Source organism: Tyto alba, unplaced genomic scaffold (assembly GCF_018691265.1).
Source record: "Tyto alba isolate M040663 unplaced genomic scaffold, T.alba_DEE_v4.0 Super-Scaffold_33, whole genome shotgun sequence".
Classification (NCBI taxonomy): domain Eukaryota; kingdom Metazoa; phylum Chordata; class Aves; order Strigiformes; family Tytonidae; genus Tyto; species Tyto alba.
The window spans coordinates 1,049,462-1,304,153 of NW_024881308.1; the positions used below are offsets into that span (position 1 = coordinate 1,049,462).

The 254,692-nt window shown below is 53.5% G+C and overlaps 3 protein-coding genes and 1 long non-coding RNA gene across 15 annotated transcripts; 3 read left to right on the plus strand and 1 right to left on the minus strand.

Annotated features, from left to right (window-relative positions):
- The first annotated feature begins 3,951 nt into the window (after positions 1 to 3,951).
- On the plus strand, positions 3,952 to 14,052 carry MYL9 (myosin light chain 9). Of its 2 annotated transcripts, none has more exons than XM_032993001.2 (5): positions 3,952 to 4,040; positions 5,804 to 5,877; positions 11,586 to 11,789; positions 12,971 to 13,132; positions 13,332 to 14,052. In XM_032993001.2, the coding sequence occupies exons 3-5, from the start codon at positions 11,606 to 11,608 to the stop codon at positions 13,502 to 13,504; spliced, it is 519 nt and encodes a 172-aa protein (XP_032848892.1). In that variant the 5' UTR covers positions 3,952 to 4,040; positions 5,804 to 5,877; positions 11,586 to 11,605; the 3' UTR covers positions 13,505 to 14,052. The 2 variants fall into 2 exon arrangements, with proteins under 2 accessions (XP_032848892.1, XP_032848891.1); XM_032993000.2 differs by lacking the exon at positions 3,952 to 4,040 and adding an exon at positions 4,746 to 4,841.
- A 4,230-nt stretch (positions 14,053 to 18,282) lies between these two features.
- TGIF2 (TGFB induced factor homeobox 2) lies at positions 18,283 to 26,272 on the plus strand. 2 transcript variants are annotated; one of them, XM_042801285.1, is made up of 3 exons: positions 18,283 to 18,374; positions 19,774 to 20,012; positions 23,474 to 26,272. In XM_042801285.1, exons 2-3 carry the CDS (start codon positions 19,809 to 19,811, stop codon positions 24,050 to 24,052), a joined length of 783 nt encoding a protein of 260 aa, XP_042657219.1. In that variant the 5' UTR covers positions 18,283 to 18,374; positions 19,774 to 19,808; the 3' UTR covers positions 24,053 to 26,272. The 2 variants fall into 2 exon arrangements, with proteins under 2 accessions (XP_042657219.1, XP_042657218.1); XM_042801284.1 differs by lacking the exon at positions 18,283 to 18,374 and adding an exon at positions 18,487 to 18,678.
- A 2,979-nt stretch (positions 26,273 to 29,251) lies between these two features.
- DLGAP4 (DLG associated protein 4) lies at positions 29,252 to 213,415 on the minus strand. 10 transcript variants are annotated; one of them, XM_032992989.2, is made up of 16 exons: positions 213,117 to 213,279; positions 186,350 to 186,496; positions 114,820 to 114,912; positions 100,140 to 101,182; positions 99,477 to 99,530; positions 98,579 to 98,749; positions 92,599 to 92,816; positions 89,063 to 89,177; positions 86,093 to 86,143; positions 84,676 to 84,922; positions 38,385 to 38,746; positions 36,859 to 36,950; positions 35,999 to 36,408; positions 34,221 to 34,312; positions 32,465 to 32,617; positions 29,252 to 31,733 (listed from the first exon to the last, which is right to left on the minus strand). In XM_032992989.2, the coding sequence occupies exons 4-16, from the start codon at positions 101,088 to 101,090 to the stop codon at positions 31,518 to 31,520; spliced, it is 3,132 nt and encodes a 1,043-aa protein (XP_032848880.1). In that variant the 5' UTR covers positions 101,091 to 101,182; positions 114,820 to 114,912; positions 186,350 to 186,496; positions 213,117 to 213,279; the 3' UTR covers positions 29,252 to 31,517. The 10 variants fall into 10 exon arrangements, with proteins under 10 accessions (XP_032848880.1, XP_032848876.1, XP_042657194.1 ...); XM_032992985.2 differs by lacking the exon at positions 114,820 to 114,912; XM_042801260.1 differs by lacking the exons at positions 186,350 to 186,496; positions 213,117 to 213,279 and adding an exon at positions 139,137 to 139,280.
- A 9,183-nt stretch (positions 213,416 to 222,598) lies between these two features.
- On the plus strand, positions 222,599 to 225,671 carry LOC116961558. Its single transcript, XR_006166095.1, has 3 exons — positions 222,599 to 222,771; positions 222,866 to 222,871; positions 225,658 to 225,671. It is a non-coding gene; the product is annotated as an uncharacterized LOC116961558 (long non-coding RNA).
- The last annotated feature ends 29,021 nt before the right edge of the window (positions 225,672 to 254,692 follow it).

Here is a 254,692-nt window from a genome sequence, read left to right on the forward strand (position 1 = left end):
TGTGCGGGGGGGAATCGCGGTGTGCGGGGGGACCCGGGGTGTGCGGGACCCGCAGTGGGGGTGGGGGGACTCGCGGTGTGCGGGGAAGACCCGGGGTGTGCTGGACCCGCGGTGTGGGGGGGGACCCGCGGTGTGCGGGACCCGAAGTGGCGGGGGGGGGACTCGCGGTGTGCGGGGGGGAATCGCGGTGTGCGGGGGACCCGCGGTGTGCGGGACCCGCAGTGGGGGTGGGAGGACTCGCGGTGTGCGGGGAGGACCCGGGGTGTGCGGGACCCGCGGGTGTGCGGGGGGACCCGGGGTGTGCGGGGGGACCCGGGGTGTGCGGGGGGGAATCGCGGTGTGCGGGGGGACCCGGGGTGTGCGGGACCCGCAGTGGGGGTGGGAGGACTCGCGGTGTGCGGGGAAGACCCGGGGTGTGCGGGACCCGCGGTGTGCGGGGGGACCCGGGGTGTGCGGGACCCGCAGTGGGGGTGGGGGGACTCGCGGTGTGCGGGGAAGACCCGGGGTGTGCTGGACCCGCGGTGTGGGGGGGGACCCGCGGTGTGCGGGACCCGAAGTGGCGGGGGGGGGGACTCGCGGTGTGCGGGGGGGAATCGCGGTGTGCGGGGGACCCGCGGTGTGCGGGACCCGCAGTGGGGGTGGGAGGACTCGCGGTGTGCGGGGAGGACCCGGGGTGTGCGGGACCCGCGGGTGTGCGGGGGGACCCGCGGGACGGGACGGTCTCCCAGGGCAACTCCGCGGGTGGGACAGCAGCCTCCGCTCTCCCCCCACAGCGCTGGGCAGGAGCGGGGGCAGCCCCGAGGAACCACCGCGCACACGGGCAGAGCCAAGGCCGGTGCTGAGCCGGGCCGAGAGCCGCCACGCAGAGCCCCGGGGATCCCTGCGCCAGTTGCTGGCATGCTCTGCTCTCTGCTCAACATCCACAGCCACGCTTCTGAGACTCCCTGGTTCCCTCCGCGAGGTGGGCCGCGGGGCTGGAGGCATTCGGAGCAGGAAAGCCTTTAAAATAAAACAGCGTTGCGCTGAGCGCTACAGCTTGTTTTCTCTGTTTATTCGAGCAGACATTACAGCAGGCGAACATGCCATCTATAGCAATTATGCTCTTGGAAGTATATGCAAATAAAATAATCACACGTGGAGCCCTAAAGATTTACCTATATTTTTATATTCTTGCCTCACAAGAGCAGCAGCACTGAACTTCAAACGACTGCATTCCTCATGAAAAAAACATGTTGGGAATTCTTCAGCATGGGGTGGGCAGGGTATTTGGTTAGGATTGATTCACTATTACCCTCTTCAAGGTATGCTTATATGGGCAGGTGGGCAGAAAAGGGCCTGGGTTTGTGACAATAAATGATTGAATTTCCTGTAGGTGCATGGGTGTGGGTCTAGATGCCTCCTGGTGTGTGGCTCAGCAATGCTGGGACCACTCACGGCGTTGCTGGAAGTCCTTCATCCTGCAGTGAACCTTGCTGGTTGGTGGTGAGGCCTGAGCCCTGCACAGATACCTTGTATGGAGCCATTCCTTCCTCACTTGCCCCTGCACGTCCCCGCTGGCACTGACACATCATGAGGTTCGCTGTTTCATTTCCCTATTAACAAACCCCTGGCCCAGGGTCCTGTACTTCTTTCCGTTGCAAGAACTAGCAAATGCACCATGTGCTGTGCAGCCCAGGAGCCTGAGTGCTGTCTGTTTGCAGCACTAAACACTTCAGCAGCAGCAACCTCACTGTTGATTTCATCAGGATCTGGAGACCTTCAGGACTAGACTGGACCTTCCTGAGCCGAGTGTGGTTCTCACAGAGGGGAGCAGGCAGATGGATCCCAGACCCCCCGATCACTTCCAGCTGAGGTTTAATATAGTTTAAATACAGATTATGCAAGGCACTTTTGGACTTCAAAAGTATCTTGCCGTGCTCCAGCTATCAGGCCACTGAGCACATGTCCAACCCCTCGGGCATTTGCCACAAGACAAAGGCTGTTCCAGTCAATGGCCCTGTGTTGCATTAGCAGGAAGAGGACATGCAGTGGGGGGGTCATCGTTGTATCTCTCGCTGGACCTTTGCCTCTGACACCCCCCCATGACAGTGCCCTTCACTAAGGGGGCAGGTCTCATGTGCCCCGGGGTCCAGCCTGGCTCCTAGGGCGCTCCCCATGTGCTTGGGGCATGGCAGCCCCACTCCCGCTCCGTGCCCTCCACTCTGCGATGGACACGGTCACTGAGTGCAGGGGGACACGGGGCTGATGTCTTCCAGAACTTTAGTCTGTGTCCTAGGCACGTGAGGAGTCTCACTGCCCCCAGCTCCGTGCTCCTGCCCCAGGCCACCTTGCAGGGGTGGAAGCACTTGTGTGGTGATGAGACACCTGGATCAGGGAACTGATCTAAAATTCATGTGCTAAAAAACCCCTGCCTTGTTTCACTCCACCTCCATTGCCTGATCCACAGCCCAGAGAGAAAAGCAAATTAAACTGGGGCTTGAAAGTACAAACAGGAGGTGGGGGAGTTGCCAGAGGATGTCACTGGGTTACAAAGAGGGCTCTGGTAAGGGATGTGTTTTAGCAAGCATGTGAAAGTAGGTGAGAAGGATTACATGGGCAGCCCTAGGCACTGTCAGGGGAAGGTGGGAAGGGCTGGATGGGGCTCAAGAGAAAGCCCAGGGGGCTGAACAAGGTGGCCCAGCAGCAGCCCCTTACGTGCATGCAGCTTCAGAGGCTGCAAAGCATGCGAGGAGCTGCCATGTCCATACTGCCCCTCTTCACCAGTTCCAGGCCCTGGGGCCCACCCTGACATCTGCCCAGTGACGAGGAACTGGGGCTTGGTGAGGGACAGTGGCCACCTCAGAGGAGCTGGAGAGGGGACCTGCCTCCTGCCAGGCTCCTGGGGACTACCTGGGCATGGCTGAGGCCAGTTCTTTCCTCTGGCACAGAAAACCCTAGGACCAGCCATGGGGGTGGCAACTCAGGCTGTCTGACTTCTGGGGTTTATTCTTTTTTAATCTATTTTTAAACTTTCCTTATGTTTTTATTAAAAAGGCAAACCTTCTTGAGACCCCCCTGGCTGGATCATGGGCATGGCACAGGCTCTGTGCTCTCCCTGGCTCACTTCTGCCCCAACATGGCACTTGGTGGCTTTTCCAACCCCATCTCCACGTTTGGCCAGATCCTGATTCCTCCCCCAGCACAGCGAGTCCTTTGGGGGAGACCCAGGCAGGGTATCTGCCTTCAACGAAGGCTGGGTGAGCTCCGTGGCTCCCCCGCTTTCTGGAGAAGGCAATGCCCTGGCAGATTTTGTCCAAGCAGCACGGAGGCATGGTTAGGATGTCCCCAAGTTTGTCAGGCTGTTGTCAGAGTGGGTCCCTGGTCTTCTGAGCCAACAGGAACAAAATCCATGCCCTGGCCAGGATCTGGCCAGGCTGCTGGAGGGCATGGCCATTGCTTTTGCATCAGTGATGAAACAGATTTTTTGGCTTTTTAACTGTTGTTTGTAGTGATGCCCAGCAGGAGAATGGCAGCTGAACATTAATTTGTGCCACTGCTCATTTCTGCTCTTCACCTGTGTTGCTGTGAGCGTAACCCATGTGCTCCATGCTGTCCCCTCAGCATGGCTCTACCACGCTGGGAAGTTCCCAGGGGTGATGACAGGGTATGGTCCTCGTCCTTGAGCTCCCACCTCTCCATGGGCACTGACAGAGCTGCTGGCAGTGCCTGGGCAGAGCAGCCCTGCTCCAGGGTTGGGTGAATCCCTCTCAGAAACACTCCTGGTGTCTCCTTCTCCCACTTGCCTCTTCCTCTGCAGACTGAATTCTGGCCTCGGTGCCATGGGGTCCTGTAAAACAAAGATAAATCCTCGTTCAGATGATGACTGGGCAGGGTGTCACTCTCCCGGGGTGTGTGTGGGGGGGGAGCCCACAGGAGCAAGAGCTCCTCTTGATGACTGCAGGGCTGGGTTGTGCTGCGGGGTTGCTGATGGGAAGGAAATTTGAGCAAGACCTGCTGCCCTGGAGAGGTGCCCCAGGACCCTGTCCTGCCTTGGGTGAAAGGTAGGAGCTCCCCATGCCTGTGCCTCCAGGCTGCAGACCCCAGCTTGGGAATGGGGCAGGTCCCCCGGCTTTCCTCTACTCCAGGCCACTTTTACGAGGACCTTTGAGGGGCTGTTTCACCGGGTCCTTCTGGCGGCTCGCAGCCAGGCAGGGCTCAGTGCTGACCGACTGGTCCCTCTGGCCGCCGTTCCCTTTGCAGCGCGGTCGCACTGGCCCACGAACAGAGGCGTTCAGCCAGCCTCGGTGCAGCCTCCGGATGCCCTCGGGTCCTCTGCGTGTAACCCAAACGGGCTGCTGCTCCACAGGCTGCTATCAGGGACCTGCCCCGGCCACGCTGCCGCAGCCAGAGATGCCCGTGGTGAACCACCACCCGTGGGCCCCCGGCTGGTGTCATCTGTGGGTGCCCACGGCTCCACAGGGCGCGACAGCCCCCTGTGTCACCGGGCTGGGAGCCGCAGGGATGCCCGCGGGGACGCCGGGACACGCCAGCACCCAGCCCTCTGGGCGCCGCCCCGAGCGGCGCATCTCCCCGCGGGGAAGCGGACACGCGTGGGCCGCTCCCGCCGCCCTTTTCGTCTATATAAGGCCGGGAGCGCCGTGCAGCCGCCCCGGCCCCGCGGCCGCAGACCCGCCGCATTCTTCTGCCTTGTATGGGCCGAGCTGGGGCGGGCGGGCCGGGCCGGGCCGGGCGGCACCGCCCCGGGCCCCCGCTGCTCGCCCGCCCGCCCCTAGGGCCGCGCCGCGGGCCGGGCCCCGGCAGAGCAGCGCCGGCCGCCCCGCAGCTCCCCCGCTCCGATCCAGGTGAGGCCGGGCCGGGAGGGAGCGGGACAGCCCCGGCGGAGCGGGCGGGCCGGAGCCGGGGGCAGCCGCGGCGCGGTGGGCCGGGCCGGGCCGGGCGGGATGGAGCCGGGGGCAGCTCGGCGGGCCGGGCCGGGCCGGGCGGGATGGAGCCGGGGGCAGCTCGGCGGGACGGGCCGGGGCGAGCGGGATGGAGCCGGGGGCAGCTCGGCGGGACGGGCCGGGGCGAGCGGGAGCTGGAGCTGGTGCTGGGCTCAGCCCTGGGGAGGGAGCAGCGGCAGGAGAGGCCCCAGCGCGGCCCTGCCAGCCCCCTCTGCCCGGGCAGGTGGGGAGAGCCCCTCTCCGGCGCCCGGCAGGGATGGCCCAGCCGGCGGGAGGCAAGGATCCATCTCCGGCGAAGCTCTTGGTGACTGCCTGCAACGACTTGGAGCTGGGACATCCCGGTTTCCTCGGGATGGCAGCGCTGCGGGAGCAGCTCCTGCTTCCTGTGGCTTCACCCACTCCTGGTTGGTGAGACCTGTTCCTGCCCGGAACATCTGCTTTTTCTCCCCAAGTCCTTTTGCTGATGGCCAGAGCCAAGATCCAGATGCATGTGTGATGCTCCGGAGATCTCCCCAGTGACTTGTGAGCAACTTCAGGCAATAAACTGTTGTAAGGCAGAAGAGCTTTATTTAGCTCATTTCCCTCAGTCTTAAACACAGATGAACACTGTGTTTTGTTTAGCTTTGCCCATGAAAACTTGAGGACCTCTTGGCTTCCCTCCCTGCGTGCTCTTTTGGTACAAAATGTTACGACTGTGATAAAAGCCAGGGTGGCTCTAAAACATGGATGTGTAGGAGCAGGCAGCAGCTGAAGCAGCATTCTTTGGAGTGGAACATCCCCCAAGTGTCAACAACCATCGCTGCTGACCAAAGATGGTTGAGTTTCTTCAGTCACTTGAATTTTTTTCCTCTCGTCACTGGCAGGCTCCGTGCGGCTGTAGGAGGAGTTTGCGGTCACCTCCCCCTCTGAGGCGCTGCGGCCAGATTCCCCTGCTGAGGTGAGCCCCTTAATTCTCCTGGGAAAATATCAACCCCACTCCAGGGCATGGTGTGTTGGTGGCCCAAAGCCATGAAGACCTTCTGCCCTGCGGTCCCGTTCCCCAGCCTGCCTGGGCATCAGAAGGGTGCTGAGTCTTTTGTGTGGTGATGGTGTCTGTGTATGGTCTTCTCGTGGTGACCCCAGAAGTTGGGCTTTGGAAGGGTTTGTGTATGCCTCATGGGCACAGTGAGGACCTTGTCCCCTAAACTTGGTAGGAAGGAGCTAGCCCAGAGATGGACTGCCGAACTTGCAACTGAGCCCCAGAGCTGCACGTGGGCCTGGCTGGGTCCCTGGTGTGTGACGGGAGCTGAGGGAGGGCTGGGATGGACTCTTGCTCCTGAGGGTTGCTGCACTCTTAGTTCTGGTTCCCCAATGCTGCCCTGCTCCTTCCCATCTGCATGTGAAACCTGCAGTTGTGGTTCATCAGTGCTGGTGGCTGCACCTGGTCTGGGGACACAGCCCAGGGCTTGGGTTCTGCTTTCCCCTTGCCTCCAAACTCCCTTTCCCACATCCATCTCTAATAAGGCCAAAAAGGAGCAAAATGGCCACCCACCTCTGGTCCTGCAGTGCCCGGTGAGATGGGGGGCTCCTCCTGCAGCTCCCAGTGCCGCCGGCTGCCAGCATGGCTCCCTCGGCACCAGCACCCCTCGGCAGCAGGGGTGGAGCTGAGCAATCCCAAGGGCATCCTGAACAGGGCTGTGCTGGAGGAAAGGGACAGTTTAACAACAAATTAGGCAGGGAAGATGAGCTGCTCCCTGCTGCCTCCTCCAGTGTATGACAGCCTGGTCCGTGTGTCCCACTGGCTCCAGAGGTGGGATGTCCACCCCTGGGCAGTCCTGGTGCTGGGAGAGGTGCGTGGCAGACAGCAAAGCTTTACAGGTGGAATGATGCCCTGGCTGCAGCACTGCCCTGCAGCCTCCTGTGCCAGTGTGGGGTGCTGCAAGCCATCACCTACACTGGCCCTCCGGCCACCCTGGGAGAGGGGACGGGAACTGCTGTCTGTGCTGGACTCCGCTCCCTGTGGTGCTGTAATGTGTCGAGGTGTGGCTAGCCATGTATTGTGGAGGGCCAGTGCTTGCCCATTAGTAAATGCAACTGCGTTGTGGCATGTTGGTACTAGCAATTAATTTCAGGAAGAGCCACTGGGCAGAGATTTAATCACAGTCCCTCTGAGTGGCCCTACTTCACCCTGAAGGGGTGTCCTCTGGGACAGCCCAGCCTGTTTGAATTGCTCTTTCCCTACCCAAACGAAAAGCATCCAGCAGATGCACATCATGCCTCTCGTGGCAGAGAGGAGCTCGTTGTGAGCAGGTGATGTCTCTCCGGCTGTGCTGGAAACTGCAGGGCAGCCCCGCAGGGTGCAGGAGCCTTGTCAGCACTTTTAGAGGTGGCTCCAGCAGTTGCATGCCCAGCTTTGGCGGAGCCACCCTTGGGGAAACCTTAGTGGCATATCCTGGGTGATTCTGAATACACGGGAACACCCCAGGGCCTGGGGAGCTGGCCCATCCCCTTCCCACCTGGGCACCCCTCTTTTGTGCCACCCAGCCCTCTGGCCCAGCAGCACTGCCCCGCTGCTTTATTTTTCAGCTGTGATGGTGAGCTGGAGCAGCACAGGAGAAGACATGAGGTAGGGAAGGGTGGAAGCAGGCAGGAGGGAGGAGGACAAGGACAGGATGGGGCCCTCCTGCCCTGGCAGCACCCCTTGGCTTATCCTACCCTCCACCAGCACAGTCAGGAAGCAGCACCAGGATGGAGTTGCTCGCTTGGTTTTTACCAAGGAGGAAACACATGGTGGTTTATTTTTCCGAGTCTTTGCTCTTTCTCTTTAAAACTAAACTCTTTTCTTTACTAACTTAAGAACTTAAGCCAGCCCTGTGGCCCCTTGGGTCTGACTTGTTGGGGAAGGCACAAGCCAGGTGGTGCAGGAGTCAGGGAGATCATCTTGGCACAAGAGGTGGCAGAAGGACAAGGGAATAAGGGCAGCCAGTGATGGGGCGAGTGTGGTGATCAGATCGGTGCATGGCTTTTGTGCCAGGCTGGCTGGGGTCTCACCCCAGCTCTCACCTCAGCTCTGCTGCCTGAGATCAGCAGCTCCGGAGCTGGAGCAGCACTGGGATGCGGCTTTCAGTGGCGGGTGACAGGGGCAGGACCAGTCTCCATGGGTTTCCTTCTCGCTGAGGAGGAAGCCAGAGGTTTGGTGGCTGCACCAGTTGGCTCAGCTGAGTCCACCCCAGCACGTGGGGCATCGTGGCCAGGCATTCCCTGAAACGGTCTGGGCATTGGGTGTTTGGGAATCCCAGAAAGCATGGGCTCGAAGACCAGGGGGAGTGTGGCCATTGAGCCCTTGTGCAGAGCATGGATCGCCCCTGTCAAATCAGACCTCGCTGCGAATCACTTCTGTCTCATGTGAGAGGCACCTTTCTCTGTACCGATCCAAAAAAGTCTCTTCCCAAGTCTCAGTCAGCCCAAAGAGGTCTGCTAACAGCAGAAATAGAATGATTAGGAGATAACCTGGCCAAGCTGGACCTTGGGACGAAGCATCTTTCCAGGGCATATTTTGGATCAAACAGCAAAACCATGTGCTGTCAAAATCACACTTAATCTCCCTAACGAGAACCATCTCTCTGGAGAGGGTGCCAAGCCACGCTTCTGCTGCTGGTCACAGCCAGGGCAGGGTAAATATTTGGATAATATTAATTCATGTGGTGAGAGAAAAACTCCTGCTTATTTCTCTAGTCTTCTCCTAATAATTCAGCATGTTTTGAAAGCGGAGGCCAGTGCCATGGGCCAGCGGCAGAGCTTTTATTGCTGGCTCTGACCTGGCACGGTGGAGTTGTGGTGTTCAGCTGAGCTTCCTCATGCTGCTGCCTGGGGGGATGGTTATGGGCTGGCAGTGCACACTGGTGTCTGGCAGGGCATGCAGAAAGAGGCGGTCTGGTTCCAAAGAGTTTTATGGTGCAGCAGGGCTGGAGGAAGCAGCAGGTAAGGGATGGTCTGGGAGGGAGTGAGATCTCCTGCCCATCCAGCTGCAGGCATGGCTGGGCTCTCCAGTCCTGCTGCTCTCCTCCTCTGGCTGGGGGCAAATATCTGTTTCCTGGTGGGCACTGGGAAAGGACAGAGTGTTTGGGGGATGGCAGGGTGATTTGATGACTACTGTTAGGCACTGGGTGCCAGCCAGGGCAGCTCGGAGCAGTTCGAGGGAGGGGGGATGAGGGCAGTGCGGTTTCCATCCCAGTACCTACAGCCACTGGGGCTCATGGGGGACAAGGCAGGGCTGTCTCCCTGGGGACATGGAGCATGTCACCTGCAGATGAAGGGCCCAGCTTGGGCGTGGTGGGTGCTGTCAGGCTCTCTGGTGTGGTGCACTTCTCCCACAGTGGGATGGGAGTGGGTGATGGGGTGGGGGCAGAGTCCCCAGCCCCCTCTGAGCCTGTCTGGGTACCATGGTGCTGGGCAGCCCTGCCAGCACGGACACTGTAGCTGGGATTTGGCACTTCCCATGGTTCCTAGGATGTCCTTCCAGTGCAGGCCAGCTAGGGGAGCCTGGGGACCACCGCAGGGTGGGGACCAGGCTGGTGGCTGCTCCAGCTCCTACCTCTGCAACCCCTTGAAAGAGGGATAGTAGCAGGGGAGGGAAAAACCTGGAAAAGAGGTATGGTCTGGGGAGGACTGGCAGGAGCTGTGCAGGTGCAGGAGAAGGCTGTTGGCTCTGCCCTAGTCTGTGCCAGCGCTGGGGTCCCACGGGGAGGGAAGCTCCCCAAGGCCCTGCGGTCCCGCTGGGTGCATCAGCGTTAAGGACCCAGCCGGGAAGTGCATCCTGGAGCAGCATGCTCAAGGGTGGCCAGACCAGCTGGGCATGATTGCTGACACGCAGCTCGACGGTGTTGCTTTGTGCTGCTTCATGCAACACGATGTGGCTCCTTAACTGCTGTGTGTCCCCCGCCAGAGAAGGCAGGAACCCAGGCAGCCCTGCTGCCCACTGTGGCGTGGGGTGCAGTGTAATACTCTGCACTTCCCCACGGAATTCATTCATAATCCATCAATTTAACATTGACCCCCTAGCCGTTCCACGTGCCAGATGCAGACCCAGATGGGGAAACTAAGGCACGGGGCTGTGTGTGTGGGACAAATGGCTGTGCTAGAAACATGAGGGCTCCGAGCAGCATCTCTTTCTTGGGCTGATCTCACCCCAGACTTTCTCACAGAGCCGTGCTGAGCTGGCAGCTGACACCGTTCCTCTGCTGGGCTGGTCTTTGCTGGCAACTTGCTGAGTTATGCTTGTCAGGATTCAACTGGGAGAGGTCTGAGCATCTTCCTTTCAGGCAACATTGGTGGTCACTGGTGGTGCCAAGCACCCCATAGGGATCCTGTTTGGGTCCCCAGCACCGATGGCTCAGGGTGTCTTAAATACTGATTGCATCCCTCAGCCAGGCAGCGTGGGGTGATATCACCCAACCCCTGCTTGGAGGTTGTGAAGGGGCTTGGGTACCATCTTGAGGTGGGAATGGGCTCTCTGCTCCAGCCAAGCTCTGCTGGGTGCTCGCCAGCATGGGCTGGGGGCAGGACTCTTGCTTTGAAAGACCAGGTTTTCCTGCCATGGTCCTGCCCCAGTGGTGTTCGGGGTCTGCATGGTCCCTTTGCTGTTCCCCATGGGACGTGCGTTGTCCCAGTCGTGTCCCCAAAGGTCTGCCCATACCACTGCTGCCCCTGCCTCTGCCCATCCAGACTGTTTCCTTCTCCTGGAATTCATTACCTGTAACAACAGCACCAGTCCTCAGCACCCTGCAGTCCCGGCGTTGCTTGGCCGCTCTCCCCTGCTCCGCAGGGGCTCTGCAGCCTCCCAGACTCTCCCCTCCACGTTGGGGCCCTTCCCACGGGCTCCCTGTGGAGACTGTGGGGCGCACCCAGGCACCACAGTGGGGAGGGAGGCAGCGAGTGGCCTTTGGCCCAGCCTGGCCACTGGTGGGGGAGGTGGGATGGGTGGAGGGGGAGGGGAGGCGGTGGTATGTGAGGAATGCGCCCGGAGCAGATAACCCCTTCACACTGGGTGCTGGGTGCTGCGCCGACCCCACCTCCCCAGGACAGGGCTGGGGGGCTGCTTTTGGACAGTGAAATGGAGGATGCAAGGCAGACCCATCGCCCCGGGAGCTGGGCTGGGGAGAGCCCTGCCAGAGGAGGAGGGGAGGCCTGGGGGGAGCGCAGCTAAGCTCTGCCCAAAATGCCAAGGCAGCCAACCACCCCCCCCCACCCCCCCCCGCCCCGGGACTGATGGCAGTGGGGGGATGCTGGGTGCTGGGCTTGGCATATTTCCTCGTGCCTGGGGTGCAAAGGGGACAGGTGGCAAGCAGGTTTGGGGGTCTGGGGGCCAAGGGTGCAGGCACGGAGCCCTGCTTGCAGCCCGTGGGGACAGCCCTGGGCAAGGGGTGCCAGCGAGCGCTGCCTGCGCTTGTGACTTCCCAGGAGACTCATTAGAGCCTGAGTCTCGCCGGTCCCCATGTCCAACTGTGACCGCCAGATCCCACTGTTGCCAAACTTTGTGACAGGCAGGGAAACTGAGGCACGGGAGGGGAGGTGCCAGGAGTTGTGTGTCCCTGCCTCTGCTCCAGAACCCTGGGCTCTGCCTGTCCCCAGCCCTCCTGACGCTCCTGCCTGCTGCCCTGCCCTTAGGTACCACCCCAGCCGCCAAGATGTCCAGCAAACGTGCCAAAGCCAAGACCACCAAGAAGCGGCCCCAGCGTGCCACCTCCAATGTCTTCGCCATGTTCGACCAGTCGCAGATCCAGGAGTTCAAGGAAGCCTTCAACATGATCGACCAGAACCGCGACGGCTTCATTGACAAGGAGGATCTGCATGACATGCTGGCTTCCCTCGGTGAGGAGATCCTTCCCTCGTGCCTCCAGGTGTCCCTCAGCCCCTCTGCCCTCAACTCCTCCTTGGCAAGTGGGGAGAGCTGCTAGGTGATCTAGTGCCTCACACCCAGCACTGAACTTTGGTGGGATGCCATTGAGGCACAGCCCTCCTGCTTTGGGCCAGCCTGATGTTGGCTGCAAAACTGGGGGGAGGGATTTCTCTGCTGGCACCAGTTGACTGTAGAAGGGGTGTTTGTGGAGGCAACCAAGGGCAGCAGCTTGGTGTATTGCTCTTACAGCTGGGCTCACTAGAAGGGAAGAGACCCTTGGGGTTGGAGAAACTCTGCCCTAGGAGCAGCCACCACCTGCAGCCATTGAGTATTTGGGTAGTTTCACCCCAGAATATTGCTTGGGGTCATTCCCTGTGGGACAAAGCCTTCCTGTTGCTCTCAGCCTGAGTGACAGATGAGGACAGTCCCTGCACCAGCATGATACCTCTGCCAGTTGAGACTTGCAGGTCTGGCTGTGTTCCCCACCCAGAAGAGAAGAGCCTGTTCTCCTTTGCTGCGGGCCATGGCTCCCATCTCCTGCTCCCTGCTCCAGCTCCCTGCGGTACCTCCATGGCACTTTGGGAGGTCTGTCAATGATTGACCTGGCAGCCAAACCTGTTCTGGAGGTCCTGCCTGGCTATGAAAAGGACCTCCTCCCTCCTGGTGAGCTCCAGGAGCAGAGGGGGGCCAGGTGCTGGGGGCACACAGACCTCTGCAGAGGAGATTAAACCATCCCTGGTGCATCCGTGGTAGGAGCAGTGCTAGGGACATCAGCTGCACGAGGCTCATGTGGGGACATTGCTGCCCCTCTCCTTGGATGGAGCTGCCGGGGGAAAGGGGAAAAGCCATGCCTTTAGTTCCCAGTAACCCCTAGATGAATTCCTGCAACTCCCTTGAGGCTGATCCAGGCAGAGCTTGGTTCCAAGTGGCCTCCGGCATGGATTGAAGCTTGGGGAGAGATGCCGGGGAGGGGAGCACCAGGCACTGTGGAAACCCCCTTCCCTTGTTTGTGGGGTGAGTGAACACATACCAGCAAATTCATTTGCAATATGAAAAAAAAAAAACAACCAGCTGGCTGGGTGCATGGGTTGGCCTTGGGGATGGGTGCTGGTAGGGGGGAACCCGCACCCATACCCCTGCGTGTGTTCGGCAGGGAAGAACCCCACCGACGAGTACCTGGAGGGCATGATGAGTGAGGCGCCGGGGCCCATCAACTTCACCATGTTCCTCACCATGTTCGGGGAGAAGCTGAATGGCACTGACCCAGAGGACGTGATCCGCAACGCCTTCGCCTGCTTCGACGAGGAGGCGTCAGGTAGGGGCACTGCCTGCACAGCCCCACGCTGCCTGCCTGGGCGCCTTGCCCCCAGGGGCATACAGCCAGCACTGGGGCTGGGGCCAGATCACTGGGGACAGTCCCCACGCAGCTCCAGAGTGGGAGAGGTGGGCAGGGGTGTCTTCACCGGAGGCGGGGAGGATCCCGACGCTAACACCACCCGCTGCCATTCCCGCAGGCTTCATTCATGAGGACCATCTGCGTGAGCTGCTGACCACCATGGGAGACAGGTTCACTGACGAGGAGGTGGATGAGATGTACCGGGAAGCGCCCATCGACAAGAAGGGCAACTTCAACTACGTGGAGTTCACCCGCATCCTGAAGCACGGGGCCAAGGACAAGGACGATTAGAGCCCAGGGCCATTCATCCCCTCTGCCTCCTCCTGAGCACACCCCTCACCCCTCGGCCCCCCTTGCTGCCCCACAGCAGTCTCCCCCCATGGAAAACACCTCCCAGGACCAGCACCCTGCATCAAGTCACGCTTGGAGGGGAAGTGCTCCCATCACTGTGCCCATCCATCAGCCCCAGGCCTCCCCTCCCATCACCTCTTCCACCCACAGGCTCGCCTCACTGGAAACCCCAGCCAGGCTGGGGACCCCCCCCCCCAAGCAGCCATTGACACCCTCGAAGCCACCATGCAGCTGGTCCCCGGGGCCGGGGTGGCCATCCCAGGCGAGTCGGGGATGCTGGCCAGAGATTTTGGCTGGCTCAAGCCTGAGTGATCCCCGTCTCGGGGCTGTAGCACAGAGAGAATGCATCTCCCCTCTCCTCCCGTGCTCCCTTCCTTCATGAAAGAAAATCACTTTGTTTCCTCCTCCCTGGCTGTTTTATGGCTTTAGAGCCTGTGATCTGAGGGATTTGGGAAGCCGAAGCAGGATATAAAACCTGATGGGTGTGATATGGAGATGTGCTGAGTGTGGCTCTCTCGTGGACAGGCGCTGGGCTGTGCTGCCCACCTGCCTGGCAGATTTGGGGGGCATCTCCCCACCTTGCTGCTGTTGCCAGCCAGGGCCCCTTCCCACGGGGCAGCCTGTTTTTGAGGCCAAATCACTCCCAACCCGTGTAAAATCAGCTTGAGCATCATTTTCCACCTTTCCTGATGGGATGAGGGTCGCTCTGCTCGGCCCCAGCATCAGGGTGGGCAGACACGTGGGCTGAGATACACTTGGCAAGGTGCTGGTCACACTCTCCCCAGCAGCTGGTTCGGATTCCCAGAGGCTTGGGCACCCTTTTTGTATCACCCTGAGCTGGCAGGGGTGGGGGTAAGAAATGGGGATGGGGCTTATCTCTTTGGTTTGGTTATTTATCACCACCCTGACAAGGGGGTGGGAGCACAGAGGGCTCCTGCCTTGCAAAGCTACTGTCTTAAGTGGTGCTTGAAGCCAGCCCATCTCCTTGCCCTGGAAGGATGAGTTTTCTGCATTTCTTTATTTAAAATGGGGGAAAACGTGATGACAAACCCACAGAATCTGGCAAGGGCACAGTATATCCTGGAGATGCTCCCAGCACACTGGGAAAGCTCAGACGGGGTCTGCGGGAGCTCCATGGGCATCAGAGTGGTCAGCAGCCCCATCTGTGCTCAGAGAGCTGCCAGGTCCCAGGTGATGCTCAGGGGACACAGGGACATGAAAGGCTGAACACATGCTCTCCCAGGGAGCTCCCCAGGGTCATGGCTCACGCTCTGCATCAACAGCCTCAAACCATCCCACCTCGAGGCTTGTAGATGCCTAGCTCCTTCTCTATTTCCCTGCTGTACCAAGGAAAAACCTACAGTTCTCCCACTTGCAGAGGAAAGTCCCAAGCCTGAAGGCTGCTGGAGGGCTGGATGATTTATAAAAATCCCCTTTGCTGGGATGCACACCGAAGAAAATGTCTCACAGACATCACTTTGGGGCAGATGGGTGGATGCTGGAGATAAACCAAGTGGCATGGGGAAGGGCCTCCAGCTTCTGCAAGGTCTCTGCCACGCTGTGGGCAAGCCGTCCTCTGGAGGTGCTGGAGCTGGGCAGAACCACACAGCCCGGAGGCGGTGAAGCGGTTTGTGCTACAGCTGACTTGGGCTGGGGCACAGTCAGACCCTGGGTGTTTTTGCGGTGCGGCTTGTTCCCAGTCAGTGCCCCCCCTGGCATTCTGACATAGCTGTTGGTCTCACTGAGCAGACAGTGATCACTTTTAAAGCTTGACATCTGCCTTCAAAGCTCTGCTGGAGGTGGATGTAGGAGCGCACCAGCCCAAGGCTCCCACTCCATCCCTGAGCTGGGAAAGGACAAACCCAGCTATCATTTCCCTCCTAATTAACACCACCACAACTCCAGCCCAAGGCCATCCATCCTTGGCTTTTGCAGAGCAAAGGCAGGCTGTGAACCAGTAAAAAAACACTGTTAACACCAGTCCCAGGACCAGTCCTACTGAGGCAATCCCAGCCTGCTGGGAGTCCAGTGGCCCTGAACAGGGAGGAGGACCCCTGCTGCTGGAGGGACAGAGCTGGGCCCCAAGGGCAGGCCTGTATGCAACAGCCAGTGCAGCCAACCACAAATCCAATTTTCCTTGCCAAAAATCCAGATTAAATATCAAAGGGTGGGCAAAGGGTGGAGGAAGCACTGCCTGGAACAGGTCAACACTCTCGGAGGCTGCCTGATGTTTCCAGCGTCCCCCTTCCAGCTCTGGCTGGCCGATTGTTTTTCAAATTGCTGAAGTTTAATAGTATTATCATGTCAATGGGCCCGGCCAGACTTTGCAGGGCTGGCTGCCGAGCGACTCCGCCTGGACAAGCCCCTAGTGAGAGCAGGCAGGGAGATGCCCCATTGCCCCTGCCCTGGCTCCTTGCCCCACAAGGCTCCTAATTCCCCATCAGCCGGGAGCTCCCTGGCTGCCACTCCAGGCTGGGTTTGCCCGGGGATTTAGGCTCCCCAGATGCTGCACTCAGGCACCCAGTGGGTTTTTTCCAAAGCTGTTTCCACACTACCTGTATCTGCAGCCCAGGGAGCGCAGGAGGGCTCATGGCCCAGCCCTGGGCAGGTATTTGAGCCCAGGGACCATTTCCCGGTTGTCTCAATTAGGCAGAAGATTAATACGGCCTTTTTCAAAGGGTGGGAGCAAAAGCAGATCGCTTGGGAGGACAGTCCTGCCTGGACACAGACCCTGGTGGGGCGGCCAGGGGGGCTCTGCAGTGTCACCCTCCAAGAGCCCGCTGGGTGCCCAGGCGGGGAGCAGAGCGGGCAGGATGAATGCGTCCTGCCTGGTAACGGCCCTGGTTTGCAGGCAGGAGCCAGCCTAGTGGGAGAGGGCAGGCTGGGGCAGGGGATGCACCATGCACTGGTGCAGACTGGCAGCAAACAGAATTGGTACCCAGGGCTGGCCCCACACCTCGCCTGCGGTTCACCAGCCCATCCCGCGTTTGCATTAATGGAGCAATAGCGATTTGGGGGTACAGGTTCACTCAGGACATTAAAGATTTAGCAGCAACTAAACAAATGCTTTAAGGAATTCTCTTTTTGCTATTTAATCCTTTATCGCACCATGCAATCTACTTTAAACGGATCAAAAACCTACCATGAAAGAAGTTTTTTTGCAGCTTTTCTCAATACCTGGACAGATAACCATCTTTTTCCCTGCAAGCAGAAAAGAGGAGAGGGAGAGGAGCTGCAGCACAGCCTGCAAGGGTGGTGGAGCCTGGGAGGGGAGAGCTGCCTCAAGCCTGCCTCCTGCACCAGCGTGCCGTCAAATACCTGCTGCAAACAAGCTCTGCGTGAAGAAAGATGGAGCAGGACTCAGTGACCCTTGGGGCTGCTGTGCCCCACAAGCACACGGGTCCCTGGGGGGATGCACACATGCATGCTGTGCTTGGCTGGGCAAGGATGAGCGCGGATATCCCAAAGAGGCAGGACGGACAGCCCAAAGAGGACATCCCCAAGAGGGGGGTCTCTCTGCTGGCACCCCTCTGGGCTGGCCACCGGACAGGGTCATCCTGGCTTCCCGTGGCAGCGCTTTCTTTCTCCATCACAGGAGCTGGAAGGGATCAGTCTGTGTTTCTCACCACACTGACCACACAGCCCAGAGGGTGCCTGATCCACGGGATGTGGCACCACTGCTCAGAGCAACTCTTCTCTCTGGGGTTCCCACCGCGGAAGGTTACCACCCCAGGGTGGACACGCTGGTCGTGTCCCCTTCTGGGCTTGGCACTGCTCACCTGCCTGTCCTGACCACCTGGCAGAGGGTGAAGGTGTGTCCCAGCCCCACGTCATGGAGAGGCATGGAGCACATAGTAGGGAAATCCTGCGGGAGCCATACCCTGGACCAGCAGCGTGCTTGCGCATAAACGGAGCAATTTGGTCTCCAAAACTCAGAAGGTGACCTTGGGCTCTGCTATTGCAGTGGAGAGGCGCAGGGAGAGCGGTGGCAGCCCAGTAAACGCCTCGCCAGCCCATCAGCAACGAGCATGGCAAAGGTCCCACCTGGTGCCCCCTCCATCACCATCCTGGCTTGGAGGCACACTCCGCTTTCATGGGAGCGGTGAGGCGCTGAGGTTCCGATTTCCCATTTAATAAGCCAAAAAGCCACCAAACAAACCAGGGGTGGTGCTGCAGGGTGGTCTGAAGTCCCTGGGGGTGTCACCCACACCCGCCCCAGCAGCTTCTGTTCCTAGGCCTGGCCCTGCAGCCAGTGCCTGCCTGTCCCCTGCCTGCAGACACCAGTGACCCCTTAGCGCTCAGTTACAGGATTCACCCTCCACAGCGCCAGGGGGGGGAAGGAGCTTGTGCGATGCTTTGTGGGGGTGCCCCTGAGTGGGTGCCCGCGGGTGGGTGTCCTTGGGTGGGCGCCTCTGCGCGGGTGTTAGGGCATGAGTGCCCCCGGGGCTGGGGTGGCCCCCGGGGCTGGGGTGGCCCCGGGGCTGGGGTGCCCCCGGGGCTGGGGTGGCCCCCGGGGTTGGGGTGGCCCCCGGGGCTGGGGTGGCCCCCGGGGTTGGGGTGCCCCCGGGGCTGGGGTGGCCCCCGGGGTTGGGGTGGCCCCCGGGGCTGGGGTGCCCCCGGGGCTGGGGTGCCCCCGGGGTTGGGGTGCCGGGGTGCAGCTCCGCGGAGCGGGGGGGTGACGGCGGCGTTTCCGCAGCCCGTGGGGCCGGGGGGGGGGCCTCCCTCCCGCCGGGCACCGTGGCCGGGAGCGGGGGCAGAGCCGCATCCCCCGCCGCGGGGCCGCAGCGGGCGGGGGAGCCGCCGCCGCCAGGTACCGGCCCGGGGGTCGGCGGGGCGGGGGCTCGGGTGCCCGCTGGCCGGTGCCGCGGCGGTGACAGCCGGGGGCGGGCGGGCCGGGGCCGGGGGCGGGGGGCCCGGCCGAGAGTTCCTGCCTCCTCGGGAACAAAGGGAACTCTGTCTCGGCATCTGTCACCGCCGCCCACCCAAAACTTTTCGCTGCGCCTCGGCCGCTCGCCCCGCCGCCGCGGGAGGGTCCCGCCGCACCCCCGCCACCGGAGCGGCGACCCCGGCGCGGCCCATGCAAGGGCCGAGGCGGCGGCGGCGGCGGCCCGGGGGTAAGAGCGCAGCCGGGGCGGGCGGCAAACATGGAGTCCCGGGCGGGTGCGGGCGCGGCGGGCCGGGCCGAGCCGAGCCGGGCCGAGCCGAGCCGGGCCGAGCCGGGCCGAGCCCGGCCGGGCCGGGGGGTGCGGGGGGGCGCGGAGCGGAGCGCGGCCCCGCCGCCTTTGTGCGGGCCGGGCCGGGCCGGGAGCCGCCCCCGGCATGAAAAGTTTGTGGGAGTCGCGGGCGGGCGCGCTCGGGTGGGTTTTGTTCTCTTTCCGCGTCGTTTCTAACTTGGCCAGGGCTGTTGGTTTGGCCGGGACTATTTTGGGGCCGGTTTCTGCCGTTCGCGGGGGGTGCGGGGTTTGGGGCCGCGGGCGAGTTTCCAGCTTCTCTTTCTTTCTCCTTCGCCTCCCCGGGCGGCGGCGGGGGGGGGCCGGGGCTCGCCGCTTCCCCCTGGCTTTGTGTCGGCGGCGAGCGGGGGCCCCGGCGCCGCGCTACCTGTTGCGGGCGGGGGGCGGCGGGGCCCGGGCCGCCCCCCCGCCCAGCCCCCGGCCCCTGACAGCAGCGCAGCGCGGGGAAGTCGCCCCCGCCGCCCCCCCCCTCCATCCCCGCCGCACAATGACCCCGCGTGGTTCCTCCTCCCCGGAGCAACTCCGACTTTGCAACCCCGGCCTTTTTTCTCCTGCTGAGATTTTTTTTTTTTATTCCCCCCCCCCCCCCCCCCAAAAAAAAAAAAATTTCTTGATTTTTTTTTCCTTGCCCGCTGCGAGCGGCTCCCCCTGAACCCCGCTTGCGTGCGCTGGGCTCACGCCTGTACAGTCTCCGCAGACCTCCAGGGGCTCTGTTTAGGCAAACCGAAGTGCCGTGGGGTGGGCTGTTGTCTCTGCCGGTGCCTGTAGCTTCTCCTCCCCCGGGGGGGCCTCTGCCTCTGGGTTAGCCCCCCCCCCCCCGCCCCAGAACGGGTGAGGAGGGGGTGAGCTGCCCCCCACCTTCGGGGCGGTGGGGAGGGTGTCTGGGGCTGCGTCTGTCCGCCCCCCCCCCCCCCCCCCCCCCCCCCCCCCCCGTCAGGACGCTGCCTGATGCCTGCTCTTTGGTTTCCACCTTGCCAGGCTTTAACCAGGAGAGATCTGCGGGCAGTTCCACCATGTCGGATAGCGACCTCGGGGAGGACGACAGCGCCACATCCCCGGACCCCTCACAGTCCAACAAGAGGAAGAGAAGGGGCAATCTCCCCAAGGAGTCCGTGAAGATCCTCCGGGACTGGCTGTATGAGCACCGCTTCAATGCCTACCCTTCCGAGCAGGAGAAGCTCAGCCTCTCGGGGCAGACCAGCCTCTCTGTGCTGCAGGTAGGAGCCAGCCCCTCACACGCTGGGGACGCTACTGGGTCCTCTGCCACGGTGCTTGGGACGGGCTGGACCGGGAGAAACCCCTCGAAGATCCCAAAGGACTTGGCACGCTGGAACCACCTGCCTCCGAAGGGCAGCGAGGAGGCAAGGGAGGGAACGGCGCAGAAGCGCAGCCGCTTGCACATGGGCGGCTGCTTTCTGAGGGAGGCCTGAGCCCCAGAGACCAGTTTTATGGTCGTGCTGGAGCAGAGCTTTTTGGTGGCCAGAAGACAAAGGGAGTTGAGATGGGGACAAACTAAGCAATACTCTTTTTAGTAAAAGCTGCCACAGGTGCGAGGGTTTCAGGGGGGTGCTGCTTTATCCTGTTCCCCCGGGCACCCCCCAGTAAGGGGGCCAGGGCTGCCAGCCCCCTGCACACAGACAGAAGCTGAGCTGGGCTTTGACCACAGGTGGGCCATTAGCAGCACGGAGTACTGGCTGGCCCACCTGGCCCCAGTTACGCCAGTTGCATTAAGGGGAGTCTAGCCCAGCTGAGGGCTTCTGGACAGGAGTAACCCTGTCCTGCTCCTGGTTGTGAGCTGATGTTTTCCATGTGGTGCTGTGATGGCTACCTAGCCAGGAGCCCTGGCTAGTAGTGGGGGTGAGCAGTGCTTTTCTTTCCAGCTTTGACTTTCACCCTGCCTGCTGTTAGGGTAGTAAGGAGAACCTGCCTGCAGCTGAAGGCCGGCAGCTTCCAGAAAGGGGAACCCCTGTGTGCCCAGGGCCCTGTCCCCCCTCTCTCAGCCTGGCAGGGTGGGAGATGAATGGGGGGGCTTTGCTTTGCTTTGTTTCTGGGGGCACAGCAGGGTGGGCAGCAGCTCTTGTGCGCAGGGGAGCAGGCAGGGGCTAGCGGGTTTGCAGCTGAGCTTCCCTCCTTGGGGCTTCTGCATCTCTAGCTCCTTTCTCTGTGGCTCAGCTCAGTCCTGGGCAGCCATTCCGGCTGTGGCCCAGACACTGGTGTGTGGGCAGTGACTGGCTGGTTTCCTTCTTACTGGCCAACAAGGCAAACTTTCTTTCTCATTTTAATGTATTTCCTTAAATGCTGTCTGTGCAACAGATTTGTGTCTGGTCAGCTACTCCGAGGGGAGGTGCGTGGTCCTGGGAGGACTCGAGTCAGAGTGATGAGGGGAGCAGCAATGGGTTGGGGTTCTGGGCATCTGGGTTTGTCCTGGACTGGGGTTGGCCTGGTGGTACCTGGCACGTGGGGATTTATCTCAGCGTTTGTGGCAGTGGGACCAGCAGGTGCCCGGCTCTCCGTGTGCTGGGAGGCAAGGAGGGTGCTGGCAGGCACTTGGGCTTGTGTTGAGGGGTGACCTTGCCGTGTGCCGGCCGTTGTCTGCCCCGTGGGACCCCCTGCAGCCAGTGTGTGTCTGGTGAGGAGGCCGCCCCTGTGCCCCCCGGGCAGGGGGCCCCAGCCTGGTGGCACTTCCCAGGGACAGCTGAGGGCTGTCACTGGGGTCGCTGTCAGTCTGAGGTGATGCAACAGGATGCTGTGGGGGCTGCTCCATCTGATAAGAAGCCTGTTGGGATGGAGGTTTGGGACACTGCAGGGGTTTGGGGCTGCAGGGTTCAATCCGTCAGTGCTGATCCAACCCTTCCAGGAGCCTCTCGAGCACAGGGCTCTGCTGCACTCCCTGGCTGAACATCCCCCGGTTATTTATTTGTGCGTGCCCCTGCCCGGTCCAGTGGCCTGGGGAGCTGGAGCCAGGTGCCAGAGATTGGGAGTGCAGCAACCCTGGGTCTCCAGGGAGATCGGGAAGCCGTGTGTTGCCCTTGCAGAAAGTTGGGAGGTAAGAAAGCGGTACCTGCTCCTGGCGAGGCTTCCTGGACAACAGCAGGTTTCCAAGCCCGTGTGGCCTCCCGTGGAGATGGGCTTTTCCTCCCTGCAGAGGGGATGAAGCTCTGCTGCTGGTGGTGGGGACACATGCTGCCCACAGTCCAGCGTGCACTGGTGGTGGGGCCAAGTGATGGCCAAGTTTTAAAAAAAAAAAAAAAAACCAAACCACACCAAAAAAAGCTGCTCGGCTCAAAGCTGAGGCATATCCCAGCTCCCTGGTCGGGTGATGCTGTGTGGTGTCCTTTGGTGTCACTGGTGGTTGTGTGTGCCTGTCTGTGCCACGTTCACTACAGGGAGTTGAATGCTGGAAAGGGACCAGCATGGTTTTGGGGGGCTTCTCAGTGCTGTGGAGTTGATTGGGCTTTTTGTTGGGAGTTAAGCCCTCTGGGAGTTACAGGGGTTGACGGCTGTGGGATCACAAGATCATGTCAAAGGGACCTGGATAAGGCTTGCAACCAAGTGTGTTTGGAAGGGAAAAGAGGGTGAGACTGTTGTATTTAAAGGGTGTTAAATGCCAAATATTGTCTTAAAGACAAAAAAAGGACAACTGAGATCTTGCTGCAATTGAAGTTGTGGTAAGGTCTCTCTCCCTGGGGGAAATACTTCACGTAGCTGTTGATTTAGGAAAGATCAGTCATTTTTTTTCCCCCCTGATTTATTTTCTTCTAATTGTTTTCTAGGAAGAAAGCAGTTATTTTCATGTAGCGTTTTATATAAAGATGCTGAAACAATACATGGCTGAGACTAAATACATGGTCACTGTGTTTCTGGAGGGCTTCCAGAGGTGTAGCCGCAGAGCTCTCGCTCTTTGGTGTGCCGATGTTTGGAAGAGCCTCTAAAGTTAGCTGTAACCTCACTGGTTGGCAGGAGGCACGGGAAGGCGTTGATGCACTGCCACGATCCCTGTGTTAGGCGGTGGGGGTGCTGCAGCCCTGCGAGCTTACGGTTTTTAGGGTTTTCCATCCATGCTGCTGTTGGTCTGCAGTCAGCTGCCGGGACTTTTGGAGCCGGTGCGTGGGGACGGTGCTGAGCCCGTCCCTCTCCAGGGAGCAGGCAGCACCGCTGGAGAGCCGCTGCAGCTCCAGTGGCTCTGTGCAGCCTTGCTCTGGCTTGCGGGGCGGCTCAGCCCCAAAGCTGCCCAGGCTCTGCTCGTTGAGTGTGTCCGCGTGGTGAGCAGGCACCGGTGGTGCCATGGGGGGCTGGCACCCGTGCGCAGTCCCTGCCAGGGTGGGCTGGCGGGGCTGAGCGGGAGGGAGCGTTGCACCGCGGGCAGCCGGGACGGGGGTGCAGGGAGGAAGGGGCTGCTCCAGGCAGGCGGTGCCAGGCAGGAAGCAGCCGGCGTTGGGGTTTCCGTAGGTGGCTGGGCAACCCCTGCCAGGAGTAGCTCTGCCTCTCCGGAGCCCCACGGGAAGGAGTTGTGGGGCTTGGCGGGGGCGTGGGGGGGGAGACCTGTGGTGGCTGGGGTGTGCAGGAGCTGCTTGCTGGGGCTTCTGCCGGCTTGGCTTCAGGCTGCTGCCCCACAGCCAGCCCCAGGCACGCGTGGCAGCCCCGGGGCTGACGGCACTGCCTCCCTCTCTCCTCCCAGATCTGCAACTGGTTCATCAATGCCAGGAGGCGGCTGCTCCCCGACATGCTGCGCAAGGATGGGAAGGACCCCAACCAGTTCACCATCTCCCGCCGAGGGGGCAAAGCTGGTGACATGGCCCTGCCGCGGGGGGCTGCTGCTGGCTCTGGGGTGCTGGTGGTCCCTCCCGTGACGGCCGCAGGGGCCTCCAAGGTGCTGTCGATGTCTGTGTGCCCGCAGGTACTGTGCCACCCTGCCCAGGCGCTGGGCAGCAACCTGACGGTGGTGAGCGCCCACAGCCCCGACTGGGAGAAGCCCCCCGGCCCACAGCGAGTGGAGCCGGACCCCAAAGCACCGCTGGGTGCCACTGGCAGCACCATGACCTTACTGGCCCGGGCTGAGGCAGCCAGCCCCACCAGTGGACTCTTCAACACGCCACCCCCCACGCCCCCAGAGCTCTTTGGTGACGACTTCAGCAGCTTCCAGCTGCTGGTGGAGGTGGCACTGCAGAAGGCGGCTGAGCTGGAGTCGCAGCGGCAGGGTGGGCAGCTGCCCCTCTCGCCCCAGACTGAGCCCCCAGGAGCCTCCATCTCCAAATAGCCCTCTGGGCCAGGTCCCGCAGGGTGCCCTTCCTCGGGGGGTGCCTGACCCTCCCAGCCTCCTACCACCCATCTGCTCGCACCCCCGGACCAGCTCATCTCAGAAGCGGACTCCCGCCTTCCGGGCGCACTCCGGTCTCTCTGTCAGCAAAGCGGGGAGAGGAAGGACTGTCCCATCCTGCCGTCTTCTCGCTGGGGAGGTGCCCCCACCTGCCGCCCTCGTCACGGAGGACAGTGCCCTGGGCGCACGGGAGGACGCGGCCGCTGCGGTCTGGCCATCGCGGAAAGACCTCTGCCGCGTTTCTGACCTCTCCCTGCCGTGACTGACGGTTACTGCGGAGCCCCCTTGGAAAACCTGCTGACTTCTTTTTCTCTCTCCTGTAAACAAGGGTCCAGCCAACACCATTTCTTCAGGGAGAGAAAGAGAGAATTTATTTTTTTGAAAGTTGGTGTCTGTTTTAAGGACTATGGATGAAAAGATTTTTTTTTTTAACCCAAATCTCCGATCTCTTACCCCCCCTCCCTTTTTTTTTTTATTTTTCCTTTTGTTTGTGGAGGGCCTTTCTGGTACCTTGTGCTGACTAGGAGCTTTGCCCAGGGAAGGGCAAAGGACAGATGAACTGGAAACCTGAAGTCTGTGGCATTTTTTTGGATGGAAAACCTGGGGCAGTCCTCTTCTGCTTTAGGGTGTTATGGATGCTGCCAGCAGAAATCTCTATGGTGCTGTTTAGCAATTTTTTGTTGAACCATTTTTCCCTTTAATTGTGATTTATTATATGATTTTTTTTTTTTCTTTTATGAGCATTTCCACAACTTTCCCGTGTTTCTCTTGAGTTCCTGCTGAATATGTGCACATTGTGTCCCAGAACAGAGAGCGTGTTGCAGAGGCTGGGAGATGCTCACAGCAGGCTGCTGCTGGGGGTGGATGCAAAGCTGAGACTGTGAAATTCTGTATCCAATTTATGTTTTTTTTTTTGTTTGTTTGTTTTTTTTTTTTGTTTTGTTTTGTTTTGTTTTTTTGTTTTGTTTTTTTAAAAAAAAACATTTGGAAAGAGGTGTGTTTTGGGCATGGGCATGTGTGCTCTTCTGCAAGTGCAGCGCTCACAGCCTGCAGACCACGGTTCCTGGAAAGCAGAGTTGTCTCATCAGCCAAGTGCTGATGAACTGCCCTGGGAACGCGGAGGGATCAGTCCCGTTGCTCCCTTGTCCCCTCCCTCCTGCTCTTGCTCTGCAGGGCTGAGCGCGGCCGTGCCTGGCTGTGCGGTGCTGGTGACCTCTAGTGACAAGCTTGTGTCTGCTGGGAGCTGGCTGGGCCCCCCCCAGCCTGGTCTGGTGGGGGTCTGGGGGCTCCAGGGCAGTTCCTGGCTGGGCATCGCTTGCTGTCACTGAGCGGGAGCCTGGGTGCTGGGACTGAGATACTGCTGTTTCACTGTAAAATGTAAGTTAAATAGCGATACGTACGCACCTATGTTATCTATCCTGAGAAACACTAATCCTAGGTAATTAGCCTGTTTATTAAGTTGCATGACTAGAGATAATAATGTCCACGGGATCTGGTGCTCTGCAGAGGTTGGAGCCAGCAGCGCTGGGGGAGCAGCACGCTGCGGGATGATGGGGCAGGGAAGGGAGAAGCACTGATTTTGGGGACTGGTGTTCCCCCTGCCCCACCTCACCCTTCGGAGAGAAGGTGGCAGGGGAGTTGGGGTGCTGGCAGGGGCTGCAGGGGGGCTCGCCAGTTGGGGGTTGTGTTGGCCCCAGCTCTGGCACCACCCGGCTGGGCAGACTGCACGACTTTGCGTGGATGCTCATCATGTGGCTGGGAACATCCCCCTCCTCATCACCCCCAGCTCCATTTCATGTCCAGCCTTTGCCCTCTGCCTCCTTTCTGGGGGAAACCCTGAATTTTAGGACTCCCTCCCTTATTTCTAGGTAGCCCTTTGCCCTGTCACCACCTGCAGTTCTGTTTCCTCCCCCAGGGGATGGAGAGGCTTTTTGATCTCCTCCCTTTATTTTGCCCCAGTGAAACCAAAGTGGTTTCCTCCCGCAGGGCAGGAGTGCCACAGCTGTGCCTGCGCCATGGACTGGTGTTGCTGCCCTAGGGATGGACCAGAAAGAGTGGGGAGAGCAGGGATTATTGGAATGAAATTTATGGAGCAAAAGAACTACTGTAAATATATTTCTGTTTGTTCTTCTATTGTCAAATAAAAGTTTTTTAGTTGTTTGGTTTTTGTTTGTTTTGTTTTTAAATATGAGCTCTGTGTGAGAGTGGACTATGGCATTTGAGGGTGGGTCACTTGCTCCTCCCTCACCACCAGCTCTCACCTCCTGACACTCAGCCAAAGCAGCTTGAGAGCTGTGAGGAACGTTGCTGGGTGTGGAAAAAATGGGCCCAGTGCCTGGCATGGGCCTGCACTAACCCACGGTCGTTTGGTCTGATGTTACGATGTGTTCACGTCCCACAGCGTTTGATCCTAGTGTCTAGGAGCCAGAAAGCGTTTGGCAGCAGCAGAGCTGATGCGTTTGTATCTTCTCTCTTCCAGGCCAGCACTGGAAAAGTGAGAGAGCATCACTGCTAGCCCCTTGGCAAAGAAAAAAAAGGAAGGGCTCTGCTGCACCCAGTCTCCTGGGTCAGGAACCCTGGGAGGTGGGCAGGGGTCTTGCAGAGCTCTTCCTAGAGCAGCAGCCCTGGGCAGCCTTGCTCGGCCGCGGAGGGCAGGGGCACGGACCCAAGGGCTGCTGCAGTGCTGGCGCGGCAAGGCTGGGCTCAGAGCTGCTGTGCTGGCCCCGGTGCTGCCCTGGGGCTGGGCCACCCTCCGGCATGCCCTCGGGGTGCGCGCTCTGTTATTTCATCTGCTAGTGTCTTCCACGTACGCCGTCTCAGGGTTACAGCGTCTGTGCCAGCTTGATGCCCTGCATCCCCTCAGCTCTTCTATGTGCTAGCAGGGGCTGGGGAGGGGGCTAGCACCAGTTCAAGCCCTTTGCAGCCCCCTGGCCCCCGGCTTCCTGAGGTGTAGGGTGACCCCAGGGTGTCTGCCCCCTCCCTGGCACTGCGCGGGGGCTGTGGAAGGATGGCGGCACCCAGCCGCCAGGGAAACCCCACGGCAACTCTGGTAACAAGAATAGCAACAGGGCATCCCCCCGGGGTTGCTGACACTTTGTGGGTGAGGAATGTGGGCTGGGGGGGCTGGAGCCAGGACTTGGGCAGGGCAGGGGACTGCCGGCTCAACTGGTGGGTGGTGGTCTATACAGCAACGGGGGGGGGGGGGGGGGGGGGGGGGGGGCAGGGCCGGGTAAAACAGAGCCGGTGCCCACCCCCAGCTCTGCCTGCCCTTCCTGTGGCCTCAAGTAGCACCTGGAGGGGTCCTGAGCTACACAGGGGTGCCTTTGCCCCAGCCAGGCCCTGGGGACCAGCAGTGGCCTCCACGGGGCCAGCGGCCCCCAGTGGGGCTCAGGCACACGCTGCCACGGGGGGGCTGTGGCAGATGTTTCCTGCAGGCACAGGGAGAGTGCCCGGGGCGGGGGGGCTGCCGGCACCCTCGCCCTCCGGCACAGGGCCGAGCAACCTCACCCGGGGTGGGACACGGCTCCGCGTCCCCCCCGCGCCGCCTCCGAGGGCAGCAGCGGGGATGTGCGCTCCGGGGGTGTGGGGGTGTCCTGCCAACAGCCCACCACCAGCCCTGCAGCCCCTGCTCCTCCTGCCCTGGGCGTGCTCAGGCAGAGCCCTGAGCACAGGAAAGCCTCCTCCTCAACGCGACGCTTCCATATTTCTCATGGCAGAGCCAACACTGCCCCGAAAACACCCGTGTGGGGATAAGGCTTTGGGAGACCCTCCCTGGCTGCTGCGTACCCCACTGCTGGGGCGAGGAGGCAGTGCCGGGCATCATGCTGCGCCCCTAAAACAGTGCAGCGGGAGGGTGAGTTCACGCAGCACAAGGGTCCCCGAGCCCCCAGGGACGCCTGGGCAGCAGCAGCCCCCGACCGCCCCCCCCCCTTCCTGCTGCGCTCCTGGACAGTGCGGGGAGCGGCTCCCCTGGCGCTGCTCCTCAGGGCCTGCACCAGCCCGGCTTCACGCCGGTCCCCGCCGGTGTCGGTGCTGCCTGGGGTGCCGGACCCGCGCGAAGGGCGCTGAGGCGGTGCGGCGGGACCCCCGCGGAACGGGACGCGGGGGAGAAGCGGCGCGGGCAGCGGACCCGCAGCGTGGGCCCGCCGGGTCCTCCGCTGAGGCGGGGCCAGCGCCAGCGAACCACGGGCGCCCGGAGGCGCCGGGCACGGGCGGCCCCGTCCCTCCCAGCACAGACCAGTGCCGGGGCCCTCGCCCCACGCCCACGGGGGGACACCCCCCCCCCGCCCCGCTCCATTTGGGGGCGGGGCATATTCCGGCCCCGCCCCCTCCCCGCACTCCCAGCGCCCATTCGCCCCAGAAATCCCACGGCCTGTTGTGATTGGCTGGCGGGACCACCGCTTTACCCAGAGTACCCTCGGCACCTGAGGCCCACCCCCTACGCGCACAGGGGGCGGCCATTTTGTTTCACCCACCATTTTATAGAAGGGAGCAGCCATTTTGTAAAACGTCACACGGCTCTGTGATTGGCTGACGGCCATTCCTTCACACCATCACACCTACGTGTTCTCAGGCAGCCCCGTGATTGGATGCTTGCTTCCTTTGGACCCAGAATTGCTCAGATATGAAAATACAGGCATTTATATACATGTATAGATCGCATATAGATATAGTTATTTATATACATATGTGTGTAAAGATGTATTTTTCAGATATGTATTTCTATATTTGTATACATATGTATATATTTCAATAGACATTTGCACATTTATAAAGCTGTAGAGATTATACAGTCATAAATCCACAGGTATAAAATAGATAAAAAATAGAGGAAGGGCCCTGGGGTCTTCGGGGCAAACGACTGAAGGAAGGGAGTGAGGGGAGAGGGTGGTCCTACCAGCCAATCACCACAGACCACATGACTGAGAGGGTGGGGCTTCCTGGGCAGGTGGCCTATGAGGCTGCAGGAGGGGTGGGACTGACCGCCCCCCACCCCCTGGCGCATCCGCCATCTTGCTTTGAGGGTCAACACGGCTCCAGCTTCGAGCTTCGCCCCCGCTGCCGGGCCGCACCCCATTACAAACCAGTGACCCAGACCGCTGCGGCAAACAAAGGGGCAACAGAAACTGCAGGCAGTTATAAATTCAGACTGCATTTGTTTTATTATTTTTTTATGGTAAGCCAGCCAGCTGTCCTTGCTGCTGTTAAGTTCTTCTCCTCCAAGGTGGCAGGAAACAAAATGAGTCAGGCAGGCAGGCACAGGCACGCACCGCTGCTACCCAGCCTCACCCCAGAGCCCCACGCACACCTCCGCCGCTGCACCCCTGCCCTGGCCGCCCCAGGGCCCACGGCCAGCACCGGGCCACGGAGGAAGAGCGATCCGGGCCCAGGGGACTGAAGAGCATGTGGCAGCTCCCCGAGACCGCCAGCCCCAGAGACAGCAACGTTCCAGGCCAGCTCCCCCACAGCAGCCTCAGCCACTTTTGGAAAAGTACATAAAAAAAGAAGTTACCATTTCTTGGTGTTCCCGATTTCAATGCTAGAGATACCTAAACCCACATCTTTACAGTCCTCCCCAAAAACCTGACAGTGCAACCCAACAAGTCAGTGTCTCTACCCACAAAGATCAAGACCAGTGCTGAATTGGAGTGACATTATGGCTAAGCTTTGATGGCAATCTAATTCCGTATTTGAGAAGTTACGGTAGGTGGGCTGAAATCTTTAAGAGCACCTATGCATGGACAACACTGGACAGTATACAAGGGTCACTCAGACAGCATTCAGAATTTCACTTTTATTTATTTTTTGCCTTCTGGATCACCAACACCCTCACTGAAACTTCTCTAGGATTCTACCCCCACCCCCATGAAAGTAGCACATAATCTCCCAACTCATTCAAGCAAGTGAAGCTAAAAAAAAAAAAAAAAAAATCCCCAGCAAGATCACTCAAGATGGGGCCAAATGCTTATTTGCAGGGGGTGGCAAAGAATTTGGTGGTGGCGGTTCTGGCTTCAAGAAACCAGACTGAAAAGGAGACTTACAAAGGGGAAAATGGGCTAAAAAATATTTAGCAATCCTTCCTCTACCCAGAGAGCAGGGAGATAAGGAAAAAATAGTCATCTGATTACACACAGGGTATATATTTTTACACACACTTTTACACACATCTAGATATAGTACATGTAAAAATATATGCTATACATACGCCCATTCTCACCAAGGTGGTTTTAGTACACCATCTGCACTGTGCGTATGGGCATGTATACGTGTGTATGAATTAAATGTACAGGTACTACTAAGTGTATATGTGCATATGTACACATACAGGCAGGCAGCCTACCACCAGCCACCTGTGCCTTCCTCTTTGTACAAAACCCAGTCCTCCCACCCTGAAATACCATTACTCTTTCCCAGCCCTCCTCTCCCTTCCCCAGCCCACTTTGAAACAGGTCCCTCAGTGTAGCAGCTTCTTTCTCAACAAGCAACTCAAGAAAAATAATTTTGTAAAGGGAAGAGGAGAAAAAACAAAGTGAAGCATGTGTGGATCATGCCTGTAGTTGCTCTGTGGTCCTGCAGCTCCCCTCCTGTGCCTGGAGTGGGCACTGCTCTTGGGATCAGCCAGCCAGGCGCTGTCCCTTCACCCCTTTTGCCAGCTTATTGCACATTTACTTCTGGGCTACATTGTGACAACTCTGCATTACATTCCACAGACCCTACCATCCTCTCACTTCAAAAAAACAGAGGAATACAAACCCACTGCCCTATCCCTGCCCACCCATCCTTCCCCCACCCCAATATCCCCATCAAAAGGAAAACAAAAAAAAAAACAAAAACAAAACCCAAGAAAGGCTGCTTGCTAGCAGAGTGCAATAGTAGTACACACTGAATGGGTGTTCTCTTCGGGACCTCTGTGGAAGAGAGGTTATTTCTAACACAGTAAACAAAGCCATGCAAAGGGTGGGAGAAAGGAAGCGGGAGGAGGAAGAAATAAAGAATGAGAAAGAACAACAGAACTGAGGAGGAGGAAGAACACAGCATGGCAAGTGCTCAAGGCTTCATGTTTTCTTGTCCTCTTCTTGTAAACAAGCTAGTAATTCTCATTAGACAGAATGAGTAAAAAGACTGAAGTTCCAAGTCGAGGGGCTGGAGTTTCCACGAGTCTGTTCAGTCCATTCAGCAACACCACAGCCAGTGAGAAAACAAGGGGTATTTTTTTCTTTTTTTTTTTTTTTTTTTTTTCAAAATCTTCATTACTTAAAGCTGAGAAAAAAGCCAACTCAGGAGCCCTTTTCAAGGATGGCTCGTTGTCTCTAGACTGAATAAATCACACTAGTTTAGAGAGAACCCTTTTTTTCCTTTTTAATGACTTATAAAAACCACGCGGTTCCTTCCTCTGCCCCTTTGCTCAAAGGCGGGTCTGTGCCTCGGGTACGTAGATCTCGATGCTATCTGCGCTCTCCGTGGCCGAGTTCTGTCGGACAGAGGCAGCCCGCTTGGCTGCCATAAGACGCTTGCGAGCTTCCTGGCGCTGCTTGTCTGAATCGGAGACTTTGTCCCGGTTCAGTTGGGATTTGGACTTGGCTGGCTTCTTTGGCACTGGAGGGGGTGGTTTTTTCTCTTCCTTTAGGGAGACAGTAAGGAAAAACCCAAACATAAAATAAAAATGCACATACAGAAGCTTGCTCTTTGATATGGTGGGGACTCTTACGGCATAAACAGTGAGATCGAGTGTCAGCTAAAAGAAGCAGCAGTTCTTGAGCAAGACACCCATCAAAATCAGCTTCCCTAATGTCTAGAAATGTGCCATTTTGCATTTCATGGTACAGAGCTTGCAGACTATGTCTGGCCCAGCTATAGGTCAGAGCACAGCACAGGCAGCATGAAGACTGAACGTGATCTGAAACAGCAAAATTTTAGTATGTCACCCTGCCCAGAGCCATAGTGCTCCCCTTCCTACCCTCATGTCTAGTCAGGCAGGCTGGCCCAGGGATGCAGCCCGTGCTGTGTTTTCAAAAGGTTCAAATAGGTGGTTTTTATACTATTCAGGCACCAGGAATACTTAAAACCTATTCATACAGTGCTTGCAACACTAGAGGCCTCTGTATCACTGCTTTAAACATACACCACCATTCATCACTGGTCTCTGTTGCAACAGTTTTTCCCCCTTGTACTAAATGGTCTCCACTATTACTCAGAAAGAATGGTCTCAGTGCATTACAAGGTTGTGAGATTACACTGCACAAGTGCAAGATGGTAAAAGCCCTAGAGCTCTTCCGTTTTCAGACAGAAATATATCTCAGACACCCAAAATGTCCCCGAGATGCTCCATCCACTCAACTGCCCCACACTCACCTTTCTCTCCGGTGTCTCTGCCAATTGCCAGCTATTAGCTTTCAGGTGGTACAGCTCATCAAACTTCATGCTGATGTCTTCAATGGACAACTGCAGGAGATCCCAAAACCCAGCTAGGTCCTGGGCTGTGGGTCTGGGATTGGCATTAGGGTTCTAGAAGGGAAGGCATTAGAAGTCTTTTAGAAAGCATATACCCTCCTGACAAGCAGAGCAATCTGCAGAGCTTATATATTCACCTCTTATAAGTCTACCTGCCTGACAACTGAAATGACAAGAACCCAGAGGAGACACCACAGCCCTAAATATGCAGACACACCATGCCACCTTTTACAGTCAAAACTATTTCTGCAAAGATCAGGAAGCAGAGATCCTGATTGTATTTCTCCTATAGGAACCTGAAGAAGAATCCTGAAAGACACTGTGTGGCAGAAAGCAATAGCTCCCATTCTCCCCAAAGCTTGCCCAGCTAGCCCTAGTCCCACAGCAGGAACCTCCGGCTGAAGGTCCCCAGCACGTGATTCAGAGCTAGAACACTGGTTTCTGACACAGAGATCCTGATTTCAGGGTGGGTAATAGTGGAAATGGACACAACACAATGCAAAGCACAGCTCTGACACCCAGAGAACTTGCACACCAGTGTACAGCAATCCAAAGTCGCCAATATATTTCACTTTGCTACATCTCTCTCTCTCTCCCTCCCCCAACCAATCTGAAAGTATCAGTATTTCTCAGGTTAGGTTGAAAATATTTCCATAGCTTAAGTTTCTTCCAAGAACAGAATTTTCCCAGTTCTGAAAGATCTGAACTGCCACGATAGGCCTGGATTGCCTCTGGAAAGCATGGGATCAGATCTGAGCAACTCAGCACAAAGTGTCAAAGGGAGACCTCAGCACAAAGCTCTGCTGAAAGCCTGGCAGCTAGTGGTGTTGCTGCTAACCTCAGCTGTGATTAGTCAGAGATCAGCAAGCAGATGCTCAGCACTTCACCCTCTCCTCCTTCCCAAATTGCCTTTTTTTTTTTTTTTTTTTGCAAGTAAGGGGGAATTCAGCTCTGAGGGTTGCAAAATCCATACCACAATAAAGCTTGAGGGGAAAACCAAAACAGATTCCCATCCATTCCCACATTAGTCCTGCTCAGCTCTCAGCAAGGGCAAACTCTTGCATTACATTTGAAGAGCTCAGATTGAAACAGTGCTTTGTGACTAATGAGGGACAATTCTGTTGGGACAGTTTCACCTCCACATAATCTACATGCAAAAGCAAGCATGTTTGGAGAAGAACAGTAGACTTATTCAAACATTCCTCCCTATTTGGCAAAACCTCAGTGGTTTACCTCAAAAAGCCGTTTAGAAGAAACAAGAAAGTAGTTTCCAGGACACACAGCAGTATGGCTAGCTGACAATTCAGACCCACAGACACTCAGTGTATTCAGCATGCCCTGATCAAGAAAACTCCCCTGTGCTCATGTAAGCACCAAAAGGAATTGCAAGCACTCATCCCTGAGCAGAGCACAGCCCAAGAACTGCCTGCTCAGAAGAGAGGTTGAGGCAATCAGCCTCCCACTGACTCAGCTGCCATTTCAAATCAGCATTCATCCATCATGGCACTGTAGTTAGGCTGTAGGCCACAGCTGCATTGGCTTTGTTTTTACAGTGACAGTAGTCTGTTAATACCTGGTCATATTCATGTAGTGCTGTTGAAACAGATGCACACACACCCCCCTCCCCAAAACCCAGGAGAAATAGATCCAGACTCACCAAGTTTTGTTCACAGAGGCCGTGGAATTGCTGGAACTTCTGTGACATTAGTAACTGTGCACTGCCCACTGCACTCAGGACTTTTCCTAAGACTATGGAGGGAAGAAAAAAAAACAAAACAAAACAAAAAACAACTTAGTTGAACAGACTATTAAATGTAGCAATGAACTCAAGTGTTTATGGAACAATGAAGCCCTCTTGATTCATTAGGAGTTTCAGAGATACCCAAGGAACTAATTGCTCTCAGGGAAAGATGATGTACTGAAACTATGATCTTCATCTGCCTCTGCCATCTATTATTGCTCCTTCTAGAGCAGGTCAAAAGCAGGCCAGACTGAGAACATTACATCAGAATTGGCAGAAAGTACCTTAAGCTGCCTTCAGTCCACCAGAGAAGGCACCAGCAGAATCTCAGTGAGCAGATCGCTGGCACCTGCTTGCAGATCACAACCTGTTCTTCCACTCATGCACGAGTTTAAGGTAGCAAGCAGCAGCAGAACTGTCTCCAAACTCCATTTACCAGATGCAATTAATACTGGCAGGCTAGGGCTTTTAACACCCAGGACTTTAGGCTGCTCTCAGTGGGTTTTCCAAGAAGCCTCTGGGCATGGCAACATTCATCTGCTCGTTAATGGAAAAACACTGTATGGACTCTTCCCTTTCAAAGGTACAGTTGAGAGACCCACAGTGCGTGCAACTATACACCATGCATGGGGATGAACCGATTCCCGTTCTCCTCCCTGGTCTGCTGCTGCACCTACTGAATCAATTCTGAACGTTTATAGATCTTGGTGGGACAAGTGTAAGCTGGGGTCTCTCCATACCCACCAAATTCTCTGTTACAGATAGCTACTAGGAGATTGCTCTCTGAGGTCACAGATTAATGCCACACTGGTCTTGGTGTCTTTTCTTGCCAGAGGACTCTTGCCACCGGCAAAACAAGGGCATCCCCTGAGGCAGGGAGAGCCCTGGCACTGCCTGTCCAGTTTAGCAGCCTGTGCAGCATCTTAGTGCAACAGGATTAGAGATTAGCACCCCCAAGTCCTAGCAGTGACACTGAACTGTCACCATTATTTTACTCTTCTCAGGTATTAAAAAAATAAAAACCAGACTCAACCCAAAGATCCTGCCCTCTGCAGCCTAGTCACCCACTTCTATCACTCTGTATGTACCTTAGGCATGATTTTCACTGCAAGAGCACAGGTTTTGCCAACTCATTTGAAAATAATGGAACAAGCCCAACTGGGACTGAACGCAATAAAATCAAGCAGCCTTATGTTCCCTGTGCATGTGCTTTTGGTGTATTTAGCACAAATTCAGTGAAGCTTTCCCATATGAAGAAATCCCCTCTTTGATGCAAAGACAAGCCACCGATTCAGCAGATCAAACAAGCCCAGAAGTCATGTCCATTCTGCTCCACGGCCAACTAAACTTTTACCTGCCTGCTTGAGTATAATGGGTTAGGCAGGGAGAAAGATCCTACAGCCTCCCTAAAAGCAATCCATTTATACTATTAGTAGCTTTGAATGGCCAGAAGCTGCACCATTCCCTGCAAGTTTTATACACCTCAATGTTATCTCGTACCCCATCTGCTAGAGGAAGTTACCTTATCCTTTCCAAAGAAGGAAAGTGTTCCTTGTCCCGCACTTGTCTCCATGTTCTGTCTCTGTGGGCTATTAGCAATTTAACTGCAGAAAGCTGATCCAATACTCAGTTACAACTCTTTCTCGATAGAGGAGCTGCTAGTCTATTCCAGCCAGCCTCTGGACAACACCTACCTTCTTCAGAGAGATTGTTCTCTTTGGTCTCCTGGTCCATCTGGCGGCACCAGCCTTCTAACCGCTCTGTTTCTGCCTGCAGCAGCTTCAGAAACCAGTACCCATCCCGCCGGCAGGCTCCTGGCTGCGTGGGTTCTGATGGTGAGGTGGAGGACGTCTCAAGCCAGGGGTCAGGAGGAGGGAGAGAGGAAGGCTCAAGGGCTGGGTCATTGTTTTCTCCATAGGAGAGGTTTCTCTTAATCTGTGAGGGCTTGGCTGGTTGCCTAGTAGTGGCATCAACACCAACAGAGTTGTTATGTTGGGGGCACTCAGCAAGACTTCTCTCAGATGATTTACAGCTAGAGTTATTAGGTTCCTGTGTGTCAGAGTCTGTGTCCTGTTTGGAGGACATGCTGCGAGAGTGGCTGTTTCTAGAGAGATCAAAAGCAAACATTAAATAGCAGTACTCAACCTGGCTGGCCTCACACACTGACAGTGAAATGCATTTGTTTATTATGCCTGCAGATGAGCCTCACCCTGCCCGCCTTGCCCCTCCTCACACACAAACACACACCACACATTCAGACAGACAAAATTATAAGGTTGCCTGCTTACTGCAATAGGCCATTCAGACGAGAGGACTGACGCACATCTATAATTACATCTTGTACTTTTTTTTTAATTTCAAGCTCCCATTGATTTGGCTGTTTAGAGAACAAGTGCTTTTTGCAGCGGGTATGTGCTGTGGAGGAAGAGCTCTCCATGGGCCCCCATTCAACACCACTCATATTGGAACAAAGAAGGGAAGAAGGTCTAAGCAAAAGTGGGGGAAGTGCAATTTAAAAGAAAGGAAACTACAAAAGCTTGCGTCTTTCACTTACCGCCACTCGTCCTCTACCTGTACCCCGATGGACTGGAATTTGGTGGCTGGTGGAGGAGGCTCCTCTTTTGCCACTGGCTGAAGGCAGTCAACCTTATTAAACAAAAAAAATACAGACAAAAACAGACACAAGAACTTGCTGCTGGAATTCACATTAGTAGACCAGGAGTGCTGCACACACACAGAGCATGCTGACACCACACACCAACTGGAGGGTTGTCTCAGGAGAGGCACAAGGCTCAGGTCTGCCTCCACTTGAGCATCAGGACTGTATCCTGCTTGGCTGCTGCCAGGTATCTGCTAAGAGCACTCAGCTCTGCCGTCCACCACTGTTTACACAGTTGTGGCATGCTGGGGAAGGGCTGTGTGTGTGGCATCTGACAAAGGCGAAAGCCAAGAGATTCAAGAGGGGGCAGCGATTTGATTAAGATTGGCAGCAAAGCCCAGCTTCCTCTCTCCCAGGGACTGACACCCTGGGCAGCAATGGGTTAGAAGTTTTTAGGAAGGAAATTCAGGCCATGGGGCAGGTGGCTTGGGAACCAGCTCAGAAAAGGAAGAGAAGGGGAGGGCTGTCAGCCTCTCCAATGCGAGTTCTCTTGCCTTGCTGCCCCTTTCAGTACGTGTTTTGCCCCACTAGCCCTGCAGAAGCCTTCACTACCACATATAACTAACTGGCCAGCTAGACTTACTGTAAAGCCCTATGGAGAACTTATGCAGCTCACACACACACAGCGGCTCAGCGTCCAGATCCTGCATTAGGACTTGCCAAAGTGCTCGAGTTCCTATCTGCAGGCAATAGCCGGCAGCACCGAACCAGCACTTTGGGACAGAACAAGTGCTCACAGCAGTCAGCCATCTGTAACTGGGAAATCTCTCCACAAGAAGAGTGTACAACTACATATGACTTGAGTTTTGCTGTAGAGAGCACGGACTTACACTACTCAGTGTATTCTCATTTGACTATATAATCAACATCTCATTTCCATTGATTTCCAGAGAGTTAAAAAATGCTTCCAGCAAGAGAAGCAGCAACCTGCTGGGAACAGTGGGCAGCAAGGAATTGCTTCCTCCTGCCTACAACCCTAGGACCATTTTGCATTGCAGCAGCCCATGCTACATGGATGCCAAGTAGAAGGGTCCACCTCTCAGAAGGAAGTTGTCCCTAGAACCATGATGGACATGGAACAGACTGATGTTAAGTAATACATGGTACAGAGCACAGGCTCAGCACAGGCATATGAGCAGCAAAAGGCCTCTTTAGAGGGACTCACCCAGTTAACATGGTCCCACTGCTTTATGAAACATTTTAATTTTGTACTAAAATAACTTAATCCTTTCTGGTCTGTTATGGAAAGCTTCTGCTGTATTTCACCCCTGGGAACACAGGAAGTTAGTTTGACAAGGCAGTTACGTTTCTCTTGCTATTCTAAGTGAGTTCAGATGCACATCTCGTCACACAAAATGCACATGCTAAATGGATGGGTTAAGGACATTCCTTAGGACAAAGGAGAACAAACTATTCCATACTTGTATTCCTATAGACGACAGCTTTCTTTTGGGGATATTCTCCACTTTAGGCTCTTCGTTAGTCAGAGTCCCTTTGTCACTTTTCAAAGTTGCATTTTTCTGAGGTAACTCTGGAGTCTCTCTTGCTGGAGTCACAACGCTCCCCCTCGTCACACTGGGTGTCCTGGTGCTGTCCAAGCTGTCTGAGGAATTGCTGAGTCCTGACTGGCTGGTCACCTCGCTCTTGTGGTCCTGGCTGTCCAGGTAGGTGTCCTGTGCCGATTCAGTGCTGCTCTGCACAGTGACAGAGATGAACGGCTTTGATGTGGTCCGAGGTGGGACAGGAGGTGGAGTCTTTTTATATGCCACTAGGCATGATGAACCTGCAGTAATGGAGGTGGGAAGAATGGAGAACACAAGAGACAGATTGGAGAGAGAGAGAGAGAGAGATACAGTAAAAGAGAAAGAAAAAGCAGGTCAGTCACAACACCCAAGAGGAACCTCCAAGTGGAAGCTGGAGGCAGAAATGCAGAAACAGCCTACAGCCAGCAGCTCACACTGGGTAACCCAAACCAAAGCATAAGGGGAAGCAGAAGGCAGAGCCCGAGCTAGCTTGCAAAAGAAGTCAAAAGGAATACCATGACGTGTGAAAGGCTGGAAATGGAGAAGAGGTATAGAAAAGCCTCCCAAGAATGCTACAGGGTTTGGCAGGTGTAAGCCTCCACGTTGGGGAATTTTTCTTTGGCTAAACCCTATGTTTTAGTGTCCTAGTACAGCCAAGTGTCTCAGCTCTTTGTCCCATCGGTTGACAAGTTTCAGTGTCTGGGCCGGGGTGGTGTTTTTTCCTATAAAAATGGAAAGAAGCCATAAAATTTGTTAGATGCTGACAATAGGAACATGCATTTGTGAAGTACCTTAAAAACTTAGCTGCTACACGTTAGAGGAAAATACATCATCTGAATGCAATAACCCTAGAGTGGCAAGGCTGCTGCTGGCTCCACGTTCCCCGATCTGACCAGCAGTAAGGTTGTAGACGTGTTCCCAGCAGACACACAGAACATGTATCTGCTACGTGTACATATATATACACACACGGCTGGCCACACAGATCACAGAAGAGCACCCACATGAACACTAACAGTAGCAACGGTCTCATCCCGCTGCTGTCTCTGGCTTGACAGGATGGCAGTCCATTAGTGAAAATGTATGTACAAGGTGGATCCTGCAGTAGCTGCACATAAGACACCCAGTCTGCCCAGTTCCTGCCCCCTGGACATACAAGCCCCTGAGGCTGAAGTCCCACTCCAGTTGCTGTCCAGACAGGACAGACTGTGCTGGGTAGGGCACAGCCACACAGGCGTACTGACCAGCTACCTGCCTACACACAACTGGCCTCTCTCATCCCCTTACCCCTGCGTTACCCACTCTTGTTCCTCCCCTTTCTTCTCGCTCCTTTGATTCCTCCCTTAAATATCCCATTAAGCCCTGTGCAATCCCGAACTGCTTTTCCCTCTGCACACCATAACGTGTCCCAGCCCTTCACTGTAACCTCTTTAGTCCAAAAGGTGATCTGGAGAGCTGCTCTCCATGGCTCATGGTGATGGGTGTCATGCCTGGGGACACTGGGGCTGAAACTCTGCTGGGACAACCCCAGGAAGGGCCTTGGCAGGGTATTCAGTGCTCAGGGGTTCTTGGCTTGGGGTTCCATTTGCCACTGTGTGTCCCAAGCTCTGGGCTTGTGATGGGCTGATGGTTTCCGTGATGGACCTGGGAGTAGCCCAACAGAGTATGATTTGGGCTCCCCCTCCTGCTATTGTCTCAGCCTTTTTTTAATGGGTGTGCAGAGGAGCTTTATCACATAGAACACTGCTCCGCTCCACGGCATAACCAGAGGGGTGAAGCGTAACTGTGCTTTGGCCCTGCAGGCTGGGTAGGGAGCTTTGCTGCTTCAGATCAGAGCAGATCAGCTCCATCACCACCCCAGATCATGGAGGGCTAGATCAGTCTACCTGAACTGTACCTTATATATAAAAAGGAAATGGGTCCCTGCTCCTGGACTTGATGAGTTAGCATGTTACTGAGGTATGTTTACAGGGCAGTCCCTTTCCCACATCAACGCCAAGCCAAGCATCGCTGTGTAAGTCACTACAATACAATGGCGTGGGAAGCTCTGGTGGTGGCAGGGCTGTCACTCTCCTTGGTTGCCTGTTCCAACCCAAAGTCCTTGGTCTGCAGCAAAGGGGTTCTGTCCTTCAAACTGAAACTCCATGCACGCCTTTCCCCTAGCCCTTGACATGCAGCGGTGTTGTGCTGGTATCAGATGCTGATACCAGCACACAGACCCATACGCCTCCCAGGTCACCCAACCAACAATACGGATGGGCTGTACAAACCCAAATCCAGTTTCTAAGTGTTTTCCTAGTACAGCTCTGATGACTGCAGAGGCTGTCATTCCCTCAGCTTCCCTGCTCCAACCCGTATTCCCTCATCTCCGTCAGATTTTGCACCTCAAATTGCAAGCTCCTACTGCACTGCCCAGTCCGATACATAACCTCCCCCAAACCTGCCGACAGTGATAGATATATAGGCAGATACAGATAGAGACCATTTTCATTAAACAATACAGCTAGACTGTTACCTTTGCCATTTCCATTCCCAACGTAGCCACTGGCATATTAACAAATTTAGTACCAGATTAGAGACCAGTCCTGCCTGTCAGGAATCCTTTGACTACCTGGGGACTGCAAGGGTAAGCAGAGGTAGCTACTGCTTCCCAACTTTACCTTCCACCCCGAAACTGCACTGCTTGCATGCCCTGGGGATCTCACAACAGCGCACCTGACATTTTGATCTTTTAGAACAATTGGACACAACCAGTTCTGGCTCAACCCATCACAGGCTGCCTTCTGTTCCCCATATAATTTTATCACTTTTAACTGAGAAGTATCAAATTAACCTGGTCCAAATTGATTAAGGTATGGGAAGGGGTGTTTGAGGTGATATGTGCTTCCCAGAAGCTCCTTTTCCTCCTCAGGCAGGTCCCTCTGCCTGCAGCAGAGGCTGACCACACTGGCAGGTCACCCAGGAGGGGTGTCCCAGCTGCCTCACATGGGGTCAGAGCCAGGCCCAAGCATCCTCAGGAGCCCAGCTGTATTCCCTGCAGGGAAATGGCACAGCTATACCATGTGCCTTATTGACAGTATTTACACATGACTGTATTTACACATCCCAGAATTTACCGTATTAACAGCTAAAGTTCTACTTCAAGAAGGAACTAAAAGGGAGTGGTTACAGAGAAGGAGATAGACCTCCTTGTTTCCAAAAGCACTTATACGCCCAAAGATGCCAAGAAGCACTGCAATGGAGCTACTGCTATAGGAGAACTAAGAAGCCTACGACAGGGTTGCCAACCAAGCTGGTATTTAATGTGAATCTGGACAGTAGCTCACAAAGGCACAAACCCCATACCAGTTCTCCCAGCCCCTCAGTAAATCAAGTCCAGCACAAATTGAACAGTGTCCTGATGGCCACGAGCAGGACTTATCCTGACGGCTCACCCCAGCCCTATACCACCTTCTGATCCTCTTGCATGGCTGCAAGAGGAACTTGCAGTAGGGAACCACATAGCTGAAAAATAACCAGAACAGGCGGCTATGTCTGGGGACTGGGTTATTTTTCAGCTTGATCAGTCCCCAGCCCTAGCACATGCCATGTAAACTGCTTAGGGCAGCCTGAGCCCACAGCTGCTGTGTCTCCAGCTAGGGACAGGAACTTATTATACACTTAAAAAACCATCTACAATAATTTCCTAAAAGGTCAGATGCAAGTACTTCAACTTGCCAAATTTGCATGCCAACACACAACTACACACATCCTTTAGCCAATACTTATTTGGTCATGTAAAGAGTGCGCAACAGCCCTGCAAATTCATCACTAACTGATGACTAAAAGAGAACGGGCATTCATTTCCTACCTGGCAGTCCCACTTCACCTTTCCCATGCAGTGGAAGCCCTTACACTCAGGACAGCAGCAGGACCTGCTGTAGATGCTCAAGGTGCACCAACTCAGAAGTATTTAGGATCTCCAAGCAAGTCAAGCTTGCCACTGGGACACATCTTTCAGAGGTACCAGATTAGATGGCACCACCTGTGCAAGCACAGGTGGAACTACACCCCAGATCTGACCTTTACCCATGGATGTTGCTTTACAGGACCAGATTCATTGTGCAAATGTACAAACTGCCAGCAGAGCACAGCAGGAGGCATGGAGGTGCCAAAGCAACAGTCACTGCACGACTGTGCCTTCTCTTTCCCCATTTCTCTGCTGGTCATTCCCAAAAGCCTCTTTAGGTTTAGTGTAGATTTGGTCAAGTTAAAACTTGCCTTGTTATGGATGTCTACCTACTGTCTGCCCTTACAACAGAAATCTTGACTACAGCTACCCAACACAGAGCACAGCATGCTAGACAGGTAAAGCATTCCTCACGTGAGCACAGCTACAAGAGCTTTGCCCCATCACAGAAGACTCCCCTGGCCATACAGCTGAACGGCCTCTCAGTTGCATGCTGAAATCTCTCATCTGCCACCAACACCTTCTCACGCAGGACACCACTGCTGAGGACAGAGGGAAGTTCAACTGTAGACATGCACTAGAGTGCACAAGAGCAACCCAGGTCTTCAGCTGCTCAGGCACCCCTCACTGCCCTCCAGAGTGAAGCTGCACAGGCACATGCTGTCAGAGCCCTGCCAGCTGCAGAGAAGGCAACTACTGAGCACCCCATGGATGAGAAGTGCCCACACAGTCACTCTGCCAGGGCTGTCTGACCAGAAAGCACCATCTTAAATAGCTACAGCAATTTCTAGGCCAAGTCTTATGCCTTGTCTTGTACAGCCCATTCCAACAGAGCAGTGTGGGAGCAGTGTGAACAGAGAAACTGCAGAAGTACCCCTCAATAAGCTGTGGCTACACCACCGAAACAGGATGCTGCCTTGTGTTACTGTACCAGGGGACTACAGCAGCTATTATCTAGGACAAGTAAGAGCCACCCAAATTGGCAGTGGAGAAAGCATGTCTGAATGGCCCTCCAAATAATCACCTTGTCTCCCCAATCCACGTGGCCTCTGTTCTTCCCTGGGGAGAGTGCCCAGTCCCAGCACACCAGCTGCCTGGGGTCCCCTGCCACCAAAGTGAGCCTCTGTGACACTGTCCCACTTGGAACCAAACTAAAAGCAAGAGCGTGGTGGTTTTGCTGACACATTTACCAGGAGCACAGCTCAAGTTTCCCAGCTGCTGTTTACACCCATAGGGCTTTAATGTAATTGGGGAAAGTAAATCAACTGCTATCTGATATCAAGCACTGCAGCCAGGCAAAACAAGGAGAGGGCAGCACATCAGCACAGAAAAGCAGCAGAGTTTCCTGAGGAAGATCAGCAGTGTTCATGATCAATAAGCTAGATCCAAATTCATCCTTCCACCTGCCACCAGACAGTACGAATACTGTTTGTGCTGCTCTATGTACAGGGCAAAACTGCAGTGTCCCCTTGTCTTGTTCCTGGGGATCCCTTCACGACATCAGGCTCAGCTGTAGAGCATCACAGATTTTGCTAGAAGGGAATCACATAGTACCAACAAAAAAACGCCTCTGTTAATGTACATGGGGTCAAAGAGTTGACTATGTGAGCTATAAAAACAAGTCTATGGCTCTAAGAAACACTGCAAATGAAGAACACAAAAACATCAGGAGCCTTGAAGAACTAGGGATGCTCTGATTAGTGTGATTGCAAAATAACCTCACTGAAGCCCTCTGCAACCATAAAACAGAGACTTTTGATTGTGCAAACCCAGAAACCTCACCTTACCTAAAACGAGTTTCAAAAGCGAAAGTCAGAGTAAGCCCATCTGGAACAGTCTGCCCTCCTCCCTCAACACAACTCTGAACTAAGTTTCAGTGTTTCTTGCATCCGTGGGAAGAAACAAGATATCGAGGAAGCCAAAAGCATCCAGGTATTTCTGTAGGAGAGATGTTACTGGACCAACTGAGCAGGCAGCATGCCCTCACGGCTCAGAGCTCAATCACACCGGTTAGGAAAGTTCCAGTTTCCCACTCAACCCCTCCAAAGGGCTGCAGCTCAACAGGGTATGAATATGCTCTTGAGTTGCTGCAGGTCATAGCCTACTTTAAAATCAGCTTGTGCTATAACATGGATCTACAATCCACATGGACACTGGAGCAGGTACGTATCATCTTCCACAGCACCATCAGCTAAGTTTGCTTGTGACCATAAGCCACACTCCAAAAAGGTGCAAAAGAACAAGAAAATGTGGAAGTTTTGCTTAAGCTTCCAACTTTGCAGCACTACACTCTTCCTGCTCATAGATCTTCTAAGGCTTATTTAAGCAAGCTGTTAGAATTCACAACTGTGCTGTGGATGACTGATTTCTGAGGGGAGGGATGCCTGTTTATAATCTTACTTGCATAGTTATTTTTAGAAAGCAGCAGGCTTCCAAATTAGCACCTTCCACATGACATTACCTGCTGCTCTCAGGGGCTTGGGCAATACCCACTCATGTAGCCCCAGGCAGAAGAGCTGTGTTTACAGAGCCTTACCCTGGAGAGCCCTCCTAACCCCCAAACCAGTTGGGCATGCTGTGATCCTCTCCCTCTCATTCTAGAGAACCAGGCATTTGATTCTTGAAAGACTAAATGTAGGAGTCATAAAAGAATATTAAATCCAGCACTGCCTTAAGAGGTCCCTGTTCAGACACCACCAGGCTGTGCTTACCTGCTCAGTACCTGGCAGCACTGCCAAGATCATAGCCAAGGTATTTGGTTTTAGAATATTTAAAATAGTGTAATTGCCCTCAAGTGTGTATCTAGCATGAAGTACCCAGTTATTTTGTTGCTATTGATGCGTCAGTACAGCCTGGTGATATTTCTAATCATTCCAATGACTTCAAGGACCTATTCAAGCCATCCTCATTTTTGTTAAATTATCTCAAAGGCTCCAAGCCACAGTCAGTTGCAAAGGTAAGTTAGACTGCAGGGCTCAGACTGCTATCACTGTCCTGCTCCATGCATCCCCCCTTTCTCCATGGGAAGATCTGAAGAAATGACCTGATTTCCTTGTGCATAAAGCAACATGCTTTGAAACAATCTCTCCTACTACAAGACAAGCTCATTTGTCTTTTAAATGAAACAACCCAACAATCTTGAAGCAAATGAGAACCACCAGCTGCATTATCCCCTTGGAGATTTTGGTCACATGTCTTTGGGCTTGTGTTTGCCACAGATGGAAGGAGTTGCATTTAGAGGCTGTTTTCAATAGCAAAAGGAACTGGAACAGCTGTATCCCAAACAAGCCTGACCTCTGATTTTCATCAGCTTGAAGAACACTTCAAGGTTGAAACTATAATGAACTGCAGGACATTTTATTTGTAGGGAGTCCAAGTAAAAACAGTCCCCAGTTACAATTGCTACTGAAGACAATACAGATCTTTAATGATTTTATGGTTCACAGCAATCCCTTCAGACCTTATTTTTCTGCTAAAACAAAATGTTTCTAGCCTTTACAGCCACAGCACACAGGCTTCATCAAATCTGTACCTGGCCTGTATAGGGGCTGTTTGAGCATTCTGCAGAACGAAGGTCAAGATACCTGCATCAGAGGGACCAGATGAGAAACCTACCCAAATTTTATTAGTCAATAGGAAAATATTTCCATCTAGACAAGATAAGGAATCCATGTGAAGATGTCCTCTCTTGCTCTGAAAGAATGACTGTCTTTCAAGTGTTGGAGAAATTTTAAAAGAAGTCTTACATTGGCTAAACAAAGCCACACTCCTGGAAAGCAAAGTTAAGTGACTGCATTCATGTAAGGGGACTGTTTATGGAAAAGCTATAAATACCTACTCCCTCAGTTTTCCTTTCATAAATTTTTGTTGCATTGATCTTTGAAAAAAGAAAAAAAAAACCTCACCTTGATACTACATAGTGGAAAACAAGCCCAACAGGGAAATATGTTGCTGACCATAACTAAGCTGGGGAGCCAGGGACGGGCACTGGCCTCTCCTGTCACAGTCCACACTCCACCAAGCTGCAGTCTCAACCCCCAAGAGCAGCAGCATCCCACAGTGACCAGCTCACCCACCTTACAGTCCAAACCGCGTGCCGCCTCCGCAGAGGCTGAATGTGCTTATAGTGACCTACGGAGTGACCAGGCCAGCAAAGCTCTTTCGAAGCTCTCAGATAACCAAGCACTTCACCAGCTCCCTACAGCCCTTAGCTTTGCTTACTGTACCTGCTGCTGTTTCCCTGTAATCACTGAGCCGACACACAAGCCAGGCTGTGCTTGTAAATCAGGTGACAGCATGCTCCAGGTGCTTCTCCCAAGCAGCAGCACCAAGGGAAAAGCACCACCACCTCTGCACTACAGCCCTGCTTAAACCCAGCCACACAACAGCCTGGCTCCTGCTCCAGACAGCCAAATCACCTCAAGTAGTATTGAAGGAGGTCGGTGGAGAAATGAAAACGTACATTCCCTTTGTTACTGCCCTACTCGTACTCAGCCTTTGGCCCCAGCACAGCTCAGCAGGTAGAGCAGCAAGCCCTGCAGCCCGCTTGGGCATGTCTGGAATGACCGCTGGGACAAGGGGACCAGTGCCACACCACTGCCTGCAGGGCCTTGCTTCTCCCACCACACAACCAGCTGACAACAGATCCTTTACTTCCAGGACAGACAATGAGGCCTCGGGCTTTCTGCCCTCATCCCTCTCCACAGGCAATGGGGCAGCCCCTCACATCAGCCCTCTGGACTCTCAGCCAGAAGCAAAGGCACCACTGCAATGTCAGGGAGCACACCGGAGACGTCTCACTGAGGGAAGGTGGGTCTGCAGCAGAGACTAAGGAGAGAGGAGAGGCAGGCAGCTCATCGCTCCCACTGAAGCAGTTTGGGGTCATACCCTGAAACCCTGGGCTGCAGCTGTTCTTACTGGCAGCTATGGAAGGTGGCCAGGCCTCACATGGGAGTTGTAACCTAAAACCACTTTTCCTGACCCAATCTATTTTCATTTGAAGTGAACAGCATCAACTCACCTGTGAGATAAGCACACAGAGGGGAGATGCCCTTACTAAGGAGTACCATTCTTCCCACACAGGCACACTCACTTCCTCTGAGAGCATCCAGCATCCAACCCACATACATGCTTCACCCAGACTTCAGCTCCCTGTTAGCACAGCCTGTACCAGATTTGTAGACTATACATTTCAGCTATCTGGCATTTTGTTGCAGAAAAAAATAACTTCTTAGCTTTAAGAGAAACACCTATACCACCAGAACCCAGCCAGAGAAGCTAACACAGATGCCTCCTCACCACTGAGCAAGAGCTTCCATGTTTGAAAGGGCTACAGTATTAAAAAAAAGACCTGTGCAAATAGGTCTTTGCTTCCCAAACTGGGAAACCACTTTCAAGTGCTGGTTAAGCAAACACAGAGCTGTTAAAGATTTGTCACCTGTTGCTCCTGTTCAGGTTCAGTACCTACCTTGTTCACAGCACTCCTGCAGATCCCTGAGGCTATGCTGGCAGGATAGTATTTATCACCTATATATTCATCTGCTACCTGTTAAAAAAAAAGGGACTGCCCTGCACTTTAACTGCTGCCAAGTACAGTAAGTTCCTGCATGCTACTGAAACAAAAGAACTGGACATATCAGCAGGAAAAGGACCTGAAACTCAAGGGATCATCTCTCAAAAGTTAGAGCCCCCCAGGTTCTGCAAATATGGAAGCAAAGGCCTCTCCTTGAACATCAGCTGCATGTTTTTAAACTAACAGCACAGCTTTCATCCAGAAATACACCACAAAATACTCTGTACAACCATGTGCGTTCTCTGGTCACCCATGAGTGAGATGCCTTTAGGGTGAACTGTGGCGTTAGTCAAAAGCACTGAGTAACTGTGCTGGGTGGACCTGGAACTGCACAGGGCAGGCAAGAGGGCAAGGGCAGCAGTACTCTGCCACATGGGACTGCACAGGACTTAGCAGCCACTTCTGACCAGAGACCTAGTCCCTATACTTTGGGCAGAGGCAGGAATGTTTAACCTGTGAAGGAAAGGCTACGAGGGTTGTGATCTCTTTACATGAAAGACTTTGGATTTTTCGATGTACCAGAATTTTGAGCTGCTTGGAGATGTTTCAATTTGGAATTCGTAGAAATATTTGGCAGAGAAATCATAATAAGCACTCACACACTGGAAACTATTGCATTGGGAAGGCAAGGCAGCTTGCTCTTTTTTTTTTTTTTAAAAAAAAACCCAGCCACTTGTCGGAGGTCACAAATTCGAGAGGCATGAGGCATCAGATGACACCATCCAAGAATGCTGGGGTTTAAAAATACGGTATCTTGCACTGCCGGCCTTCTGATTTGGTCATCTCCCCCTTTCAGCAGACTGCTGCAGCAGTTAGCCTTACAGTAAGGACACAACAGATGCTACAGAGAACGCCAGCCACAGACACTCCCAAACCCATCTGCAGCAACTATTATTACTGGGACTTCTATTTGTATTAGAAGAGACTTTGTAATTTCTCCCCACCCACCCAAAAGTAATTTTCAGCATGGGTTTTAAAGCAAGTTGGAGCAGTGATAGGCAACTCCACCCTGCTCCAGACACACATCCAGCAAGCTGTCTACCTGTCCTGGGGGACTCAGACACATCTTCAATCCAGCTAGCACAGGGCAGTAGCTTAAGGGAGCATTCCCTTCCTCTCCCTGCCAAAGATGTTAATTCATTAACAAGATCCCCCAAAACAACCATCCTACCTCAAGTTGTCACTTGGAAGAGAAAAGCTGTGAGCATCATCACAGGAGAAGCAGAACTGCAGCTCTGACAGGGTGGGGGTACCTGATCCCCAGGGACAGGGCCCCTTGCCTCTCACCTGTGAGCTTACTGCCCATTTAATGGCAACACACACATTTTTCCACAAAGGGGATGAAGTGAGGGGAATGGCCCATCTGTTCAGTGTGCCTTTGCTCTGTACTGGGAGTCAGCTTGTCCTTATCCTCTCAGCACCCTCACTAATGAGAGCTAATGCTTAATTAGCTTAATAAACCAAGAGATGTGAAGCAGTTCATCTAAAGGGAACCCAAGCGCAGAGAGCGCTAGGATCTCTGCTCATCATCCGTGCTCCTGCAGCCTTCACCACAACCAGGTTCTGAGGCCAGGGCCCTGCCCCAGGAATTCAGCCATCACAGCAGCAGACCCCAGCACATGGACTACCAGCACCTGTCCTGCCAGCTTGTCTTGCACAAGTTAGGCAGAGACACCCACTGATTCTGCCACCAGATCTTGCCTTGGCCCCAGCAGACCCTGTTGACACTGCTACACCAGCACAACCAGGGCTGCAGAACTGTCAAATCACCTGAGTCTACTTCCATGAGCCTACACAGGCAGGCTTGAAGACAGAGCTGCCTCTTCCCCATGACCACATATAACCCATTCCCCAGACAAATCCCCAACCATGCAGCACTCCTGTGGCATAGAACAGCAAGCAGAGGCTATCAGAGAAGTACTAGCATAATCCTAAAACTATGGTAGGTTTTTACAAGTGTGGAAAGCTCTTTGACAGGAGTCCAGCTTGGCTTAAAAGCCACATTCAGACATGCCATTTCTTCCTGTTTGCCTTCGTCCAGGGGATACAGGAGCAGCAGGCAAGCAAACCCAAGTAGGGGTATCAATGGTGCAAGGAAACCCCATGATGGAAGACCCAGGAGGACTCGTTGCATCACCCAGCAGCTTGTTTATGACTGCAGAGACAGCTCCCCCCCGAGCCCCCTCCTTGCCTCAGGATCCTTTCATTCACACAGCACCACACTGGCTGCGACCCAGGTGTGAGTCAAGGCAGGCACAGGGGGAGGAAGCAAGTCCCTGGCTGCCTGCAGCAGAGCGAGGATCCTGGGGAGGAGCCCAAAGCCCTTCTGTGCATACAGCAACAGTCACAGAGAACCCATGCTGCTGCTTTTCCTGCCCCTGGAGAAGGCAGGGAAGCCCTGCCTACACAGCTGGGCCACACAGCAACTAGTCCTCTCCAGAGGGTCATCAGGAAGGGGGTAAGCTCTGAACCATCCATGCCACAGAGGCAGAGGATTTCTAGGCAGCAGACATTTCCATCAGACCCCACCATTAGGACAGGCCACATGGACTTCCCTGCAACCAGTGACAGATCTCACAGCTGGTAAGAGAAGGTGAGAAGCAACAGACTGGAGCACATACCACCTCAGAGCTCACTGAGGGCACAGCTTCTCCCTCCAGCACAGCTGGTCTGCAGCTCAGCACACCACCACTCACAGGGCTCCAGGAGATGAGGACCACAGCTTAGTGACCACATATCAGCCAAAAGCTCCACTGAGAAATGCTGCCACAACAGGAGAGCAACAACTCCTTCTACTAATGCTGATGCACCAAAGCATCACCCACTTCATCCCCCTGACCCGGAGAGCTGTACCTGCAGCAGTCTCACCCAGGCGTGGCAAATAAAGCTCACCTGGCAGCAGCAGCAGTCCCAGCACACAGGACTGTTTACTGGACTTTGACCATGCACTGGTGGTCAGTGCAGCAGCACAAATGCAGCACTCAAGGTAGCTCTAACACCATTCAGTCAGGAGATTAAAGACAAGACTGATCTGCTAGCAGAACAGGAGAGAGAAACGCAACTAAAAATATCAAGAGATTAGCATTCCAGAGAGTATTTTTCAGGAACAGTGCTTATTGCAGGCCCCGTTCCTCCTTGCTTTTAAATACATACTGTGGCAGTCTCAAAATAACGACTCCTTCACTACAGAGTTGGGCAGTCTGTTCCTGATGACTGCACACTGAAGCTTTTGTCCAGGCCAGTTTTGGCTCTGTAGCCCTGAGTCTGTATCAGAAAGGTCTCGTGAAGAGCAAGAACTGCACAGTACATCCAAGACCCTGGATAACGTGCGGAGCAGCAGTGAAGGGAGCACTGGTCTGAACTGGCTGCCACAGTATTACTGTTACACAATAGCAACCAGTGTCTGTACTTCTCTCCTTGTTTAATGTCACTCTTTCTGCAAGTTTTGCTTAGGACTGTGGCAGCACACACATGAATTTAGGGCATAAATGTGAAGCAGACATGAATTAGCCAGTGCACTAGGTCACAAGCTGCTTTCCCCTCTCCCTTCCTCACCGGGGGATGTTAATCAGCTGCTCTGCACACAGTGGCAAACTGCACAGGCCAGGGTTAGGTGTTTAGAGGAGGCACTAATATGAGGAATAACTGAGAATCCTCCATTTATCCGCTATTATAGATGCTTCTAAGTGCACTGAGGGTATTACCATTAATCTTCAAAGTGTTTAGGAAAGCTAGTTTAATTAGGCAGGTCTTATTAGTTTTTCCCCAAGCTAGCAGTTTCTAGAATACCCTGCAGAAGTAAGTTCCACAAGCTAATTACGCACTGTATGAAATACGCTTTCCATTTGACATCACTTTATGCAATGCCACATCATGCAGAGGATGGCACAAGCAGATGCTTTTAACTTGCTTCTCTGCCACTGAGAATCTTAACACACCTCCTCAAAGTCACACCCAGACAAAAAAAACATATGGCTAGAAACCATTCAGCACCACTTGATAAACCAAGTCTGTTTTTGTCTATGTCAAAGCTCAACAGCGCAAACTTACTATTTTAGGATATGCTGACCACTAAGGCACAAAATCAAGTAATTCCCAAGCATTTGTTCACATTCAAAGGACACACATTGCAAGCTTCCAATGTACAGGCTGTAAGCTGCACCTGGAGCACAAAAAGTGCAACAATCCAACTGCCTGCCTTCTCAGAAAGGGGAATTTGTCCATCCAGCATGGTACAAACAGCACAGTTACTCTGCAGTACCTTCCCACATACCTCCCTTTAAGCTCAGTGATCATCCTCTAAGCCCACCAGAAACCTATTGCACTTTTTGTCTAGGGTCTTGTTTACAGTTGCAGGAACATGAAAAGCTACAGTATAGCAGAATCAAGCCTAGCCCACTGACACTAGTTTGGTCCCTGGTGCTCAAGGAACAGCAGGAAGATTTTGCGAAAACTGCACAGTTGCTGGGGCAGTTTTGGCATGTTCCTACCAACAGACAGTCATGGAAGAAGTGTGGATGCATTACCATTATTTTTAAGAGTACCATTTAAATACTGTTCACAGAAGAGATGGCCAAGAGGGTGCTGAAAACACTGATGGCAGCCAGCAGCTTGTCAACACAGACTGTGATAACAGAAACAGGGTTGCACTGGTATCAGCAATAGCAGTTTCTCCTAGTATAAATTGGGCTCCTAGGGGATTGCTTCATCCCCAAGAACAGAAGCAGCCAGCAATTCTCTACCTACCTAGATGGTCTAGAAATTGTCACCATCGCTGCCAAAAACTCTCAAGGCAAGAGAAGAATCAATTTCTCCAGCATTTTATTCAGTGTCAAGATTTTCAGCAGAGCTTTCGGATACTGTATTCCAAATTTTACATGATCCTGACAGGGAATTGCTGGCACCTGCTACTCTCACTTGCTCACAGGATGAGATTCCAGCTGTTTTAGGCAAGGACAAGCATTCAGCAATGCCACCAGGAGCAGCAGAGGTGGTTTTGCCAGAACATTATGAAAAGCCCTCCCCACACCCAGATGACTAGAAATTCTTTGTAAGCTAAAAACAAACCACACCCTGTACCCACAGGGCCAGAGAAAGCACATGTGTCAGCAGATGAGGAGACAATGCAACACAGCCTCTGCACAAAGGAGATGGGGAAGGCATCAGGCTGAACGTAAATCTCCCTGCACTTACTATGCAAAAAATCTAACCCTTAGTTATTACTGTCTTTCCACTTGGACATTTGCTGTCAGGCAGCCAGCACCCAAGATTTACATCTTCAAAGCTACCATCATCAAGAGGTTTTAATAGATTCAATTGAAGCTATTTCCTCCCTTAAGTATGTACAAACCAAGATGTGGCAACATTATGCTAATACTGAAGAATCAAAGTTAAAATTGCTGGGAAACTTCTGTTCGCTGAGGCACAGGACAAGCTTTGCATGTTAGAGAAAGCTATTCCATATTCTAATTCACAATTTAACATGTCATTAGTTATAGCATTAAAAAATATCACATGAACACACAGAGAAAAGGCTGTAGCAAGTTGCTCCTCTTCATTAACATTAAATTTGACAGTGGTTAGCTGTTGCACCAACCATAACAGGCAACACTGCAAACCTGTTGTCTGATCTGAAGAGGCAAGGTAAGTCCTTAGAGTCTGAGCAGGCAATTAAGCAAATATTCCAACCTCCTAATCCTTTTGGGCAGGGTACTAGAAAGCATTCAGAAGCACAGCTGTTATCATTGCTTGGATTTCTGAGGGCTCCCATATGAACTAACCTACATATTCTGAAAAGCTGAGCTGATTTTCTTCTCACTAGCTAAGGACAGAGGTACATCAAGAAATGGTAGCATACGTTCCCAGTGACGCTGCTCACACTGTTCTCGGAGGCCGAGAGTCCCCAGCTTTGATTTCTTAAGAATTTCAAATATCACAGGCACTTCCAGAACAATGGTCCCTTCTCCCATCCTCCCAAGGGAGGGGGGTATCTGGAATAAACCTGGCACTTTCTGGAATACTTCATTTCAGGAATCAAGCAGGCCATGTGACAAAGGAGCCATTGAGCAGGTTCCAGCTCTGAAATAAGAGCACAACAAATCCCAAGTGAGAACTGACAGTCTTCTCCAAGCATATCTGAGGCTCTAATATCTGTGACCTAGATAGTTTCAAACCACCAACAAGTCTTCATCTTTAAAGCTCAGTTTGCTTTTACTGGAGGCTCCAAAACACCAAGTTCCTGGTGCTGAAGAGCCCCTGTAATCTTTCAAGTTAAGAGTCTAGACCACCACTTTTCAGCCACAAATACAGGTAGCAGAAGGTCTGGATTCACGCATGCAGTACCTGTTTGCCCACACCCATGTTCATCTGGTTTTCCATCTTGCAGAACCTGCCATAAAGGTACTTTGAAGATCTAAGACTTAACTGGAAAAGGGACACAAGGGAGAGGCTAGAAGAGCCCTACCACATCCACTTAACTGATTCAGTTTCTAGGCAACAGAATGCCATTTTGTCTGCCATGGTGCTCTCAGGATCTACTCCTTTCTGTCCTGCTGTCTTGAATTCTGTATTTGACATGATGACTCCCCAGCGTTCCAAGGAAGGTTAACAGTGAAACTTAGTCCCTTCAGCAAAAGTATTAAGTGTTACTGGAGCATCCCCTGCTGCTTTCAGAAATTTGCTCTACTGCAGAACAGACTATTTTCCTGCCTTGGAAGCTATGTGCCAGAACACTTCTTGGCTTCATTTCCTACCTTGCTTGTATTTATTCCTGTTTTCAGATCTCCTCTCCCTCCACTCCTTTCAACTTCCCAGTTATATAGCTCCAGCTGCAAAATAAACACCATCCAAATCAAATTCAGAAATCCTAGGGTTGTTCTGAAGGATATTCCAAAAAGCTTCCTCACAGGACTCCACCTGTAAACACTAAATACCAACAAGCAGATGAAATAGAGCTTTCAGCACTGGCACTTACGCTTTTCCTGATTTGCTGCACAACACTAAATGGAAGAGTTTAGTCTGACAGGGCAAGGAGGTGGTAACAACCACCGATTTAAGAGTAGTGTGAGGAAGGTGATGAGAATGATCTTGAGCCAGACTGTTTTGAAGTTATTCCAGCAAGGGACAGTTTACTAGAGGTGTTTTTGGAAGAAGCCACTCTTTGCTGAAGCACAACTATCTAACCTTCCTGAAAAGCGTTCACTTGATCACCTAGAGCTGGATGGGCCTCCAGGAGAGACTGCTGACATACCACTCCAGCTATTCTTTAGTCCAAAGAGTTGTAAACATCCTTCACGAGCAGGCTTTCCATGGTGCCTTGGTTAGCAGCAGAGAATGGCCTTGCAAGAAGCCTACTCACAATGCTGCCTTCTCCTGTTCGTCTTCAGCTTTCCCTCCCAGCACATACAGCAGTTTCACAGGGCTGTCAGGCATGTGCACTCATGGCAGGCAGCATAAAGATCAGTGGGGTTTTTTTTTGGATCACAAAGCCCCTGCTCCAAACAAGCACAGAAGCCTTCTGTCAGAGTAGCCTAAACAGTAACTAAAGTGGTGCCATGGAAAAAACACAGGACCTACTAGACTTAATTTGACAGAAAACAGGCAAGTACCAAAACTAATCTAACAGCTACAGTGGGAACAGCCCTGCTTCTCTTATCAGGAGCTTACCAAGTCTAAAGTTCCAGAAAGGAAAGTATGAGGCTTTTTCCTAGAGATCTTCAGAGTCACAATTCTACCCAACAGCTATGCTACCAATCCTTTGGAGAACATGATCAGAGGTTTCAACAAGCAGGTGTTGGACTGTTGCTAACTCCACCCATACCTACCCCTTCCCTTTCCCCCCACCCCCTGCCCTGTCTGAGCATTCAGGCAGCTGTTACAGCACGGAGGTAAAAACAATTCTAAACCATACAGGCCAAGAAGCTCTTTCTGCAAGGGCAGGATAGAGTGAACAAGCTAAATAAATTGTTCCTTGCAGAGACTTCCTCACACAGCCAAGGGCCAAATGGTTTTGTAGAGAACAAGCTTGGACTTTCCAAATGGCTCCTCAGAGTAAGGCATTGACCTCACAGCAGTGTTTGGAGCTGGCCTGACCTTGCTCCCACACATACACCAAGGTGAGTACGCTGTCATCGTCTCTTAGTGAAAAATCCCACCTCTATATTTCCCTGAAAATCCCAGCCAAACCAGACACTTTAAAGATTGCCCAAGGCTGGAATTATTTCTCCACTCGGCCATCTGCCCACACTTGGCCAGGGAACAATTTTAGACTTGGAATGAATTACTGCATTCAAGCAGCCACTCCTTGTCATGCCAGTTGTCCAACACCAAGACCGGCTGTAGAATGAAATTCATAGTAACAGCAGCTTACCCTTCCAAACGAAGCACCAATCTTTCGATGCAGTGCTTTCCAGGGCAGACACCAACTCGGTCTTTCCCATGTTTAGCTCAAAGGGATCACTGAGAACAGAGTACAGTGGCTACCCAGTACAAACTGATACCATGGCAGCCACTCAGGTGTTAGTCCAGCAAGTGCTTTCTGTGATCATGCAGAGGCAAGCCTAGAACAGCATTTAATTTGTGGGTCACACTAAGTTTGGGGTCAAGGAGAGCTTATGCAGCAGCATGTGTCCAGCTATCTGCTCCAGGAGTTAATTTGCCAGAATGACCCTCCATCAGTTAGAGTATGGCAAGATACACCAGGAAACGGTGCCTCCAAGAGAGACACAGCTGGGAGACCAACTGCCCTGCCCTTGTCACTTCAGTCTGAACCACAGAACTGCACCCAAGCACAGACCCTCAGCACCTACATGCCCCAGAGGTCCCAGCAGTATCTGTAAGGGGACAGTGCACTTGAGTGGCTCGGGGTCACTCCCAATGTCTGTGATACCAGACTGGGAAACAAACCAAGTCAATCCCTCCTCCTACATTTTCCTAGAAAGCACCTTCAAGAAAACATTCAGTTTATGTTCCAGAGCCACACTTTCAGAGGAAGAGCTATCCAGTCAAGTTTTCTGGATCTACGCCATGCCAGAAGAGTTAGGGCAGATGTACTAAAAATACTGACTGAAGATACTTCATAATCATAGTAAACAACTAAACACCACAAAGGTCCATCCTTGAGAAGAAAGCTGCTCTGAAGTCTCAGCCAGGGTTTAGATGAAGGTCAGTGGAACAGGATGACTAGCAGAAGTCTCCTCTGTGTGGCTTCTGGCAGACAAGCAGGAAAAACACTGTGAACTTGCTGTCAAGAGAGAGAATGACACAGCAGGGAAAGGTGCTGTCAAGAAGCTGAAAAAAAGGGAGTGCTGAAACTGCTCCCATTATAGGACAGGTTAATGGAGACCTAGAGTGCATGCTGCAGAAATTAATTTTCCTCCTCAATACACCTAAGCAAACATGCTCTCAGCTCTGTCACTGTATGACAAGAAAAAACACTTCCTTTATCCTGTAATGGCCTTTCAAAGGCCAAAACCAGCCAGAACTGCTTTTGAAGATAAATTAATGATCCCGTGGCAAGTGAAGAGGTGGGACAACACCAAATAAGTGCCTTTAATTTTCAAGTCTCTGATTTCTATTGTCCTCCAATCACACAAACCTGGTGAAGAGCTGGAAGATCTCCTGCTTGCTCCAACTCCCAACTGTGTGTTAACCCCCAGGAGGGGCTGGTACATTCCCAGAAACAAGCAGGACCTAACCGGCTGCTGCCTTGCAGAAACCCACAGGCAGGGCTATCTCAGGACCCACTCCCCCCCACACTGCCTGCGCAGCTGCTGCTCCGCCTGCTCCTGCGAGCATCTGAGCACCCAGCTGGAAGCAGCCACTGCACAAGGATTATCCTCTTGCTGATTTACAGGGAGGCAAGCAAAGAATGGCTAGGACAGCTCTCCCTACACAAGCGACCATTCCCCACATGCTAGGGCTAGCATCTTCAGCACAATCATCAGACCAAGAATGAATCCAATCTACAGACAGAGGTATAAAGCCGCTCTGTTTCTATGACCATTCCAGACATCCAGAAGACATAGGATGCTTATGAGATGACAGCAGACAAGCTTCATACCAACAAGCCGAAGTCCTGAGATGGTGAAAACCGCATTAAAGCAGTGATAGGAAAGAAGCCCAACCCACTTTCAGCAACAGATTCAGTTCTTCTATTTTTCTAGCTGTAACCAAGTGCACAGTACAGCTGAGGAAACAAAACAGCAACAAGTTATTTTGGATACTGTTTTGTAAACAGATGCATGGAAGTTACCTAACCATGGGAACATTAATATGAGTAGGCTCTGAGAGGGAGCAGCAGAGCACTCACAGGGTTATTTAACTACAAGCCTTGAGCAGCTTGCATCATCTCCATGAGTAAATTTCCATGAGTCTGCAATGTCAGCAACTTGGGTTGCAAGACACTTGGAAGAATTTCTGAAGTGCCATCTTCTTTAGGTACCACAGGACTGTCCCCTCCTACTCTAGCCACTAACAGGCACAACCATGAGGACAGTTAGAGGAGGTAATTAACTGTTAGCTGTAGAATTACATGAATTGACAGAGATCTGACAACTGGTGCAAGCTGGGCCTCCTACTTCCCACAGCAGGAATGCCTCATCCTTGGGGAAAGGGTGTAACAGAACTGAGTCACCTCACACACACAGCAGGCCACCACTTTGACAATTTATGCCAGGACAACCTACTGATTACAGTACGATCTGTCTACCCTGGCAGGCTTCATACCGGGAAGTCATTACTTTGAGTGCTTTAAAAAGCTGCATACAGCTTGGGCACCGAAACACAAGACATGAAAACAAGGAACTTGAGCCACATTAAAGGTGGGGTCTTCTGTGCAAGTTAACATAGCATCAGTGTGTATGAGATCCATAGACAGAAGACCATGATCAACACCTGTGAGATCAAAGGAAGCACTGAACACAGAAGCACAGTATTAGATGGGCAGCACAGTAGAGAATATTAACTCAAACTGGTCACGCTCCCCACTGCAACTAACAGCAACAGAGCCAAGGGCCAGCAGCAGAGCTCAGAGCTGGGAACAGAAAAAGCAGGGCTACAGAAGCAGGCCAGAGAGCGAAAGGTGTTTTCCTCCCACTGTCACCTTACAGCGGTTTGCCGTTCCCACCGCCCCGGGTGCCAGCAGCCCGCCAGCGCGGTCACTGCCCCCGCGCCAGGCGGGGGTGCGGGGGGCCGAGGTGTACAGCTGCGGGGCCTGAGCAGTGTTCACATGCAGCTCACGGAGTAGAGGACCGAAGAGAACCAAAATTTGTCATTTCCCTAGGTCAGGAAAACAAGCATGTAGCAGTTTGCAGCATTAGTATTCTGTTAAATTAAGCACCACCTTTCCTGAGAGCCAGGATCACACCTAACTGAAATACAGCACACCCTCCAAAACTGCCGACAGGCCGTGTGTCTCGGGGGCAGCACAGTCTCTCCCCCAGGACTCTTCAGTTTGAGAGAATTTTAGAAGTGCTCTCTGTTCAAAATTAAGGAAGAGAGTTCATATTCTAAGGCAGTGCAGAAAGAACTGCCTAGATACAACCATTTCAGATATTTTGAATGAGCTGGTACTTATTGCACACAAGCATCACTACACCCAAGTTCTGCAGATGCTCAGACATGTATGCAGACAATTCCAGGAGGCAGTCAAAAACACAAATTTGAGTACCACCATCCAAACTAAAACAACCCTTCAATTTACTGTCTTAAGGACTCCAGCCTGACCTTTCTCCACTCACTTTGCAGTGATCTTGAAGTATGAGCATGATTTAATGGAAATCTTAACACTGTATGAATTCATACAGTCGCTGGAAGCCTCGCAGTAGTGGACTGCTACTTTTTTCATCAGGAAGTTATAAGCCAGGATGTTCTGTCCTTTGCCTGTCCAGACAGATTACAGTAGTAGCCCTCCTCATTACCACATGTAGCACTCTGAACACAGAGAAAAAGCACAATGATATGGATTCTGGTAAGCAAACGATCTTGCATTTCCCAAGTCCAGAATGTTATCAGAGAATGCTCTCAGGAATCTAAGGCGAGAATCGCTTTATAGTTTAATTCAGCAGCCCCTGTCAGAATGACCAAATTTGCCTTTGGCTTTGGTTGTTGAACATTAGATGCAAGAAGCTTCAAAACATTATAGTTTAAGTTATTTGACACTTCCTTTATATTTCACACATACAATATATATCCTCTGTGCGTTAGTCAAAAATCACAGAATGGTTTGGGCTGGAAGGGACCTTAAAGACCACTCAGTCCCACCCCCCTGCCCCGGGCAGGGCCCCCTTCCCCCAGCCCAGGGGGCTCCCAGCCCCGTCCAACCTGGCCTTGAACCCTTCCAGGGAGGGGGCAGCCACAGCTGCTCTGGGCACCCTGGGCCAGCGCCTCACACCCGGCACAGGGAAGGATTTCTGCCTTAGATCTCATCTAAATCTGCCCTTTTTCAGTGCAAAACCATCCCCCCTCGTCCCACCCCCCTGACCCAGAGTCCCCCCCCACCTCTCCTGTCCCCCCTTTAAGCCCTGGGAGGCCGCTCGAAGGGCTCCCCGGAGCCTTCTCTTCTCCAGGCTGAACCCCCCCAACTCTCTCAGCCCGGCCCCCCAGGGGAGCTGCTCCAGCCCCCCCAGCATCTCCGTGGCCTCCTCTGGCCCCGCTCGAGCAGCTCCGGGTCCTTCTGCTGTTGGGGGCCCCCGAGCTGGACACAGAACTGCAGGGGGGGCTCCCCAGAGTGGAAATCCCCTCCCTGGGCAGTTTTCCCCCCACCAACTCCCCCAGTCCCTCTCCTTGGGGCTGCTCTCCAGCCACCCCTCGCCCAGCCTGGGTTTGTGCTGGGGACTGCCCCGACCCACAGGCAGGACCTTGCCCTTGGCCTTGTTGAACTCCATGAGGTTTGCACAGCCCCCCCTCTCCAGCCTGCCCAGGTCCCTCTGGATGCCATCCCTGCTCTCAGCGTGTCACCCACCACACAGCTCGGTGTCATTGACAATTAGTAACAGAACAGTCATTAGTTTATTAGGTATGTATGTGTGAGAACAATATAGTGCAAAGAGCAATGGCATGGAATAATAACTGCTTCTGAAGTTTTAAACCAATCACTCTGGTTGTGGTAGGTGGTAACTCGACTGCACCCTGTGATGTCCCACTGCCAAAAATTGTGTGTTCAGTCCCTTAACAAAAGCGAGGTTGACCTGCTGGTGCTCTGAATGTGCCAGGGAACAAGACAACAAACTGAATCCTGGAGCAAAACAGAAGGTACAACCCAAAACTCTGGAGGGAGATTACACCTCAAAAAACCCCGAACCACAGCTAAGCATAAGTTTCCCTACATTAAGATGACCCACCTGTCCCCCATCCCTATTCCAGTTACTGCTGGTGAGTGCTGCAGGTGACTGTGCAGCATAACAAGGTGAGCAAGCACTTGCTGCATCTCAAGGCAAGAAATAACTACAACCTCAGCACACACAGTTAAGCAATTTGCTCTCTAAGGAGCATTTGCAGAGCTGAAATCACAGCACTTGAACTTAGCAATATCCAGTATCTTTGAGAACAGTGGCCTGGATTTGCACGGCCTGGTACCTAACAGGCTACCAAGTACCAATTCAGCTGTGTGAAGCATTCTACTTTCTAGAATTATTTACAAATACTAGAAAAATTAGACCTCCTTATCAGAGACTCCTTACTAAGGAAATTAATTCACCTGTTTTATCAGTGAGACTTCACCATAAAGCCAGCTATGAAATTTATTCATAAATATTACCCACAGGAGGAAGAAAGAACTCTTTAGTTTTTAGCCATTGGAACATGCAGAAACTATGCAGAGACCCCAGAGTTCCCATATGCACAAGTTCCACTGCAGAGCATGCAGAGTTCCCCCCGCTTCATCAGATACTGCTGGACTATTTCCTTCCTACATTTATGATTGTAGCTATGTGAAAACCCTAGCTCTGATTACAGATGCAGAAAAAACAGCAACCAAAGGCTCAGTCCACAGAGCTGAGAACTGCAGTTAGCGCTTCCCAGACACTCTGCTGGCAGCCTACCGACCCTGTTCACTGGACCTCGATGCATTACACAAGACAAACTCCAAGTCAGTGCAGTCACAAGCAGACACAATGAAAAGCAGTGCTGAATTTGGCATGAATCAGCTGCAGTATGGATGCTCAGCTCAGAGAACCTCAGTTCAAGAGGCCAACTGAACAGCATCCACTGCCCTTTCAAGTAGGAAAGGCTGTTAGCAGCTTGAAGCCAACTGCATGGAGAAAGCAGACAGAATATAGGACCGTAGGTCACAGTGCAGCATGCATGGGTATTTCCTAAACTAGTACAGACCAACTTCCTCCTGCATACATTCACTCTCCATAAAAACCTCAAAGGACTTGGAAAACCCAGGCAAGGGCTTAAGCACAAGTTGTGGCTTCTGGGGACACCTATTGCAGGAGGTTACACTGCCTCTGTGGTCAGGTGTGCAGGTTTTCAAACTTATTAGCTATTTGCAAGCTTCTTGCAATCCTGCAAACAGGATTAAGCACCAGCCAGTCTTAACACTATTGAAGTTAAACTGATAGTTCAGCTTTCAGGACCAGGAGGAGTTCAGATCAAGAGACGCATTTGACAATATTATTCAGCTATGCTTCCCTTCTATTTTTAAAGTTTCTCAGTGTTGCACGAAACACAGTGCAGCAAGTCTGCCTAAAATATGCAAATACCACTGACACAGAAGTGATTCACATCCTCAAAGTGTGTCACTACATGCTAGACAAGGAGATCTTTAAGACTGAAAGCAGTCAAGTGTCACCCTTGTCCACTTCGTCTGTCCTGCACATGACACATCAGTAAGCAGCGCTCAGCATGACTGCAAAGAGCCCAGGCAAGCACAGACCTTGGTTCACTAAGGTACTTTCTCTTCTGCTGAGGGGCTAGGAAAGAATGGACAATACTGAAAGAGCAAATCCGTTTTTCTTTAAAGCAAAGGGAAGTACTCCATTATATTTTGCCACTCACTGACCTGAAGTTACTAAGAGGTGAAGAGACACCAAGAAAAAAGTCCTATCATTCTGAATTATGGAAGTTTAGCTAGATGGGAACTTGAGGCTTCCAGACATTAAGTAACTTCACTTTTAGTAACCTACTTAAGAGCACCTGCCAGCTCTTCATCATCTACTCTTCTCTATAACAATTTGCTTTGAGCAGAAGTCCGTATTTTGTTAACCTCCAGTGGTATTTGCAGGAGCTCTGTTTACCACTGAACAAGTATACACGGCCATTGCTGCTACAGGATCAGGCAGCTCCAGTTTCAAAGTCTTTATCAGAGATCACACAAGACAACTTGATTTTCATCTCCAGGTCTTGGCTTGCAGCATCCAATCTGTTGACTTACGATCTGAACACTTGGTGTCACAACCCTTAACCAATTGCTGCTGAAAGAATGCCTGAAACTTCAGTGCTGGAAAGATGCCCAGACAAGCTTGCAGAAATTTTCACTACCTTATCTTTAAGGAAGGAATGCCATTTCCCTCAGTATCTCAGATATATTTTGCAGAGTTATTCTGCAAAAATTGTCAGTGTCTACTCACTCTTCCCTTAAGTTTGGATACTGCTTACTATCCGATAGGTGACAATCTTCTACAAAGACATCTTTTAAAACTTTCTTGAATGACAAGTATGTGCCGTTGCATCTAAATTTCAGAGAACTGAGGAGAACACATTAATTTGCAGGATATTAGGTTTTATATTTCTGTTCCCATCCTTAAGTATTCAGCCTGCTTTGGCTAGCACCTCAGTTTTTCCTACTGCAAATGCATCATTATAGATGCCAGCCAAGCCAGTCTGAGGGAGTCAAGAAACCTGCAAATACTGTGGGAAGAGGACATCATACAAGCAATTGCAAAGTGAAAGCATCTGCACTGAAGTCCAAGGTTGTCAATATAGCCCTGATGGTGGAAGCAGGTAAGAGGCTGCAGACCAGGAGCAAGGAAATGCACTGACATTTGTCTAGCTGTGCCAGAGGAGGGAATCTCTGCCTCTCCTGCTGACCACTTGCTCCCCAAAGCAGCACAGCACTGACCTAGTTTCCCTTTGGCTTTGCAGCAGCAGCCGTGGAAGAACCAAGCAGCAAACAAGCAAAGCCCCCAGATTTGTCACTCATGAGAGCTGCTCCTGTTCAGCCCATTCCGGAGCTGGATGACCCTGTTCCTCACCAGCAGGAGCTACCTGCTAGAAACAACGTAGAAAGAAGAGCTTCCACAGTCCCCTGTAGAGGACCACTCATTTAGTCAGGTTCTTCATATTTTTGAAAGACGTGGGTACAAAAGCAGCCTATACAGCATCTTCCAACAAATTCACTACATATAATAGATCATTCAGAACACAGACATGGAAATTATCTAGTGGTCAGATCATCTGATGTAGACTTTCAGCAGACTTGAATGGCAAGTGATTGCTGACGGAACAACAGAGCAACTGAGAATATCAGATCACAGACTCATCTGCAAGATTATCTCCAGTTAATCCCCTAAAGCACAAACAAGTTTGTAGCATAAGGACTCCATGCAGAGTCTTATTCTGAAAGAGTAAGACATTTCAGAACAACGTGCTCATGTAGTAAAGGAATTTGTTGGGGTTAACTGTATTCAGACAAGCCCATGAGTAAAGACAGAAGGACTAGTTTCCTTCTAGGAAGCAATCTATTCATAGCCTTTAATGGAAATCTCCAAATACTTTGGAATTAGCTGTTTTGCTGTATTAAGGGAAACTTCATCTAACCCTTCCCATGGATGAGGTAGTTTTTTTTTTTACACACACTGAAAATTGAAAGCATGATAAAAATATAGCTAAACTTCCAAACCATGGATAATTTTGTAGATGAGCTTTTAACTTTTCCTGAATGACAACTGTCTGCACACTGTAGTCCTAAATAATTTCAGTTTTAGACTTTTACGCATTCATTTCCTCCTCTATAGTAACTATGGGGCTAGAAGTCTTAGAGTCAAGTAGCCTTGATGTGAGTTGCTCCACAGCCCTTGTAGCAATCAGAACAGTGTCAAGAGAGAACTAAAACATTTCCTACCCTCTACAGTTTTTAACTATTGTTGGTTAAAAAGCAGGCTTTAGCATCTTTGGCCAGACAGATAGCTATTTCAGGATCAACAGCGCTACAGATTAACATGATTCAAATGCAATTGGCCTTTCAGTCACATTTTTCCCCTGAACAGGACAGTTATCAAGGGTTCCAAAGGAACAGACAAGGTGAAAAACACTTTGTCTTCATGCTATGAGCTGCTCTAGCCTTTCATCTTGAAAACCCAGCAATTCGGAAGATAAATTAGAAAAAGAAGAGGAGTCTGTCAGCAGAACTGATGGAAAACAGTTTTGATCTTTTCAGGAAAACAGCCAGAAACTTCTCTCACACTGAAAAGTCAACTTGTTTCAGCTTCCATATTACAAGAAACTTTATCCCTTTTTTGTCTGAATACAAGGCTGCTTAAAACAAGCAAAGCACAAGGGAGATGATGTACTATGTGAAGATGATGTGCTTGCCAAGCAAGCGCCAGTCCCAATGGATTACCACTCAGAGCAGCCCAAGCCAAACTGTGCAGGTGCAGCACCGGGTCCCTGCTGAGCAGCAGGGGCCATCACCCAGCAGTATGAGAGCATGGCAAAGCTTCAGATACACCCTACATACAGGGAAAATCTGCATGCCCCCTCCATAATATTAGGGTAATACAAACAGAAAAATTGCAGATAACACGCTTCTGTGATAGCTATCAGAAAGCCCCTTTATAAAAAATTACAAATAACTGGAAAGCACTAGCTACCTGCTTGCCAGTTCAGGCACTGAAGACTATCCTGTTTCCCATTAATCAGGAAGAGATTAGTTAATATTTGAGGAGGCTGTTACAGCTAAAGACACAGTATCAAGTACACTGTACCACGCTCTCAACCAGAGCCCTTACAAGAAAATAGATAAAGCTGAGGACAAACGCGTGAAAAAGATCATACAGAGCAGAACACATCCTTACACACAATCTTTGCAGTGACAAGTTATGGCATTTCAGGAAATAAGAACGTTCCCAGCATTTTGGTAAAGAACAGAATTAAGCCATGAAAGGAGCCCAGTTCTCTGCTACATTACCATCTCCACTGAGGTCATACAAATCTAATCCCGTTGGCTTTCATGATCTCACTGCATAGGAGCCCAGCTATCCCATTATGTGCTTACACATTCCCACAGTGGAAGCAGCTGTCTCCAAAGTGTTGGAAAGTCGAGAGACCCCCAAAAGTTCCTCAAACTGCCACCCTGGTGATACATCAGCTTTTCTGACCAATGTGTGAGCTAGCCAGACAAGTTTAGTATACCTGTTATCCAGCCACAGGCAGCACCAAGCCTGTCACACTGTGACTGGAATACAGCCTAGTGGGTACTTGGGATCTTAGCGTCACAGATATTTGTTAACAGGGCTCAAGTGAAGCAGCACAGCAATAGCTGGAGATTTTGGGCTTCCTGCCATTTAAGCTAGCTCAACAGACAAGGCAAGGTAGTTTCAAGAAAGCGGTTATATTACACCTCTTCTGCCGTCACTACTGAAGCAGCAGCGTTGAAATTGCAGCTGTAATTCAAGCTCACTGAAAAGCTCTCTATCTTCCCTGAAACCTATTGAGCTGTTCTGCTTTCTCCTCCAAGCTATTGATTACAGGGGTGGATGGGGAATATTAACAACTGCCTCCCAGCCACTTTTCAGTGATGGCACAGCTTCTGACATCACAATTGTCTCCACGGTGACAGAGCAACACAACTGAATACGAACAGGAGGAGGCCAATTAGAACAAGAAAGCTCTTTTGTGGTTGGAACCATAGTAATTGACAGAAATAAGAGAAGCTGTTATAGCAAATACATAGTGCCAACAATAAAAACCTAGCTTTTAGTTTGCCAGGTGAACCTAAAACCCCCAAACCATGTCTAAGTATAAAAAAGCCCTTCTAGACCAGCAAACCCATGATATCATTAGCTTCTTTCCCAGCTCTAAAGAACACTGAGCACAGCCTGGATAAGAGAGATCGTTTTTCCTCTCCCCTCACATCAAGTTCTCCTTTCCATTGTAGACTGCCTACATGCTTAGGAGGCTTCTCAGCCCATCATGCTCAAGCAAAGCCTCCCAAGTGCATTTCAACTTGCTACAATTAGCACCCACATGTGTATGTGGGGGGAACACACAAAAGAAACCAACCCAAGGCCACCAATCCACAGTGACTCATGCCATCTAAGACTCCACCTTCAAGGATTACGCACACTCAGGGTTTGAAACAGATGATACGAACAAGATCTGGACCCTCGAGGTACCTACAACATGTTGTTTTCAACCTCCAAATCAGTAAGTCATACAGGAATAATCTCTGCTAGCCTAAGTTAAATTGTTACGGTGCTCTTGGGGGTATGTTAAGCCAAATCTGACTCCCTGACTGATCTCTACTCTCCACCCTACAGTGTACATGAATCAATAAGCACTTGCTGCAGCCCCAGAGATAAGGCAACTGCTGTATTGCTCCAGAGAGGCCAGGAACAACACAAGGCTAGTAGGAAGTCCTTAGGGCAGAGCAGCTGTCTAGTGTACCACAATCAAGCTTTAAGCCTTAGGTGCCTCTACTACGTCTGTAGATTCTGCCCATTAAATACTACATACATTCAGAAGTACATTTACAGCATTTTTCTTTCCTCAAGCAAGTCTAAAAGCTGCAGCAGTCCATGAATAAGCTCAGGGTAGACTTTCCAAGAAAGCAAGCTTGAAGGTGTAAGCCACAGCACGAAGTCAGGCCACCTGGAGCGAGGAGAGTGGCACCCAACACAGCCTGAGCACAGCAGTACTGAACACACTCATGTATGTCTGGTGGTTAAACCTTCAAGAGTAAGCTGCTTCCCAGAGCTGCAGCTAGCGGACCTATTCTGTTTCCCTCCTGCAACTCAATGGGAAGGAGATGCATGTTGCTCTTGGCAGGGGAAACAAAGCACACAGGTCCCTGGTACTGGCAAGCTCATGACACAGGGAGGCTGGGCAGTAATCAGGTTAGCAGCTGTTTTGTGATAAGGGGCATGGCTAGCTAAAACTCTGAGCCAGCTTAAAAGTGATGCTGAGAAGCATCACACCGTAAGAACTTGCATAAAACAGATTTAACAGGTACCTTCAACAACTGCAGCAGCAGCAGTTCATCATAATCCATCCGAGTCTTTGTACACAGCACTTACTAGCCTCTACCTCAGCCTGGTAGTTATTTCACATGCAACAGCAGGGCTTGAGTTAAGGCATTAACAGTGACTAGGGTTCCTGCTCAGATTCACTCAGCCTTTAAAATGAGCTATCCTGTGGCACACTTCTGAGAAATGATACAAGATTTCCTCAACCTACTGTTACCTGTGAACACAGCTGGTTCAAACACCAGATGCACACATTCCTGCATGCTTCCTTCTGCAAGACAGCATCTGAGCAGCTCCAGTTCCCACAAGCTAGAGTTCTATCCTTCCGAAAGACTTCAGTTCATTCTCCTTTAGCTCATTCTGGCCTCAGTGTTCCTGGTACTTAAAACTGCGATCACATCCACCTGCTGTCTGAACACATACCAGCACTCATACCCAAAGCATGTTTGCTAACAGAGCAAGAACTAGAAGAGAGCAGAAAGCATGATCTGTATGAACCAGGCCTTGCAGCACTAGAAAAAGACATTAGATACAGAAGGGAAAGAAACCTGAGAGGAGCAGAAATAACATCTTTGGAAATAACCAGCCTCTGAAGTTATTTTTAGAGCTGCCTCCCCCAGCACCCAAGAGCCCTCAAAAAAAAATAAATCAAAGGTAAGCACATAAATAGCAGTGCCAGAAGAAAGCAGACAGTGCTTCAAAGCTTACCGCTGTCACAACACCAGCAGCCTAAATGGCTGGCCCAGTTCTGTCCTTTGATTCGAGGAAGCCTCATTAGTCTGAGCTCTGCTTTGCGCTACCACAGCAAGCTCACAGGAACTTCACCGACTCCACTGGAGCCACGCCACACATGTGCTAGGGGAAATAATGAGCACTACTCTATGCCGGGGGCCCACAGCAGGACAGCTGTCAATCTGCTGCTGGACAGAACCGAGCACAGCACTTTACAGAGGGAAAAAGAGACAGACAGGAACTTTCATCCTTGCTTTTTAAAGCTTGCTGCTCTTCAGCACCCAAGATGACAGGCTAGGGAGAGTTTCCTCCGCATGCTTGACAGCCCACTACCTCTCCAGCTCAGCCGCCTCCCCGGGCAGCGCGGGCAGCCCGGGCCGGTGCGGGGCTGGCATCGCCAGCGCTCAGACTCAGAGCACAGCCCGGGGCCACCGGCGGCCCGGAGAGGCTGCGGGTGCTCCGAGCTCCCTTCCAGGAACCGGAAAAACAAAACAAAACAAAAAACCAAACCAAAACCAAACAAAACGGCGAAGGGTGGGGTGTCTGTGGTTCAGCGCTCCCCCCCGCCCGGGGGGCGGCGGCCGCGCCGGAGCAGCGCCCAGGCCCCGCCGCTTACCTCGCCCTACGGCCTGCTGCAAAGCGCGGCGGCCGCAAAGCGCGGGCGGCGCGGCGGGGGGTGCGCTCCGGGGCTCCGGCCGCGGCACACGGCGCCCCGCGGGGTTTGGGGGGGGGGGGGGGGCACCCCGCCCCAGGGCAGGCCCCGGCGGTGCCGGAGCCAGGCAGCATCGGCACCACCACCGAGCCATCCCCAAGGCTGCCGCGGAGACCGCAGGAGCGCAAATCCGTCTCCGATTTACGCCGCCGGGAGGAGCCCACTTCATGGAAGCTCTGGGCATCTCCCAGCTTCAGCCCACGGCTGCTGGGGAGCCTGGACGGCTCCTGTTCACCTTCCGCACCGCTGCCCTTGGCCCTGCCGCCACACCTGCCCTGAGGAAGTTCGTACTCAAAACGCCTTCCTTTTTACCTCTGAAGTTTGCAGATTTCTGCAGTCCTGGTGCTACACTGACATTGTCCCCCTGACGCACTACAAAAAGGAATCGAAGCATCACACAGATGAGCAGCCAAAAAGTGGGGATACCTCCCAGCTGATGCCTGCACAGTGAACAAGCAGGACAGAGGGAACAGGCCTGTCACAGACACGTCCACTGAAAGCACACACAACTGCATGCACAATTTGCACAGCTGACACGGAACAGCATTTGCACAGGCAAAACAACCGAAGACAGATCTCCACGCTAGCTTTATGTTTCCATTCCATCAAAGACCCAATTTCCCCCCAGTCAGCCTGATTCAGTATTTGACTTGAGCAAGAAAGACTCCTGTGAGAGAGCAGGGCTGGAAGAGCCTGCTTTGGCAGTCTCCCCTTAGCATCCCAGAGCATTTTGCAGCACTCATCTCCAGTAAGCACGTAAACAGAGCAGTGATAAAAGCTAATGTACAGTGTAATACCACCATTAGCAACGGCAGCCTCCAGAATGCCCTAGAAGATTGCAGGGTGACGGCGAGATACAGACATTGGAGCCTGGTGCCAAGGGCAAAGGCCAACAGCAGCAGTGTAGTGGCCAAGGCAACAGGCTGCTGGTGAGCAGATCCCTGCTCTCCATCATCCAGGATTTCCTTGCTCAAGGCTTTGTTCTTGTCACACTGCAAACCTGAGGGTCACTGAAACTCAGTGCTTTCAAATCAAAGTAGCTACTTTGTCCAGAACTAGAGCTCACGAGGCACAAGCACTGTCCAACACCCTTTCACTTCCAAGAGATCAGAATAAGCAGCTGTTTGGGTACAGGGAAAAGTTCTCCAGCTCTATTCTACTAGTACCCATCTCCCCACGAAAGTCCCAGTCCATGCTGTGCAAGGCTGGGCATTATACCAGCTCTGCATTGCCAGGGAGCTTGCTTTGCTCAGAGTAGCTGCGCTAAAAGGCCACAATTCCCAGCCCAGGACTGCTGCTGGAGTGGCAGGTCAGACAAGAAAGCACTGGTAGCCATTCAATAGAGTGCACCAAATTCTGGACGAGTTCCTGGACAGAAATGTCATGACTCAGGACCCCACGTTTGGGCCAAGCTGAGAGACTGAGAAAAGGCTCAGGGTTCAAACAAGAAAGGGAAGGCTTCCCAACAAAACAGTTACTCAAGAGACCTTACAAGAGGCAAGGGAGACCTGCTCTGCAACAGTGTGCTGGCTCACAAGCTGCCCCAACACACACTGTTCTCCACAAGAGCAGCACTGACTAATCTGGCAGCTGAGTGGGAAGTAGCACAGCTCCTAACAAGAGCCTTCAGAAGAGGGTCCAGGAAGCCCCTTGGGGACAACTCCACAGTAGCCTTTGGGACATTCTCTCTAGCTTCAGACACAGATAGCTGTCTTCTGTATAAGGCCGAAGAGGGATATAATATCCATGCCTTAACATCACAGTTTTAACTTTCAATTTAAGGCAGCTGTAGATATGCCCAGCCTGGGTAGGAAGTTTTAAGCTTGGAAATACTTCTTGAACACAGCAAATGTCCTGCTGGAGCTCTACATGGTTAGATCCTCAACTACTCCCAGAATATAAAAAGACAAATAATTGTTAGAAGTTTGACTAATCTTATGACAACAACTGGCAATAAAAATTCCCTTTTATCAACTCTTAAATACATTTCAGCTTTCATCAAATACCAACTTGCACTATGACAGCCCATCAGTAGAAAGCATATGCAACTTCTAGTCTTTGCTTTAATTCCAGCTCTGACAGACTTGCACCACAAGTAAGAATTTACCTTTGAAACATTCACCACTCAAGTTTCTTGGCCAGCTTCAAACTGGAGAGAACACAGTAGCTTAAGCTTTGATCTCTTAGAAGTAGGTTCAGAAGAAAAGATCACTGCAGTGAAACCTGGATGTCTTAATGAAGAGTACTAAATCAGACACACAAGACTGACAGTCCACATGTCCTTGATGTAAATACTGGTGGCTAATGTTTAAAATGTATGCATCTTTACACTGTTACCTTTTGAGCACTGCTGTCTGCTGCAGCAAGGTACAGCCTGTCTCAGGCAAGTCTCTTTTAAAGAGACTTTTAGTTTTCCTGGTATTGCCACAAGAGCTGATAAACTTAACCCCCAGAAACCCTGTACAGCAGTGAGGATAACCAAGTTCCCATGTGCGCTGTCTAAGATGAAGCAGGAATGGGCAGGCTACAGTACTCGTGTAGGTATTGGACATCCTTCTTGCAACCCAGTATGTGTACATGACCCTCTGTGCCTTTACTGGAAATTTCACAGTGCCCACTACCAAGAACCCCAGGGGGGAAGTAGGAGAGAGTTGGAACTCTGCTCTCCTCCTTCACAGTATAATTGCTGCAAGGAAATTCAGGAAGAGGCCTGGCAGTGCCATAACCCACAGCCCCATCCTCTACAGAAATCGAACAGTCTCCAGTCCCAGGGGACCATTACTTCCCGCAGGACTTCTTGTCATCTCTCCTTGATAGCAGACTAGCAGCCCACACTGCAGTAAGACTCTGGTACTGCCCTACCTTATGTTGCCCATAAAATTAGAGACCAGACTTACATGACGTGGGCAGATGTGTCTGAGCAGTCACCTCCCTGTTTTCAGTGGAAATTTAAAATGCTTTTGAAATGGTGTCTTTCAGATTTACAAGCTATACCCTGGTAGATCAGAGAAGTGAAGCACAGGGCTAAGGCCCAGGTCAGGACTTCCGCCATGGGGCTGTTGTTCCTCTTGCCCACTACTTCACCAGATGAATAGAAGGTTGGCTTAGTGCACCTATCTGCACCAAAGGGCCAGCAGTTCATTAATTTGACAAGACAAATTGAAATGGACAGAATTTCCACTGTCCTCATTAACGAGCCCATCTGCAAACAGTTTAACTTCCACTTGTTTGACATAAGTTGCCTTTAAACACCCTGCTGTCATTTTGTCCCCTACTTCTGCCTCTCCAGGTGGCAGGCTGGCATGAAAACCAGGAGAGAAGGGAAGGATAAACTAATTCTTTTGTAAGCTCTTCCAGAGGGACCTGAATTCACTGTTCTCATCCCCCAGCTCAACTATAGCCTTCACAGAACTTGATCCAATGGCCTGAACTCTTAATCACCTTTCAAAGCAAACAGCAATCATACTCAATATTTCTCCCCTCCCTTTTTAAATCTGCTCTGATAGGAAACACACTGGCAACTTTTCACTGCAGAAATTGAAGTGGATTTTTCTTGAAAAAGGCCACCCGCTTGCACAGCCTTAATCCTTCCAGCTCACATCTGTTACTGTAACTTGCATTGCACTGAATCCAATTATGCCTCCTCAATCCACTAAAAAATATCTGAGGTTGTTGCACAGGTTTCACAGAGCAAAAGTATCAGCTGAGATGACAAAAACAAGCCCTGCTGTAGCATGGCTTTGAAGCCTTAATTCTGCAGGTGGGCATGTAGTGTGTTATTAGGAAAATTAATTGTCACAGAATGACTTTTACAGGGTCCAGTAACTAGCTGACTCTAAACTATTTGAGTCTGGACTCAAACAACAGGAAAATCTATACAGGAGACAAGAATTGACATACAGTTATTTGTAAACGCCTGACAGTTATTAGTTATCCATTAAAAGCTTTTTAAATGATATTGCTCTGGCAGCATGCACAGCTAAGAATGAGCTCACGGAACAGCAGGTCTCCCATGCATTACACATTAGGCTGGAGCAGCAGATTAATAACCCTGAGCTAAGTAGTCAGGAGTGTCCACAAACCTAAACTGCACGCACAGATTAAGCAACTGAGTATCCAGCTACTGACTCACACACAGCTGCGAAGCAAAATGCAAGCTCTCTCCAGCAGCAGACAATGCCCCATCAGCTAGCAGGCTGGGACACCAGCTACAGCCAGTCAGGTTCCACAAAGGTACCTGTTGGCCTCAGAGCGCTCTGTGGTTTACCAAATCCCATCTTATTCTCATTTTCCTCCAGAGAGTCGAATCCACATTTAACAGAAATCAAGTGCATTATCACCTTTGCCGACCAGGATCTGTCAGGGGCTGCACAGGGTCTTCTCGTCCTTTCCAAACTGGCACACTTGCATATTAGTTACACCCCAGCACTTCAAGGGCCAAGTTACAGATCCTGGGGCCCTTGGCTACACTAAAAACTTACACTGCCACTACAGAAGTAGAATAGAGATAGCAAGCTATAGGTGCAAAACCAGCATATAGCAGTTTAGCACTTGCACCTTAAAGATGAGCTTTTGCATTTTCTGTGACTGCAACACATCAGACAAATTCTGCAGATAACCTTCTTCCAAATACCTGGGTACCACTGCAGAGTACACACACAAAAAAATATCTTCATCTGAATGATAAGTTGGCTAGATCTGATCACTAGTTAGGCTTACTTTTCTCCACACGTTCAAGAACGTGTAACTTCATAGCACCAAATTCCTGTTGGAAGAGCAATTACTAGCTAAGTAATTTGGACCCTCTGGAGTCAAGTCTGCCAACTTACACGACTTGGCAATCTGGCTTGTTATCATCCCACATGATTGGAATTTATTTTAAGATCCAATGCCACATGCTGTGGGATTTTTTATTTTTTTCCCCTTTTCTTCTTTTCCTCCCCCAAGTGACAAGTTACAGCCCGGGATTCAGAGATCCTAATTCCATTCCTGTCTCAAACACACATTTTCTATACAACCTGGGGTCAAGGTCTGTACCATTAGAGAATAACATTAGTCCCATCAACAGCATCTTGGAAATAATCCTCCCTTTAGAACTGCTTAACGAAGACTGGAATAGAAATTAAGAGCTGCATTTACTTACTGCTCAAAACCAACTGTAACATCCCCACCCTCCAACGCAGCACTCCGATACCTGAGCTACACCTGCAGTTAAACTCAGAAACATTCTGCCTAAACCCTTACGCAGGGCAGCTCAGTGCTGGGGGGGGGGGGGGGAACACCAGCTAGCCTCAGCCAGGACCTGTTCTCCTGGGCTAAAAAGGAGATTTTTCAAAGCCTGCGCTGGACAGAAGATGCCAGCTTGCTGCACTGCTAAATGTCAGCTTTCAGCAGCGATTGGGCACTGAAGCTTCGTGCCTCACCCAGACAATACCCTTTTCTTCTCCTGGGGAGGAAGAATCCCAGAAACACCTCAAGAGAAGGGGCAATGCTCCCTGGGGGAGAATACGTTTAGTCAAGCACTAATTAATTCCCTCCAGCACCCGGGGGCTCCTCCAAGGCCTCAAGCCCCGGCCGGGGCACCCAGCCTGACCCGCCACGACCCCGCTTCGCTGGGGAGGGCCGGGGGCGGGGGGTGGGCGCTGCCGCCGCCCCCCCGGAGCGGGCCGAGGGGACAGGCAGCCGCGCCAGCCGCCCGCTCGGAGGCGAGGCTCACCCCCCGCCCTCCCCGCGGCCGCACCGCCCACGCGGGGCCCGGCTCTCCCCGCGGGGACGGGGACCCCCGCGCAGCGGAGGCGGCATGCGTGGCAGAACAAGGCAGCTCTCCCACCCCGAAGGCAAGCGCGGAGGCAGCAGGAGCCCACCCTCCCGCCGCGGCCGCGCAGCGCCCCCCCCCCCCCACTCCCCACGGAGGGCCGAGACGCGCGTGGGAAGCGGAAGCGCCACCTGCGATCCCGGCGGGCCCGGCAAGCGGCGGCAGCAGCAGGCAGGCAAGGCAGGCAGGGCGCGGCACCCCCGCCGCGGAGCCATGCAGGGCCCGGCCCGGCCCCCCGCCCGCCCGCCGCGTCCCGGGCAGTCACTCACATTGCTTGAGGAGCTCCAGACACAAAGCCATGGGAGACACAAAGGAGGGGCGGAGGGGACCGGAGAGACGGGGGGGGGTGAGGGGGGGGGGGCTCGCGGGGCGGGGGCGCTCGGCCCGGCGTGGGTCCCGCGGAGGGGAGGACGGGCCGCGCCCGGCGGAGGGGAGGACGGGCCGCGGGCTGGGGCCGCGCCGGCTGCTCCTGCGGCCGCGGGCGAGAGGAGGGAGGAGACGCGCGGGATCCGCCGCCGCACTCACCGCGCCCGCCCGCCGCTCCGGCTGCGCGCCGCGGGCGGGGCCGCGCCTTAAACCCCCGCCCCGCCCCGCCCCGCCCCGCCCCGCCCCGCGCAGGCGCGGCCCCGCCCCGCCCCCCTCCGCCCCGGGGCTCTCCCACGGCCGGGCGCGGTCCTGCGTGTCCCGCCCGCCCCGGAGCCAGGCGGGCGGGCCTTGGCTTCCGTCGGGCGCGGCGCCGCCCGGGAGCGACCGCTGAGCGGGGTCCCCACGTCCCGCCCGCTGTGGGCGCGGGGGGGGACGGGGACAGAGACGGCGGCTGCTTTCCCCCCTCCCCGTGGAACCGCTGCGGGTGGCGGAGGAACCAAACGCTGCTGAACAAAGCGGGCGCCGATCCCACCCCCACGCGGGAGCTTTCTCTCCCTGTCACAGCCGCGGGAGCCGCGGTGACATTTCCCCCGGCACGGCCCTGTCTCTCACCCACGCACGAAAGTGGATTTGGCTGAAAGGCCTCCCCTCCCCGCTCCCCGCGTGCCGGTGGGACCCCGAGCCGGGAGGTGGCTGCGTGGGCTGTGGGTGCTGCTCCGGCGGGGCCCAGCCCGGGGAACAGCGGGCTGCGGCAGGATTGCTCCGGCCAGGGCAGGGTGTGAGCAGCAGGAAAGCCTCCAGTGCAGAGACTAAATGGAAAAGGAAACAGTGCGGAAGTGGATGTTTCCTGCCGGGCACAGATTTGCCAGCCAAGCTCCATCCCGATGAGCGTGGGGAGAGGGAAGCGAGCCTTGGTGCCGGCATTTGTGCCTCCCCGTTAGGCTGCCGGAGCAGGAACGGTGGAGGATGGATGCGCAGAGGGGAGCAATGCCGGGACAGCGAGCCCGCCTGGGCAGAGCCACACCGGGTTTGGCGCCCTGGGCACAGATGTGCTGGAGCAGCGTCCAACTCCATCCCTCTGACCCCGCGTTGAGACATCCAGAACTGAGCATGAGGCTCGCCCAGACTGAGGGGTGGGAGACATCTGTGCGGCCAGAGCCACGCCGCGCAGCAGCCTGATATGAGAGGGGGGCAGCGGGTGCCTGCAAGCCCAGCATGGTGTGGACACTGCCTAAGGGTGCTGCCTGCGGAGGGCTTGGCCTTGGGCAGGACTCGTGGCTTTGCAGGCAGCCGTGTTAGCGCGTGGCTCCCACCAGGAGCACGCGTGCTGCCCCAACTCCTCACTGTTACCATCAGTCCTTGGATGCTCTGATTGATTTATGACTTGCTGGGTTCACAGCACTCAGTGGAGAAGGGCTGGTGTGCAGCAAGGAGAGATCAAAGTGCCTTAGGGAAACGCGGCACCGAGCTCGCGCGCTGACGATTGGCACGCCGAGCTGAGCCACCGCTGTCCTCAGTGTGCGGTGAGGGAATCGCTGGGGATGTGCTGCTTCTGCTCTTGGAAACAGAGCAGCAAAGCGGGGCTGAAGGAGAATGTCGCCAGAGAATCGGCTCTGAGACTTGGGACCTGCAGCCCAGGCCCTCTCCTCTCTGCTGCCTACCAAGGAAAAAAAGAAAACTTGTTTTCAATTCAACTGCTTCCAGGCTTGGGAGTGGTGAGTAACTCCGGACTGAGAGCCCCTCATCCACACAGCTGTGAGTGGGTCTGCGAAGCTCTGAGCCAATCTCTTCCTGCCTCCTCAGGAATACCCACATCGCGGCTCAGTAGATGGAAAAAGTAATGGAAATGCATGAAGGAGAGGAAGGGCAGCTGGGAACAAGAGGGACACACAGAGAGAAATCCTCATTTGCCTGCACTGTCTGAAATCCTGCAAATGCTCAGGCCTGGGAACATGGCTCACTAAACCTCATCCAGTCCCACTGTCCTGGCATGTGTGTGCGTCTTAGTTAAGACTATTTTCGGTTGCTGCTGGGCTGCTCTAGTGATGGCACAAGCCCCGTGGCTACGGAGGGAGCTGCAGAGAGGTGCTGAGCATTGCTGGCAGCAGGGACACAAAGCAGCATCTGTGATTGCCTGGCACCAGGGCAGCTCACCCAGTTCACATGGATGGCAGCAGGACCAGCGTGCCAGGCTGCTACCAGGCCCCTCAGCCTAAGAAGAGACCTTAGGTGTCTGCCGTACCCGACACATTGCTCTTCAACCTCATGGGTGAGCACTACACCGTACCTGGGCTCCCTGCTGCGGCTCTCCCAGAGGTTCTGACCAAACTGAGGCACTCCTTGGTGCATTTGTTTCTCCATCTCTCCCACGAGGACAGCACTACTGACTCCCATTCCTGCCATTAAGGCCGAGAAAAGCAAGCCACAAGAAGTACTTGGCTTTCTGATCATATTACCAGAAGAAAATACTGGCAGCTGCCTTTCTACTCCTTCATAGGTGGCCCCTGCTGGGACAAGGCAGGCTTGCCCAGGACCTTGGAGCCGTGCTCACTTCCCAGTATTAAGTTTGTGGGCAGCTGTTTCCACCTTCCCTGCATCTGCTTGTGTTGGCACAGCATCGTGTGGGCTGCAGCTCCCCCTTTCCTGGGGATCCGGGCAAGTGAGATTTCCACGGGGCTCAAAGCCATTGCACTCATTCCTGGGTGCCAGTGAGACACGTCCACAGAGCAAGCAGGCGAAGGAGCTTGCTGTGTTGGGTGCTGCCTGTAGCAGAACTGAAACCTGGCAGCAAAGAGCACCAAGCTTTGCTGTGGCAGAAGGACAGAGATATTTTGGTTTTGGTGGTGAAGTTGGAGAGTGGGGCTGTAGCCACAGTACAGGCTTCCTGGGGAAAAGGGAGTGCTGTCTGGGCTCAGGGCTTGGTAGTGGAGTTTACATAATAACAAGGATAAGATTAGAAGTGAAAAATGAACAGGTAAATATGGAGAGAAACAGTTGTCATAAATTTCTTTGTGTCCTACAGACATGTGAATAGATCATGGAACATGTATATGTACCCTTTTTTTCCCTTACAAACATTGATGGAGCGTGCAACAGAAATCTCTCCCTGGTGTGTATACACACACACACACACACTGTCTCTCTCTCTCTAGTTTCTTTCCTGTTGGTTATGTCAGAGAAAGCTATTTCTGGAACATGAAATCTAGGTCAAAAAGAAGGAGAAAATCTGAAGGGAATGATAACAGTCTCTTTCCTCAGAGGCCATATGGGGTCAGCTCTGGCTGATACGATTAGCAAAGGGGCCACAGCAGTGCTTTACTCCTCAGCTGCGGCTGCTCACACACAGGCTGATCAATATGTCCTGGTCTGGTTTGGTTTTTTTGCCTTCACTACTTTTTCTCCACAAAGAAGAGAAGGCCATGACAGCTGAGACAGGAGAGGAGCAGAACTTGCCTTCCTACCCAGAGACCAGGTAATCACTGTGCACAGAGGAGGAGGAGGAAGAGAAGGAGGAAGAGTGTCTGTACCCATCCCTCACAAGCCAGCACTACCTGACTTTCCCAGAAGCCGTGGGAACTTGTCCCAGAGTGAACCAGCCCTTGGGGATTTGGTCAGCATGATGCTGCTTTGTGCTGTGACACCACATGGAGGTGTGCAGGCACTTTGGCTTTTCTCCACTAAGCACAACCATGCTTCCCCTGCAAAAGCATCAGTGCCAGGGGACCAGGCTGGGATCTGCCTTATCCTGGGGCAGGGCAGGGTTCCCAGCACAGCAATGGTTCTGGGAGCCACCTCTCTAATTTAGTGATGAAAAGACAAAAAAAGCAATACAAAGAAGACAGAAAGCAGGTTAGAGGCAGAAGGGCAGCTATTCTGTCATGACTTTGATGTGTAACTCTCCCAGGTAGTGCTCAAATGCCCAGCCTGGGCTTGCCAAAACTCTGGCATATGCCTGAGCACAAGGTGGAATCCTGGCAGTTGTTTCTGAGAGTACTGGTGGCTCTCAAGAACAAGCCTCATGCCTGGTTCTGGTTGGGCTGGCCTGAAGGGCTAGACTTTCTGAAGCTCCTTCTGCTCCAGGTGCTGTGGCTCCTGTGCTGGGCTGGGGGCCTGCAGCCAGAGCTGCCATCACAATGTCAGCAGAGAGGGAGAACCGGAGGGTCCCTGCCCTCCAGAGCTTACACTCTCGGGGACATCTTGATTATTAGTAAGACAGGTCAACAGAGACAGCCCAGTCCTGGAGGAGGAGGCAGAGCTGTATTCCCTGGTCTCTGGCAGAGATTTGGGCACAGGAAAAGGACTGGGCACCTGGGCTTTTTGGGAACAGGCTGCTGAATCCCAGAGCAGGATGCTCTGAGCAAGGCTGACATTACCAGAAAACATAGGGAGGACTGAGAAGAGCTCAAGTAGGAACTGGGTTGGCGTGAGCTTTCCCTGCTGTCATTGCTGCACTGGGTGGAGGCTGGGCTGGGGTCTGTGAACTGCAGATTCTCACCTCCTTTTGACGTGCTTTGCTCACCTCTGCTTTCCTGATTCCCCTGGACATCAAATATGCAGCTCTGTATTGCAAGTAGTCTATTAAGCAAGCAATTCCCAGTGCTGCCTCTAATAAGAAGGAGCTGGGTCTGGGGAGCCCTTTGTAATGCTCAGGAGCCGGCGTGGCTATCAGCTGAACGCTTGGCAATTAGATGAATAGGTTTCACTGGGGCTTTTGAGTCTCTGGCTTGCAAGGCACAAAGCTTTGTTTAAGGCTGATCAAGGGCAGCTCATCATCTGTCTCGCTGGCTGTCAAATGGGAACTAATTGCCTTGTAATGCATGAGTGACACAGGCGTTTGTGGGAGGAACTGGCTTGTCAGAGGTGTGACAGCTGTCAAGGCTCTCCCACCCAGCTGTGCTCCCTGCACAGACCCCGAGACTAGTAGTCCTCTCTGAAATGGAGCTTGCTGCACCTCCTCAGGCCCTCAGCTGGTGGCTGAATCCTTTTGCTTTACGACACAACCCCCATGCTGTCCTCAAAGAATGAGAAGCCTGTATCAGCCACAACATTGCTGCTGCTGGTGCCCCTTTAGGATGTGTCCCTATGGAGAAGAAATGCAATCCCCCTCTCAGGGACCGGGAACATGATGGGAACAGTTCCTCTGGGCTTGTACACGGATGCTGGTGCAGGAGCATGTCCGTGGGAAGGGAATGGATGAGGGCTCTCAGTTGTCTCATCCCAGAGCCCTGTGTGAAGCAGAGGCCATGAGTGACCATTAGACCTGCAGATGATGGTGCACCCACTTCTCTCTATTGGTCCAATCTTTGCTTGGGAGGCCCCTCTCATACAACACCAACCAATTAAACCCTCAGTGATGTACATTTGCAGGGGGAACTGAGCCCGGGTGGCTGATTAAAGGTGTTGACTGCCATCCAGATATGCCTCCTGCCTTCCCCATCACACATGCACGAAAACACAGATGCTCCTCTCTGCTCCTCACCCTCTCCATCAAAAATGTTTCCCTCCCCAAGCCCCAGTAGCTAATGCAAAGGGCTGGAGGATGTTCTGGAAATCAGCAAATCTCTGCTGGGTCATGTCAGAGAGAGGTGGCAACCAGTCATTTTGAAAGCCCCCTTCTGTGCTATGCCTGTTGTTGCTTCCCAGTGTTAGCCTGGATTTGCAGCAGTGCTGAGCTCAGCATCAGCTGTACTGCCAGCAAGGAGCAGGGGTGGCTTGCAGAGAGTGGGGTGAGCCAGGGTGGGACATGTGGCACAGAAGCAGAGCAGAGAGGGTGGTAGGAAACAGGGACAGGGTTGAGCAAGCAGCCTGTTCCTCCCAGGGGATCTCTTCTAGTCCCTGCCTCATCCTGTGGGCTTTGACTGTGATGACCCTGGAGCGCAGACCACAGGAGACGTGAGGGCATGGGCATGGCTCTGGGTAGGAAGACCTGGAGCTGGGCATTGTGTCTGCTGGTGCCCCCCTTTCTGCTCCCCCTTCTGCTGGGATGGGGATCCAACCTGGCTCCCATCAACAGCCCACTCCTGTGTTCTGGCAGCTTTTCCCATAGCAGATACTCTAAGGCTGCTCTGAAATCCCCCCCATAGCTCTGTGGCTTGGTGCCAGAGCTCACGCCAAGAGCAGCCTGCCCTGCTGGTGCTGACCCTGGTGTCCCCAGGGGTGACAGGGCTTGATGTCTGCTTCCATGCTGCCGGCAGCACTGTACAGCCCTGGTGAGATGCCGAACTCCTCCTGCCCACTCTGGTGTCTGCCATGTCCAGGAGCACTGAGGCATCACTTTTTCTAACCAGTTCCCACAAATGTTCCTGGGATGGGACCCCTCAGCTCATTGTGCCCCATGTTATGGACAAACCTCACCTGGACCACAGGGTCTGGCCAGGAGTCAAGAAGGACACAGGCTGTCTTGAGGAAAATAATGTAAAAGTGATGCAGATCAAGTGACTTGAAGCACCATGGAAAAGTAACAGGTTTCTCTTGAGGCAAGGGCCTGCCAACCTCCCTGAGCATCTCTCTGGAGCCTGTTCCTACCCTCTGGTGCCCCAGGAAGGCCTCGCACCAGCTGAAATGCTGCAACAAGAGCAGAGCTGCACCCCACACTGCAGCTTCGCACAGCCGAACCTGTCAGCTCTGCTCCAGCCTTCAGAAGCCATTTGCAGAAGCAGCATCTCCAGAACAATGCTCCTCCCTGCCACCCAGGGCCCTTGCACACCTTTTCCAGGAGAGGCACAGACTGCAGATCATGCTTTGGTAAAGGCAGCCGCAGGTGGAGCCTGGCCGCACCAAAAGTGTCCCCAGGTCTGCAGGTCTCTGCAGTGGGAAGCCAGCACCAGCTCATTTTTGGATGAGACAGAAAATCGGCTCTTGCCTCTCTTTCCTCCTGGGCTTTCCCAGTGCTGGAAGGTCAGAGCAGGCCTTGACATTCCTTGCTGTCTTGAGACACTGACCCTGGCACCACATCCTGGCAAAATTACATCCTGGGGCAAAGCACTTGCCTTCCTTGCTTCCCACCATGGGGTATTCAGAGGAGCCTCCTCCAGCAGCACTGCAGGTGGGCACGGCAGTCCCGCTGAGGAGCACAGGCAGCCCTGACTCATCCTGGAGGTGCTGGGTGCTCCGGCCGTTGGGGAAGGGAGGTCTTGGCATGTGAGCCAGCTCTGACCAGACGTTTTGGTGAAGAGACCCACTCTGCTGTGACGCTGGGAGCTGCCTCTTCGGAGAGACAGCCTGGCTGGTGGGAAACACCAGCTGAACGGGGCTGCCTGCAGTCTCACCTCTAGTCTGGGGGATGGAGTCAATCCTGACTAACGTCGGAGGGTGATCCCAGGCTCTTGTCCGGTACAGTAATTACTAATCAAAAGAGAAGGGCCAGGAATGAATAATGCCGGTATCCAGCACCAGGTGGGGCATCTGGAGCTGGGTATAATGCTGCCGTTCGCTCAGTGCACCAAGGCTGCAGGGTGCTGGGCTCTGGGGCTTGGGAAGGCTTGTTAGTGCCTCGAAACTCAGAGCAAGACCTGTTTTTACCCTGTACCAGGGATGTTGGGGTCTCTAATTTATATACACCTGATGGAGAGGGGCAAACAGGACTCGATGCATTAGATACCTATGTGGCTGCTGCAGTTCTGTCTCTGGAAGAGAAAGCTGTTGGAGCCAGCCCAGCCAAAGGATGAACTCCCAGCATCTCACTGTCAGAAGATTTTAAAAGACTACTCTCTGGGCAGCAGCTCAAGGGCTGGGTGCACCAGGGTGATGCTGTCTGCCCGTTACCTCTTCTGCCCTGCCCGCAGGGGAAGGGAGCGGGGTGTGAAGGCCGTGAGCCCAACACACAGCACCACTCTGCCTCTGCACAGAGCTGAGCTGTCTCCTGGAGCCATGCTGGTGAGCCCCATGTTCGGCACGCTGCTGCCTGGGCTGTGATGCTCAGGTCTGGGCTGGCCAGGGTCCTGCCCTCACCGGCTGCGGCTCAGGCCCCTGGCTGGGCAGGGTCAGACCTGCCTGGGACCCTGCTGGGCAAAATCACAAACCCTGTGGATCTGGAGGGGGCAAATTCACACCATTCACCTTTTCCCCCAGATCACATCCCTCAGACCTGTTTCTAGGAGTCCTGCCCTGTGCAGGAACCTGCAAAGAAGTTCACGGTGAACCCCAGAGCCTTTCCAAACCTCCATCACTGAGGGACGGAGGCAGATGCCTTCTGTCCTCCCTCCTCCCATCAGCCCCAGTTTCTGCCTCTGGCTGAAGGGGCTGCAGAGGTCAGGGTATGCTCAGACTCTGGGGAAGCCAGTGCAGAGTCCCTGATAGACATTTTTGTGCCCAAGAGTTTCAGAGAGGTGTCAGACCCGTCGACTACAGCCTGGATTGGGGTAATAAGAGATGCATAGTGGAGAGGAGAAGGAAGATGAAAGCTATTTTTAATGTAGGGCAGCAGGGCTGCTTGCCTGTGCTGCAGGTTCCCGCCGCACCTGCAGCCCTGCAGGACTTCAGGCAGAGAGGGCAGCCAGTGCTCCTGGGCAAGGTGGGCGTCCCGCAGCCTCAGCAACCCAGGCTTGGGTTCGGCTCGACCGAGGGAAGACTTTGAGCTCTCCCAGACTGCATCAGCCATGCCAGCTAGATCCCAGCGACCAGAGCCTGTCTGCCGTGTCAGTGCCCGTATCCGGAGAGCCAGCCCCAGCCATCCCAGCGCCATGCCTGGCTGCTGGCCTCCCTGTTTGGCACAGAGCTAGCCCCCATAGGCCCACAAAAGTCTTGAACCACCGTGGCTGGGGATACAGTTACCTGAGCCCAGCCAGGCATCCCTGGTCCCCGCTGGCCTCATGCCCCCTTCCCCTCCACCTCCCCGCCGCACACCGCTGGCACTCACTGCTGTTGGTGGGCAGGGTCCTGCTGCCGCTGAGGCTGCCCGCCGGCGGGGGGGAGATGGAGCGGACGGAGCCCGTGTCCTCTTCCTGGGAGCAGCCTGCCTGGATGGCTCGGAGGTAGCTGTGGCTCCGGGAGCGGAAGTAGCTGGGCAGAGGCAGGTCCAGCACCTCTGCAGCGGCCGACTCGGCCTCGCTGTAGGTAGCGTCGCAGACCGCCTCGTACTGCTCCCCCAGCTCTGGCTCTGGCGCCTGCACGGGAAGAGGGGCAGAGCCAGTCACCCCCTGACTGCAGGCAGCCCTTTCCCTTCCTCTCCCGCTCCTCTCCCTGCAGCCACCCCGCTGCCACTCCTGCATGGTCCCGTTTATGGTAGACGAGGCCGGGAGGTGGAGCGGTCGGTGCTGGTGGGGTGCAGGATGCCCAGTCTCTGCTGAGAGAGAGGGAAGAGGGGACCCTCCTTGGAGGTGAGAGTGTCCCTGCTTGTGGAGTAGGAAAGACTTACCACTGCAGTGCCTGTGAAACACCCCCTGGTCTCTGACGGAGAGGCCGAGAGCATGTGCAGCTAAAATCCCTGTCCATCCTCTGACAGGTCCCCCTGCCCCACCAGCACAGCTGGGAGACCCCAGCCTCAGCTGTGAGACCCTGCTGGGCCAGCCATGCTCCTTGGTGGGAGGAGATGGCCTGGTGCTGCAGCAGGGTGAAGTGTAGAGGGAGAAGGTGGGGAAGTGTGGGCTGGGGGGACAGCCTCCACGCTTGACCAGGGACACGCTGCCTGGACTGGTTCTGGGTGGCACCATCGGGAACCCATCCTAGCCCCATCTGTGGGGGGGGACACCAGGAGAGGGCTTGGCAGCAGGCTGTGCTGAGATGTGAGCCAAGCAGGGGCAGCTTCGCTCCCTGCTTCTCCTGCTGCCCCCCACCTCCCTCCCACCCATGCCCCCAGCCCTGCCCTGCTCTCCAGTAGCAGTGGTTGGTCAAACTTGGACTCAGGAGAGGCTTACTCAGGTTAAATCAGAGCCAGCCTAAAGCAGAGCAGTCTGAAATACGGATAAGAGATGCTGAGATTGGCCCTGTTGCTCACTTCCATCTCTCCTGGCCCTTTTTTTGGTCTCGGGGAAGTACTTCAGCTCAGCATTGTCAAATGAGCTCCACAAGGTTTGGCTCAAAAAGTTCATCTACTTTCCCCCTAAAACTGATGGTCCCAACCCCCCCACCGGGGCCAGGGGAACCAAGCTCTCCAGCTGCCCTGCAGTGCCCAGGTGGGGAATGCTGCCTTCTCCTCCTCGTCCTCCTCTTCCTCCTGCTGCTGGCCCTGGGTGTGGGCTGACCCCACAGCCTGCCTCACACCCTGCCATGGGTGTCCAGGCTGACCCGAGAAAGCTCTAGGACAAAGGAAGAGGGAAACACCAGTGGGACGGTACCTGCTCTCCATGGGTAAATATCTGAGGGATAAGTGAGGGGGGTCCAAAGATCTGGAAGAAAGAGTTGGAGAAGGTTAAAGGCCAAGAACGGGGGAGCCCCTCACACAGACAGCCATTGCACAGGGATCAAGGACGAGGGGAGTGGCCGGCCTGTCCCCTGGGGCCACGGCTGCTGACACTTCAGAGCTCGTAAGATGCCAAGCGAGATGCCACACAGGCCCTCAGACAGTGGCGCAAACGGGGCATGGCAAAGCTCCACGGGACACCTCCCAGACGAAGAGAAGCTGCTGATGCATTCAGCCTGTTGTATGCACCATATATCAATATATATACACAGGGCACACTTGGGACACACAATGCTGGGACACCCCTTGGCACGCATGGGTTGCCTGTGGCTGCTGGACGAGGGCTGGTGTGGCTCTGAGCACCTCTGCGAAGCCCCCAGCATTGGCCAGTACCTTGCAAAATGGCCAGGAGAAGCGATGGGTGGCTGCAGCCCACAGAGCCAGGGTAGATGGGCAGTCTGAGTGCTCCATGTTGGCAAAACTGTCCTTCACCCTGCTGGGGTCGGGCTGCCCACCTCGCTGCTATCTCCTCTGTCCCCATGCCAGGAAGCCACACGGAAGCAATACCGCCTTCCCTCCATAGCAAAGCCACAGCACACACTCGGCATAAGGACAGACGCCCAAAAGACACTGCACTGCCTGTGGGGAGGAATGCCTTCTCCTCCTCTCCATCCCTGGTCTGCAGAGCACATCTACCCTATGAGCTCTGCCCTGTGCGAGCTGCCAAAAATGACCCATCTTGGGAAGAATCCTGGTTCAAAATGTACCCAAGGGAAGATGTTTGGCTCTGGGGACTTGGTCCGGCCCTTCTACACAGGGCACAGCTCAGATTGTGGCTCTCTGCTCACTGGTCCCCTTGGTGTGACAGGCGGATGCTGACATGCACACCCAGTGAACCCTGCACTTCCAGAAGTTTGCAAGGTGGAGGTCAGCTGGGACAAAACAAAACGGAGTAGACTTGTCTTCCAGAGCAGGGAATGCTCCTGTGCAGGGAGGACACGAGGCTCTTGCTGGACACACAAGGAAGGTGTTGGAAGTCACACAAAAATGAGGGCAGGGGAGAAACTGCCTCTGGCACTGGTTAAAAGGGCAGATCAGGCCCACCAGAGGATGAGACCAGCACACACTGGTGGCTGTACCAGCTCCATCCTGGATCAACAGATACGCATTTTGTGGGAGGGCTCTAAATCCCAACCCAGCTGCAACTGAACTCTCTCTGAATTGGAGGAAAGTGGTCAGAGTGCATGTGATGATGGCAGCCCCGCACTTGAGCAGGTGCTGTGGCAGTCGGCATGTCCCCAGTGTCACACTGCTAGCAGTCTGGGACTGGGATGTTTGCCTGGGCAGCTCCTGGCACATCGTGGGCTGCTCAGACCCTCCAGCACGAAGACTCTTCTGATGTCTTCACAGGGGTGCTGTACGCAGCTGCTAAATGGCAGCTTTAGATGGGGAGAAAGCACAGACTCAGCCCACCCCGTGTCTTCACGCAGAGACCTGGCTTCAGACATGGATTTACATGCAAAGGACAAGAATGTGACGGTCCTGACCCCTTCTCTGTGCAATTAGACACCCAGGACATTGCTGTTGATGTACAAGGAACAAGACTGACCACAAGGAACATGTATGCCCGCAAGCAATGCCCTGCGCCTTCCCCCCAAAACTCTCCACCAAGGGCTCCAACTGCTCTGTGACAGCAGGAGAAACCAGCCATGGGGCTGGAGAGGCTGGGCTGGGCTGGAGGAGGGCTCAGAGCCCCACACACCTGGAGGGGATGCCGGCACACTCCACTCACCCTATTCCATGCTCTGGTTCATGATGGTTTAAACCCCGTCTCACGCTGCCGCCCTCGATCATTGCGCACAGACGGAGCGGAGCAGCACAGAAGGCACACGTGTGTGCACGTGTTCCCATGCAGACGGGACGTGACGGAGGCCCAGGGCAACAGTAAAACAGCTGGGAGAAGCTTGTGGAGCCCTTGCTGCCCCGGGGACCTCTACCTGCACACCAAAAGGATGAGTCCCAGTCCCGGGGCTGAGATAAACACATGGGGACTCTGCAAAGGCCTCATCCTGGCATGGATTATTTCCTGGCCTGTGAGGCAGCTGGCTTATAGCTACCCAAGACCCAGGCTGCTCTAGAGTAATCCCAAGGGGAGGCGTAGTGTAGGACAGGGAGTTAAACCCCGTTTCCACCGATTGCATCCCAGAGGTCAGGGTCAGGGCATGAGCCCGCCCTGTGGCACGGGGTCTGCCACTTCTTATCAGCACCTCACCGGCATCCCTGGCTTTGCCACTACGAGGGGACCGGGAATATTCAAGGGAGAGAACCCCAGCTAGCTGGCAGGACAGTCTGCCAAATTACAGGCACCTTGTTCCTGGGTCCAGACTGCTGCACGAGGGATGAGGTCCTCAGAGCTAAGCAGGGTTACTGTCCCCGGTGACCTGCTGCAGGGTCCCAGGCTGGATGCCACCATTTGCCCATGTGAGGTTGGCCCGGGCTCTGTACCCACCCAGTGGGCATGAGGAGCTCACAGCAGGAGTGAGCAGCCTTGCAGGTGGCTTCTGAGTGGTGACACTTTGGGACCCTGTGCTCAGAGCAGCCCTGAGCCTCACCTACTACTGTGGAGCATTGCCTCAGGCTACCATACCTGTGGCCATGACTTCAGCTGCACCAGGAGTGCTGAGAGGAGGCAAAGCTAGAGGAAGGGGTGTCTACTATGAGTCAGAATTAAGGAGCTGGCCTTGATACGTTGGTAAAGCTGTCAGAGAATAGTGTATGCAATTCCTGGAGCGCAGCCTGCACCTTATTTTGAAGGGGGAAAAAGATCTTCCTCTCTCCCCTCAGCCGGCCTCCTTCCTCACTGGGGTGCGCTGGTGCAGCGGGGCTCAGCGCTCCAGCATCTCACCTGGTTGATACAACTGGACTCGTTGACGCTGTCAGAGATCTGGTTGTATTCTTCCTCCCAGGTTGGGAACTTCGGAGGTAGCAGGATCTCGACAGAGTCCAGGCGGTCCAGGCTCCTGCCAGCAGAGAAAGAGGGTGTGAGGGGTGTCCCCATGGCAGGGGCAGCACTGGGGCTGTGCTGGAGCTGCCACCCTGCCAGGACAGCCAGAACACCCCTGCCCATGGCACTCTCTGCCAGGCACAGGCAAATGTGGCAGCACAGAGATGATGCTGGGCACCGAGTTCACTGCTCAGCCCCTGTTGCAGCTCCTGGAGTAGAAGGAAGCACCTTTTCACCTTGCCAGCCCCTGGCTTGAGCTACTGAGTCTAGCACAGGGGTGAAGATTTGTGGGGTGCAGGGGAAGGAGAGGTGACAAGACTCTGTCCCCAGGAATGCGCTGCAGATGCCAGTTAGTCCAGCTGAACCCCAGGGAGCACATGGGATCCATGCCAGCCCCCAGAGTCACATCCCTGGTGACCAAGCAGCTCTCGCACAGGCTGATGCTGGGGCTGGGTGAAGCTGGTTCTTCCCTGCCTGAAATGGTGGGAAGGGGGTGTGAGAGGTGGGGTGACAAGTGACTTGTAAATGGTGTTTTGTGGACTTTGAAATTGGAAACATCTTCAGGATCTCTTTTTTTTTTTTTTTTAATTGTGTAGAGGAACCTGAAAGATTATCTGGAAGAAGCTCAAGGGGAGCCAAGCCTGCATGACAGTGCTGCAGGAGCAGGGGTGGGTATTGGTATTTCCAGAGCAGCTTTTGCTGCAGGCTCTGGGAGAAGCACTGTCCCGGTGCCCGGGGCTCAGGAGCAGCCTCTGCAGCAGAAGAGCAGGACTGTCACTGAGCCCGACCCAGCCAAGACCACAGCTACAGTCTCAGCTGATACCTGGGCACAGAGGGGCCAGGAGGGATGTGGAAGGATGGGAGGGATGTGGGAGGAAGAGGAGGGGTTTGGAAAGGATGGTACTCCCCCATTCTTCTGTTCCACCACACGACCCTGTGTGAAAGAGTCCTTGTCACAGGCCAGGCAGGGCATGGTGGAGGACACGGTTAGCCATGCCAGCCTGGGCAAGCTGTGGCGACTCTCCCTCTTGAATTGCCCATGGTCCCCACAGAGGACCCTCGGGGTGCCACTTCCCCCACATCTGGCAGGGCTGTGGGTGCAAAGGTCTCTCCTTCAGCAGCCTGGGAGACAGTGAAGCTGAGGGCAGGGTGCATCCCAGCTGGGCAGGAGCCCTGGGCAGTGTGTGGACCTCAAGGAAGGACTGTGGTACCTCCTGAGCCTCCGTCCTGGGGTATGATGAGATTGGGGAGTAATATCTTCTGCCAAGGGTGATGCAGGAGACACCCAGCCCCCAGGGGACACCCTGCCGAGTGGCCAAGGGCAATGTGCTGTCCCAAGTCCTGGGCCATCCATTTATTGCCTTGTTTCCCTCGGCCTGAGAGGGTTTTGTCCATGAGCTCATTGTACACCCATGGTGTGAGTCAGTTGTGTCCTGGGGCAGGCAATGTCCCTGCCAGCATCCCTGTGTCCATCCCATTGAGCTTCACCCTGACTTACACTTGCAGCCTGCCCGCGGGAAAACCGAGTCACAAAGCAGACAACAGAAGCTGGAAGGATAGAGACCTTCTCACAGGGACAGATCCTGACTCACTCCTCTGTGCCTTGTCCTGGCTAAGGGTGCAACTGTCCTCCCTGCAGCCCCTCCCGTCCCAAACCACTGGTCTGGTGGCCCTCAGCTGGTGGAGCCCAGAGATGGCCCCAGTAGCTCTGGCCAAGGAGACTGAGGATCTTGGCGAGTGCTGGCATGAGGCTGTGCCAGGGCACGGTGCCCCCGCCGCTGTCCCAACGATGTGTCAGGCTGGCGGGGCACCCCAGGGAGGCCCTGCAGCAGCCAAAGTGGCCACAGCATCCAGAAAGCTGCTTGGTGAGGGGGAGAGAGGGGAGGGGGTGGTCAGCAGATGGCAGCCGTGCTCATGCTCCGGCGCCAGCTCGGCTGGCTCTCCGGCCCATTCCTGTGCCCGGCACAAGCCCTGGCCAGCATGGGACAGAAGGGACTGGCACACCAGGATGGGATTCCCCCCCCTGGAGCTCAGCGCTGAGAGCTGCGGAGCCCTCTCCTTCCCGGGCAGGATCCTTCCCTCCAGGGAATCTCCTGCTGTGGACCCAGCACTCGCAGCAAGGGCTGTGTCCAGCCCAGCCCTGCCCAGACCACTCTTCTCCCATGCAGCTGCATCTGCGGCTGGGCTGGCTCTGCCCCTCCAGCTTAAACACCCTAAACACCCTGCCCTGATCTAACCCCTTCCTCAGAGCTGCCTGTCCGTGGGCTCTGACTAGACCCCTGCAGCCCTGGTGAGGTCCTACCCTGATGAACATGACCTGAATGGACAATGAGCTCAAGACAGGAAGACCCTCGGTCTCTCAACTTGGTTATTTTGCACCAGAGGCCCCTGGACCCAACTCTGTCCCCCCCAGAAGTGGATATGAATGCAGGGAACAGGAATGGGTTCAGAGGAGGCATTCCCAGGGCGCCCCGCAGATAATTTTGTCACCATCTCTCAGCAGAAAGCAACATCTGCTCTGCAGTCTGAAGCCACCATGAGGGGTCTCCACACTGCCTGCTGCACCCTCACTGCCTTCTGCCTCTGTCTCCTGAACATCATCAATCCCTCTGCGGTGGCTCCCACCTCCTCCTGCCCTTCTGTGCTGCTCACATCCTCCCGAGCTGCAGCATCTGAAACACTGACAGACTGTTACAGCCCCTGGGTGCCTTGTCCTGGGAAGTGGAGCAGCAGGTGGTCCACATAGACTCCATCTTGCAAGGACCAGCCTCTTGCCCAGCAAGCTTTTGCTGTGTTCCCCTTGCTCTGCTGTCTCTCTTCTGGCTCAAGTCACCAAGGGTCTTCCTCCCCCAATACCTGGTCCCAGACCTGCTAGCTCATCTCTCCTGGCCTCAGGGTATTACCCAGCCTAGTGTGCCAACGGGGCACTTTCTGGCTGGTCCCAGAGTCCCCGGGACACCTGCGGAGCAAATCAGATGGCACGGTCCCAGCAGCGTGTGGGCTGCGTGCCAAGTGTCCTCAGCCATGCTGGCTGAGCATCTTCCATATCTAAACAGCATCGTGCGGTTGGGATCTCTGCACTCCCTTGGAGGAGTAGATGCTTAGAGGAGAAATCCACGCAGCTCCATCAAACGAGTGCCTCCCTGGCACTGCGGGGGCAGGGACCTGGAGCAGACTCCCATCGCCAGGGCTATCGGGAGTCACCAGGAATGAAAGCTCTCTCCATTCCCCTGCCACATCTCGTCCTGTCCTGCTTGTCTCCTCACCTGCCTGCCCTGTGGGCAGTCTGAGCTGGTGTTCAGGAGCCCTACTGGGATCTGATCCCCCCCCCCCCCCCATGGGGTCTCCACGTGCGTGCTGCTGGCTAGACCCCAGGGACCGCTTCTGGGGTGGCCCCTGGGCCCTGTGCAGAGATCCCGGAGGGGCTGCACCGTTACCTTTGTGTGGTGCTCTGCTCACTCAGGGACTGTTGGGTGGCCTTGAGGTAACTCTGCCTCCGAGCTGCAGTTTTCGGGGATGGTTTGGGGCTGGTTTCTGAGTCTTCACTATCATCATCCCCCATGGCTTTGATGTAACTCCCGCTCCGCATGCGCCGGCACGGGATCTCGCTGTCTTTCTCCCGAGACAGCGTGTTGTTCCACTCCCCTTGAGGCACCTACAAGAGTAAGGGAAGCATGAGCAGAAGTGAGGGACAGCACCTTTGGGATTAGTGGGATTATGGGGACTTGGGGTGATTGGTGGCAGGGACAACTGTTGGAGCTTCAGCTGGAATGTAGAGGGAATGGGCAACGCAATTCCTTTCCGACCCTCCCTTACCAGTTCATGCCAGGCAGCCCTGTGTTTGATCGCCTCTGTTTCAGCACATGTACCCACAGCCATTCACCCCACCACCACTGCAGACCACCTTCACTCTGGACCATGCTTACACAGTTGATAAAAGCTGCACAATGCCAGACATAACGGGAAGGGAAGAGTCTCACCAGATTTGCGCTGGGCATTGAGTCAGGGGTGGCACACTGTTGTTCAACGCAAAGCTCACGCTCATTTAATGTAAAGTGCGAGCACTGTTCAGGCCAAGGCAATCAAGAGCTGTTGTAGACAAGGATCTGTGTATCAGAGCCCAGACCTCTACTAGGTCCAACACCCTTTAAATTTTCTGAGTTGAATGTGGCTGTTAGTGGCTGAAATTCATCTCTGAAGCCAAGCCAGGCCCCCACAAGTCCTTCTAGAGCAGCTCAGGCACATAGACCTTGTGCTGGCTTCTCTGCATGAAGGTGAGTAGTACCTTGTGCAAGCAAAGCACTTCTAACTTCACCGAGTTGTCAGCTCTGCAATCAATTTAAGGCAGACATGGTCTCTTGTTTTCTCCTCAGAGATGAGCGAGCTGATGTTTCCCCTAGAGGCTTGAAGCACTGAGCAACCGAAGTGTCGAGCACCACTGCCTGCCTGTCCTGCCAAGGGTTTGCGCAGATGACTGTAGGCACAACCAAGGTCCTCAGCCAGCAGCAGAGCCAGATGTCAGCCCAGGACTGGTCAGAACAAGACCCACACACGCTGTGGGACAGGCCAGGAGAAAGATGGGGCAACCTGAGTTGCCAGGAGCAAGCCTTGGTTTTGTGTCTAACTTGGTTTGTAGCTGGCCTTTGACCTGCCCTTGAGCTGAGGAGACGTGGTCAAGGGGAAGCAAAGGAAGATGTGAGGAATGCAGCAATGTGCAAACCATGCAGACACTGGGACGGCCCGAGGCCCCCACAGCCTGCTGTGGGAAGCAGGCTGGTTGGGGATCGGCATAGGCAGCAGTCAAGGGTCTTTCACTGAGCACAGCTCATGCTGCCAAGAGCATCCATGTTGACTCTGCTGGATGGAGCTGTTGGATCTGCCCAGCTCCCTAGGGGTCTGTGGGATTAATCAGTCAGTGTTTATATAGTGCTTTGGGGATGCACAGAGCCGTGTTGCAGCTAACTGTGAAGAGCCAGAGCTGTTAAGCGCTGTGTGGTTCCTGCTCCCCTCCTTGTTCACGTCAGGCACGTTCTGTGGGAGCCAGAGCCGGCTTGAGGGTGCCGTCTGCTGCTCATGGGGTGCAACATCTTCAGATGAGCTTCAGATCTGCAGGTAGTGGCTTCTCGTTCTCCTGAGAGGGCTTGGGGTGTGCCAGATGCCGGCTCAATACACATGCAACAGCTTAGCTCACTCCAAGGGCTTTCTTCTGCCCAAAGGAGCCGGGAGTTCTACCCGTGTCTTGCCAGCCTGCTGCTTGCTGTGTGTGTTCAAGACAAGGCAAGGGGTGACCCGAGTGCTATGTGGAGCAAACCCAAACAGCCTGTGGGACTGCTTTGGTGATGGGGCTCCCACCATGATGGGTGCCCATGAGCCAGGACCCATATTACTGGGGGACATGGAACAGAGAGCCAGGGGCATTGTGTCACCTGTGTGTAAGATCCAGGTGGGGACTGTCGTGGAGGGAGTCTCACACGTGAGACAAACTGGCCAGGCCTCCCTGGCCCCACTCACTGCTGCCGCTGGTTTTCCCAGCTTTTTCCACTCTGCCTCCTGCAAGGGTTGTGCTTGGCAATGGCTTCTGGGCTGGCTACTTGCAAGACTGCCCAGCTCAGGAGCTTCTGGGTGTTATCCAGCAGGTTCCTACAAAAGCAAGAGCAGAGAGCCCTTTATCTCCTGGGTAATCCCTCTGCCCAGCCCAGGTGCCTGCACTGGGTGGCCCCGAGGCCAGCCAGGAGGGACCCTGCTGGCTCCAGATGAGTCCTGCCATGGAGAGATCCCACAGGTCACTGGAGTGGCTGGCTCTGACCTTTCCTAAATGAGACAGGGGCCATGAGAAGCACCTATCAGCTTGGTGCCAGGTCTGACTCTTTTGCTGCCTGCCTTCTCCTTAGAATGAGTCGCAGCCTCCTGCCTGCAAGGGTTTTGGGCCAGCAAAGGGCTGGGGCGAGGGGGGCAGACAGGGCTGGAGGCTGCAGCCCCTGGCTAAGGAGGTGAGAGCTTGCCAGCATCCAGGCATGCCAAGCAGCGGCCAGGGGACTACACGGCCATTTCCCGTGCAGAGGCAAATGCTGTTCTGTGGGGCAGTGAGATGTGCTGGGCTCAGCCCAGTGAGCCCAAGGACAGAGGGGGCATTAAGACCTCAGGCTCTTGCGGCTGCACCGGTGCTGCTGCTTGAGGGCAGGGTCTTCAGGTTGTCCAGCTCTGCCTGGGCTTGCGCATCCATCTCCTGGCCTTGGGCACTCTTGGCTCTAGCCAAGATAGTGTTTTCAGTATGTCTCTGCTGGTGCAGCTTGCCTACAGCAGCGTGAGCCAAGCAACCCACAGCACTGCCTGCCCCATATGGACCCTGTCCCTCTCCTAGGGACAGCCTCCACCAGCTTCCCTGTCGCATTGCGACAGCCCACTGGTCCTAACTGAGCTGCCTTATTTCTCCTTTCCGTTGCCTCTCTACTTTGTGCCTTGGCAAGACAGCAAGAAACAAAGCTGCTCTCAAGGTGCTCTACATTCCAGTTTAGTAGCGTCAAGGGGAAGACAGATGCTTGGCAGGACATGCTTTGAATCTGGTGCCCCAGTTTGGAGCATGTCCTGCCTCTGTCTGCACAGAGTCCACGGGGACTCCCACAGCTCTTGCTCCCATGGGGCAGAGCACAGATATTTCAAAATTGCCACACCCGAAAAGACAAGCAGGTGTCCTTGGGGAGCTTTGAAAGCAGTGCAGGTACTTGAGGTGCTGTTCAGGATCCTCCAGGGTGCTTCTCTGCACCTTCTGGCACCCGAGGATGTGAGGAGGCTGGCCTACAGTCTCTGAAGCTCTGCGATGGATGAGAAGAGCCCAAAGCACCTCCTGATGTCAAAGGCAAGGACCTCGACTGTGGCCAGTGCAGCATCTCGATAGCAGCAACTTTCCTGGCAGCTGAGACCCTGGGCTCTGAACACAGCCCATGTATGATGGAAAGGACAAAGTGGAAATGAGGGCTGCCTTGTGTTTCATCCAGGCCTGGCACAGAAAAGCTCAGGAGGCTCCTCACAGGCTGAGGGAGCCTTGCTGCTCTTCATGCTGCTCTCCCAGATGTAGGCTTGGTTCTACCCGTGGTGGTTCGGTTGATGTGAAAGGGGTGGGAGCAAGAGGACACCCAGGTCAAGGGCCTTTTGTAGGTGGCTGCTGGCACAGAGAGCTGGGGATCCACCCTGACCAGTGGCTGCACAGGAGGGGAGGAGTGGACAGCAGAGACGCTCTGCCAGGCTTCAGGATGCAGATCCTCCTTTCTGACTGGTCTTGGTCCGTGCGGTGCCCTGTGGTGCAGGCATGTGGGATTCACTTACAAGTCTGTCCCTGGAAGCTGGGCTCCATTGACACCAGCCCCACACAGCATCGCACATTGCAAAGAAGCAGTGCCCTCTGGCTCTGCTGCTCTTTGTGTCATGAGCTGAACATGGAGACAAAGGAAAGAAGGGGCCACACAGAGGTTTCCCCCTACCTTAATACTGCCTGGGGCATTCCCCAGTCACTTGGAGCATTAACAGAGAGGAGAGAAGAGGGAAGGGGAAAATTCCAATCCCGGGTGCTGAGCAGGGGTGAAAGAGCTGCACTGTTGCCATTGCTTCAGTGAGGTCTGGGGGAAGAGAGACTTGCAAAGCAAACAGGGTTTCCATTCGCACGTGTGCCAGCTCTGCCATGCAGCCCAGCCCCGGCACACACAGACATGCACCACGCACGAATGCACCCACCAAGGCACCCGCAGGGCCGGACGCAGCGTGCAGGGATGCATGTGCCATGCAGCCAGGCTCCAACCCAGAGACCGAGCCCGACGTGGGTGCACCGCTCCTCCCTCCAGGGCTGGATCCCCTGCTGTGTCCTGAGCGCTATGTGTGGTCTCAGGCACATCCTCGAGAAAGCAAGCTGGAGCCCGGGCTGCCTATGGACCCCATCTGTCCTTTTGGCAAGGCATCCTCTGGGAAGGCCCTGGGCTGGGTTTCCTGCCCCACGGGAGATCTGTGGAGCAGCCAGCGTCTGTGGGGTGGCTGGCACCGAACAGGCCACCCACTCTGGATAACAAATTTACTCTTGGGGCTACTGGGGGTTAAGGAGGCTTCGGTGTGGTCTGACTGTATGTGTGGTTGGGGAGGCTAACCTGGATGATGCATCAGGTTAATGGTGCCTGTGGTATGACTCTGTCCCCTGGAAGTCCCGACACTGCCCGTCGCTTCCATGTGTTCTCGGATCAACAGACATGGGTCTAAGTCAGTGTCTGGGGCAGAAATACTGCTCAGACCTGCCTGTTCCTGTTCAACCCCTGCCTGGGGCTTCTCTCACTCCAAGGAGCTTCTTGGCCATTGGGATCCTGATCCCTCAGCGTCTTCCCTTGCACCGCTAGCTGCATGTGGAGCCAAGGGGAGGGGAGATCTGGGGACGGGGAGCACAGCCTCCCTCCCTGGGGACTCTACTCTAAGGACACTGTTGTGTCGCCTTGGGGACTGCTCCCGTGAAAACCCCCACCCTGACTGGACAGGGCTGGGAGATCACCTCCTCTCAGTGTCAACGTCTGGCTCTGGGGATGGTCCTGGAAACATCACATGGATTCCCAATAGTCCCAGATGAGCCCCAAGACTACCCAGAGCCTGCAAACAGGGCAGGAGAGGTGCATAGCCTTGGGGGCTTGCCCCACACCAGAGGCAGGAGTGTCCTGTTTGTCCCTGTCCCACTCCTCCCGTCCTCCCTCATGTCAGAGGGGCACTTCTCCACCTCTGGGACCCACTGGGCATTTCTGCCTCGCAGCAGCCCCATCTACAGCAGGGCAGGGCCTCCGTGCCCCCCAAGCACTGGGCTCAGCGGGCAGGCAGATGCATGTGGTCCCTCACCATGGCACAAGCAGGGAGAGGGCTCATCCTGCTCCAGGGAGGAGTGGGTGTCAGGGGACATTTGGGCTTGCAAAAGGACATTTCTCACACACCGGGCTCCAGAGGTGACTTCTCTATCACCAGCTTAGTCCCCTTCCTGTGCCAAGAAGGGGTCTGGATACAATCACCCCGTCCTACCCCGGAGGCCAGCCCCAAGCCCTGTTCCCTGCCCTCCGGGGCTCACACCAGCTGTCTGAGGTCAAGGTCAGCCCGAGCACCTGTGACCTGTTGGCTTGCAGGGGCACTGAACATCATGTTTTCTGGACTGGGTTCCTGCGGTCTTGGCTTTGCTGGCAAGATGCTCCTGACGGGGGGGGCTACCCCAGGCACTCGGGCCGCCAGTCACACCCCAGTGTCCCCCAGTGCCTCTCCAGCCACGCCAACAGCAGCTGCTCCCTACCCAGGCGGCTCCCGCTCCGAGTCTGGTGGCACAGGCTGCCAACCCTATCCGACGGTCCCAGGAGGGTCAGGGCGGGGAGGGAGCTGGGCAAAAGCTTCCCCTCAAAACAAGATCCCTACCTGGCCGCTGCCTGCGTCGGTCGGCCCAGGGCTGAGGGGCTGGTCCCACCTCCGTGGGGGCTCGCTCGGCTGCAGCGGGGCGGCACCCGTGTCCTCCCAGCCGAGCGGTGGGGCTGCCCAGCTGCTGGCCGGGCTCACGCCACCCAGCTGTGCCCACAGCCCTCCGTCAGGCTGTCGAGAAACGGAGGCTCATTACATGGGTGGGGAATAACGAAGGGGGGAAGTCTCGTACCCCCAGCTGTGGCCACACCCCAGGAGGTGAAGGGCTCTTGAGGTCGCATTCTGCCCCCCGGGGCTGCCTGCGCTGGGCTCTGCCGCCGTACCCGGAGGGGGAACAGTGTCAGCAGGTATTTTGTCTTTAGCTCTTTAACCTCCTAACCTTAACTGAAAGGAGGGGGGCAAAGAAAAAGAAACCAGGCCGAGAACATTTTTTCTGATGATGTTCGTGATGCAGTAAGTCCCTCTGAAATTTGATTTGCAGCCGTGGCCAGCAAGGTATTGGAAGCAGAGTGTGCTTCAATAATTCATTGCTCTTCAAAGCTTCTAAGCCCGCTGGCCACAGCCAGGGGAGCCCATGACACCTTTGCATTAAAAAGGATGCTGGTGCTTTACATACATAGACTAGTCCCGTCTTCCCCCCCCATCCAGGCCTGGCTTATTTATCTTCATTCCTCTCTCTAGGGCACAACCAGGTTTATGTTTTTCAAGCACGGCTTTTTGAAACCGCCACAATAACCTGGTGCTCTTGGTGGCAGGGGGTGGTTCGAACCAGCATTAGCCATGCAGGCTTCTGCCATGCAAGCGGGGCTGCTGGCACTGCCCTCCCAGCCCCACAGCCCTGCCCCGTGTCCGGGTGAGCAGCAAAGGCAGCCATGCCCCGTGGAGCTGCAGCTCCTACCAGTGCTCCGGGGAAGCTCTGTAGAGTGGGGCTTACTGGGCACGCCGGCACATCCTTGTGATGCGTGGATATAAAGGGTTAAGCAATAGTTATTACTGGTGACCTTCAGACCGTGGGATGGCCAGTGGTGCCTGGCCAGAGGCTGGGGAGCCATGTCCCCAGGGGATATGAGTCCCCTCGTCATGCCCAGCTGCCTGGGCACGGAGTGGAAACAGCTACATGTGGGCAGGTACGTGCCCGGCTGCCCGAGGCTCCACTCCCCCACAGCATCTGCAGGGTCTGGAGGGGCAGTGGGGCTGTTCTGGGGTCCCGCAGCAAGTGGGGATCACAGCAGAGGCTGCGCTATGGGCACATCAGCTCCTCCCCACACTGCCATGATCCAGCGCAGGGGCTGGGGGGTCCTGGGGCAGCGCTGCAGCTGGGGGGAGCTGGACCCCATCAGCACCAGTGTCCCTGCATGAGGTATGGCCATCTGTTCCTGGGGTCTCGGTGGATTTAGCCCCCCTCAGCCCTCTCCTGGCAGTGTGACTTGAGGTGGCAGCTGAACCATAGGGAGCTGTTTGATAAGGACTACTGGGCAAATAGGCGCCTACTGCGAGGGTGTCCCCTGTCTCCCTGCGCTCTCCCTGCACGGAGCAAGCCATACCCCGCTGCTGCACCCACCTGCAGGTAGTGGTAGGCCAAGTCTTGATGGCAGGACTTGGATTTCAGCAAGGCTTTGTCAATCGTGGCAGAGGCCTTCTGGCACACTTCCCGGGCATGGCTGAGTGTCAGCGTGGACCAGGAGCCCCTCTTAATGTAATTGGAGTCATTGTTGATGGGGATATTGGTGCAAGGGGTGACCTTGAGGTCGTTATTGCTCTTGGAGGATTTCAGCATGTGCTCGCTGATGGTATTGTAAGCGTGCATGAAATACTTCGGCTGGCTGTGGTCCGGCTGCCGGCCCAGTGTCATGAGGCCCATTGGGTTGCGGTAGCTGCAGGTATCGCTGTCTAAGTTGTCGTCTGAGCTCCACCAGCCCGATATGTTGGATCTGGTCCTGCGCTTCGGCTCGGAGGTCTTAGCTCGGTCTTTGCTCTTGCTCCTCCGGTTTTGCTTGGGATCATCCGCCCCCTTCTTGCCATTCACATTGCCTTTGGTGGGGCCCTCCAGAGACTGCGACTTGGCAAATAGCTTCTGGACAGAATGGACGAGGTGTCGGATGCGCCCAGGGCTCTCGCTCCGGTGCTTTGCATCGCTCCTCTGAAATTGGAGGGTGCTGAAGCCGTCTCTGTGGATGGGCAGCTGCTTCTCAAACTGGTCAAGGAGGTTTGCAGGCAGGCGATTGATTTTAGTGGCTTGGGCATGGCTTGGAAAAGGGTTGTCATCTGGGACCTCGAAGTGGGAGTTGTAGTGGATGCGGGGAAAAGTGCTGCTGTTGGAAATCTGGTTGTTGAGTGGGAGGAGACAGTCTCCATGGAGGGTATTCTGGGCTGGGAATCGGGGGTCCATGGTGAAGGAGTCAGTGGGGCTGAGGAGATAAGGGTTCCTGTCCTGGGGGGCATAAAGAGAGTCTTGAGGGGAGTCCAGGTTATCGGAGAGGTGACGGCTTCTGTTATCTCCTAAGCCTTTCATGGTCCCAGTGTTTCCTAGACCATTGCTCAGGGATGGTGAGGCAGAGCCCTTGCAGGAGCGCTGACCCTGCTCCCCTGCAGACTTCCCTGCACCTGGAGGAAGAGGACAGATGCTCAGAGCCTTCCGAGAACCTCTTTGGCAGCCAACTCTCACGGGGGTGTCCTCGCGAGGGCTGTCCCAGCTCTAAAAGCAAATGCCACCAAGGTTAAGTGATGAAGGAGAGAAGCAGGATGGGAGAGAGATGACAGGGCGGGATGGGAGGAGAAGGGGCATGAGACCAGGGGCTGGAGAGAACAGGGTACAGGAGTGGAGGAGGGGAAGAATTAGTTCTTTCTATTTGCAATTTAAGTGCTTGTGTGTCTCAGTGCTCAACTACAGGCTGCTTAAATAATGCTGCTGCTATTTTTCTGGTCTCTACACATGTTTATTTAATAAAGTCCCTTCCCAGCCAGTGTAACAAAGGCTAGCAGAGGCACCACCAGCAAATCACTGCTCCTGTCCCATTTGTTCAAGGGGCTAGAGAAAAAACCTGCTGTCAAAACCTGCACATGAGCCTTGCCTGAGCCAAGGAAAGTCTGGAGCCTAGCATCCCATCTTCTGCATTATGCTTCGTGTTTGTGTGGTTACTGGATCTTGCAAGGGGGGCTGGCAGCCCTGCTCTGTGTGTTGTGTGCGGCTGCACTAATGAGATACGATGTCAAATGTCTCCTCTCCACCAAGTGCCCTGGTTTATAGCATGTTTTACCCCAAAGGAAATTGTTTCAGTAGCTACAAGGTGTTTCTGAACACTCAGAGCATGACCTGAGAAGCTGTTTGCTGCTCAGCTGATCTTTTCTGCCTTGCTGCATTGCTCCTGGGGGAGCTGTGTCACCCTCCGAGCCTGGCTGGCTGTCCCTTGCTACAGTCCTCTGCCACAGCAAGGGGCTGAGGTTGTCCATCTGGGGTCCATTCAGCAGGCACAGGCACCCCTGCAGGGTCCTGGAGGGGGGCAGCTGGGCACAGAGGATCCCCTTCAGGCAGGGGAGATCCTCACTGAAGGTTTCTCAGGTGCACTTACCTTGTCCTGCTCGGCTCAGAGTGATCCTCAGCTGCGCTGGGTTATACAGGGAAAAAAGACAGACTTTTTGGGGCTGCTTAAAGAAAATCAATGAACATATAGATGAGTTGCATTGTCAATCAATTAGTGGGTTTTCTGTACTTAAATCCTATTTAAAATCATGCAATGTGCAAACTAGTTCGTATTTCCTTTTACCTTTTAATTTAGTTTCTTATTTCCTTTTTTAATTTAGTTGAGTGTTACTTAAAGGCAACTCGCAAACACTGAGGCAACCTATGGGTGTGAAATCCAGAGAATGAGATCCTAGACTACTTATTCAAAATTCAGGGCCCCCCAACATGTACATGTAGATGAATGGCTACTCCTTGGTAAAATGAAACTGGGAAGACAGGGATCTCTACAGAAGAGCTATTTTCCAACAGGAGGATGATCCAATGGAAGGGGAAATAGTGCCTGGACCCTCAGGCTCTCCAGTGAGTTTCTGAGAAAGAAAACCATCCTTTCCTTATTCCTAGAGAACAAGTAGGATAATGGTGTGTCCCTGTGAGAAGAAGAGCTGGTAGTCTGGGCTCCTGGGTTCTCCCTGTTCAGCCACAATTTTGAGTCTGGTCTCCCTAAGGAGCTTGTCCTCCTGCATGCAGTCGGGTCAGCAAAAGCAGCTAAGACCAAACTGGTGTGGGGAGCGGAGTCAGCAATCACTGAAGGATGATAGGAATTGACAGGCTTGTTTTTCTTCCTCATACAGGGAAAATGTATTAATAATGAAAAGCTCCTGGGGCTTTAAATAATTATTTGGAAGCACAAAAAAAAAAAGGAGAAGTGCAATGTATTCCATAGCTTGATGGGTTTTAAAAAGTCTCCGTCTCACTCTGTTGCTCCCAGCGGGTTGGCAAAGCAAAGGCAGTCTCTCTCAAGCACTGGTTTGCAGACACCAGGCAACGCAGCTGGAGCTCCCCACTCTGCTCCAGCAGAGACTCCTGCTCCTGTGAATCCTGCTCCTGGGGGGGGTCCTGCCAGCCGCCCCCACAGCCGAGTGCACTTCTAGGCACGGCCAGCTGCCCCCAGCACCCTCATGAACCTGCGTGGCTCTTGTCCCCAGGGGATCCTGTGCCCCACACAAGGCTTGCTAGGTCCTGTCCCCCATCTCCCGAAACCCACCTGTACGGCCCCTTGGGGTGGGTCCTCTCGACCTGTTGCTGACCTGGGCCCTGCAGCTGGTCCAGCTGCCTTCACCTACAGCCTGGTGTCCTTCCGCATGGCCTGGGCTTTGGTGGTGTGGGAGAGATGATTTAGCCCTCAGGCCTCTCCATTGTGTGGACAGTGTCCATGTGCTTTGGGGATGAGGGCATGGCTGTTATCCTGACCTGAGCTGGGGGAGCTTTGATACCAAACCTGCCCTTCTTCCCAAATCCCCAGTGCAACATTGGCCTTGACTGGTGTCCAGCTGCTCATGGTCCCCGCGGGTCCCATCCTTTTCCCGTTGTGCTCGTCGGCAGGTGGGTGCATCAGCCTCTCTGGAGACCCTTGCCCGTGGGACAGCACCCACGTGTGCTGGTGGAGCAGTGCTGGGTGTTGGCTGGAGAAGTGCCACTGAAGAGACACTCGTGGATGTGCCGGGCAGCCCTGCTTCTGCCTTGTGCAAGGTGGCATCAATCAGCACAGTGGTTAAAGAGCAGTGAGAAAAAGACCCAGAAGATGGTCTCAAAGGAAACCCTCTGGACAGAAGAGAAGGATGCAGCGTAGAAGGACAGGCTTCAGATTAAGCTATCTGTCTGGTCCTTTAAATTCCAGATGCCCATGACTGCTCAAGCTGAACTCTGCCTGACTTGGGGGGGGAAGTCCTACAGGTAGCAGGGAGCCCAAATGCTCCCTGAACACCACCCTGATCTGCCCAGGCTCAGCTTGGCCCACTGTGGCCTCTTTCTCCCTTCTTTCCATGGGCCTGCTACAGACTCCCAGCAAGGTCCTTTGCTCGGGCTCAGCTGCCTGAGGTGATCCCGGTTCTGATGGATGCTGTGCTTCTCCCGTCACATTACGCTTGCAGGAGTCAGACAGTCCCTAAGGAGACAACACAGAGCTGATTTAATTATAAGGGGATGTCTCTGGGTATTGATAGTAAATACATCTTTTCCTACAAAGGCCGATCAATATTTGAAGCAGAATTCTCCCAGGCACTCCTGAGAGACACTTCAGCCTCATGACTGCTTTGCCATAAAGCACATCAGCATCACTGCTTTTGTGTTCACTGGGCTCCAGAATAAAGGAAAACTGCCTTAGGACTAAAAATAAATAGGGAAGTTAAATGAAATTAAATACAGGAAATGAAAAGAAATGAAATTTAGTGAAATCCTGGCTTGCAAGGGAAGAGCGGGGCTGGGGCTGGACTGGCTCAGGGTGGCTCAAGAAGCAGAGGGGCAGGGAGGAGTGACTGAGGAGCTGTGGGGACAAGCAGAAGGGAGGAAAAGTGAAGTTTGAGGCAGAAAGGATGGAGGGGTGGGAGCAGAAGGGATGAGAAGGCAGGGAGCAGTGGTGGGCAGGGAGCTCCCTCTCACCCAGGCTGGTGTGCTCTTGGCAAGGGTGGACACTCATTTCTATATGGCAGATTGTTTATTGCCCCCTTTTCCTCCTGTGGGCTCTTGAAGGGCTGCCAGCAGGTCCTGAGCCTCCTGCCTGTCCTGCTTGTCCTGGACATCCCTTCACTCGATGGCCAGACACAGTGCAGGGTGCCAGCCTTGCTGCTGGGCATGTGTCAGGTCAGGGCTGGGGGAGCAGTCAGGACTCCCAAGCCGCTGGTGCCCAACATGTGTTTCCTGCATCCTCTGTGAGCTGGTTTCCCTTTAAGATGGATTAAACTGATTTTATTACATTTCAATTACTCTCTGCAATCCTTGGCGCTTTCTTGAGATGTGGGGTCAGGGAAGGGAAAAACCCAACAAGCCTCTTTCCCACAGTCTTTCTAATTCAGAAGGATGAAAACATTGAAATTAAATCTGCCAAATCCGTGATCCTGCAGCTTGCAAACTGGGCCAGGGCTGTCTCCCAGGGCAGCTGCCCAGTGCCCCTCCTGTGTCCCCCTGCCCCGAGTCAGGCACCATGGCAAGGAGGTGGACAGTCTGGACCACAGAGAAGGCACCCAGACTGGTCAGCAGGAGAAGACCCTGGTCAGCAGGTGGTCAGAGCAGGGGCTGCCAGGGCATGGAGAGGATGTACCCCTGAGCCCCTTCCCCTCAGCTGGTGTTTTTTCGGAGTTGCCCTTCCTCTTCCCGGTGGCTTTGCTGATGCTCAGAGGTCTTTGAGGTGCAGCACGTGTTTTGACTTGATTTGTGGCAGTTTTGTGTGTCTCAAACCACTCTGAACCCAGGAGAGAATCATCTTCCTCTTGGGCACGGTTTACAACAGCAGCACTGGCACTGCATGTTTGCAGGCTCAGACCAGTTGCAATGAATTCACTTACTCCTGTAAAATACATCTGAAGATTCAGAAACTGAGCAGTAGATGAAATCCCAAATTATAGAATCATAGATTTGCAGAATGGTTTGGGTTGGGAGGGACCTTAAAGACTATCCAGTGCCACCCCCTGCCCTGGGCAGGGCCCCCTTCCCCCAGCCCAGGGGGCTCCCAGCCCCGTCCAACCTGGCCTTGAACCCTTCCAGGGAGGGGGCAGCCAAAGCTGCTCTGGGCACCCTGGGCCAGCGCCTCACCCCCTGCACAGGGAAAGATTTCTGCATTAGATCTCATCTAAATCTGCCCTTTTTCAGTGCAAAACCGCCCCCCCTCGTCCCATCCCCACCCCCTGATCCAGAGTCCCCCCCCACCTCTCCTGCACCCCCTTTAAGCCCTGGGAGGCCGCTCGAAGGGCTCCCCGGAGCCTTCTCTTCTCCAGGCTGAACCCCCCCAACTCTCTCAGCCCGGCCCCCCAGGGGAGCTGCTCCAGCCCCCCCAGCATCTCCGTGGCCTCCTCTGGCCCCGCTCGAGCAGCTCCGGGTCCTTCTGCTGTTGGGGGCCCCCGAGCTGGCCCCAGCACTGCAGGGGGGGCTCCCCAGAGCGGAGCAGAGGGGGAGAATCCCCTCCCTGGCCCTGCTGCCCCCCCTGCTCTGGCTGCAGCCCAGGGCACGGGTGGGTTCTGGGCTGTGAGCACACGGTGCTGGCTCACAGGCAGTTTTCCCCCCCCCACCCCCCCCAGTCCCTCTCCTTGGGGCTGCTCTCCAGCCACCCCTCGCCCAGCCTGGGTTTGTGCCTGGGTTTGCCCCGACCCATGGGCAGGACCTTGCCCTTGGCCTTGTTGAACTCCACGAGGTTTGCACAGACCCCCCTCTCCACCCTGCCCAGGTCCCTCTGGATGCCATCCCTGCCCTCAGCGTGTCCCCGCACCACACAGCTCGGTGCCGTGGGTGAACTTGCTGAAGGTCACTCGATCTCACTGTCCATGTTGACAACAAAGATGCTAAACAGCATCGGACCCATCACCGACCCCTGAGGAACAGCACTTGTCACTGCTCTCCACCTGGACATCGAGCCACTGACCGCAACTCTTTGAGTGGGAGCAGCCAGCCAATTCCTTATCCACTGGGAGGTCCATCTGCCAAATGCATGTCTCTCCAATTTGGAGACGAGGATGTCATGGGGGACAGTGTCAAAAGCTTTGCGCAAATCCAGGTAGATGACAACAGTTGCTCTTCTCTTATCCACCACCATTGTAAGCCCATTGTGGCAGGCCACCAGATTTGTCAGGCACGATTTGCCCTTAGTGAAGTCATGTTGGCTGTCACCAATCACCTCCTCATTTTCCATGTGCCCCAGCATAGTATCCAGGGGGATCCACTCCATGATCTTGCTGGGCATGAGTCTGACTGGCCTGTAGTTTCCCAGATCTTCCTTATGTGCCTTTTTTTGCATGGGGGTTATGTTTCTCCTTTTCCAGTCAGCGGGAACTTTGCCGGACTGCCCCGACTTCTCAACTATGATGGACAGTGGCTTAGCTACTTCATTTGCCAGTTCCCTCAGGACCTGCGGATGCATCTCATCAGGTCCCAGGGACTTGTGAACCTTCAGGTTCCTTAGATGGCCTCGATCCCGATCTTTCCCACAGTGGGTGGTTCTTCATTCTCCCAGTCCCCACCTTTGCCTTCTGTGCCTTGGGCAGTGTGGCTGGAGCTCTTGCTGATGAAGACTGAGGCAAAAATTTGTTGAGTACCTCACCCTTCTCCATATCCCATGTGACCAAGTCTCCCTTTTCCTTCCAGAGAGGGTCTCCATTTTCCCTAGTCTTACTTTTATCACCAGTGTACCTAAAAAAGCCTTTTTTTTTTTTTGCCCTTGAGATCTGTGGCTTGATTTAATTCTGTCAGGGCTTTGGCTTTCCTAACCTGATCACTGGCTGCTCAGTTTCTCTGTATTCCTCCCAGGCTCCCTGTCCTTGCTTCCACCCTCTGTAGGCTTCCTTTTTGTGTTTGAGCTTGTGTAGGAGCTCCTTGTCCATTGATGTAGCCTCCTGGTGTTCTTACCTGACTTCTTTGTCACGATGCATTGCTCCTGGGCTTGGAGGAGGTGACCTTTGAATATCAACCAGCTTTTTTGGGCCCCTCTTCCCTCCAGGGCTTTATCCTATGTTGCACTGCCAAGTGGATCCCTGAAAAGTCCAAAGTCTGATCTTCTGAAGGTCAGGGTAGTGAGCTTCCTGTGCACCCTCCTTGCTGCCTTAAGGCTCTTGAACTCCACCATTTCATGGTCACTGCAGCCAAGTCTGCCCTTGAGCTTCACATTCCCCACCAGCCCATCCTTGTTGGTAAAAACAAGGCCAGTATATCACCTCTCCTCGTTGGCTCCTCTATCACTTGGAGAAGAAAGTTATCATCAACACATTTCAAGAACTTTATCGATTGTTTATGTGCTGCAGTGTTGTCCCTCAAACAGATATCGGGGTGGTTGAAGTCCCCCACGAGGACCAGGGCTTGTGAATGTGAGGCTGTTCCTATCTGTCTATAGACGGTCTCATCCACTTGGTATTCCTGGTTGAGTGGCCTGTAGCAGACCCACACTATAACGTCACCCATCCCTGCCCTCCCTTTAATCCTGACCCATAAGCTCTTGGTCAGCTCCTCATCCATCCCCAGGCAGAGGTCTATGCACTCCAGCTGGTCACTGACATAGAGTGTGACTGCTCCCTCTTTCTCCCCTCCCTGCACCCCCACCCCCGCCCCCAGCCCATCTCCCCTTCCTGTCCTTCCTAAAAAACCTGCATCCTTCTATTCCAACACTCCAGTCATAGGAGCCATCCTACTATGTCTCCATGATGTCAATAAGATTGCAGCCCTGCAGGTGTGGGTGCGTCTCCATCTCCTCATATTTATTGCCCATGCTATGTGCATTTGCATAGATGCATTTAATTAAAAAGTCAGATTCCCCAGTGAAGCTGACTTACTGGCTGGAGTGGCTGGAATGCCTCTGTGCTGCTCTTCAGGTGCTCTCCTGCTGATCTGGGATCTCTCTCCAGGCTCTGGGCATGTCTTGCTGGCACTGGCACTGGTTGGTAGGACTGGGATGGACTGAGGTCCCCCTCCATCAGCAACTTTAATTTAAAGCCCTCTTCACCAGCTTGGCAAGCCCAAAGATGCTCTTCCCCTTCGCTGACAGATGGACCCCATCAGCTCCCAGTAGACCAGGTTTCTCAAAGCAAGTCCCATGGTCTAAATAGCTGAACACCCATCCAGCTGTGGCACCAGTCCTATAACCAATTGCTGATTTGCCAAATTTGACCGGTCCTTTCAAACTCCTTCCCTTTGACTGGGAGGATTGATGTATAAACTACCTATGATCCAGAGTCCCTTACCACCGCTCCCAGGGCTCTGTAATCCTTGATACTCCTCAGACTGCTCCTGGCTGTATCCCTGGTGCCCATGTGAAACGACAGCAGCAGACAATAGTTGGTGGACTGTACAAGGCTCAGCAGGCTCTCGGTGACATCCCTGACATGAGCCCCTGGTAGGCAGCACACCCCTCTGGAGAGCGTGTCAGGTCGGCAGATGGTGCTTCTGTACTTCTCAGGAGACAGTCGCCTACCACTATCACCCATCGCCTTTTCTTAGTTGCACTGGTTGTTACGTGCAGGAGATGATAGCCTCGCCTGAAGAAGCTTCCTGCTCTGCAGGGACCCCACTCCTCCCCTGGCTGAGCGCTGCCAATGTTTCCCTCCTGCAGGACCCACAGCTCATGCGTTCGTCTGCTGTGAGTGGGAGATGGAGCCGGTCTGAGGGCTGCCAAAGCTGCTTGGGAGATGGTTCACTCCACTTCAGGAAGACTGAATCACATTTTCATTGTGAGCTGAACAGCCTCCGTTGCTGTAAGATATACTTCAATGACTGCAAATATTTGTTTTTCTCTCTCCTTTTAACAGGCAAAGAGATTAAGCTGGCCAGAACTCTGGTCAGAGCAGGAGGTAACCGAAAGGAACTGGATGGAGGAGGCAGCTGCAGTGCAGTGTAAATACTGGCAAAGCAATGATTTCCTACCTATATGTCATCCTCACTCTCATGTGCCTGCCCATCTTATGGCTGTCTATCCAGCCAGTCACCCAGCCAGGCAGTGTTTGGTGCATCCTTGAAATTATGGTTTGTTACTCCTGGCAGGAAGTGTGAGAAATCTGTCAAAATGTCACCCAGGGCAGCACCAGGACATAAGTTCAATGAGCTGTCCTGGAGATGCCTGTCTGTCTTTGCAATCCTATAAAGCTCTGAAATCTCTATTGTTCATCCGGGATCCCTCTGGTGGCAGCTCCAGCCTGTGATGTTTTGTCCTCTCCACCTTGCACATGGTGAACAGATCTCCTTTCCACCCTTGGAGACTGGCTCCGTGTCCCCTTGGAGGTGCTCCACCAGGCAATGCACTGTGACCTTGAGAGGACGGCTGCCCAGGAGACACTGGCCACGGGTCTGTCCCCATCTCCCCACAGGAATTCCTGCCCTGTAGCTGTGACATGGTGAGGACAGCAGCCAGAGGACCACTGCTCCACAGGGGCTGCTCCTTGCCTGTTCTGAACAGGCTCAAGCCCCAAGACAAACAACAAAACCAACAGAGCCTGGGAGGTCCCTGTGCTTGTGAGAGGGCAGACCACCTCCTGCACCCCAGCCCTGTTAGGAACCACTGGCTTTGAGCAGCTTCTGTGCTGGGGCTCTGCACCACAAAGGACTTGGGCAAACCAGCTTTCACTGCCCACCATTGCCTCCATTTTAACTTCTGGGGTGGAGGAGGGTTTCCAGGAGAAACTACCCTTTTTCTGATGTCTCTAGGTTCCTGCGGGCCAAATTCCCAACTTAAATTCTGCAAACCCACCTTAAAACAGCTTATACTCAGGGCATGGAGAAGTCAGGGCAGAGAACAGGGCAAACCCTCTGCCCTCTCTCAGCAAAGAGGGGTCAAGAGGAGGAAATCCAGTACTTTACCCTGCCAGCTATGCCTCACCTTACTACTTTCTGCTTTAGTCCATTTCCAGGATCTCACTTTGCAATTAGCTGGTGTTTACAAGTCCAATGCGCAGCAGAGGCAGCTGGTGCTGGGGGTCACCAGGCAGGGCTTGCTCCTTCCCACCAAGCCCGAGAGGCCACAGTGACCTCTGAGAGCACCCCCACGTTCACCTGGGTTTCTGTTCCTTGTGCATGCACGTTGGGACTGGAGCATGCAGGCAAACACCCGTTTGTGTGGCCATGGAGTGTGTGTGTGTCTGTGTGTGTGTGTGTGCACGCGGGCACGTGTGCGTGTTCGTGTGCTGTTGCCAGTGATGTGTACGGTGGAGACCCAGGTACAGGGACCAGGCTTGCCCTGCCAGATGCTGGAAGTGGCCAAGAGGGAGGTCAGACCTACCTCTGCAGCTTTCACAGCATGAGGGACTGCAGTTTGCAGGTGGGTGCTTCTGCTCCAGCAGAAACTGGGGAGCTGCAGGCGCTGGCCTGGTGGCTGCATTTCACCTTCCATGGCCAGCAGTGGGTGCAGGCTCTGTGCTGCCTCCCTCCTTTTTACCACGCCCTCAGGACACATCTTCCATGCAATAAGTCCATGTCCTCTCCCTGGTCACCCTCTGGGAACTGAGCAGTGCTTTGATCCAGAAATGGGCACTTGAAGACCTCTTCTTTCTCCCCAAAATCACAGCTGAAAGCAGCATTCCCGTCTTCCCTTGCTTCCCTCTCCTATCTGCCTCCCCCTCACAGCTTAGCCATAGATTTCCTGCTATTCCCACCAGCAGGGCTTTCCAACAACTTCTAAGTTTGTTCCCTGTGGAAACACCAAAACTGCTGCCCCCACACTGCATGCCAGCCCAGGGGCCTGCATCCTTGCTGAATAGAGGGAGGAACGTACCACCTCCCAGGAGAGCTTGGCTCTCTCATCCCAACATCTGTCATGCCCCATGTAAAGAACATAATGTACCACAAAATCACTCCATGTTGTGTAAAATGCCAGGCACCAGATATACAGCCAGACTTTGGTCCAGGTGGTGCCTGCAAGAAGTCAAAGACCCTCTTGCCAGGCTTCTTGGCTGGCATTTATATAACAATCACAGACTTGTTTGGGTTGGACGGCATTGTTTGAGATCATAACCTTTAAATCAGGGTTTGCCTGAACAGGACTGGTTGGGGAAGGACACATACTACTGAGGCAGGGCTGGCCATGAAGGGCCAAGAAGCCATTCAGCTGCTGCTCAGAAGAGAGGTAAAAGCACCAGGAGAAGCAGCAGCCTGTAAAATGGGACTGCTTGGGGCACAAGTCCTCCAGAGTGAAGAAACCTCTGTCCTGACAGGGCTGCAGAAACCCTCTGGAGTCAACCAGTCCTGCCCTCTGCTGATCAGCTCTTCCAGGACTCTACGTATCATAATCTCCCACGTAAACCTCAGCCCAGCCATCCAGGCTGGCTACAAACACATGGGTGGCTTTTATATATAGAAACCTAGCAGCACGCTAATAACTAGCTAGATAAAGACTAAATGATTCGCAACCTGCAGAAGAAAAATTACTCCCCTCACCCTGCCGCAAGAAGCTTAAAAAATTGTATACTGTGGTGTAGGTGACGTCGGTCTGCCTACACGCATGAATTCAAATGTTCCCTGAATTAGCAGGAACACTTCATGTGGCATTCAGCGAGGGGGGGCGCCGACTTCCAGGGTGTTGCATTAATGATGATTCAAAGAGTTCAGAATCTAATCGCAGGGGATAAAAATAGCCAGCTTCTACTTAGAACAATTCATTATACAACAGACCTTCTTCCAGCCTCCTTCTGCCACTCACTTCTCCCTGGGAAGTTTCCCACTGCTGCCGGGGAGCTTTGTCCCAGGGGCAGAGCGGGTACCGAGGTCTGAGCAGCAAGCCACACTGCCTGTCCTGAGAACACGCTGAGCCCTGCTGAGAAGAGCTTAAGCCAGGATCTCCCGAGGAGCACCCATGGGCTTAAGCCAAGGACCAATGTCACCTGGACTTTCCCACTGAGATGTGTGACAGCATCACGAGGAGAGCCACGGCGCACCTGCCATTTCCCCTTCACTCTCTGTACAGCAGTGGAGAAGAGACAGTAGCTTCCAGCGAGTCGTGTCTCATTCACCTGGGACCTACCCAGATACACATCGCCCGTGTGCCTTATCCTTTGGAGATGGTAAATTGCTTTATGAGGACTGGTCTGCCCGTTGCCTGAAAGTGTCCCAAGGGGCTCACCCAGCCCATCTACAAATCCAACTTCCAGGCGGCTAATACCAGATGAAGCAAATCCCAGTGTAGGCTACATTGGTGTATGAGCTCAAGAAATCGTGCAGCACTGATTTCTCAGCTCTACTGAGACCCATGTCACCAGTGGAAAGACTTCATCTCACTTCATATGTGAATAAGTGGTTTGTGCCTTTTTAAATGTAGAATCTGCATACAGCTCCCGAGGCCTCATGGTAGCTGAATCGTGCCCTGCAGCCCTGGCAGCCTCGGTGTATGCCTGTGGTCCTCTGCCTGTTCTTCAGGCAAAGGGATATCTCTGCTGGGACTGCCAGCTGATGCCCACTGGGACGATAAGGAGGGATGGGGTCTGACTGGAGCCATCTCAAAACAGACAAATAATTTGTCTTCCCTATATGCTCTAGATACTACTTTTTTTTTTTTTTTTTTTTTTTTTTGGTAGCAGCACAACCAAGTGATGTGAAAATCAATGGCTGCAATATGACAAAGATTTTTGACTTCAGGTGTTGGCTAAGCTGGAGGAGCAGATGAACTCTGAGAGAGGCAGAGACCTTATTTCATGCAAATGTCACTGGTAATATAATCAACTCTCAAGGGAACAAAACCCCAGAAACTTTACAACCTATTTGTCTGTCCCTAAATAGAAGTTTCTCAAACTTCTCCAGAAGATGGGATATGCTCTGAAGAAGGAAATGCAAAGTATTAAGTAGGTCAAATGAGACAAATGAAGGCAAGATAAGAAAGGGAGAGTTTTCAGGAAGAAAGCAGGAGAGCTGATGAGATGCAGTGGAAGGACCAGGGCAGTGAGCAAGGGTCACTGTCTTCTGAAACCTACCTGCAGTCTCTGCTCCCTTACAGGGCACTCAGGACACATGCTGATGACCACATGGTGCATGTTCCAGCTTGTCTGGAAGAGCAGCTAATGGGACCGTTTGGGACCAAAACTGATTGTTCTGGTCAGTGCTGTTCAGCAGTCCTGGAGGAGTGCGTGTGTGTGTGTTTGCAAAGCCCTCCATGGATCAAGCAGAGAACGAAAAACACTTAACACGGCTGCCCTCGACCTTGCTTATCTTGTGACTCCCAGGCATGGAGACTGTCCACACTTGCACTGAAAATTTGTGACACAGAAGAAGGCAGGCCGCCCTGCTTGGATTTCTGTGCTACCACCCTGTCCCAAAACACCAGCCGGATCCTCCTGTCTCACTGTTCTACCAGAACAAGCAGCAGCCCCAGGGCTCGGGGTACTGAGGACTAAGCAGATGAGGAGAATGTGGGGAGAGCTGGGAGGCCAGGGACAGTCTCCCTGCCCTAGGTGTTTGTGGCACAGTAGTAGCAGGGTGCTCTGAATGGAGACAGCTGTTGCTGCTGCACCACCAGGTCTCTGTAGGTTTGCAAGGATGCTGCTTTGCTCCAGGGCAGATGTTCCTGTTGCCTGATCATCCGGATGAAGATAGGTGGGTCCAGATGAAGCTAGACGGGGCCCTGCCTGTGTTTGGGATGCAGGATGGATATGCTGTCTGGCAGTGGATTTGTTCAATGCCTGAGACAAAACCAGCTCATGTTGCCTAAGGGTCCTGGGGCAGGGGGAAGCAGGTGGGGAAAAACGAGCAGCTCCCTCTGCCATTCTTTCCGGAGAACAGACTGAGACTTGTCTGCAGCCTCCTGTGTACTCAGAGCTGCAGGAGCACTTCCTTTGTCTCAAACTAGGTCAGTGCGGAGGCGTGATGTTACTATAGCAATTGGTATTAGATTTCATAACTTTATTTTAGTGATGGGCGTGTTGCAGGATTCACTACTAGACGGAGGGAGGGTTGTCATTGAAACACCCTCTCCAGCTCCCCTTCCCCAGCATCCTTCTCCCTCCTGCTCTCCTGCCCCTCGTATCACAAGCACACAGCTGTGTCTGGCCGTCCCGTCCCCCCCTTGGCTCTTTCTGCAGAGTCCCAAAGTCATCCCTGGGCCATACTGTACCTCTCACAGCTTGCTGGGCTTGGGACTAGGCCAGATTCAGCATCCTGTGTGCCTTGTGTCCCTCTAGACTCCAGAGCTGTCCCTCATGAAGACCTGCCAGGCAGAGAAAAAAGGGAAAACGTCCTCAGGTCACAAAGAGCAGAGTGCTGTCTTCCTGCCAAATGTCCCACACCGTAACCCTGATGCTGTAGAGGCACAATGACTCTGATTGACACACAGGTTTTCTTCATGAAGTCCTAGCAAAGGCACAAGGCATATGTGAGAAAGCACCCTATATAAAGAGGCAGAGGGAAGGAAGATGTGGAAGTGGTTCCCATGTCCCTCTGTGTTGCACATGGACTGAAAGGATGAACTGGCAATGAGCTAGGTGGGGAGGACAACATGCAAAATGCTGGGGCTCCTTGACTCGGTGGCACAGGGCTGGGTGAGTCTCTTTGTGGGAAAGTGTTCTTTGACCTTCCTTCCCTTGTTTCTTTGTCATGAAATAATCCATCAAGGAACCCTCTTGCTGCTCATGGCTGTATCTTCATTTCTCGGACATGCCAGGAGCTTACTGTCCTGTGCAGGGGTGATTCTGTAACCCACTGTGCCTGATCATAAATCGTAAAATCACAGAATGGTTTGGGTTGGAAGGGACCTTAAAGGTCATCTAGTGCCCACCCCCCTGCCCCGGGCAGGGCCCCCTTCCCCCAGCCCAGGGGGCTCCCAGCCCCGTCCAACCTGGCCTTGAACCCTTCCAGGGAGGGGGCAGCCACAGCTGCTCTGGGCACCCTGGGCCAGCGCCTCCCCCCCCACAGAGGGAAGAATTTCTGCCTTAGATCTCATCTAAATCTGCCTTCTTTTGGTTTAAAACTGTTAGCCCTTGTCTTATCCCTACAGCCCCTGATAAAGAATCCCTCCCCAGCTTTCCTGTCCCCCCTTTAAGCCCTGGGAGGCTGCTCGAAGGTCCCCCCGGAGCCTTCTCTTCCCCAGGCTGAACAAACCCAACTCTCTTAGCCTGTCTTCATAGGAGAGGTACTCTAGTCCCCTGATCATCTTTGTGGCCTCCTCTGGACCCACTCGAGCAGGTCATTGCCCTTATAAGGAAGGCCCCAGATCTGGATGCAGTACTGGAGGTGGGGTCTCATGAAAGCAGAATAGAGGGGGAGAATCCCCTCCCTCGCCCTGCTGCCCACACTGCTCTCAATGTAGCCCAGGGCACAGTTGGCTTTCTGGGCTGGCTCACAGTCAGTTTTCCATCCATCCATCCATCCATCCATCCATCCATCCATCCATCCATCCATCCATCCATCCATCCATCCATCCATCCCCATCCATCCATCCATCCAGGCATCCATCCATCCATCCATCCATCCATCCATCCATCCATCCATCCATCCATCCCCATCCATCCATCCAGGCATCCATCCATCCATCCATCCATCCATCCATCCATCCATCCATCCATCCATATTCATCCATCCATCCATCCATATCCATCCATCCATCCATCCATCCATCCCCATCCATCCATCCCCATCCATCCATCCATCCATCCATCCATCCATCCATCCATCCATCCATCCATCCATCCATCCCCATCCATCCATCCATCCATCCATCCATCCATCCATCCATCCATCCATCCATCCATCCATCCACCCATCCACTAACACCCCCAAGTCCAAGTCCCTCTCCTTGGGGCTGCTCTCCAGCCACCCCTTGCCCAGCCTGGGTTTGTGCTGGGGACTGCCCCGACCCATGGGCAGGACCTTGCACTTGGCCTTGGTGAACCTCATGAGGTTTGCACAGCCCCACCTCTCCAGCCTGCCCAGGTCCCTCTGGATGCCATCCCTGCCCTCCTGTGTGTCACCACATCACACAGCTCAGTGCTGTGGGTGAACTTGCTGAAGGTCACTTGATCCCACTGTCCATGTCACCAACAAGGATGTTAAACAGCACTGGGCCCATCACCGACCCCTGAGGAACAGCACTTGTCACTGCTCTCCACCTGGACATCGAGCCACTGACCGCAACTCTTTGAGTGGGAGCAGCCAGCCAATTCCTTATCCACTGGGAGGTCCATCTGCCAAATCCATGTCTCTCCAATTTGGAGACAAGGATGTCATGGGGGTTTGTGGTAGGATTTTTTGGGGATCAGGGTCATGCACTGATCCTACAGAGTTTGGACAATCCAGGCTGGGTCTCTGGGCAGAAAACTGCCCCGTGGTAATCCTGCCCTTGAGATCACCTGGAAGGGCAAGAATGAGCAAGTCAAGTTAGGGCTTCCTTCCTGCTTGAATGCCCAGATACACTAACCACAAAGTAGATTTAGTTTGTACACGTGTACTAACGATGCAGACCTATCACAGCACTTCTGCGTGTGTGATAAGTGCCTTTAGCCAATAGATTGTAAAGCAGAGAGCGCGCGACTGTCTGGCTCTGTATATCTTGGGGCTATTCGGGTAAATAAGAAAGACTGACTCATCACGTTGGGGTGAGGTTTTAACTCTGGTCTCGCCTCCATACAAGGTCCCTCCTACAACGGACAGTGTCAAAAGCTTTGCGCAAATCCAGGTAGATGACAACAGTTGCTCTTCTCTTATCCACCACCATTGTAAGCCCATTGTGGCAGGCCACCAGATTTGTCAGGCACGATTTGCCCTTAGTGAAGTCATGTTGGCTGTCACCAATCACCTCCTCATTTTCCATGTGCCCCAGCATAGTATCCAGGGGGATCCACTCCATGATCTTGCTGGGCATGAGTCTGACTGGCCTGTAGTTTCCCAGATCTTCCTTATGTGCCTTTATTTACATGGGGGTTATGTTTCCCCTTTTCCAGTCAGCGGGAACTTTGCCGGACTGCCCCGACTTCTCAACTATGATGGACAGTGGCTTAGCTACTTCATTTGCCAGTTCCCTCAGGACCTGCGGATGCATCTCATCAGGTCTCAGGGACTTGTGAACCTTCAGGTTCCTTAGATGGCCTCGATCCCGATCTTTCCTACAGTGGGTGGTTCTTCATTCTCCCAGTCCCCACCTTTGCCTTCTGTGCCTTGGGCAGTGTGGCTGGAGCTCTTGCTGGTGAAGACTGAGGCAAAAATTTGTTGAGTACCTCACCCTTCTCCATATCCCATGTGACCAAGTCTCCCTTTTCCTTCCAGAGAGGGTCTCCATTTTCCCTAGTCTTACTTTTATCACCAGTGTACCTATAAAAGCCTTTTTTTTTGCCCTTGAGATCTGTGGCTTGATTTAATTCTATCAGGGCTTTGGCTTTCCTCACCTTATCCCTGGTTACTCAGACAGCTTCTCTGTACTCCTCCCTCTGTATTCCCTCATCTCCTGGGCTGTTCACTTTGCTCTGATCTGTGGGAGAACAGTCTGGTAATGCAGGAAGGACAATCCTGGGGATAAACTCCGTGACTGGGGTGGCAGATGGCATCCAGTTACCGTTGGTGTGTCCTAGTTATACACCTGCCCAAATCTGCATCTTACTCTTACCTCACAATGCTGCTCATTAAACTTTTGCTTGAGCAGCTCACACTGTAAGTCTCTTCCATCTGGTCACTAGGTGCTACTGTACTGCAGTTATAGCATTGTACTTCGTTCTTCATTGTCATTTACTGTCAGCTACACTGCAAAGAACTGAAACAAATGCTCCCTGTATGAAAAGTCAAGTAAATAAATATGGGGGGGAAATGTTTCCTTAATGTCCATCACAACAGAGAACATAGCCTGAATCATTTTAGCAGTGAGATTAAATATTATTTTGGGTTTACATGATTTCATTTACAAGGTAGGCTTGTGTGTATGCATATATGCTTTCTATTCTGCACTGAGAAGATGCAGGCATGGTGCTGGGACAATCTGGGGAATTCAGCATTTTGCTGCTGAGAAGCAAGGGATGGGAATAGCACAGTAACTCAAAGTGAGGAGTCAGCCTTCCTATGATGGTGTATTTTTAAGTCCCAATTGAACAGAGGAGGCCATCTGGGTCTTGAGAAGGCTTGTCTTGAGCTCAAGGGAGTCTTTAAAATAGGTGAACCCCAGTTTCTTGACTGGAAGAACATATGGAAGGATGGGACAAGAATACAAACCTTGCCAATTTTTCTAGGAAAGCTGGATCTCAGTGGTGGGTTTGACACTATCTCTGGAGCAGCAGGTGACCAAACCGGTGCCCTAGTGCCAGTGGTAAGACAGCAGCTCTTTGTCCCCAGGAAGGAGAGATGGGCACTGCAGTGCCCATGAGATCCTGGCACCACCGAGCAAAAGCAGTTTTCTCCCCAGGTTAACTCATGCCCGGGCAGGGGGGAGGGGTTATTACAGACATCCCAGATGCATTGTGTGCCCAAGTTATGACAGAAGCACCATGCTTCCTTTCAAACATGCTCAACATCCCTCCCTATAATTTGTCCCAGAGAAGCAAAGGTTAGATAGATGGACAGATCCAGTGCAGGTAGACAATAAGAGACTTGGTGTTCAAGAGACATTCAGATACTCTCATGGTGGATATCCTGACAGACAGAAGAATAGAAAGCCTGAAAAGATCAGAAGACTGCCCTCCTAAATCCAGTACAAACCCTCTTCACCTTCCCACTAGCTCTGTACCACTTGAACCCAACAATGCAGAGGAAAGAGTTAAAGGAAAGGCACACACACTGGGAAAGCCAAGCAGGAGACAGCTGTTATTTAGACAGGGAAGTCACATCTGTCCTCAGAATTCACCTGTCTTTTAAACCAAAATTCTTGTTTTTTAAGTTTCTTGCTTCTGATGGATATTCAGATGTGAAAACCAGAGACAGACACTCTATCCAGGAGGTACGGGAAACACGCTTCCACTTAACCAAGGAGGCTTCTGTTTTGGAGGCATCAGATATTGAAGACAAGCAACAATTCCACGTCTCAAACACAGACATTCCTGAGCTCAGGGATGTCAACGAGGTTGCAGGTTGCTGCCAACAGGCCACTGCTCCCAGCACTAAACACAGTGCTGTGTGAAGGTGATAGGACTAGGTATGATGAGTCTGGGTGCTGCAGATGGCCACGCAGCAGTAATGGTATTGACACTGTCCAACCCTTTCACAGCTCTCTCCACATGAAAAGCGGATTCCAGCTAGTAGTGCGTTAGGTTTGAGACAGTAATCCGGACATGTAGAGCTTGCAATAGCCATTAGCACATCTGGTACCCATGGCTAGTGCTACCTACAGCCATCTATAGCATCAGCATCCGTCTGTCAGCAGCAAAGCTGTTGCACTCCTGCTCTAATGCCACCAGCACTGTTATGAAGGGTAACACTACAGATCACTAGAGCCACTAAAGTCCATCATGAATGTCTGTTAGCAGTCTGCTAGAAAGTCTGCTGCAGCTGATAGCAATGTTCTCAGCACCTCTCCTGGGTGCACAAGTATCCACCACGAGTGCCCAGCATCCCGTATCACCACCAGCAGCTACTGGCACTGGAAGTATCTGTTCAGAACCACCATCACTCATCCTGTCTGTGCCTGTCACCAGCACCCCCAGGGTATCCCGCAGTACTGCTAGGAGTGGTGGCTGATCCTGGGACCCCTTGACACAGAGTGATTCTGATGGGTGGGAGGAACAGTGCCCGGGCTCCAGGCCTCCACTCACCAGCAGATTTTTAAAAATAAGAGATGCCATTGAAGATCTGGAGGAAGAAATAGTTTTGTCTGTAATACTTCCTTTGTCTTTGCATGCTGCTGTTGCACTAAGAAAGCATTGCTATAATTACCTTTAATTAATATCAGCATCAGTGCCCCAAGGAAATGCAAATGAACAATTATGCCACCAGCACAATTACATTATGTTAACTACCAAAGACCCACCTCCATCATCCCCCTCTTTCTCCCATTCTCAGGAGCAGCTTGCTCACGTCATGGCTGTTGTGTAGAGGGGGTGGGATTGAAGTCAACGTGCGGAAGGACACACACTGCTATGAGAGGTGGTATAACCTCAGACAAGTGGATTGCAAACCTAGGAGAATGGTGGGGAGCAGAGGGCAAGCTGGGGTCTCTGAGCTTCCAAGCAATGAAGGCACAGGATATTGGAGGAAGCAGCCAAGCGTCCTTCCAGGGTGGTCTGCATGCTCCCATGCTGTTGATTGCTCAGGGCTGCCCTGCTGATGATTCAGGACACTTTTGGTGAACTAGAGTCTCAGATGCACTGAAGCCAAACCTCACTGGAGAATAAGCTCATGATTATTATTCCTCTGAGGCTTGGTCTAGGAGAGGAGGGCCATAACCAGCCCTTCTGTAGCCCATGTGGTTCTGTTGGACTTGGAGTGTGGCTGGAGAAGACCTTGAAGAGACTGATCTGGCATTCATGATCCCTGTTATTGTCACCTCAGAGATGAGTGCAGCTAAGTGACAGAAAGAGGCAGCTCTGAGTAAAGGACCCTGTTGCCTGCCGGGTTCTCCAGATGAAGTTGATGAGATCTGCAGTCATGACTGAGCAGTGGAAAGCACAGCCTGCTCACATGGCGGCACAATGTGAAGGGCAGAATGGTCTTTCCTGCTGGACAGTCACGCCTGGGGCCACACTGGTGTCTCCACAACCTGAGCAGAGCAAGGCAAGCAGAGCATTCGTGGTAGGTGTTCCTGGGAAGGTGCAGATGGTGCTGGTGTTTAATTTTAGTGAAAATATCGTGAAATGTTACAAGCTCAAAAAGCAGCATTTTGGGCTGAGCCTGTGTGAGAAAGGGAGGTCCCTCCCCAACTGGTCCCTCACCTCCTGCTGCAGGGACTTTCTGCTTCTGTTCCAAACTTGAAAGAGCCTCAGCAATCTACCCATGTCTGCCTCTTGTTAAACCTGAGAAGAAATGAAGGCCTCATGTCAGGGAAGTAGCAAAGTGACCTTCTTGGGCTTCTCTATTTCACAGCCAGCCTCATGTCAGATCCAGAGCTCTGGTATGGCAGAAAGGCTGTGAGCCTGAGTGAAGATCCTGCAAACACGGTGGGAACATCCACAGGGATGGAGGGGATGAGCAGGTCCAGCACAGGGGCAGTAAAAACTGAATGAAGAGCACAGCCAGACATGCAGGCTTCCAGAGATGGCAAGTGCTACTGAATACAGTGTTCCCCTCCTCCTGCTCTCATCCCTAACTTGAGTTCCTTCTAATACTTAGATTTACAGACTACAAGTTCATGCATAGTTTTTGCAAACCTCTGGCCTGCTCTCCTTTATGAAATAGGCTATAACACCATTCTGTGCAAATCCAGCAACAGAAATAATGAAAATAAATATATCTGTGTTCTTGTACCTCTAATCTCATAACCATTTCTCTGGATAAAACAAATATATTTAGCTCCTTTGGGTCCCCCAGAAAATATTAAATTTTGTATGAAGGGTGCTTGGGGCCTGATTTGAGAGCTATTACATTCAAGAAAGGAAAAAAGGATGCTGTGGAGAGAGCGGAGAGCACAGATGAGATATGGCTGTTCATAAGAGAAGAGATTTGTAGCCAATATTAAGATTCTTCTGAAAGAGGTATGAATGGAGAAATATGTGTGTGAACGCACCAGAGGAAACAATTGAGCAAAGGTGATAAGAGTGGCAAAGTCCTGCTGAACGGCGAGGAACGTGTTCCTCTCTCTGAGCCCAGGAAGGATGGCCCTCTGAAAAGGTCCCTGCAGAGGTGACATGTCAGCAGAAGAGTTCTGTTCAGGTCATGGGAGGAGGGAAACAAGGTTACAGCACATTGCATGTGCTGCTCCTCTTCCTGCTCTCCCTGCAGGAAGGAACCCTGAACACAAAGACAATGAGTAGTAATCTTGCCTAAGATTTATGGAAGTGGAAGCAAGAGGTTGAGGCAAAAGATCCGCCCATTGTGACTGTTGACTCCTAGAGGGTGTGAAAGACCAATCCCAAACCCACAGCATTGTCCATCAAGACGGGACAGCAGCGCTTCTCTTCATTCTGTACACAAGTGAACCTAGCAAGACCTCCTGGGTATAAGCCTTGGAACCTGTGAGTACATGAAGGAGAAGGACTTTGGAGAGAATGAGTTTGAGTGACTGAAATCAGTTTCATTTGAAAGAAATACCACCCTCCCTTCTGGTAGGATCCTTCATTAAATTTTGTTTCATTCATTTCCTAAATACACACACAGACAACTAGGTTCTGCTCTGTCTGACTAGAGATTGAAGCTTGGGCAGGTCAGCAGCACCAGAGAGAAGAGGAGGGGGCATAATTCCCCGTGGGTTCAGATTACCAATTCTTATCATGGGGACAGCAGAAAAGAGCTCCGAGGTTCCCGGTGGAAGAATGGGAGATGGAGCTGGCTGGAGCTGAGCTGAGCCTCTCCAGTCCACGCGGTGAGATAATCACCCCCCCCAGTGACAGCCAGCAGGGAAAAGGATGCCCTTACTGAGGGGTCCCACTGACCAGCGGGGTGGCATGTTCCCTCCCCAGGGCCCCGATACACTGGGTGTGCACAAGCCTGGGTAGCCGGTAACTGCTGAGGAGGGATTCCCTGCTCCGCACTGATGATGCACCCCCCAGGCAAGGGCTCTGGGGCGTGCAGAGGGCAGTGGGGGGGCAGGCCATTGCTGGAGGCTGTGCTGGGGCAGCTGAGTGCCTCTGCGAGGAGGCAGCTCCTGTGGCAGAGCTCAGCTGGCAGTGTGACGGCGTGAGCTGGCAGGGGCCGGTGTGGTGCAGCCCTCCATGAGATGCTGTTCATGGTGGAGCACCTTCCTCTGAGGGCATGGGGAGCAAGGAGGGTGTAGGACAGAGCCAGTACAATGAAGGAAAAGGGTGAGCAGGAAGGATTGAGGAGCCTTCATTAGCGTGACATCATGATGTTGAGAATAAAATTGGTCCAGACAGCAAGGGACTTGAAGAGAAGAAATCCTTTAACTGACTTCACCCAGATGCCAGGGAACCTGGATATTACACTCTGCTCACATATGGACATGAATTTGACCTAGTTGTGCTCCCGAAATCTGGCTAGGAGCGTCGCATAACTGGAGTGTTAAAATCAACACTTTTAGGGAGGAATGAGGGTGCAAAGAGGGACCCTCTTTGGAATGTCATGGCAGGCAAGGTCAGCTTTTTGAGTCATATCTACCTGTAAAGCTTACAGATCTGTGTCCTAGCAGAGGAAGCAGAAGATGGAGAACGTATGGGGCCTTCCACAACCCACCAGATCACCCTGGTGAGCCTGACAGCCTGCTCTGCAAGCATCTTTGTGATATGTATGGAAAAGAGGTTGACTTGTTATGAGGAACTTAACTGGAGAGACTTGTGCTGAGAACTGTATCCTAGTATGACCCCCTGATGGACTTGAGGGACATGGTGGCTAAACGGCTGGACATAAGACGTGTACAAAATGATGATTAAAATGAGATTCTGCCTTGATCAGTAGACACTGCAGTAGAAGCAGGGCCCATGTGTAGCATAGACAGTATCTTTCTAGAAAAGAGGATCCTTTTCTGGCAGCTCAGTATCTGGGAGGGCGCTGATAAACTAGAGATAGTTTAGAGAAAACCCACAAGGACTGCACAATGTGGCTCACACTGGAAGACACCAGGAGCTTGAGTAACTTAATTGCAGACCACCAGTCCTTAAAAGGCTGACAACAGAGGGCTCTTCAGCGCTGCAGCCAGGACCCCATGTGCATCCATGGCAGGGGCAGGCAGCTGAAGATGGTTCAGTCTGGACCACAAACAAAGAAAGGTTTTACTTTTAACAAAAAAGAGCAATTGGCCATTAAAAGGACTAGACTCCGCTGAACGTAGCAGTGCATTCTCCATCATGGGCAAAAGTTCAAGTCAACTGGGAGGTTTTTCCCAAGATGTTTAGTTCAAATGCAGTTCTGAGACTTGAAGAATAAACAAATTCAGGGATTTCTTCCTTGGTTGCTATTACCTTTCCAAAAGTGACTGTACTTCTGGTTTGGGGCACTGTGATAAATGAGACAATTGTATGTGTTCAGGGCCCCTGATTTCATGCTTACTTCTTCCAGGAGACAGACTACATTTATGGCTTTTTTTTTTTTTTTTTCTTAAAAATAGCACTGAGACTACCACAGACATAGAAGGGCATCAGAAGGACAAGTCACCCTGGTACTGCTCAGTCCCATGGACAGGAGGGGGCAAATGCCTGGGCCTCTATTGGGCCAGGTAAAGCCAGTGGAGAACTCCCCTGCTCCAGCTCAGTATTGTGGAGAAGGCTGGGATCCCTCTGCTCATTGGCCCTAGAGCAGCCTCCCTGCCTTGACATGCAGCCAGCAGCACGGGAAAAAGTCTGTGAAGGGCTGGGAAATGCACGGATGCAGGTACAGCTTGGCTCAGGGAGCTGCACTTGCCCAGCCTGTTGGCTCTCTCCTGGGAATCTGGCACGGGCCATAGACAGGCCACTGCCCCGGGTGACCCCTGTGGACCTGCCCATCCTACAGACAGCACTTCAATGTCAGTGGGGGGCTCTCAGCCTTTCTCATGTGGTGAATTCTTTCCCGTGATAGTTTCCACTCTTACTGCAGGCTTTTTCCTGCCCTAAAGCCTGAGCTGAGGCCAGGGGAGAGAATGTCTAGCCCTATGGGAGAACATTGCTGCTGATACTCTGGCACCCAGACATCAGCTATTCCAAGAAACTCCATGTTCCTCCCAAGCTTGCACCTGACTGACCTAGAAGGAAGGTGTGAACACTGTCAGCAGCAACACCAGGCATGCAAGGAAAAGAAACGTCTGCCTCAAGCCTCCTGCTGATGGACCGGGCTTAGAAAGGGGTCTGCACTAGCTGCTCACCAGCGTAGCAGGACCAGGCTTGAGTCTGGAGAGATAATATGAGATGAAACCCCTCTGGGAGCTGCAGGGCAGGCTTAGGGCACCACAGACTTCTTGGCTACAGCCCAAACTTAGGCAGGACATCAGCTGCAGTGGTGGCTGTGCTGCTGGAAGAGGGTTTCCAAGAAGGTTATGCATGATGGTGGGAAAGGATGGAGACACATTGACCCAAAGCCAAAGAAGAGCACATTCCCCTGTGCTTACAGCTGCACTTACACTCAGCCTTGGACTGGCACATGTTTGCTGTCTCTGCTTGCTCTTATTTTAACCTTCGGCTGATCACGCAAAGCCAGAGGGCACAGGGTTTCATTGCACAGGTGGGATAGCCAGCGAGAGCTGAAATGTGGCTACAGAATAAAGAGAAGGCCAGAGGAGCTGGCTTGGAACACCTCCTCTGCTGCCAAGCCTGTTCCCAGCCGGCGGCTCTGCGGTGTCTGTTCTCACTGTGCTCCTCACTCAGGGCACTGAGGAGCCTGTTCCTGGTTGGGATCTGAAGGAGTTTCCTGCTGCAAAGTGCCCAAGTCCTGACCATGCTCAGAGCCCCATAGGAGGAAGACCTACTCTCCTGTGGCAGAGAAAACCTGAATGATCTGTCCTTGCCACTGCTCCTTGCTCTCCCTCCCTGACACTGTCTGCTCAGCCTAACGAGATAAAGAGCTGCATCTCTCTCTGGGGCTGGACACAGCCTGATATGGCTGCTCAAAATCTCAGCAAAAAATCCCTAAACCAGGTCTGCCACACAACCACTCATGTCAGAAAGCCCCATGCTTGTGTAGCTCCCGCTGAGAAACCCTCAGCCTTGTCTCTTCACTGGCTCTGGTGACCCACTGTGCTATTGAGCATGCTGGCAAGCTCCCATCATGACATCTGGGATAATCTGCATCACCTAACTGGGTGCTACTGAGGCAGAAACACTCGGGACCTTCCTGGGGCAGGTCTCTGCTCTGTGCTTCTCACCTGAGCCCTGCTCTGACATGACCACTGGCTGCATCTTTGCAAGGGATGGAAAAGATGAAGCACGTGGAGGAGCTGTCTGTGGCAAACCCAAGTGAGGGCAGGCCACACTGGTGCGAGAAGAGAACAGCCAGCCCAAAAAAGAGAGGGGGCAAGCGTGCGTGCATACACCCCTCTGTGCGTGGTGGTGCTGGGGTCGCGTGGCTGCGCGTGGGTTGTGCCGTGTTTGACCAGCCTGGCCCGTGGCACTCACTGCTTTGCCCTGTGCTGTGCTGGCTGCTGTCACACCCACAGCCACCAACTGGCACTGCCCCATTTGCTGCAGCTCCTTGGGATGCACCGGGCCGGTGGCTGCAGGTTTGGGCTGGATGAGAGGATGTGCTCTGCTGATCAGTGCTGCTTCACGCACCTGCCGCTGCTGAGCGGCGGTGTCCTCTCTGTGGTATAGGGGATGCTGTCAGATGCTGTCGCTCTGATAGCAAGAAGAGCTCTGCAGGTGCCTGCCTTTAACATGATGAGTAATTCCCTTTCAGTCCTTTAATCAGTCACTTTTAATTAGTGTGCCAATTGTTTTTTTCTGTAGCAAACAGCTCTTTCAAGAAGGGTTTTTGCTGCATCTGCTAGGTTGGGAAAACACTGTTCCCAGAAGGGGCTGTGTCTTAGCTCTTCAGCAGGAGGTTCCTCCCACGGAGGCTGTAGGACTGGGCTCATGTGTGGATCATGGCTTAGGGCCATCTCGTCCCTGGCCCGCGCCAGGGGTGAGCACCTAGAAGAGAAGCCACTTGCTTCTCTCAGACTTTTGGGTGGTTGTAAAATAGGTGGTTACCCCAACCCAGGATGACTGTTTTCCTGACTCCAGCAGTGTTTAGCCACAACAGGCTGTTGTCTTGCTGAAGCTTTGCATCTTCTTGCACATTCAAATTGGAGAAGAAGGTGTGCCCTTCATCAGTGGCTCCCTCCTGGCTTTGCAGTTCGCCTCCCAGGCTGCCTGAGCTGGACAGTACAACTTTCACACTGCTCTGAGCAGCATGCAGAGGTGATGGAGAACCTTGCAAGCCCAAGGAGGGATTATGTGCATGCTGCTGGGATGGAGGCATTCCTGGAGGTGCCCCATGCTGGTGATGTCCAGGACTTTGCATTTTCCAGAGGACCTAAAGACTGGTTTTCCCCTCTTGTAGGCAGAGATATTCTCCTTATCCACATCCCTTTCAGCTTTTTTTTTTTTTTTTTTCTCCTTCTCTTTTGAAACTTCCTTAGCTTTGTGTTTCTGATATCTCATGGCAGTGAGTTCCACAGGCGAACTTTGCTTGTGGAAAAAGGATCTCACCTTGATCACTTTCTGCAACGTTTTGTCCTTGTGTTAGGGAGAAGAGTAACCAAAGCAGCAGTTCCCTGCTGCTGGGCACGTTTCCAGATCTCAGCCCCATAAGCCCCTCTTATTTCCTCCCACGTGAATTTTTTGGGTCAGGATAAAGTGCTGCTGCTCAGTCGTGAGCCTCCCAACACTGTGCAGCTGCCCTGGACGAGATGAGCTGAGAACCATCCCATACCACAGGGCAACACCATCTGAAGGCACTCCTGCCTCTAGCACTGATTCCCCCTGTGCCACCTACGTGCTCTCTGAATGCTGCTGCATGGTGGGAAGTGACTGTCCATCACCCCCTTGCAATAAAACAAGTGGCTCTCTCCTAAAAGTCACTAAATTCTCCAACTACAGTTCCCTGCACCCATCTATTAAGGTGGCTGTGTCACCTCTGCTCTGGCCTAGTATCCTTCAGCCTCTGTCCCTGGGGGAGCTATGGAACGGGGAAACATGATGCTCAGATACACTGTCTGGTTCCAAGCAATATTATTATGTTGGGTGAAGGGAATGAATCATGCACTCCCAAATACTGCGAGAGTCATTCACTTGCCACCTCCATCTCAGACTAAGCCAAAACCCTGTGTCCAAATACGTCCTGGTGGGTAGGCATTTTGGGGCACACAGAGGTATAGGATCCAGCCTGCAGCAAGGGAAGGTATAATGCAACCTATGTAAAGCTATGGAAAAATAAAATTGGAGTGGCAGGGAAATATACGTTCCCTGCGGGGGGGCAACAGAAGAGTTTGTGGTCAGAATGGCAGCACTGCTTGGCATAGGGTTTACAGTAGAGTAGGGCCAAGTCTTGTCGTGTCAAAAAGGTGTTGAGTCGGGGACATAGTGATGAAGGACATTATGGCCCAGGCAGCACTTCTTTGCTGTGCCCCACGTGCCTGAGGTAGGGGCATGGATCAGGCAGCTTCGGAACAGGGCAGCAGCCAGCAGACAAGAAAACTGCTCTGGGTGAGGCTGTTTCCCCACAGCTCTGCCGGGATCCTGCATGAGCAGCGACATGTGGCACAACCAGGTGCTTCGTGCAAACCTCTGTGCCACGGGCTTCGCACACCTCTGCCAGGACTGGGCTGAGGCTCCAGCCCTGGGCTGGACAGCCTGGGCCCAGCCGAGCTGGGTTCGATGTCTACCTCTCATACAGCCTTTTTGGAGCCGCATGTGGGACGGGTCCTTCCTTTCTCTGGTGGGTGCCACCTCATCCACAGGAGCTTTGAAAAGGGAAGCTCACACTGCATACAGTACAGCTCCCAGAGACCAGGATGGGAGAGCTGCATACACTGAAATTTTTCAGTTTCTGGCTAAACTTAGGAAAGGATTGCTTCTTTCAGTGTTTCCTGCAATTAAGTTTTTCTTTGGTTTCCCCAAGGAATTGGCATAAGTGTTTTGAGATCAACACGACTATTTTTTGGGAGTCGATAATAAAATACTTTCCTGAGTTGGTTTGGCTTTTTAAAACTGCTTAATAATTTTTTGTTGTAAAATATTGTTCTTTCTTTAAAATAGAACAAAACAGCATTTTCAGATTAAAAACTGAAATGTTTTTGCTTAGCAGGCACCAAAATAGAAATGGAGGCTCCAAAAATTCCCCTTTTGCTCATCTGAGGTTTTGAGCCCCTCCAACCACATATGTACCCAAAATATCACACATCACCACTGTGTGATCTCTCTCACAGAGACACAGTGGCGTCCTCAGCTGTAGAGGCTTCTTCACTTCACTCCATGGTTCAAAAGCAGGTATTTCCATGGTGCTTTGGACACAAGCTGTGTGCTGGGGTGCTGGCAGCTGTAGGTCATTCAGCCTCAGGTTCAATGCAAATATCCAGGTGCTCCTTCCCCACCTCATCTCCATGTCCTTGAACTCCTTCCGAGATCATCTTACACTCATATTCAGCATCCAGCTACTGGGGCAGACACTGCCTGCCCTGAACCAGAAGTTTTGCTTTCATTTTAATTTGAATAATGCAATGGGCATACCTCAGTCTACACTTCCTTTGGGTAGGTTTTTCCCTCTCCCCTTGGAGGACCACTGTCCCTTGCCCCCTTGCCCCCTTGCCCTCTGGAGCGAGGGGAAGCTCTGTCATTCTGAGGGGGCCCCAGCCACTTTCCTTTTCCTGGCTCAGGGTGGGATGTCGAGGCTGGCCTGGCTTCCCGTGAGTCACCAGCAAATCTCAGCTTCCTTCTGCAGGGCCCTGGAACCAGAACCCTAATTACAGGGCAAGCCTAGCGGAAACAAGCTTATTATTTACAAGGCTAATGAAAATTAATCATGCCTCCCCCTCCTTTTTTTGTGGGAACAGTCATCTTAAAGAAAGCAGATTATAAAAGCATTATGGGCGACTGCTGCGCTGCTTTTTAGCACTAACCAGGAGATTGTGTGTGGGCTGGGGGCTTTGTTTGCAGGTCACCTGAAACTCAAGGGTTAAAAGTACCTAAAAGTGAAGTGTTGCTTGTTCTCGCCTTCCCCGTGCAGGCCTCCCCTCTGTTTCTGGCCGAGGCTGCTGGCTGACACAGGGAGCAGATGGAGCCTGTAGCCCCAGTGCTAAGCCAGACAGGCTGTAAAGCCCTTTGGTGTTTTTCCAGGCAGCTGCTGCTTCTCCCCAAGCCTGGACCCCTTTGGCATCACCAGATAGGAAGCTGGTCCCACCCTAGGGACTCAGGGAGGGGACACCAGGGGACAGGGGGAATTCCCCCTGGATAAAGAGTAAGGCTGTGCAAAGCCAGATGGAGGAAAACTTGTCAAGGAGTAGTTCATGTTGCACAGGTGTGGAAAAACAGAGCATCCTGTACCTGTCCTGGAGTAAGTGCTGCTGGAGTGAGTCCCTGCTAAGTGCAAACACCATCGCCCTCACTCAAACCATCACCGTCACTCAGGGGAAACTGAGGCGTAGGATAGGGAAGGTCAGTCGTGGAGACAAGGAGAGTCTTTTGAATTCTGCCCAGTGCCAGCTTCTGTTGTCCCCACTGTGGAAAGAACTTCCAGGGATGTAGTGTTGCATGCCCTGAGTGCTGAGCTGAGCCAGAACTGCTCTATCTGCCCCTGTCCTGACCACATCCCTCCTTTTCCAGGCTTAAAGACCTCCACACCCATGAGCATCAACACTCTCCCTGGGGCTGCACAGGCTGGGAGTGGGAGGAAGGCAAGGAAGGGGGACTGGGATACCACCCCAGGCCACCCCCACCCAGCTTCAGGGCTGATCACCTGGATCAGGATCTGGGATGGAAGGAGACAAGGACCAGGCTTCAGATCCAGGCCGAGGAGCTGCTTTCTGCCAGGCCTGTCTGGGCAGCCCCGGGGGACTGCTGCACGGGGGGGAGCCTCCCCCATAGCTTCTGCAGGCTACTGCAATAATGAACTGTTGCTTTGGAGAAGACAGGAAAGCTGGAGGTCAATTTTCAATTTCCCAGATGTGTACAACCAGCTTCTAGTAGGCAGCCTGAAAATAAATCTCCATCAGTCTAGTTACCGCTTAATTAACATCACTAGCTACAACATGTATTCCCCAGCCCAAACAAAGCCGGAGCTCATCCACTATTGATGTACAATGAGACGGAGCCAGGGCTGTGGCACAGCTGGTGGGAATTCTCTAGCCTGAAATTTCAGTCCTGCTGCCCAACATGCTGGACTTGTCTGGCTCAGTCAGAGAAGCTCTGCCTCAGCTTCCCTTGTATTGCTCCAGGATGGGGGTAGCTGCTGTGCTCTTCCCCAGAGCTGGCTGCTTTTGGGACCAGTCGGCACGGATGACAGAAAGAAATTTGGTGAAACAACTGGAGTCGATTTCCCTTTTGCATAGTTTGGAATAAAGAAGAAAATAAGGCTCTGTGGGTGAAATACTTTCCTGTGCTACCACGCTGCACAAGAAAATCGCATTATTTCCATGAGAAAATCATGCTCAGTTTTCCATAAGAAAGTGTGGGTTTGGTAAGAGAAGAGCGTTGGCCATTCCAGAGAGAGATTTTGACAAAAATGACATCCCGGAACTGTCATGGAAAATAGCCGTTGTGTCCAAAACCAGTTTTAACAGGACCCAACCACCAAATCCCAGTTACCAAAGCCCGATGAATACTGGCCAGTGAAGCAGGGCTGCAGCATGTGGAGGCTGGGCACAGAGTGCTGCAGTTGGGTGACACTTCCCTGACGCGAAGGAGGTGCCATCCCAGTCACCCAGGTTTGGGGCAGCTGCTGGGCGCCCAGTGCGGACTGGGGCTGCCCAGCACCAGGCCTGAGCTTGCAGGGGCAGCAGTGGGGGCAGCCCAGCCACTCTGAGCACAGGGTCAGGACACTCCCTCACCCCAGCACGTGCACCTGCGTGGCATGCAGAAAACCAAGTGCTGTTCTTGCACCACGGGTCCTGTCCTCAGGGTGGTTTAGGGTCTGGGTGCAGCCAAGGTGCAGGAAGGAGCAGAGAAGGTGGGAGCGTGTCCCAGCAGCCCAGGTGCAGTGGGGCTCAGCTGCAGTGCCGCCCCGCAGTCTCTGGGGCAAGTCACAATGTGAAGGGAGTATAAGCATCACGCTCTCCTGATATGCTCAGGAAATATCTGTCCTCCACTCTTATTCCAGCCCTCCTTGCCACCATATCAGACCCAAACCACTCCCTTAGGAGTGGGATCCCAGAGAACAGCGTTGTCCTACACTGTCTTATCTCTAGCTCCCGAGAAGGGCTCCACTTGGCAGAAGTACCTTGGATGAGCTCTCTTGGACATGCAAGTCAAAAAGTGTGGGGTCATGTCTCCCACTCAGCCTCTTCTTCTCATCTTCGCTACATGGGTTTTATGAGAAAGGTAAGCTTGAAGCAAAACCAAACCTCCTGAGCTGGATAGCCAAGGAAAGGAGCCAGGAGAGCAGACTGACCAGTAGAGCAGGGAGGCTGGGATGTGGAAACCCATCCTGGCTGGTGGTAAGACCCACTACGACAGAGAGACATCTTTGATGGGACATTCACAGTGGGATGAGAATGGCCTGTTCCCTGATGGGAATGACAGTGGGAGGTTCCCTTGGTTTTGGGAGAATTAGAGCCACATGAGGCCTCACAGCAACCTGTCGACAGTAAGACATCGATGCCTTGACTGCCTGTGTAATGTCAAATACCCCTTTGGCCTGAGTTATCCCGGGAGGGTTCGCCTCTCCTGTATCCAAAGGGTAGATGTCTCCACTGAGCTGATTAGTAGCAAATTTGCTTGTAGTCACTGAGCTGGCCTCTGTATCAGGGTGCAGTGCTGCAATCCCCCTTCCCACCCAAGCCAGAGACATCCCAGGCACAGTTCATACCGGGTGAGCTAGCCTAAACCAGTGGCAACCTGCCAGGGCTATGGCATGCAGCTGCATGCCCAGACCCCACCGGAGCTGAACCCCGCTGCTTTCTTCAAGCTGGCCTCCTTCTCTCTGCTTTTTTATTTACTCCCCGTTGGTGATTTCTGCTCAGATGCTGTCTCCTCACCATGGGTTGCAATGAGAGGTGACACTATACCCCCAGCTGACCTAGTGAAGGAAGAGCACATCAGCTGTTAGCATTAGCCCATGTGAAAAAAGAAAGGAGACAAGATGAAAGAATCCATTTCTACTCCTATCATCATCCCGCTTGGCACTTATCTTCAAAGCACTGTACAAACATTAACTAAATTAATCCTCCCAACGCTCCTGGGAGGAAGAGACGTATTAACATGACTCTTATTTTAGATGCCTGATAAACACAAAGGATAGATGGGCCAGGAGATACCAGACTGGCAAAACGGGCAGGTCATGCCAGTTATTCCATCCTTCCTGTTGAATATTGCGGGGTCTGTGAGTCAGTGGATGTGTCCCAGGCAATTAGCTGGTGTACTCACACGTTGGAGGGTGGACAGAAGCGGAGGAGGTGGAGCAGAGGGCAGAACAGGCAGTGTTGCAAAAATACATGAGAGTAAAACTAGAGCAGAATGAGAGGAAGAAGATGAGCACAGACAGACAGACTGCCGTAAAGGTAAATGCTGCAGGTTGGGGAACACCTCCCCTGGAAGAAGAGGCAGGTGGGAAGGGGACCTGCAGAACATGCAAGGGACATCCCTAGAGTTGAGGGGCACAGTGGTAAGTCAAGGTTGATGCTTTATCACCAAAAGACCCTCCCTCCTCAGTCTGCACTGCCCGATCTTCAGAGTTATCCACCTCCAGTGCCTCCCCTCCTTCCCTGGAAAAATGAGCTACCAAAACAGATAGATGCTGGCGTTTGCTGAATCACACCAGGACGGCACTGCCCAGCAGTGAGCACAGTGTCACTTTTGGCTGTTCACTAGGAAGACCCCCTCACCCAGGGAGCTTGCCCCAGGGCTGCCTGGTACCCCAGCAGCTCTTCCTGCAGTGGGAGAGGTCAAGGGGGCAGGTGCACAGCCAGAAAGCGGGAAAAAATAATTTTGAGCTGAGCAGCAGTAAAATTAACATTTCTTTCAGCAACCTGGAAAGTCAAAACAATTTTATTTGGGCCCAAGCAAGAGCTTTCAATTCCAGCTTTGATGGAATGTTATAAGTATCATAAAATTAGTCTAAAACAGAAGGAAACTCTGGTGCTGCTGCTGAGGTATCCTGGAGGAAAATATTGAGATAAAGCATTCTGACTTTAGAAAATGGATTTTGACCTGCTCAGTTTGCAGGTGAGTTCCCCAGAAGATGTGAAAAATCAAAAGGTGGGATTTTTTCCTCACTGAAAAAAAAAAAAAAAAGATTTTGGCTGAAAAATTCCATTTCTCACAGCTCTCCTGCCTGGTGCAACGTGGGGGGCATCCTTCAGTCCCTGCCTGAATTATATGGTGACAGCGAGGGCTGCCTGTCACCCACGGCTCCACAGCCCCTGTGGGCAGACAGGCTGGTGCCAGCACTTTGGGCTCGGAGATGCAGCGCTGCTCCCCAAGGCCGGCAGCAAGGGCTGGGAGAGGAGAGAGTTACCAGTGGGTGACAGGACAGAGGAGCATGGGCCGGGCCTCTGCAACATCTACAGCAGACTGGTGTTTGGCACATCTTGGAGAACCTGCCAAGTCCTCGAGCCCTCTCCATGGTGAATGCTGAGGGGAACCTCCTGGTCCTTCTAGTCCCTTCTGTCATGGGTGGCTTCAGGAGTAACCCAGCCATGCTGCCAGCTCTGCCTCTTCTGCCATTTCGTATCAAACGTCCTAATTACAGAACGGTAGTTCTAATTGTGAGATAATTATCTTTTATTGCTGAAGTTTATTATTGCTGGAGTATGATTGTGGTGGCACTATGAATTCATGAAGCCATAACACAATGTGGCCTCCATGTCCAAGGCCTGAAGACCTAGCAGGAGCAGAAGGACCGTTTCTGCTCCCGCGCCCGGTCCCGTGGGACCTGGGCTGGAGGATGCCACCCGTCTGTACCTGCAGTAAGCCCACAGCCTGGGTTGGGCCAGGATGTGATATCAAGCTATGGCCATGTTCGGCCTCATCTCCTAACCACCACCCTCTGGCAGTCCTCTGCAACGCTCCTGAGCCATGTCGACCAAATATCTTGTCTGTGTGCTGGTTCTTGTAATTTCTGGTCATGACACCCTTTATCCTGCCTGGATCACAATAAATAGATCAAGCACCTTAATTCTCACTCCGGAAGACAACTTCAGTCTGCAGTTTCTCAGCGTCCCATCTGAAACATGGAGCCCTGAAAGAAATGCAGCTGCTTTAGCAGTGATTTTGAGAGGCCTGGTATGGGCAGGGAGCCATCTTTTCGTTCCTGTTACACACTGCGGAGGAGAGATGTAAGGATCCTCCAGGCATAACAGCCTTGCTCTCCCTGCAGCACCTTCCCAGAGTGCCGATTTCTGCTTTTGTCTGAATTTCCAGCTTGAATATCTCCAAGCATTGCACCATTTCCTGTGTCCTTTAGCTGAACTCTGTCTTTCTTCTCTACTCTGGTGTTTACCCAGTAATGCATCAACAGACAGCTGCTGCATCCCCTGTCTTTCAACAATCCAAACAAGCCTGTAATCCTTGGGATTTGCAGGTTGACTCTGTTCCCTTAGGATTGGCCTCGCTGGGATCTTGCATTTAATGCTTCCTCTACCTTCATTCCTAAATCCTTTTTGAGATCACAGCATGCCAGAATCCAACTCCCTGGCCCTGTAAAATGTGCCCTGCCTTCAGTGCTCCTCGCAGCCGGCTGTTAGAAGGGACATTGGCTGCAATGAAACCTCCATGCCAAGCGATGCAGATCCGTCCATGGAACTGTGCCGTGTTTGCCACTGGGGCTGGCGGGGGACCAGGCCACCTGCTGACAGCTGGTGTCGCTCCCTGTTCTCTGCGTCTGCCCTCCTGGGCTTCTCCAACCTATTTCAGGGGATCCCCAAGGCTCTGGGGTCTCTGAAGTCCAGCCAAGGTCCTGCAAAACAGCAGGAGTTCAGTTCAATTGGACCAGTCCAGTCGCATCATGGAGAGACTTGCCTGCTGTGCCTGAAATTATAGCTGCTAAATTTTTAAACACTGCAGCGTATGAAGGCCAAAAACAGAGATCAGAAGCTCTTCCTACTCGTCTGCCCACAGGTCTAGAAAGACAGAGTCTATCTGCATAAGATCTTACAGTCTCTTCACAGAGTTTTTCTGGAGTTGGCTATGTCTAGTTCTGGGAGGCTCAATTAGTTAAGGCTGGAGAAAACTTGCCACAGAGCAGGCTGTGTTTTTGGGGTAGACCTGGGCCTACCTTCTACAGTCACAGAAGCACTTGGTAGAAGACAATGTTTTTTTTCTGGTCCCTCTGGGTACAGGGAAGATTCCAGTATAATTAGTTCCTGTTCCTCCAAGGGACACTGCACCAGTCAAACACTAATTGAAGGTTTCAGGTCAGCTGCCAATAGCCCAGAAACACCTCACTATTCCTTCTCCTGTCTTTCCTACAACAGCCCTGGATCTGACTGCCTCCTGCTCTCCCTGCCTGGAGAGCCCTGCCCCATCAGGGGTCTGTACAAACATTCAGCTATGGAGAGGAGACCCATGGACATGGGACCTCAGTGCCCTGTCTTGCTTTTGCCTCTGCTGAGCCAGTGACAGAGATTAGCTCCTTGCCACTCTGACCCAGAGAGGCCAAAGGACAAGAACGGGAGGGAAGCCACTGAATTTATGGGGGAGACTGCATTCTGCAAGTTGAGCTGACTGCTCTCCCTGCTCCAGGCAGAGCTGACCCAAAGTTCAAGAACAAAAATGAGTCACAAGGTCCGTGTTCACCTGGGATGGGCAGGGAGCTTGAAGAAATCTGAAGGGTCCTGGGAGTCACTTTTAGGGTTGGAAATCTCCAGATGGGGATCTCCAGATTGGAGAGTTGGACCAAATGTGTCATTTGGGGATGACACCAGAACTCCTGAGAAGAAACTCTGCATGGTCAGGGTACCTGGGCTCGGGTTTTGGGTCTCTGGGGGCTTGCTGTGTCTGACAAATGTCCCACATGTGAGCACCTGCAGGGCCCAGAGAAAGGCAAGTCCTATTGTCCCCAGACAGTGGGACAAAGCATCAACAGCCAGTGCAGGGGCCCTCCTGGTAGAAATGCTGACTAGATATACAACAGCCCCAGAGCAGCACTGAGTGATGGCTAGACATTGCTTACTGCCTGTTTACACCCTTCATCCCTTAATCAGTCCACCTTGGCTCCACAGGGTTTTTCTTGGAAGGAGGTTGAGGCACAGAGGTGGGAGAAAGGGGGTGTGCTGACTCAGCCCTGCTCTCCCCCCAGATCTATGCCCAGAGATGCCTGTGCCTTCAGAGCCTGCTGCATCTTAATTCCTTCCCCCATTGCCTGCATGCCTGCAGGTGGATCACCCCCAGCTATGCTTTCTCCCTGTGTCCTCTGGCACCTGCACCCGCTGGCCCTGATTCTCCAAGTGCCTGATTTGCACACTGTATTCATGTGCAGAAAAAAAGCGCAGCATTTCAGATGGTGATGACTACTGCAGGGGCCTGTGTGCTGCCTGTCTCAGAGGCACATTGGCAGCCTGTGCTGGTGCAAGCTGCAGCTCTCACTCCAGCTCTCTGTACATACATAGCTGGCTGTGGTGGGTGATGGGGCAGCCTGAGCCTGCAGCTCCATGGGGAACACTCCTGAGCCCCATAGGCATGGCAGTGCTGTCAGAGATGGAGAAAGAAGAGCAGCAGTGACAGAAAGAGGGGGAACCACAAACTTAATGAAGAGGCACCTTCTATAGCAAATCTTTGGGGGGATGATAGCAGCAGTATGCCCAAGTGCAAGCAGCAGCAAGGGTCTCTGTCCCATGTGTGAGCCTTGTGCTCTGCAGAGGGGCACAGAGTTCCCTGTGGTTTACCTGGCCATGACCCCACCATCCCTATGCTACAACCCAGCCCTTAACCTTAATCAGACGTTGGTGTCCAGCCCCCTGCTCCCGGGGAGGGGAATGGCCTCAGCTCAAGAGATGCACCCGCGCATGGGCACGGTGTGGAGGGGATGTGTGTGAGCAGGGTTTTGGAGAGGTGGGGGGAACAGCAAAATGCTGAGCTTAAACTACAGCGGTGGTCTGCATTCAACAGGTCAAGGCACTGCTAAGACAAAGGGGAGGTAAACAGGAGTGCAATGAAAATCTGCCTAAAAGTCTGGCGGTAGAAGAGGAAACAACAAGGGCAGAGGCAAGTCACGGAGGTGTTCACTCTCTGACTCACATGCAGCCGAAAAAAACAAGATGGGCCAAGGGCCGAGGAGGACCAGCCCTGAAGGGACGTGCCTTGGCAAGTGCCAGGCGGGGTCCTCCCATGCACTGGGGCTCAGGCTGGACCGGCTGCTGGGAGAGCTGGTCTGTGCGTGCTGGCTTTCCTTGCCAAGGGGCACCCGCAGAAGACCCCGGTGGGGCCGGGCGCTGATGCCATCAGTCAGTACAGCGGGTGATCTGGCCTTGACAAAGCTGAGGGAAGGAGGAGGGAAGGATGTCTTCAGAGGAAGCTCTACCAGACGGGTGCCTGCTCCGCTGGGCAGGCTGGCCAGGCCATGGGCATGCCTGGGTGACACCCTCCGGCCCCGCTACCCGCGCTCCGCTGCCCGCCTGATGGCCGGCAGCCAGCAGCCCCCGCACGCACCGCTCCCCCTTCCCGGCCACCCCACGTGCCTACGGGACGAGCTGCCACCCAGCCCAGAGCCTGTGCTGGGCCCCGCGCTGCCCCGGCGCCCCTGGGGCCGGACAGGAGATGCCGGCAGGACCTGTCCAGCGTCTGGCAACAGGCACTGCCTGCCCAGAGCCACACGTACCTGGGCGGTCAGCCAAGGCCTCCCGCTCTTCTTCCTCGCTGGCCACAGCCCTCCCGCTCCCCTCGGCGGCTCGGCGGTTGCTACGGAAGGACCGTTGCCAGGAGATGAGGCACTGGATCTGCTGGATCCCCGCGGCGGGCATCCTGCCCAGCCCTGCCGGCCGGCGGCAGCGGGGCCGGGGCTGGCAGCTGCCCCCATGCTGCCCCGGCGGCAGCCAGCGCCCAGGCAGCGGGCGAGGGCGGCAGCACCGGCCGGGCTGGCAGGAGCCGGCGGCAGCGAGTGCCGCCCCGCGCAGAGCGTGCGAACACACACCGGCAACACCCAGAGGGGAGAGGGAGACGGGAGTGACCTGCCGCGGCGCTTGCCGGCCCCCGCGGCATCGTCCCCTGGAGATCAGGAAAACCCTATAGCCAACTCGGCGAAGGTCACGCACGCAGCTGCGTGACACCTTCCTTGTCAAAACCAGACCGGGTCTCACAGCAGCCTTGCAAGGCTGTGTTTTGCAGAGGCAGGTGTCCACCATCCTGCCAGCCCTCTGCCTTAACTCAGTGATGCCCGAGCTGCTGTGCAGCCTCTCTCCGGGAAAGCACGCTCCTTGCTCTGGCCAGGTGCTTCTGGGTTGCTCTGCTGCTCACCTGGAGGTTGGGCTGTCCTGTTGCTTCACCCTTGTTGGACAACAAGGGTTGGACAACCCTTGTTGGACTGGGAAAACACCCAATACAAGCAATGGGAGGAGCCCAAGGAAAGAGAAAACCTGTCCCTGCCTGATCCCCCAGGTAGATGGTTAGGCATCCAGATTACCAGAAAGTGCTGTTTTTTCCCCCATGAAGTTAATTCTGGTCTGGTGCAGCATGGCAGCGCCCCAGCGGGTACTGAGGGGAAAGAGGATAAAAATGGGCAGGGGTGGCAGGACAGCCCTTTCCACAGGCAGCTAGCTGCCAGTTGATAAACATTGTGCCCTAATCTGGCAGCCTGAAAAATTTCGCACCAAAGCAGAGTGTGATGAAACCTGAAATCCTGACTGTTTCTAAAGAAAAATCCAAGCAGAAAGGACATCTAACACTGACTGCAAGCAAACAGGCACCCAAGGCCCTTTCAGGGGAGCTGTAGGCTTTCCTTTTTCTCTAACAGGTCACTTTTTAGCAGCTTGATTCCATTCTTGTCATTTCCTAATATGAAGCACACACATCTCCAATGATCAGCGGGGTGTGCTGTAGCCACGATTCCCAGCCGCCAGCCAGACCCACGGGACCAGGGCAACCTCTTTGAGTCCCCGAGTGCCAGGCACATCTGCAGGAGGGGGTGTCTGCAGCAGGAGCGGCGCTGGTGCTCCCCTCTGCTCTCACACCAGCTGTGTCCCATCTGGAAGGGGATGCAGTAAAATGAGAGCCTTTCCCACCACAGCCTGTGGTTCAGAGGTCTCCATCGTGGACTTTGGGTGGCTGAAGTCACCCATTTACTCTGCTCAGCTCAGCATCCTGCTCTAGGTGCCTGTCTGGCAGCAATGCTTCATGCAAACAGCTAAAAACAACCATCCCTTCTTCACAGAGGGGGAAACTGAGGCCCAGCAGCACACCCAGACATGCTTTGCTCAGCTGCAACTAGGTGTCCAACTTCTCAGCTCTCTCACTATCCCTATCTGGTTGAGTAATTCAACTATCAGCCCAGGAAGACAGCAAAGTCTGCTTCAGTCTGTTGTATGGCAAGAAATGGGAAAAAACCAAGTCTATCAGAATGGTGATCCTAACATGATGTTGTGGGGTCCACCAACACTGGGTTTGTGAGCCCCTTGTTGGCTCCTCAGTAGGCGCTGTCTGCAGAGATGGGAGCAAATGTGGGAGGCTGAGGAAAGCCCAGGGTTCTGCAACAGAAAAGGATCTGAGTGCTACCTACACCAGCAGAGCAACCTGGAGAGGGGGTACTGGCAGACCTAGGCAGACTGTGGACCCCTTTGTGCTTTGGGAACACCACACCCTGGGACAAGCACCGGACCCCAGTCCTGGCATGGCAGCCCCCCTGCTCTCAAGCTGTGAGAGGCCCGGGCGGCCCCAGCCTGCTGGCAGTCAGCCTGGCACACTGCTCTGGTTTGGAAATCAGGGTACAGCCACCCACCAGGTTCCGCTGGAGCAGGTCCTGCAGGAAAGCTGTCACTCTGGGCTGCAGTTGTCATGGATGTCTCGAAAAGGACCACATCTGACATGGTTGCCCTTCAGCTTTAAAAATCTCATTCTGGGTCATTTATATCCTTGTTTCTGAGAGATAAAACTGGACAGGACAGGCAGGCAGCAGTGCTGGGCTTGTCTGCCCCACAGACATCTGTGAACAAGGCCAGCACAGCTACCACCAGCTGACTCCCTCCATGAACATCACATCTCCCCGTACCAGCTCCCCGGGGGTTAATGCCCCGCAAGATCCAACAAGTCAGTGGGAACAGCAGCCTGCCAGGAGCCAGGGGCAAGGTGACACCACGCTGTGGCGGGGACCCAGCAGCCTGAAAGCAGTTCACAAGGACTTTCCTTCACCAAGTGGGTGAAGGAGACCTGGCTGGACCAAAGCTTGGAGAGCAGGGGCATGGGGTGCAGGAGGGGCTGCGGCTGTCCCACCACACACAGAGCTCTGTGCGGGGCAGTCCTCTTCAAACCCTGCAGCGCTGATGACTGCAGTCCTGGGAACAAGGACTCCTCGCTGCAGCCCAGAGCAAGGAGACGGTCGGTCGCTGTGTAAATCACAGCAAATATACGTAACCTCTCCTTACCCAGCCTGTCTCAGGAGGTTGGTGAGATGTTCCCTCTTTGGGTGCTTGGGCACCATCTCAGCAGAGTGACTCGTGAATGCTGGACTGCAGCCCAGGTTCACCTTCTCGGAGTAGTGCAGAGGGGCTCCCTGGCAGTGCTGCTACCCAGGGCTTTTCCACATCTGGCTTTAAGCATCCTGCGCCCATTCCTAGCGCCCAGGGCATCAGGGCCTCAGGAGCTCTTTGTGGAGCCATCTCTTCCACTCAGGCAAATCTGTCCCTCGTGTCCAGGGGCTCAGACTTTACCTTAGTGCAGAGCACTTCTGACATCCCATTCTTTGAGGGCAGGACATCTGCTCCTGAGCATGATGCTGGAGTGAACCACATGCCTACAAACCTGACAATGATCTTTCTGAGCCAGGAGATCAGCCAGGTATTAAGTAAGGCCCTGAGCCAAGCCACAGAATAGCTTCAAAAGCATACAGTATGTAATATTAATGGAGAGCCATGGAGACAAACTCTCGCTCAGTCCCAAAGAAATGCAGAGAACAAGACAGAAGGGGATTATTGGGAAGCAGTCCTGGGCTCACTATGAACAGGGCAGGCACAACACACATTTGCTGAGACAAACCTGAGACAGACTCCTTGCAGGAGAAGGGGATTATAAATCACCAAAGCCCTTTTACCCCAAATTTATAGATGTGTCTCAAATCCCCCCCTCCCTAACACTGCCCACAGAACCAGGATTCAGAGCTACAATTTACACTGCCACACACCTGCTCTCATAAGCAATTCCTCAAGACCTATTTTCATCACTATCACTAAGGCACCTTACATCTTTCATTCAGAAAAAAAAAAAAAAAAAAAGAAAAGAAAAAACCCAACAGTAAATACCTATTTTGCTTGCAAATATTGGTTTGCAAAGCCAAGCCTGCTGCTGCCACTGGGGGTGATGGAGTAACTGCCCCACAACTGTGCAGCTGTAGGGCCTTGAGCCCATTCCAGCCTGGCCAGTCTCCCACCCCACCTGCGGAGGGTGTGAAGCAGGCATGGGGCTGTTTTGCCACACAGCAATTTGCACCTGAGCCTGTAAGAGCCCCTCTGGGTCTCCATGGGCCGCACAGCTTCCCCTCCACCCCAGCTGAAGCCAGAAGCCTCTCGGCCAGCCAAAGCTGCACGGGCTGCAGTGCCACTTTGCACTTCTGCAGGATATCTGCAAAGGTTTTCCCCCGGCTCAGAGTTCAGCAGCCAATTTGTTCATTCACAAACACACATAGCACCTGGCCAACTTGTGTGAACTTCTCAGCTCACAGTATTTGGTGTGGGCTTCATGTGCTGCAGCTCCAGGAGCCACGGGCTTATGTGAAAACTCAGCTTGCTTTCCTGTATTTTACGTAGCAAAGCACTGGCCTTCTGATTGCAACAGTACGATGGCATGACAAATAGCTTGAAAAATCAGAAAGAAGTAAATAAACCTCAGCATGTGTTGTTTTCAAAATACTCAGTCTCTGGCTTTCTAGAAAGCCAAATGTGACATCTGAGCAACCAACATTGATTGTCCCTGTCTCCCATGTCTGGAAACACGAGGTGTTTCTAAAACCACTTCAGGACCTCTCTGCAGACCTCCTCCTGAAGTCTTACAGAGCACAGGAGACCTGGGGCCATGGGCTGATCAGTGTCAGTGAGGATGGAGGAATCCAGGGCTAACAAGAGTGCCTGTGTGACTGATGCCTGGGGGCACACGGGCTCCTAGGTGTGCCAGGGGGGCTCAGGCACCCCACACTCTTTCCATGTACGCCTCTCACTAAGATGGAGTGAGACATGGGCAAGTCAGGTGAGTCAGGCCCTGACCTGGATGTCCTCAAGGATGGATCCTACTGGTGGTGCACAGCTCCTGCCTGGGAGCACTGACTGTCACCCTAGCCAGCTGCGAGCATGGGCAGCACTTGCCCTCAGCACACCTCCGTATGCACCTCAGAGGCTCCTGCCGACGCAGATGCTCACGCCCACGCTCCCCACGGCCTTGTTCAAAGCCCAGTCACTCTCAAGAGCAGTGCTGGTAAGATATTATGATAGGTTATCTAGGTTACAGGTTTGCCTCTTCCCTTCCAAGCATGCACATGCATGCACACATGTGCCAACACTCACACACATGCACATGTGCAGGGACACACAGAGGGCAGGTGCTGACACAATTCCCCAGGCTGTGGCACAAGCCAAAGCCACTGAAGGTACCCAAGAGGAAGAGGAGAAAAGAAGAGGGAGACAGAGCTGTTGAGAAGACCCCAGGAGTGCTCAGGTGACAGCAGCAAGCTGGGGACAAACAGGATTACAGAGCCCCTAAAGGAAGAGCCCCCCGGGAGCAGGAGGGGCCCCAGTTTCTGCCAGGACACTGTTCCGGGGGCTGCCTGCATCCCACCAGCCTGATGCAGCGAGGAGGAGCTGGGGGCATGCTGGAGCTGGGCTGGCAGCCTGAGTGCTCATCTGTAGCTGCTGATACATCTTGCTTTTTGCCGCCCAGTATTTTTGATGAGGTGGACGCTGAATGGTCAGGCCTTCTTCCAGGGATGCTTCTGCACTTGGACTGTGGAGATAGTCCTCTCTGAATCCCTGTTAAGTCACTTAAACCTTTTGGTGCCTCAATTCCCCATCTGTAAAGCAAGGCTTATGATATTTCCTCTGTCTGTCTTACCAGGATAGCTCATAAGCCGTTTGGGACTAGAGAAGTCTCTGAATATGAATTTGTATCTGGCTCGCACAGTGGGGCCCTGGGCTCATTAGGGACTAATGTGATCGCTTGTGCTGTGTCTAGTGAAGAGAAACGTGATGCTGTAGGTGCTTGTTCCTGTGCTCAGAGATGGGAGTTTAGCAGGGGTGACAGAACACATGCTCGCAAGTCATGCCGTGTCATTCCAAATTGCACTCCCATGTAATGAGCATGTTGTTCTCAACTCAGGCATTCACAGACACCAGTTTATCTTGTGCTGTTATTTGACATCAGACTTTTTGCTAAGGGGTCAGTGTGGGTCACAAATATCCTTCAAAGACAGGGATGCTATGGTGTTTGTGTGTTCGCACATATTTACGCTGTACAGAAGCGCAACACCTCAAATGAGAATTATGCTCACCTAAAGCTGTGATGAACATCCTTCTTTTGTACTTTCCCTGCTGTGTCCCTGTGCCTGTCCTTCAAGGATGGCTGTGTAAGGACGATGCAAATAAACAGAGTGAGTCCAGAGGAAATGAGGCGATGCCAACCTCAGCTAGCCCTCAGACATCCCTAAATCATCACAGCTCAGCATTCTCACCTTTGCTGCTGTGGCAACCCCCACATGGGTATTCAGCAGCAGAAACTCTCTGGAAAGGTATGCATGCTAATGCGACTGCCACACAAAATGTCCAGGGCCTCCTCGAGGGCTCCTGGGGGATGTTTGGGGATTGAACCAGGGAATTTGGGGATTGCACAATACCTGTTATAGGATGGTTTAGAGAAAGGTCTAAGGTGGGGAAAGGGAGGAATCCAGGTAGAACAGAGAGGAACAAGCTTGCAGTCTGTTCTGACTTCTCCTTTTCCTGTGTGGTGCATCCTTGTGTGTGCGTGTGATCCAGATCTGCTAGCGAACTTCAAGCCAGACTAGCCAGTGAGTGCAACAGGCAGTGCTGGAGTCAGATCCCAGAGAGACTGAGGGTCTGGGAGGTGGATACTGAGGAGACCTATGAAGGATTTCTTCTGTGAGCTGTAAGCCCCAGGTGTAGGATGGGACCGTTCATGCTAGCTATATTTTCCACACTGGCATTGCCCTCCTGCCTGCCCTGGTCTGCCTGTATCTGCCTGTGCTTGCAAGCTGTATGCCTGGTGGGGGTCTGGCTCAGACTTTCTGCTGGCAGGACCTGGCAACAGTGTTAGGAAGCAGTTCCTTATCTCATCCAGACCCCTGGGACCTTCAGTCCACAGGATTGAACCACCCTGAACAGTCTTGGCCAAGGACATGCTTAGAAATAACATCTGGGACAGGACAGGCTGAGAATCCTATTAATTGCTTGGTTGTTCTGTGGTTTGTTTGCATGGTGCACCTGAATAAGTACAGCTCAAGAGTGTCATTGTCAAAGTTGCAGCTGGGATGCAGGTCTGGCGTAACAGCCCTGAAAGTATGCCAGGAAAGCTGCTTTTTTGGCACCTGAAGCTATGTGTTAATAGTAAGATGATAATATATTGAGCCCTACCTAGTCCTGCCTTTAAAACTATTTATTATCAGGGCATCTTGTTCTGCTGGCTGGTAAGTGTAATGTACTGCCAGGCAGGATGAGCTGACTTACTGTCAGAAACACCTCCAGAGACAAAACAACATCAGGATGCCATGGAGCACAAGCCTAAAATGGCTTTTGCCCATCTCCCACTTGCACCTCTGCACACAGCGCTGTCCCCGTAGGAGCTCACATGGCCATCCCACTGCATTTGAGCATCAGGGACTTTTGTTTCTTGGCTCTTCCATGGGGCAGGGATGCTCCACCCTTGCTTTACACAGGTTTAGCAGTAAGTGGCTCATTCAGGATTCTTCAAGAAGCATGTGATAGACTTGCAAAGGCAAATTCATGCCCCCATACCCAAGTACTGCCCCTCATCCAGCCTGTGGTGCTGCTCTGCCCCAGGGTCAGTGTCTTGATGGCTGGAGGAGCCGGGAGGGTGGAAGCTGGCATCATTGCTCTGTACTGATCCGTCTGCTCCAGCCCTTTGGTAGGATCCTGGGTGTCTGGGCCTGCTGGCTTGCATCTGCCACCTCCTTAGAGAGCTGACCTCTGAATGGCTGTTTGCGTGCGGTGCACGAGAAGCCAGAGTGCTCCTCCTGCACGGGCTGCAGAGACACGGAGGTCAGGCTGCTGGTGCTGTGCCCTGGCGCGGGGCTCTCACGGACAGACAGTGCCCACCCAAGCTTGCCACGGAGCAGGCTGCCCTGGGCTGGGGCTGGCACAGCCGGCCACACTCACGCTCAGAGGGCCGGGAGAGGGGCTTTTGCACTGAATATGAAGCAACAGAGCGAAGGTGAGAGGACACTGCACATTGCAGGTGACTGCTTCAGCCCTCACCCGTTCTGCAGCAGCAGTCCTGACTGGCCTTTCCCTACAAGCTCTTTTGATTCACAGATCTCAAAGTGCTTCTGAGCCCCTCAGAAGGGACACCAGGACATGGTGATTTGCTCTTTCCAGACCTGCTGTAGCCTGAGCTCCTACTGAAACCTCTCATGCTGCACCTGAGGACCAGGGCTGGTAGGAGACGCAGGCAAAGGCTGTGGCACTTATTAATGTAGGTCCTCTGGGGAAACATGGTCAACAGCAACTCATCAGTAAAACCACACAGAACAAACACAATCTGCATGATGGACGAGCACCAGAGCGCTCATACTGCTTGGGGACATGCGCAGTCTATCTCCAGGACATGGGACAGGCCATGCAATGCCCTCCTCGTTCACCCCATGACTGCATTCCACTCTATAAGCATTTCTTGTCTCATCGGAAGGCACATTTGCAAGCATTTTTGTGTGACCAATTGGATGAAATAGTTTTTTGGCAGGGAGGCCAGGTGTTCAACAGAGCTCCCCGGTCTCCTCCACCTCAGAGAGGGACAGAAAGCAGAACCAGGCAGGGGAAGGAAAAGTGCTGGGCACAGACAGGATGTCAGCTGTCAGATTCTTGGCTTCCTATCCATCTGTGATTATCTAAGAACAGCTGTTAATGTCATGCATAGACAAAAAAGGGAGTCAGAAGCACAAGGAGGAGTGTGGAAGCGTGCAAGGGGCAAAGCCGCACTGTCGCTCGCCACCCGCTCACCTCTTCCCACCTCCCCGAGCAGCGGCAGCGCGGCTGCAGCAAGTCCCTCCCAGCTTTGAGGGGCCCTCCTGGAGGCCACAGAGATCCCCCATCAGCTGAAAGGTTCTTTGAAGATGCTGCTGTTGGAAGTGGAGACAGTGAGGTGGCAAGCTGAGGGAGGTTGGGCCCAGTGGAAGCCCATGAGCATCTTTCCTGGACAGGGACCACTGCACCCCTCTGTGAGCCCAGCTCAGCAAGGCTGGCACGGTCCTGCCACAGGGCTCAGCACTGGCTGGGAGCCTGTACGGCCCCTGCTCAGGCTCCTCTCCACTCCAGAGAGATGCTGGTGCCAGCTTTAACTTAGCAAGCTGGGACCTGGACAAACCCAGCTTGCTCTAATCTTGGTGTCACCATGACCCGGGAGCTACTGGAAACCTAAGTAGCTCACTAAACCTTCATTTACTTTGAGGTCTCTCTGCAGGGTGCAGCAGCGAGGCAGCAGACCCGTCACCCTCTGTGTAAGCACCTGGATTCCGATCCCTGGTGCCTACCAAGTCTCTGCCTTCATGGGGAGCTGGAGGTTCTCAGCATCGCTTGGGACATGCTTTGAGCCTCTCCTGCAGTTGACCAATTGCCCAGACTGGGAGCAGGGTTTGAATCTGCAAATCTGCCCTGCGAAGACAGAGGCATGATTGCCCCTGTAGAGGCGTCTCTCTGCAGGACAGGGAATTGAAGCTGAAACTGCCTCTTGTGCCTGTGTCACGTCAGAAGCAGGAGGCTGAATGCTCCAGGGACAGGAGAAATTTGCATCCATGAGAGTAAACACACCCCCCTCCAAATAACAACAAAGCCCTGAGCCCCAAGAGCTCTGATTTCCTACCTGTGGAAAATAACTCCAGAGAAAAGGCAGCACCCGGCCTAAACAGGGTTTAATTTGCTGTTGACAATCCACACGGTAATTATATTACCAAGTACCTGGCTTTTCATTAAGGCCCCATGCAGATGTTACTTTTCTGGAGCTGACATAAACGTGCTCATTTGTCTTCATCAAAGAAGCACACGCACTCCTGGCTGTCTCCCCAGTGATCTGGAGCAGCACTGGTGCTGTGTCTCTTTGAGAAGCCATGCTCGCTGGCACTGGCAGGGTCGCTTATTTCCCCAGAAGGGTACATGGACCCAGGAAAGAGGTTCTCTGTGGTCACTGCCATCAGCCTTGTCCCTGTCACCAGTTTAGCGCTGCCATCATCCCCAGAACTGCCATCATTCCCATCCTGGCCATCAGCCCCAGTCCCTCCTTCAGCCCCCTGCTCTGCAGCCAGCCTCTCCAGCACAGGCAGCATGGACCAGGCAGGGCATTTCGCTTCCCTGCAGGCAAAGCCTGGCACCTCCAGGCTACTTTTGTGGGTGAGCCAGGGAGCTTGACTGAGGGTGGGCCATGATGCCCTCCCCAGTGCCAGTGATGGCCCTCATCCTGGTGCCCAGTCAGCCTTACACCACCCGCTCATCCCCTTCTCCCCGCCAGGGCTGGGGATGTGGTGTCACTGCCTGCTCACTGCAGACTGAGTGAGCCCAATCTGAGCAGAGCTGATGGCACAGGCCATGTGGAGAAAGGCTAGGGCTTGTTCTGCTCCTGGGGTCCCATTGCTGTTGTGGCACAGGGTGGGTTCCAGCCGGCCAGCAGCAGAACATACCTGGCCAGCTGGCAGGTGAGTGATGTAGGTGACCCTTGTCGTGGTTTGAGCCTGGTCGGCTGCCAACCACCCCGCAGCCGCTCGCCCACCCCCCCTCACCTGGGAATGAGGGAGGGAATCGGAGGGGCAAAGGGAGACTTGCAGGTTGATATAGGAACAGTTTCATAATGGTAATAAAATAAACAGTGACAGTAATAGAAAGTATAACGGGCAATGTACAATGCAATTTCTCACCACCCCCTGACCGATACCCAGCCCGTTCCCAGCCAGCGATCCCAAAATACCAAGATCCCGCAATCACAATCCCAGAAGAGAGAGAGAGAGAGAGAGAGAGAGAGAGAGAGAGAGAGAGCCCCTTCCTGACCACCCCTCCTCTGTATAGTGAGCATGACGTTCCATAATATGGAATATTTCATTGGCCAGGTTGGGTCTGGGGCTCTGTCCATGCTCCCTCCCTGCTTCTTGTGCACTGGCACACAGGCAAAATGTGGAGAGTTGGAGAGTCCTTGAAATCTCAGCAACAATTGAAAACATCAGTGTGCTATCAACATTCTTCTCACACCAAACCTCCTGCTGAATCCAAAACACAGCACTATTCTAGCTACCAAAAAGAAGCATTAACTCTATCCCAGCCCAAACCAGGACACCCCTTGGCCTCATTTGGGAAACATGGGACTAGCATCCCAAAGAGTACAGGCAGCACAGGGGGATGGCAGCAGAATCTGCTTCTACCTTTACAACATGTGGGGAGCAGAATGGGAGCAGGCCAGCTGGCATGGCAAGGCTGGGGAAGATGGAAAGCCACAGACCGAGCACCATGCAGCCTCCTGCTGCTGTCTGTAGATTTTTGTACAGAAACACACAGAGTAAGTTTGTGGCATTGCCAGTGCTAAACCCCTCATTCTTAATTTGCTTAAAAAAGCCTCTTCCCATAGAAAATACTTTTCTGGCAGCAAATGTCACTGGATCCCTGTTAAAGTGCCCAGCTGCTGGAAAAGAGAAGTGCAGACAGGAGCCTGGTGCCCAGACTGAGCTAACACAACTGGAGGAAAGCTCCCAGCAGCTCTCTAGACTGGGGCGGCCAGCTTGCGAGGCAGGAGGAGAGGCAGGCCCTAGATGACAGATCTTTGGCTGAGGTGTATTGCCTGGATGAAGTGGTACTTCTTCCCTCCACCATCACTTAATCTGCTGCTTGGAGGGGGTTGTGCAGGGGAGGAGGGACGTAGCGGCTCAGAAGCCTGTGATGTGTGCAGCGCAACACGTCTTCTGCCTGCTTGGCAAGGGAGAGAAGAGGGGCAGAGCTCCCCGGACGGCGCAGCCTTCATTCGGTCCCTCTCAGCAGTCATTCATGACCACACAGATGTGACGAGGGAGCACGTGCAGCCCAGTGGCACCACGCTGTGTTGCAGCCCTGCAGCTGTGAGCCCTCGTCCCTCCCATCCCTCCACCCTGCAAGGGCTGCGACCGTTGTCCTGGTGTTGCCAGCCCACCCTCTGGGCTTTGCAGGACCTGCCGTTGAGACAGTGGAGGGGATGCTATCCCCCGTGCTTGCAGTGTTGTTGAGCATTGCACTGATCCTGCACCCCTGCTAGTTACACGTCCCTGCTCCCCTTTGGAGCAGTGCTCAGCCTGACCCCTCACACCGGGATCATCAGCTGCACGTTGTACCATCAGCTCGGCGTTAGTGTCAGTGCAATGAACATCACCGCTGCTGTTGTGCCACCACAGATTGCAGGAATCCTAAACCTGGCCCAATCAATGCTATATTGCAGTGGTGATGCTGTACCACCTTAGCAATGGACGGATCAAACAAATGGGAAAAGCCGCTCCAGTCACCTCAGCTCCAACACCCTGCTGAGGCTCTGGGTTTGATCCGCTGCGGGTTTGGCCACCAGCATGAATTTTCCCAGAGTTGATGATTCTTTTCAAAGTTCCACTTAGCTGGTCCTGAGCTCACCCTCTCCTCATAACCTCTGCTTTTCTTCATCACTGGGGGCGACGGGTCCAAATCAGTTGTGCTGAGCTCCACATAGAGATCTGCTGGGCCTGCCTTTTGTGGGCCAGGAACAAGGGCTCACTTCAAGATGTTTAATACCCAGTTCTCCTTTACCTTCCTCACATGTTGTCCTGACTATTCCTGCTGACCTCTGGCTACATTATCATGATGTCTCCAACCTCCTGGAAGTTGGAGCTTTCTTTGACCTTCAGCCTTAGAAAATCAAGCTGTCAGGCTCACAGAGGTACGTGGTTTTCCTAGACATCTTATACTTGGGACCTGGGTTGGGGGTGCAAGGCTAAGTAAATAATGGCAAGACCCTCCAGATGCCATGACAGATGTCCTTCATAGCAGTCCAAGTCCCTGATACAACTGGGTCAGCCACGGGGCAGGTGAACTGCTAGGCCTGCTCCTGAGTCCTGGAGCTCTGCTTCCAGAGGCATGTTTGCTGCTTCACCTCTGCCATTGTCCTGGTTTGGGCTGAAATAGAGTTAATATTCCTTTTTGGGAACTAGAAGAGTGCGGTGTTTTGGATTTAGCTTTGGGTTTGGTGTGAGAAGCATGCTGAACAGCTCACTGATGTTTTCAGCTGCTACTGAGACTTCAAGGACTCTCCGACTCCCCATGTCCTGCCCGTGCACAAGGGCACAGGGAGCAGGGAGGGAGCACGGACAGCGCACCAGAATGAAATATTCCGTATCATGGAACGTCATGCTCACTACATAGAGGAGGGGTGGTCGGGAAGGGGCTCTCTCTCTCTCCCTCTCTTCTGGGACCGTGATTGCAGGATCTTGGTATTTCGGGATTGCTGGCTGGGAACAGGCTGGGTATCGGTCAGCGGGTGGTGAGCAATTACATTGTGCATTGCCCGCTTATATTTTTTTCCTATTATTGTCATTGTTCTCATTTTATTGCCATTATTAAGCTGTTCCTATCTCAGCCTGCGAGTCTCCCTTCACCCCTCCAATTCCCTCCCCCATTCCCAGGTGGGGAGGGGGAAGGGAGGGTGACCAGCTGTGCTGGTTGGCTGCCGACCAGGCTCAAACCACGACACCCAGCTACCTCCTGTGTCTTCCTTCCTGCCACAAAGCTGCTCCTTTGCCTGTTGGAGCTGTGGTGCAGGCTGCCCTGCAGCAGTGCTGGGATGCTCTGCGAACACTACTGTTCCCACCAGTTGCCTCACTCAGCAGCATACTTGCCTGCATGCTCAAAGAATTTTACCTTGGATTTGGCAGAACTTGGCCCAAAAGCCTGTGGTGGGTTCAAAACCTCTGGGAGCAGTGTGGGAATGCAGTGCAATAGCACACTGAGGTGGAGATTTAAGCTACCTGGAAGGGGACAGTCCATTGACCTGAAGACGGCACGCATGACATGCTTCCTGAATGAAGGTCACTTTGTGAGTCACATCACACCTTGTAGGGAGTTTTATCTGGGACTGTAGCATTCCACTAACGCACAGCAGTAGCAACACAATGACCTGTGTAGGGAGGAGGAATTAAGCCTATGTTGTGTGAGCAGCTGCAGGGACTGATGGAAGGTCATGCCCTTAGGTATTGAGAGCCACAGAAGACAATGACACACACAACTAGCTGGTGGAAGTGGGAAAGGCTTGGCACCATGCCTACAGGGACTTGTCCCAAACAGGACTCCGTCTTGTTTGGTTTTTTATTCCTGAGCCTCAGCCCTCAGGGCAAAGCCAGCTCAAGTCAAGACTCCCCCGGGGGCAGAGCACAGCATGCCACATCCCACGTAGCGCCCAGAAGGGAGGCCAGGGCACCAGTGGTTAACCATTCCCACAGTGTGAGAAAGCTGCTCTGGGAGTCTCCTGAAGCCACAGGGATGACGACAGTTCCCCTGGATGGCCAAGGGCTCCTTCACTGAGGCTTCCCGGCCCCTGCAGACAGCTGTCAGCTCCAGCTCACTGCTTGGCTGCATTTGGGACTGTATCCAGCTTCATGCTTGAGGGTCCTGTCTGCTAAGCCATCCCCAGAAGGCCACATTGTTCCTGCCAGCGACATGGGTCAAAGCGTGTCCAGAGTCACCTTCCTGAGATGTGCTCGGACCAGATTGAGCTGAGAAGCCATGCACTCTGCAGCTCCAGGGACGAGACCTGCCGAACGCTTGCACACCTCTGATCCTGCACCAGGAGCAGCTCCAGGGACATCTGCTGACATTCAGAACCACAGGCTCAGATGCACGAGGTCTAAATTTGCATAGAGTTCGCAAGGGGGAACTCAAAGGCTTCTATTTGTTTTTACAAATGGTAAGGAAAAGCCCACCTGATTTAGCTGTATTCTTTCCACATTCACAGCAGTGACCAACCAACTGACTTGCACCTTGGCTATGAACATGCCGTTTTCCAGTGACCTACCTGGCTGGCCCAAAATGTACACCTGGTTGTTCCATTAAGAGACAACCTCCCTGCCAGTTTTAGTGTGAGAAGCGAGTGTGGCAGTGGGTGACAGTGGTGTGGCATGATACGGACATAAGCAAGCAGGGAGCAGCTCAGTGGTGCTGGGGTGGTGGGCTCAGCCCTCTGTCCTGTTTGGCAGAGCTTTATCCTGCCAGACAGGAGGGTGCTGCTGTGGGTAGCAGTGCAGAACAGGGGTGCTACAGTAGCAACTCTATAGACCTAAAAAAATCTCCCGCTCCTGTCCCGCAGTGCATGCCACAACACCTTTTCCTGGTGCCAGACCTGCTAATTGCTCACACAATCAAAGCCACTGTGAAGAGGAGATGGCAAACAGGTGTAAATACCCAGTAACAGAGATTAAGCAGCTGAGCCTGGAAGCTCTCACAAAAGCCTCCTGTTGTCTTGTTCGTGAAGAAATGCCATGGAGCTGCCCCTACAAGGCTCAGTCTCAACTAACTGCTCCTGTTCAGGATTTGGTAATGCTCATGCCAACTGCTAGCAAGACACCCCGGTATCCCCAGGCCAGCTTGTGAATGCCATTAGACTCCTCTCTTCAACCATGGCCATCCTTCCTGCTTGCCCCCAGAGGTATGAGATATTGGAGCTCTGTCCAGTCCCCTGGCTTGGCCTTCCTCTTAAGAACCCTAGCTAACAGCACTTGTCCTTGGGCTCTTTGTGGTAAGCCCCCCCAGGTTAGCCATGGAAAGCCATTGCGAGGAGCGCCAGTTTTCAAGCCTTGCTTTATGCTAGCATAAAGCCAGTTCCTTCTGGGACCCGGCTCACCCCATGGCACTGGGTCCCAGGCACGCTCAGTCCCCAGCCCTCTGTGTCGGGTGTCACAGCCCAGTGCCTGCGGTCCGCGTACCCTGCGGAAGGTGGTGCAGACGGTGTGCGCTGTATTTATTGGCTTTGCCATTAGGACAATACTCTGCCATGTTAGAATAAATGGCACGCGCCAGTGTTGTAGATTACTAAATAGCGTTATATTACACAGCTAAACAACTCCTGCTTCAACAAGTTGGACAATGAACTATTTTTGTCTTGCTGTCTACGGGTAGGAATTTCATTCCCGGTGATTTCTCCCAGGGACTTTGACTCCTCAGGTCTACATAAATCCACCTAGCAATCATATCAGCAAGACCCAGAAATCTTTCTGGCCATAGATCCTTCAGCAAATGGCCCACTAAACCTTTGCCCTGGGCTGTATATATGTCAGCTGCAGCAAGGGAAATGACTAATAAGGAGAAAGGAGCCACTGTATCTAGTGCTTTCTCACAGTGTTTCACCCCCAAAGACGATGAAGGACAAGAACATCATCTGGAAGCTCTGGGGAGATACACAACTAGTAAACAGTAAAGGAAACAATTGCTTATGACCTTCACAACACCTCTTTCCTGAACAGTTTCTTGACAGACTTGAGCTCATTCTTTTTTTGGGCACTGTAAAATGTAAGTACTAACTGAGAAGTGAGAGAAAAAGACTTGGCAACATGGGCAAATTGTTCTCTAGCAAAGGGGTCAATCCAGTTTGTCTAAACATGCTGAGCATTGCCAGGAAATAGCTTGTGAGCAACCCAGCTTGGCCACTTCACTGATTTTCCCTTGAGTGGGAGCACCCTCTGCACCTCACCGGGTGCTCCCGGAGGCACCAGCGCCCCAGAGTTGCCCACGCGCTGCCACTCACCCTGCCAAGGGGCTCTGAGCCTCGTGGCTGCTGCGCCTGGGTCTCCGTTGGGAGTGAAAGTAACCCTCCTCATGGCAAGAAATGTTCGGTGGATAATCTCTACAGAGCTTTTGAAGCTGCTGGCAGAGGCAAGGAGACACGGGGAGGCACGTAGAAAGGCACCGACTGCTCGGGTTTTACAAAGCTCCCTGCCTGCTGGATGGGGCATGGCAGCGTTTGGGCCCACTGGAGCTGTCAGAGGTGGACTGAAATGTGGCAGGCAAGGGGGCAACAACCTAAGCTTGGGTTTAAAGCTGCCTCCTCTATCACAGCCTTATTACAGCTGTACACCTGTCTGACTGACAGCAGAAATTGGCTTATTTGGCATCGCCAATTTTGCAGTTTGCAATTTTTGCAGTTGGCTTTGCTTCAGTATACAGGATGAGTCTCTAAAACATGCCTCCCATAATCTGTTTGCTTGCCCTAGTCCCTGGGAATTTAAATTCAGCCACCTGCAGACAACTCCTCAAGAGGTCCTACTTCTCTGCTTGTTTCCAGTGGAGCACAGACTGGTGTGTCTTCCTCCCACCTGCTTGTTTTAATATCTCTGTAATTTGTCTCTGCGAGAGTACAGCCACTCCTGGGCTGGGCAAGTCATTTGGGCTTTCAAGCCACCGGGGCGGGAGGGCTATCAACTACTGTGCCTACAGCAAGGGTTACCACATCCACTGCGGTTTTGCCAAAAGTCTACAACTCAGAGGGGTGAACATGAGATGAAAGAGGGACATGGCCCTTGTGTGAGCCCCCTGCGAGGTGGACATTTTGCTCTACAGAGAAAAGTCGGAGGGAACCGATGCTTGGTCATTTCAGAAATGTTATTTCCTGTATCTGCAGATTTAAACCAATGTGGTACTTTACAATGACAAGCAACAGGGCAGTCTCCAGTGCCTGGCGTGGACTAGGCATCTGGGGCTTTTTCAGGCTGCTGTTTGATTAGTGCAGTGAACAGGCTGACTCCGGGAAGCTACTGAGTTCCCAAAACTCCCCGAGGTCCGTTAGGTCAGCACCGCTGAGCATCTAGCACAGGGGGAGATCTTCAAATTAGCTAGTGGTCAGACCCTCTTTTCGCCATCCTCCTGTGCTTCCAGAGCACTGTCATGACTCACGATGCTATATATATTTATATATACAAATCTGGAAACAAAGACCAATCATCATTAAAAATATGCTTTTCCTTCATGGCCCCAAGCTTGCTGGTGCTCCTGCTGCTCTCACGTGTGCAGCAGGGAGCAGAAGCATTCTCCCAGCCCTGCTTTGCCAGCACTGGAGGAGGAAGAGTGTGGTTTCCAAGAAGAACGGTAGATTTGTGAAAACTTCTGATAGCCTAGGGGACAGTGTTTTACCCAGGGCCCTCCCAGGGCTGGCTGCTGCAGGTGACTTGGCTGAGATGAAAGGATGCTACGGAGGCTCGCTGCCCAAAGGCAGGCTGGACACCTTCCACCCCACTGCCTCGCCCTCTGCCACCTCCGGCTCTAGGAGAGAATGGGACTTCTCACCCCCTCACAGCCTCTCAGATGGGTCTCTGGATGAGGTAGCAGTCTGCAATTTCACCTCTGTCCTGATCTGACCTGCCATTTACGCTTCTGGGGAGGCCACTGCACTACTTGAAAACAAATTTCGTAGCTCAGTGCCACTCTGGGAGGAAAGTGTTCTGAGAGATGCTCTTCCTGATTCTTTGCTCTGAATTATACCTAGGATATATGCACATGTTGTCTGCAGTGCAAGAGAGTGAATGGCTTCCAAAGCAGCCACTTTATTTGTGGGTTTAATAGACAGGTGAACCATTAAGGCCCTGACAGCAGCCTGCTGGATCACAGCACTGTCCCCCTTAGGCCAGACCAGGCTTTTGTCAACCTCTATTCTACTCTGGTCACAACTCAACCTGCTAAGCACATCCCAGAAGGTCCCAAGGCCCCACCACCTTCATGGACCACAGGGACTCAGCGTCTTGCAGGATCGTTCTTTCCGAGGTGAAATTCTATTCCTTGGACTGAGACAAAAAAAATGTAGAACCCCCCCCAAATTTTTCCCTCCTGTTGCAGGACTAGAAATAACAGCAGCCATTTTGTTCCCATAAGATCTCACAGGAATTCTTTGATGTGACAGGTAAACTGTACCTAAAATGACTTAAGTACCTTTGCTTCAGGTGCCAAGCCTGGTGGACCCTCAGAAACATCCTCCCAAGAAAAAAGCAGTGCTGAGCATTTCTTTATCTTTCCACTGGGTCAATATCCCGAGGTTATCATCTGTGCCCACTGAAAGGAGCAACTTATGTTCAATTTTATCACTCTATTTTGAAGTTGAAATACTTTGGCCAAGTTTCCCCCATTTTACTTGCTAATTTTATTCATTTTCATAAACCCTTGGATAAATTTTCATTGAATGGCCCTGCACGTGTCTTGGCCATCTTTGTGAGAAGTGAGGTTTTCTGAACCGATAAACATGCAAAAGGAGGAAAAGAAAGAGAAAGAAATGAAAAGAAAGAAGAAATCTATCAATAACAGAAAGCTTGTGTTCAGGTTATACATAATAGATTATTCTGCCACATGCAATTTGTCTTCTCACATATGCTACAGTAGCATATGGAATATGTAGAAAATAGGGAAATGCAGAATTAGGAGAAGGCTGAGTTCCTGCAGGTTACCACTTCTGACGGAGCTGTTATTATTTCATTACTATATCTGCTGCAGTCCCACCTACAGCAGGACCTTGCAAGGACTCTTTTTTTACCACATCATGCAAACAGCCATTCCTGATCCATCCGGCTCCTGCCTGCCATGTGGCAGTCCAGAACAGTTCCTGCTGCTTGGGAAACAGCCCCTTACATCCCCAGCACACAAAACACTAAGCACGTATTTTGCTTTAAACAAGTACTGTGGTACCAGGGCTTAAGCAGACATCTAAAATAACACACTTGCTTAAGTGCTTTGCTGAAGATGACCTGCAGAAGGGACTAAATGTTAAATAGTAGGTAGAGGAGGCATTGGAGAGATGTGGAGCTGTGCTGGGATCACCATGTAAGCGACAGAGCTGTCAATGGTGTATTCAAACAGAAATCCCAACTAAACTCAAAGAGCAAACCTCAGTAACCCAACTGCTAAGTCTGCAACTTCACAGACAAATAACTTGAGTTACTTCTGACTTGCGACACTCTCACTTGGCAGACTATGGCCTTGTGGACATCTGCAGGAGATGAAAGAGGACTTCGTCTCTCTGGGATGATGCTGCACAGACATCCTCAACTGCCCACATTGCTCTCCTTAGACAATACAACTTATATCATCCGTGCTGTCATTTCAGGCTTTTTGCTTTCACTTAATCATTTGGCAGAGGCTGTCTTAGCAAGCCCTCTGTAGTGCAGTTGCATGCAGTCTTTGATGAGATGGTCATGGAGGGACTCCAGCTCTTGTCAGGAAAGCTTTTACACGAGGATCTCGGGAGCACTGTTCTCACCACCGCGCTCGGCGGATTCACGGCTCGGCTCCTGACGCTGCTGAAGACTGGCATCACGAGGCTTGTTTGTTTCCCAGCATGTTATTCACTGACTTTATTTTCCAGCCAAGAGAGCCTTGCAAATAATAATAAGAAAGGATGAATGGAATGGCATGGGATGATTAACCACGATTTTCAAAGACGGGCCAGCAGTTTGGATTGCCAGAGCACAAGCACCTCACAAACAACTGACTGTATCACACATCCTATCATCTGCTGGAGGGGGAGACGTTCCTGCAGCCGTTTGCCCTTAAGTAGATCAGTCAGCAGTGATTATCTACACTACCGAGCAGCACAATGAAGCTGTGTTTTTACAAACAGTGTCTCTTTTTTTTGTTGTTATTGTCAGGTTTTTGATCTCCTTACAGTAGAAACTCCTAGATTTATTCCTGCTCTCTGAATGCATTGCCACAACAGTTGGGATTTGATGCTGTTATAATCTTTCTGGACTATAAAAAACAAGTCATGTCTTTCGATAGCATATGGTTCTCCCCTTACAACAACAGACACCAGAACTTTCAATTAAGTTTCTGGAAGCAGTGCTGAAACACACATGACTCATTTCAAAAGTGCACTAACAAGTGAAATGATCCCATTTTTTGCCAGATCTCCGTTCATCAGGAAACAAACAGTATCAGATGTCTGTCTTTCTTTATACATTGACGAAAACAACACCCTTCTCTGTCGACACTGAGCTTGGCTAGAAATCGTCCAGCTAAATATTATAATATTTGATAATAGTCCTGCCAGCATGGAGCTGACTCATTTAATGTAATGTGCTGCTCCCTGAAGATTGCTTTTCAGCACAGCAAACAATTAGCTAGTTCATTCATCCCAGCTTGAGAATGGTAGATAGTTACAGGACCACGGGTACTCTCCTAACGGGAGCTGATTTATCAACAACGGTAGTTGTTGCGCCTGTAATTAATCTCATGCAATTTCCACACACACTTACCCCTCTGCTGACACTCCGCTCCTAGTTCCCAACCACTTTTTTAATGCTCAGAATGGCACAGAAATAATTGTGATTTCCAGCCAGTGACACAGAAGCGATCAGGCAAGATCAAGCTGTGATACAGGGGCTCTGCTCTCCAGCACTCCTCGACCACTGCCCTTTGCTCCCGCGGGGCAGAGCAGAGGTGCCCCAGCCACCAGCTTGCAGTGGCCACGGGCTAGCAGAGCACTGCTCCTGCGATGCTACACAGGCCCAAGCTGGTACCCCCACGCACGACCCCACAGCAGCCCACGGACACACATCTGCTTCCTCCCACAGCCATCCCGAGGGAGCAGCCTGCTCAGCCCCAGCGTGCCTGTGGGTAGTCCCGCACCCAGAGGGAGCAAACCCCTGCGTGCCTCCGTCTCTGGGTCCTGATCAAAAATGGGGGGAGCATCCTCGTCCCCAGTGCAGGTGGGGAAGCAGGCACCGCAGGAAAGATTATTTGTCCAAGGCCATGTGGTGAGTAAAAAAGTTGTCAGATCTAGTGGGAGCTGGGATTCCCAGCAAGAGGCTTTAGGAGCTGGAGGCGGGAAGCAATTGCTAACCCCTCCGGCATATCTGCCTGCCGCTCTGCTCTGACTCCTCAGTGCTATTATTTTTCTGACTCAGCAATCCCGCAGCGCCCAGGCACAGCCAAGGCTTTTGGCACCAGCAGGGCTTCTGTCCCCCGACCCCCACCTCTGGGGCGGGCACAGCATCTCTCCTCTGGGATCTGCTTCCCAGCTGGTTTTGGCAGTGTGAACCCCTGGCTAATTCAAACCCTGTTGTACCACTCCTTTCAGACACTGCTCAGGAGCACATTAGACACTTGTATTCTCTAGATCACAGGGAGAAAATGGCAGATCCCTGGCAGTGAGCATTTCTTTATCTCCTATCCTTGCAAAAGAGATAGCTCCTGGGATTTTTTCCCTCTAGACTTGGGCTTCAACTGGAGATTTATTTTATTGTGTGTTCATTGCTATAATTATTGCTGGTGTGAAGACAGTGACCTTAGTACCCAGACAAATGAATATAGCAATGAGTTCATCATCAGCATCCTTATAATTACTGCCAAAATATGCACCATAGAAACCAGGAGAAAGGGGGGATGCCCAAATAGGGATGGGAAGGACCACCTCCAGTGCCCTCAGAGGGCAGAACCGCATGGGTCTGGTTGGCTGTAAGGAGCTGTCCCGCTGCCACAGAGGGCTGGCTGTGCCACTCGGCTGTCAGTGTGGGCTGTCCACCCCCCTGGGAGAGGGCAAGCATGTCCACACAGTTGCCATTACCGCTTTTGGGGTAACCCCTGCCCCCACGGGTGTGCTGCTGCAAGGGATGGCGCAGGGCTGCCTCAGTGTCACATCCCCAGAGACACCACGTGGCAGGCAGCACAGGGGTGCCCACCTGCGTGTCCACCCAGCCCAGGGACTGCGCGAGACGCCTTGGGGAGACAGCCCGAGCCTCGCCCGGGATGCAAGAGATCTGCTTTTGCTCTACGTTGCTTCGCAGATGGCTCTGGCTCGTTGCCCATTCCTGCTCTGCTCTCTCTGGAGCAGCTCCATGAGCCCCTCTTTGCAAGGGCAGATAACCACACTTCTCTCCGGCCAGCCTGTGCAGGGTAAGAGCAGGCGTCCCAGCAACCCCCCAGCTGTGTGGCCCAGTTTCCAGCACAGGCAGATGGTTTTTAGCGTGCCCCGATCTTGATGTTGACTGATCCCATTTACCAACGCTGATGATCTTCAGGGAACAGGAGCCTGGACAGATACCAATCATTTATGCTTCCACATTTCCCACTGTGCCACAGCCCTTGGAGCTGGGGACTGATGTGCTGCGGCCTTGATGCCCGGTGCCACTGGTCCCAGGTTCCCCAGCAGCTCACCACTAGCCCATGCTTCAGGATTTCTCGGGCAGTTTTCCAGTTGTTGCTGTCACCCGCGCCTGTACCAGTGACTCAATCCTGACAAGTGAGTCAAGACAGTTCATTATTTCTTTGTAAGAGGTGGGGAGATTTCCCTGTAAGAGATGCCCAGTCATGACCCCTCAGCCTTCAGCCTTCAGCTCCCTCCTCAACCGACTCAACCCTCTTGGAGCTCACTAACTGGGACAAGGACCTTCTGCCTGACCCACTCTCTCAGCCCCCTAATACTTCTGCAAGTGCCTCCAGGCAGGTGCCACCCACCGTGGTAAAGGCAAGATGACATCTTTCTGTAGCGTGCCCTAACCGTGGGAAAGCATCTGGTGTTGAAAAACTAAATGTAGTTGTTTCTATTAAATAACAGGTGAAGAGCTTTGGCCAAAAATGGGGGAGGAGGGGGTTCAGTTTGGAAAACGTTTTATGAAGTCACTCCTTTTGTGGCAAATGTGCTAGAACAGCTGCTCTTTTCAACATTACATGGGCTGTTTTGAAACTGCAAGGTTTTGGGCTTTAACACTGAAGTCTCACATATTAAAATAAAATGAGCATAAGCAGGAGGATCAGATAGTCCCCAGGTGCATGAGGGTCTTCAGTTTTCACCCGATTAAACACTTCAGAGCATCATTTTTGGCTTTTACTTTGTTGAGAAGTGTCACCTTTTCTGTTTTGGTCCAAACCAAACCAATTCCTTCTCTGTCGCTCAGGACTGCCCCGGGAAATCCTGCTCTCAACCTCAACTTTCTGAGGGCAACATCTGAATGGAATGTTCACCCAAAACCTGATGGATGAAGATTCTTCTCAATGTATTTAGTTTAAGCATTTGAACCAATTCAGTACTACTCCTGTATCTCTTCATGAGCGCAGTGCCTATTGCCTGTTTCTGGATTCATCCCCTGAAGCATCAGATAACTCAATCTCCAGCCAGAAAAACCTTACAGAGATGCTGAATTTGCTGGAAGCTGTGTTTCCCTGGACGTTAACTGTATTACTCGTGTATGTAAGGAGAGGTGGTGGTTAAAAGCTCACCTGGGCCAGGGTGAGCCCTTGGCAGGATCTGAGGCTCAGTGCTTGGCTGGAGTGGAGAAGAGCCAAGAGGAGAAGCCCCACTATACCGCTGCTCTGACCCAAACCCAGGCTGACTGTCAAATATGCCGGCAAAACATTGCTCGCCTAATCCTGCACTTCAGAAATATTGACCATTAGCGCTGGATAAATGGGAAGGAACTGATATCAGCTCAGAAACAATCCCCACACCAGAGGAGAGACAGAATTAACCAGCTTATTATTATTATTTAATGCCTATATTGTGAGAACAGATGAATAATTCGTTTGCGAGGCTCTGCATGCAAGGCTGTTATGAAGCTTAATTCATTAGCGCTTGTAAAGTGACTTGAACTCATGAGATGAAAAGTGCCCTCTGAGTGCCAAGTACTGTTATGGCTCCAGTACTGCAGATCTTTAATAAGGATATTGAATGACTCCTCTGAGCCAGCACGTTGCTTTTTAACTTCTTTATGGCTGTTTTTATAAGCGCTATCCTAGAGAGCCAACAAAATAAAAAGTTGCAAGAAAAAAAAAAAATACCATAACAGTGCACACAGCTTAACGCACCTGCCAGCTTTCCTCCCCATGGGGCAGGGCACCACTGCCTGCCTCGGCGAGGGATGGAGCAGGGCTGGGGGCATGGCAGGGACCTGACACGGAGGGACCAGGGTGACAACGCCGCTGCTCAGGCTCGGTACCCGTCTGGCTCACCACCTGCCAGTGGCTGCCAGGCTTAGGGGTCTGTCACCAGCCCTGCCATGGCACCTGAGAGCTGTGACAGCTCTGGGTGCATCACTGGCTGGAGGCTGAGAGGGGCAAGTGGGGACAGAGGAATGTCATGGTGGGAGCTGGGGACTGCGGGCAGGGTTTCTGGTTTTCCTGCAGGCTCCCTTCCTTGCTCTCCATGCCGCTGAGTTTGGTCAATGCGTGGGGAGGTGACAGTGGGGTGCCATCCACCCATCTCTGCCATCCATGACAGTATGCTCTCACCTCCTCTGACAAACAGCCTGATGATGTGGTGAGTGGCAGATGCTTGACTCCCCTCTGATGCTCTCCACCTGCCATGCCAGGAGCCGTGTCCCCCTGTGCCTTCCCAGCTCAGCTCTGCCTGGCCACAGAGGGTGTTGGTGGAGATGGTTTTCCCCACGGAGCGGGTGATGGGTCTGGCTCTTCCAAGGCTCCCAGGGCCCCAGAAACACAGGCCACCTGAATGACTTCACAGCAGAAGTGCTCACAACCCAATTTGTTTCCTGCAGACCCCTCCCGGCTCGCTCCCCGCCAGTACAAACACTGTCAGACCTCCTGCTCTCTTCACTGGAGAGTAGATTTATGCTAGCTGACATGCTTTCCCTCCCTGTATGATGAGTGGACTTTCATGGACTCCCTCCATGGAGATTTCATGACAATATCATTTCTCTGCTCAGTGCAGCCACTTGTTCCATGACAAAGTCATTATAACTCTGCCAGGCTCTGCCACGCTCAGGCACCACGGGCTGCATGTGCCCTCTGTGGAAAGCCTGCTTCCTTCACATTCATCTTCCTGCAGCTATTGTTCATTTATCAGGTAAGAAACCGTGGCCACGAGTCCATAGAGAACTCTTCCCTGCCTTAGCAAGGTAGGAAGATATTTCCCTATCTGAAGTCCCACCTATGGCATCTCTAATTCCTGTTGCATTTCCCATCAACTGTAATGGGTTTTGAAAAAAATGCTTTCTAAAATTTCCCCCTCAGAGGAGAGCAGAAAGTGTCTACAAAGCATGCTGAACACAGCATGCCACTGTACTGCAAGCACAATCTCCAAATGACCAGGAAAGGGGCAGCTTCTTTCACTGAGGGAAAAATGAACCATCCAAAGAGAAAGCAGTGACCTTCTCATCTACCTTCCTCTCTTCCTCCTTCAGATGTTGCTGCAACCAGCAAAACTCCCTCATTATCTACACAGGCGGCTTTCACAAATTGCTCGATAAGGCGTGCAGGGTGCAGCAAGTGTCTGGCCTGCTGGTGCTCGGATGCTGTGTGGCTTGGCACGCCAGGGAGTGTGAGAGCTGGGGGATGAGCTGTGGTCTTGCCTCTGCTGGGGCTCAAGTGGAGTAAAGGACTCGTAATTTGCTTTAATTATTCCAAAGCCCCTTTACTTGGAGGAAAATAAAATATTTATCAGAGTCTCGTGGCTTTAGCAAAGGAGATTAAACTCAGATTAAATTTTTAGATGCCTGTAAAATTTAATTGACATTAGTGTAGGACAGTTTCTGTCTCTGAAAACTAAAAGGGCTTTTCTGAACAGTGCTAGCCTGACCTGTGGAGAACTGTCGCTTTCCAGAATCCTCAGTGCTGTCCAGTGACCGGCCTGGACTGGTGTCCCTGTGCCACAAGGTCCTAGTCTGACAGCACCAGTCACCTTCGGTCCGACAGTGGTGCAGGCAGACACAGCCCTTTCACCATGTCCTAGGAGAACTTGGCAACTGTGACACAGACGGGCACCAGAGAGGGCTGATCTGCTTGGGAGAAGATGGAGCTGGTCCACGCTGACTGCTCCTGCCTGTCTTCAGCAGGTCTGGGATTCAGGCCCAGCTGCAGAGCCCCTCTCCAGATCTGATCCCATCACCTGGCTGAGATGGTAGATTCTCACAGCTGCTTGATACATACCTCTGAAGGAGGTCCTGGTAGATGTCTCTAACTTCCCTGAGTTTTTGGCATGGACACAGCTTTTCCAGCCTTCATTTTGTGTTGGCCAGTAAACTGTCCTTTCCTAGTCCCCATTATCTACCAAAATTCATTCTTTTCCCAAGTCTGAGCCTGGCTCAGCCCCTGCCTTGGCAGTGTCCTTCCTGAACAAGGTGCCCAGAATGATGTACATTCCAGGGCAGATGAGCTTCCTCCAGACAGCTAGAAAACAAAGCACAGTGGGATGGTCTGTGTGCCTACGGGGTGAGGAGACGAGCAAGGTGCACCCACCGCAACTGTGCACACCAGGGGAGAAGCTGGGCGGGGAGGGGGGCACATATGAGATTATAAAGGATAAACTGTTCATTATCCTTTGCCAGTCTTGCAGAAAATCTGTTCTCTCTCTGTCATGCATGCATAGCAAAATGTGCTCTCGCTGTCTTGCTTTTTAAAGTGATGCTTTATGTCTGAATAAAAGCAAAGGATGGTTAAATTGTGCTATTCAAAGGGATGGAGAGCAATTGTCCCACTCAGGGATTTTCCCTTCAGGCAGCAGTTTTGTCAGTGTTGTATTTGCTGGGCTGCACTCTGCAGACACCCTGGGCTCAGTTTGCCCTGCCTGTATGTTTTAGCACGCAGCACAGGCGGCAATCGATCTGTCCAGGCTTCTGCTCCTTGCTCTTATGCTGTACTTCTCCTGTTGATGCCTACAGCTTTGCAAGAGCTTGGAAAACAAGGTTTTACTTTGCTCTCATCCCTGGAGCAGAAACTCACAAGTGCCAGGGAGTAAAATCTAGAGAGTTTGAACCACAACCTTGAAATCCAGAGAGCTGGATTCAGGTCTGGCATGACTGGAATAACCCGGCAGCCTGACTTCCAAAACTCCTGCCACTGAGATCAGAATCAATCCAATGAGTTTTAAAACATTTCATATCTCCTCCTTGCTGCCCTCTGCTCCTGCACCAGCTCTTAGGTTTCCAAACCTACATGTGCTACCCCAGTTCTCTGCCTTCCCCAGAGTGGCTGCCTTTCCAACGATTTAATGGGTTCCTTTTTCAGCCAACCTTGTAAATGCAAAGAGCAGGTTTTTCATTTCAGGATTAATCTCCCCAACTCCACTCTTTCCAAAGGTTTACGCAGACATTAAAGAGGTAACTCTTTGCTTTCTGGCAGACAGAAAGCCTCTCTGGCATCACCTGACTGAATTAAACAGAGACATCAAAAGAACCCGTCAAATTCAATGTGACCAGATGGCAACTGGAAGACAGAGAAGCACCAAGGCAGAGCAAAGACTGCGGCTGCTGCTGTGACAGATTTAAAAGAGGACAAATCCCGTGGAGATTTTCCCCTTCAAGGGAAAAGAGGATGAAAGCACAAGGGTTCAAGCAGGCCTGAATATGCAGGATGCTACCGTGCAAGAGCAAGGCAGGGCTGTGCGGCTGCCAGGCCCTGACTGCCCAGCCCATGACCGGTGCACAATTCCCACTGCAGGCACTTGGACCTGCTTCACCATCAAACCCAGCAAGTCCCTGCTGGGCCCAGGGGTCAGTGCTGGCTTGTGCAGGAGGCATCGGTGGGAGGTGTGATGCGTCTTGTGTTTTGGAGGAGAGCCGAGGCAGCCAGGGGCAGGTCCTGCAGGGCTCCCTAGGATCCTACAAGTGTTACACTGGTCGTGGTGGGCATGTGGCCACTCCCATGCATGTGCTTCATTTCCACTCAGCTTAACACAACTCTCTGATTATAAACACGCTTGATTCCCTGCCTGAATTGGGGCCACACTTCCATCCGATCCATCAGCCTGCAGGCAGGTTAGATATGCAACATGAAGCTGCAGTGAATCCATAAAGCAGACTGCCTTTATGTAAAAAGTGAACTTACGTGAATATAAATCGGCAGGCTGTGATACACAAGGTTGCCATGACAGGGATACTTTAGAGTATCTGAGTTAATTAGTACTTAATTAACTTTAATGCCTTGAAAAATTCTACAAGCCATACAAGTTGGTCTGTATGTTGTCACTCATGGGTCTCTACCTGTTTAGGCAGCTCACCCCAGCCAGTTTTTGCTTAAAGGGAAGCTGCAAAGTGAAATGCGTTATTAACTCAACCTCTGTAATCCTCTCATCATGTCTCATGAGATGTTTTTTAATATCAAGCTTTCCAAGATGAACCATATGGAGATGCCAGGGTTGAAAGAGAGACTGTAACACGGTGGTGTTCCAAGTGACTCTCTGAAGCTCACGGACAGCCAGCGAAGGCTGGACGGGGCACGATGCGACGGGGAGGGCAGCTGTGAGAGCCCAGGGCATCGCGGGGTGCTCGGTGCTTGGGCAGCAGAAACCAGCCCCTTCGACCAGACTGGTGTGTGGCCCACAGACGTCTCTGCCAGGCTGCAGCTGAGGAGGTGCAGGCAGGACCATGGGTGCTTGGAGATGGGCAGTCTGAGCCTTTCCAGAGCACTGGCACTGAAACAGGGGGTGTGACGGGGACTGAGTGCTGGGTGAGGCATCCCACCTCGTGGGAGCTGTGGGATCCACAGAATAAGAGGGTGGCTCCTGACCAGAGCTTGACAGGGTGATGTTGAGACTCCTACTTTTCAGACTTCCACCACACTTGCTGAAGCCACATAACCTCCTCTTGCCTTGCTGTCCCTGGGAGTGACTGTAGCTTGCAGCATCTGCGCAGAGCCAGGTTCAGCCTTGCACAGCCAGAGGTGTTTGATGCCACATCAATGACCCACCAGTCCTCAGAGAGGAGGTTACAATCACCAGCAAGCAACATGGTGAGGGGAGGCATGAAGGATATTAAAGGATGGAGCAATCCTTCCCAATCCTTGTGCAGATCTCAGATATCATTGCCCCAGAAGACATCCTGCAGGCAACAGCCAAGAGAGAAGCCCAAGCTGATATACAGAGGGAGAGGTCAGCAGAAGAACAAGGGACAGATCAAGGGGGAAGAACAAAATCCTTCAGGAGGAAGGATGCCAACACGGTGGCTGCAAATCCACCAGCTAGAAGCATGGCACAGCTTGTCCCCCTTTTCTCCATAACAGCACCCTGAACCCTGAGACAGCTTGCTGCACCCCAGCAAGCCATCTGCCCCCCCAGAAGTAAATCTGAATGAATATACAGCTTGGCAAAATATAAGGACAAACACCAAACATGGCGGCAGGAATTACAGAAACCCTTTTGGTTGATGAGTACTCCCAAATTTACAACAGTTTCTCCCAAGAGGTCACTCTGCAACCACATGTGGTTACCATGGCAGACTGGGAGAGGTGGTGAGAGCTGGGAAAGCACGAAAACTCGGCCAGCACTGCTTCAGGGCACCCCATTAGCAGACATTACTCAGTTAGCTTGATATTGAAAGTAAAAAACCAGCAACAGCTGTAGATGAAATCTAATTTTCTGGGGGTAAATATGAATAAAATAGAATGTAACTGCTGTGTGAATGAGTTTATCCTCTGTCAAGCACTTGTTACTGCTCTGGCATGGCCACTGTCATACTGCAGAGGGTAGGTGATGTTAACATGTTTTCCTCCCTGTTAGTTCTGCCACAGCCAAGCGTTCGCAGAAGAAAACAGCACCGAGTGCTGCGACCATAGCTGCGGGCTTGCACGTGTCCAAGGTAGACAGGCAAGTATTTAATCACGGTCATTTCCAGCAAGGGATTCGTTGACAGGCTAAGGACAAACTAATGCTCTGTTGGCCTCTTGCAGCCGTATCTCCTGCAAGCCGCCTTCCCCAGGTGCTTGCAAGCAAACTGCTGAAATTGTAGCTATAGGGCCAGCCATCCCACCCTCCCCTGCACTCCCCAAATTGCCCCCCTGGTGACCAAGACAGGTGTGTCTGGCTGTCATGGTTTAACCCCAGCTGGCAGCTCAGCCCCCTGCAGCCGCTCGCTCACTCCCTCCCAGCGGGATGGGGAGAGAATCAGGAGGGTAAAAGTGAGAACGCTCATGGATTGAGATCAAGTTGGTTTAATAAGTAAAGCAAAATCCACACACACGCGCAAAGCAAACCAAGGAATTCATTCACCACTTCCCATCACAGGCAGGTGCTCAGCCAGCTCCAGGAGAGCCGGGCTCCATCACGCGTAACCGTGACTGGGGAAGACAAACGCCGTAACTCTGAACCCCTTCCCTCTGCTTCCCCCAGCCTGGCATGCGGAGCATGACGCCCGCCCGGGGTCTGGGATGTCCCTGGGGTCAGCTGGGGTCTCAGTTGTGCCCCGTCCCCACTCCTGGTGCACTCCCAGCCTGCTCGCTGCTGGCGTGGGGTGAGGAGCAGAACATCCTTGTGTTATCTATGCTGTTTCCAGCACAAATCCAAAACATAGCCCATACTACCTACTGTGAGGAAAATTAACTCTACCCCAGCCCAAACCAGCACACTGGCAGAATGGAGAAGCCTCTGTTGTGCCCAAGGTGGGACCTTCACAGGGTGCCAGGCACTGCCCAGCTGCCTGCGGTGGGGCCACCAGGCACACAAGCCAGGTGAGTGCTCGGATGAGGGGCTACCACAAGCCAGGGGACAGAGGAGCATCTGGTGGCCACCCCAAGCCAAGAGGCCATCCAGGAAGATCCAGGCAGGATTTCCCTGTGGGTGCACACCAAGACTGGTGCTTTGGGTTCACATCAAGAACCTCCCAGCCGGGAAGGAGGACAGGCAGTGTGGGAAGACGCAAGCACACGGTCCAGCTACAGAGCCATCATGGACCAGAGAGTTGGAAGCACTCAGGTGGGGACACAGCCCCAGGCTGCCAGTCTGCTGAAAGGCAGCTTGTTTGCAGGTATGAGCCCAGAACGATCCTTCACTGGACAAACCAGGTCCTAATCCTACTTTTACACCAGGGTAGTAAATGTGCCCTACAATATCCAGTGTGGATTTTACAGAGAGAGGGACATCACACACAGGAAAGGAAAAAAAAACACTCTGAGTACAGCAGCCAAAATGATACAAGGACTGGAGAAGATGACTTATGGGCAGAGACTAAGGGAATTTAATTTGTATAGCCTAGAAATATGATGCCTGAGGGGGAACATGATAACACTATATAAATATCTAAAGGGCAATTGTATGAAGAAGGGGGAAAAAAGTGACGCATGCACCAGCCGTGGGAGTGATGTGATGGACCAAAGAAGGGAACAGTTTCCCAAGGGAAAGGGCGGGCTGTTACAGCCTGGTGGGCCGAGAGCAGAACAGCATGCCTGGAGCCTGCACGTGGTTTCCAGCCGTGGCCAGGGCCGGAGCGAGGAGGATTGGGAAGGAGCAGCCTGGTACAAGCAGCATGGGAGACATTCACGGTTCTTACACGGAACAGGCATGGCTGCACTGCACGGGGGGCCAGGGTGGCACCTTGTCCTGCTGACACCAGCTTGTGTCCCAGCACACCCGAGCTGCGCTGGCACTGGGTCTATTGGCTGCTGGCTCCGGGCATTCACTCGGCAGCACAGAGCTCCCACACAGCTCTTGGTGGCCAGGCAGAGCCAGACCTCTCCCGGCCCCTTTGCTATCTCAGCTTTCCAAAAGATGCCTGAGGACCAAAGCATCCAAACCCCTAATCCTTTCTAGCGCAGCACGTCCAGAGCTTCCCCACAAGATTTCAGCTTCAGGCTGACCTGCTTCTGCCTCGGCCATTAGGAAACCCACACAGAGGCAGCCCCAGGCTGGGGTCTCTTTTTGGGTGTCCTTGGATTAGATGACGAAGACAACATCCCTGCATTCCCAGGCCTGGCTGTTTGAGAAGAGCACAACCACCACAGTGGTCCTAAAATGCAGAAGGAAGTGAGGAACATTGATGTCTGTGTTCCTGCCCCTTTCCTCTCTCTTCCTTGCAAATTTGAGCTGCTTTTTACAATCACATTTGCTGCTGCTTCTTCTTCAAAAAAAAAGATTTCTCTCTCTGCCGTTGCCATGTGAAAAACCCACACAAACAACAGGAAAAACTGGCTACCTCTACGCAGAACCCAGTACAGTGACTGCAGAGCGACTGTCACACAGGCAACAGCCTAAAAAAACAGGAAAAAAAATAGATTTTTCCCTTCAGCCCTTTCAGACACATGACTTGGAGACTTATTATAGTAATAACAGGCAAAAGATTTTTTCAGAGGAGAGGCCGGTCTCCATTTGTTACTTCCTTACATTGATGAAGTCCCTTCACCAATTTAAATGGGGCAGATTCTGCTTTCAGCTGCCCTCGTTTAGAGCCGAGTAGCTGTTCGGTAACAAACCTCTCTGACATAAGAAATCCCTCAGACTTGGGTCCTTACCATGAGGGAAGCCCATACCGTGGGGCAGAGCCTTTGTGAGATGGTGTTTAGTTAAACCTGCCATTAATTGCTCTCTACCTATTACAGCTAATTTGCTTGGCTCAGAGCCCGGAGCATTCTTCGCAAACCACCAGTTTACCAAACAACGCAGCACAAAACACAGAAGTGTGTGCTGGCACTGGCGGCTTTCCTCCTCCAGCGAGCTGCCCAGAGAACAAACAGACAAGGTCTCACCATCACATCCACCACCCTCAGCGCCCAGGGAAGGACCACGGAGGTGCACCCCTGGGAGGCAGGAGCTCTAACAGAAGATATAAGCCTTTTGGATGATTGTCCTTGTATTCACTTATCTCCAAATGGCTTAAAACAAGAGCATGTTTGGATCTGCACATTTTCAAGTGCATCTGTAATTCCCCACGTTATTAGGAGTAGGTGAATCCAAGATGCTGACACTCCACTGAAGCACGGTGCCCTTTAATTCCTGCCCAGCCAGCTGTGGGTTGTCATGGAGACAACATCTGCCACCCATTTGTTCACAGGCCTTTTAAATAACCCAGGCCAGCCAGACCTTTCCTGTTTTGGTGTGTGCCCATCCCACATCTTGCTCTCCCCTCTTGCCTTTTACACCAGGAAAGTGGGTGATTCCCGCTGGAGGTGCCAGAGGCGCTGTCGGGAGCCACGAGTGTCTGTCCAAGCCAGCCCTCCTCCCTCCTGACCTCAGGCTGGAGGGCACCCAGGGAGCTTTGTGTCTGGAAGGTACTTCAGCCCAGGTGGGCTTGAAACAGGATTGAGTCTTGTCCCAGGAGCAGAGATTTATATGCCCTAATTTATACCAATGGCTATCCTGGATTTCCATCACTATTCAGGAACAGACCCCTGCCCAGCATTGTTACAGGTGAAACCAAAATCATTCTGGGCTTGACTAATCCATTCCCCATCTGAGACTTTATGTAAAGGTCTCTGCATGGATTCTCCCTACATCTTCTGCCTAGAGATCAATGACTATGAACCGCCAGCTCCTTCTCTGCTGTGCTGAGTCTGTGGAGCAGACACCTGGCAGGATGCTCGCTGAGGTATTTGAAGGGATGCTCAGCTCAGGAGACCCCAGAAAGTCAGGAAATGCGCTGTTGACTGCTACAGACCTGCCTCATAGCATCCACCTTCCTTATTTTCTGACACAGAATTACAAGACTTGCTTGGGCTCTCGACTATCCTGGCTTCACCTCTGGGACGGGAGTCAGAGTAAGGGCAGCACAGGAGGGCGTTTGGCTTCCCTGGCCTCTGTGCTTCCAGCCACGTGCAGAGCACTGCTTTGCCTGGGGTGCAAGTGGGGCCATCACAGTCCCAAAAGAGAGCAGGTCTGGGAGGCTGAGCACCCACATGCACACGCCTCTCACAGGGGGAAGACAGTGGTTAAACTCATGACATCTCTTAAGTGCAGAGGCCCAGCAAGGCAGAGGAAGCCTGGTGTCCAGCACTCAGGGCTGGCAGAGAGGCCAGTGTCCTCCCCACGGGTGGATGACACTTGCTGTATGGCGCTGAGTCAGCCTCAGCTATCCATAATTTTCTCAGCGTGCCTCAGTTTCCCTTTTGCACTGCAGAGCTGTCTTGCAGGAGGACCATCAAGCTCATCCCTGGATGGTCTTTGAAACTCTGGGACAAGAGGTGCTGCTGAGATAGTGCATTCTGTGTACCACTAAACAACAGCCTTAGGCTGACTATTTCCAGAAGCCAGGGAAGAGGGAGAGCATTTCAATGCCTGGGCAAGGTAGACAATTTATAGCCTGATGCTAAAAAGAACAACAGTGACAAAAAAGAGATACCAGGGCAAGCGTCACTCTTCATTTAATCCTGATGGATCTATTCTAGCAAAGCAGTGGATAAAGCTGGCTCTGAACATGTTTATGTTTCTCTGGGCCATCCTCAGACACCTTTGGTTTCTTGATTCAGAGCCCTTTCCCTGCACTGCCCTTGCTCGCCAGCCTGAGCAGAGCTCCTCTGGGGACAGAGAGCCACGGGCAGCAGCACCAGCCGGTGCACCAGCTCACACCCCGGTGCCAAAATGAAACTGGACCCACTCAGCACATTTCGCCCAGGGCTGTTTAAAGGCTCACAGCCTCAACCAAATGAGTGGAGGCTTTTCAAAGGTTGCTCAGGAGGGTGTAAGCTGGCATGGGAAAATGGAGAACCTTTTCACCTGGAGCCTGATCCACACACAGGGATCATCAGTGGCTGAGCCAAAAGCTGGACTTACTTTCTTGCTAGCCCACAAAGTCTTAAATATCTCATTCTCCAGAGCCACATTGCTTTATTTTTTCCACACTTTGATTTTAGCTCTTTCAGTTAAACTATAAAAAGAGAGGGGAGCTAGTGGTCACAGGTGACCTGTGAAGCCTTTTGCTCTCCTGGAGGGTGCAGGGAGCTGTACCGAGGGGGTGTGGGTGTTTGCTGCTCAGTCAGGACAGCCCATGGGGGATCAGGGCCATGCAAATTCGCCACAATCAGGAGCTGGGTGTGCAGGGTGAGAGGGCAGGGAGGGAGGCAGGCAGGCAGAGCCATGCTGGTGGCAGCGAGGTCCAGCAGCAGGGTGCTTGGAGGTGTTCCAGCTTCCTACAGCAGAGACAGAAATGCTGCAGAAGAAAGGTGTTAGGCCCAAGAAAGGGCCAAGGCAGCCAGAGGAGCCCTTCTAGGGGTGCCCTTCTCCGGGGCAGTTTGCCCAGGCTTCCCCAGCAGACATCAGCCTGGAGGCGCAGGACTGGGCCTTGTTTCTTGGATCAATAATGTTTTAACCTGATCTCAAGCCCTGAAGCCTGTCCTGAGGCACAGGCAGGAGCCCTTTGGTGTGCCTGGCAGGAGGCCAGCAAGATGCACACCTCAGCCAAGGAAACCCAAAACGGGCCAAGATCAGAAACCCCTCCGCTCCCAGCCCACACTGGCATTTGACTCGGCAGCACTGGTGACGTCCTGCAGCCCAGCCCTGGGAAGAGCCTTTCAGCCCACCTCCCGGATTTCTCTGCACTGAGCATACCCGGGGGGCTGGCAAGAGGGTGCTGGCCACTGGTGAGCCCCCCCAGGGCTCGGCACAAGGCCCCCGGGGCCATGAGGCTTCGGTCAGGGCACTGCTGGGAGTTGGGTTTCTTCTGGGCTTTTGCTGTCAGTGCACAGTGTACTTCATATCACTGCAGAGAAATGGAGAAGCAAACTGGCCCGAAGAGAGACAGGGAAAAAATACCATGTATGTCTGCCTTGGTCAGTGGGAAGCAATCACTGAGGAAGTGCAGATGGCAGATGGCATGTCCGAGCTGGACCACTATGGCCCACAAGGACTGTGCCAGTCTGTGGCTCTAGCTCAGGACCGTGGAAGAAGCTCCACCTCTTTGCTGTAAGGAGGGATGCTGTTTTTCACTCCCAGGTCCTCCTCTGGCCCAGTGAAAGCTCACGCCCGGGAGCAGGGAGCACTGCTCCCAGTCCGTTGGAGTGGTGCAGAGCTGTGTCCGCAGCAGTGCACTGCCCCTGCCCAGCCGGCTGCCTGCACGCACTGCACAGTGGGGAGCAGAGGTGCAGCCTGCACCCAGGCAAGACCCTGCAACCCCCCACTGCTCAGCCTGGGCAGAAGGAGACACCAGCTCCCAACTCCTACCTGGTGCCAAGAGGGATCTGTTCGTTTCCTACCTTTATTTCCTTCCCTCACGCCCTCCATGGCTCCAGGACCCTCTGCCATCTGGGCGCTATTCCCAACATATCCAGCCCCTCTCTGTCCCCAAGTCTAGCCCAGACCTTGCTGTTTACAGAGGCTGAGCAAAGTTGAGCACAGAGAGGGGAGTAGTAAATGCAGGCAGGCATTTACAGAGCTGTGGCCAGGAGGGTCTGTTTGAACATCTAATTAGATCACAGCAAACCTCCTGAATGGCAAAGCTACAGCCCTGTCACCCCCTTGAGACATCGGGCCATGCCTGGATTGCTATCTGATTCTGATCTACATAATTCACCATAATCCTTAAAACTGACTCAAGCAATGAGGTTCATTGCACAGCTCACTGGATTTAATCCACCACTCCAGCAGTGCTAATGGAGCTAATGGCATAGGTAGAGAAGGAACACATGTATAGCCAGGAGGCAGAGGTAAAGCATTCATCCGGCCATATGCTTTTAACCCTCTTTGCTCTTCCACCCTCACCCCAATGCCCTTTTGTAGCACTGGGGGAGACCAAAACCAGCAGGAAGAAAGAGGAAGAGAGGAAGACTGCGCCCTTGGATGTGGCTGTGTGTGCTCGCACCTCTGTGCGTCCGCAGGGCAGGGCTTGGCGGGGCCAGGGGGACCAGGCGGGACCTGGGACACTGGGACTCTGGGTGAGGGGAGGGAACAGCTCCTCATCAGAGAAGTGGCACCTGGTCTCATTTCTAGATATAGCCCGTCTACCCCAACCTGGCATGGTGGGACAGGCTGATATGACACTGAACTTTGCGTGTGTGCAGCATCCCAGTAACGCTCCCCTCCAAACATCCTCCCACCTGCCTGGCACTGCCCCTTGCTGTCACCATCGGTGACACTCCCCAGGGGTGCAGCACAGCCCCAGAGCCCCACGCTCCCCTCAGGAGCACCAGCTGGTCTCCATCTCACCCACGGCCTCAAGCTGAGGGAGCAGGGGGTGGCTGGAGGCACGGGGCAAAGACTAGTGTGTGAAGAGCCATGCTCACCTATCCTGAGGAGAGCAGAGACGTGTCTGCAGGATGGAGACAGGCCTGACAGCCTACCCAGGTACCTGGTGCATGTTCCAACAAGGGAGGTACAAGCGGCACCCACTTTTCTGCCAGTTTTCACCTGTGGACTGCTGGATATATCTTCATTATGCCCACGCACAGCACCCAGCACAGAGCAGGGCGGTGCTGCCATGCATGACATTGCTGCCACCCTGCTGGGGCATCACCTCAGACCTTCAGGTGGCTGGTGTGTAATGGGAGAGAGAAGGTGAGGAAGACCCTAAACGCCCCTCCGCAGCCTGTCTCCCCTGGGCTGGGCAGGGGCACTGGGCGGGAGGAGGCAGGACTATTTTCAGAGAGGTTTCTGGAGAGCAGAAGCTTGGAGGAAGGTGGGACTTCTGTTAGTGAGCAAGGGCAAAGAGACTGCCCTATCTCTCCCGGGAGGCTGGCAGGATGAGCCCGAGCATCTGCAGCTCCTCCTGTCTCCATGCTGGGAAGCGAGCAGCTCGGGGGAGCCAGGCACACAGCTACCGCCCGTGTCTGGGGACAGCCTCCTCAGCTTTTACAGTTGTTGAAAAGGGGCTTGAGTCACCAGCCAGCAACCAAATCGCTTGTGCCCTTCAGCCCTCACAGCCCAACCAGTGCCTGCGGCGACTCGGCTGCAGGAAACAAACCCTGCCATTGCTGCCTTTAGGATCTGTCAGCAGGGAGGAGTGCTCTGCAGAGGCAAAGGCATTCAGAGCCCAAATTAGCCGCACTGGGCTCAATCTGAGATTTTGACAGCGGATGCCAAATTTATTTCCAAACGCTCTCTGGAAATGTCACCGTGCTGGTCGGAAGGAATCGGGTACATGCTCCCTTTTAAATAGAACCAAGCATATGGGAGGAGGATGATTAGATTGCTTCCAAGCTGCCAAATTTCTTTGCTGCAGCTAAAAATCTTCCCCAAAATGTCCCAACCCACAGTGTTTCTGAGCACTGAAGTCTGCACCGAGACTTTTCCATTGACAGTTGTGCTCTAAGCAAGAAAACACATCCCTCCAGTGAGGTCCCAGGTGGTCCCAGCTCTCAAGAGGCTGAGGAGGGGGGGGGAGGCATCTCCTGCCTCCCCTTGCAAGCCAGAAGAACTCCTCCCCTCCAGGAACTCTACCCTCTCTGGAGAGGGGGCAGAGTTTCCTTCTCCCTTTTAATCTGGCAAAAAAACCCCAATGATGTAAGACCATCCCCTCTCCTTTCTTGTTTCCAGTGCAGTACCTGCCTGTTCAGGGCAGAGCCTCTCAAGGAGGAGCCAGCTCCCTGCCAGAGGCTGGACAGCATCCTCCTAATTGCAGCCATGCAGACCCACCACATTCCCAGCTGCCCTTTTCCCCGCTCACCCAGAAACCCAGCACACCCCAGTACAGAGGGGCAAAAGCAACTGTGCTGGGTTTGCCACTTGCAAATCAAGAGGGAAGCAGTGAAAGCCCCTTTAGCTCCTGGAAGATAAACACCCTGGGCTTTCATGGTATGGCTTGCTTCCTTCAATGTCTTCAGCAGCTGGGACTCCAGTGCTCCCAGCTGCCAGCAGTGGGTCCCTTGCAGGCCATGCTCTGACCCTCCAAGGTGACAGTGTAGTGTGACAGCTTGGGAAAGAGAAGTGCTCCCTCTGCTCCCGCTGCCCAGAGATGGGATTCGGGCCCTCATTCAGCCGGATACCAGGGGACCAAAGGTGGGAGGAGAGATGGGGACTCGTTAGTCAGCGCCACAGAAATTATGTCTGTCCCACATGGGCTCAGGGGCACCTGGAGCCAAGCAACTATAGACAGCATTCTCCCTGCAGATCATCCCCAGGTTCACCCTCAGTTTGGGGGGGGAAGCACTGTAAGTCACCAGAGCCCACTTTTTCGAGGCTGGAGGCAGGGTCAGCATCCCCAAGTACAAAGCAGCAGCACTGTGGTGTTCCTCATCACAGCCCTGGTGAAGGGATGACCTCAGGGTCACCCAAACATTTCCTGCCCCACTGAGAGATCGAGAAGGGCACAAATAGCTACTCTGTGCCTGGCAGGGGGTTTCCTTCTCTCTGCAGGTAACGCTAAAGTCTCCCCAGGGAGCAGAGAGCATGGTGGCCTTCCCAGGAGAGGACATGTTGTCAGCACTGGTTTCCAAATCTGGGGATGGTTCCCCCCCCTCCCACCTAGCCTCCTTGCATTTCTGTCAGCCCAGTGTGGGGGGCAGCCAAGAGAAAGCACACACTGTCCCTTCAAAACCAGCCTCCACCAGCCATCCTTTTTCCCAGCAAGAAAGCAAAGTATATCCAGATCTGAGTGGACCAGGAGCAGTGTCCTCCCTTCCGGTGTGGAACTAACCTGCAACACCTCTGAGTCCTGCAGGGACTCTCTCTGGTGTCCCATTGCCAAAGCATCCACCCACTTTCTCTAGTAACACACTGATCTGCTGCATCACAGACACAAAAATCTCACTGTCTTACATCTGCTTCTACCTCCTCTATAGTGCTTTTCATGCCCAGGGCTCCAAGGCAGGCATGAAGTAAAGCCAGAAGTCCTGTCCCTGCTCAGTGGACTGGGAAAATAAATCATGTTGCAAGGAGGCAACAAGCCCCAAACCAGCTGAGAGCAAGAGCATCATCTTCCCCACGGTCCCTGGGCAGCGCTCCACCCTCCCCAGCACACTGGCTCAGAGGGTCCCAGGAGGAGTGTCGTAAGTCCACCAGGCAGGCTCAGGGTCCCAGAGCCAGGAACTGACCCAGAACATGCTGTAAGGCAGCCGAGCCCAGAGGGCACAAGAGGGAGGACTGATGAGCCCAAGCAGTTAAAGCAAAGTGGCACAGCTGCTCCCAGCTCTGCTCTCAGCCCACACGCTGCTGAGTTGCAGGTGGGAGGTTTTTCTCTGCATTGCAAATCCCTTCTTATTCAAGTGCTGCAGTGCTGCTTGGAAGGAAAACAACCACTCTGGAGAGAGAGCAAAGGGGTCCAGAACAGCACTGGCATCTTCTCCTGCCCAAGGCAGGTCCTGGAACTGGCCTCAGGACAGCCTGGCTCTGTAGATAAAGCTAAAGCTTCCCCAGCAGACAACCTGGCTGGGAGCAGGAATCATCCATTCCCATTTTCCTGTACTCGTCTCTGGCACACATAGCCCCGGCTGAGCTCTCTCTTCCAAGCTGGGAAGCGGGAGGAGAGGAGGAGAAGGCAGAGGGAAGAAGGCTTCTAGGTCTGCGGAGGCTGGCTGGCAGCAGAACAAGAGCTGTGAGAAATGGTGGGAGCAAATTTCAAAAATCACGGCGCGTGGCTACAGCCCCTTTGCAGCGTGGGCCAGAGCACTTCTGCAGGGGCGTTAGTGCCATGCAGATGCACAGGCAGTGTGCAGCAGTGTCCCCCATGCCTTCTGTGCAGCCCCTCTGCCAGACCAGTTGGAGGTCCCAGGCTAGGAGAAAGCTGGACTGGGAGTATTTGTTCCCTTTTTGGCATATGTTGTTGGTCAAGCTGCTCATTTCTGCCTGGTCTGTAAAGGGGGGCTGTGCTCTGAGCCCCCAGGAATGTGGTTGCTCCTTTCCCAGAGGAGTGATTTCATGCTGTGAGCTGTTCAGGTTACTTGTGATCCCCACCTATAGATGCATCTCCACATGTGCACATCTCCACCACCCAGCACCCGCTCCATGCGCCTAACAGCAAGTTCTCTTGCCAGACACACAGCACTACTGATCTATGAAGATCTTTTGGGAATCCAGAGCAAAACAATCCCCTTGCTTGCTGGTGCACAAGTTCCCCCATCACCAAGTTTTTGGGAGCCACCTTACTCAACATTTGCCACCGTTATCCAGGGAGAGATAGGTTGGTTTTGTGCTCCTTCACACAGGCACTCAGGGGTGATGGAGTGTGGAAGTCCAGGGACAGTGCCTGCAGAGTCCTTTAAGATGACAATCCTTCAGGGGGGTTCAGCCCCTTGGTGATGAAAGGGACAGGAGCACTGTGGAGCTGAGATTCAGTAAAAGGGGCTTTCTGTAGAGAGAGCCCATTTGGACCAGGGAGCCTCTCACGAGGAAGGCGTGCTGCCTCTAAAAGCCATGACTTTTCCTCCCTCTAGGACCTTGGAAACCAAGCAAAGGGGGATAGAGTGAGAGGTGGTGCTCTCAGGAGGGCTCTGGCCAAAGGACAGAAAATGTCTGAACTCTTGGTCCAGTCCATTTGTTCCTAATGGAAATGTTCATGCTGATGAATGCTTAGGAGGAGAAAGGAAATAATAAACCCAGAAAACCCTAAAAATAAGGGACAGCAATCCCCAGCAGCAGAGACCTGTCACTGGGGGAGGGACCTGGGGGTGGATTTCATGCACCAAGGCTTCTGACAAGAAGCACCACGGGGACGTGTGGGGTCGGGAGGTGCCAGATCCACTTGTCCTTGGCCAAGCTAGCTCTGCAGGTCTGCCTCTGGAGTCGCATCCTCCCCACCACAGCAACCACATGTTCACCTCTCTGAATTGATTCAGCTCAACATTTTAGAACAAACCATTCATCCATCCATCCATCCACCTGGCTATCTTCCATAGTTTTCTCTTTTATCTACACACAGCCCAAATCCAACGGCTGTCTGGAATGCTATTTATCGAGGAAGGTAGCCAGGCAACTATTAGGATCTCCATTTATTAGCTCCAGTATGTGTCTGTGGGTTTCTCTACAGAGAAGAAGGTGTACTCTATTTTTGTGCCAACCAGAAGATGGATCTGCAGAGGTCTGGGCACTGACACTGCTTTCAAAACATGTGGTCTGAGGCAACAGATACCAAGCCTTAAAGTCTGCCCTTTGCTTTTATTTAGTCTCTAAGAAAGCAAGCTTCCAGAAAGAGTACTGATGTCTCCACCAGTGGCCTTCGGCATGTAAAAACCAAAACAATGCCACAAGCTCATCACGTAAAAATGTGGAAGCTGACTCTGCTAGCAGGCCAGACCTCTTCCCTTTGAAAGAAGGGCTGGTGCCTGCGAGTCAGGTTCTAGGTTTCATGGCTCCGTATTATTCATATTGTCCTGTGCTAGCAATTCTCCAGGCTGAACATCAGCTGAGAGCATCCAGCCCTCACCCCTACAGAAACAGCACTGCTCCAGGCTGTGCCTAACGCTTTGGGAAACACAGGTCCTCAGCCATGCTTTGTTACACATGTGTGCAGGGAATACATTCCTTTCTCAGGGGAAAACTAGAGACTATGGGCCAGGTGTTGGGCTGAACAGTGTAAATACTTGCCACCCCATCCTTTTCCACCACCTCATTCTGTACTCAAGGAAGCAAGACCTCATAGGGGAGCAGGCTCCTAGTCCTTCCCAAACAGGCTGGACCCTGACTTTGGAACAAGCCCTCGGGTAATCCTGCTCCCATTTACTGTCTCTGCCTGAAGCACATGTCAATAAGCAACGCTGGAACCTTAGATTAAGCTTCTCTTCAACATACAGAAGAAGGCCATTAGAAGTAAGAAGTCCTCAACTGCCTCTTCTCAGAGCTCTGTGACCTTTAATCAGTCTCATTCCTTAGTTTTTCATTTCAGACCCTCTCCCACAAGGAACAAAGACTTTGCTGTCCCTCTCCTGCAGGCCAGCAGCTCCCTCCAGACACACAGACAAATTCTTGCAGGAGTACAGCAAATACATCCCTGTTCCCCTGCCTCATCCAGACTGGGCTCCTTTCCACTTCCAGACCCAAAGTCAGAGCATGGGGTAGTTTATGCAATTATCCAGCACAGATAGTGACCATCCTAGGGGCCTCTGTGCACAGATACAAGGCGGCAAAGGGATGGGAGCTTCTAGTGCAATTCTTTTTTCTCTTTTCAATTAATTTGAGTTATTGGTTTCTCACAATCAATAGGCAGCAGGAGGATTACTGTGATACAGCCATGTCTCTGATGGAAGGGGTTGCTTTGGTTCCAAATTCCCTGGGCAGAAATGCAAACGCAGAGTGAGACCAGAGCCCTGATGAGACATAAGGCAAGAGACAGGCAGTCACACCTGCAATTTCTGGTACTTTCAACAAGGGTTATGAAAGCAGAAGTCCCGACTAGTGATAAGGACCCAAGTTGCCTTTCTGAAGACACATTTCACTGAGCATCCTGTGCAGAAACTGCAAGAATATGCCTGCTGAAGACAGCTATGAGCAAAATGCTGCGTCTTGAAGGTGCTGAAGGATCCAGCTGCTCTCAGATGGGTGCCGGGAGGGGTTTGGCCTCCTTGGCACAGCACGAGCAGATGGAGGAAAGCAGCTCCAGGTCCTGCTCAGTAGCTCCGTCTCCACCTGCGTGGGGTTGTCATGCCAAGGGTTGTTCACAGTGAGCTTGGCTGGGAGTGGGCACGCACCAGGCCTGGCCGTGCACAAGTGTCCTCTCCAGCTTTGGGGGGAATGACCAACTGCAGAGCCCGGTCAAGGCTGCCAGCCTGGCCTGGTGACATGGGGCACCTTTATTCTGGGAAGAGGTGCAGGGAGAGGCTGGACCTTCATATCCAGCCTGCCCCACAACATGGGAGGGCAGAGGCACCCAGAGGCACCGTGCATCCCACCACTGTGCAATGCTCCTGCGATGTGTCTTTCACAGTGGGGACGGCAGCTCTAGCAACAGGGAGATACCCACTGCTCCTCCCCCCCCTGAGCGTCACCCTAGATGCCAACATACTGCCTGGCCATGCTATAAAAGATGCAGGAAGCCAATCCAGCAGTGCAGCTATGCATCCCTCCAGCCAGGCTGTCCTGATCTTGACCACCCACCCCCTGGGACATCACCTGCTCTGTGCTGGCACCCCCCGGCCACAGACCAACACTCTGTGCAGCCACAGCATCCCCAAATGCCGCAGTGGAGTCCACCACCATACCAGCACAGAGGGTATCTTCCAGTCACGCAGGCAGGGCAGGAACATGTCCTGTGCACACATCCTTGGCCCTGACCCTCAAGCCTCACAAGAACACAAGCAAAGACATCTCCAGGGCTTTTCTCCTCTCACATCCAGGTCAGAGAGGAAGAACCAGGCCCGTCACTGCCCCCATGACTCAGCTTCCCCAAAGTGCCAGGCAGGGGCCAAGGGCACCAGGCAGCCTGAGGTTTGGCTTGTCCCCCTCTGCCTGCTCAGCAGCCACTGACCATGGCTGCACAGTCACAGAGGAGTCAAGTTGCAAACAGAGGAGTCAAGTTGCAAATCCCCCATCTCAAGCACTCCTGCCCTGTGCCAGAGCACCAGAGCATGGCTCTCGCCTCCCAGCATCTCCCACAGCAGCAGTGTGGGAGCTGGGCTTGGCACCGCCACTGTGATTCACCTTCCAATTTCCAAGGAGCCACAGCATGCCAACAGATTGCCAGGGTGGACCCCTCCTCCCCACCACCGCTCCTCTGATCAGGAGCTACAGGAGAGGCTGGGAGGCACAGAGGAGAGAGGCTGGGTATACACGTGCTGGAAGTATATGTGTTTTTTTTTTTTCTTCATTCTTTCCTTACAAAATAGAGAGGGGAAAAAAGAAGGAAAATAGCAAAATAAAGGAAACCCAACAACTCCAATATCTATCTTCATGAATAAATGAAATGCATCCCAAGAGGTAATTAAGTGTTTCGAACCAAACATGTGTCACCTACCTAAAAAAAAGAACCCAGAGCGAAATCAAGCAACTGCAATTAAGGGAAAGAGACAGATGGGTGATTACTGGGGGGTGAGGAAGCAGGGAAGGCCAGCCTGCCAGGGCCCTGCCCCTGCTGCCCAGTGCTCTTGCAGCGGGGTACCAGGGCTGGGGACCTCTCTGTGCCATGTGGGTCCCGTGGGACAGGGGCAGCCCTGCCAGTGTGGAGGCCTCCCAGTGCCCAGGGCTGTTCCTGGTGGTTTCTCCTACCCTAAGGTCATCCCTGTGCAACCATCAACCTTTGTGCCCCATGGGAACCGTGACCATTTGCTCTCAGGTCTCCCTTAGGAAATCAGACGCCAAGCTTTGTCTCACCCCTCCTCCTGGATGTAATATCCAGCAAATACCCAAGCCAAGCCCACCTGATTTAATTTTCTTCTGGCCCTTTCCCTGTCCTTGGCACTACAGTGTGTGGGAGCTGCCTGGAGCGTCGCTGTGTCTCAATCATCACCAAACCACATTCTCAGTTTGCGTTGGTAGGGTTTGCTGTCTGTGCACATGCTGTTCAGGAGGAGGGCTGGAAAAGGTCTTTTCTGCAGTGCCGAAGGGGATGACGTTGCAGCTGTACATGACCTCAATCCTCAGTTCAACACAGTAGCCACTTCAGGTGCACAGCCCATCCTTCCACACATATATGCCTGACCTCCATCCTCATCCCCAAATCTTGAGACATCTGAACCACTTGCCAGAGCCTTGACGTTAAGGAGAAGCCTCCATGTATGCCAGCCTGCAAAAACCCACATGCCTCTTCATTGTCAATGACCCCAGAAGGCTACAAAGGCACTCTTTTATCGGCCCAGAGAGTGGGCAAAAAGATCAACTTGGTTAAAAAATATAATGGATTTTCCTGTGAAAACAATTCAAAGAAGGGTTTTAGTAGCTGCTGTACTGAGAAAGCCACATGCTGTGAGGGCCATGAGATCTCTGGCAGCCTGTGCTCTTTAGAGCAGCCATTATTTACTTCTAAGTGGCATCAGGGCCGAGACAGGGCACCCATACCAGCCCCTGAACTGTCTCCCACCCCTTGGGGTCCCACAGCTACTTGCCACAGACCAAGGCTCCGGGGCTGTGAAGGAAAAGCCCTTAAATGCTCTTGATGCTTATTGGATTTTTTGACCATCTTCTCCCTTTGGGAGGCCAAATCAAGACCTTTCGAATGCCTGAGTTTGGCTGAGCTCCTGATGGAGCTGTTGTCACATCCTGAGACATGGCAGAAGATCTTTCCTGACATGGGGCAGGCATGTGATTTATTTCTTCATAGGTTTGTCCCACCTATTCATTGCCTCTTAGGTGTCTGCTGCTTTCAGAATAAGATCCTTCCTAATGGACCTTAGCAGCTGTGACAACACTGAATACAGAACCCTACCCTTTGCACAGGCTCATCTCTCTCCTTAGGGGAGAAATACAGGCTTTCCATGTGCTCGAGAGGGCTGCAGCCGTTCCCTGCAGAGGCCTCCTTCTCTGGCTCACCAGAGGGGTCAAGCATCTGAATCCTCCTCTTGCCCACCTAACCCACAGAGAGTCAGGGACCTTGGGGACCACCACACGTGTAGCTGAACTCGTGGTCACGAGCTAGCAGTGGAGAGCAGAAAGAAACCATGGCGAGGGGCAGCCCCACAGATCCCACTGCGCCTATACCTGATGGGTGTAGGTGCCTCCTCCCTCTGCTTGCCGCTTGGTTCATGGCTGGCCCGGCCTCCATGGGCTCTTCCCCCCAGTCACAGCAGGAGCCTGGATGCTCCTGTGCTCTGGCTTTGCTCCAGCCACTGCCCAGCATCCCAGCCATCCCCCGGAGCCGACACCATCACGGCTCGCTCTGACCCCAGACACACCCGTAACAGAGTCCTCCAGCTTCCCTCCGCCCCAGGCCACTGGGCCCATGCCAGCACCTCATATCAGCTCACCTGTGCACCCCAGACAGCCCCCCATCCCTCCCTACCCTGCCAGCAGTACCTCTCCTCCTTTGATGCCGCTCGGTGCTCAGGCTCTCTTTTTGCCTTGCAGGGCAACAGCATCCCAAGAGAGAAGCTCACAGCTTTCCAAAACCCACAGGCTCCCCTTGCCCGTTGCCCCAGGGAAACCCCACGGAGCAGGACCGTGACCCTGTGGGGTCCTGCCTCAGGCCCCTGCCCTGCCCGCGGTGCCCGGAGCACTCACAGTCCGGACGCTGCTCTCTGAGGTGACTCTTCTGCCAGGATGCTGCTGTCATTCATGTGCTGGAGGACGGTGGTGGTCCATGCGCTGGCCGTGGGGTGGGCAGAGCCAGGCGGCAGCTCTGTGACCGTGCTCACCAGGCTCCTTGGGCTGAGGAGGGCAAAACTGAGTGTGAGTCCAGGCAGGCATGGATTAACCACAGTCCCTTCCCCATCACGAAAGAGTCATCCTCCTCCAGTCTTACCCCCAACATCCAGGTCCCTTCAGGCCCACCCGGTGAGGGAGGGATCTGGCAGAGATGCTCCTGTTCCAAAGTACCGAGACCCCAGATGTATCGCTGCCTGCCAGGTTCAGAGCACACCCATACCCCCATCTCCCACAGGCACTCCTCTCCACCAGCCCTCCCCGGCTCCCCATGTGTCCCTGCCATCCCTGGGAACACACTGAGTGGGCATGACCTACAGAGCACCCATCAGGAGGACAGGGAGAGCCCTCGCAGGGAGCCAGCCACACAGAGAGGAGCGGTCTCAGCTCCCCAGACCCTCAGTAGAGCAAGAGGCAGAGGCAAAGAAGGAACTCAGCAGGGATGCACGTCCTTCCCTGGCTACCCTAGCCCTGCTCCAAGCATGGCCATGGACTCATTAGCTCATCAGGAACAAGCACTCCACCATGAATGGGTGGCGGTCACACTGCTGAGGTCAAATCCTCCGATGCCACCTGAACCCCTGCTGGGGTCCTGTTGGAATGGACAGCACGGTTCCCTTGACTCCAGGGCCTCCACGGCTGTCAGAGACCAAAGACTGGGCTCCGGTTTGATGAGGGTGTCCAGGAAGGTCAACAGACTTCAGCATGGTGAGCAACTCACCCTGCTCCAAAGCAAACCTTTTGCCTTGTGACTGTTGAGACATCACACATGGAAACAGTCAGATGTGGCACCAAGCTAAAGAACAGGGCACCTTCCTGCTGCTTTCTGTCAGCCTGGCTCACCGCACCAGTGACATGCACATCTGTCCTCCCGGTGCACTTTGAAAAGAGCAGCTTACACTCTGATTGGATTAGAGGAAGAAAACTGCATTGCAATAAATCCGGGGAGGGAACTGACTGCTTGGGCTTTAATCTGAGGGGAGCCTTCAAGATAAGAGCATTAAGAAATGGGGATAAAGCAGCCTTGGCGCAGGAATGGTCTGAGCTGGTTCCTAGCCTGGAAAGCAGCACAGCAGAGCTGGCTGTGGCATGCCCTGGCACCTGAAAGCAGCTCAGCACATCTCTTCAAACATGACCTGTCTTTCCATGCCTGCAGCCCCCTCAGTGCACGAGATGAGGGAGCTCTATGAAGGGCTGGGCATAGGACACAGAGGATTGCCCCAAAAGCTCATATTTCATATCAGGAGCCTGAAATCCCAAGTGGGAATAAGGACATCACAGTCCTCATCAGGACACCTTAGAGTAAGGCAGGCTCTCTCCCCATAGTCTGTCCTTCCAGTAATCTGGCACTTCCCAGCTCCAACAGTACTTCATCTCCAAGCTGACACTGGATTCTCTCATCCGGGAAGTCCTTTTTCTGCCTCCTGAATGTGGGGCCAGAAGCAACATGCACTCTGCAGAGGTCTGCTCCTCTTTCAGAGGCATTCACGGAGAGCCACCATCATCTGGGCCACCTCCAACCCCAACCCATGCCCCATGGACGGGACAGGAGCTCGACAGCTGCTGCAAGCAAAGCAGGCACAAGCTGCTCCTCTGAGAAAGCCTGGCACCTTTTCTTTCTCATGTCTCTTTAGAGATAATCCCTACACCAGCACCAAGGGAGAGGGATGGAACGAGAAGTGTCAACCTGCATCCTCTGATGAAGGCTGAGGAGAGCAATATGTTCCTGCATTACATTTGCACCTGGAGGGCCCGTGTGTCAGATGGGCAGAAGCCACCTGGGATGTGGCCAGTGGTGGAAGCACAAGGCAGAGCCACCCCTCACGCCAGTGCAATCTGCTTGGCATAAGTGGGGACTGACTACACAGGGGCCAGCTCCTGGTGCAGGTTCTCATGCACTCAGCTGGAGGAGCCCTGGGTGGGTGCGCAGCTTCATCCTTCTCCTCAGATGAATGGAGACAGCCCTGCAGCTTGGTGTAAATCATTGAGGAAAGAACATTTGTAAAGCAGGAGACAGCTGGATTAAAAAGGTGAAGCCCAAAAAGCAAATGAAAAGAGAGTCTTTGATGATTGATGGGAAAGCAGTACCTGAGTCCAGCATTTTCCTGGATGTGCTGTTGAACAGCAGCAAGACAAGAAGAGCTGAGATCAAACCATCAAAAGAGCTTAGGCAGCCGTGGGGGCTTGCAGGGCCTATCACAGCTGAAAAGGCACAGTCAGCTGCTGAGCCCCAAGTTTCCCAGTCTTGGTGGGATACCCTGGTGCTGGTCTTACAGCCCACACCCGGTCTGCTGACCAGCATGAGGACCACTGCATGCAGAGGCTATGCACATGGTCTGCCCCAGGTGAAGTTCCACAGAGTGAACATTACTGCCTGCCTAGCACAGCCCCTCCTGTGCACCTTCCGCTGCACTTCGTCATGTCCTGGCCCTATCTCTGCAGAGCAGAAATCCCCAAACATCTGGCACGTTCTTCTTGAGGGCATTCAGAGAGACTGCACAGAACACACTATAAAGGTCATTACTGCAGTTTGCTTTGTTAATTGCTGCTGATCAGACAGCTTTCTTGGCAAGGGGGGAAAAAGGCATTTGGGTAGGAAAAAAAAAAAAAAAATCAAGTTCATAAGACAGGAGAGTTCAAAACCCCTCTCTCTGCACCAGATGCCAGGCCACCCCTGCAAAGACAGGGGCTGTGACCCCCAGGCAGACTGGTCGAGAGCCTCAGGGTAAGTCCCATCCATGGTGCAGGGAGAGTCGAGGAGCCAAGGTGAGCCACTGCCCGACATCTGCTGCATAGGCAGATTGGGAATTGGTCAGACTTGTCAACCACAGACTAGCTTCCTCCCCCCACCATGGTAAGGACAGATGGGGGAGGTCACAGCCCCACCACCCCCAAAATCCCTCCCCTGTGACTTTCTGCATCCTCACATCCCCACTGCAGTTATTTGACCCTGGGTCCATCAGAAAACACAAACTGCTGTACAACCTTCCCTGGCATCAGGCTACCTCCACACCCTCCTGGCACAGCCTGGGGAGCAGTCTCCCCACGTTCTACTTCCTTTTTTTTCAGGACCAAAGCAATCTCCAGCAGGTTTCAATTCTTGTTCCCTCAGTCCTGAACACTAACCAGAGCCTTCCTGTCTCAGCTGCCTCCCAAGTCATTCTCTGCCAGCTGTAAAACTCAGCTGGGACTGAGAAAGCAGATGTCACTGCCTGATCCCAAGCAGGTCACCTGCTACACAGCAAAGTATAGGACTGCCCTGATTAGTTTTCTTTAAAAAAACAATTTGCTTCAGTGACCTGGACAACCCCACATATTCAGAACACCCTGAAGCAAACCCAGGAGCATTTGCCAGTAGGAGGAAGTTTCCCAGCGCAAGCAGAAAGATTCATTCCAGCCCCATCATTTCCCAGCGGGCTGAGGACAGCGGCATGAAGCTGGCCCAGGGTTGTCCCCACACTACAGAGAGGGGTTGTATTGCCCCTTGCTCCACCACGCTGCAGATCCTACCATTGCATGACACCAGTAGAAAGACTTTCCCCAGTACATCTCATGAGCCCTACATCTGTCTTGCAAGTAAGTATCATGAGGCATAGAGGGGTAATGACTTGCTAAAGAGATCACAGGGAGCCAAGAGAAGACCCAGGGATGGAGCTTGTATCTCCCAAAGGCCAGACTCTTGGCCTCTTCATCCAGCACACAAGCAGACTAGGAGCCAGAGCAGCCCCAAGAACATCCATCTCAGATGGATGGGGACTCTTGGTAAGACAGTACTCAGTCGGTGCAACACCATTCCCTGAAGAAACACTCTGGCTCATCATCAGCACAGTCTGGGCATCATGATGCACACCAAAGAGAACCACCAGGCCACGATCCAGCCACTGAGAACAGCTGCCAGGATCACTATGGCCGGGAACCCTGAGACCACCCTCAGAGGAATTAAAATCCATGCTGGACTATTAGTGCTGGAGTCCAGTCCCCTAGCACACAAACAGCAGGGATTGTGCTTGGGGACACTGGTGCCGGGGTCTGAGCAATCAGCCCCGTCCCTCCTGGGCAGATCTCCCACTGAGTTCAGCAGAAGATATAACCATTTCCCCCAGTCTCAGGGCAGTGGGAGCCCCCCAGACCAGGGACCCATTAGATATCCATTAGAAATTTAACTAAGGAGAAGGTTCGAGACACAACTAGCCCTCATTGGGCTGGGAGGAGCCCTGGGGGAGTCAGGTGGGGCAAAATGACTCCAAAATTGGAGGAGCAGACAGCAATGTATGGGAATCCCCTGGCAGAGACAGATCGGAAACGTCTCCAGCAGAAGCAGCTCCCCTTCTGCTGGCTGAAACCTCGACAGCAGAGCCCCTCCCTCGGTGCTGGGGGGGATGGATGGTGGTTAGGAAGCTTCAGGGAGGCGTCTCAGTGCCACCAACCTGGAGGACACAGGCCCCTCCAGGGAAGGACACGAGCAGGGCTGGAGGGCCAGGCTCTCCTGGGAAAGCCAGAGGGGGCTTTCTCTGCTAGCACAGAGGGCGTGAGGTCCCCAGAGGAGAGCCACAGCTGGTCCCTTCATGAGCCAGGCTGGATTCGGGTGTTAATGAGCTGGAAAGGACAGGGGAGATGTATTTCAGCAGTGCTTGAACTCCAAAGGTACTTCAGCATCACAGCAAATACCCCATAAAACATTCATCTAGCAGCTGTACTGTGGTGCACAGGTTCATTCACCTCTGTTCCCAGCACTCTCCTTCGAGATGAGGAATAACCGTTCACACTGCTGAGGTTTATGACAGAAGCACACAGCAAATCTTCAGCCCCGGTAAATGCTAGTGAGAGCGGGGCGCCGTCTCGGGACACCCACCCCAGACTGCCCGGAGGCAGTGGCAGCAGCTCCTGGGCTCGCTGCCAGGGAGGTTTGGGGGAAGTAAAGCAGTGGGGCAGCAAAAAGGGAGAAAACCCAGGCCTGAGCCACAGCCCCATGTGACGCACATCAGGGAGTGCTGGAGGGAAAAACCAAATAGGTGCACCGGGCATGGATCCGGCCCCCAGTGCACACCCCATTGCCCACAGCCCCCTCCCAAGGCCACGGTCGGCATCCCCACCGTGCTGCACCGTGGGGCAGGAGCACCACAGCTCGCGGCATGGGGAAAGTGTGTCCGAGGGCTGCTGCGAAGCAGCTGCTGCGAGAGCTTGCTGTGGGGCACTGCCATCACTCGCCTGACCTGCCGGGCTGTTCCCTCCATCTGCTGAACCCAGCACACTTATTTTTGTGTTTCCAAGTTTGATCAGATCAACTTTTCCACTTTAATCTAATGAGCATGCTGAGCTGAAACAAACACAATCTGTCCGTGGAGGGCCAGGGAAGGATGTCCGGGGGCACTGCAGAGGCACCGTGGGGAGCCTGATGCAGAACCAAGAAAGGTTTGGTAGCCAGCACAGCCCGAGCTTCCACCCTCACCCCATACATGCCTGCACAAGTCTCCCCAACTGCTCCAGGGGCTTAAGACCTGAGCATGGAGAGGTACCTCTGGAGAGAAGAGCACCCTCCTCAGGCCCCAATATGGGCATGGCTCTGCTGTTTCCTTCCTTTCCTTGCCCATTTCCCATGCTGCTTGACCTTCTTTCCAGCTAATTACCCCACAGTGCTGTGGGCATGAGCCAAGTGGCAGCTGGCATCTGCACTGGGTCCCAGAAATTACCTTGGCCACTCAGTGGGAGTCTTTGCCTTCCAGGCTTCCCTCGAGACAGACAAGAAACCTTCAGCAGGAGGGACGACATGAACATCCAGCCCCTCCGGTTTGCTGCTTTCCAGCTGTGAGCTCATCTGCACCAGCTCTGCCAGCTCTGGAGTGTGGCTGGAGGCACCAAGCCTGTGGCTCCCCGTGCTGGGACGGGTCACCTCCACAAGGACCCTCCAGCACCAATTTCCTGCAGAAACTCCCCAGCAGGATTTACCACCGGTCTCAGGCTTGGAAGTTTTTCTCCCGTTTTTCATACCCAGTTCCATTGCAGTAAAGCCCTGCGACAGGTTTGTTTGCATTCTCACGGTGTGTGTGCAGTGGACAGGTGAGCTTGGCCATGCTGCTTTGCTGTGAAGAGCTTCGGGAGAGAGCAAGGGCTGGATGTGGGGTCCTTTAGGAAGCAATCTGGCTGGGAGGCATCACTGCCACTGTCCCACTGTGCTTCTTCCCTGGTGCAAGGAGAGAGACGGAGCAGGAAGGATGTAGCTCAGCAGAAGAGATTATCTGCAGCTCTCTGCAGCAGGAACGACAGCCCTTGGGAGCATCTGACCTTGCACTGATGGAAATCCCCAGGAGCCCTGTAGCTGGAAGACCCCTTGGGGTGGAAGATGAGCTGTCATCTGGTAAGTTGTGGGGGCTGCCCAGGCAGCAGCTGAGAGGCTGGAGGCAGGGCAGGCTCCTCCTGGCTGCCCAGATGCCTGGCAGCAGCTCAGCTGGCTTGGCCGGGCTGCCCAGCTGGCCCCAGTGAGGACAACTCCATGCAAGGAGAGGGTTCAGCTGCCAGTTGCAGGCACTGCTGGGACATGCATGGGGATGAGCTGGGCATCCCCTCCTGTGTGCAGAGGAAGGGGACATGGGGAAGGGCCCTGGCAGCTCGCAACCCTGCCCTGCTGGGAGGGAGGTCAGGCAGGAGGGGCAGCAGGCAGAGCTGAGGGACAGCAGGCTGGACATGCTGAAGGACTCCGGGGGATGGGGGCTCTCATGGGGCTGCCCGTCCCCAGGAGCTGGGGCAGAGCCAGGCCAGTGCCTGGCCAGGTTCTCATATGCCTTCTCTTGGCCCAGGCTTATTTTGACCTGGGTGCCAAAGGCTCACCAGCTTCCCAAGCTCCTGTAGCACTTTGAGAAAGCCCCCCCCCCTCCAAGTGTTCAGGCACTTGGGCTCCGCAGGAGTGAGGTACTGAACTCCTCAGGTGGCTGAGATGGTGGCACAGGCGTCCCCACCCCGAGGAGCTCAACACCCACCTGGCTGGGGTAAGGCAGCTGTGTTGGCTTAACCTTGAGCCTTGCTGCAGTAAAGCTTTGTATGTGGATAGGTTTCCATTAGCCTCCTTCCCAAACAAAATCCCCTGACTCCCTCCAGCTATCACATTTGCAGATTCTTTTTCCTTAAAATAATAACTAAGTCTATGCTGTGAGAGGCTTGCTCTTGCCCTGCTTTAATAAAGAGGGAAGATGAAAAGACCAGGAGAAGATTTGCTTTTGCAGTACCTCACTGTCACTTCCAGTTCTGTGCTCTCTGTCCTTATTTCTCATTCTCCTTTCCAGGAGCTGTCTGTAACCCTTTGATAATAACCTCTTCTCTCCCAAAAGCAGGCAGTGTCCTTTCTTGCCTGCACAGCCAGAGAAACGTCACACTTTCCCTTTGATGTCAAGATAATGTATAGATGTAACATCGTGTGTATGTGTGACAAATGCAAACAGCCAGCTCTCTGTCCCAGATTTGGTAATTTAGGGAGAAAAAGCTAAAAAAAAAAAGGGATCTTAAAATGAATTCTTCCCATCCATCACATGCACACAGAGCCGCCTCTGGGCAGCCTGCCCTCCCTGGGGGCCTGGGATCCCCAAATGTCCAGGGCCAGGGCTGAACTGGGGACATGCAGGGCTCTGCTGATCCCATGGGCCCTGCGTATCCCCCAGCCCCGCTGAGCACTGGGGCCGGCCCTGGCAGGTCTCTGTGCCCAGAGGAGACACCTTGCAGCCTGGTGAGATTATGGAGCAGCCAGGAACTACCCCGTTACGGCAAAACAAATAGCTCAAAAATCCGTGGTTTTGTCAGAAGCAGTTAGGAAGATGGATTTGCAGGAATGCCTCATCCACCAGCAGTGCAAGTGCCAGCACTGCCGCACCGAGCCCGGCTCCCTGGGTACCCCACGTCCATGTCGGGCTGAGCCTGATGGCAGCAGTCAAGCTCAAGCCATTCTCCAGGTGCTGCTCAGGCCCCTGCTCCAGGCTTACAGGAGCCTGTGAAGCCCCCAGTTCCCTCTCTACAGTCCCTCTGACCAAGGAGGGGTTTCTCTGGTCCACATGAAGCAGGACATGCCTGGTTAGGACGGGGCAGCCCCTTCCCTGCACTGCAAGCATGGGAGGCATCAGCCCCTCTGGCTACCTCTGCCCTGGGCAGCCCTGGGTCTGGCCTCCAGCCCCAGCTTCCAGGAAACCTCCCCAGCCCCAGGGACCGAGCCTTGAACCTTCCAATCCCAGCACAGCCCTCAGCTGGGTTCAGGGCATGGTTTGGGATCAGCACAGGCAGGAACCATCCCAGGAGGTCGTTCAGATGCACCCAGCAGCCAAACAAGATGGAAGGACACAGGAAAGTCTATTCTCAGATACAGGGGTCTTTCCTTGCCTCTTGGTCTCAGCGCCAGCAGGGACACATTTAATTGCAGACAAGGCATGGTCTGAACACGGCAGGCTGAACAGAGCACTGGGGGTGGCTTGCCTGCCTGCCGGGGAGAGCCTAGGCACGCATCCCACCTCAACCAAGGAACCCCAGCAGGCTCCACCACCCCTGACCCCCATGGGATGCAGCTCAGTGGGGCAGGCAGCACAAACAGTAAAGCAGACAGAGCTCAACTTCCTTTCCCATGGGTCCCCTCCCCACCCCGCACACTCGAGCATCGTTTTCATTTTCATCTTCACATCCTGCTTCTGTAATGGCTTCACAACCAGACCAGCATGTGCTTGGCAGACGAGAGGAGCCTTCACGGCCATTCCAGGGTCCCTCTGCACCAGCCACACCTGTGTATACTGCCAGCACACAAAAAAATGGGAACAAGTTTTGATCTAACCAATCCCGCGGTTTATCTAAACCAGTGCCAATGCTGGTGTCAATGCTCCCTCTTCACATGGAGTGGCTTGATCCAGAGCCACTCCAGGAGGGGAGGACCTGTGCTGGGTTGGCCTCTGGTTTGCCTAGACCAGCCAGCAAATGCTTGGGGCCACCACAACCTCCCTGGTGAGCGTGACAAGAGTGGCAGGTTGGAGGGTGAAGCCCACGGCGGTGATGACAGGCTCCTTGTGATTACCTGCAAGCACTTGCTCACCCTGGCTTCATGATTCACTGCTTGGGTAGCACAGCGTAGCGGGCTGGGGTGTGATCTGGGGGAAGCTCACCCACAGCAAGAGGGCCAGGAGTCAGCAGACAGGTTCCCGTGCACTCTGCCAACCTGGCATCGGCAGCCGTGGCCGTGGCTGGGCCACCTCCTGCAGTCAGCACGCACCAAATGGCATGTTTCACCTGGGGCATGACCAGGGCCGAAAGCTTGGGCACGTTGGTGGGACACCCTCTCCCACAAAGCCAGAGCCTGTCCCTCTCCAGATCCAGCCTCTGATGGTGCACAAAGGTCCTGCACTGCACGGTGACCCTGTTTCTGTGCTTTGTTCCTTGCAAGCCACCCGTAGCCTCATACCAGGGACCACAGTTAAGTGCAGGTCCTGAGGCTCCCCAGCTCTCTGCACCAGCCACAGTTTCCCTTCCATCCCACTGACACCCCCTCCTGCTCCTCCGGGAGCTGGGTATCTCTCACCGCCCTCTCCGTGGACGTGTGGGCAGCTGCCTTGGGGTGCAGCTGCGTGGGGGGTTGCAAGAATGAGCACCAAAAATGGAGCGTGTGGCTTCTGAAGTCACATGTGTGACTCTCCAGCCTTCCTGAGAAATCGCTTGCTTTCTCCTTTTACCTCTGGCTCTGAGACAGACCCTCAGCATCAGGGGAGCTGGGAATGGGGTAAGAAGATGCCGTCCTTGTCCATGCTGCTCACCTGCCCTCTCTGAATGCCCCAGACCACTCTCCCCTGTTAATGGGAATCTGGGAGAAAGGTTGAGTTTATCTAAGCCAGAATCACTAAGAGCCCTGGAACTCTGCTCAGTCATTAACTGGTGAGTAAAGCACGCTCAGTGAGTCACCATTGCTATTATAAACACTTGCTTCCAAAGGCTGTAGAAATGCAGTAGGAAAGTGGTGTTCCTTGAAGTCACTGGTTGTATCTGTTTCCTTCCATAAAGATCTCTGCTCTGCAACCTGGGACGGCTCCATCCCCCCAGTCTGTCCCCCCGCCAAGGCTATGCCCCCCCAGCGCCAGGCTCTTCATGCTCAGGGTGACAACATGAGCCGTGTCTGCACCACTCTCACGACCCTTCCCATGCTTTGAGGCTGCACCTCGTATTAAGCCATTTATAAAGGTTAATGCATGCAAGACCGATATGTTTTTCCCAGATTAATTGATGCTAAAGACACCAGCAGCAAGGAGTTGCTCAGTGCCATCTGTAACGTGGTGAGGACTCCATGACCCTCTCCTAGCATGCTTGGTACCCTCAGTCTGCCCAAAGCACTGATCCTACCTGTCACCATTGTTAAGAAACCCAGAGCTTCCTATGAGCCTCACCACCCATCATGTCACCCTGGGCCTGTAGGTCTGCCTGCTGCCCTTCTGCTGGCTCAGCCCCATTCCACACCACGACCACTCTCTCCTCCATTGCTCTTGCGCATGCTGAGAAGCTGCTGTGAGTCCTCTGCGAGCCTCCAGCTCCATCCCCAACCTCTGCCTTGCTCCCTAGTGCATGGCTCAGTCTGTCTGAGGGCCACATGGAGACACTGACACTTAGGATAGGCTGTGGCCATCACACCAAGCTTCTGCATGCTGCTCTTGATGGCCACCAGTCCAGCCCATCTCCACGCTGGCCTTCTCCCCCCCCCATCTAACCTGGGACTGCTCCTGTTTGCTCTGCTCATCACCTTGCTCTCTGTGTATTTCCTGCCCTCATTCCTTCTTCCTTTGCATCTTATTTTACAGCTTGTTGGCTTTTCTTCCCCTTCTGCTCCCAAGTCTCATTTTATCCTCAGCCCTGAAAATGCAAACACTTACCAGCACACCTAAGACCAGACACTCTGGGACAGGTTTGCCCTGGGGGGTCTCCTGGACCCCAGCTCATCCCAGCTCCAGCATGACCGTGCCCAGCTGGCTTACCAGCGGTGCAAAGGGCTCTGGCTCCTGCCAGCCACGTCATCCTGCCACCGCCACCACCCTGGAGACAAGCAGGAGCTGACTTGTGAGCCTGCCTGCTGCTAGGACTGCCATACTGATTATTTTACACTCGGTATCACAAAGAGAAATGAAAATGCCAAAACTCTGGAGAAGGAAGAGGAAGGTGCGTTGGACCAAAGAGACAGGGGGGAGCAGTTCTTGCAGACCCTGAGAGGACCCTGCAGAAAGCCCTTCTGTCTTATCCCTGCCTGGACACCTTGCTGGCTGGGAGCTCTGCTCCACGCTGCCATTCCGTGTCCTGCCCAGGCTCCAGGGCTAGACACTAAGATCTTCCTATTCAAAAGGATTACAAATTACTGTCTGATCCACTAATTAGGAAGGGAAGATGAGTGTGCTTCTGACAGTGATGTTTAGCAGCCATTTAGAAATTGCTCCGAAGGCAGCAAGGCGCTGTGAGCACACCGCAGCGAGGAGCCGCATCTGCTCCACGCCAGCAAGCCTGAGACCACCCCGCTGGCCCCAGTGCCAGCAGCTCCCTCTCGCCCTGCGAGGCTCTGACCGACGCCATCCCCAGCTCACACAGCTCCTGCAGCGAGTCTTGCCCTTCTGCAGAGCTCGTCTGGCTCTCAAGGATGTCCCCAGGCCATTTGGCTCCTAGCCCTGCTGCCATTACTTCATATTTATTTAACAAAATTAAAACCTGCTTAGTGGGGCCAACTGAAGGCAGGGGAGACAAATCAGATCTTCATGCTGCTGCCAGGGAAGGGCAGCCTGGCACCGGGCTGGGGGCCACCTGTGCTATCTCAGGGGGACGTGGTCCCTCCTTCCCACGACTGGCAAGTCATGCCAGGGGACTGGGCATCAGCACAGCAAGCACCCCAGACTGCTCACGCCACTTCTTGGGGTTTCCCCCTCGTCTCCTTCCCTGCGTGGCCACGAGTGGCAGAGAGCTAGCTCTGGCTGGGGAAGGACTCCAAGAGGAAAGCCCCGACTGGCACCTCTGTGCTGTGATGGGACTCCCTGAGACCCATGGGCGATTGTGGTCCTTGTGCATGCAGACAGGCACGGTCATGCCAAGAGGACCACCCCCAGCCCTGCAGCCACCAGCAGGGCATGATGGAAGCAACCCTGTGCCTGTGCCTTTTGGGTGATGCCCATGACAAGTGTGTGGAGATTGCTCTGAACACCTCCTCCAGCCAATGCCCAGAGACATGAGAGTGCTCCTGGCCAAGAAGGGGCAGCAGAGATGGCTTCAGCCCCTTCCGAACCTCTGCTGCCTCTAGCAAGGCCCCTGTTTCCCATGTAGCTCCTTACAGGACCAGGCTCCTCTCTCCTGGGTGAGAAATTTGCCCCAGATCAAAGAGATCAGGTGGGTCTAGGACCATTTCAGGAACTGCTCTACGGCTTTGACCTTCCCAAAAGTCATGCTAGTGCTGACCCCCCATTCCCCAGCATCACAGACCTTCTAAAACCCAACCCACTGATCAGCACAAAGCCAAGCAGCTCAGCTACCTCCAGAGTTACTCCATGCTGCGTGCAAAGGCTTTCCATAGGAGAGACAGCAAAGAGACAGAGCTCAGAAGCACGAGACACATCCTCAGGGCGCAAGGGCAGAGATATTCCTGCCCTCCACCCCTGGTATGACCCTGCTTAGTCTCAATGTCTGCGAGACCCACCTTGGACAGCCTCCCACCCTGAGCGTACCCGGGTGCTCCCTGCCAACCCTTGGTGCAGAGCAGGCCCTCTGGCACAACCCTGATTCGGCATCATCCAACACAGAAATGCAAGCACGATGTGAAGGCAGAGAGACGAGACAGGAAGTCTCAGCAACAGGACCAGGTACCCACAGAGGAGCAGCTTCATCACAGAGATGAACCTGGGCTGCTTAAGGTATTATTAGATTGAGTTACAGTGGTGTTAATGAGTGTTTTCAATTTTAATTAAGTTAATCTACCTATAAAAGCTCTTTATGCCCATAAACATATGATCTGAGAGAGAATAGGACTTTCAGCCACATTTTTATGACATTTGAGCATGTTTTTTGCAGACACCTATTTAACAAAGATGCCAGCACAACAGCTGGGAGAAAAGCACCCACTGTCCAAACTGCGGCTCCCTGCACTGTGCCAGTTAAATGTGGAGCAACCTCATGCTTGAGCTGCGGGGACTTCTAGGGGAGGCAAGATTTCATGGTCTCGTTGTGATAAAAGTTAGAAAAAAACCTTGAATTTCAACAGAAAAATACACATTGTCTTTCTCTACTGGGGAGAAGATGATGCACGCAGAACAAAGAGTTCATGGAGATGATGACAAGCCCCAGCCCAGCAGAGCACCCAGGCCCACTGGGGTCTCCCTGTCCTCTCCCTGGTCCCATCTTGAGAGGCCAGCCTGCTGGCCAGAGTCTTGCAGAAGGAGTCATGCTGAAGCCTGGTCTCCAGCCTCCAGCAGGCCTTTGTCTGCTTTGCCAGCAGACGTTCGTTTTTCTGATGCCACCCGTTACTCTTGGAGCAGGGGGTGGGTGGCCTGGGTTTGATTCACTGGCTCCTTCCCAGGCTTGGCCTTTCACATCACTGGGGAAAAAAAGGAGTCAGAGCCTGCTTCAGACCTGAGATGACCTCCTCAAATCCACAGGATTGGGCTTTCTCCTCCCTCCTCCTTGTGAATCTCGTGAAATTCCTCTTTCTGAACTATGCTAGCTGAGGTCTAGGTGCCAGAGGACACAAGGGCTCCCTGGGCAGCGGTGCCTTGCCCAGGATGGTCCTCCTTGCCTGGAGGAGAGAACAAATGGAGCCACTCTACACAGAAGTGTCAAGCTGACCAGAAAGCCACTCTGCCACACCTGCAGAGAGAGGATAGAGCAGGAGTGACACTGGAAATCAAAACGTGTCAAGAAAAATGACAGTCTTTTCCCCTGATGTGAGGCAGGACGGGCCTCTGAGGGTTTTTGCACTGGGCCAGCAGCTGCTCTGGTCATCGGGGAGAGGTAGGGGAGGGATGGACGTGGGGCTCTCCCTGGCTGGCCTTCACACAGAGCAGTGGGGACCTCCTTTAAGGGGTGCCTGGGCTGGGCTCAGAGCAGAGGTGAGTCCTCACCAGCTCCAGCGATGGCGTGGTCTCCCTCCACTTTGGTTTTCCAACCAAAAATGCTTCTCCCTCCAGCCCACCCCATCCTCCAGCAGCATTGCCAAGGGCAGGAGATGCCATGTACCATGGGAGCCACCAGCAGCATCCAGCCCTGATGCCACCCCTGCTCTGCTTGCCCCATTGCCAGCAGCTCTATCACAGCCTGGTGGGGCTAGGAAGAACTTGGGGGTTCCTAATGACCCTTCTACACTGGGGCCTCACCATGGGCTGCTACAAGCCACCCTCAGACATGTCCCTGTGCCAGCACTGAGGCAGGACAGTCCTGCCTGCACCCCCAGGCCAGCTCACCAACACATCCTCTTGCACTGTGCTGCTTGGGGCCAGCAGCCAGCGTGAGCCAGGGCCTCTCCTTGCACCAAGTTCCCTGAAGGCCACAACGTGCTTTGACTTCTTTTCCTGGAAAAGGGCCCCACAGTCCCATGCACCCCTCATGGGGTCCCTTCCCTGCCCAGGGTAGAAAATGTCAAAGCAGCTGCCCTTCTCCCTCCTCTTTTTTCCTGCTGGTTATGTCATCCCTGGCTTGGAAGTGACACACGTGGCGGCCAGGAGCACCTGGTCCATACTGCCTGCCATGGCCGGTGGCAATGGCACTGCTCGTCTCTCAGCCAAGACATCAAATTGAGGCAAATGTCCTCTGGTGAGAGGGGGACAACACAGGCACGGGTGAGTGTAGCATGTCTGGAGAGGTGATGAGCAGCAGCTCCCAAGTGCTCCCGCCGGAGCGAGCCAGGATCTGTGCCTGCCCGGGCCGAGGAGTGGGCAGCGGCACTGCGACAAGGCTGAGCAGCCACTTCTGAGCCAGTGTGCTAATCAGTCTGTCCTCAGATGGGAGACCGGGCCTGACTCCTGGGGAGAACAGCCCGAAGATGCAAGTGTTGAGGCTGATGTACATAAACAGCCCTTTACACCCCTCTGAGAAAGGGAGGTTATAGCAGCTTTACATCTCCAGTGTAAACCAGTAGATCAGCATAAAAAGGCATTTGTGAAATTAAAATTCCTTTTCTCTTTCTCTGAAATTTGTCTTGGTTCATGGAGACCTCCCTTGGTTGTTTCTGCAGCAGACTGTGGCAGTTAACATGAGAGATGCTCCCAGAGCAAACTCTGCAGGGAGCACCCACAGATCCACCCCAGAGCTGGATGAGAGATGGGCAGAGGGACCCTGATGGAGCTGGTGGGTGCTTGGTCTGAGCCCATACCTCTGGAGGAACTGGAAGTTTCTGGAGGAGTGGGGATGACAAACACATTCCTGGCTGCTGGCAGGGGCAAAAAAATGGCTGGATTTGATGGCTTTGACATCAGAACCACAAAGCAGGAGTTCCAAAATAGCAATGGCTCATCTTTGGCAGGACCAGTCCAGGAGGGTCAACTGATTAACACAGGTATGTGCAGAATGCTCTGGGGCAGAAATCAATAGCCAGCCACTTAGTGCCTAGGTTGTGGTCATTAATCAGTCAACAGGAGAACATCTCAAGGTATTTAGAGAAGAGCTGTGGCACTGAGCAGAAGTGAAGCAGGCCAAGACAGAGCAGACCCTGGCTCTTTTTCTCCCCCCAAATGGCACGCTACCAGTGGAAGCAGAAGCACGTTAGCAGGAGTAGGCAGATGCATGCTACCAGGAGTCTCTGCACATCTAGAGTTACCCCAGGATGGTTTCATGGATGTTTTGAGGGGCAAGGCTCTCCAGGGGCCGTGCAGATGCAGACTGGGATGTCCACATAGGCCAGCCTCGTATCCTGCAGCCTGTCTTGCTGTGGCAGGCACTGGATTTGGTCACTTCTCACAGGTGTGCCGAGTTGCAGGTGCTCATCTGTGCTCGGCTCCTGCTAGCATCATCTCACTGACCCTTCTCTTGTAGGTCAGCAGGGTCCACCAAAGCCACCAAACTCCACAGCAGAGGAGAGGCAATATGGGCATCTAGCAAGGAGACCAGACAATGCTTCTTGAAGCAGCACAGAGAAGGAGGGAGCAAACCATTCAGGGCTCATTGCCTGGAAGCGGCTCACCTTCGCTGGGACAAGCAGTGCCACCAAAGTAGGGCTGCCAGGCTCCCCGGGGCCGCAGAGGCACAGAGACTTTCTTGACGCGCTGCACAGAACAAGGCATGTTGTCTAATTATATCGGCTCTGTCCCACAAAGAGCAGCTGGGAGATGGGGTGCCCTATTTACACAGCCCTCCTCCGGTCCCTAGCAGCCGCAGCGCTGGTGCCAGCCTGCCCCTTGCCCAGGCACTGCCATGGCCCTGCGTCCTTCAGCCTCATCGGCTGGAAGAAGGGAGTGGCAGCTCCCCACTGCCCTCACCTCCACACCCAGCAAGGTTTGCCCGGCACAACCGCTCCCTGGCTGGATGTTTGCTTCTGGGGTGGGGGCGAAGACATTTGCATGCGTTGGGTCAGTGTCTGATGGACCAGTGGGCTTTCCCTTCCCACTCTCCAGTCCCTGGACTGGCTAATTAATAATGGGCTGCCCTGAGGCCTGCGAGCGATCTCACACTGCCGCCAAGGTCTCAGCATGATCAGGCACTCTGGGGGAGAAGCCTACCCTCAGCAGCCCAGCAGTGCAATCCCACGAGGGTGCTGGAGCTTGTGACCTGGGCAGATGTGTCCTCACCGCACCATCTGCCAGGAGCCATGAAGGGGTCTGCAGCAAAGGGACTCCAGCTAGCACCGAACGGGCGGCGTGAACACCCAGGACCGCCAGCGTCCCCACACCTCCACGCTCTGCTGGGCCAGGCTGGGCCAGCCTTCTCCCTGCCCAGCACTTGCTCTCCTTCTCAGCTCAGGCCCTGCTCCAGGAGGTCCCGTCATCCGCAGTTGGGCTGTAGTGACCCCATCCTGCAGGGCTGGAGGAGCCTTTGGGGGTGGCTGGAGCCATCAGGAGGTAATTGCCATCTCAGGCAACACAGGATTGCCAGCATCAGGGCTGCGCCACAAGTGCAGGCAGGGCAGGTGAATACCTCCCTGCCTGTGATGGGAGAAGAACTGGAATGAACACACAGATGCTGGGGTTATTCTCCTGCTTTGAGGGTGCGAGGCAAAGGGACTGGGCAGGAGGAAGGACGCTCAGTGCTGGCTCCATAGTGGTGCACACAGAGGAGGGGGTGCCAAGGGGTTGGTGGGTCCTACCCAAAGTCCTCTGGGTACACCTCCCAGAAACTTCACTGTGCTCTGGAGGTCCCAGACACAAGCCTCCTTCTCCTCATGTGGGACCTCTGGATGTTCCAGACAATCAGCAACCTGCCCAAATGGTTCTAGAAACTCGGGCCCTCTCCAGTGTTTGAAGATGCCCCTTTGACCTTCCTGGGAGTTGGCCCTGGGGAAACCCCCCTCACTCCTTGCAGGGCCCTGTGCACCCCACCTCAGCCCTGGCTCTGTGAGCCCCTTCTGTCGGGCTGCCGGCACGATGCACAGCGCAGCTCTGGTGGGGCTGGCGGGAGAGGGCTGCCCGCCGGCCTCGGCCCAGGGAAGCCCAAGGGCTGGGGAATGGCTGGGGGCTGCCCGGCCCCTGCCACCAGCCTGGCGGAGGGGCTGCGGGCCAAGAGCAGATCGGGAAGCATTCCTCACCTGACGTTATTTTGGTTGCTAGGTGATTAAATCATCCATCTGCTTATGACAGCACGGGAGAGCAGTGAGTCAGTCACCTTCCTACAAGACAACAAAGGGGTTTTCAACTCCAGCCCACCTCCAGCCTGTCCCTGGTCCGTCCACGCCTGCAGGACAGACAGACAGCAGAGCCTGCCATACGCGGAGGGAGCAAGGCTCCTGCCCAGCACCGCAGCCCAGCACCCCAGGGGCAGAGCCGCTGCCAGAGGCAGGCAGGCTGCCGTGGCACCGTGGGCATCTTCCAACGTGTTCCTGGCAAACAGGCCCTCCATGGCATCCTGGAGAGCACAGCTGGGCAGCTGTAGCCTCACAGCACCACCCCACAGGAGTGTTTTACTTTATTGTATCTAGAGCAACTCTGAGGGGTCAGATGAGCCCCACTAGAAGCAAAGGGAGGTTTGCTGTTAGCCCCCCGGGACAGCCCAGCACCTTCCCCCTTCTGCAGGCTCGGCTGTGTCTGCTGCAGGGACGTCGCTAACACTGCACACACGGAGCAGCTGTCACCATGTGCTTCAAGAGCAGAACCCAGGGAAAGTCAGCAGGCTGCTCGGGGAGAGCAAGGCAGAAAGGCAACAGTTTGGGAGAAAATAACATTTTCATAAAGTGTTTGAAGTCTTTTGGAGGAGGAAAGTGGGAAGGAAGCAAAAGAAGAGCCTCTGTGTGTGTGTGTGCGTGTGTGTGCATATGTGAGAGAGCGACAACAGGAGCCTCCCTCCCCGCCGAGAAGAAACCATCTCAGTTTCTCAGGTTTTGAAGAGTGTTGAGACACTGGGAAATTAAAGCAATGCCCACAAAACATGTTTGAAAAGTCCAGTTTTCTTTAGTAAGGCTCTGAACCATGCGTAGCCGCTACACAGACACCTCTGCAGCCAACTGGCAAGTGCTGAGCCAGGGGACCAGCTGCTGGGTGAGGGGCTGGAGGCTGCCCAGGACCCACATCCCCGGCCAACACACAGCCCACTGGATCTGAAGCCCACCAGGGCCGGTGGAAACCTCCTGTGAGATGCACAGGCCTTTGCAGGAGCTTCAGTGGCTGCGTGGAGCCTTGCTGTGGGGATGGGGCTGCCTACCACCCGCCCACGAGAGCCCCAAAGAAACCCTGCAGCAAGGTAAGGAGCACGGATGCATGGCAGAAGCGGGGCAAAACCATAGCAAAGCTGCCCACTTCTCTGCCTCCTGCCACTGCAGGGGAGCAAATGCAAAGCGCTCACTGCCTGTCACATCCCTCCCATCCCACACACCCTATGCAAGGGGCTCAGCCAGCACCGAGGCAACCACAGCAGCAGCCCAAACCCAGTGTTCAGCATCTCAAACCCCGGGAGCTGGGCTGGTGGCTTCCCCACTGCTCTCCACAGTCCTCCCAGGTCCCCCAGCAGCTATCATGACTTCTTAGTGCAAAGAGACTCATTAATGAAGTTGAAAAGTAGGAGGAGGAGCAAGCTGAATGGTCTGTCCTAAGGGACAGTACAGCAAGGAAGAGGAGGAGAGTGCTCACTATTGATCTCAGGATATGCAGCCATCAGAGGGAAGAACAACTGTCCAGAAAATAACTGGGGGTGGAAAGGACAAGGGGTTCAGCTTGCCCAGGGGGCCTGCCAGCAGTGGTGGAAGCCAAAGAGGTGTGGACAGGAGGAGAGCGGGACAGGGATGCTGCCTCCAGAGCCACACAGCCGCCATCAGCACCCAATCCACATCAACCTCCACCACAATGTAGCTTGATGAGCTGGCAGGAGGCAAAGGGAAGCCTGCAGAGCGTCATGGGCGGGAGGGCTGGGTCCTGGGAGATACCCATGGCATCACAGGAGAAGCCTCCACAAAGCTACCTGCTCCATCCACACTCCCCACCTTGGACCTCAGGTCTCTCCTTCCCACTGGGTACCACCACTTTGCCAGCTCCCGGCACCCTGGCACGGCAGTGAGCCTGCAGCTCGCCAGCAGCAGCACTGGTGGAGAGAGGAGGACAGGCTGAGCTGTGTGGGAAGGACGTTTTTCTTTAGCACGTTAGTTCCCAGTTTCCAAGCTGTCTCTGCAAGGGACTGGCTGCTGCGCTTGCAGGCAGCACTGCAGGAAGACTGGGGGGAGCAGGCGCTGGGCTCCTCCTTGCCACCAGCCCCTGGCCACCAGCCCCTGGCCAGCTCGCCCTGGGACAGGGGCCTGGAGGCCCCAGGAGCGGGTCTGTCTGCATCACATGCGGGCAGCACTGGAGGCTGCCAGGGAGCACTGGGAGGGGAAGGATTCCCTCCCCAGTTCGCAGCTCCAAGCAGAGGAGTGGGACATCAGGCTGGCAGGGGCAGGGGCTGCATGGCCAGCAGCTCCACCACAGCTGCTCCTCCAGCTCTGAAGTCTCACGTTGTTCCTTGGGACCCCAGCAGCAACTGCTTCCCAACCTAGGGAGCCCTGGTCTGCAGCGGCCTCCCGTCCCCATGTCACACGGGGGGGCTTGGCTCACAGCCCCGCGACCTTGGCCTCCACTGCTCCTGTGCCTGGCAGCAGGAGGGCTGCTCTCCTCTGCTCACACCCTGCAGCGCTCACATCCCACAGGCTGACCCATCTGACCGGCTGGGGCCAGGAGTCCCAGCCCCAGGAAGACTGAAGAGCTCACTGGGAGCCCCTATTCCTGCCCAGCCCTGCTGCCCCACATCCCATCGTGGAGGGCACATACACCTTCGGTGAGCATCACCCTCTCATGCTGAGCTGGGGGAGAGGACACCGGCCATTGTGCTGTGGTGGGTCTGTCTGTCTGCCCATGCACTTCCAGTCTCCAGGACATCCAGCATGCTGCCCAAAAAGCACAACCCAAACATACGCCTGCCATGAAATTGGTTTTCCCACCCCAGAATCTCTTATCCACAGCAAGTGGGGACTACTCAGGGAATCGCACCAATGTTTATGAAATGACAGCCTGAGAAATCCTTTGCACCTCAGCCAGCTGAAATGCTTCCTTGAGACATGGCTAAAAGAATTCACTGGACTTTGACCCCTTCCCAAACCAGCAATAGTAGCCAGCTGAGACAAAAGGAGGGTGGGTTGTTTAGAAAATGCCAAACTGACCCTTTCTGATCATTCATAAAATGACCTTAGTGTTCCAAACATAAAAATCACTGGAAAAGGGACCTTGTCCCTTAAACTGTGCCTGCTTAGTCCCAAAACCAGCCCCAGGTTCTGGCTGTCTTGGCAGATCTGCCCCAGGAGGGGGGTCCCTGGGGTCCGAGCTGCTCCTGCCAGGCTCAGTGCTCCCCAGGGTCTGGTCAGGAGCTGATGAGAGGCACCCCCTGCTCCCCCCCCGCAGTTTAGGTCCAGCCAGGTGTGGGTGTGAGGCAGCAGGTCCTGGTGGGCACAGGCAAAGAACGCCCGGCTGAGGTGCCCACCTCAAGGACTTGCCCAAGTCCACAAAGCCCCAGCTAAGCCACTGGAGCAGCCATCCCCTCACACCTCTCTGCCATGGGAAGGATTAATCGAAAAAGGGAAATGGTGAGGGAGCGTCAACTTGATTCCCGCAGCGAAGAAACTGTGCCATTAAATACCTCTCTCCTATGACACACACTGAGCCTATTTCAGTAATAGTTTGGCAGGGGAATAACATTACTGAGCCTATAAATACCTCATGGGGTGTTGCTCTGCTGATGGAGCAGTAGGACGTGGCCCTTGCCCACGCTGGTGCTGGCCCCAGCAGCCTCCCGGGGAAGGCACGGCCATCGCCGTCACCGGAGGGGGCAGCTGCCTGGCCCTGCCCTGGGGGTGAAGGACAGAAGGACACGTTACTGCAGGGCTGTCCTGGCACAGCCCCAGAGGAGAGCTAGGGACTGGGAGAGAATCATGGTCGATGGGAATGGGGCAAGAGCTGTGTAATCCCTGGACACACCAGAGGGGATGGGGCTGAGCCAGGGGGAGGACGGAGGTAAGAAAATGGTCAAAAGTGTTAGCACGCAGAGGATGTTCCCAAAGCAAACTGTGCGGATCCCTGCAGCTGCAGACGAGGACTTTGGTCTGGCTGAAACCAGCCTGACACAGTCAGCCCGTCTCTGTGCCCCTCGTGGGGTACCCCAGACACAGAGGGGTGTCTCACACAAGAGGAGGTAGCAACCGAGGCCCCTCAGGGCACAAGCTGATGCCCTGAAACATTCCGGGGACATTCACCGCACATTCTTCCCAGCCCACATGGCCTGGAGGGGAGCGGCTCCCTGCGAAGCCCTGGCCGGCAGCTGGGCCATCCAGGGCGCTGAATGTGAGAAATCAATGACCCCTACCAAGGCCCTGAGACAATGTGGCTGAAGAAAATACCCTGTCACATCTGACAAGGATGGCAATTGGAAGGGAATAGGCGGGAAGAGGGTTCCAGCACCCCAGCCATGCCAGCCAGCCGCCACGGCAGTGCTGTGCAGTGAGGGGAACGGCTGGAGCCGTGGTGCTGTCGTGCATTTGTCATCTTGCAAGTGAAATGGTATGGGTCGCCCCTGTCCTGCGAAGACACATTGAGACAAATGGCTGAGGGGTTTGGAGATTAAATACTTGAGGTAAGGGAACTTTCATGACACTCCTCATGGGTCTCACTCTGCTCCTCCTGAGTAGAGTTAAGCCAGCGCTGAGTAGTTTTAATACTCCTGCCTTGTACATATTTTGTGCACACACCGAGCTGCCACCTGCCTTCCCTGCTCACAGGCCAGACCTCTGCCCACCTGCAAGTGTCAACACCGTTCTTCAAAGCTCCTGGCCATTCTTCAAAGCTCTCTCCTGCAGACAGAGCTCCTCCAAGTCCGCACCAACTGGTCTATGGGCAGCATGGGAGATAAAAGGGGACACCAAACCCAAAGGCAGCTGCTGGGGGCCCGAGGGAACCAAGTCCCTCAATGTGAGAGTTTCCCAAGCAATGTGCAGAAGGGTCCATGCTCCCTGGGGAATGCAGGAGCCAGACCCAGGGGACACCTAAAGCATCCTGCAGCCAGCAGAATGTAGGTTTGTTGCTGCTTGTCACAACCCCCCAACCCATCCCCAGGAGGCACAATACCACCGAGATCACTGCAACAGCTCTGGAAGTTGTACAGGGCTTCCTTCAAGCAGCTGGAAAGCTTTGCAAAGAGCTGCAGTGTGCCAGGCCTCATTCAGAGAAAGCTCTCAGGAAAGGTAATTTTCCTGACAGCCCATGGTCCAAACCCACCAGCCATTAGAGCTGGAAAAGGTCGACATCTGTGAGAGCCTGCCTGAGCAAAAGCAGAGCTGGCATGTTAGGGTTCAGCCTCATGGGAACTTTCCCTATGCAATGTCTCTGCAAGCATGAAGGGGCTCAGGAGTCCCTTTCTCTTGCACACACAAAACCGTAACACGAGGTCACACAGGGAGCCCACTGGAAACTCTGCTAATAGTTTGATGGTTCTTGTAGCCAAAGACACTACCCACAGAGGAATCCAGCTAAGCTCCCAAGCAAGACATGTAAGCAGATGCAAAGTGTGAAATACAGGTATCTTCTGCAAAGCATCATCATTGTTATGCCATAGAGAGCAGGACACACCAAGTCCAAGCTGCAAGAGGCTGATGCAAATCTCAGGGAGTGTTATTTCAAGAAAGCTTTGCTGTCACACAGCCAGCTTTTGGCAAGACACAGCGCCTCAAGCAACGGCTCGTGCCGAGAGCTTCCCTCACATCCCCAAGCAGAGGAGCTGAATCTTCACTTCCATTTATTTTGCATAAACCTAAAAACAGCCCCCCCCCCCCCTTCCCCAACGAAGAATAATCAAGCTCAAAACAACTCCCTGCTCAAAACAACTCCCTCGGATCATCCCAGCTACAGCCTGTAATCCGCCTGCAACCCCTCTGCTTTCAGTAAGTACGGCTAGAGTCCTCTCCTCAAACACAGCCTCCTCACGGGAAGGGTGGGTGATGTCTCAGCCTGACCTAGGGTGACTCAGCACACCCTCACTGTGGTCCACAAGACCAAAAAGGCCGCCCAGGGCTGCACTGCTGCAGCAAGGGGTTGCCCCCTGCCTCCAGCCCCAGGCACGGCTGGCCAGAGCGCTTGGCCAGCTGCGGCTTCAGCCCCGGGAACGACAGATCCAGGCTGGAAGACGTCGAGAAGAAAAACCGTGCCGAGCTCCAAGCTCCAAATCAGCACCTTGAACCCTGTCCAAAAGCAAATCGGAAGTTAGCGCAGCTTCTGGCAATCAGGTGCTGCCTCGCCTGTGGCTGACACTGCTAAGCACAAGCTGACGACTTTGGCCGGAGCCACGGGCAGCAAAACCAGGGACACAGGTGGCTGCTGTGGCATGGGGGTCCTCCCAGGGACACTTTCTCGCAGGCTGCTCCCCTCCCCTGCGGATGGCGAAGGGATGATGTGGGCTCTGAGGGAAGCAGGCTGCCATCTGGATCCAGGACTATTCATCTCTGACGATGGCAGTAGCGGCTCAGTGCCCGGGAGAAGCCTCATTGTGGACAGATTAGAGGGGACACAGCGTGTTCGTTTCTAGCCATGCTGCGCTGCTATTACCCAGACTGAAAATAAAGCCTCATTTTTCATGCAAAGATGCACAGTGGTTAACACAAGAAAAGCTTGCCTGTGAGGCATGCAGGTATCAAACCAATTTCAAAACGGGTCTCCAATTACTACTGATGTTTATTTGATTTACATTTTTTTTCTGCCTTGCCAGATGTTTATGCTCTGAGGATGAAATTCAGCCTGGCGCCACTGCACTGGCATGAGGGTATAATAAGGTGCAAAAGTCTCCTGCTGCAGAGTGGCACGTTTCCCTTGAGCTGCTCTATTCCTTCACCACTTGTAGCCGTGGTTCAAACCGTACTGGTACAGCATGTACACAAAGAAGAGCGAGGGAGCTGAGCTGCTGCGGACATCAGAACTGGGCTTGCACGTACCAGCTGCCGAGCCTGGATTTGGAAAAGTCCCATTTTCCTGCTGGCGTAAGAAGCAGCCCCATGTCTCAGGAGCAGGAGTGGTGGCTCTGACCAGGCGTTAGCTTCCTGCGGGAAGCCTCTGGGGTGGCTCTGCTGTGTGCTTCCTTGGAGGAAAAGCAGCCGGCGGTGGGTTTGCGAGGCCCCGAGAGTCCATTTTGCAGGAAGTGCTCCAAGATGCCCAGGTCCCGTGGGCTGCCAGCCCCCCGCCCACCTGCGTGGCCACGTCTGCCCCCAGGGCAGCAGGTGCCGGCTCTACACCAGGATGGCGGCACGGTGTTGGGAAGGTCACCGGGGCTCAGATCCTCGAAGGGGTGTTGGTGCCAGACTCCAGTCGAAATGATGGCAACAAGGCTCTAAATCCTGCTCCTGCCTGGGCCTCCTCCGGGACTGGGGCTTCCTAACTGCATCATGGCAAAGGCCCGTAGGAGAGTTTGGTCTGTGGCATCTCTCTCCTGGAGGGGACTAGCATGTGGGAGGACACTTGTCTGCTCCTCCAAAAGTCTAATTCGAGTGTAATGACCCGACCGTCGCCTTGGGGCTGCTCCACGCCATTGCTACAGCCGGAGGCACACGGAGGGAGCCTGCCTGCCCGCCGCGTGGGAACAGAGGGCACTGCCCTGCCGTGCGCTGCCACTCGCTGCCGGTTTGCTCCATCTCCCCGCAGCCCCTCTGCCTCGGCGTGACCTGGTGCAAAGCAGGAGCACCTTTACACAGGCAAAACCTAGCGGGCAGCGGGGCGTGGGGTTTGGGCTGGCCACCCCGCCTCAGCAGGGCAGCTCTGCCCGCCGGCACGCACAGCGCTGCGCGCCACTGCCTGTCCCCATCCCGGGGAAAGGAGAGGGCGGACACTGAGGGCCCGAGTGAAGGCAGGGGATGCCCACAGGCGGGTGCGGGCTGAGGTCACGCTTCGTGGACACTCTGAGGCGGGCCGGGGCAGCCGGCAGCCCCTTTCCTCTCCCTCAGAGGCGACAGAGGCCAGCCAGGGGCCAGCCATTCTTTTTGGGTGCTGTCCCCCCCACCCGTGGAGGAAGCACATGGGTGCTCACAGACTCCACGCACCTCCCCGCTCGCCCCGCACGTGCCTGCTCCCTCCGTCACGCTTGTGTGTTCCCTGGCACACACCCACGTCCCCCCAGCACCCCCGCCACCATCACCGCCACCCCCCCCCCCCCCCCCCCCCCCCCCGCAGCGCGCACACACGCGGGCACGCGTCGCCTACCGATGCACACGCGGGCACGCGCCACGCACCCCCGGAGCAGCGCTCACGCAGGCACCAGGACGCGCCCACGCGGGCTGGGGTTTGCTCCCACAGCCGGGCTCGATGCGGTTGACACGCCAGCGGAAACCAGGGCACGGCTCCGCTCCGCATCCCTCGCAGCCGGGGCTGCGCTGGGGATCGCGCACCCGGGGCACCAGCGCACACGCCGGCTCCGCAGTGGATCACACGCACAAACCCTCAGCCCGGGGCTCACGCACACGCACACGCACACGCACACACACACACACACGTAAGCGCGATGTGGCTGCCAGGGAGGCAGCGGCGGGGTCAGGTTTGCTGGGGCTCTGCCCCCCCCCCCCCCAGCCTGCGCAGCCCCAGCGCCCTGCAGCCGGCCTCCCACTGCCCCGCGCTCGCCCTGCGCACAAACACCCGTGGGTGTGATGGGCCACGCCCCCGCGGGTGGGTGCCGGATACACACACACACACACACACACACACACACACTCTGCGCCCGATTGCTCCGCAGCCACTTAACTCCTTGTTGCCCGGCCGCAGCACCATCCAGCGCAGCCCAGCCCTGCGCCCCCCGGCCCAGCTCCACACCGTCCAACCCGGCCCCGTCCATCCCCGGCCCGGCCCGGCTCCCCCCCCGCTCCCCGCCGCTGCTCCCAGCCCCGCGGCCCCGCAGCCCGCCCCGTCGGACCGGCCCGGGGAGCGGCCGCGGTGCAGCTTCCCCCCCCCCCTCGCCGCCCCCCCCCCCCGCCGCTCACCTCGATCGGCGGTTGCAGGAGGGGGTGCCCGGGCCGGAGCTCCCCCGCGGCGGGGCAGCCCCCGCTCCTCGCAGCGTCCCGGCGGCTGCGGCTGCGGGCTCGCCGCGGGGCCCGGCTCGGCTCGGCCCGGCCCGGCCCGGCCCCGGCCCCGGCCCCGGCCGCCGCTGCCCCGCTGCCCGCGGCGCGGTCCGGCCGCCTCGCCCCTATGCGGAGGCTCCAGCAGCACCGAGGCGATGCCCATTCATTCAGCTTGTCCCCCGCAGCCCTCCCCTTCCGCCCCGCGCTCCCAGCCTCCTGGATGGAGGTGGCTAGTGATGCTGCAGCGGTACCCAGAGCCCCCGGAGAGTACAGCGCGGAGAGGAGGGAGGGAGAGGAGGAGGAAGGAGAGCAGAAGGAGGGAAGAGGAAAGCGAGAGAGAGAGGGAAAGGGAGATGGCTGCCCCCAAAACCAGAGCTGGATCTGGAGAAGACTCTGGGATTTCCACAAGGAAATCAGGGCAGGGATCGGAGCGGGGCCGGCACAGCACCCTCTCTCCAGCCCGGCACAGCACCCCAGCACGGCACCCAGGGGTGGTGTGAGGGTGGCAAGGGCAGGCAAAAAACTGGGAAATGCAGAGAGAGGGTGGGTGCGGCCCCATGAAGGGCCAGAGCAGTGGCCGAAACGGAAATGTCCTCCTCCTCTAAGTTAGGGCTGACATCAGCCAGGGGGTCACCAGCCACCCCAGCCAGGAGCTTGGCTTTAAAGACACGTAAAGCTTGGGGGGCAGCTCTTGCCCATGTTGCCAACCCAGTGCGCAGAGTCCGTACGCTTGGCCCCACATCTGCCCTTGCAGCCTCCCAGCTTTGCACCCCTCAGATGGAGTTTTCCCCCCCCCCCCCCCCCCCCCAGTCAGGACCCCCTCAAAAGACACCGGGGTCCATGTGTCCTGAGCCCCAAGATAACGTCTTGCACACCACATCAAAGTTTCTCATCTTTTCCTAATGTGGGTCTTGCTTAGCTCTCTGGAAAATAATCCACTGGCCATCTGCCACAGTGATTTTTGTTTACAACCTCACACAAATTAGGCTCAGCTGTTCACTTCTCTTTTGCCCGTGGCTTTTGGTCACTCCGCTGCATGTGTGTCTTCCTGGGCACCAGCTTGCCACGGGCTGGGGGTGACCTTGCCAGGCCTGGCAGCCAGCACTGGGCTGCAGGCAAGTGTGCTTGCTCCTCACGCTTTCTCTGAATCTTCTTAGGATGTTTTGCTCCCAGCTGGGTGGAAGGTATTCCCCCCGCCCACCCTGCCTGACCCCCATCCTCCTCTCCTGGGGAGAGCTGCGGAACCTGTCTGGGGGAACAGCCGCTGTATTTAGATGCCCCTTCAAGGTGTGTGCGGGACAAGCAATGAGCTTCTAAGTACGCTGAGCAGATGGGTCCATGCAGGACTTGAGCAAGAGCTCTTGAACTTCCCCCTGCCACGGATTCACGGCCTGGCCCTGGGCAAGTCAGGTATCTGTGGTTTCAGAGGTGTCTGATTGCTAATTCACGGACCTTGCTGCTTTGGGAGGCCTGACCAGGGCTGCTCCCAGGAGAAAGTGAGGTGTTCAGAGAGTCAAGCAGTCATCATTTCTAAAAAAATAACACTGCAGCCGCTGTGCACCTCCATTAGAAGATTCAGAGTCAGGCCTAAGGGATGAGTACAAGATGCTATGAGCAGCTATCATGGTTATTTTCTCATCACTTTGCCCTAGTGCTTTTGCAAATTGAGAGCTTGGCTTTCTGGGGAAGAGGCTTCATTCTCTAAGGAAAATGGAAATATACAGTTTTTTTTTTTCCTTCCTGTAGCAGATTCAGCAAAAGTGCAGCTGCCTTCACAGCCTTGAATACAGAATTGACCATTCAGTTCATCCCTAAGGGGAAATGACCAAGTGGAGAGGAACAACGAGCCCCACAGTGCGGCTCTCTGCACCCTCTAAAGTCTTTCTCAACCCAGGCATTTTCCTGTCCCGTGTTTCAGGGGTGCCTGGCTCCCTTTGCAAGGCAATGAAGGCTACCTGCATGCTTTCAAAACACCTCTCTAAATGCCCATCAGCTTCAAAATTGTTTTTCTTCTTAGATTTAAATTTGGCAGGTTATTTGTCAGTAATGGAGACTGGGACCCAGAGGCGTGGGGACACAGGAGAGCAGATGCCGAGTGAATGGCTTACTTCAAAAGGCACCACACTGCTGCAGAGGCAAAGTGCACTTCACCTCTGTCAAAGGCAAGAAGGCTTCTGGATCCCAGTGGCAGGGCCAGTCAGTCTTGAATCTTTTGGCTTTGAGGGACAACGTCCTTTCCATGTCCTGCCTATTCTACAGCCCTCCTGAGCCTTATGTCAGCCCTAACTGTCTGAAAGAAAATGAAGATGAAGGCATGAATAATGCTATTTATTGCTGATTTTACCATGAGTGTATGCATGCTTCTTCAGAAAAGCCACTCAGTGTCCTAAGAAGTCTCCAGCCAGGTGCAGTGCCCAGAGTGACGGAGAGCAGCCCTGGCAGGCTGGCATGCTCCCCTGTTGTGTTTTCAGCTAGCAACCCAGCAAAGGCCATGTGGAGGAATAAGCTGGTGGGATAAGGAGGGATATCGGGAATGAAGGGCAACTGCAGGGCAGCCCAAACCCTCACTTCTCAGGTGTACAGGAGTCAAGAGGAGACTTGGACATTAGCAGGAAAGCTGCAGGCAGCCACAGAGGCTTTTCCAAGTGAAGACAAATGACTCCCATTCCTGGTGATAAGGGAGGGAGGATTAAGGGGGCATAGGAAGAGGAGACACGTTCAAGACAAAGGGGAAATAATCTTCCCAGGGACTAGTGTGATGAGTATTCGTTAACATGTCTGCTGTCCTCAGACCAGAGAAAAGGGTGTAGCAGTAATCAAATGGCAGTGTACTTGAGCCCAGACAAGTATTTTAGCCGGAGCAATTAATACAAAGGGCTCTATGTGGAAGCAGTGTATGGAGACAACATGGCCCTGAGAACACTCAGGCATAGCTGGGATGAAGAAGCTGAGCTCACGGTGGTGCAGAGCAGCACAGAGGTCTTGTCTGCTCGGGAAGGATGGGGGAAGGCTTTGGTGAGAGGTGATGAACTCACTGTGCTGAAATTGGGCTGACAGGCTAGACCTCCACCAGAAAATGCCAGCCAGGCTGGCTGATTTTTTTGGAAAGAAAGAAACAAGTCTGGCACAGCACGGTAGGTCTGAGAGTCACCATAGAGATAGTGGTTGGAGTTAGTGGGTGGTGGAGAATACCCAGACATAATGTGTGAAAGGAGAACAGAAAGGGCTGAAGGACAGGATGCTGTGGGCATCCAGCAGAAGAGGGAGGCAGGCTTCAGGAAGAGGCAGAGAAGCAGAGATGAGAAAGTCAGGCAGAAAACCACAGAGGATGTCAGAGAAGCTCAGAAGGACCAACTTTCTAAGCCAGCGTGGCTGAATATGTGGAGACCAGGAGAAAGATCAAAGATGAAGACTGAGCAAAACTTTGAAACCATCATGAGAAACCTGGACACAAGACTCTGTGCTGAGCAAGTGGAACAGAAGGCAGAGACAATGTGAGTGTAGATGTGGAGGAGGACAAGGTCTGGGGGAGGTGGGGCAGCAGTCTGAGGGGATTTCTCCAGGCTTAGAGATGTTTGTGCTGTAAGCCTGGGGGGGGCCTAGCACAGATTAGGGAGAGAGCAGAGCAGAGCAGAGAAGAGGGAGGGTGTGAGGGGGATGTCCCCATGGGAGGGAAGGGATGGAGTTGCTGGGAGAAACAGAGGGATCCAGGAGAGTCCCACCAAGGTGGCAGGGGAGATTTATCTCCACAGAGCAGCAGAAGAGGATGAGCGTTGACAAGCCAGGATCTCTAACATCCCTTATGAAGACAGTGGCAGGATGATGTGTGGGACGTCAATTTGCTGAGGGGAACAGAGTCATTTTGGGAGGATAAAGCAGAACCAAATCCAAAAGGAAATGTTTTGTGTTGAGGAGTTGTCTTGAGTTTGGGACTTGCACCCTGGCACTGTATGAACAATGGGCACTTGGAGTGTGTGAGAACAAAAGCCACCGCGGTCACACAAAAGCCCTTCTATTTCAACTTTTTTCCTCCTGGAAGTTTGGCTAGTGAATGGCTTCACAGCCCACAGGACAGTCTTTGAATGTAGCTTACAACTCTGCTGTTAAGCAGAAACAATTCCTCTGGCACTGGATTGCTTCAGTTTCCAAGGGTGACAAAATTTGTCAAAGATGCTACTGAACATTTCAGTCATACTGGACCAAACATTCACTGCCAACAGGAGAAATGACCCAGCCTGGCTCTGCATGGGAAGCAAGCAAAGCTGGGGAGGGACCAGAGGACAACATATGGAGAGGGAGGTCAGAATAGAAGGAGTAAGAATAGGTGAGTAAGAAGGGTGCAGTGCTGGGTATGCACAAAGCAATATTGGCGCTGTTGAGTTTATAGGACCCCGAGACAACGAACCATAACTGACTGAGGGTGAATAAGGAAGAGACACAGTGAAACCAGATGAGGGCATCACAGGGAAGCAGCCATGTGTGTGCGAGGTCCAGACCCCGGTGCTCTCAGACACTTGGAGGGACAGAAAAGGGGAGATGGACTGAACACGGGATGGATTAGCATACCCCAAGCTCATGAAGCTCTGAGCTGATGTGGCTCTTTCAGTGAGATCCTACAACACTGTGCGAATTCAGGGTGCTGCAGATACCTCTAGGGACCACCGAGGGGGTGGAAGGCCAAGAAAATCTACAGTAGACTGTGAAAGATCAGAGGTGTGTGCACATCGCAGTGCAGACCTCCTGCACCTCCCAGCTAGGCAGAGGGCAGGCCTGGTTTGCTTTGATCTTCTGTCAACAAATCACTCAGAAGTCAACTCTTCTCCTCTCTGCTCCTTGCTGAAATCAAATGCTGGTGAGTAACAGCCTGCTAACTTAGCCACATGCTCAAAACCTCACCCTAGTCTTCCTGTGCTCTCTGTGTCCTGCTCACTGAAAATATCTCCCTCTGCCCCTGCCTTCTCTTAGGCAGCAGCTCTTACAAAGCCTGTTTCACCAAGTCAGAACCAGCCTCTGCTACCTTTTGTCATAAAATTCCTCCTAATCAGGAAATGGTTCATTCCAGACAAAGCGGCTTCGCTGGATGCTTGAATTCCACATTGTCTGTGAGGACAGATGGGGTGGTTATTTAATGGGCACCTACAGTCAGCCTATGGGTCTCTCACCCTGCCTGAACAAGCTAGACACCCGCAGCACATCTGAGGAGAGACATGTTCCACTTAGACAAGATGCATCACCTATAGTTGATGATATCTTGGAATAAAAAATACCCTGTGCCCTGCCTCAGAGAGTGTGCAAAATAGGGCACACTGAGAACTGAATACCCAGAAGGGTGAAATAAGTGGACTAAACTCAGTCAGATTCTCACTCTCACGTTTGCGATGCACCAAATTCAATTTGCACCAAATTCATGATGGGCCAAGCAATGAGCACAGCAGGGCTGAGAGTATAAGGCCATATCTAGTTACCTGATGGGCTGCCAGGCAGGAGGGCTGAGGAGTAATAAGACTTAAGGAAAGAGCTTAGTAAGATTCAGAAAGATGCTTAGACACTTACAAAGAAGCATCTGCAGTCACATCAGTCTGGAGAGGGAAGCAAACAAGGGACAGCAGGCTTCCTGCTACAGACCAAGAGCTGCTGGCCAGCTGGGATCTGGCCCCCACACGACAGGACTGCACAGTTAAGCACATCAAGAGCATATAATGACTTCCTTGGGAGCGTTTGCCATGAGCCACTGTTGGACATACGATGCTGGACCAGAGAGGCCATCACTCCCTCTCCAGTGTGACTGTTTGCATGCTTTTACCGCAGGAAGCCATGGCTTAGGCACTAGGAAACAGTTTACGATAGTGTCCAGCTGTTCCTTGAGAGATACTGGTATATTTAGTATCTGCAGAGCTCTGGGTAATAGTCTATGAGAAATGAGCCTGTACCAGGAAAGGAAGAGGGAACTGAAGAAGGGAGCTCCAACCTTCTTTCCGTTCCTGAGGAGCTCCTCCCGCTGCCCCACTCTGACTGCACCCAACGGGCCGGTCTGTGTCGGCTGAGCCGGGGAGCAGATTCACAGCGGCTGCTGCCAGCCCAGGGCAGGGGAGGGCACAGTCACAAGGGCTGTGCAGGGGGCAGCACGCTGTATCCATCACCACGCCTGACCTGCACCAGGGCCCAGGGATGCCAAAGCTCTGCAGCGCTTTGCTCCTGGAGGCTGTCTCTTGCTGCTCTCCTCTACTGCCAGCCTGGCTGAAGAGCTCTAGGGGAGGTGCTGCAAGCAAGAAAGGACAAAACACTGTTTTGCAAAGAGTGCAGTGAGTCAGTCAGCTAATTCGAGGCAAGAATCTCTTCCAGAAAGGAAAGATAAGGAGGAAGCTGCTTGTTCTGTAAGGATGAAGCCAGGGAGGCTGTATGGCAGCGTCTGCAGAGCTGCGCAAGGATCTCTGTTCCCTGCCTCGTGCTGTATTTTGTTCATCTGGGCTCCAGGCTACAGCTGCACCCATTTGCCCACTGAAGAGGGGGGCCAAGTCCTCAGACTGTGGGAAGTCCTGAGCTTGACCCACAGAGAGTAGCTGGGGCTCCTTTCAGCCAGGGATCAGACTGCAGTTTCAGAGCATCCTACTGGCTCTGATACCAAATTCCATTCCCTCACTGGTTTACGTTCAGTTTCTGCTGCTCCAGCATCTCTGGGAGGTGATGGGGTCCTGGGTCAACCACTCTGCATTGGCTTCCATCTAGCTTAGCTGCTAACTTCAGCACCAAGGAGTTCCTGTGCAATGAACGGTGAGGCGGCCCTCTCTGAGGCTTTAAATACAGCAGTGAGGATGGACACTGGGTACCTGCAATATCACAAGTGAGATCATTTCCTAGACGCTTGTTGCTTGGCAGCCAAAGGCTTACAAATGTCAATTTCTAATTAAAACCATGCACCCAAAATCTACACACCCTCCCCAAAACCCTGTATTTTTATACACCGCTCTCAGCTGCAGTGGGCACAGTAATAGCTCTCAGCATGCAAACATCCAGCATCAATCCACATTTCTGCCAGGGAAGATGCAGGTGCGATGTATGCAGCAGCTAAGCAGAAGTGCATTCAATGAAAAAAAACCAGATGCAACCTGATAAGAAGGGAGATTGAGGATGTGACCCAGAAATAGAAATGAGGAAGGCTTCACTGGAACACACAACAGGCGCAGCAAAGCCGGCATGCTAACCACAAAAATGACGGCTGCATAATGCCACTTTGCCACGTGGGATGTGAATGCTGGCGCCTGGACCAGGGGACAGGCTGCTCGGAGGAGCTGGCAGCCTCACTTTGCCAGGGCAGTGTCTGCACCCAGTGCCAGCCCGGCAGCAGCCCTCTACCCCGGGTACCCCTGTCTTCTCCGGGGGCCAGGATGCTCTGCTGGTGACTGGACAGTGCTTGCTGAAAATGGGGTTTCTTTATAGGAACTGGTGTTTTCAACACCAGGAAGCTGTGTCTGAGGATGAGATGATATGTCCAAAGTAGTGTGGGTCTCGCCCAGCCTGTTTCGTGGTTCTGCTTGGGCAGGAGACACAGTAAACCCAGACCCTTGTGGCACCAGTCCCCCTGGCAAAAGCAGGAGGTAACTCCATGGTGAAGTCTAAACATTAAAAAAATCAGCCTCGCTAAAAATTACAGTAAGATAAATTACCATTTTTTAAATCCACGTCATTGGATTACAGATTTGGAGAGATTAAAAATAATAATTGTTGGCAGCTGCATTTGCTTTCTGGTATATAAACCTTTAGAGGTTGTATTTCTAAGCTCTCACTACACGAGAATAATGCCAAGGGCAGAGAGAGTGGAAAGGAGGGGAGAGGCACTGAGACTCCCCCAGCAATGCCTCTCCAGGCAATCAGGTTGCAGGAGGTTACAAGTATTTGCAGCTACCAAGAAACAGGCAGTGAAGCCCTGAGCTGCCGTGGTGCCCCATGGGCAGCGGCACCAGACCCTGCCGTGGGCACAGCCGGGCTGCAGAGAGCACCGGTGCTTGCAGGAGCAAACTGCCTCACTGGAAAATTTATTTTATTTTTGGACAAAAGTTTGGAAAACCTCCTTTTAGCATTTTCTCACAGAAGAATTCTGGGTTTCTGCTTCTAACTGACATTCAGTTTCAACATCTGAGCTAGGGATAAAATGAATATTTTTACAACCTGACTGAATTCAAACCAAAATGCTTAGAAATGATGAAACTGTCATCTGCGGAGCAAAGCAGAGGTGGGCAGGCATCTGCAGCCACGTTTATGGCTGTGGAATTTTATTTGCCCAATTCAGACTGGAGAAGCCTTTCCTGAGGTGGCTGCTGGCCGGCTGGCAGCCCAGCCCCAGCCCAGCCCGCGCCGCGGGACACTTGCTCTGGGCACCCGAGCGCTCCCCCTGGGGCCCATGCTCTTGCTATTTTGGGGGTGTTTTAGCACAGCAAATAGGCCTTGGTACTAGGCTGATCTTTTCCATCTCACTGCCTGCCTCCCTTCACATTATATTCAGTTGATCTGACATCTGATTGGCAGGTCATACCTAACACATTTTTCTCCTAACTTTTCCAGTTACCTTGTGAAAGACATTCTTATAAAAAGGACTTCGATGCCGTATTTTCCTCAGGTGGAGTACACAACCCTGAGGTGGGGGCCAGTGTGAAATGTTTCTTCTCATAGATACACCAAGAGTAACACTTCTGTTGTTTCCTTGAAGGGGTGAAGAGTCTTACAGCATGTATGCTGTAAAATCATTCTTTAACTAGTAAGGCAAAAATGTTCAATGGTTAACAGTGGGACCGTTTTTTCTTTCATATGCATAATGGTCAAACCTAATTAATTACTACAGAAAAACTAAAATCCCCTTTTCCTGGTTCAGATACACAACTGCTTTATAAATAATGTATCGGGTGCATGTCAGCAGAAATGCCCTTCATTGGCTCTGTCTCATTAGCAAGTGGTGGCCCAAGGTGCGAGGGTATGGCAGCTGGATGTGGCCAGCAGCTGTGTGCTCCTGTCCCAGCTCTGTGGCCGGCACAGAGCTCGGAGCCTGGCAGGGGCTGCTGCTTCAGGCCTCCAGGCGTGCTCAGTTTGCTCCACTCTCATCCTTCAGCATCTTTTGGCCTTTCTAAATTCTCCAGAGCCTATCGGGTCACGTCTCCAGTTCCCATATCCAGATCTCATTCCTGGCCAAAGCAAAGACAAAAAAAACAACCAACCAACCAACCAAACATCAGGTTTTCTTCCCCTTTTGCAGGGTACTTCTTTGGGACCATGCAGCTAGGGAAAGAACCAGCTTTTAGCTGGAGATAAGAGATAAGATATTGCAACAACACATCATCAGTAGGGTAAAACTAACCTGTCTCACGACAGTCTAAGCCCAGCTCACGTTCTCTATTAGTGGGTGAACTATCCAACATTTGGTGAATTCTGCTTCACGATGATAGGAAGAGCTGACACTGAAGGATCAAAAAGTGACGTTGCTGTGAACGCTTGGCCACCACAAGCAAGTTATCCCTGTGGTAACTTTTCTGACACCTCCTGCTTAAAACCCAAAAAGCCAGAAAGATCATGAGGCCCCGCTTTCACGGTCTGTATTCGTACTGAAAATCAAGATCAAGTGAGCTTTTGCCCTTCTGCTCCGCGGGAGGTTTCCATCCTCCCTGTTTCCAGGTAAGCTTCAGGTCTGAGTTCCCTCAAGAAATTTTGCAGGGATTTGCAGGGACTGAGAAGCAGCAAACATGACATGTAGGATCACTAAGCTATCACAGAGCAATTAGCTTAACACCAGTGTGGAGGAAAATCTGGAAACATGATGAGGTATTTTGTTAAATGGATGGAGAGGTGTCCTCTGACTAGAGATGCTTGATGCAGGGAGTGAGTGTATGGATGGTTTGAAGGTGCAACATCAGCATCCAGTAGGCTAGGACCTACAGTTAATTATCTTAAAAAGCCAACTATAAACTTCATAAAAACCTATAAAAGCTTTATATAAGCCTAATAGAAATAGAAATAGCTGTGCTTTGTTTTTAAAATCACTTACAACACGGACCATTATTAGTCTTAATTATCTCCCTGCAGTGTGGAGATACCACGTTTTCATTCTTTTTTTTTCAATTTTTCAGACACAGAAACCACACAAGGCACATTTTAGAGATGAAATAGAAAGGCCATTGTAAAATGCAGAGAAGGCTGCAATGTCTCAGGAGCTGAAGGCCTCCCAGCTCCTTCAGATGACACATGGCCTGGGTACATAGTTACTGCTCCCTTCCTGACTTCAGCGTCCTGGGCAGCGAAGCAGCTTTAGGTATTTATGCCCTGGAGCTCCTGCAGTTCCAGGGCCCGGGGCTGGGTTTAGCTCTAACCGCTCCCGACAGCCCTGATGCAGCTCCATCTCACCCCTGGTGCAGCGTGACGCCCGAGGCAGCCGTGCAGCTGGGGAAGCTGCGCCCTTTCCAGCAACACAGCCGGGCCGCAGCAAGGCGGGCAGCAGAAAGGAGATGGCAGAGCCACCGTGCAAGTTGGAAACCACCTCCTGAACACTGGCTGCAGTTCTGCTTCCCTCAGCATGCACGGGAATTAGACCTGGAAAAAGCTCACAGCATCTTACTACAAATAAAGCCAACAGCAATGAGGTTCAAACCACCCAAAGAGCTCTGGTGAAGTGGAGGCAGAGCTGTGGTACTCCTTGCCATAGGACGCTGTAGGTGCCAAGAGCGTACAGGAATAGCTTGAGACCAGAAAACGGTTTGAAAGAAAAATTCATGAAGGTTCAACAATAACAAGTGTGAAAAATAAATAGAGAGAAATTAAATACACAGACAGGTTATTAAATATCCAGAAACCAGATCTGACTTATGAAATCCCTGAACTGAAAACGCTGAACCATGAACGGTGTGTCTGGTGGATGAGTCCCTGGAGCAGTTTGGGCAAGTTAGTGAGTCTCCAGCACGCCTGGCAGGTTCCCGGGGCAGGGAAACCCTCACCGTCAGGCACGAGCGGTTGCACGGGGGCAGCTTGGGCAGCTCCCAGTCCTGCCTGGGCCACCACCAGAGTAGTCCAGGCACACTGTCCTGTCCTGAAATGCAGAGCGACAGCCCTGCGTGTGGCCAGGGACATGCGGGACAGACTCACAGCTGCGACAGACCAGTCCAAGCAGGCATTATGAGAGTTGTGCTCCCCTTTATACCAAATTCATCATTTTGAAACTTCAAAACACACGGAAACCCTCAAATCCACATTCTGCATTCAAAGCATTGACACAAATAAGAGACTAAAGCCAAAGGGAGAAAAGCAGATTTTTCTAAATCATCTTGCCATTTTTAGTGATGTGCAAATTTTTTTCACTGACAGCCTTTTTTTCTCCTTTACTGCAAGCTGTACATTTCCTCCTGGCTGCTGCTACCTGCGCGGGACTGGGTGCATTAAAGGTAGCAGCTCCAGCAGAGCCCAGCATCCCTCCTGAGCCTCTTCTGGAGAAGCAGCGCTGGGTCCACAGCCCATGCCAGCTTGCAGCAGTGCCACTGGGGTGCAGGGGGGCCCTAGGTGAGCAGCAAGGCGGGAGTGACTTGGGGACCAGCTGAGCCAAAGAGCACTTTGCACTGGGGCACACAAGCAGGCACCATCCTGGGTGCTTCAGGCACAGCCCACAGTGGTTTTGGTCCTCTGAGGGCCCTGAGGTGAGTACACAGGATTCCCACGGAGCTGAGGCCACCAAGCTGGGGTGCAGTCGCTCTAGCTGGAGCTTGCCTGCTGCGGCCCTTCTGTGCTGCTGCAGATGGGAGTCAGAAATGATCCTGCAGGCACTGCTTCATGGGAACAGAAATTGCTCCTGCCTTTAACGGGGGCAAGCATCTGCGCACCGTGACAGCGGATCCCGCAGAAACTCTCGCCAGAGTGGAAAACGGTCACTTCATAATTTTAGCATCATTTCAAATGCAGCGATTGGAAGTGGCCAGGCAGAGCACCCCCGCTGCCCAGCAGCCCTGCGAGCCCTGCGGAGGCTTTGTACCCCTGCACTCATCAGCCTCTTCAGGAGCTCCCTGCCTCGTGCCAGGCAGAGGTGGGCTGTGAGGGCTGGGTGCTCTGGTCTGACAGCTCTGCATAATGGGACGTGGGTGCTGTCCCCCTGACAGGCTGTGGCATCTCGGCACTCTCCCAACTCCAGGTGCCACCAGCAAGTTTTGGCACAACCCTGCAAAGCAGGAGAAAGAAACGGATGGATCTCCAGTCGCATTAAGATGAATGCGCTATATCTACCAGCCAGGATTACCTGCTTAGCATGTACGTGAAAAACCCAGTGGAACAGAAAAATGCCAGGCTTGCCCCCTGGCCAGGGAGGCTGGGCAGCAGGACAGCCCAGCTGCCACCGGGAGCTCACCTGGGGACAGCTTGGGGCGAAGCCCCCCAGCGAGCCTTCTGTCCTGGTGGTGCTGCGCCTGTTTGGACGGGAGCCGGTGGCCACAGCAGGGTTCAGGATGGGAAGAGCAACAGAGCTGCTGCCTGGGGTTGGGTGGAAACAAGTGCAGGGTGGTGCTGTGACATTGCAGCCTGAGAAGGAAGCTTTCTGGATGTTTATGAGCTGCCAGGGCTGAACTGGGGCCACGCAGCTCACCCCAGGCTGCCTGCTGCTCCTCTGCACGGAGTAGGAAACAGGTCTTCTCACCAACCGTGTGAGGAGCGGCGGACTGCACAGTCCAGGGCAGCAGCCTGGCCCTGAAAATAAAGGCTTTGCTTCTGGGAAGCCGTGGCAGGTGCACCCACCTGATGAAAATGTGGCTTCCTGGCTGTGGAACCTTTCCCCGCGCCCTTGTTCTCAGGGCTTGAGAGTCATTGGGGTTCTGGGTCAAGAGGGGCTGGGACTGCCCACAGGTCAGATTGGGCTGGGGTGTAAACAGAGTCCCTGGGGGAGCCATTTGGAGCTCGTCCTGCCCGGAGCAGCGTGCTGCAGGGAAGGGCTCTCCCCTTGGGTCAGGACACTGCCCACGGAAACTCCGTGGGGTTCCCGCGGCTTGGGACGCTGCCCGAAGGTGTCCCTCGAGGTTGAGAGTCCTGACCTGTTGTTAGGGGAGTGACTGAGCGTTTTGGGTTGTCGTTAAACCCTGTTTAGGGTTTGGGGCTGTTGTTAAACCCCAGAAGTTTGTGTGGGCTCTTGTTAAGCCCCAGGAGTCTGTGTGGTGATTGTTCTCCTCTCACGGACATTTGAACCCTCTGTCTGTATGCTTGCGGAGTGTCGATTAACAGTCCATTAGGAAAGAAATTAGCAAATTGGGATTACAGTCCATATATCAGAGGAAAGAGTAAAATCAAGATGGTAAATTATTGTATGTTTAAATGGACTAAAGGACCTATCAGGAAAGATTCGGTGTATTGGCCAAAATATGGATCAGAAGAGGATTGGATTTGTTAAGCTCTTAATATTTGTTAATTCAAAGGAAATATTTAATCAAGAAGAAAGTGAATATGCCTCGTGTTGGAAGGGGTTGCGGAGATTTGGGATTTTTTTTTTTAAATTGAAGCAGGGGGAGCAGGTTGAAGAAGGTGAAAGGGAAAGGAAGGGAAGGAGATGGGACATCCCAGGACACTCCTGGGGAGCTCAGGGTGCACTTGGGATAACATCACAGACTCCCAGTGGAGCTGGGGCTGGTGTCTGTGAATGAAGAACAGAATTAGGGCCCAAAGGGAAAGTCAGAGGCTGATCGTGACTCCCTTGGATGCTGTTTTCTCTAACGATGCCATCAGTCCATGGAGAATCCCAGCGGTCCCAACAGACTCCGACTGCAGAAACCAGCTCCCGCTCTGGGACAGGAGCCCAGGGAGGGATGCCAGCAGCACCTGCTCCAGCCCCGTGTGCCTGCCACCCTTGCAAAGAGCACCAGCCTCAAGGAGGAGGAGGAAGCACCGATTTTCAGCCCTTCTGCAACAGCTGAGGGTGAGGTGGTCGCAGCCCAGGGGGTCACTGGGCTTTGTGGGCGCAAAGGGGAAGCACCGTGCCGGGAGCCCGCAGCACCGTGGTACATGGGTGCAGGCAGGAGGGTCCCCCCCGCCCCACCAGCCACTGGCAGGCAAGGGACAGCCACACCTCCCAGGGGCTGAGCCTCAGAAACCGCCCTTAGTACGAAACTGAAATCTGCATTAATTCTAGCTCAGGGAAAAAAAACTGACCTAGAAAATGAGCAATTTCAGAACAAATATAGTTTGGAAAACATAAGTTCAAATTGTGTTTTAAAATGAAATATACAAAATTTAAAATAGAATATTATTTTTGTTATTTTCCCAGGGTTACAAATTGTATTTCTTTACATTTCTCTCACTCAAGACGTGTCAGCAGCAGTACTGTGTAACGTGCATCAGGCACACACTGGGGCAGAGGATTCCAGCTCTTCCATTATTTTATTCACATTACTGTATTTGTTTTACATCATTCAGAACAGCTTTTACTTAGCACTGATTGAAACATCTTATTTTCTAGATCAAAGTGTTTCTTTGTGTTTTAATGAAATACTTTGACACAATAGCTTTGTGTTAGTTTAAAATCATTATTTAATATATTGAAAACTGCTGGTCCTCTAATTAGTACGCTGTGTGCTTTTCTTCCTATCTTGTTCAAAGTGTCAAAACATTTCACTACTAAACAACTCTATTAGGATGTATCAGCAGTGGTTGTACACACTGTGATGTGTCTTTTGATATGATGTGTACATGGGACCACTATATCAAAATAATAACAACAGTGATATAAACCTGAAAATTAGAATCTTGAAATGAAAATGATTTTTGAGTGTAATTGTTGTTTCCCAAGTGAAATTCTAAAAAATTAAAAATATTTCAGGATTCAGCAGGATTGTGCGGTTAGGTGAGTTTGAATGCTGCCTGTCTCTTATCCCCCTCTGAACTCAGATGAAGAGCATTTCAGGGAAAATGTTTGTGCAGCCCCAGGGCACTGGCACGAGAGGCTTGAGCTCTCCTTGCACACTTCAGCCAATGACACGGTGCCCTGCGCGTCTGTCAGCTCTGCACCATGTCCAAGGCTGTTTTGTCGCCTCTAGATCAGCTGCTGCTGTGTTTGGGGATCTTGGTCGGCTCTGCTGGGACAGCTGATGCCCTGCGCAGGCCTGCCTGTGCTCCTCGCTCTCGCTGGAGTCAATCCTGCAACATATAACCCGCTGCTTCTCTTAGTGATGTCTGATGTTGGGGCAGTCAGGCACTGTGGGTACACCACGATCCACTACGGATGGGACAAGGTGGTCTCTTCCTATAGATTTATTTCTCTGCCTGCCTTTACATCAGTATATGTCCCTTTTTTCCCACTCGAAGAGTGACTAATACATGCAATGAGACAGGGAAATGCTCTCTGCCAGTCTCCTCAGTCTTCATTATGAATGCAAGAATCATCCTGTTTTCACAACAGATTTTCAAAATGTTGCAAATATTTTCATTAAAAAATGGCCTGCTTCTCTAATCACTGGGGAAAGTATTTAAAAAAAAAAAACAAAAAAACACAACAAATTTTAAAGTGTGATTTGGATTGTGCTCAGCATGGAAATATCCATTTTGTGAATCTCAGAGAAAAGGCTCAATTTTAAGAACAAAAATCTCAGAAGTAGAAAAACAGTGTACCAGAAATTTTGGCTCCGCAGAGCTGAGATCCTCCCTTTTTCTGCACGTCTGAGCTCACAGTTCAGTATGACCTGCTTTGGAAGCATAGGAGACAAAAAGTCTTTGGCTTTATTAATCAGGGACCATATCATCCCTCCATATAGATCATGCCAAAGGTACGTCACTGCCTCTCCTGCAGACCGCAGAGAGGTACGCTCTCTGCTCTTGGTGGGAGTCTTATTTATTGCACTACAGATGAACCATGAAAGGATCTTTAATGCTTTTCCACCTACTGATCAGATCCTGTACCTCTGTTTATCCAGCCATGTGCTTGCCTGGCAGTTGTCTGCCGGAACCTGTCTAGCTAGTGATTCACCTTCTTGTCAACATACCTGGAGATTTGTTGGTGTTACAGCCTCCTGCCTATCAAGCAACATGAGATTGTTGTATTCCGTATATGAGCATGTGCCTGAGAGACAGAGTTAATGGATAAAAGCAATTTCATTATTCATCATTTTTTTGGCTACTATCATATTGCAGGACAAGAAAACTGCAGCATGAAGACATCTGTAAATGGCTCTGACAATCTAGAAATCAGATGCTGGGGAGGGACAGAGCCATTTCACACTCATCCAGGCTCCTTGTCTCACATACAGCTTGCTTAATTTCAGTCAATTCAGAAGGGTTTTGTCTAACCAGCTGCCATACAATCCAGGACTGGACTTCCCAGAGCCAGAGTGGGAGCAGACTGGGAGAGAAGGGGTCAGACAGTGCAGGCAGGTGGACAGGGAAGGGCAGGGCACCCCGGGCACCCCCTGGCATTGTCTCTGGCACAGCCCTTGGCACCTTCTGTTGAAAGCTGCGGTGCTGCTTGCCTGCTAATGCTTGCCTGCATTAATCAGATCGTAGACCATCCGGAGCCCTTGTTTATCTTCACAGATTCAGCAATACAAAAGGCTTTGTTCTGAGAAAAAAAAAAAAAAAATAATTGAAGGGAACTGTCCCATCAGGATAGTCAAAGGCTGTCCAGTGGCTGGGACCTGATCCTGCAGGGTCCTTGGAGCACAGATGGGAAGGTGAGGACAGTAACACACATCAGCAATAGTTATTCACTCCATCTCACAATGCAAGAGCTAAGCCAGCAAATAAGCTGTCACACAGAAGGTTTAAAACATGCAAAAGGAAAAACTCCATACTAATGTATGAGGAAATTGTGGATCTCTTGTCACAGAGCATCGTGCTGGCAAAGAGAATAAGGGGATTCAAGAAGGGATAAATCCAGCATCTGAGATGATGGTCTGCACACAATCTCAGAAGTCTCTGAACAAGCAGCAACACCTCCATGAGGCAGATGAAAAAGGCATTTGGGGCTTGCCATGTTTCTTACACTTTTCCCTGAGCATCCTCCACTGGCCACAGACTCTTCTGGCAGCAAAGCCTTGAGCTCTTAAGTTCCTTTCCTCAATACCTCTAACACGGGTATTCCTACCTCCACCCTTCGGAGTGGTGTCTGCTCTTTCCATCACAAATGTACAGCACCTAGTGCCTATTCTACAGTCTAGGAAGGTTTTGGGTATTGTGCAGTGCATGCAAGAGGTCACTGTGTGACTCCCTACATCTGATCTTTGATAGCGAGCTGCAAGGGAAAGCCATGCTTGCCCAAGCATGCCTTCCCCTGGCTGCAAAAACCAGCCAGACGCAGAGCAGGAATTCCTAGTCAGATGCACAAAGACATATTTTATTCACCTGGTGCATTCTGTAAAGCACGGTTTTGGCTCATTTCTATATTCATTTTGCATCACAGGTCAAAGGAAAATAATCCTTCCAGTGTTGCACCGTATGGTAATGCCTGTCAGGGCACAGCAAGGGCAGGGTGGCGTGGCTGGTGGGGCAGGGGCTTTGTCAGCAGGCATCTGTCCCGTGGTACCCAAGCAAGGGAGAAGGGCAGGCATGGCAGCCAGGTTCAGCCAAAAGTCACGATCATCAGGCAAGTTGCTGGTGGAGACAGCTCCAAGGCTGAGCCGGGAAGGCAAGTCAGTGAGCTAGGGTAAGGATCAGGTGTGACGATGGTAACCGGGGTCAGACACAGCCCAGCGACTGCTGAGCAAACCCACGGCAGTGAAGCAGGTCAGGGCTTGAGCCAGAAAGGCAGTCCCTCAGGCCAGGTTGTGGGGGACCGGGGCCCTGCCTGTGATGGGGCAGGGGGTGAGCCCGTGCCCAGTGTCCCTGCAGCGCTCCCTGGGACTGAGCCATCCAAGGGCCCCAAAAGACAGGGCCCACCCTCAGCTGGCCTCGAGCCTTGCCAGCCAAGCCTCCTTGCAGGGCTGTTGCAGTTACCTTAATAAAACAGTTTGAATCCTAGAATATTATTTTGATTTTAGTTTAAAAGTATGATTTTGATTTAACATGAAGCTACAGTAGCTCTGAGAATATAAAGTACACTGAGGCCCTTAGGATTAAGCAACTAGTATGCTGTGTGCCTTGAACACTGTAACAATCGTTATGGACTCTGAATTAACACAATGGGTACTGGTTATGGATCTTGACTTGAAACAACAGGTACCAGAGGAAAACTGGTTTGGTTGGGAAGATCGGCCAAAGGAGAGGTGAACATTAACCAAAGATGAAATGAGCATGAGCAAGGATGGAGTTCAATCAGCCGACACAGTGATGAAGACTATCGACGACCACCAGAGGACCCCCGTCCAGTATAACCACGCATGCGTTAGAGACATTTGCATATGATAATAATTTCCAGGAAATAACATGAATATGCTAATCATTGCCCTACCCCCATTCTATTCAAATCAATCAGTAAAGATGACCAGTGATTTCTGTAGAATAGGAATACGGGTAAGGTGAGGTAACTGAAAGCCAATCATTATAAAGGTCAAATTAAACTTTATGAATTTTGTTGATCTTATGTAACCATGGCTCTGCTGAAAAAGTGTATAAATATGTTGTGCTTTGTACCTGTCGGTGAACACGTCTTTGGCAGAGTTATCCCCCGTGTTCCCCAGCGCTGGAATAAAGAAGTGCCTGCTTACCTGCTGTGTGTAGGTCAATTCTTTCGCGATTGCGACCGCTAACAGGGGGATGCTCTCAGGACCCACCAGTGTGGATACTGGGATGGCCAAACACGACCTACAAGCCTGGCAGAGAAGGTGGCACTGGCACTGTGCGTGGCTAGCACCCAGAAAGCAATGTCACTCTGCTTAGGGATCAGAAAACTGCTTTTGGCAGCCTTGATGTGACAGGGTAAAGCTGCCCACCCCCTCATGTGTCAACACAGATACACAAATCAAGAACTACTCTTCCAAAGAGCCTGGCTGTCCTTGTGTGAGAGACCAACAAATGTCACTCTGGTCCACACAGATAATCCCCAGTGGCTGACACATAACAGCAATCTGTCAGAGGAGTCAAGGAACTGCTAGCAGCAGAGGGGGGACACCCAATTCTCACCCCCATCCTGCCAGTTTAAGGCCCTTTGGGCTCATACCGGGCAGGGGTGGGACTCTGCAGCCCACACAGGCTTAGCAGCCAGCAGCAACCGAAAGGTGAGGCACATGATTTTGTTTAACTCCTACAAAAGACAAATATTGCCCTAATGTTTGTTACCTAATAGTAATTTTGCTTCCAAATAACTGCTGCCTGGGAAGCATGTTGGTGATAAAAGCAATACTGAAGGAACATGTGTGGAAGGAGCCCTTGCAGCTGAGTGGGAGGCAGCTGGGCCAGGTTGGCTGCAGTGCAAGTTGTAGCTCATCTCCCAAATCCCAGATCTGGGTTGAACTTGGGGTAGGAACCAGAGTCTTCAAAGTCCATCCAACACTGTCCTTTGGGGTAGGGTGCCCTTGCCATTACTTCCCCACCACCACCCATGGACTGATTCTCACACCTCTGTGTTACAAGTATGCCATGCGTGAGTCTGAGGACTCTCTGACTCTTCCAGGATAGGACCCTGGTTTTCCTCAGAGCATGAGAAGAAGCAAAATTGGTGGGTTTGTCTTCCTTCGAAGTTTTCAGGAAACTTAATGTCAAGCTGTGCTGGTAGTATTTGTGCCCCTGGGAGACCAAAGTTTGGATATAAAAGATAGAGACCCAAATAAAATGAACTGAAGACCACAAACCTCACCTGAAACGTCTGAGGATGCCAGCACTGAAGTGGTGGCAAAGGCACATATGGGTCCTGCAGGAGGGCATCAGGAGCAGTGCTGGGTCCAGGCCTGAGCCTGGCAGTAGGCGATGAGCTGGAGGGGGCACGCAGGACCCCTCCCCAGTCTGGGAGGGTAGGACGGGGACTCCTCCAGCACTGAGCCCCAGCAGCAGCTGTGCAGAGGAGGCAGATGGGGTTTGCAAAGACAAATACAGAAATGTGCCCCTGCCCACGTAGCCTCAAGCCTCGCTGTCATGGTTTGAGCCCAGAGGGCAACTGAGCGCCACGCAGCTGCTCACTCACCCTTTCCCCCTCAGGAATGGGAAGGAGAAAATAAAGCAAAAGGTTCAAGAGTGGAGATATGGACAGGGAGGGATGACTCACCCATTCCAGTTAGGGCAAAAGACAGACTCATTAGGGGAAGAAAAAATATAACACCACTTTAATTAAACACTAAAAATTACAACATTAACAGGCAGAGTAGGACAGTGAGAAGCATTACCACATCTTAAAAACATCCCTCCCACCCCTCCCTTCTTCCCAGGATCAGTTTTGTTCCCTACCTCTCTACCTCCTCCCCCCCAGAGGCACAGGGAGCAGGGAATAGGGAGCTTGGTCAGTCCCACCTCTCCCTCCTCCTCGGGGGGAGCACGCCTGCTCCACGTGGTTCCCCTCTCACGGGAGACAGTCCTCCACAAACTTTCTCCGGGGTGAGTCCTCCCTATGGACTGCAGCATTTCCCGAGATGATTCCCTGGAGCGGGTCATCCCTGCGAGTTGCAGTCCTCCCCGTGTCGAACTACAACAGCGGCAGCTGCTTCTCCCCTCAGAGTCCTGGCCTCTTTTAAGCACAGATGCCTGTCCTAGTGTGGGCTCCTCCACAGGCTGCAGCTCAGCCTCCAGTGACCTCCATGGGTGGCACTGGAGGACGGCCCTGCCATCTCACGGTGGGATACAGCGGGTCCCTGCTCTGGCACACCTCACCCACTCCCTCCTCCTCCCTTCCACTGACCTCCATGTTTGCGGAGATGTCCTCCTCACAGCTTCTCCTCCTCCCACGTTCCCCTTCTCAAATACACTATCACAGAGGCGCAGCCACCATCGCTAATTGGCTCAGCCCTGGCCAGAGGTGGGGCTGACTTGGAGCCGGGGGAGCTTTGAGAAGCTTCTCACAGGGGCCGCCACTGTAGCTCCCCCTTCCACCACCATAATCCCTGCCCCACAAACCCAGCATGCTTGAAATGCCCCCCTCTTGCTCACTGCATTTTTGAGGCAGTTACATTTCCCATTCTCCCCTTTCTGATAGCTGCAGCTTCTGGCAGAGCACACAGCCACTCTGCTGCCAGGTGGCCTCGGAAGCCGACAGATACTTCATCTGAAACCGCCTCAGCAAACCGAGAGCCCTTTGGTAACCGCAGGGACTAATCTCAGCTCTGCTACCCCGAAAGGGTGTTTGTAAGGATGCCCCATGGGGCAGACCAGCACCTCAGGCAGTGGGTGGCAGGTGTTGGTAATGCATAGAGCCCAGGATTGGTGGCCCTGGCTCCATCCTGACTCCTTTGCTGCTGCTTAATTCAGCCCTTAGTTGAGCACCAGCCAGGATTGGTCCAGGAATTGCAGCTTCCTCCACCAGGTCCCCCAGGCTCGCAGCCCCAAGGTCAGCCTGCCCTGCTCTGCTGGTGGCCCCAGAGCTGCAGGAAATTCTTCAGCGGCAACAACAGAGAGCACAGCCCCCACTGCTCAGCATGATTTGGGGTTCCTGATGGTCTGGATGACATTAGAAAACTTCCCACAGCTGCTAATTGAGTCAAATCTCCCTCACACTGGTATAATTGGTGTTTTCCAGGGATCGCTCAGAGCAAAGCCTGGCACCTCACTGTGTCCATCACTGTCTCAGACATGTTATTTACCAAGGACATCCTTTTCTTTACTTTAGCTCATCAGTCCTGACTCCTCCCAAAACTTCATACTGGCTGGTCGTGGTCTTTGATGGTTTCTCTTAGATCCAAAGTTCATCAATGGAGAATTTGGGCCCTGCCACACTCTCCTGAATGGACCATTTTCTGTGAAGCACCTCAGGGTTGAAGACAATGTCAGTGGACACCAAAGAAACCACGTCTTGTTGGACATTCTGAATCCTCAAAAACGTACTTGCTCTCTCAGATGCTGCAGATACAACCAGGGCAGGAATTTATTTCTGTGTTGGGGGGAAGTTGGTAGACGCAGCAGAACAAAGAAAGATGATTTCTTGCAGACAAGAAAGATGTTTTCTTTCAGACAAAGCTACACTATTCCTTCAGCTCTCTTTGACCTCAGCAGTGACCAGGGAAGGGACACTGGCTTTATCTCATCCCTCTGTAAAAATGTTTCTCACACTTCTTTGCTGCTGCAGTGGTGCACATTGCCCCTCCAGAGCACTCCTCCTGCGAGTGATGGCTGAACCAGCTCCTTCCTCCCCACCCTGGGCAACTCCTTGCAGAGGGAGTTCACCTGTCAACACGCACAACCATTTCCCATCCATCACTGACTCAAGTGCTTGCAGACCTGGGCGCTGCTGTTTGTAAACTCAGAGTTAGTGTCCTCTCCTGTAACAACCGGGTCCTCTATCAAGTCAAGAGTGTCAGGGCAAATCATGCTCCACGAGCCAGCTTGCATGTCTTCCTTCGGTGAGTGAATCCTAATTGGGGTTAATTCTCTGCCCTTCTGGTGGCTTTCTGAACATTTCCCCCGTCTCTGACTGGCTAAAAGATCTCATCTCATATAGGGATCCATTAGCCCTGGCAATATTGCCTCTTTAGATTTACAAGAGCCACGAACTCTTCTGTGCTTACCATTGATTTCTGCACTTCATTCAAAGGCACTGCTCAGCTGCTCAGGTTTTGTGCAGAGTGCGGAACTCCTCAATTTTCTGTAATACCCTGTGATAGTTAGCTTCCTGTGCCTGACTTAATTGAAAGTATTAAAAACATCATGTGCTTCAGAACAGGCTATTGTAAGAAATGAAGTTGCTTTCTCACAGTCTTCCCTCTCCAGTTGATCCACTACTTGCAGAGAAAGGGGAAAGCACCATTTAAGCCATTTCTCCCACCCCGCCACCTTCCCAAGAAGCTGTGCCTCGCATAGGGTTTTTAGCAGCTCTGTGCTTGCCTTCAGGGTCTCCCTCCAGTCTGCACATCAGCTGTGGTTACCTGAGATCAACCTCCCAACACCACGCTTGTCACAACACAGCAGCCTGTCTCCCACGAGGACCCCTGGAGTATTCATCTTGCTGAGCAGAGGGGAGGGGATGCTTCATCCTTTGCCTAGAGATGGTGTCATCCTGCTGTGTTTTGGTCATATGGGGCAGCCCCATGGTTAGGGGCGCGGTGCCTTGGAGGTCTGCCGGCTGCAGGAGTGGCGGTGCCATACAACCAGCAGGTACCATGTGCAGGAGGGTTTAGGATGGGCTGAAGGAAGGTAGCCCGGGGCATGGTGCACCAGAAGGGTGCCTTTCTAGAGCCTCTGAAGACCCGTGCCATAGACCTGAAGCCCTTCTTGCTGGGCAGGCCATGGCCCCACAGGTTGGGGGGCGCAGACTAGCAAAGCCTTTGTCACCAGGCATAAATGGCAGCAAGGTTGGGACCATCACTTGCAGCCTTAGTCAGGGCCTCCTCTGAGCACCACATCCAACCTACTCCATCACCCATCTCTCTCAAAACAGTCAATCACCTCAGCTTGTGTGGACAGGGGGGACTCTGAGGACAAGGATGCCCACACTGTGGGCAGAATAATGACACAAATGCCCGATAACACAGGACTCAAATTACTGAGGTGCCAAGGTGACCGCCCTGTTCTTGGGATTGATGGAGCATGCCTTCATACCCTCCACCATCCCAGGGCGGAGAGACGGAGACGCTAGTCCCCTCAGCCAGCTGAGGCAGACGGTGGTACGGAGCCATTGCACGGCCTGTTGCTGGAGGAAGTGATCTGAGACCTGCTCTGAGGAGATGTGTCACCATCTCACATCCTTACGTGGTGCCCTGGTGAGGGGCGGCCAAAGCGGGATGATGCCAGGGTGGGCAGGGCACATGGTGGTCGTGCTGTGACTATGGGCGGGAGAAGGAGCCCTCGGAGCCCCCATCGCTGCAGCCACTGCGGACCTACGGCTTTGCCTGGCACTGCCTCTCCCAGTCCTGCCCCTCGTGAGGGCATCACAGCACGAGAGCTGACACCAGCTCCAAGCTACCACACGTGAGGCTGAACCTGGCAACCCTTCTCTGCCTATGGGTTGTTCACAGAGGATCCCAAACCTTCCCAATTTGTAGCAAGAGACAGGCCCCACCTTTTGCTTATGCAAGGTCATAAAAATCACTGAAATTCACTAAAGATTGTGGATTGCTGTGATTGGTTGTCCCATGATGCATCAAACACCCAAGAGCTACCGCCAGCATGCCACAAGCTCCCTTCCACTCTTCCTTGCCCCCAGAAGAGCAAGGGATGATACACAGCCAGGAGCATACCTCCTCCTCTTCCTCCACTTCTCCCTCCTCCTTCTCTGCTGCCTCCTCCTCCTCTCAGCACTGCGGAGGAAGGAAGGTGAGGTCTCGCAAGGCACAGCACTTGCCTCATTCTGCCATTAAAAATCAAGTCAGACCAGTGATTAGCTGTTATTAGCACTGAATGCTGGCGTGCTGGGACAGTGCGTGTCCTGGTTTCGGCTGGAATAAAGTTAATTTTCCTCCTAGTAGCTGGTACAGTGCTGTGTTTTGGATTTAGGATGAGATTCATGTTGATAACTCACGGATGTTTTAGTTGTTGCTAGGCAGTGTTTATACTAAGTCAAGGACTTTTCAGCTTCTCGTACTGCCCTGCCAGTGGAGGCTGGGAGTGCACAGGGAGCTGGGAGGGGACACAGCAAGGACAGCTGACCCGAACTAGCCAAAGGGCTATTCCATGCCATATGACATCATGCCCAGTACATAAACTGGGGGGGAGTTGGCTGGGAGACACTGCGGCTCAGGGATTGGCTGGGCATCGGTCAGTAGGTGGTGAGCAATTGTACTGTGCATCACTTGTTTTGTATATTCTATCATTATTATTATTTTCCTTCATTTTCTGTCCTATTAAACTGTCTTTATCTCAACCCATGTGTTTTGCTTTATTTTCCAAATGCTCTCCCCTGTTCCACTGGGGGTGGGGAGTGAGCGAGCGGCTCTGTGGTGCTTCATTGCTGGCTGGGGCTGAACCACCACAGCGTGCAAGAGCAGAGCTTGCTGCACAGGGCACTGCATGTGCGTCCGCGCAAAGGCAGCAAGAGACGAGGGAAAGCACAGCACCCTGTAAGAGGTGTAAATGTCCCAGGTGGCCCGCGGTTTTGGAGCTGTGCTGATTTCCATACCTTGTTTCCTAAAGAAGAAAATCGCAGGTCCCAGCTCTGTCAGCCCTGTTTTCAGGCTTCACTGGAGAGAGACAGGAGCACCACTGGCAGGAGGATCATCACCGTTTTGCAGGTGGAGTGGAGGGGAGTGGTGGTCTCCAGAGGGGGAGCAGTGTTAGACCTGCATGTCCAGCTCAAAGCATTAACCTTCAGAGCAGCCACTCTCTCAATGCGTTTTATTGTCATAAGGCCTGGAAATAAAAGCAAGTCTTACACTCACCTCTGCTGCATCCATTTTGCAACTGATGCTGAGGAACAGCTGAGCATGAGGTGCTATACTTGCAGCTGCGCCTAGATGCAAGCTGTCAGATGTACATCTGGGAGGAGAAAAGCTCTTAGGACATGACCAGAAATTATTCTCCTTCTGGCCTTTACCTTCACAGTAAGAAAAAGCTGATTTTGATCTAAATTGGATCCTTGAGGAGTTGAACAACCTTTAACCTGTCTCTGAAAGCTTTGGGGGGTTTTCTTTTTCTTTTAAAAAACCCCAAGGAAGTGGCTGTCTTGGTAGAACACATATCCATTCTCACTCGATTCCAGGAAGTAATTTTCTCTTTCCTAGCAAGCAGGTTAGAAAATCAAAAAGCCAGCATCAGCTGCAGACAAGAATTGATAGGAACAAGGCCAGTAATCAGAAAGGCTGGGGAGCCACAAAGCTGGTTGCAGGAGGCCAAGTGTGTCTCTGGTGTAACGTGGTTCCAGGGGGGACTGCACGTCATGCAGTGCTGCTGGTCACAGACACAGCCTGGCCTCAGCAAGCAGCAGGCAGAAGAGAAATCTGCTCAGTTCTGCTACGGCATCCTCTGGCTCCCTGAACAAACGATGATGGGGTAGGATGGGACTTCAGGGGTTAGACTGCCCTTCATCCCCATTTTCCTTGGGAGGGACAATGCTTTAAGTTGCGCTTACTTTTTGACATAAATAGGAGGTTTCTGTCCAGGATATTTTGTCTCAGTCTTGGATTTGGGACAGCGTTGCTCCTGCCCTGTACCTGGAGCTGTGGTGGCAGGGTTGCTCTGTGGTCACACTGCCACTCCTTGCCAGGGCCCTGCAGCTGTAAGCCGATGGCTTGCGGGGGCAGTGCACCATGCTAGGCGCAGGTGATGCCTCTGGAGGGGGCTCAGCCTGAGACCTCTGTCCCAAACTGAGCCCTTGGCCACCTTTGCCCTTCATCCCAACGCTTTGAGCTGGGAGAAGCAGGTGAGCAATGCGAAGTCCCGGCAGGGCTGGATGTTTGTGCTCCAGGGCTGGGAGCTGCTGCCTCTGGTGCAAGCGGGCAGAGTGGCACACAGACCGTGAGTGTTAGTGGCTGTGCTACACGGCCAGCCCAGTGGCCTGAAGGGGCCAGGAGCAGGCCCACGGAGGTCAAACAAAGGACAGATACATGAGCTGCATTACACATAACAGTGTCTCCAGCCACCTTCCAATGGCCACGACTCTGCTCATCCCTTCCTCTTCCCCTGTCCCACTGAGCATGCCAGAGCACAGGAATAGTTGCCTCGGCAGCAGCCCCAGCTCCTGCCTTTGAACTCCTGTCAGGCTGGACAAGGCTGCACAGAAGGGAATGAATCAGTCCAGGGACTCTTCCTGCTGCTGCCCTTGCTGCAACAACCAAGGCCGGGTGGGAGGTGATGTGGGTCTGCAAAGGATACAGAGGAGGTGGGGTAAGGTGAGTTTCACCATGCCCGGCAGCCCAGGACTGGTGTGGCTGTGGCACACCGTGACATGCTCCCAGAAGCTTGGCAGTGGATGGCATCAGGGGGCTGGAGCCAGCCAGCTCAGGGATGGTGCTGAGCCTCCGAGGTAGCCTGTCTGTACAGATTTCTGGAATGATTTGGGGACAGACTTGTACACCATGCAAAAACCAGCCAGATCTAATTTGCAGATTGGGTTAGTGGGGGAGAGATAAGCCAATCCACTTAGTGGTTTTGTTGAGCTGTATGCGGCTAAACCAGATTAGGGGCAGATGCTCAGCCAGTGTAAAGTGGCACAGTGCTGTGGGAGCCCATGACAAAGCACCGGTTTGCTTCCTTCCCAGTAATCTCTCTAGTCTCTAGGGGCAGTGCAACGCTAGTGCAAGAGCTGTAAAGTGACATTAATACAGAGGGATGGATTAAATGGGAGATTTGGAGGTAGCATTATGCAGGAATTTCTGCTTTGTCTCACTCCAGGCATGTCACACTAGCCCTTCTGCAGAGAAGGTGATGCACAAAGTGCTCAATCCCTTTTACAAGTGCTGTCTCTGATTTTGCTGAGTCCCTTTGGACACGATGTTTGCTTGGGGCTGTTCACATCCCTGATGCCCACACCCAGGTGCAGCTCTGCAGCTGAGGAGTTCTTGTTCTGCACAACAAGGGGATGAGGGGAATCAGTGAGGTAGATTCCTGAGACCTTGCAAACATATCCCTTCTCCCCCCTTCCCAAGCCTATAGAGTAAACTCAGCCCAACGTTTCCATCATGCTGAAAAGTAAGCTCAACTGCTATGTCCCACACCCAGCTGGCTCTTCAGCCACAGGACTCCCACAGCTTCCAATCTCTCCGATGAAGCACTTCTGAAACCTCATTTATCTATGAATTAACTAATTTAATTTCTTCCCTGAGAAGAACAGGACATAGCAAGCACTGCATTGTCTGACTGAAGGCACTAAGCACTGCCTTAGAGAAGCTCACCACCCAGCTCTCAGGCTGGTCCCTGACCTATAAAGACCTCACGGGCACCTCAGGCACCCCCATTTTCCTGCTCAATATACCAAGAGGACCAGTTTGGTCCATTATCCAAATCTCGTTAGACTTTGCCTCTTATGGATGAAGAAATGAAGGCTGAAGGTATATTTCACCCAGGACACATCATGGTCTGGTGGAACAGCATCACATAACAGCCATCAGACCCTGACTGTAACACTGCTTTGCTGTAGGGCTGTGGGTGCATCGCTTCCCCACACACGTTCACACCTTGATTTGCAAACGAGCAACAGGGTCACACAAGGGACAGGCAGTGCCCACTCGGTGCAGCTGCAGGAATGGGGCTTTGTAAGGCGCAGGCAGTCCTGCCTCGCCGGCCGCCCCTCAGCGCTTGGGACCTGCCAGGCCGAGCTGGGGGAGAGGGAAGAGGCACTCATTCATCCAAACAATACACTTCTCACTTTTTATTTATTTTTTTCACAAATGTTTAGTGAATGGTGTTGCTTCATCCCAGTTTTCAAATACACTTTTTTTACCTCTTTAAGACACTGCTGATTCATAGAGACAAAGATAAAGCAGAGAACGGGGCAAGCCCACCTCTTTTCAATTCAATCTGTACCAAAACTCCTTTGAAAACCTCAACATCAGCACCAAAGTCAAGTCATTTTCTTTCCACTTTGTCATATTCACTTGTACCCTGAAAGTAAAGGTGAAAACAACATCCTTCCCACGGAACAGCAACGTGGAGAGCAGAGCCGGGGGGATCCCTGCGCACTGCGCCCCTGCAGAGCGGCGGGGGGCTCGCGACCCCGAGGCGCGGAGGGAGCCCCCGCAGCCCAGCACGGCCTCACGCGGCCGTGCTCACTGCACGGCACTTGCTGAAACGGGCGCAATGTCTCCCTAAAAAGAGCGAGTCATCACGTTTTGGGGGAAGAGGATGTGCGACTTCTCACACCGCGCACTGATCACCTTTGCTACTGCTAACACACGGCCGAGATCAGGGATCCTTGTCCTTCGCTTTGTACGGACACGGAGTCACAGGCAAGACGGGCCTAGAATAGAGGGGCACGGTGACAGCACCTTCTCAGCTCGTGCTCCAGTGCCAGCTGGGGACTGCTGGGAGACACAGACTACACCCCGCGCTGGCCGTTTCCCCAAAGGTCTGGTGAATTTTCCTCTGGGATCTGGGTTGTGGGTGTTTCACCTCCTGTTCTGCCCCCTGCAATCATACACTCCCAGGAGGATGGAGGCTGAAGCAAGACAGTTCTACCCAGAAAGGGCCAAGCGGGTGGCAAGGAGAGATCGGAAAGGTCGTGTGTGTGCATGACTCCCAAACAGGTACGGAGGGCACGGAGGTGGGGACGTCCTCAACCACCTTCACGTCCCCCAGGTGAGCCTGGCAAAGACATCCATCCCTCCTCCTCTTAACCCCTTGTGATTCTCCCCGGACAGGGCAGCCTCCTCCCCTGTCTCTTCAGACAGGTCCAGCGACAGCCGTGCCGGGGAGCCCGTACCCCCCCCCGGCTGCCGGGGACGGCTCCTGCCGCTGAGTCAGCCGGCGTGGTGCAAGGCTGGTGGCACTGCCAGCCAGCTGAGCGCGCAGCGGTCCCCGCTGCAGGCACGGGCGGCGGGTGCAGGCTCCGGGCGGCAGCTCCGCGGCGGGGAAGGGCACGCAGAAAGGCAGCGCCCCGAGCAAGCAGCCCCGTGTCGGTCAGCAGCACCCAGCCGAGGCCACCGTGGCCGCGGCCACCCGCTCTGAGCAGGGCCCGCTCCGGTGAATGACTGAGGCAGCTGATGAATATTCAGAATTGGCGAGGCAGATCGCTTTCAGCTAAATTTGATCGCAAAACGGGATAAATTAAGCCACGGGATGAATGCATTGGAAATGAAGATTAAAAGAACGCACTGTACAAAGTCAGGAAAGTAGGTTTAGCCAAAATCTGACAATGTACACAAATAGATGAAAATAAAGTTCCTTTCACTGAGTAAATAATGAGGTTGGGATCAGCCTCTCACCAAGTTCCTATGGAAACATCTCTTTTTTTCTTTTTAATTTAAAAATAAAAGGCGGGGGGAGAATGCCTGGGAAACGAACGACGCTCAAAAGGTCCACAAATAGAGGGAGGTGCTCAACACGAGTAATATCTAGTGAGAAAAATAACCTCCCAACAGGGGAGGCCCAGGGAGGGCAGGCAGGCTGACAGGGAGGCTGCCAAGCCCTCAGCCCCACCACCCACCCGCGGCGTCGCAGGGCCAGTACAGCACCAGTCCCAGCACTGTGGGGTGCTGATGCCCAGCTTGCTGCAGGTCCTGGGTCAGGGGACTGGGCTCTTTTGGCAGCTGAGAGAAGGAGGAGGAAGAGGGAGTATTTGGGTTTGCCACGGGAGCATAGAACTGGAGAGCTTGCAGGAGACTGAGGTGAAGAGTGGAAGCTCATGTCACAGCTGCTCCCAGTTTTGGAAAGATCCACGTTATTGTGGGCCCCTAAAACAAAGCCAGGGACAGCACAACTGCCTTGGCCTAGAGATAAGTGGAAACAAAGGCACTGAGGCAAAACAGGATTGTGGCCCAGCCCTGGGAAACTGAGGTAGGGAGCTAGCAGAGCAAATTGCCAGAGAGCAGATGCCGGCAGCCCAGCTGGGCACCCAGCTCTCAGGCATGGGCAGGGCTTCCACCACCTTTCTGATGGGAAGTCAGGCACTGCTGTCACCTCCGAGGGTCCCTGCAGCATCCCTGTCCCAAGGGACCTATTCCCTCTGTTCTCATGTCTTGCTCTGTGTGTGCTGGACAAGCAAGACAGGCAGGCAGCTCTCTGCTCCTGGGCGAGCAGCATCCCTTTGGGGGATGGTTTCAGCCTCACTTCCAGGCTGGGAACAGGAGGGGGAAATGTCCTGCAGGGAGCAGCGTGCTGGGGAGGTGAAGGACCTTGCCCAGCTTGCTGTGGTCTGTACCTGGCCCTCCCTGCCTTTGGCTGGTGAGAGGCCCCAGCCTCTCACTGGGGCCAGACTGGGCACAGCCCCACAAGGAAGAGGCTGCTTGTCCCAAATCACCCAGAGCTCAAATCCAGACACGCACCTCCTAGGGACCCTAGCAGTTCAGAAACCCACTGGACCACTGTGCCTCCCTTGGCAAGTGGCCTCCGGTCCCTGCAGCCACACAGTTTGCAGGAGGAGAAAATTAAAGGGCTGTCTATCAGACTGACACGAACAAGTCTATTAGCAGCCCCTGGCAGGTGAGAGGAAAGTATTAGCATATGGAAAACGGAGGAGGGAAGGCAGCGTGTCTGGGACTGTTATGACTGAGCAGACAGGTGAAACCGGGGAGGTTATAAATAAATCCCCCGCACGCACTCCCAGCCGTACTTCTGCAAAGTCTCTAAGGGGCTCAGAAACCTGGTGCTTGTCCCTGGGGCCAGGGAGGGCAGTGGGCTCCCGCATGGGGTGGCAGGCAGAGAGGGAGCAGAGCACCAGCTCCCCGAGGAGCAACCTGCATCTGCCACCACAGCACCAGCAGCAGAGGAGGAGGTGATGGGGGATGCGGAGGGGAGCAGGAGCCCCAGCTGCGGTGCCGGGGCTTGGACCAGGATCAGTCACAGCAGAAGGACAGGGGCAATGGCTTTTCTCTCCCACCCTTTCTTTCCTCTCCCACCCGTTTTCTTTCAGGCAGGTGCCACCCCAAGGTGGGCAGGAAGAAAATGCACAGCTTCTCCTGTCAACCTGACCCCCCACAGCAAGGGATGCTACTGCAAAGAGGTGGAGAATCACAGCCCTCAGCCCCTCCTCACCTTGCTTGGAGAACCCCTCCCTCAGCGAACCAGATTGCCAGCTTGCGATTCAGTCAGAGCTACTGTGCCCAACACCAGGTTACCCCAGGGCACCTCCACCAACCTCCCCAAGACCACTCTGCCCGTCACATCAGTGCCAGCGAGAGAGGAGCAAGTTTGCTGAAGGATTGCTGCAGGATGGATCACGCAAAGCAGAACGAGGTCTTGGTTAGGCAAACAAGAGTTTACAGTAGTGTCCAGTTTTAGCCCGAGAAGAAACAGTGATTTGAACGTTGCTCGGGCAAGCAAGCCTGCCGTGTTCTGCCATAAGAAGCTGGGTTCAGTCCCTGAGAGCAAGAGACAGCAGCAGGGGCTGGCTGGAGCGCAGAGCTGTGTCACACTCGCTGCACTAGCTTCCCGTACAAGCCCATGAGCCTCAGTTAATATTTGTTGGTTTTACACAGAGCAACATCCAAGATCACCCACAAATGCAGGCCCTGTTCCCATCCTCAGCATCAACAGAGCTGACCAGGTTTCCAAATGCACAGGGACCCAGAGCTCTGTGCACACAAGCTGATGCCCTAGGCATGCCTGGGTTTCCATGCCCAGTTTGGATGGCAAGGCTGGCAGCCCGGGCTGATTAGATGTGAATCCTGCACGCAAACATCCCAGAAGGCTCCAGGATGGCTTCTTGCCCTCCACACATCCCCATCCCACCCCATGGCAAGACCTAGACAGTCATGTTGCTGCCTTTGTTGAAAAGCACTGCAATGTTTCTTTAGCTATTTTTTTTACTTAAAGGTCAGGTTGGGAAAACAAGATGCTGGTGGTTTTGCCTTTGGTGGAACTTTCCACAGGCAAGGAGAGAGACAGAGGTCAGAGGGAGTAAAAGGAAGGACCAGCTGCAAGAGACTTTCCTCCACGCTGCCCAGGCTCTTCACTGTTTCTCTAGGTTCAAGGCTCCTATCTCAGACCTTTGTGATCACACTGTGCTCAGCAGGTCTCACCCCTTGTTTCGTTTGCCCTGAAGAAGAGCTTGTTACTGCACTTGGAATGCTACATCTCAGAGTCCCGTTCCCACCCCCCCGTATGAGAGTATTTGTTTCACAGCCTGGGATTTTGCCTCAGTGCCCCAAGCCAGGGAGCAGCCCAGTGAGGTGGGAAATTTAAAATGGTGTCAGAGCCAGAGACTGGCTTATGGGTAAGGGACGGTGCAAGTTCAGCTGTGCTTCGAGAGATTGCCACCAGGCTGCCTTCCACAAGTACAACTGCCCTGCATCCAAAGAGCTGGGTTACAGAGAAGTCCTGCTGCCTAACCATTGCAGGGGGAGTACAGTCTGGAAGGGGGATCCTTTGTATAACCCTGCATTGTTACAGGGGTGCGTCACCCAGTGTCACCCTGGGAGCAGGAAAAAACAGGCATCCTGCTCCCACTCCTTGCTTCTTGAAATGAGAAGTCCTGGATCACCTGCAGGGTTGCAGTGACACACAGGTGCAGAGTTGTCTGCTTTTGCAATTAGTGCCAGACATTAAAATAAGTGCTACATTAATTATTGCTGTGTTGCAGCTCAACCTCCAGGTCTGCCACTTGGCAAAACTCACACTTGAGTTGGCTCCCACTTCTGGGAACTTCCCACAGCCTTTGTCTTCAACTGGGAAGGTGTGGGAACTGTGGGCACTGTCCCCAGACGTGCTTGCTCCTCCTTGCTGGGGTCTGGCAGTGTGAATGCAAAGCAGCCTCTGGAAGAGGACTAAAAGCAGAACCCCTGCCTGGGAGTCCCAGTCACTTGGGCCATTTGCCACTGGCCACTGGGGGGCAGACGGCTTCTCTTCTCTAGATGCCTCTGTCCCACCCCTCACCCCTGCCCAGGTCCTGGGAGAGAGGCCAGTATGTCACAGCTCTGATAGGAAACAAGGCCAAAAAGCATGGTGCAAATGGTTTGAGGAACTAACCCCACAAACATACCAGGAGGCTCACGACCAGCATGACCATGGCAAATGCCAAACCAGCACACCCTCCCAAAATTAGGGAGGTCTTGGAGAGCAGGAAGGGGTATTAAGATGGAGCAGCTGCTGAACCGCCTTCATCCAGGCTGCCAGGACCAAGGTGGTCCTGGACACAGCCTGTGCCAAGTTTCCCCACCCGTGTCCGCCCCGTGCCAGTCCACCCTCCTCCCAGGCTATAGTTAAGCCCATTCAGCTTCTCCGTGACTACGCTGGGTTTAGGTCACTGTGTTCCCACTTGTACCATGGTGGTCCTGTTGCCATATAGCATTCCATCACTGACCGTGGGCCAGGCTTTCTGGATGTAAACCTTTCCTCCCCAAGGAGTACTGAGAACATCCATGTATTCAGTATTTTGCCTGAGACTAATGGTTTTGAGGAATGGCAGCTTTTGGCTCTTTCTCCGAGAGCGTGTGGCTGGCAGTGCCAGATGTGAAACCAGAAGTGGAGTTTGGAAAAATCCTGCACCCACTCAGCTCTTGACCTCTTACAGAAGCAAGTCTTATAGACCATGGCTGGCCTGTGTAACAAAAACTCTTTTCTGCTGCAAGTTTTGGTCTTTCGAGTTTCACTAACTGATGGTTATTGACAGATTGATGCAGACACACCGGTTTCTTTTATGCTGCTCATAGTAACCAAATTGTCGGCCATGGGCTTGTTCCTATTTCCAACTGTTGCTGTGAGCAGCAGTGGGACCAGGACAGCAAGGCTCCTTTAAACTCTTTACATTCATTCTCTACCTTCACAGGTACAGGAATAAAAGGGTCACCTTGGGTCAGAGTTTCTAAGTTCTTCTGCAACAAGCAGCTACTTCCCATAATCCCTGCCACAAAATCAGGTAGATGCTTTAAAAATAAATGTGGTTTTGACAGAGTCATCAGAGGTCCACTACAGGTCAGCTCCCATGAAATCACACCAGTGTAGTTTCAATGTACTTCCTGATTGCCTAGCCTGGCACAGATTTATTTCTTCCTGCATCTTTCTCAAGATGTAGATGTTTAAAAAGCTCTGCCCAGCTTTACTAAAAGCCACATGAAATTTTCATGTTGCCAGTCTGCTGGGACAAGTTTAACAATGCTTAATAAAGGCTGATGGTGCCTGAACTTAACAGCAGAGTTCTCTCGCAGACTCTCTGGTGGAGGGAATGTGGCAGAGCTTGTCCCCACTGTATCTTCTTTGCTTGACTTGTCAGCATAAAGAACAAGCTATTGTGAGCCACATGGAATTTGTGCTTATGAGACAGCAGAGAAAACATCAATTGTGGATATTTTGTGTAAATGAGTTGACATGGTCAAAATATACTTTCTAGACATTAAAACCAAATACCATTGGGTTTTATTCTGAACCAAGACAGTCTGGGTTAGAGAGTTTAGCCAGCAAAATGCTCTTACTGTCACTCCGAGAAGACATCTGGAGGTGGCTGGTCCAAGAAGATACGGATAAGGCCAAAATAACTGGACAGGACACGACCCTGTGTGATCTTGCAACAGCCTCTGTCAATGCATGCCTGAAAGACCAACCCACTGCACGTGCATTACAGGTTTGTTCAGAACCCTTGGGACTGCCTGGGTAGAGAAGGCCCAGGTCCATGACAGGGACATACCCACTGGGTGTGCAGAGCCAGCGCTTTTGTCACAGCCGATCTGACTGGCGTGTGCAGGGAGGACCCTGCCCACGGGGGGCACTGCCACCAGCACACACAGGCTGCTCCCCCCGCAGCAGCAGGGCTGGAGCCCACCTCCCCCCTTCTCCCCCAGCTCTGGCATGCGCTGGCACTGCACCAGGGTCTGCTGCACCGGCAACTCTGTCTCTCAGAAATCACATCGGAAATACTCCCAGCCCAGACAGCAAACCCATCATCTGCTGTGCCTCTGTGACAGGAATAGCTCCTTGACACCTGGGGGCCAAGTTCGCCCTTGCGGCAGCACCGGCATGCCTCCAGCGTGGCACCCACAGGCGTGACTGTGGACACGCGTGGCTCTTGTGGTCCTTTGGAGTCACTCCCGGGGCAGGAGCCGGCAGGACCAGTTGGAGCCTTGCATTTCTATTCAGAGACCTGAAAGGAGGCCTTCAGATGCTATGCAAAACCACTGGGAGCTACAGGTCCACCCTGTCCTACATTCAGAGGCACAGCACCATCTGGTTATTTTGGGTTGACCACCTGCCTCTTCAGTAAGAGAATCTCTTTGCCAAGATATTGCAATGGAAGGGCTGCAGGTAGAAGGCACCCAGCCAACACCTTGGTGGAGAAGTGTGCTTGGTGCCCAGGCCAGTGCTGCCCTTGGCCTGCTGTCTCTCCACCTCTGGCTCAGCCCCCTTGCATTCTGCGGCACCACTGAGAACAGGATGGTCCCCAGGCCTGGGTAAGCAGCTTGTCCTCTCATGGGGGCTCCAGGAACTCCAGCCAGAGAGCTAGATCCTGGCAGCACACAGCAGTGTAAAGAAACAGAACAGCCATCAGCAGCTTCTTGGACAGCCCTGGGCACTGTACAGACACAGTGCTGGCCAGGACATCAGGATTATCTTTCTCCATTAACTAAAAGCACTATGGGAGTGCTGGCATCCACCTGGAAAGCCATCAGGGACAGGCACAAGGAAATTTCTCATCAAGAAGGGCTGCTGCTGCTGCTGCTCAGCATTTGCTTCTGGGAGGCTTTGCCTAAGACCCCTGCTTCCCCTTGAAATAACAAGCCTGACTGGAAGGAGGGCGGAGGACTTTCAGGCTTGGACTGCTCCCAGGGAAGTTCATTTGCACACTTTGCCTTGGCTCGGTCGGGCTGGAGTGGTGACAGTCCTGACTGCAGAGGGCTTGGGCACTCAGAGGACAATGCCTAATGGCAATGAGAGGAGCAGAAAGGTGCAACAGAATGGACTCAGGCCACCCGGACGTGGATGATCCCTTCCAGGCAGCACCTTTGGGTCTCACTCTGGCACCTTGCAAGAACACTTAAGCATGCCTGCCTGATGTGGGTCTGCAAGGCATCAACTCCACAAACACTCACTGGGCTGCTGGCATGTTGGTTCCCCCACCAACCCACACCACAGAGGAATAAAGCTGTCAGTGGCACTGGCACTGCCAGGAGGAGCAAGCTGGCCTGGTGATGAGCAAGAACACTGCTTGCTCATGTGGAAACAAACTTCCACCCGCAGCGGCTCACACTGGGCCAGGAGTGACTGTAAACCCAACCACCTGAGTTCCGTTGCTCTGGAGACACCCAGGCAGGGCTGGGCATCTCTCCTGCAAGGTGAGCAGCAAGATTTTGGCAGGGCATGAAGGGACAGCTGGTAGTATGGCCAGAGGACAGAGTGTAGGAACTCCAGCCCTCTGGCCACCAGCTCAGTGCCACCCTGCCTGGGCACTAAGGTGGCACTAGAGCAGGGCACCAACTTGCCCCCTTGCCGCTGCCTAGCCCATCCAAGGGGCACACAGGTCACCGCTGGCGCTGCGTCCCCGGGGGACAGCCCTGCAGGCAGTGCCTCTGTGAAGCTGCTGTCACCAAGCACCATGGCACAGCCACACGGGGCTGCGATTGCTGCATGGGGAGGGAAGGGTGACCTTGTCCTATATTTTAAAGGCCAATTTTCATCTACAAAAAGCAGCCAAATGAGGGCAGCAGCAGGGAGGAGGAGAGATGAGCAGTGCAATGCGGCCACAAGGCAGAGGCAATGCCTCCACCCTCAACAGCGCTTTCCCCCCTCCCTGGCACAGCAGGTAGCTAGGAAGAGGGTGCCCTGCTGACCCCATCTCTGCTCCCCCTCTTGTCCTGCCCTGCTCCGTGCCAGCAAGGGATGTGTGGGCAACAGGGGCTGTGGGGTGCAGGGAGAAGGGCGGCAGGGCTGCGCCCAAAGGGACAGAGCAGGGGTGCTTGAGCACAGACACACAGCTCTGAGTCAGGGTCCCCGAGTCACTCCATCCAGGGATCAGTGCAGCCCTCCTGGCCCCCAGCACACCCTGCCAGGCTTCCAGCAGCCCCAGTCCCCTCAGGTCCTGTGACAGTCTACCAGCCCTGTGCTGTGTCTCTGACACCTAGGGAGTTTTAAACACCACCAGAAATGTGAACCAGGACCGCAGCGTATCCCACAGACATCCTGCATGTGGCAGTCCTTATTTTCTCAATGAAAGGTAAGGATTCTCTGCAAGATCACCAAGTTGGACCATCACAGTCCAAATGTGTCCCCCACCTTGGTTCAAAACATCAGGAGATAAATAGAGAAACCCAAGTGCGTGATCAGCTTTGTCAGGGAAACACAAACGTGACTGCATCACACAGACACCTCCCCACTCACTTCCCAAGGGTCCTCTGGGGACGCATCCTGTCCCCATGAGCAGCGTGAGCCCCAGGAAAGGGGCTGGACTTTGGCCGTGGCTGCCCAGGGCCTGGAGTGGAGGCATCCTGGCTGTCCCATCTGCTGGCGCAGAGCTGGGGAAGGAGAGCTCCTCCAAGCATCTGGTTGGGCTCAGCCTTGCACGACAGCTGTGAGATTTCACTCCAGGCTCTGGAAAGCACTTCAAATATATTCTTAAGCATTTTGCTGCTTCAGAGCTTTAATGATAGTGCATCACTTGGTTGGCAGGAGTTGAGAGCTTCCCTCCGCACTAGCAGCTGAGCATTAGCAGAAGAAAGGAAGGCTGCATTACGGGTTGATGCTCCCCATTCAGCCTCCCATTTTCTGGGAGGAAAGACTGCTCAAGTGCAGCCATTAAAGGAGGTGTCAGTTCCTGCATTGCAAACCCAAAACTGGAGAGCTTACTCGAGAGTTTCTAGAAAAAAGGGCCAAGGTGTCTGCAGAGAGGAAAGGACAGGGAAGGTAAGAGCAGGAGTGCCAAGGGGACATGACAGAGGCAAAATGTTGCTCTGTGCACAGGAACCTGCCAACACCCAGCCTCATGCACTGCAGAGCCCTCTATGGGCCCTCCTACCAGTTTATGTGCAGATATGTGAACACGTTGGAAGCGGCATCTGAGCGTCAGCCTGGGCTGGCCTCCTGCCTTCTTGGTGTGAGGGCAGGCTGGAAAGAAGTTGATGCATTATCCTTCCCTCAGTCCCTCCTCCCATCCATCTCCGTCCACACTGCCAACCTCTCCTAAACTTTGATGATGTCACAACCTGAGATGTCTTCTCCCAGGCTGCTGATAGCCCATGTCACTGGGTATAAGGGAGCCAGAACTGGGGGGATGTCTCCAAAACACCAGGGTGCTTCTCAACAGGCATAGGCAAGGAGGTCAGCCCAGGAGGCTGGGGCTGTTGAGTGGACCAGGCTCCCTGGAGATGCTCTCAGAGAAGTTCTCAAAAGCCTCCAAAAGTGGACACAATTTGAAGCCAAAAGGGTACTGTCCCCTTGGTGGCACATAGAGCCAGACCTGGGCTCCACTTCCTTGGAACCAGCTCCTCTGGGATGGACTCAGAGCAGCAACCCCTGAAGGTCTGAATGGAGCTGAACATGGGAATGGGGGTTCATTACAAGAGACATTTAGTGCCACTGCATTGACTTGTACACTATATTGTGCCAGCTAAGACAATTTGAAGGGTGTCTATAAAGTAATATACAGCTGCTACACAGCAGCAGGGTGGAAAAGAAGCATCAGGATAAGCTGGGCCCAAGATGGAGGGAAAAGAAAAAAAAAAAAAAAAAAACAACAACAACAAACAAACAGAAACTTAGTTACAAAGCCAGTTCTGTGGAAATCTACCCCATGTCTGGAAGGAAAGGTAGAGCAAGGAGTCCTGAGGCTGCGCTGAGCCTCAGAGGTACAGGACAAGCTCCTGCATGGCTCTGGAGAGCAGCAAGGAGCTGTTAAAAACTGCCTTTCATTGCCTCACCCAGTGCTGAGGGAATAGCTGGGAACCTGAGCAAGCATGAGATGGAAGCAGGAAGAAAACCCCCCTGCTGCCGGTGGAAAAATGAGACCTCCACACAGCTGCAGGAGCAGTTCTGTTGCTGATTGTTTTTACAAGGGGTTAGGCTAGGTTGTTCGTTAATATTAATGTCTCAGTAAATTATACATATTATGCATTTGCATGAAGCATCCCCAAGTGATGCTTCTTGCATTGTTAGCCAGCCTCCCCCTGAGCACCAGCAGCCTGCCCACAGAATCAGAGCCTGCCCGTCGAAATGTTTTATTCTATTAAGAAAACAAAACTCAAAACAAAAATGAAAACAGCCTGGCATGAGGAGCCAGCCCCGTCCTGCTAACAGAGAGCAGACTTCAGACAAGAGGAGCAAACCAACAGTGACCTTCCTGCACGTGTGACAGAGTCGCCAAAGGCAGGATCCCACTGCCAGGTGGAGGGTAAAGGAAAGGGCCATCTCCTGCTCACACATCTTCTCCCCAGGATGGATAGATGTGGAGCCCTAAACTAGAGGCAACAATCCTATCACAGCCTAGATCTAGTCTTCCCTATCTCCTTCCCACATCTCCCTCTCTAGTTCTTTTCTCACAAGATGCTTGGCTCCTTGAATTCTGCTCCTGTCTCTTGTTACTGCTTGTATGAGCCCAAATTGTATCATCATATCAATATCAAGCCATGCACCTGACTTTCTGGTACACTGTGTCCTCATCAGGAGGCAGCTCCTTGCAACTCAGTGCTTCATTCGGTACAAGCCAAATAGTGCTGCAATGAGCAAGGCCACGCTAACTCTTATCTGTTATCAGCCACATGCTTTCCAACACCCTGCACAGCACCACGCACATGTGCGGATGGGTGTCTGGGCTGGCCACTTCGAGCCTTCTCTCTCAAGCCACAAACAGAGATTTACTGCAGTTAGCAGCTCCGGGCGAGCTGCTGGGCACTGCTCCTCCGCTGTGCCCCACACACTGCTGCAAAGCCTCATCTCGAGCTCTCAGAGCTGGGCTGCTGAGCTTGCCGAGCAGCTGGGAGCAGCAAAGGGAACTCCGCTCCTTCCCCTTCCCATCATCGCTGTGATTGTGTCCCTGAGGGGCACCTGCGAGGCACCACAACCCCAGGACTTGCTATATGGAGAGCAGAACACTGGTGGGGCAAGCCACTGGCCCCCAGACCGCATGGGGCCACTCTGCCCCATGTGTTATAGAGGCCACATCAGGGCTCTGGAGCTCCCTCCTTGCTTGACTTTCAACAACAATGGAAGCATAGAGAAAGGACTTCACAGTTGAGGAGCAGCAGCCTCTCCTGGGCTGCGTCAGCACTGAGCAGGAAGGGACCACGTCAAGAGCCATGGCTTGTCCTCCACCACTCACCCCAAATCCCTGAGTCAGCACCAAGTGCCTCTGAGCACAAGCCCGTTAGCCAAGAGTCAGTCTCCAACCTCAGTGCCCTGTTTGCAGATGCTTCACGCAGGTGTCTGTGGTGAAGGATATCAAAAGATGAGTAAGAAGCAGAAAAAGCAAGGAGGAAAGACAAGACACTTGTGGGGGACTGAAGCATCTAGAAGAACCTGCTTAGTCCATAGCAGACAAGCCACCTTTCTGAAACGGCCCTCCTGTTCCTCCAGCTACCATGAGCACACCTAGTAGGGAGGGACAAGGGCTCATCACTGTCACCTGCAGACCCTACAGACTCCTCTCCACCAGGACCCATAGCACAGGAATGACACAGATGTTACATTCTCCCTGGCCAGCCACATTTGGGGTGTTTCTTTAGCCAGAGGTGCAGATATTTGCCCAATTCTCTTTCAAATATCTTTTCATAGTTCTGGTCTTTACAACACCCTGTGAGAAACTGCTTCACAAACAAATCAGGTGCTGGGTGGAAGGATACTTTCAAGGTCATCAGGCACTTCCCAGCAGCTCTATAGAAGCTGTCCCAGGTCCCACCTTTCCCCACACACCTCTGGTTTCTCAGAGAGGGTGTTCAGCAGTGGCCGCTGTACCTGAGGCACAGGCACACCCTCACCATCCCATCGTCACCCAC

What these genes read in the sequence shown, in the direction of transcription:
- MYL9 (XM_032993001.2), top strand. Translation starts at nt 11,606, where the DNA reads ATGTCCAGCAAACGTGCCAAAGCCAAGACCACCAAGAAGCGGCCCCAG. An exon ending in TGACATGCTGGCTTCCCTCG is followed by an intron (nt 11,790 to 12,970) that starts GTGAGGAGATCC and finishes TGTGTTCGGCAG; the next exon opens with GGAAGAACCCCACCGACGAG. An exon ending in CTTCGACGAGGAGGCGTCAG is followed by an intron (nt 13,133 to 13,331) that starts GTAGGGGCACTG and finishes CCATTCCCGCAG; the next exon opens with GCTTCATTCATGAGGACCAT.
- TGIF2 (XM_042801284.1), top strand. Translation starts at nt 18,642, where the DNA reads ATGCAAGGGCCGAGGCGGCGGCGGCGGCGGCCCGGGG. An exon ending in GCGGCGGCGGCGGCCCGGGG is followed by an intron (nt 18,679 to 19,773) that starts GTAAGAGCGCAG and finishes CCACCTTGCCAG; the next exon opens with GCTTTAACCAGGAGAGATCT. An exon ending in CCAGCCTCTCTGTGCTGCAG is followed by an intron (nt 20,013 to 23,473) that starts GTAGGAGCCAGC and finishes CTCTCCTCCCAG; the next exon opens with ATCTGCAACTGGTTCATCAA.
- DLGAP4 (XM_032992985.2), bottom strand. Translation starts at nt 186,401, where the DNA reads ATGACAGCAGCATCCTGGCAGAAGAGTCACCTCAGAGAGCAGCGTCCG. An exon ending in TATTTACCCATGGAGAGCAG is followed by an intron (nt 84,923 to 86,092) that starts GTACCGTCCCAC and finishes CTTCCCGTGCAG; the next exon opens with GCGCCAGAGCCAGAGCTGGG. An exon ending in TGTCGTCTATAGGAATACAA is followed by an intron (nt 36,951 to 38,384) that starts GTATGGAATAGT and finishes TTGTTTAATAAG; the next exon opens with GTTGACTGCCTTCAGCCAGT.